Source organism: Balaenoptera borealis (assembly GCF_965194805.1).
Source record: "Balaenoptera borealis genome assembly, chromosome: 5".
NCBI lineage: Eukaryota > Metazoa > Chordata > Mammalia > Artiodactyla > Balaenopteridae > Balaenoptera > Balaenoptera borealis.
In genome coordinates this window covers 111,745,783-112,034,140 of record NC_138862.1, presented here as the reverse complement: position 1 = coordinate 112,034,140, position 288,358 = coordinate 111,745,783, and the positions used below count along the sequence as shown (strand labels likewise).

The 288,358-nt window shown below is 37.9% G+C and overlaps 1 protein-coding gene and 2 long non-coding RNA genes across 7 annotated transcripts; all 3 read left to right on the top strand.

The window, feature by feature from the left end:
• Positions 1-113,099: 113,099 nt before the first annotated feature.
• Positions 113,100-204,673, top strand: MME (membrane metalloendopeptidase). Of its 5 annotated transcripts, none has more exons than XM_082394361.1 (23): positions 113,100-113,209; positions 118,205-118,374; positions 119,106-119,141; positions 146,165-146,326; positions 147,289-147,369; positions 147,456-147,551; positions 147,670-147,785; positions 150,080-150,145; positions 158,405-158,539; positions 160,527-160,628; positions 162,309-162,445; positions 162,555-162,648; positions 163,795-163,923; positions 164,693-164,791; positions 167,379-167,459; positions 168,808-168,911; positions 181,823-181,881; positions 187,329-187,448; positions 189,191-189,324; positions 189,438-189,503; positions 192,477-192,572; positions 192,916-192,992; positions 203,466-204,673. In XM_082394361.1, exons 2-23 carry the CDS (start codon positions 118,215-118,217, stop codon positions 203,563-203,565), a joined length of 2,250 nt encoding a protein of 749 aa, XP_082250487.1. In that variant the 5' UTR covers positions 113,100-113,209; positions 118,205-118,214; the 3' UTR covers positions 203,566-204,673. The 5 variants fall into 5 exon arrangements, with proteins under 5 accessions (XP_082250487.1, XP_082250490.1, XP_082250489.1 ...); XM_082394364.1 differs by lacking the exon at positions 113,100-113,209 and adding an exon at positions 113,389-113,478; XM_082394363.1 differs by lacking the exon at positions 113,100-113,209 and adding an exon at positions 113,760-113,922.
• Positions 204,674-235,299: 30,626 nt separating this feature from the next.
• Positions 235,300-255,176, top strand: LOC309629957. The gene is made up of 2 exons (XR_014245326.1): positions 235,300-247,199; positions 247,231-255,176. It is a non-coding gene; the product is annotated as an uncharacterized lncRNA (long non-coding RNA).
• A 21,555-nt stretch (positions 255,177-276,731) lies between these two features.
• On the top strand, positions 276,732-286,575 carry LOC309629958. Its single transcript, XR_014245327.1, has 2 exons — positions 276,732-277,927; positions 278,261-286,575. It is a non-coding gene; the product is annotated as an uncharacterized lncRNA (long non-coding RNA).
• Positions 286,576-288,358: the final 1,783 nt, after the last annotated feature.

Below are 288,358 nucleotides of genomic sequence, written 5' to 3'. Positions count from 1 at the left end.
CAGGGCTCCAAGAGATGAAGAAGAAATGTGCAAGGCCTCCTGAGGCCCAGTCTCAGAGTGCAAACACTGTGGCCTCAGCCTCATTCTGTGATCCAAAGCAAGTCACAAAGTCAGCCCAGATTCAAGGAATAAAGAAATACTCTGTGCCTTTTTGATGTGAGGGTTGTAAAGAATGTGGTCATTTTTGCATTCCACCACAGGTAGAATCAAAACAGCTGGTAGCTGCTAGTGAAAAGGAAGAGATATTGCCATTGAAATTATATTGACCAGAGATCATAAATAAATGAATTTTATTTTTGGCCACCTACCTCGTCTCATGTTTCCCAGAGAAAAATATATTCACAGAGAACAAAGCAAGGTAAAAATGACCCCCTTTATTTGTATCTGAGGACTTTGACTCAAAAGTAAGTAAATTCAATCTTAAAAAAATCTGCACTAAAATCAGAAGGAAAGATCTTCTCTGTCTAGTCCATTGAAAAATGTAATGTTTTCTCCAATACGGAGAAAGGACACACCTATGAAGAGGGAAGGTGGCAAAGGAAGAAAGACAAGATGGGGAAAGGCATGGCGGTGGGAGGGAGAGGGCAGGAGAGGAGACACATGGCTGATATGGTAGGATGCCCTGGGAGCGTTCACCAGGCCCTTGAGGGGAAGAACACATCCTGAAAAGACTCCACCCATGCACACCCTCCTTATGAGGGCACAGTCAAACAAAATGCTCCTGAACCTGATCAACCTCTGGTACTGTTTCTCCCTCAAGGATATCTAGAGCACTGCTCTTCAACCTGATCCACGCTTTTGGAGAAAACAAGGAGAAGTAAGCTATTCAGCTTCAGTGTCTACCCCCTACTTGGTTGTAACCTGTTAGATACAGGACTGAGAGAAAGAAAAACTCCAGATGACTCCCAAGTTTTAGACTGGGCGCCAGAGAAGGCAGTGTTTCATGTCAGTTAAACATAGATGTTTGAAAATTCCTCAGCATAGTTGGTAGTGGATGCTGTCTGTATTGTGTATGAAGACATTACCCTTGCAGAGTATATAAAATGAGAAGAGAAGCAAGCCAATGACAGAACCTTGGAAAGTATCAGCTTTTAAGCAGCAAGTTAAAAAAGAGAGGCTCTAGAGTAGGTTCTGTAGACTGGCTGGAGACCTAAGTAGAAATCAGGAAGAAGCAGGGCAGTATTTTTTAAAAAATCAGAAAATTCAGAAAATGTGGCTGTGGTCAACATAGTCAAATGCAGCAGGGGGTAAAAGTAAGGATAAAGACTGAGATGAACCTTGGCTTTGGCAATGGTGACCCAGTAGTTTAGGAGTAAATGAAAAGTAAGATTAAGATTGCAAGTAATGATTATTATTTTATTGTATAGATATGGAGGAAGAACAGAGATATAGGAACACTTGTGATTAAGAGAGAGTTTTTTTATTTAAAGAGATTTGGGTACATTTACGTGCTGAGGGGAAAGATTCACTAGAGTGGTTGAAGATATAGAAAAGAAGAGAAACATGATAGAAACATCTCTAAAGATATAGAATAAATGAGATGAAGAAGAGCAGATTGAAGAAGGAGTGTCTTTTAAGGAAGAGGGGAGTAGAATCAAGTAAGCAAAAGTGGTTTGGAGTTGTGGGTTTTCAAGCTGGTAGCTGTTCCTCTGTCACCTGTTCTGAATGAGGTGGGGAAGGGGAATGGAGTAGTGTTAATTGGAGGGCCAGAGGACAGTGATGAATATATTATTAGACCCTACACAGGCAGTTTCCATTTTATAAAGATTGTGAGGAACTCAGAGTAAAAAAATATAGTGATGACTAAAATATCGACAAAAAATTAGACATTGAAATGGAAGAGGATGTAGCAATGTTTATCTTCAAATATAGGGGATAAGTCAGGAAACATACAAGAGCAGTACTGAAGTGCATTTATTCTACATTTATTAAATAACCATGCCAAGTCCTCCAAAGAATAAGGGACCCTCCATCCCAACCATTAAAGAGCTTGGAGTCTGTCAAGGGGGAGAACCAAACAAATCATTGTAAGAGACACTAACCGCAATAGAGACACACGTGGTGTTCTGGAAGTGGAGGGAGATGTGCTTAGTTTATCAAGAAGGGAGGAGGGGACTCAAGGTTGAAGAAGAATTCTGGAAACAAGCAACACTTAAAACGAGCGTTGAAGAAGTTCATTAAGAGGCTGAGGTGGGGGATCTGAGAGGGCAGTCTGAGAAATGCAATGAGTGTGCAGAGCTGGAAAGAGAGTCTCAGGAAGAATCAAGTCAGACAGGCAGGTCAGAAGCCCTCATCCCTTGGCCAGTTACTTAATCACCTTTTCCCTTTAAAGCTCCCCAACCTCTCACATGCATTCTAGATATTAAAAAATGGGGGTAGGAAAATCAGGGCTTGCCCCCCCTCTGCTCTTCTCATGAATAAAATACTTGCCAATTTTATCCCTCACCCCCAAGTTCTTGCTATATAATCTGATGAACACATTTCCACTGAGGAATCATAGATTCATCATTTCTTGGCATTTAACTCCTTATAAAAGAATTTGCATTCTGTTCTCATACTTCTAGGCACAAAGACTTTCTAACAGAGACCTGAGGAGAGAACAAAGGGAAGCAGAATGGAAAGGAGTGTCTCTCAGTATCTCTCCTCAGATCATATGTCACATCATTTACTCCACTTATACTTTAATGCTGGCCCTGAATAACTGAAAAGGTTGCATTGTGTCTTGAATTTTTAAAAGTAATACAATGTATAATCCATGCACCACATTAATTCAGGTTCAGTCTTGGACAAATTGCTTTGAACAATTTCAGCCACTAAGCAGAGCTAACTGGAAAATGCACCATCTACCATGAAGGGAACCTCTGGGGAATGTGGTGAATTTGGAATTTTAAAAGTAATTCAAATATGTACAGAAACGATAGAGCAAGAAATATGGTTTCTTAAAAATTGGTTAAAAAATCCTGAGTTCAATATAAAGTGCTATTATTCTAACCCTCTGTTAAAAGATAAAGCATGAGAGAAAATATTATATGCTTTCCTAACCTTAGTTTATGCATAAGAATGTAATTTATTTTTTAAAGAACAAACACTACTATAAGTCTCGAAAATACCAAGCTTTGAAATCCCCTTAGTTAAAAATAAAGTTTTTGAGGGAACTGGCTAGAGATAAAAGGAAGGGTAGATAAATGCATTTTTTAGGTAATTATAAAACCTATTTCATAATGCCGTCACCTGTGTTTGTCAGCGCTAGCAGCAGACAGTGCTAGCTTTACTGTTAGTTCCACTTACGAAGGCGAGGACAGACTCGAGCAGGATTTTTTGTTTGTTTGTTTTACAAACACAGTTTTATTTTTATTTTTTTATTTATTTCTTTTCATAAATTTGTTGGTTTTTTATTTTTGGCTGTGTTGGGTCTTCGCTGCTGTGCGCGGGCTTTCTCTAGTTGCAGTGAGCGGGGGCTCCTCTTTGTTGCCGTACTCGGGCTTCTCATGGTCGCGGCTTCTGTTGTTGCGGGGCACAGGCTCTAGGCACGCGGGCTTCAGTAGTTGTGGCACGTGGGCTCAGTAGTTGTGGCTCCCGGGCTCTAGAGCGCAGGCTCAGTAGATGTGTCACACGGGCTTAGTTGCTCCGCGCGGCATGTGGCATCTTCCCGGAACAGGGATCAAACCCGTGTCCCCTGCATAAGGCAGATTCTTAACCACTGTGCCACCAGGGAAGTCCCTTGGTCAGGATTTTAAAATCTAGAATCATGTTTTTTTCAAAATGAAAGAGAAGTTTGAATATATCAGATAGTTTAGGGTGATAGTAAATGAATTTCATTACCTTTCATTTTTTTTTTACCAGTAAGCCCCCAGAGGTGCTGAGGATCTGAAAAAGAGGAACAGTAAACCCCTGGGATGATAGTGGTGCTCAAACCCACAGGCACACCTGGATCATTTGTTGTCTTAAAAGATCAGAATCGCCCTCTCTCTCTCTGTCTCTCTCTCTGTCACACACACACACACACACACACACACACACACACACTTCCATAAGAATACGTCTGATTTTTAAGCCCATATTGTATTGAATCCCATTTTATTTTTAAGTGTTAATATTATTAAATTATTTTCAGCCACAGAGTAGATAACATTTCTAGAGAACCCTCAGCCCTTATCAGGAAGGATAAATCAGGATGACTAAATTCACTATTTTTCCTTATCTCTAAACAACTCCATTAAAAAAAGGAAAACAATGCACAACACACACATAAATTTTCCTTAAAGACATATAAAAAAATAGATAGACTTGATAAGGAAGACACTTTCTTGGCACAGATCTCAACTTCCTTGACAAAAGGGTATGACTATATGAAAATCTCACTAATGCAGACTTTACTAAGTTGGAATTTGTGATCACTCAGAAAAAGACTAAGCCAAGTATATCTGTGTGAAAGTATTAGAAAGTTGTATTTCTAGGCATGCAAATTATTTTTGGACATTTTTATTTATGCAAATACATAAAACTATAAAAAGCCTTTAGGCAACATTGCCCGAACCACCACCTCTACTCTCCCCCGCAGCTCCCTTCTCACTCACCTGCTCCAATCTCCTCAGGCAAGAGTCTTAGAAGCACCCTAGATGAACGATTACAGGCTTCTGCTCTTAAAGACTTCTCAAAAGCCACCTCCTCTTAGAAAACTCCCATGGTAGAGTCCCACATACCCCTACCTTCGTAGTGGCACACATGCCCATCTTTCCAAAACAGTTTATACTGTCTTATCTTTTATCCCATTGTCACTATGCATCATTACTCTCAGACTCCCTGGACTTCTTTATTTTCCTGGAATATACGGTGTTTCTTCTGGACTTAGGCCCTTTTTATTTACCACTGATTCTTTCTGCCTGGAATGTTCTTCCTCCTGGTCTTTCTCACCATTCAAGTCTTATCTTTATTATCACCCAATAAGAAATGCCTTCTCCAATCACCCTGTCCTATTACTACCTTGCTTTAATGGTATGGGGTTTTTTTTTGTTTGTTCATTGTTGTTGTTTACCATTTTTTTTTACTGATGTGATCTCATTTGTTTGTTTACTTGTTTATTGTCTGTCTCCTTCCTCCTCTCCTTGACCCACTGTCATTAAAATGTAAACTCCTCAGAGCTTAGAACAGTGGCTGGAGCATGATAGGAATTCCATAAATATTCTTAGAATGAATGAATGAAAAAAACAGATGCCTATCTCCGCCACCAACAGTGAGTTTCTACAAGGCAGGGGTCATGCCTCATTGGTTTTTGTGTTCCTTGCATATAACATTGTCAGTACAGAATAACATAGTAGGGGTTCAATAAATGTGCACTGAATAAATAATCCATTAAAGAATGAATAAACAATGAATAATTATATTTTTATTATACACATAGGAAAATATTATCCTTAAACATATTCATATCTGTCTAAAGTTGGTTACACAGTTTTAGAAAGGATAACAAAGGCAGGGAAGCTGTAAGAACTCTGAGATTTGGGGAATGACCATGGACTTTTTAAGCATTAATAGTCTGATTTAAGTCACAAGAGGTTAAGTGATTTACCCACAGTGCTATAAGTAATTTAAAAAATTTAAAAACAAAGTCTATATTTCATTCTTGCAACACTATGGGCTAACCGTCTTTCAGAGCCCACAAAAATATATGGCATGAGGCTCAGAAATCTTACCCAGTGTTTGACGCAAAAGCTTGAGGATCTCAAGGAGAGTGGGGCTGTTGGTACAGAGACCAGTGCCGGGAGATCTGGGCAGAGTCCATCATGGGCCTTCTGCCCTTTCCAGGGGACAGAGAGAGACTCTCTGGGGACAAAAAGATGCCACCCCCAGGGAAAGTGAACTCTCTAGTTATGTTAGTTGTATCTTTCAAACCAAAATTTGTGACATGCAGTCTGAGAAGGAGACCTGGGCACAACAGATAGAATGCTTGGATCTAGAGCCAGTTCAAAAAATCTAGAGGTAATAGTTGCAATATTAATAGGGGAACAAGTTAGTTCTCTTCTCTATTTGGATGAAATGGCTCACAAAACTTCTCATCTCCCCTGGCTCTAACTGATTCCAAGCTCATCAAACTTCTCATTCAGTGTCTAAGTTTTCTTAATACTGTCAGAGGATCCCCATAATTGGGATGTAAGTGTTTTGATCTCCAGCAAATGTAATCTTAGTGATGGGTTATAAACCTAGTTCTTGTGAGTTTTGTTAGTGCTGAATCAGTCTCAGTGGAGAAAAAGCCTTGGATAATTCCTAAGGTTCTTCTCAACTCTGAGAGTTTGTGGTTCTGTTCTCCAGAACATAATAACCCCAATATGAACTGCTGTAAACCAGTATGTAAAGTATAGGGCAGAGGAATTGATCCTGGAATCTAATAACTGAAGTCTGAAATCCTTCTACTTTGTCTTAAGACTTGGAAACAGAGACTTCTCCTTTCTTAATCCAAAGCTCTGAGCTTGAAAATTTAAGTATATGGGTAATTGCCCCACTCTTGACCACCAGCTTCTAACAAGGCAATGCCCTCTTCCTAGAACACTGTCACCATCACCAGATGATCAAAGTATCTTCTCTCTTTTTCACAGTGTTTAGAATCCACCCCCACCATATTGCCTGTCCTAAGCAATGGGATAGTAAGTAGCCTACTTGTCTTGGGCTCCATGTCCTAGGTAAATTATTTATCTACTCTAAACTTCAATTTCTGTTTCTATATGGTCTCAATGACCAAAAATGTTCCATGACCAGTTTCTCTTTGTTGAAAATCTATCAAACTAGGCCTCAGCAAAATTGGGAGGCGGAAAGAATGGACCAAATTGATTAAGTTTCCTGGCTGAGAGGACCATAGGCCAAGTTATATGAAAAGACCTGGCGATCAGTTTTAGAGTGTTCATTAACATTTGACAGAGAAACTGGGAGGGAGTGGGGGAAGTCCGCACATTTACCTTTATCTTTTAATCAGGAACCCCCCAAATTGTCAACCAACTAAAATGTGCTATACTTTGTACAGAATCTTGATGCTCAAAATTTCACAGACCTGAAGCATCAGCATCACCTGGGAGCTTGTCAAAATGCAGAATCTTGAGTTCCTACTGGATTTGAATCTGTATTTTTAAAAGATCCCTGGGTGATTCATATGTGACTTAAATTTTGTAAAAGACTTGTCAAGAGCAGCCATCCTCAGAGTGTGCTTCCGGACCAGCAGCACCAGCATCACCTGAAAACTTGTTAGAAATACAGAACCATGGTCCCACTCTAGACTTACTGAGTCTAAAATTTTGGAGTACAGCCCAGTAAACTGTGTTTTAACAGATCCTCCAGGTGATTCTGATGTTTACTCAAGTTTGAGAATTTCTGCCTTTGGCTTTTTTCAATTTATATTCAAGAAAAGCTAGCTTTTAGCAAAAGCTATTTTAATTCTAAATTTTTTAAGTGACTAAAAGAGCCATATATCTGTCTGTACAATTTTTAAAACATGTTCAAAGCCCACTAGTATTTTCCAAAATATACCCTTATGATTTTATTTAAGCACTAATCAGAATTGATGAATGTGTATATTGAATACCGTTTGCTAATTCATCTGGTATCTGGCAGAACCATATCATGTTGATATGATGGATGATCCTGCTTTTTTGGAATGAGAAAACTTCCACATGGAGGCACAGTAAATATTCCTGAAGGAATGAACATAATATAAACTGTCATCATGGATAGTTTGGTGGGCAAATGATGCCCGAGGGAAAAGACATCATTTGAAACCTCTGTTCTCAGCAATGGTGCTCTCTGGCCTTGCTCACACCTAAAGACATTGTCAGAGCTGCTTAGACATTTCTTCCCTTTGTGGCTTTGGGCTTCATTTATCAGGTGATGGAATATTTCAAACTCCTTCTCCCTAATGAATTTAAAATATTTTCTACTTTGAAACTTTTTTCCTTCAAAAGCAAGGTAGCTGTTAACATCCAGAAGCCAGAATGAGTTCAACCAATACACTAGTGTCTTCCACAAATGTAGCTTCACCCAGATGAGTTTTTTAATGTATTTTATGAAGAATGTTAATATACACGTAGCAATTTTCTAAATTAACCAATTCAGCAATTTCATTTCTAGAAATACATACTAAAATATATCCCCAAATGAACATATAGATATATGTACAAGAAAATTCATTGCTTCATAGTTTTTTGGAAACGAGCAAAATGTCCATTAGTAGGACACGGTTACATGAGTACCAACCAGAGCACGTTCCCTCAGGGAGGCCCCCTGTTGTGTGCCAGGCTTTAACTCTTAGTTTCCAGATTATGAGGAGGACCAGTATACTGAACTGCTCAGGCTGCCATTAACAAAATACCGCAGACTTAGGCGGTTAAAACAGAAGATTATTTTCTCACAGTTCTCACAGGAGGCTAGAAGTCAAGATCAGGTGTCAGCATGCTTGGTTTCTTCTGAGGCTCTCCCCTTGGCTTGCAGATGGCAAGTCTTCTCACTGTGTCCTCACATGGCCTTTCCTAAGTGCATGTGTTAAAAGAAAGAGCGAGCACTGGTGTCTCTTCCTCTTATTTAAAGACTTCAGTCAGATGAGATCAGGGTCTCACTCTAATGGTCTTAATTTAACTTAATCACCTCTTCAAAGACCTTATCTCCAAATACAGTTACATTCTGAGGTGCAGGGGAGTTTGGGACTTCAACATATAAATTTTCAGGAGGACACAATTCAGCCTATAATGACCAGTATGTCTCAGAGAGTGGCTGGGTCCCACAGAATTATTTACTGAAACTTCAGAAGTATTTTAATATTTTCAGTACTGGTGCAGCTATACCAGTGAGTAGTGGTGGATTATTAACCTTGTGCATGGACTCTGTGAGGATTTTAAAAACATGTTCTGAAAAATCCTAAAGGATTGGAGGAGCCCCTTCTAAGGACCTTCAATATTGAAGATTGAGGCTAAGTGGGTAGGATTTCTGAAATTTAGTCATTTTACATCTAGTAGACAAAATACTGTACCATGGTGTTTAGAATCAGGCAGACTTTGCATTTATATTTCTCACCTGTAAAATCAATATGATAATGGTACCTATCTCTAAAATGTAAGCAATAAGATAACGATTTAAAACGCTCATAATTTTCCAGGCCCGAAGTAGGTGCTCAATAAACAAGACATTATTATGTCTCTGCATAAGCTTGCTTTTGAAGAAAAACTCATACACACACACACACACACACACACACCCTAAAATGTTCTTTAAAACCACCCCACTAAATCACCTCTAAAGTCACTCTTAGCTCTAAAACTCTGTGACTCTAAGTGATAGTTGGCTGCAGTGATTCACAATAAAAGGAATGGAAATTTTATTTTTTATTTTTGGCTGCATTGGGTCTTCGTTGCTGTAAACGGGCTTTCTCTAGTTGCGGGGAGCAGGGGCTACTCTTTGTTGCGGTCTGTGGACTTCTCACTGCGGTGGCTTCTCTTGTTGCGGAGCATGGGCTCTAGGCGCGTGGGCTTCAGTAGCTGCAGCGCACAGCCTCAGTAGTTGTGGCACATGGGCTCAGTGGTTGTGGCTTGTGGGTTCTAGAGCGCAGGCTCAGTAGTTGTACAGCACAGGCTTAGTTGCTCTGCGGCATGTGGGATCTTCCCGGACCAGGGATCAAACCTGTGTCCCCTGCATTGGCAAGCGGATTCTTAACCACTGCACCACCAGGGAAGTCCCAAGGAATGGAACTTTTAAATACCTTTATTGCTTTCAATATAAAAATAAACTGTACTTTCCTACTCTATGGGAATTCTAAGTCACATTGCTTGATTTAACTTATATTTGTTAAAATATATTTGTGTTCACCAGGTAAACATTGTAATTCTGATGTTAGATTACTTTCTTCTGTGGTTATCATATAATTAAACCTACTAATTACGTGTTACAAATAAAAGGAAATTATATGTAATCATTAAAATAATGAAATATGTATTTTTATATAGAATACTTTTGAAGATATATTAATTCAGTGACAAAAGCAAGGTACATAGAGATATACACAGTATGCTACCATGTGTTAAAAAATACCTTTTTTGCATTGTTTACATTTTTGCCATATGCATGCACTACCTTTTGAGAAAAATAATTCTTAAAAAACAAAATGGATGTTCTTTTCAAAGTAAAATATAACATGGGAGAACAGATGCCCAAGATTTCATTTTCAAACAGAAATCCCAATCAACAGCACCAGTAGCAGCTTCTGTTTATCTTTATTTAATAAAGCAAAGCAGCAGATAGAAATGAAAAATAAACTATACGAAAAGGCACCCACAAAGGTCAAATTCCAGGTGACTCTTTTCCCGGTTGCCATTGCTGTAAGTTCTAAAATAGTTTCTCAGTGCTAAGGAATGCTGTGATTTAACGGAAAGAACAACGGATCTGGCATCAAACTGAGCTGAGTTCCATTCCTAGTCCTCTTACTTCCTAGCCACGCAAACACAAATGCTTTACCCTCTGAACCTCATTTTCATCAGCAGACAGGAATCAAAATACCTGCAGTTTCTGCCACTTAGCGTGATCATGAGACTTAAGAGAAACTGTGTGTGTACATGTGCACAGCAACCAATATAGACAAAGTATGCTTCCTTCTCTTCTTCACAAACTCCTGTTTAGCAGGCCTGTAAGGATGGATACAGACATACATTCATGCATTTATTCAATAATGATACGTGGACTCTGTTAAACATTGGAGATATACGAGAAAGCAGAACAGACATGTCACTTGCCCTCTTGAAACTTAGATTCTAGCAGGGAGATAGATGGTAGATTGAACATCTATCATGATAAATTGTGGTAAGGTCCATAGTAGAAATAGGGGAGGGCACCATAGAAACTCATATCAGGGACGTCTTATCACAAAAGGTGTCAAGTCAGGCTTCGGGAGGAAGTCTGACGTAAGAGTAGTTGATGAAGTGACTCCTGAGGGGACTATTCTAGGCTGCCCACTAGCTTGGCTGGCCCTGGAAGAGAATATCTAGCAGTTGAACAGTGAGTGACCAGAGCTCACAAACATCTCCCCCTTCTGCTTAACTTGTCACATCTTGTCTCTTCCAATCCACTGGTGAAAGTAGAAGTTGTTGGGAATGTGAGAACTGAGGCTCAGAGAGAAGAGGTCTGTTCAAGGTCACACAGATACTGAGTAGCAGAGCCAGGGTGTTGATTGTCTCTGCCATGTTTGAAAGATCAGTAGACTTTATCTCATGATATTGAAATTCTGACTCAGAATCAGCTATCTAGGCTTTCAGCCACACTACAGGATACCTAAAACACTGCTTGGTGCACAATAGATGTTCAGTAAATATATCTTGAATGAATGAATAAATTCCAAGTTCAAAGGATCCTTTGCAGGCATCCTCTACCTTTTGAATAATTTAAATTAATCCATGCCCCAGTCCTTGAATGGAAATTTAAGCATCTTAACGGTCTTACAGAACGTCAGAACCCTCCCAACCAGGTGTTGTGAAACTGGATTTATTCTTTCTACAAAATGCTAGGGGAGCATGATGGAATCTAAAACCAGCTCCAAAAGGTCCACTTGGGCTCTGAAATGTGTGAGAACAGACATTGTATAACAACTGTCCAAATGAAAAATTAGGAAAATAGGCTAAAGAATCAGGAAGAACCGTCTAAAGATTAGGAATTTAGCTTGGAACATGGCTCCCTAGTCTGAAGTCAATATGACTCATTTATTCGGAGCTGGCAAGAGAAATTTTAGACGTATTTCAAAAAGATGATCTAGTTTTTCTCTTACTACATGACTTTGATTTTCACACCAGCCAAACCAAACAATATAATACATTGGAGATTGTGCCTAACAATGAGAAACAGAACAGCATGACTTGCTTTTTTTTCTTTTTACCTAAGACCAAGGTGTGAGGTTCCTGAGAAATTAAAGCTTCAGTGCCTTGAACAAACTCTAGTGCTTTCTGAAGGGCTTTGGTCTTTTAGAATTACACTGGGTATACTTTCTAGCATTTAAACATGGCATCTACATCTTAATTGCCCTATTTTAACTCTGAGTAATCTAATCCTTGGAGGTAAATTAGGCCCTTTTAGTGGTCTATTAACTTTCTCCTCCCCCTAAGGGGAAATTTATTAAATTCTCTTTATGTGTTCCCAGAAAGCAAACCTTGAAACTTGCCAGTAAGCTTGTAAGCTCCTAATGATGACTTCAGAATGAGTTTCCACCAGCTTTTATTGTCATTTTAATTCATTCCAAATGTAGACTTAAACCATTAGCTATCTAGCTTTTTCTCTTTCTTTTCCTTCACATTCAAACACGTGCACATTCTGTAACTATCCCTTTCTCAACAATACAAAGACTTGGATAACTCCTACTCACTTTTCATTTTCTGCTCATTTTCAAATCTCTCTTCCACTCAAAATCTTTTTCCTGACCACTGAATCTAGGTTCAGGTGTTCTCCAATGTGCTCTTACTGCAATTGCTTATTTGTCCATCTCCATACTAACCTACAGACAGTATGACAGCAGGAACTCTGTTTCTCTAATTGGTCACTGTATCCCTGATCCCTGGCAAAGTACTTGGTATGTGGTTGGCACACTACACTTTCGTTAAATAAGTGAATGAATGAATACATTAATCTTTTTTTTTACTCTGCTGCCTGTTTAATCTTTTTTTAATTTAATTTTTATTTTATATTGGGGTATAGTTGATTTACGATGTTGTGTTAGTTTCAGGTGTATGAGTACATTAAACTTGCTCGTGGATGTTTAGCAATATAAAGAAATATACTAATTAAATCAATTCTTTGACTATCCTCTATTACCGAAGAAGTCATTATTTTCCCCAGGTAAAGAAATTCTTCTTCGGGAACATGAAAACTTTCTCTCGAGAACCTCTGGAATAAATAGTTTTAATATTCAGACAAAAAAATATAGATAGTCAAGTTAACTCTATTTAATGACGTGTTTCTATAAGTATTGGAAAACAGTTTATGAGCAATGTGATTAGCAGTTGTGAATAGCAATTATATATTTGCAATATATATTCATTTCACAAAATAAGAGGAAAAATGCAGTGTTTTGATTCCCAGATTAATTGTCCTTCAGTACACTATGCAGCTAACAGGCAATAGAAAAAATCAAACAAAAATTCAGAATTTAGAATTGGCACAAAGAAACTGTCTTTGGTGTAAATAAGCAAATAACAGAAGTTGGCTTCTACAAGTATGCACTGAAAAATACAGGAAAAAGTTTAGGAAAAATACCTTAATTATGATTTAGACCCTAGTACCAATTTTGAAGATGAAAACTTCACTTTACACCTCTTCATTTCACAAAATCACACACCAAGGAACACATGAGGTCATCAATTCTTGGAAATGAAGTAAATCAGTGGTTTACCTCCCAAGGTCTCTCCCTGGTTCCTGCTATCACTGGCAGCAGAGCCAGTGTTGGAAGGCCACTGTGAAATCAAGAATTCACACAATCTGAAACTGCTTATGTCAGGCCTTTCTTCAGGGTGAAAATAATATTCAACAACTTTCAGCATATGCTTACCACATCTGCACCCATTTTGGGTCAATTAAAAAAAAAGAACTGCTGGAAAGAAATAAGCTACCCATTCAAAAGTAAAAACAGGGAAAGCCAGCTGCATACAAATCCTACAGATTGTGCTGATGAGCTCCATGGATGGGCAGAAAGAGCTGCTTCAGGAAAAGAAAATCTAACTTCTGAGCAGAAAAGCCTCAGAACATTGATGGACAAAAGTACTTACTCTCTACCAAAGGCAATTCCTAGGAATTAAGTGAAGGTATTTTCATTCCATCCCCAAAGAATGCTCAAAACAGTATTTCTTTTCCATATGGATTGATTGATTTGATAGACTGATTGATTGACTGCCCCCACCTCATTCTATTTTTTTTAAGAAAATACAGAGAAGCACAAAGAAGCAAAGACGAAAAATCACTCATAATCACATTACTCAGTAATACCACTGTTAAATTTCCACCGATGGTTGAAACTTCACCAGTAACTTTTCATGGCTGTCAGTAAATTGTAGGAAAGGATTTTCTACTAAACTTTCTTCCAAAAAATGTGTGTTAATTCCTTCTTCAATCAAACCTCTCCCTCGGTGTGAAAGTTTTTAGTCAGCAAGACAATACTCAAGATAGAATCTGGTGTGTTCCATAGTTGTTCAGCTTGTTTAATTGCTTAAGTTTATTCCATTTGCACTAGGTGAGTGGACTGAGGCCTGATTATGCCAGAATAGGGGTAGATCAGAGTATTTAGAGAGGTCTCAGTGCACCCTAGTTTCTCTCAGAGACATGAGTGAGGAAGACAGATGAATCCCAAGACTTCCTTCAGTGGTTCAAATGACGAACCACCCAAGTCTGCAGCTGGTTAGCCTTCATTGCTGTCTGCTCATGAGGTCAAAGCTCCAGGTTTGATTGTGGCATAGACAGTTACTTTTCTATTTCCCAAAAGCCACAGACTGCATTGTTAACTGGTTTTCTCTCAGAGGGCATCCTTCATTCATGAATGAAGAGATTGGGAAAGATAGTCTAGATGTATTGGTACAGAGTAATCCTGACTGGAGGTTGATTCTACTGATGCATATTGTATCCCAGGTACCTTATCTACATTATTTCATGAAGTCATAACAGTAACTCTACAGAATGATTGTTATGATGATTAGATGAGAAAAATGAGACTCAGTGAAATTAATAAGTAGCCCAAGTTCACACTGTTAATATGTGACAAAACCAGGATTCAAAACTCCAAATTTATACCTTTCCCACTTTAACACCCTGCCTGGTTGGTGAGAAAAATCCTTAAATGCACTTTCTTAATGACAGATGAATGAGAACTTTTTCACCTGTAAATATATATATATATATATATAAATATATATATGTATAAATATATATATATATAAATATATTAAAATATATATATATATATATATATCTATCACTGTGACTCCAAAATTCTTAAGGGCTTGTGATCCCAAATGGTCAAAATCCCTATAGGACTTTTAGTAAAGCACATAAACCTCATATCTATATGCTCTTTATGTTAAAATCACACCTCTCCTCATATAGTTTTAGTCAAAATTAGAGAAGAAAATAAGTAGGGACAGGATATATAAACTATAAAGCACTGTGAACATATAAAATATTATTGTCTGCCAAGCCCTCAAGGATAGAGCTGATTTAAAAAAAAAAAAACCTCTGCAAACAATAAACATTGAAAGTGTAGTCCAAAAAAAATGTATATCTCTTTTTAACTATCTAGTGAACATGTGTTTTAAATCCTATTCAGTCATTCAACACACAACTATTTATTGAATTCATTTGTGTCTTCACCATGAGTCTGTACAGATGCAAATCCCTGCTTCACTTTTGTGAGATTTCCACAAGTCATCTGTCCGTAAACCTATCGAGGAATATAAGTAGAGCACATCTAGCAGCTCATGTTGTCATCAGTCAGTGCTATGTGATATGGAATAATGCCTACCCCAATCTCTCTACTGGCTAAGCAGGAAATGGTTTTCTACATTCTCCTCACTGGACCTCTGTATATGTAGATGGAGAGCAGATGTAACTGACCTGGACAACAAAACTGTTTACTTAGCTGATAGCATGAAGTAGCCAAATGAGCTGAAAATTGGCCATGATAACTGATTTCTGTCAATAACACTAATAAGATTCCTGGAACAAAAGCTCAACTCTAAGGATTTATATAAAGATTATATAAATGTATTATATAACTTTAAAATTTATATGAAGATTCATATAAAGCTGAACTTTATAAGAGCTAACATTTTCTTAAAGTTGCCCAGCATGACATGTACTGACCTCGTGAAACTGTTGGGAAAATCACAAGAAACTAAATTTTAGGGTAATTAACAGTATGGCTTTGGAAAAATAATTTTTTTTAAAAAGAGGAGTAAGGAGGTGAAGAAAGAGGTGCAGGAAGACAAGGAGGGGACAGATAAGGAAAGAAAATGAGAAAGGAGAAAAGGGAGGGAGAGGGAATGGACTCCAGACCAAATGAATTCCACCACTGTTGGTATAGCCCCTGTCATGTGCAAGAACCTGTGTGAGATACTTGGGAGGCTACAGAGATAGATGAAATACATCCATTCAACAAATTCAAAATATATGTGTTAAGCTAGGAGAGAGCAGCCATTTCACTATGCCACATCACCTGGGAATAAATCTAAGATTACCTAAATGAGAAATAAATCAGAAGTGGACTTCAAAAACATCCTGCTTATTTAAACGATTATTAAAAGTTGGTTTTTGTTTTTGTTTTTAAAGAAGCGATCTTGGTCTTTTCTTTGCCTGGGATTGGATGATGGCTGTTACCTGTGACTAATAGGATTGGGCCCAGATCCACCACCCACAGAGGACCATTTCATTACCTGGCAGCAGGGCCTACATCACATGGACAATTTAGTGGTGATAGCAATTTCTCAGATGTTTTCTGACTTTAGCATGATATAACACAGGATCAAGTAGGCTGTAGTTCCAGATGCTTGAGTTCTAAAACTTAGCTATGTCACTAATTACCCTCAACATAATCAGAGTAGATTCTCCAGTACGTTTTTAGTTGTTGTTGTTTGTTTATCCTGACAAGTTTTGACTCAGTATATATACCTCAAATAAATACAAGTATTATTTTGAAAAAAATTCCCAACGAATTATATTTGGAAACAATATGAACATTTAATTCTTAGATCTTTTTACTTTGAATATACAAATGTGAATGTATCACAACAGAGAGGCTTAACACCTGGGTGGATCAAGAATCAATACTGTGAATATGGAAAAGTAGCTGGCTAACTGAACTTTATCAGTTTACTTCTGTATCTTGAACATATCCAGACACCTGCCAGCTAAGTCTTGAAACCTAAGTAGATCCATTGTTTTAAAGAATCACTACTATAAAACCAGTAGAAGAGTATGAAAAATGATACTGCTCTAGTGCACTAGTTTCCTAATGAAGCATACAGCTCTGTTTTGACTGAACAGAGTTCAAGAATTTATGCCTTTATTCTTGCCAAGATTTACTCAAAACATGTTTTCAGTGCCACTGGGAATGAAATTTTATCTGGAAAAGACAATAACTAGTACTATAAATAATGAACAAATGAGTACAAATTTTCAGGAAACACCTCAAATAATTCTCTACAAATCAAAAGGACATGTAATTGAATTCATGACATGTATATTTTAACTTGCTTCATTAAAAAACATATTTTTATTAAAAATGTCATGGTCACTTTAGTAAAATGCTACTTGTGTCTAACCTCAGTTATATGACATTGGTTTATGTACTGGAGAGGACAACATTTTTCAAGGGTTAAAACAAGGCAAGGGTTACAAACTACATATAATACTCTTTACGCACAAAGAGAGAAGGGAGGTGAGCTGTTATGGGAAATATTTCTGTCCATTAGAGAACATTATTCATGAAAACATTGAAAAGTATTAAATAATCAGAAGAAGCAATCCTTGGAATAAGCGCTTTTACATGACAGTTCTAAATATTCTAGGGCAAATAAACCTAGAGGAATAAGGAATGGAGGGAGTATTTGTCCCCTTGCTCAGGCTTTCACATACAGTTGACTTCAGTCTCACGGAAGGCCCAGTTCCTCATCTCCTGGCAAAGGCCTCCGCCCAACCAACGCCATAAGCTTGAGGCAGCCCAAGGACCCTCGGCCACTGCTCCTTCTCTAAAACCTTTAGTATCACTCCTAGTCTCCCAGCAAGTTTTCTCCAGAGGAAAAAGAAAAAAATTTTAAACACTAACCTTGTCACCTACAGCTGCAAGGCCTATTTTTAATCATCTTTCATCATTTTAAATACAGATAGATGGTCTTGTTTGGTTGATGATGCTGATGATGATAATGGTAGCAGAATGCTTTGTGTATATTTTACTACTTTATTCTTGAATTAATTTCTTACTATTTTATTTTAGTACAATTCAGTCAGAATATATTTATGAAGCACCTCCTTTCCTCCAGGCATTGTACAAAGACATGGCCAGTGGCATATATTCTACTAACTGCAGAGCAAGGATATCAAACCCCAAACTGTCAGTATGCAGATAATGCTATGGTAACATTAGGGAGGAGCTAGTACTGTTAGGATGGAGAGGGAAAACAAAAGGCATTAAATCTAGAACTTTAGGGAGAGAAGGAAAGGGGCAAAAAGCAGAGGAGCGTGAAAGCGTAGGTGTGTTGACACACTAGTAAATGGAAAGAAGTTAGGTTAAGAACATAGCTGTGGGCCATACTATGGAATGAAAATCCATGAATGTCAAGCTGAGGGATTCAGACTATTTTTCCTATAGTAAAAGGTGGGAGGGCCAGGGAGGAGGGGTGTGAGGAATGAAACTAATATTCAACCATATTTTTTTTATTTAAATTTTATTTTTTTAGAGAGCAGTTTAAGGTTCATAATAAAATTAAGGGTTTCCTCAACATAATAAAGGCCATATATGACAAACCCACAGCCAACATCGTCCTCAATGGTGAAAAACTGAAACCATTTCCACTAAGATCAGGAACAAGACAAGGTTGCCCACTCTCACCATTATTATTCAACATAGTTTTGGAAGTTTTAACCACAGCAATCAGAGAAGAAAAAGAAATAAAAGGAATCCAAATCGGAAAAGAAGAAGTAAAGCTGTCACTGTTTGCAGATGACATGATACTATACATAGAGAATCCTAAAGATGCTACCAGAAAACTACTAGAGCTAATCAATGAATTTGGTAAAGTAGCAGGATACAAAATTAATGCACAGAAATCTCTTGCATTCCTATACAATAATGATGAAAAATCTGAAAGTGAAATTAAGAAAACACTCCCATTTACCACTGCAACAAAAAGAATAAAATATCTAGGAATAAACCTACCTAAGGAGACAAAAAACCTGTATGCAGAAAATTATAAGACACTGATGAAAGAAATTAAAGATGATACAAATAGATGGAGAGATATACCATGTTCTTGGATTGGAAGAATCAACATTGTGAAAATGACTCTACTACCCAAAGCAATCTGCAGATTCAATGCAATCCCTATCAAACTACCAATGGCATTTTTCACAGAACTAGAACAAAACATTTCACAATTTGTATGGAAACACAAAAGACCCCAAATAGCCAAAGCAATCTTGAGAACGAAAAATGGAGCTGGAGGAATCAGGCTCCCTGACTTCAGACTATACTACAAAGCTACAGTAATCAAGATAGTATGGTACTGGCACAAAACCAGAAATATAGATCAATGGAACAGGATAGAAAGCCCAGAGATAAACCCACGCACATATGGTCACCTTATCTTTGATAAAGGAGGCAAGCATATACAGTGGAGAAAAGACAGCCTCTTCAATAAGTGGTGCTGGGAAAACTGGACAGCTACATGTAAAAGTGTGAAATTAGAACACTCCCTAACACCATACACAAAAATAAACTCAAAATGGATTAAAGACCTAAATGTAAGGCCAGACACTATAAAACACTTAGAGGAAAACATAGGCAGAACACTCTATGGCATAAATCACAGCAAGATCCTTTTAGACCCACCTCCTAGAGAAATGGAAATAAAACCAAAAATAAACAAATGGGACCTAATGAAACTTAAAAGCTTTTGCACAGCAAAGGAAACCATAAACAAGACCAAAAGGCAACCCTCAGAATGGGAGAAAGTATTTGCAAATGAAGCAACTGACAAAGGATTAATCTCCAAAATTTACAAGCAGCTCATGCAGCTCAATAACTAAAAAACAAACAACCCAATCCAAGAATGGGCAGAAGACCTAAATAGACATTTCTCCAAAGAAGATATACAGATTGCCAACTAACACATGAAAGAATGCTCAACATCATTAATCATTAGAGAAATGCAAATCAAAACTACAATGAGATACCATCTCACACTGGTCAGAATGGCCATCATCAAAAAATCTACAAACAGTAAATGCTGGAGAGGGTGAGGAGAAAAGGGAACCCTCTTGCACTGTTGGTGGGAATGTAAATTGATACAGCCACTATGGAGAACAGTATGGAGGTTCCTTAAAAAACTACAAATAGAACTACCATACGATCCAGCAATCCCACTACTGGGCATATACCCTGAGAAAACCATAATTCAAAAAGAGTCATGTACCAAAATGTTCATTGCAGCTCTATTTACAATAGCCAGGAAATGGAAGCAACCTAAGTGTCCATCATCGGATGAATGGATAAAGAAGATGTGGCACATATATACAATGGAATATTACTCAGCCATAAAAAGAAACGAAATTGAGTTATGTGTAGTGAGGTGGATGGAGTTAGAGTCTGTCATACAGAGTGAAGTAAGTCAGAAAGAGAAAAACAAATACCATATGCTAACACATTTATATGGAATCTAAGGAAAAAAAAAAAAAGGTCATGAAGAACCTAGTGGCAAGATGGGAATAAAGACACAGACCTACTAGAGAATGGACTTGAGGATATGGGGAGGGGGAAGGGTAAGATGTGGCAAAGTGAGAGAGTGGTATGGACATATATACACTACCAAACGTAAAATAGATAGCTAGTGGGAAGCAACCGCATAGCACAGGGAGATCAGCTCGGTGCTTTGTGACCACCTAGAGGGGTGGGATAGGGAGGGTCGGAGGGAGGGAGATGCAAGAGGGAAGAGATATGGGAACATATGTATATGTATAACTGATTCACTTTGTTATAAAGCAGAAACTAACACACCATTGTAAAGCAATTATACTCCGATAAAAAAAAAAAAAACTAATGTGTAAGAATCCTTAAATAAAATAATGTATCATAAAAAATAAAAATAAAAAATAAATAAAATAAAATAAAATTAAGGGGAAGGCACAGAGATTTCCCATATACCTCCTGCCCCAACACATGCATAGCCTCCCCATTGTCAACACCTGCCACAGTGTGGAACATTTGTTACAATTGATGAACCTACATTGATAATCATAAATGCCCAAAGTTGTTAGTTTACATTAGGGTTTACTATTGGTGTTGTATATTCTGTGAGTTTGGACAAATGTATCCATCATTATGGTATCGAACAGAGTATTTTCACTGCCCTAAAATTCCTCCATGCTCCACCTATCCATCACTCTCCAGCCTCCCCTTCCCCCTACAACCACTGATCCTTTATTACCGTCTCCATAGTTTTGCCTTTTCCATAATGCCATATTCATAGTTGGAATCATATGGTAGCCTTTTCAGACTGGCTTCTTTCACTTAGAAATATGCATTTAAGTTTCCTCTGTGTCCTTTCAGAGCTTGATAGCTCATTTCTTTTTAGTGCTGAATAGTAGCCTGTTGTCTGGAGGTACCACAGTTTTTTGTATCCATTCACCTACTAAAAGATAACTTGGTTGCTCCCAATTTTGGCAGTTATGAAAGCTGCTATAAACATCTGTGAGCAAGTTTTTGTGTGGACATAAGTTTTCAACTCTTCTGAGTAAATACCAAGGAGTGCAATTGCTGCGTCACATGGTAAGCATTCACTATACTTTACTGATTCTAGGATGTACATTTTTGACAATTCTGGCATCACAATGTATCTTTCAATGGATAGAATCTTACACCAGGGTTTATGACATAATTGCATTGCCTATACCTATAGCTTATATTTTCCTCCTTACGCATTTACAGGGGTGATATATAATAAAAATCTGGCAAAATAAATTTAAAACTGTCTAAAGATAGAAAAAGTGTAAGTGATAAGAATTATTTCATAGCATTTTTAAAATTTGGTGATATATAAAATACCTATGAGGTAGTTTGCTTTTAATATATATGGGTCACAATATTAAGTGCTTAAACAGGGAAGTGGCGTAATCAAAATTGTTCTTAAGGAATATCTCTGATGAAATGCTAAAGAATGTATTGGGGAGGGGTAGAATGGAGTCCAGTGGCAAAGCTGGAGGCTATTCTAATAGTATAGACAAGAAAAGATGGGATATGAACTGTGCCAGTGGCAGTAAGGATGCAAGAGAGCCAAGATTCATTTTAAAGGTACACTTAATGAGAATTAGTATCCATCTGGATGTGGTCTGATGAGGGAGAAGGAGTTAGAAGTAACTTCTTCTAAATTTTTGTTGCGTTTTTGCTTTTTTGTTTTTTACTGTTGTCTGCATTTCTTAATCAATGAAATCAAAATTCTGGTGTAGGGACATAATCTTGTAAATAGCCATGCTGCCAAAAAAAGAAAACCAAATATCCTTCTCCATTTGGCTTTGTGAGCAGACTTCTTAAACCTCCAATTTATAAGAGATGTCATTTTGGTCCATCCACATAGTCTTCATGACCTTGAGGGTGACCTATAGTTAATACTGAGAATCTGATACATAAAACCACCCATCTAGACAATCGGCTGAGCTGTCAGCTCAAATTTCCCAAGAGATAACCCCTGCCCCAAAGATACTAGGAAAAGCTCTGGAACATCTGTGTCATCTCCAAGGCCATTCTGTATTTATTTGAAGGGCTAAAGTCATGGGCTTCATCATACATTATTTTCGGATACTAAATAAGCCTCTTGATTGGCCTATAACATGGGCTGAAAAGGAACTACAGCATGCCCACAGGAAACCTTCCACACATTTAATTTTGGAAAACTACCATAGCCCTAGACATTTTTATGACTCTCTTTGAACATGGTATAATAAGCGAACATAAACAAAGTGTGAGAGTTCTTCTAATGTTTATTTACCATTGAGGAAGTTTTAATTAAACCAAAAGGCAAGGTTGAGGTCTTCTAGAGAAGAGCTTGATTTTTTAGGAAAGTAAAAAATTGGACTAGGGATGGAATGACCTTCTAAAAAGCTCAAGGAACCTAACACATGGGTGATGATCACTTTTGGCAAAGAATCATCTCATGAACCTCCTTTGGTAACCAGGACCCTGGAATCTGGAATTTCCAAGAGCAGACTCTGTGACACGTTTGGATCATGCCAGTCTCCAGACTGCCTGAATAAATGTTGAGTCTTGGGAGTCAGAAGGGAAAAACTAAATCGTTTACTTTTTTATACAAGTTCATAAATATAAATGAGGGTTCATTTGTTCATAAATTTTGTGTTTATATGGACATGTTTTAAAGTGTACTGACAAACATACAGAGTCGTGGCTTCAAATCCTTCCCCCACCCCCTATTTGTTAGCTCTTTAACAAACTTCTTGATTTATCTAAACTTCCGCTTCATTCTCTTCAATATCATTTAGCTATTCATTGTTTTGACAGTGGAATTAATCTAACAACATTCACTATAACTTTCCTCCAAATTTTCATTTGAGACCCCAACATTTTAGGTTAACTCTTACCCTGGCCTCGCTGCATGCCACCCCCCTCCCCCGAGACAAAATCAGAATCCTGCACATATGACAGATGCTTCACATTTTAGAGTGGCATATAAGTAGGGTGACCATGTAATTTATTGTGCATACCAGGACATTTTTGAGAGTAAAAGGGAACAGTACTAATAATTACACAGGAACAATGGGTGTAATCCTACTCAAGATGAATGGTCATATTATTTATAAGGCCCTGGGTGATCTGGTCTCTGACTAGGTGCCCAGCTTTATTTCTATGTTGTTGTGTTTTTTTAATCCTGTTTGTTTGGACACATTTCTTTGCTGATTTAATAGTTTTGGAATTGAGCAAAGTTCTTCTTTGGAAAATCAAATTCTGACAACTACTTCCCAATGGTTCACTTTTTGGTCAAGTCACCTGAGTTGAAAATGAAAATATTTGGTTAAATTAATTTAGTATTGTGATCTAATATTGCTAAAACAGAGTTGGAATGATAAGGTTAAAGTAGCATTCCCCTGGGCATGTTATAGAAATATTGTTAGTCAGATTCCCGAAAAGTTCTGGGCCCCAAGGAGATTAAAAAACTCAGGTTAAATGACTTTAAAGTGGTTTCCTAACTGCAGGCCTTTTTAAAACCACTACTTGTGAATCTCCAAGGGAGTGGTGAACTATGCTATAGTTCTCCCAATTTACTGTTCTGTGGAACACTTTCTGAGAAATTTTGGTCAAGAAAAAAATTATAATTTATCTCCATTTAAGGGGCTAAGTTTTCTGTTAGTTAGTTTGTTTCCACAGATAATGTTTTAATACTTATTTGTAACCCTGAAGTAGTAGTTTAGGCTGAGTTGAGGGTAATTATTTCCCTTGCCAATTTACTTCTGTACCTTGGTATTGTTACGATTAGGTTTGAGCAGATATGTAAATGTAGCAATGAGACTTTTAGGATACAAAAATCATTGATATAGTGTGTTGTGTGTAGGAGTCTCTCCAATTCCATAAACTGCCTCTGAAGGTCTAAAGAATTTATAGCATTCCCTTCAAACTCTTTCTAATAACCAGCTTCCTCTTTAACAACGTATTGTAAATGGACTGAAATCAACCTGGATGTTTCCTTTCTTGGTAATCAGGAGACAGGCCATGCTTTCTCTTAGTTTGGTAAGACTATCAGGATGTGAAAAATAAATCTTTGCAGAGTTATTGGGATAAATCTTCAAACGAAACTCAGATAAAGTACATGTAAACTTAGTAACTGCATACCCTTTTGAGAAAAAAAAGAAAAAAAATTTTTTTAATGCAATAAAAATTTGAGGACCAGCCATAGAAGACAATTTTTTTAAATGAAAATTTGGAAACATTGTCTCTCAGAATATGATTTCTGAAAAAGACATACTTTAAACATGGAACTCTTTTGATAAGTGGGTAAGTTATTTCACTCTGCCTTGGAATTTTAAAATAATGTACCACATGTCATCTGATAAACCTGAAAAGGACCCCAGGAAAAGATTTATTATTGCCAGGTTTATTTATTTTCCTTTGTTTTGTGGCCCCAAAACTTACAAAGCATTTTTACTACAATTAATCTTTAATTATAATTATTTTAGAATGTACTTCCAAACACACACATTGACCACTAAATATCACACTCATCCACATAACATATAAAAAATACTCAGCTTTATGTGGGTAAGATGTTACCACCTTATTTGGAGAAGCCTTATACTAAAAGTATATTCATTTCCTTATTTGTTTCTAAGAAAATGCATATTGTAGTGGCCAAGACTTCAGACTTCAAGTCAGATATATCTGGATTTAAATCCTAGCTCTATCACTGAACACTGTAACATTCTACACATCTCTACGCCTCATCTGCTAAATGAAATGACTCATTTATGAGCTTCTTGTAAGGATTTAATAAACAGAAATACGTAAAATTTTTGGCTCAAGTTCTGGCATATAATAAACACTAAATAAATATCACTGTTAAACAGATTTAGTACATATAAATGCTTTCCATTAAGGGGAGTTTTAGTTGGCATGGTACGTACCAAGATTCTAGCTTTCCAATCATTTAGCATTTAGCATGTCTACTGTTCATGGTAGAAATGCATCTGTGTTATCATACATCTTCCGTCTCTCACTATATACCAAGGATCAAGCTTTTACTAGCTTTCCCTATCTTTCTCCTCACCTCTTTATTCACTAGCTTGTACTTTCCATTTTTCTTCTCCTTCCTCGGGTAGCAGTTTTGAAAATTCAAAACTGTTGAATTTTCAGCAGTTGCCGTTGAAAGAAAATCTACAGAGAAAAGAAGTCTAAATAAAGCGAGTGTTAGAGTCTGCCTGTCAGTGTTTCCAGGAATCAAAAACTGTTGCCCTCACCACCACCATACCCTAACATCACTCCAGAAAAATAACCCTATGTAAATTGTTACAACCAGTCAATATCAGCACCTAGTTCCATGGGACCATGTATTAATTGGCTAAGGCTGGGATAACAAAGTACCACAGACTAGTGACTTAAACGAGTGAAATTTATTTTCTCACAGTTCCAGAGGCTGAAATCGAAGATCAAGGTGCCATCAGGGTTGGTTTCTGGTGAGAGCTGTCTTCAGGGTTTGAAGACGGCTGCCTTCTCGCTGTGTCCTCACACGGTCTTTCCTCTGTGGTCATGTACATATAGAGAGAGCTCTCTGGGGCGTCTCTTCATCTTCTTATAAGGACACCAGTCTTATCGGAGTAGGACCCACACTTATGACCTCACTTAACACTTAATTACCTCCTTAAGGCCTTATCTCCAAATATAGTCACATTGGAGATTAAGGCTTCAACATATGAACTGAAGGCGTTTACACAATTCAGTCCATAACACTCCTGCTTTTTCCCATTACCATGAGGACATGTAAGCCCCTTCCCTTCTCCTATATTTAGACATCTTCTTGAAAGGAAAAGAAGGGGAGGAAAAGGCTCATCCAGGGAAAAAGGAAAAGATGGTAGATGGCTGAGGTGGTTTCAAATAATATATTTATTCTTTGCACCTTTTCAGATAAAAAAATCAGGATATTTTTTGGAAATTCGGAGTACGACACTAATTTCTCATCTGCTTTCTTTCCTTCTAATGAACATGTATAACACCTTCCTGGCTCTCTCATAACACCTATCACCTCCTTCCTGGCAATACTTAGTTGCTTACATGTTCCCTTTTTTAAATTAAAAGTGGAAGTGTCTTGAGAGTGGGATCTGTGTCCAGTTATTTTATTCCTGACAATAATTAACACAGTGTCTTTCAGAAAGCAATTTTTCATTTATTCAGTAATTTTTAATTCAGTGCCTGTAAAGGCTAGGCCACTACTGCTTGATTAGAATTTCCTATTAAATGCATTAATACACTTATAAATAAAAATTATGAAATAAATTTATGAATAAATTCATAAAAATGTGAAATAAGAATAGTTGAAAAACTGAATGTAATAATATTTTAACCCAACTTTTGTTTATTTTTTTAATAAATTTATTTATTTATTTTTGGCTGCATTGGGTCTATGTTGCTGCGCGCGGGCGTTCTCTGGTTGCGACGAGCAGGGGCTACTCTTCGTGGCGGTGTGTGGGCTTCTCACTGCGGTGGCTTCTCTTGTTGTGGAGCAAGGGCTCTAGGAGCACGGGCTTCAGTATTTGTGGCATGGGCTCAGTAGTTGTTGCTCGCGGGCTCTAGAGCACAGGCCCAGTAATTGTGGCGCACGGGCTTTTTTGCTCCGCAGCATGTGGGATCTTCCCAGACCAGGGCTCGAACCTGTGTTCCCTGCATTGGCAGGCAGATTCTTAAGCACTGGGCCACCAGGGAAGTCCTTAACCCAACTTTTAAAACCTACCGTCATTCCTGTCGTACATATGAGCAAACATATGGCTCAGAAATATTTTTCTTTTGGTTCTGCTTTTACAGAATTTAACAAGCTAATATCCTGAATGATATGTTTCACAATGAGGGAAGAATACAATTTAAATTGTTCAGCACTATTCCTAACACATGTTCATTGCATAGAAAATGTTAGTACAGTTTATAGAAATTCTGCATATTACCAGATAGCAGATTCCTTAAGGACAGGAACTGGTTTCATTTTCTTAATAAATTTAGTTATCACAGCCCCAGAATGTTGTCTTGAATTTAGCAGTTGTTCTAGAAATATTTATAGCATAGAATAAAACAGAACTACATGTATTGGAAATGTTGTTTAATATAAGATGAGCTCTGAATAACTGTTCTTCCTTTTGCTTTCCTTTTTTAAATTAAAATATAGATGACGTATAGTGATATTGTTAGTTTCAGGTGTACTACAGAAGGATTTGACATTCACATATGAAATGATCACCACGATGTCTAGTAACAATCTGTTCCTATATAAAGTTATTACAATATTATTGACCATATTCCTTATGCTGTATAGTACATCCCCATGACTTTTTAAATTATAAAACAGGAGGTTTACACCTCTTAATCCCCTTCACTTATTTTGCCCACCCCAACACCCCCCTCCGTTCTGGCAATCACCTGTATCTATGTCTGTTTTTGTTTTATTTTGTTTGTTAGATTCCATATTTAAGTGAGATCATGTGGTATTTGCCTGTCAATTCACTTAGTATAATATCATCTAGATCCATCCATGTTATCTCAAATGACAAGATTTCATTTTTCATTTTTTATGACTGAGTAGTATTCCATTCTGTGTGTGTGTGTGTGTGTGTGTGTGTGTGTGTGTATACACACACCATGTCTTCTTTATTCAGTTGTCTATCAATGGGCACTCAGGTTGTTTCCATATCTTGACTATTGTATATAATGGTTCAATAAACATTGGAATGCATTTATCTTCTCAAATTAGTATTTTTGGTTTCTTTGGGTAAATACCCAGAAGTGAAATTACTAGATCATGTGGTAGTTCTATTTTTAATTTTTTGAGGAACCTCCATACCGTTTTTTATAGTGGTTACAGTAATCTAAAATCTCACCAACAGTGCAGCAGGGTTCCTTTTTCTCCACATCCTTGCCGACAGTTGTTATTTATTGTCTTTTTGATAATAGCCATTCTGACAGGTGTGAAGTGGTATCTCACTGTGCGTGTTGTGTTTTTTTTAACATCTTTACTGGAGTATAATTGCTTTAAAATGGTGTGTTAGTTTCTGCTTTATAATAAAGTGAATCAGCTATACGTATACATATATCCCCATATCTCCTCCCTCTTGCGTCTCCCTCCCGCCCTCCCTATCCCACCCCTCTAGGTGGTCACAAAACACCGAGCTGATCTCCCTGTGCTATGCAGCTGCTTCCCACTAGCTATCTATTTTACATTTGGTAGTATGTATAAGTCCATGCCACTCTCTCACTTCGTCCCAGCTTACCCTTCCCACTCCCCGTGTCCTCAAGTCCATTCTCTACGTTTGCATCTTTATTCCTGTCCTGCCCCTAGGTTCTTCAGAACCATTTTTTTTTAGATTCCATATATATGTGTTAGCATATGGTATTTGTTTTTCTCTTTCTGACTTACTTCACTCTGTATGACAGTCTCTAAGTCCATCCACCTCACTACAAATAACTCAATTTCATTTCTTTTTATGGCTGAGTAATATTCCATTGTATATATGTGCCACATCTTCTTTATCCATTCATCTGTCGATGGACACTTAGGTTGCTTCCATTTCCTGGCTATTGTAAATAGAGCTGCAATGAACATTGTGGTACATGACTCTTTTTGAATTATGGTTTTCTCAGGGTGTATGCCCAGTAGTGGGATTGCTGCGTTGTATGGTAGTTCTATTTTTAGTTTTTTAAGGAGCCTCCATACTGTTCTCCATAGTGGCTGTATCAATTTACATTCCCACCAACAGTGCAAGAGGGTTCCCTTTTCTCCACACCCTCTCCAGCATTTATTGTTTGTAGATTTTTTGATGATGGCCATTCTGATGGTGTGAGGTAATACCTCATTGTAGTTTTGATTTGCATTTCTCTAATGATTAGTGATGTTGAGCATTCTTTCATGTGTTTGTTGGCAATCTGTATATCTTCTTTGGAGAAATGTCTAGTTAGGTCTTCTGCCCGTTTTTGGATTGGGTCGTTTGTTTTTATGATATTCAGCTGCATGAGCTGCTTGTATATTTTGGAGATTAATCCTTTGTCAGTTGCTTCATTTGAAAATATTTTCTCCCATTCTGAGGGTTGTCTTTTCATCTTGTTTATGGTTTCCATTGCTGTGCAAAAGCTTTTAAGTTTCATTAGGTCCCATTTGTTTATTTTTGTTTTTATTTGCATTTCTCTAGGAGGTGGGTCAAAAAGGATCTTGCTGTGATTTATGCCATAGAGTGTTCTGCCTATGTTTTCCTCTAAGAGTTTTATAGTGTCTGGCCTTCCATTTAGGTCTTTAATCCATTTTGAGTTTATTTTAATGTATGGTGTTAGGGAGTGTTCTAATTTCATTCCTTTACATGTAGCTGTCCAGTTTTCCCAGCACCACTTATTGTAGAGGCTGTCTTTTCTCCATTGTATATTCTTGCCTCCTTTATCAAAGATAAGGTGACCATATGTGTGTGAGTTTATCTCTGGGCTTTCTATCCTGTTCCATTGATCTATATTTCTGTTTTTGTGCCAGTACCATACTGTCCTGATTACTGTAGTTCCTCTGTGGTTTTGATTTGCATTTCCCTGATGATTAAGGATGTTGTACATCTTTTCATGTATAGTGGCTATCTGTATATCTTCTTCAGAAAAATAGCTATTTATTTCCTCTGCCCATTTTTTTTTTTTTTTTTTTTTTTTTTGGCTATGTTGGGTCTTTGTTTCTGTGCGAGGGCTTTCTCCAGTTGCGGCAAGCGGGGGCCACTCTTCATCGTGGTGCGCGGGCCTCTCACTATCGCGGCCTCTCCTGTTGCGGAGCACAGGCTCCAGACACACAGGCTCAGTAGTTGTGGCTCGCGGGCCTAGTTGCTCCGTGGCATGTGTGATCTTCCCAGACCAGGGCTCGAACCTGTGTCCCCTGCATTAGCAGGCAGATTCTCAACCACTGCACCACCAGGGAAGCCCCCCTCTGCCCATTTTTTAATTGAGTTGTTTGAGGGTTTTTGATGTTGAGTTGTATGAGTTATTTTTGGATTTTAATCCCTCATCAGATATATTGCTTGCAAATATATTCTCCCATTCAAGAGGCTATATTTTTGTTTTGTTTACAGTTTCCTTCACAATGCAAAAGCCTTCTAGTTTAAAGGATACTCTTTTGTTTATTTTTTCTTTTATTTCCCTTGTGTAAGGAGACATATCTAAAAAAATATTGCTAAGACCAATGTCAAGGAGCTTATCACCTATGTTTCCTTCTAGAAGTTTTACAGTTTAAGGTCTAAAACTTAAGTTAAATGTGTCTTTAATCCATTTTGAGTTTATTTTTGTATATGGTGTGAGAAAGTAGTCCAATTGATTCTTTTGCATATAGCCATCCAGTTTTCCCAAAACAATTTATTGAAAAGCCTGTCTTTTCCCCATTGTATATTCTTGCCTCCTTTATCATAGATTAATTGACCATGTAAGTGAAGTTTATTTCTGGGATATCTATTCTGTTGAATTGATCTTGGCATCTGATTTTGTACCTGTACTGTACTGTTTTTATTACCGTAGCTTTGTAGTATAGTTTGAAATCAAGGCGCATGATACTTCAGCTTTGTTCTTCTTTCTTCAGATTACTTTGCTTATTCAGTGTCTAACATGTTTCCATACAAATTTTAAATTTGTTCTAGTTCTGTGAAAAATGCCTTTGGTATTTTGATAGTGATTGTATTTAATCTGGGGATAACCTGGATAATATGGTCATTTTAACAATATTAATTCTTCCAATCCATCTGCATGGTATAACTTTCCATTTATATCATCTTCAACTTATTTCATCACTGTCTTATAGTTTTCTGATTACAGATCTTCTCCCTGGTTAGATGTATTCCTAAGTATTTCATTCTTTTTGGTACAATTGTGAAATGGTACTGTCTTCATAATTTCTCTTTCTAATACTCCATTATTAGTGTATAGAAATGCAACAAATTTGTGTATGTTAATTTTAGATCCTGCAACTTTACTGAATCCATTTATTAGTTCTAATACTTTTATATAATATCATATCATCTACAAACAGTGACAATTTTACTTCTTCCTTTCCAATTTGGATTTTTTTTTTGTCTGATTGCTGTGGCTAGGACTTTTAATACTGTGTAGAATAAAAGTAGTGAGAGTGGGCATCCTTGTTTTCTTCCTTGGAAATGCTTTCAACTTTTCACCATTGAATATGATGTTGGCTGTAGATTTGACATACATGGCCTTTATTTTGTTGAGGCATGTTCCCTTGATACCCACTTTGTTGACACTTTTATCATAAATTGATGTTGAATTTTGTCAAAAACTTTTCTGCATCTATTGAGAGGATCATATAGTTTTTATTGCTCAATTTGTTAATGTGGCTTATCATATTGTTTAATTTATGGATGCTGAACCATCCTTGCATCCCTGGAACATATCCACTTGATCATAGTGTATTATTCTTTTAAGGTATTATTGAATTAAGTTTGCTAGTATATTGTTAAGGATTTTTGCATCTGTGTTCATCAGGGATATTGGCCAGTAATTTTCTTTTTTTGCGGTGTCTTTCTCTAGTTTTGATATCCAAGTGATTCTGGCCTCAAAGAATAAGTTCAAAAGTGTTGCTTCCTCTTCAATTATTTGGAATAGTTTGAGAAGGAGAGGTGTTAACTCTTCTCTAAATGTTTGGTAGAATTCAGCTGTAAAAATGTCTGGTCCTGGAGTTTTGCTTGTTGTGTTTTTTTTTTTTTTTTAATCAAATAATGAATTTCATTACTTGTAATTGGTCTGCTCATATTTTCTACTTCTTTCTGGTTCAGTCTTGGAAGAGTGTACATTTCTAGGTGTTTATCCAGTTCTGCTAGGTTGTCCATTTTACTGGCATATAATTATTTGTGGTAGTCTCTTATGGTTTGTATTTCTATGATATAAATTTTAACTTCTCCAGATTCATTTCGTTTTTTTTTAAACATCTTTATTCACATATAATTGCTTTAGAGTGGTGTGTTAGTTTCTGCTATATAACAAAGTGAATCAGCTATATGTATACATATAACCCCATAACCCTCCCTCTTGCATCTCCCTCCCACCCTCCCTATCCCACCCCTCTAGGTGGTCACAAAGCACCAAGCTGATCTCCCTGTGCTATGCGGCTGCTTCCCGCTAGCTATCTATTTTACATTTAGTAGTGTATATATGTCCATGCCACTCTCTCACTTCAGTCCAGCTTACCCTTCCCCCTCCCCATGTCCTCAAGTCCATTCTCTACATCTCTGTCTTTATTCTTGTCCTGCCCCTATATATATATGTGTTAGCATATGGTATTTGTTTTTCTCTCTCTGACTTATGTATGACAGTCTCTAGGTGCATCCACCTCACTACAAATAAATCAATTTCATTTCTTTTTATGGCTGAGTAATATTCCATTGTATATATGTGCCACGTCTTCTTTATCCATTCATCTGTCAATGGACACTTAGGTTGCTTCCATGTCCTGGCTATTGTAAGTAATGCTGCAATGAACATTGTGGTACATGACTCTTTATTGAATTATGGTTTTCTCAGGGTATATGCCCAGTAGTGGGACTGCTGCGTCGTATGGTAGTTCTATTTTTAGTTTTTTGAGGAGCCTCCATACTGTTCTCCATAGGGGCTGTATCAATTTACATTCCCACCAACAATGCAAGAGGGTTCCCTTTTCTCCACACCCACTCCAGCATTTATTGTTTGTAGATTTTTTGATGATGACCATTCTGACTGGTGTGAGATGATATCTCATTGTAGTTTTGATTTGCATTTCTCTAATGATTAATGATGTTGAGCATTCTTTCATGTGTTTGTTGGCAATCTGTATATCTTCTTTGGAGAAATGTCTATTTAGGTCTTCTGCCCGTTTTTAGATTGGGTTGTTTGTTTTTAAGATATTGAGCTGCATGAGCTGCTTGTATATTTTGGAGATTAATCCTTTGTCAGTTGCTTCGTTTGCACATATTTTCTCCCATTCTGAGGGTTGTCTTTTCGTCTTGTTTATGGTTTCTGTTGCTGTGCAAAAGGTTTAAATTTCATTAAGTCCCATTTGGTTTTTTTTTTTTTGTTTTTATTTCCATTTCTGTAGGAGGTGGGTCAAAAAGGATTTTGCGGTGATTTATGTCATAGAGTGTTCTGCCTATGTTTTCCTCTAAGTGTTTTATAGTGTCTGGCCTTCCATGTAGGTCTTTAATCCATTTTGAGTTTATTTTAGTGTATTGTGTTAGGGAGTGTTCTAATTTCATTCCTTTACATGTAGCTCTCCAGTTTTCCCAGCACCACTTATTGAAGAGGCTGTCTTTTCTCCATTGTATATTCTTGACTCCTTTATCAAAGGTAAGGTGACCATATGTGTGTGGATTTATCTGTGGGCTTTCTATCCTGTTCCATTGATCTATATTTCTGTTTTTGTGCCAGTACCATACTGTCTTGATTACTGTAGCTTTGTAGTAGAGTTTGAAGTAAGGGAGCCTGATTCCTCCAGCTCTGTTTTTCTTTCTCAAGATTGCTTTGGCTATTCGGGGTCTTTTGTGTTTCCATACAAATTTTGAAATTTTTTGTTCTAGTTCTGTGAAAAATGCCAGTGGTAGTTTGATAGGGATTGCATTGAATCTGTAGATTGCTTTGGGTAGTATAGTCATTTTCACAATGTTGATTCTTCCAATCAAAGAACATGGTATATCTCTCCATCTGTTTGTATCATCTTTAATTTGTTTCATCAGTGTCTTATGGTTTTCTGCATACAGAACTTTTCTCTCCTTACGTAGGTTTATTCCCAGGTATTTTATTCTTTTTGTTGAAGTGGTAAATGGGAGTCTTTCCTTAATTTCTCTTTCAGATTTTTCATCATTAATGTATAGGAATGCAAGAGATTTCTGTGCATTAATTTTGTATCCTGCTACTTTACCAGATTCATTGATTAGTCCTAGTAGTTTTATGGTAGCATCTTTAGGATTCTCTATGTATTGTATCATGTCATCTGCAAGCAGTGACAATTTTACTTCTTCTATTCCTATTTGGATTCCTTTTGTTTCCTTTTCTTCTCTGATTGCTGTGTATAAATCTTCTAAAACTATGTTGAAAAATAGTGGTGAGAGTGAGCAACGTTGTCTTATTCCTGATCTCAGGTAAAATAGTTTCAGTTTTTCACCATTCAGAATGATTTTGGCTGTGGGTTTGACATATATAGCCTTTATTATGTTGAGGTAGTTTCCCTCTATGCCTACTTTCTGGATAGTTTTTTATCATAAATGGGTGTTGACTTTTGTCAAAAGTTTTTTCTGCATCTATTGAGGTGATCATATGATTTTTTCCTTCAATTTGTTAATATCGTGTATCACATTGATTGATTTGCGTATATTGAAGAATCATTGCATTCCTGGGATAAACCCCATTTGATCATGGTGTATGATCCTTTTAATGTGCTGTTGGATTCTGTTTGCTAGTATTTTGTTGAGGATTTTTGCATCTTTGTTCATCAGTGATATTGGCCTGTAGTTTTCTTTCTCTCTGACAGCTTTGTCTGGTTTTGGTGTCAGGGTGATGGTGGCCTCGTAGAATGAGTTTGGGAGTGTTCCTCCCTCTGCTATATTTTGGAAGAGTTTGAGAAGGATAGGTGTTAGCTCTTCTCTAAATGTTTGGTAGAATTTGCCTGTGAAGCCATCTGGTCCTGGGCTTTTGTTTGTTGCAAGATTTTTAATCACAGTTTCAATTTCAGTGCTTGTGATTTGTCTGTTTATATTTTCTATTTCTTCCTGGTTCAGTCTTGGAAGGTTGTGCTTTTCTAAGAATTTGTCCATTTCTTCCAGGTTGTCCATTTTATTGGCATAGAGTTGCTTGTAGTAATCTCTCATGATCCTTTGTATTTCTGCAGTGTCAGTTGTTACTTCTCCTTTTTCATTTCTAATTCTGTTGATTTGCGTCTTCTCCCTTTTTTTCTTGATGAGTCTGGCTAGTGGTTTATCAATTTTGTTTATCTTCTCAAAGAACCAGCTTTTAGTTTTATTGATCTTTGCTATCGTTTCCTTCATTTCTTTTTCATTTATTTCTGATCTGATCTTTATGATTTCTTTCCTTCTGCTAACTTTGGGGGTTTGGTGTTCTTTTTTCTCTAATTGCTTTAGGTATAAGTTTAGGTTGTTTATTTGAGATTTTTCTTGTTTCTTGAGGTACGATTGTATTGCTATAAACTTCCCTCTTAGAACTGCTTTTGCTGTATCCCATAGGTTTTGGGTTGTCGTGTTTTCATTGTCATTTGTTTCTAGGTAGTTTTTGATTTCCTCTTTGATTTCTTCAGGGATCTCTTGTTTATTTAGTAGTGTATTGTTTAGCCTCCATGTGTTTGTATTTTTTACAGACTTTTTCCTGTAATTGATATCTAGTCTCATAGTGTTGTGGTCAGAAAAGATACTTGATACGATTTCAATTTTCTTAAATTTACCAAGGCTTGATTTGTGACCCAAGATATGATCTACCCTGGGGAATGTTCCATGAGCACTTGAGAAGAAAGTGTATTCTCTTGTTTTGTGATGGAATGTCCTATAAGTATCAATTAAATCCATCTTGTTTAATGTATCATTTAAAGCCTGTGTTTCCTTCTTTATTTTCATTTTGGATGATCTGTCCATTGGTGAAAGTGGGGTGTTAAAGTCTCCTACTCTTATTGTGTTACTGTCAATTTCCCCTTTTATGGCTGTTAGCATTTGCCTTATGTATTGAGGTGCTTCTATGTTGGGCGCATAAATATTTACAATTGTTATATCTTCTTCTTGGATTGATCCCTTGATCATTATGTAGTGTCCTTCTTTGTCTCTTGTAATAGTCTTTATTTTAAAGTTTATTTTGTCTGATATGAGAATTGCTACTCCAGCTTTCTTTTGATTTCCATTTGCATGGAATATCTTTTTCCATCCCCTCACTTTCAGTCTGTATGTGTCCCTAGGTCTGAAGTAGGTCTCTTTTAGACAGCATCTATATGAGTCTTGTTTTTGTATCCATTCAGCCAGTCTGTGTTTGGTTGGAACATTTAATCCATTTGCATTTATGGTAATTATGGATATGTATGTTCCTATTACCATTTTCTTAATTGTTTTGGGTTTGTTTTTGTAGGTCTTTTTCTTTCTTGTGTTTCCTGCCTAGAGAAGTTCCTTTAGCATTTGTTGTAAAGCTGGTTTGGTGGTGCTGAATTCTCTTAGCTTTTGCTTCTCTGTAAAGCTTTTAATTTCTCCGTCCAATCTGAATGAGATCCTTGCTGGGTAGGGTAATCTTGGTTGTAGGTTTTTCCCTTTCATCACTTTAAATATGTCCTGCCACACCCTTCTGGCTTGTAGAGTTTCTGCTGAATGGTCAGCTGTTAACCTTATGGGGATTCCCTTTTATATTATTTGTTGGTTTTCCCTTGCTGCTTTTAATATTTTTTCTTTGTATTTAATTTTTGATAGTATGATTAATATATGTCTTGGTGTGTTTCTCCTTAGATTTATCCTGTATAGCACTCTCTGTGCTGCCTGGACTTGATTGACTATTTCCTTTCCCATTTTAGGGAAATTTTCAACAATAATCTCTTCAAATATTTTCTCAGTCCCTTTCTTTTGCTCTTCTTTTTCTGCCACCCCTATAATTCGTATGTTGGTCTGTTTAATATTGTCCCAGAGGTCTCTGAGCCTGTCCTCAATTCTTTTCATTCTTTTTTCTTTTTTCAGCTCTACAGTAGTTATTTCCACTATTTTATCTCCCAGGTCAGTTATCTGTTCTTCTGCCTCAGTTATTCTGCTTTGATTCCTTCTAGAGAATTTTTAATTTCATATATTGTGTTGTTCATCATTGTTTGCTCTTTAATTCTTCTAGGTCCTTGTTAAACCTGTCTTGTATTTTCTCCGTTCTATTTCCAAGATTTTGGATCATGTTTACTCTCATTACTCTGAACTCTTTTTCAGGTAGACTGTCTATTTCCTCTTCATTTGTTTGGTCTGGTGGGTTTTTACCTTGCTCCTTCATCTTCTGTGTATTTCTCTGTCTTATTTTGCTTAACTTAATGTCTTTGGGGTCTCCTTTTTGCAGACTGCAGTTTAGTAGTTCCTATTGTTTTCGGTGTCTGCCCCCTGTGGGTAAGGTTGGTTCAGTGGATTGTGTAGGCTTCCTGGTGGAGGGGACTGGTGCCTGTGTTCTGGTGGATGAGGCTGGATCTTGTCTTTCTGGCCGGCAGTACCGCATCTGGTGGTGTTTGTTGGTGTGTCTGTGAACTTATTATGATTTTAGGCAGCCTCTCTGCTAATGGGTGGGGTTGTGTTCCTGTCTTGCTAGTTGTTTGGCATTGGGTGTTCTGCACTGGAGCTTGCTGGTCGTTGAGTGGAGCTGGATCTTAGCGTTGAAGCAGAAATCTCTGGGAGAGCTCTCACTGATTGAAATTACATGGGGCTGGGAGGTCTCTGGTGGACCAGTGTCCTGAACTCAGCTCTCCCACCTCAGAGGCTCAGGCCTGACCCCAGGCCGGAGCACCAAGACCCTGTAAGCCACACGGCTCAGAAGAAAAGGGAGAAAAAAGAAAGAAAAATAAATAAATAAAATAATTAAAATAAAAAAAATTTTTTAATTATTAAAATAAAAAAATTTTTTAATTTAAAAAAAAAAAAAGAAGAGGGCAACCAAACCAATAAAGAAATCCACCAATGATAACAAGGACTAAAAACTATACTAAGAGAAAAAAAAGGACACACAGAACCCTAGGACAAATGTTAAAAGCAAACTGATACAAACAAAAATCACACAAAGAAGCATACACATACACAGTCACAAAATGAGAAAAAGGAAAAAAATATATATATGTATATATATCAAGGAAGAGAGCGACCAAACCAATAAACAAATATACCAATGATAATAATCTCTAAATACTAAACTAAGATAAACATTGAAACCAGAAACAAATTAGATGCTGAAAGCAAACCCCAAATCTACCATTGCTCCCAAAGTCCACCACATTAATTTTGGGATGATTCGTTGTCTATTCAGGTTTTCCACAGATGCACGGTACATGAAGTTGATTGTGGAGATTTAATCTGCTGCTCCTGAGTCTGCACGGAGAAATTTCCCTTTCTCTTCTTTGTTCACACAGCTCCTGGGGTTCAGCTTTGGATTTGGCCCTGCCTCTGCATGTAGGTCGCCCTCTGGCATCTGTTCTTTGCCCAGACAGGAGGGGGTTAAAGGAGCAGCTGATTAGGTGGCTCTGGCTCACTCAGGCTTGGGGGAGGGAGGCATATGGAATGCAGGGAGAGCCTGCGGCGGCAGAGGCCATCATGATGTTGCACCAGCCTGAGGCTCCATGTGTTCTCCCAGGGAAGTTGTCCCTGGATCACAGGACTCCTGGCAGTGGCTGGCTGCACAGGCTCCCAGGAGGGGAGGTGTGGATAGTGACCTGTGCTTGCACACAGGCTTCCTGGTGCCTGAAGTAGCAGCCTTAGCATCTCATGCCCGTCTCTGGTGTCTGCATTGATAGCCGCGGCTCACACCCATCTCTGGAGCTCGTTTAGGTGGTGCCCTGAATCCCCTCTCCTCGTGCACCCTGGAACAATGGTCTCTTACCTCTTAGGCAGTTCCAGACTTTTTCCTGGACTCCCTCCCAGCTAGCTGTCGCGCACTAGCCCCCTTCAGGCTGTGTTCATGCAGCCAACCCCAGTCCTCTCCCTGGGGTCTGACCTCTGAAGCCCAAGCCTCAGCTCCCAGCCCCCACCCACCCCGGTGGGTGAGCACACAAGCCTCTCAGTCTGGTGAGTGCTGGTTGGCACCAATCCTCTGTACAGGAATTTCTCCGCTTTGCCCTCTGCACCCATGTTGCTGCGCTCTCCTCCATGGCTCCGAAGCTTCACCCCTGCCCACCCCCATCTCCACCAGTGAAGGGGCTTCCTAGTGTGTGGAAACTTTTCCTCCTTCACAGCTCCCTCCCAGAAGTGCAGGTCCCATCCCTATTCTTTTGTCTGTATTTTTTCTTTTTTCTTTTGCCCTACCCAGGTACATGGGGAGTTTCTTGCCTTTTCTGAAGTCTGAGGTCTTCTTCCAGCGTTCAGTAGGTGTTCTGTAGGAGTTGTTCCACATGTAGATGTATTTCTGATGTACTTGTGGGGAGGAAGGTGCTCTCCATGTCTTACTCCTCTGCCATCTTGAAGGTCCCCTCCAGCCACATTCATTTCTGATTTTATTGATTTGGGCCCTCTCTTTATTTTTCTTCATGGGTCTGGCTAAAGGTTCTTCAATTCTATTTATCTTTTCAAAGAACCAGTTTTTAGTTTCATTCTGTTTTCTATTGCTTTTTAGTCTCTATTTTATTTTTTCCACTCTAATCTTTATTATTTTTCCTTCCCCTAACTTTGGGTTTTGTTTGTTCTTCTTTTTTTAGTTCCTTTAGGTGTAAGGTTAGATTGTTTATTTAAGATTTTTCTTATTTCCTGAGGTAGGCTTGTATTGTTATAAACTTCCCTCTTAGAAGTGCTTTTGCTGCATCCCATAGATTTTGGATCATGGTGTTTCCACTTTCATTTGTGTCCAGGTGTTTTTGAATTTTCTCTGGTTTCTTTAGGAACCCACTGGTTGTTTAGTAACATATTGTTTAGCCTGCATATATCTGTGCTCTTTGCAGTTTTATTCTCATAGTTGATTTCTAATCTCATACCCTTATGCTTAGAAAAGATGCTGCATATGTTTTCAACCATCTTAAATTTATTGAGATTTGTTTTGTGACCTAGCATGTGATCTATCCTGGGGAAAGTTCCATGTGCACTTTAAAAGAATGTATATTGTGCTGCTTTTGGATTCAGTGTTCTGTAGATATCTATTTCCTTACTGATTTCCTGTCTGGAAGATCTGTCTTTTGATGTAAGCTGGGTGTTAAAGTTCCCTACTAATATTGTGTTACTGTCGGTTCTCCCTTTTTTGTTTGTTAGTATTTGCTTTAAGCATTCAGGTGCTCCTATGTTGGGTGCATATATATTTACAATTGTTATATCTTCTTGTTGGTTTGATCCCTCGATTATTATGTAATGTCCGTCTTTGTCTATTCTTTCAGTCTTTGTTTTAAAATCTATTTTGTCTGAATTAAGTAGCGCTACCCCAGCTCTCTTTAATTTCCATTTGCATGAAATACCTTTTCCATCTCCTCACTTTCAGTCTGTGTGTGTCTTTAAGTCACAAGTGAGTCTCTTATAGGCAGCATATGTGGGTATTATTTTTGTATTCAGCCACTCTGTCTTTTGAATGGAGCATTTAGTCCATATACATTTAATTATTGATAGGTATGTACTTATTGCCACTTAGTTATTTTCTGATTATTTTTTGTAGTTCTTTTTTGTTTCTTCTTTTGCTCTGTTCCTTGTCTTCGATGACTATCTTTAGTGTTAAGTTTGGATTCCTTTCTCTTTTTGTGTGTGTGTATTTATTATAGTTTTTTGGTTTGTGGTTCCCATGAGGTTCATATATAGCAACATATATATATATATAAACAATTATAAGTATACATAATTTTAAGTTGGTGATCCCTTAAATTCAAATGCATTCTAACCACTCTTCATTTTTTACTCTCCCTTCCATGTTTAATGTTTTTGATGTTATATTTTACATCTTTTAGTTTTCTGTATACCTTAACTACTAATTGTGGGTATAGCTAACTTTTCTACTTTTATCTTCTAACCTTCCTCATAGCTTTGTAATTGGTTGATTTGCTACATTTGCTGCCTGTCTGCCTTTACCAATGAGATTCTTCCTTTTGTAATTTTCGTATTTCCATTTGTGGTCTTTTCTTTTATGTTTAGAGAAGTCCCTTTAACATTTCTTGTAAAGCTAGTTTGGTGGTGCTGAAAACTTTTAGGTTTGCTTAACACTTTATCTCACCTTCAAATCTGAATGACAGCCTTAATGGGTATAAGTTTTATCTTTCATCATTTTGGACATATTGTGTCCTTCCCTCTGGCCTGCAAATTTTTTGTGAAAAGTCAGCTGATAATCTTACATAACTAGATGTTTTTATCTTGCTGCTTTTAAGGTTCTCTCTTTATCTTTTATTTTTGCCATTTTAATTATAATGTGTCTTGGTGTAGACCTCTTCAGGTTTATCTTGTTTGGGATTCTCTGTTCTTACTGGCCCTGAATGTCTGCCTCCTTTTCCAGGTTAGAGAAGTTTTAACTATTATTTCTTCAAATAAGTTCTCTGTCCCTTTCTCTCTCTCTCTTCTCCTTCTGGGACCCCCTATAATGCAAATGTTAGTATGCATGATGTTGTACTAGAGGTCTCTTATTCCTACTTGTTTTAGTTCTTTTTTATTTCTCTTCAGCTTAGGTGATTTCCACTACTTTGTCTTCCATTTTGCTGATCCATTCCTGTGTATCATCTAACCTACTGTTGATGCGTTTTAGTGTATTTTTTTAATCTCATTTATTGTATTCTTCAGCTCTGTCTAGCTCTTCTTTTGACTTTTTGTTAAAATTATCACTATGTTCATCCATTCTTCTCCCAAGTTTGTAGAACGTCTTCATGATCATTACTTTGAACTCTTTATCAAGTAAATTACTTATCTCCACTTTGTTTTCTTCTTTTTCTGAGGTTCTGATTTTTCTTTCATTTGGAACATGTTCCTCTGTCTCCTCATTTTCCTAATTCTCTGTGTTTATTTCTATGTATTAGGTAGGTTAGTTACATTTCCTGATCTGAGAAGTGGCCTTATGTAGGAGACATTCTATGGTACCCAGCAGCACACTTCCCTCTGGTCACCAGAGCTATATGCTCCATGGCACCCCCTATGTGGGCTGAATGGGCCCTTCTACTATCAACACACTGGCAGGTAGGACTGGCCCCCAGCCAGGTGACTGCCAGTCCTTGCCTCTGTAGTGCCAGCCAGACCACTGGTGGGTGGGGCTGTGGGAATCTGGAATTGGTGCTAACCTGCTGGTGGGAAGGGCCAGATCCCTGAGCAGCTGGCTACAAAGTTCAGGGGGTGCTGGGACTGATGCTGGTCCCCTGATGGGCAGGTAAGCCCCTAGCACTAGTAGGCTACAGAAAGACTCCAAAATGGCACTTTGCCGACCCCAGTGTCTTTATGGTACAACAAGCTCCCCCAAATGGCTGTCACCAGCATCTGTGTCCCCAGAGGGAGTCCCAGGTACCTCTTGCCTCTCCAAGAGTCTCTCCAAGATCAGTAAATGGGTCTGACCTAAGGTACTTTCAAATTATTGCCTCTGTGCTGGGACTCAGAGTGTGAGATTTTACATCTGTCCTTTAAGAACAGTCTCTGTTTCATACAGCCTTCCAGCTCTCCTGTATGGAAGCCATCTGACCTTTAAAGCCAGACATCATGGGGGCTCATCTTCCCAGTGCAGGGCCCCCAGGCTGAGTAGCCTGATGTGGCACTCAGACTCCTGATTCTTAGGGGGAACATCTGCATTAGTGATTATCCTCCCATTTGTGGGTTGCCTACCAGAGAGTGTAGGTCTTGGCTATACCACATCTTTGCCCTTCCTACCCGTCTTTATGTCTTTAGTTGTGGAAAATCTTTCTGCTAGTCTTCAGGCCATTCTCATGGATAGTCGCTCTGTAAAATAGTTGTAATTTTGGTGCGCCCATGGCAGGAGGTGAGCTCAGGGTCTTACTACTCTGCCCTCTTGGCCACATCCTCCTTGTTCTTCATTTCCTTTTAACAGATTACCTCCACCATTAGCATAACCCTACTTTGTTCAATACAAGAGCCACTAGCAATATGTGGGTATTTAATACTTGAAATATGGCCAGTCCATATTGAGAGGTGCTGTAAGTGTAAAATATTCACCAAACTTCAAAAATTTAGTACAAATTAAAGATATTTTATTAATAATTTTTAATATTGATTACATGTTGCAATGTTAACATTTTTGTTGTACTGGATTAATAAAATGTTATTAAAATTAATTTCTCATTTTTTCCCTTCTTTAATGGAACTGCTGGAAAATTTTAGATCTCGTAAGTGATTGGCATTATATTTTCAATGTACAGTGTTAGTGTGACCTTTTCACAGATGCAGGTTAGGTTATTTCGCCTAGAATTATACTATGCTAGCACAGTAAATGTTTTAAACTCTATTTTTGTAGAAATCCTTCACCTCTTAAAAGCTTGTTAGAGGAAAAAAATATGGAAATACTTGATGTGGTCCAAACAATGTATTTATTTTTTAGTACTTATATAAAACAAGCTGTTGAGTATTTTGGAAATTCACAGTGTGACATGGAATAGTTTAATTATTGTCACGTGGCTTCTCTACAATTAGTTTCTTAAACAGTACTCAGCTGTAAGCCAAATAAATTATAAATTGTTGTGGTTTACTGTCTTTTATGCAGCATGAGGAAATTAAAAACTAGATACTTTATAATAACCACCTCTAGAAAAAAGTAATTGTGGCAGTACCACAATTGGGGCTCCTGTGGCAGTACCAGTTTTGAGGAATTAAAAAAAATAATGTCACAAAAAGGAATTTTTATTTAGTAAGCTTTTAAATACTATTTTAGTGAACTGATATTTACATCAATGGCATTTCAAGGTTGGTGCAAGCACTTGGGTGAGAATAAAATTAAGTTCTTGTATATTTGTTCAGTAGAGCTGACAAACTTCAAAATTCTTCTTTTATCTATTTACTAAATATATTTCCATATGTAATTTTGCTTTCTTTTCGATTCCTGATATCAGCACTCTGAAAACTGCTGACATCAGTTAACCTGAATCATTAGATAAGTCATCTACATCAAGCAGTTCACAATACATTTTCATGTTGAATGCAGAGGTCATTTTCTTCCACGATCAGTGCTAGTAGGCCACCCATTCCAATTAAACACAATAATAGAGAAGCATTTCTAGGTGGTCGAGCGTCTCGTTTAAACAGAGATGTAATGATATCTCTCCTTTTGTGTCATCTGAAAAGGTTTAGATGGAACGAGAAGATATTCTGTAACAGTTAAAAATGGAAGTTAAGTCTGAGAAGAATGCAAGAGTGGAGATATTACTGAGACAAAAGAGCAAGTACAGGGGCCATTTTCAAAGTAGAGGGATCATTAGAAGTGCAGAAGAAAAGGAGGCACACTTGTCTCTTTAAAAAGAGAATGAGAAAGTGTCAGTTCTCAGAGATGAATTCTTTAACTCCAGAGAGCTGTGAACAGTTTGTCAACTGTTCTGAAGTGTGGCAGAGTCAATCCCTGGGTCTTAGCCACATGGGTTGGGTACTGGTTTCCATGAGGCTGAACACACAAGAGGACACTTCTGCCTCAAGTATGTCCTAATTGTCATTGCAATCCACAGAATATCAAAACAGTAGAAGAGTAACTTACAAATTAAATGAAGTAGACTAATAGGCACCCTGGGTGCATGAAAAAATATCAGACCAGCAGAAACTAGCAAATAAAAGAGTGCGCATGGCATGGCAGAAAAATCACAGACATTTGATTCATGGCTCTGAATCCTGGCTCTACGATTTAATGTGTCATCCTAGGCAACTCCTTTAACTTCTGTGAACCTCAGTTTCTTCTATAAAACAAAAGTAACACACATAGGATTTAGAGAAATCATGCTACTTAAAGTTTCTGGGACATAATATGTCCTTAATATATGGTAGTATCTCTCTACAAAAGTAAACCATAGCAATAAATGCACTGATAAAACTTAGAAAGGGAATTATTTTGCTATCACTCTTATAATCTTTGTGATTTGATATGACAGCAGTATAATAATCTAGAAACTTCCTAGGCTCCTGCTTTGCTCCTCAGGTTTCCTTAAATCAGACAAGGACTGATAGAGCTAACCTTCGGCATCCACATGGCCCCTGAGTTACAGTATTCCTCACTACCCATCTTGAGGAGTCCCTAGACCTTGTCTTCTGCTTTGGATTTTATTCTTAAATTCTTCTGACCTCAAGTCGTGGTGTCAGCCCCCACTCTCACCCTCAGTGACAGGTGAGCTACACTACCACTTCTCCTTCCATGATCATTCAGTGCACCCACACAAGGACTGTCCAAAAGATCTGACAACCAAGTATTGAAAACGTCCCCACTGGACTCTAACCTCCCAGTGGAAAGCCCTGGAGCAGAATTGTGTGTTCATAGATAAGCTAGCCACACCCTTCAAAGGCCGGGATCTGCCGTAGCTTGATGTCTGGTACCGGTTCTGCTGTCCCAGGGCCCATCCCAGCTGTCCAGGGACTATATCCTCCCTGTCCATCCAATGAATACAAGTCTTGAAAACAAAGCACCAGGGGCTTCCCTGGTGGTGCAGTGGTTGAGAATCTGCCTGCCAATGCAGGGGACACGGGTTCAAGCCCTGGTCTGGGAAGATCCCACATGCCGTGGAGCGAGTAGGCCCGTGAGCCACAACTACTGAGCCTGCGCATCTGGAGCCTGTGCTCCGCAACAAGAGAGGCCGCGATAGTGAGAGGCCCGCGCACCGCGATGAAGAGTGGCCCCCGTTCGCCGCAACTAGAGAAAGCCCTCGCACAGAAACGAAGACCCAACACAGCCATAAATAAATATATAAACCGGAAGTTTAAAGAAAAACAAAGCAACAGAATACATATTATATTTAGTTCAATTTTTCTTACAATTCTAAACTTAATGTTGACTTCATCTTATAGAGTTGAGGTGAGAATACAGAAATTTTCATGCACTGTGCAAAAAAAGTGACATTGAAGGCAATAGTAGGGTTGTGTTTAGGATTTTTAGGAAGGCAACTGAAAAGGCCTTGAATCAAAAAGTGAAATATACACTTATTTCCCATCTTCATTCTTGTTCCTCAGTTCTGAACTATGCTCAAACCTCCCTTTGGAGTAACTTATGTTTCTTACTTGGATTTGCTCCTAGTGGCTCAAGGTAAAAAAAGAGAATTTTCATCCCTTAAGCATAACAATGAAAAACAAAGTGCTTTCCTTTATAACTCTGGGTAATATGTCTAATAAATTTGCCAGCAGTGAGGAATGAGCCTGTGAGGAAGTAACAAAGATACATATCTAATGGAATCTAGTGACATAATACAAAGCCCTGATTGTTGCTAATTTATGAGTTGTGTCCTTTCTCTTATCAGCCAGGAGAAACAGTCTCACCATATTCTGAGCATCTCCCATCTCAACATGATTCTCCTGTATCTCTTTCGGAAACAACTGCAAAATGCTATAAACTCTCTGATATATGGAATTCTGTAGAAACTAGATATACTGGTTAATCCAAGAATTAAGCATTTTCCATATGTATATGTGACAAAATGAGGACAAACCCACCTTGAAGTACCTTGCACTTTCTCTGATTCTAACAGCCCTGCAATCTCTCTCAAAGCTCCACAGTTGCTATTAAATGTCTCCACTATCTTTGTGCTATTGATAAGTGCATGTATGAGTTGATCAAGAGTTCTCATTGTTGGAGTGCCAAGAAACAACAGCTATGTTGTAGTTTTGTTTGTGCATTTTTAAAAAGGGAGAATGTCATTATCTTCACAAGGCATATATGGTAGTGTTCCCCAAGTTACCCAAAGAGAACAAAGCCTGCTGCTGATTAAATACCAAAGTTCCTTTTAATTAATGCTCATGGAGGGTATGGGTACGTGGTATGCACACCATGTTCTATGAAAGCAAAATATACAATTTAAAAGGGCTTTTCCTTTTTTTCTGTTTTTAAGTTTGTTTTACTTTGCTTTATTTTTCCTATGGGATAAATTCTTCCCCCTAGTCCCCTCTTGATTTCTTTCAGAGTGATACATGACTAACTATGGATAGAAGTTGGTTGGGGGGGGGCGGCGGTCAAGAAAGATAAAGCAAGGTATATTTCATGACTTGTTTCATTTTAAACTCATGATCTGGGAACTCCTAGGCAGTCCAGTGGTTAGGGCTCGGCGCTTTCACTGCCGGGGCCTGGTTCCATCCCTAGTCAGAGAACTAAGACCCCACAAGCTGTGCAGCATGGCCAATAAATAAATAAACTCATGATCTGAAACCTCAAAAGCATATTTAATATGACCCTGCAATTTCTTCATAGTGGGGGCTCAATAAATATTTCCTGATGGAATAATGCAAAGTTTTAGAATACTATATTTAAGCAGGAAGCACCTCCTACACATTTGAATTTAAAAGTTCACACTGTATTTATTGGTCTACTGTAATTACTGGCTGCACAGTTAATGTTATTAAATGAGAAGATAGGGAAGTGTGTGTGAACTCATCAGAAACAGGAGGGAAGGGGGCAGGGCACAACCTTTAAAAGAATGAAATAGCCACGGGACATGACAAAGACTGGTTAGAACCAACTGGGCCCAAGAGGGCGGAAGACATTGAGCCTCATTATACGCTCATTGTAATACATTATCATATGCTAAATGACACACCCACCAGCGCCATGACAGTTCTGAGGCTGACCATAAAAGGTCAAAAAGTGGGCAGTGGCCCAATTCCTGGAAATCTCTGCCCCTTCCCCAAAATAATTAGAATAATCCTCCCATTCATTAGCCTATGAAATTACCCAGCCCATAAAAACTAACCGTGCCATATTTTGAGGTTCTCTCACCTCTGAGATGGCCCACACTCTGTCTGTAGAGTGTGTTTCTCTCTAAATAAATCCACTTCTTACCTATCACTTAGTCTCTGAATTCTTTTGCGATGAGGCACGCACCTTAAATTCACTGGGAACATATTGGCCAAGCCAGCCAGGAGAATTCGGTAAGCCTCAGCCTCTCACCTCCCTTGAGCTCGAGAGGCGCTACCTTACTTCCCACCATTACTCTCTCACTCTCTCCTACTCTGTCTCTTACTCTCTCTCTCTTTTGCTTTCTTACTCTCTGTCACCTTTCTGGACTTAGCCTCTCCCCTCCCTTGGGCTTGAGAGGTGTGGCCTTACTTCCAGCCATCTCCATCTCTCTCTCCCTCTCTTTCTCCCTCTCTTATAGTCTGTCTCATTTTCGGACCTATTGCCACAAAAATGTGGGCTCAGGACAAGCAATTAAAAGCCATCAGGGTGCTTGCCACGGAAGAGTCTTCTGTGAGAGAATAAGTGGGTTGTGGAACGGACTAGAGAGATGCTAGGTCTGTCTGTCCACCTCAAGGCAATTTCCACACAATTTCAGGCACACAGTTAAAAGAACAACACCACCCTCTCCCCGTGGCTACCCTCATAGGCTTATTATTGGTCCACCTGTGCCTATCCATCCTTGTCTCAAGTCTGCATCCCTATTTCATTCTTACTTTCCACTCTTATCTCGTGCCTTACTCTGCTGGAAATGGGGAAAAAGAAATCTGCCAGGCATTTTCCAACATTGCCGCTAGGTCTTACACTTCTTACTGTTACATATGTGTAGGGCATGTCAGGGAAAGTTTCCAGCCATCCTCACAGGCAGCTAGGGACCCGAACCATAGGATCTTTGCCCTCTGGGTTTGCCTTATCCACCATTTAATTAACTGTTAACAGGTCCAATTGTGTAAAAATATGAAATACAGTCTTACTTAGAGTTTGTGCCATGGTTGCGGCAGCTGCCATCCCTTCCTCACAGTACCTGGTCTGTGAACATACCCCCAGCTATTAGGAGGGGGATGGTCCCGCCACGTGGTCGGGACTCATGGTGGTGGGACCTTCGTTCACCACCTGCCTTCTGGTGTTTGGCTGGCCCCCTCCTGGGTCTGCCCTGACCCCACCTCCACCCCGCCCTGTTAGGGCAGGGCAGGCGACTCAAGCTGGGTGCGTTGCACACATGGCCACACCCCGGGGATACATGCCCGGCAACGACCCACAGTTGCTGTGCTGGCCTCCCAGGGGTCGCACGATTGGGAGTGTCCTTCCAGGGTCACAGGGCCCTCCATTCCCCTAACTACAGTCACGGTGCCTCTGCCTCAGTTGCCATATTCGCCCCTGCACCCAGCCCCCCTGCCCGCTAGCCAGAGCACGTGTGGGAAGGGGGGAGGGAGAGGATGGCACCAAGGCCCCAGACCTGCTGCCCACAAAAAGGAAGGGGAAAGAGAGGTTTCTTTTCTTTTTGTTTTCTTTTTCACAAACCAGCTCCCTTAATGGTCAGTGCCTGTTTTCTGAAACTTACCAGCCTTTTAGAGAAAAAGGCTGGGACTTAAACAGGTCCGAGAACCATGAGGATGTTTGTTCCAGGGGAACCTGTCCCAGAACACAGAGATTAATCTATAGAATCAATAGAGAAGCCTGCAGCTTCTCTACTGATGAGCCTTCACTCATCCTGGGTACCGCGGATGCCAGGATAGGACACGGGTCCCAGGACACTGGGGCCGATGGGACTGCCACATGGGGGCGTAGTGGCAGTGGATAAAGGTGACAGGACTAGGTGGGCAGCAGTGCCTGGAAGCAGTCGTGTCTCAGAGAGCCCCCATGGGGCCTCCTAACACTAGTGTTCTGCTACAGGAGCACTCTCTCCCTGAAGGAACGAGGGGGACACCTCCTCCGTCCCCAGGGACTCACCCCTCGGGTGCATTTTGAGTCACTGGGACAAATTTTCTCTAGGTTCTTTAAAATAAAATAAGCTCATTTTCTTTTGTAATGAAGCCTGGCCCCAGTATAAACTTGAGGACGATGAGGCCTGGCCAGAAAATGGGAGCCTCAACTATAATACCATCCTACAGTTAGACATCTTTTGCAAAAGGCAGGGGGAATGGACAGAAGTTCCTTATGTACAGGATTTTATGGCCCCAGAGCTATGCAAGTCCTATGTTAGGGAACCTGGCCAGCTGGGACCCATCTGAGCTACACAAAAGCCCTCTCTAGTGGCACCCCTGGAAGAACAGGAGCCCCAGACAGAAGACCCAAGCCCCAACACTCTTCCATCATTTTCAGCCTCTCCCCCACCCTGTAAGCCTCTTCACCCTTCCATGCCAGAAATGCAACCAGAGCCTCCTTGCCCCCTTCAGGAAGTAGTAGGTGGGCTTCATGGGATTACCAGAGTCCACACCCCTTTTTCTTTGTCTGACCTCAACCAATGCCGCACCCGCTTAGGCAGATTCTCCGAGGACCCTAGCCAGTTCACCGAAGAATTCCAGGCACTGACTCTTTCCTTTGACTTTACCTGGAAGGATGTAAATATTGTCCTTTCCCACTGCAGCACATCCACCCAGGGTACCCTGTATGACATGTGGCCTAGGTTACTCTGTACTGCCCAAACGGAACACATTTATTTTCGAACAAGAAAATATTGACTATCAGAATTTTGATTATGTATTTCTCTGCCAATATTTTGTATATGTGATATCACTGAAAAGTCCAAAAAGACCAGTAAGGGCCAAATTAAACACAAATGTCCACATGGAGAGACAGCAAAATTCCACGAATTGCTAATTCATGCATGTAAAAGTGCACGTAGACACCACATAAAATTGAGGAAAAATGATATTTGAATTAAATTCAAAATGTTGAGCAACAGATTCAACTTCAGACAAAATACTGGGATTCTGAAGAAAAAAGCATGATTGCAAAGAGTAACATGATTTACCAAATGGGATTCACCACTCCCCAGAAATGCTAAGTAGAAGAGGAGGTGGAATGCCGATTGGATATTTCATGTACACTCATCCACACAGACAGTAACATAATAAGTAATGTTATCCTTGATCAGAAAGACAATGCCAGCCCCCTTTTTATTTGTAGGTAATGTGGTTGAGTCACTCACAAAACACTAAACTCTCTTGTCTCTAAGTTCTACCCCAAAGTCATTCAAGCTTGATTAGTTTATATTGTTTTTACATTTTTAAGAACCACATTATAAAGTAGAACGATGTCTCCATTTGTTCTCTGTACTTGGTGATACCTTTCAAGAGTTACACATCACTGGGTCAGTCTGGATTGATGCACAATGGTCACAGCCTGAAAATTCTCTGGGAACAGTAGACGTTATTTCCATGTTATGGTCCACACTGGATTCTAGTTCTTAATTTTTATTTGCTCACAAATTACTTCTCCTGACAAAAGCTATATTTAGCTGACTATGTGATTTGATTTGCAAATCCTGCACCCCCCCACACATATATTTAAGTAATTGTTTCAAACAAGGTTCACAATCATCGCTTTGTAAGGAAGGAAAGCAGAGGGTATAAGTAAAGTGGATTTAGCTATGTTTGCTTCTGCAACAAGTAAAAAAGTCCCTAAATATGAATAATTAAGCAAATTCCTGTGGGTGAAAATTATTCCTATCATCTGGCCTTTGTGTCACACTTCCTTACAGTGTAAATAGACAAAGCTCTTCAGAGAGTCACCCACACTGAGTAAAACTGCTTTGATAGGGTTCACTGCTTCTTTTGTTGTTTCAATGAAGATTCCAAATGATAGGCATAAACTAAATACAACTCCACAGTAAATAGGAATGTGCCCTCTGTCATGTTAATTGGAATAAACCTGCAGTGCAGTTTAGACTAGCAGAGAAGCAGCATTAAACCTGGACATGATGCAGTCTGGCCCTTGTTCTGCCATTTGCTTGCTGAGTGACACTGGGCAATTTGCTTAACTTTTCTGAGAAAATTTTGTTTTTGAAATTGGAGGGTTACTCTTAATCTTTACTCTTTCATGTAGCTATTTTAAAAATTCAGTAATCAAGACATTGTTTTAATTACATTTTCTCTTTACATAGCAATATATCCTTGGGCGCTGGAGATATATAGATATGGACATAGATTTATAGATATATCTGAATAAGCATAGGTATGTCTAGGTGCATTGGGGGCCGTTATGGGTTTTTTGTTTGTTTGTTTTTTAAATGGGTGCTTGAACAAGTACATATCTTTGATGGAGTGGAGTGTTGAGTAATGTCAGTTAGATCCTATATTGATTGCGTTGTTCAGTTATTACTAGTTACTAGTTACGGTTGCTTTTCTAGGGCATTGGGTCCACAGATCTTACACTGCCATTCTGGAAATGGAAACCCCAATAATGAGATTTTGAAGCAGTGTTTCCTTTGTCTTTTATTTACTACTGCCATTCTGCTAAAAATTCTCCTGATATTTTTTTCTTAATTTCCAAATGCTTTGGTTTGATGGTTTGTTTGTTTCATTTTGAAATCTGAAGATTCACGTTTGTATATTGTATTATTTATGTCATTAGTCACTCTGAAAGAGTTCACATTAATATTCTATAAAAATCTGAAGCCATCCTTACAGTTTCCAAGATGTTGTAAAAACTCATATAAACATAGTTTAATTGATAAGAAATTTAAAGAGAATTTTTTTTCTTTTTTTTTTTTTTTACTTTTGGGTTTATTTATTTATTTATGTATTTATTGATGGCTGTGTTGGGTCTTCGTTTCTGTGCGAGGGCTTTCTCCAGTTGTGGCAAGTGGGGGCCACTCTTCATCGCGGTGCACGGGCCTCTCATTATCGGGGCCTCTCATTATCGCGGCCTCTCTTGCTGCGGGGCACAGGCTCCAGACGCGCAGGCTCAGTAGTTGTGGCTCACGAGCCTAGTTGCTCCGCGGCACGTGGGATCTTCCCAGACCAGGGCTCGAACCCGTGTCCCCTGCATTGGCAGGCAGATTCTCAACCACTGAGCCACCAGGGAAGCCCTTAAAGAGAATTTTTAAGGAAACAAATAGAAATATAATGAGTAAAGACTATGTTTTTTCCCAGGGATTTTTTTTTCTTCAATTTTATTCCATGTGTTATCCTCAATATTCTTAAAGTTCTCTTAATTTTCTATCATCCAAGTGGTTACTTTTCCTTAATATTTTGTATAGTTTACTAAGGCTGCCATAGCAAAATACCACAGTGCGGACGGCTTAAACAAAAGAAATCTATTTTCTCACAGTTCTGGAGGATGGAAGTCCAAGCTCAAGTTGCCGGCAGGCTTGGTTTCTCTTGAAGTTTCTCTTCTTGGCTTGCACACCACCCCTTCCCTGCTGCCTCTTCCCATGGCCATCCATCTGTGCACACACATCCGTGGTGTCTCTCTGTGTGTCCAAATTTCCTCTTTTTATAAGGATCCTGATGCTGAAACTTGGCCTCTGTATACTGGTGCCGAATTGAATCTCGGAGACAGAGTTTTGGGTGAAGTAGAAAAGAATAGCTTTATTGCTTGCCAAGCAAAGGGGCACACAGCAGGCTCATGCCCTCAAAAACTGTGTGTCCCAAACCAAGGGGGGTTTGTGAGGAGTTTTATAGTCAAGGGGGCAGTGTTGCTGGCATCACGTGATCTTGTGATCTGTAGTTCTCGATGTTACTGAACTGTGACCTTCTCTCCGGAACATCTTCCATATGGTAGGGGTTTTAGTTCTGCAGAAGAGCTCAAAAATATTGTTCTGTATATCCCTTGAGGAGGAACCAGGACCCTGCCCCAAGGCTGCACTGTTGTTTCTTGACTGCTCCTCCCTTGTCTCTGTATCCGCTCTCTTCCCTGATTAGCAACTGTTTGAACCTGCCCTTGGGAACTCAGGGAAGGGGACACAGAAACGTTTTTGTGCCCAGGAGCCCCACAGGGTCCTGCTCAGTTTCAATACCAGTCAGAATGGATTAGGGCCCACCCTAACAGACTCATTTTAACTTAACTTAATTATCTCTCTAAAGGCTCTATCTCCAGATACAGGAAGAAATACTGGGGTTATATGAATTTGGGGAGGGGCACAATTAAGCCCATCAGACATATATTCTAAGTCTTCCTTGTATTGATATATTGTTTAGTATTATTGTAAAACATATTTTCAACCTAATAATCACCATACAACTTCCTCTAAACAGACTTTTAGTAGGCATTGTAATTTTAATTACATGAATCTGTGCTTATATGACTTTTTGAGTCTTTCCAGCGAACATATTCATTTTTTCATAAAATGGTACAGTGCAATAATTTCCTAGTTTCTTTTTCCTTCATTCTTATACCTGACAATGAAATTTATTAATAGCTAATCACTCATAAACCAGCATTACAGAAATCCTAGTGTCACCTCTGGTACTACATGATCATATGTTCCCAAAGGGTACCCAGTAAACACTTGTTAGATGGATTTTGTTAGGTTTGGGGTATTTTTGGTTTTGTTTTTACTTGTAGGAACCTAAAGGCCAATAAAAACAGGGATAAGGATCTAGGAATCAAACTGCTATTTGCTATATGACACACAGTAACAACTGGTCAAATCGATGGTAATGGATGACAAAGATTATGCTCTCTGGTTCATGCTCTTCCTGTTGGTCGATGCACAGTTAGCAACTTCACTCTCCTGATACAGCCCCATCACCTACACCTTGTCCCCATTACAGTAAACTGTGATTATGAAGTTGGGACTGTGAAGGCAGTTTTTAGGATCTCTACAGAATCTGTTAACAGTTTTAGAGTCTCTCTCCAGGGTTTTCCTAGCCTTTTAGAGAGCTTGGGATGTTAGCCAGAACAAGCTGGCCAACCTCTGCAGGGACCTATTTAACCTCATCATTAGCAAGAAGAGAAAACCTAAGCAATTCCCATGTCCATTTGACAGAGGAGGAAGCTAAGGGTCAAACAGACTAAGGATTTTGCCTGGTAAATTCAAAGTCATAAAATGAATAATTGATGAAGCCACAGACTCCAGTTTAATGACTTCTATCCTGCAGTGGTTCCATCTCCTTACATGGGTGCCAAAGTAGGAACTTGATAAGTTTTGCTAACTACATAAGGTTATCAATGTTGTAACCATGTGTTAGGCAAATAGATTTCTTTCTTTTTGCTGGAATGATGTTATCTAAACTGCTAGAGCAGATAATCTTGAGCAATCTCATTAAGCCGCCAGACTCAGATTTAAGGAAATTAGGTTATCTAAGAGACGCGGGCAGACTTTTACAAAAAAATAATTCATTTAAAAAATTTTTTTTATTTTTTTAAATTGGATGAAAGATTCTTTAAATTCTATAATGCTTTACAATTTTCAGAAGTCTCATACACATGATTTCATATAATCCCATAATAACCCTTTTTCCCGCCCTACCTCTGTATTGCCCTTCCTCTCTGCCCTGTCCCTACAGGTAAACACTAGTTTGTTTTCTGTATCTGTGAGTCTGCTTCTTTTTTATTTTATATACTAGTTCGTTGTATTATTTAGATTCCACATATAAGTGATATCATACAGTATTTGTTTTTCTTGGTCTGACTTATTTCACTTAGCATAATTGGGCAGATTTTTAGAGCAGTTGATTATATTCAAAGATTTCTTAATTAAATCAGAATAGAAAATTTGGTGTCCATTCTTCCCTAGAAGTGGACACAAGATAAAAAAAAAAAAAAATTAGAGTTGCTACATGTATACAGGTCTGTAAACTAGTAGAAACTTGGTGGGGGAAAGAGACTAATCCAAAACAATTCCTGGCCCGTGCTAACCATCCTCTCCTTAGCAATGACCCAGTGCCTGGAAAATAGTAAGAGGCCAAAAATGTGTTAGCTGAAATAAATTAAAGAGTCAAGGATTTTCTAAAGTAATAGCCTCCCTGCTTCCCCTGTTGCCCTACTGCAGTCTCTTCACATCCAGCAGCCAAGTGATCCTTGAAAAGTATAAACCAGAGCATGTAATCAGAACTCTTCAGTGACTCCCATTCTTACTCTGAACAAAAGCCAAGGTCCTTGTAACAGTTTATAAGGCTCTGCAAGATTGGCCTCTCTGTCTCTTTGAACTCATCTCCCTGCTCTGCAAGATTGGCCTCTCTGTCTCTTTGAACTCATCTCGTACTTTCAGCTTTGCTCGCACCCCTCCATCCACTCTGCCTTCTTTGCTGTTCCTCCAGCTTGCCAAATATGTTGCCATCTGGGGGAGCACCCCCCCACCTGGAATACTGCTACCCTAGATTTTGCTGCTGCTCACATCCTTTGCAGTGTATAATTTAAAACTGAAACAATTCTCCCCCAATTCCATATTCACCTCCCTAATTTACTTATCTCTACTGTTTACGAATTTCTAATAAATAATTTACTTGTTTATTGTGCCTATCATCTGTTTTATCCCAACTGGAATGTGAGTACCGTGAGCGCAGGGATTTTTGTTTGTTTGTTTTTCTAGTACCAGGAACATAATAAGTATTCAGTAAACACTTACTGAAAAAATAAAAATAGTACAAGGAAATATTCTGAATTCGGTAAAATCAGTGTTTTTGTGGAATGTCAAAAGCAAAATTAAAGGATCTGTTAACAAAGAAGAGAAAGACAAGAAAATATTTTCAGAATAACCTGGAGAGTAAGTTTTAGGACTGTAAAGGAAAAGTGGAGCTTTATGGGCAAAAGAAAGAAAAGAGGGAGGAGAGGAGGGAGGAAAGAAGAAAGGAAAGGAAAGTGACTTTACGTTGGTTTAACAGGGTGCTGTCTAAGACGGTCCTCTTCAAAGAGTGTTTCCAAGGTCCCTTCCATGGAGCATCATTGGTCAGGGGAGAAAGCAACTAGGACTTCAGCCCCCAACATCCAAATCTGCCCCTTAATTTTATATCTTTAATATTTTGAGTTTCTCAAGAAGATTTTGTTTTGAAAAAAAAAATACTTCTGATTAAAAATGATAACAGGAGAATGAAACTACTGCCACAAAGTGCGTTATACTGGGCAACTTCTAAGAGACGTTCACTGAAGCCTGCTGGTAGAAAAGGTCAGAATCACAGAGTGGTCTGTAGAGAATCCCTCTCTCAGCAGCCAGCCTTTAAGTTCTGAAGCTCAGGAAAGAGAACGGCTCTAAGGCAAAGACAAGGAACACATGGGTCTTCAGGGAAATGCACAACTGAACCTGGAGTTGAGGTGGTCCGATGCAGCAAGGACGGAGAGGGCCAAGAAAGGAAAACTGCTCCAAAGACAGTTCAGCGGTTTATCTGAGGGAGTAAGGGTGCTGCGCAGGGCGTTTACAACCTCAGAGGACACCAAGATAAGAACACAAAGACATTCTTGGAAACTACTCAGAAAACATGAATTAGAGCTCTGTGGAATGTGGTGGGAATAAAAAAGCAGTGGGGTTTTTAGTGTTGAGAACAATGGTGTGGCCGCCTCCCTGAGTAAGAATAAGGGTTGTTGATTGTCATTGCTGGAAGCTGAGGAGTGGGATTCCTTATCCAACAGGAATTTGTGCCTGCAGTAGCTGGGATTTGTGCCTGCACTGAGGGATTTGTGACAAGTGTGTATACAAGGATATATAGTGCATGAATTTGGAGGAGTTGATACTACCCAGGCTCTTGGCTTTGAGTAGTTCAGTTCCATTTTTAAAAATTATTATTAACTGTTGAAACTTACTTGGAGTTTTGAAATCTTCTCTACACTGATATATCCTATGCTCTTAGCATTGCACTTTATGCTGTTCTAAATATTCCCTGCCCATGCTTAATTTGGTATATGTGATGATTCATTTTTGTTTGTTGCACAAACAAACTGTATTTTTGTTTGCACAAAAATAGTAAGTCTGGTAGTCTGAGGAAAGAACAAATAAAGTTGTAAAGAAAGGGCGATATTAATGTCATTCATTCTCAGTCTTACATATTAATACTATTTTACTTTTTTCTGTTGGAATTGATATTATTAACATGTGACTATTTTGTTGATACTTCGTGCACTGATATTGCCCTGATTTGGTGATTTGGGTTAAGGAATTTAGGAATCTGAGTGTAACATAGAAACAGAGAGGATAAATTTCCTATAAAGATGCATATTGATATGTATAGAAACCATAATAGAAAATTTTATTTAATGATAAATAAAAGTGGTCCTACCTATATAGAAGTAGAGGGGAATGTAGCAAATATCTTTGGAAACATAGAGAGAGCTATGAAGCCACTGAAAACCATGCCACATGAGAAGCAGCTGAAAAACTAGGATTTCTTAACTTAGAGAAACTAGACCCACTGAATATAAAAGCTGTCTCCAAATTGTTGGAGCCTTCTGGAAGAAAAAAAGATTGGGCTTGTTAGGTGTGGCCTGAGGGGCAGATGATGAGAGATGCAGTTTCCTGAAAAAAGGGAGCAGAATGTCTGTGACATTCACGTCTCTGCTTCTGGCTCTGAGAGGAAATACAGCACCCGGGTGTGCGGCCCAGCCACGGTGGCCACATGCCCGCCAATGGAGAAGACAAATAAAACGGAGACATATTGACAAAGTGTCTGCTCTGCTGACTGTGCCTGCACCATGGCCAGAGATAAACTGTGACCGGCTCCTGATTTGTTCTCCTGAAATCCGGCCCCAGGTGTAAAGGGGGAGATATGTAAGCCAAAGTAAAGACAAGGTAGATACAAGGTGATGTCAGGTTTTTGTAGAGATTAGCAGAAATCAGGTATCAGGTTTTTGCAAACCTTAGAGACAGTGGCAATTCCAAAGAAAAACCTGCGTGAAGACCAAGTACAGATTCTTCCCATCTGGCCAGTGCAGCCATGGACATCCTAGTAGCACCTACATTGATTTGGTCTACTGTATGCTTGCCCCATGCTGGGCTCCGGGAAAACTGCTGCCACAGGAAGTGAATGCTTACAGTTTGGGAGTGAATATTTGATTTTGTCCATAAAAGCTTAGTATCTGTTCCTGGAGGTCCTTGCAGCCCACGTGTCAGACGACTTGAGTAGTTAAAAGAACTGAAGGGGTTAAGAACACGTTACCCTATATACACTACCAAATGTAAAATAGACAGCTACTGGGAAGCAGCCGCATAGCACAGGGAGATCCGCTCGGTGCTTTGCGATGACCTAGAGGGGTGGGGTAGGGAGGGTGAGGGAGGCTCAAGAGGGAGGGGATATGGGGATATATGTATACATATAGCTTGATTCACTTTGTTATACAGCAGAAACTAACACACCATGGTAAAACAATTATACTCCAATAAAGATGTTAAAAAAAAAAAAAATGTTACCCCAAAGTATACTACACGCAGGGGCATGGGAGCATGCCTGATGCCACAGGATCTAATTGACATGAAAAACATGCTATAGGACAGTGATCCCCAACCTTTTTGGCACCAGGGGGACCGGTTTCATGGAAGACAATTTTTCCATGGATGGGGAGGGGGTGCGGTGGGGTGGGGGAAGGTTCAGGCGGTAATGCGACTGATGGCGAGCGCTGGGGAGCGGCAGATGAAGCTTCACTAGCTGGCCCGCTGCCCACCTCCTGCTGTGCGGCCTGGTTCGTAACAGGCCGTGGACCGGTACCTGTCCGCTACTATAGGATGTGTCTGAGAGGCAAAATGTTGTCCAGGGTGCCAGGGTTAAATCCCACTTCCACAACTGATTGGCTGTGTGACTTGGGCAAATTCCTTATCTTCTCTGTGCCTTTGCTTCCTCTTCTGTAAAGTGGAGAGAACAATAATAGTAACTACATCACGAAATGAGGATTAAAGGAGTTAATTCATGGAAAGAGCTTATCTCAGTGCCTGGACATAGCAAGCAATTAATAAATGATTATTATTTGAGTATCAAATTGTTCTTATCATCACTGTGCTTAAGTCAAAGACAGAATCAGACTCCTGCTTCCCCGTAAGAAAAATAAGCCTAATCTAGTTATCTAAGTATTTGGGTATGATTCTTGATAAAGATGTAGAAAGACATATGCCCAGGGGCATGTTGATGTTTCCTACCTCTTTCTTCCTTTATATCTCTAAACAAGAGTTTACCACAGACTCACTACTTTATTCTGTCCATCTGACCACTCAGTAATTCTAACTTTAATAAACATTCATTCAAATATTAAACTCCTCAGTAGATCTATAAGTCTAGGTATCTTGCAGATACCTCCCAACATTCCGAACATTGAAGTCTAGTTCTTCTCTTTGCATGTCTAATATTTGACAGTATACTTAGCCCTTTCCAGAATCATCTTTGGTTTAACAATGCTACCTTACCGAATTTCCCTCAAATCCATTTTTCTCTTTAAATTCCCTCAAATCCATTTTTGTCTGTAAATCTTACTACGGACCTACCCAGATTCAGGGCTTCTTGATTTATTGCTTGGACTACTAAAAAGGATTCCACCTCTAACCTTTTCTTGTCTCCTGTCTCTCTCCTTTCTTCTGCACAACACTTCCCTCTTCTACACGGTCATCTAGACCTTTGTAAAATGCAGACTTGATCAAGTTTATACTCCTCATTGCCTACATTTTGGAGTCTAAAGCTCTGGGTGAGGTGTTTATGGTTCTTCACGGTTCCAGTTTACCCTTCCAGTCCTGCCATGTCTTCCTGTGCTATTCAGACTTGAAGACGATTGGCTGATTCTTCCCCACCACCTCCCCTGTCCCAGACAAGCACAGATTACCCAGGACCCTTCTGGGCCTTTGCTCACAACAGTTATTTTCCTTAATGCCCTTTCTCCTTTCTCTGCCCTGAAAAGCTCCACTCAGTCTTTAAGATCCAGCTCAAACATCACTGCTGTAGAGATTTATTTGCCTTCGGCTTCCTTGCACAGAACCCCTTGGCATTGCTTTCATATAGCATTTTGACAGCATTGAAGACATAGATGGCTTAAAGGCAACAGATTAAATGCATAAATGGCTTACTGTGTTGATTAGATTAGGTGCTTTTTAAATATGTGAATTCTTTCTTTTTCTACATCTTAACCTCAGTAACTAGCTCAATCCTTAGCACATAATAGTTGATCAAGTAGGTTTATTGAATGAATGAATTCATGGATGAAATCTTCCACTTCCAGTATATTTTCACTTTTCATCAGCACAATCAAATGAAAGTTTGATTGTTTTGCCTTGTTTTAAGTTATCTATTTACTAATTTCTAGCAATCTATTTATGCATGGGTAAATGCCACACTAGAGAGATGGTTCTGCTTTTCTTTTGGAATGCCAATGGACTCAGCTACAGGAAAGGGATGATGACCACCATTTATTCATTCATTGCTTATTATGTGTCAGGCCCTGTTCTAGGCTCAGGTGATTCAGTGAAAAGAAACACAGACAATGCCCTTACTTTCCAAGATCTTTCATTCTATAAAGAAGAGACAGAAAATAATCAAGTAACCAGAAAAACAAGGTAATAGTGTCTAGCGATAAGGACAGAAAATAATCAAGTAACCAGAAAAACAAGGTAATGGTGTCTAGCGATAAGGACTAAAAGGACCATAAAATTGGGTGATGTGGTATATTGTAACTAATTAGGGATGGGGGTTACAGTGGGTGGTTCCTCTCTGATGAGGTGAGATCTAAATGTTGAAAAGGAGCCAGTCATGTAAGATCTGGGAGTGGAGAGGACAGCCAGAGCAGTCTAAAGATAGGAACTGGGAAAAGAAAGGCAATAAGTGTGGTTGGCACATCATCAGCGAGGAAGACCATATAGTGCCAGATACTCTACTACCTGCTTTCCATGTTTCTACCTTTACATCTAATCACATCCTTGGAAGAAGGCTATCCACATTTTTTAGAAGAGGAAACTGAGAGTCAGAGCAGCGAAATAACTTTCTCAAAGTCCCATATGTTGGAAATGGAAGGAACAATTATTCTGAACAAATTGTGACTGTCTCAAAAGTTCAGGGTCAAAGTCAGGCTTAAGTAAAATGATTTTAGATATCATTGCATCATTACAGTCTTTTGATAAACCACTGTGAGTGTGGAAAGAAGCAAATACACTGAAATCCCTTAATATATTGCTGATATTAGAAGAGATGATATTGCCCACTTTCAAGGGTAAATGTACTACTTTAAGCTTTTCCTTGTTTGCAAGTTATATATTTCAAAAATAATTTTTATCCATTTAGAACTATGGTAGAAGCTATGTAACAACAAATTTCATTTTTATGGAATTCTAATGGGTCAAATTAAAATGCCGATTGGTATAAATACCAATAAAATGAAAACTCATGGTTTGATGAGAATATAGACTATTTGAACAGTTTTTTTCTATTGAAGTATAATTCACTTATTATATTGATTTCAGATATATTACATAGTGATTCAATATTTTTATACATTACAAAATGATCACCCAAATCTAGTTACTGTTACCATACAAAGTTATTACAGTATTAGTGACTATATTCTCTATGCTGTATATTACTTCCCCATGACTTATTTTATAACTGAAAGTTTGTTCCTCTTAATCCCCTTCACCTATTTTGCCCATCCCCTCACGCTCCCTGTTCTGGCATCCACCAGTTTGTTCTCTGGGTATATGGGTCTGTTTCTGTTTTGTTATATTTCTTCATTTGTTTTGTTTTTTGGATTCCACATATAAGTGAAATCATCCAGTATTTGTCTTTGTCTTTGTTTAACATAATGTAATATCATCTAGGTCCATCAATGTTGTCACAAATGGCAGAATTTTATTCCTTTTTTTTTTGGCTGATCAATATTCCAGTGTGCAACTTCCCTGGAGGTCCAGTGGTTAAGACTCTGTGCTTCCACTCTAGGGGGCACGGGTTGGATCCTTGGTGGGGGAACTAAGATCCCACATGCCGTGCGGCACAGCCAAAAAAAAAAAATTCCTCTGTGTGTGTGTGTACTACATCTTCTGTCCATGAACATAGGTAAATAATGCTGCAATGAACATTGAGGTGGCATATATCTTTTCGAATCAGTGTTTTCATTCTCTTTGGATAAATACCCAGAGGTGGAATGCTGAATCGTACAGTAGTTCTATTTTTTATTTTGTGTGGAACCTCCATACATACCATTTTCCATAGAAGCTATACCAATTTACATATCCACCAGCAGTACACAGAGGTTCCCTTTCTCTATATCCTCTTCAACACTTTTTGTTTTTGACTCTTTGATGATAGCCATTCTGGCACGTAGGAGGTCATAACTTGTAGTGGTTCTGATTTGCATTTCCCTGATGATTAGCTATGTTGAGCATCTTGTCATGTGTCTGTGGCCATCTGTACATCCTCAGTGGAAAACCTTCTATTCAGGGGCCTCTGTACATTGTTTGTTTGGTCCGACAGCACTGGGATCTTAGTTCCCCGACCAGGGATTGAACCCACGCCACCTGCATTGGAAGCACAGAGTCTTAACCACCGGACTGCCGGGGAAGTCCCTGTACATTTTTTAATTGAATTGGTTTCTTTCTTTCTTGTTCTTCTTCTTCTTGTTCTTCCTCCTCCTCTTCTTCTCCTTCTTCCTCTTCTCCTTCTCCTTCTTTGTCTTCTTCTTCATTTTTTGTTACTGAGTTTTATGAGTTTTCAAAATAAATTTTGGATATTAACCTCTTATTATTTGCAAATATTATCTACCATTCAGTAGATGGCCTTTTGTTTTATTGATGGTTTCCTTTGCTATGCAAAGGCTTTTTAGTTTGATGTAGTCCCATTTGCTTATTTTTGCTTTTGTTTCCCTTGCCTGAGGAGACAGATCCAAAAAAATAATGCTACAACTAATGTCAGAGAGCTACTGCCTATGTTTTTTTCCTAGGAGTTTTATCATTTCAGGTCTTCCATTTAAGCGTTTAATCCATTTTGAGTTGATTTTTGTGTATGGTATAGAAAGTGGTCCAGTTTCATTCTTTTGCATATGGCTGTCCAGTTTCTCCAACACCATTTATTGAAGAGACTGTGTTTTTAAAGTTTAAGGATAAAATAAGAGGTGATTCAATGTTAAAACACAACATTTTTCTGTTAAGCATTGTTTCCTATTGATATTAAAACATTCTACCAATTCTTCAGGGCTGACATAGCACATTAAACTAATAAGAAAATGCAACCATGCAACAATTGTGGGCACTTCAAAAAGAGCATTCAGTTTATAGTGAATACAATGAACAGATATACCTCTGTTCTGTTTTTAAAAATTAATCTATCAGTGGTCAGTAATCATGAAAAGGCTAATTAAAATGTTAAAATCCCATGTAACTTTATTCCCTTGGGCCAGAATAAACTTGAGGTGATATGGAAATTAATTATACTAACACTGGGAGATATTTCTTAAACCAAAGGTACCAACAGATTCAAAATTAGAGTAGTATCTAAATTAATGGATATAGAAAACTTGGCCAACTGCCTTAAAGAATCAGGCTGCCGATTTCTAGAATGTACACAAGGAAAAAGTTGACCTTCAAAGTCTTGTCTAAGAAACAGGTCTCCTCTCAGCAGTAAGATTCAAGTTTTGAGAAACTGTCTTGGAGAGGAACTAGTATAGGAACACTTTATCTATCTGGCCACTACCAGGGTGTCGTGACCATAAATCATAAAAAGGAAGTAAAAAGGATTTGGGCCAGTGTGTTCCTTAACCATCAGAGAAATTTAGTAGTGTAAATTCCTGAGTCTTAGACACATGGCAGAATGGGTAAGGGCTGTTTGCTGAGATTTATTTTTCCCTCCAGGTATGCTTTTCCTGTCCCAGTGATCTCCTGGTAATAATAAATATCCTACTTTACATCCAAAAACCTCATTAGAAATAAGGACCATAGTTATCAATTTGATTTTAGGAGCAAGAGATTGGAAGTGATGTTTCCCTGACTTTATACAGTCTGCCTCACTTCAGAAGAGGGACAGAGCTTTGTCCATAAAGGTGTCTCCTTATAAACAAAGAAACAGACAATTTGTAAGGTTTTCTGTACATGCCTTGGAGATCTGTGCTTGATTAGGCTTCAGGAGGCTAAGGAGGAATATGACTCAATTAAGTTGAGATTTTGTTAAGGCCCAGATGAAGGAGAACTGAGAGTTTTATTTTTAAACCAACCCCCTAGGGTCTTAATAAAATACCAAGTAGTCATTACTTAACGTACTCTTTGGTCCTTCCTAACAAAACTGGAAGAACTTTAAAGAGCATGTGATTTCCATTTTACCCCATGGGTCCATGTCTCTTGGTCAGTTTGGAAATCAAACCTAAAACAACAACCAAAGAAACTTTAAATTTACATCCAGGATAACAAACAGGTTTCATATTTCCTGCCAGATCTCATCAATTAGAGGTGGCTGCCTGGAATTCTGTGTTGAGCAGGATGGTGAAGTAGACTGACTCAGTGGGTAGGAAACCAGGCTGGGTTATTTCTGTTTACCATGGACCCAAGGAGGAACTGTGACAGGGCCTATGCCATGTGTTCACTGACTCTGACGGAGATATTCAAAGAAACAATGAAGACAGATGATTGTTTCAGGGATCATGATGGAGGAAAAATAAAACTTCCATACCAAGAAGGGAGAAAACATAAAAAGTGCATATGTGTATAGTGATTCCAGAGTAAAGCCATTTATTCATCCATTTAAAAAGTTTATTGCTGGGCTTCCCTGGTGGCGCAGTGGTTGAGAATCTGCCTGCCAATGCAGGGGACACGGGTTCGAGCCCTGGTCTGGGAAGATCCCACATGCCGCGGAGCAAGTAGGCCCGTGAGCCACAACTACTGAGCCTGCGCGTCTGGAGCCTGTGCTCCGCAACAAGAGAGGCTGCGATAATGAGAGGCCCGCGCACCGCGATGAAGAGTGGCCCCCGCATGCCGCAACTAGAGAAAGCCCTCGCACAGAAGCGAAGACCCAACACAGCCAAAAATAAATAAATAAATAAATAAATAATAAAAATAAAGGAATTCCTTTAAAAAAAAAAAAAGTAAAATAAATATCCTTAAAAAAGAAAAAAAGAAAAAAAAAAGTTTATTGCATGCTTATTTAATAATAATATTATAAAATATATTACATATAATATAAATACATTTTTATTTAATATACTAATATATTAAATATATAAATGTAAAAATAATGTAAAGTATGCATTATATATGAATAATGAAACAATAAATATTTACTGAGTATATTTTCCAGGTGCTAGAGATGTAATAGGAAACAAAACAAATTTCCAACTCTGCTATATTCCTTGTGAGGAAAAAACCAAAAAAAAAAAGCAGTTAAACAAACAAATACATGCCTGTGAGTTATAAAGGCTGAGAATAAAAATAAAGCAAGGAAAGGGAACAAAGATTATTGGGAGTGCTGTTTCATATGAAATGGTTGGTGAAGGCTTCTCTGAGAAGGCGGCCTGTGAGGAGGACCCAAAAGAAGTCAGGGGCAGAGCTGTGCAGATGTCCAGGGAGGGTGCTCCTCCTTCAGGGAGGAACAAGCGCAAAGACCCTGATGCCAGCGTGTCCTTGCTGTTCGAGGAGGAGCAAGGATTTCAGTGGGGCTGGAGTCGGGACCACTGAGGAGGTGGAGGGGATGAGGTGAGAACAGGGGCAGATGATGAGGGCCAAGCCTAGTCGGCCATGGTGAGAAAGTTGTCTCTTATTCTGAGTGAAACAAGTTACCGCTAGAGAGTTCTGAGTGGAACAGTACCACGAGCGACCTGGCTGTGTAGGGAAGGGAAGGGGACAAAAATAGAAGAGAATAGACCACTTAGGAGGCTGCTACGATAATCCAGACAAAAATGATGGTAGCTTGAACCAGTTTAGTTGTGGCAAAGGTGAGGAGAAGTGATTATATCACGATATATATATATATATATATACCCAGACACACACATATTTCCATATCTCCATATAATATTTACATTTTTAAAATTTTACTCAATTTATTTAAACTGGAAAAATAAACTCAGCTTGCCCATTTCTCCTGCTCCCCACCCCCACCTCTTGCAACCACCAATCTGTTCTCTGTATCTATGAGTTTGGGTTTGTTTAGATTCCACATATAACGGAGATTTTACGGTATCTGTCTTTCTCTGTCTTACTTATTTTACTTAGCATAGTGTCCTCGAGGTCCATCTATGTTGTCACAAATGGCAAGATTTCATTCCTTTTTAGGGCTGAATAATATTCCATTGTATACATGACTCCATTAAGTTGAGATTTTGTTAAGGCACAGGTCAAGGAGACTGGGAATTCTTTACAACTTTTCTATTCATTCATCCACTGTTGAACACTTGGGTTGTCTCCATATCTAGGCTATTGTAAATATGCTACACGGAACATGGTGATACATATATCTTTTTCCAATTCTTTTCGTTTGGAACCCTTATACTTTTTTCCACAGTGGTTGCACCAATTTACATTCCCACCAAAAGGATGTATTTTGAAGGTAAAAGTGATGGAATTTGTTAATGGATTGGAAGTGAGATGTGAGAAAAAAATATCAAGAAAGACTCCAATATTTATGGCCTGAGCAGCTGGAGAAATGGATTTGTCATGTATTGAGATGGGGAAGATTGTGAAAGCAGCAGTTTTTCAGGAAAAAACAGTAATTCATGTTTGGACATGTTAAATTCTTTTAAGTTTTTAAAATCAACTTCATTGCGGTATAATCCACAATAAAATGCACCAATTTAAAGTGTTCAGTTTGGGACTTCCCTGGTGGCTCAGTGATTGAGAATCCGCCTGCCAATGCAAGGGACACAGGTTGGAGTCCTGGTCCGGGAAGATCCCACATGCTGTGGAGCAACTGAGCCCGTGCACCACAACTACTGAGCCTGTGCTCTAGAGCCCACGAGCCACAACTCCTGAAGCCCGCGCGCCTAGAGCCTGTGCTCTGCAACAAGAGAAGCCACCGCAATGAGAAGCCCGCACACTACAACGAAGAGTAGCCCCTGCTCGCCGCAACTAGAGAAAGACCGCACATGGCAATGAAGACCCAATGCAGCCAAAAATAAATTAATTAATTAATTAACTAAAAAAAAAAAAATAAAAAAAATAAAAATAAATAAATAAAGGGTTCAGTTTGATGAGTTTGAGCAAATGTATACGCTTGTATAACTACTATTGCAGTCAAGATATATAATGTTTTCTGTCACTTCCAGAACTTGTCCTAGTCCTTTCCCCAGCCACCATAGGCCCCAGGCAACCACTGATCTGCTTTCTATCCATATGGTTTAGATTTGTCTATTCTAGAGTTTCATATGCATGTGGTCATATAGTATATAATTTTTGGACTGACTCCTTTCAGTCCAGAGCAATATTTCTGTGATTTCATCCATGTTGTGTGTATCAGTAGTTCATTTCCTTTTATTGCTGGGTATTGTTTGCCTTTTTATTACTGAGTTATAAGAGTTCTTACTATATTCTGAATATTACTCCTTTGTCAGATACATGCATAGCAATATTTTCTCTAGTCTGTGGTTTGCTCTTTTTTTTTGAAGAACAGTGCACGTTGATGAGCAGAACTTTTAATTTTGTTGAAGTCTGATTCATCAGATTTCTTCTGTGGTTTGTGTTTTTTAATGTCCAGAAAAATGCTTGCTTACTCCAAGATTGCAAAACTTTCTTCTATGTTTTCTTCTAGAAATTTTATAGCTTTAGCTTTCAAGTTAGGTTTTATATATGATGTACAGTTTATTTTTTTCAAATGGATATACAGTTTTTCTAGCACCATTTGTTGAAAATAATTTACTTTCCCCACTGAATTATGTGGGCACCTTTTTCAAAATTCAATTGACCATAAATATGAGGGACTACTTTTGGATTCTCCATTCTGGTGAATTGATCTGATTATGTACTCTCATGGCAGTTTCACACTGTCTTGAGTATTAGTTTTATAGTAAGTCTTGCTTTGTCCTTCCAGGTAGTGGTAGTAGCTTATTGTTGTTACTAATATCTGGATTTTCTCATCAGCCCTTGGTTGGCTTCTCAGTTCTTCTAATTAGCTGTGCTACTAACGAATACATTAAATTCCCTTTGTTGTAAATACTTCAAGTGGTTTAGGTTTTCCAGGTTAAATTTGACTAATATAAATTCTCACAAAATTGGTGGGTAAGTACTATAATTATCCCCACTTTACAGATGAGGAAATTGAGGCACAGAGCAGTTAACTATTTTGCCTATACTTAAAGAGCTAGTAAGTGGTGAAAGGCAAGTTTCAAAGCCAGGTAGTCCAGCTCCTGAGGTTGTGCCTTTAACACACTGCTCTGCTGCCGGCAGACATCATTATACAGATGATATTCAAACCTTGAAACTGAGTGAATATATACTGAATGGAAATAGGAAGAGACGAGGTCAGAGGACTGAGCCAGGAGAACTCCAATATTTAGAGCTCAGAAAGATGAGGAAGAACCAACAAAGGAGACTGAAAAGAAGTAATGCATGAGAGAGGAAAACCACAGAAAGGAGTGTCCTAGAAAGCAGGGGGAGAAAGTGTTTCAAGAAGGAGGGAGTGATCGACTACATCAAATGCTGCTGGTAGGTCAAATAAGGTGAGCATTGGGAAATGCTCGTTGGATTTGGCAACATAGGTTGTTGATGATCTTGATAAGAACAGCTGTGGTGAAACTGTAGGGGAGAATTAGCCTGATTAGAGTGGGCTCAAGAGGAAATGGGAGGAGAGAAAATGGAGATGGTATACACAACTCTTTAGCTTCGTTTGTTTTGGGGAGTATGGGTGGTAGCTGGGAGTGATAGTAGTAGGGGTAGATGAATTCAGGTTTGTATGATGATGTGGATGATCTAATGAAGAAGAAAATATTGATGATGCAAAAGTAAGGAGAGAAAACTGCAGAACCCAAATCCTGGAGGGGGCAATTGAAGATGGGAGTGAGACCCAACGCCAAGAGGGAGAGTCAACTGTAGGTAGGAGGAAAAATAACCCCTTTCTAGTAGCAGGAGAATAAGGCAGAGGATGTGGGTACAAGGTGGTTTGACAGGTTTTGTGGTAGGAATGTGTGGAAGTGCTCTACTGGGAGCTTGTATCTTCTCAGTGAAATAAGAAGTTGGACCATTAGCTGAGAATGAAGAGAGGCAAGAAAGTTACAGCAACTTAACAAAAATGGAAAAGGTATCAATTATGAGAGTGGGAATTAAATAGATCAGGGGAATATAGTAGAATTGCCAGGTGGTAGCACCAGGGACTTGCTTGAAGGTAATTATCAAACATTCAAAATGAGGTTCAGTCAGTTGACACTGAATAAGTAGCTCTCATTTTTTAAATGACCACTTTCATCCCAGTAACATTGTTGGGAAAAGTTAAAAAGCCAGATCTTTGAATTTTTAAAACCTGGCCAAAGGAATCTCCCTATAATTTTCCAATTAAATTATACTATTGTATGAAAATAACTTCCTGATTTTGATCATTTTACTGTGGTTCTGTAAGAGAATTGCTTTTTTTTTTAGAAAATACACGATGATATTTGAGGGGAAAGGGACAATATCTCTGCAACTTACTCTTAAACGGTTCAGAAAAAGAATAATGGGTATGTAAATGGAATATTATTCAGCCATAAAAAGAAACGAAATTGAGTTATTTGTAGTGAGGTGGATGGACCTAGAGTCTGTCATGTAGAGTGAAGTAAGTCAGAAAGAGAAAAACAAATACCGTATGCTAACACATATATATGGAATCTAAAAAAAAAAATGGTTCTGAAGAACCTAGGGGCGGGACAGGAATAAAGACTCAGACGTAGAGAATGGACTTGAGGACACAGGGAGGGGGAAGGGTAAGCTGGGATGAAGTGAGAGAGTGGCATGGACATATATACACTACCAAATGTAATATAGATAGCTAGTGGGAAGCAGCTGCATAGCACAGGGAGATCAGCTCGGTACTCTGTGACCACCTAGAGGGGTGGGATAGGGAGGGTGGGAGGGAGACGCAAGAGGGAGGGGATATGGGGATATATGTATACGTATAGCTGATTCACTTTGTTATACAGCAGCAACTAGCACAACAATGTAAAGCAATTTTACTCCAATAGAGATGTTAAAAAAAAGAATAATGTGTATGTATAAATGTACATATACATATATACATGTATATATGTACATTATGTATATTATGTGTATATATATGTATGTGTGTATATAGAGAGAGACGCCGACAGGAAGGCAGGGAGAGCAAGAGCGAGACAGAGAGAGAGAGAGAGAGAGAGGGTGAAAATAGAGCAAATGTAGCAAGTATTAATATTTGGCGGAATATGGATAAAAAGAATCCAGGATTTGTTTACACTATTCTTGCAACTTATCTGTAAGTTCAAAATTATGTCCCCCCCCCCAAAAAAAAACCACAAAAAGACTGGCTAAAGATTTTTAAGCCTATCTTTGAGATGAAACACATTTGAAAAATTACTAAAATCTGATTCTTCCTATAACCTTATAATGCCATGATTCAGAAATTTTAAGTAACTATTCAGAAGTTATATTTGAGAAAAAAGTCAAGGCAGGACTGGTGCTAGTTTATTTTTAGTCTGTGTCTCAAAGCATTAGGAGTACTCTTCCACTGAGATATAAATGTCTATCATGAAGAAGGAACATGGTTATACTGCTTGTTACGTACACCCTCTCCGTATTTGCATTTTCCCCAGGACTGTGCAACGTAACAAAGAACAACTTACTCAACACAGAATTCCAAGAACCGTAGTTGATTCCTCTCACTCCGTTTGCACATCTAGTGCATCAGAATATGCTGTTGATTTGATCTCCCATATCCATCCCAAATTCTTCACCTCACTCCGTCTCTGTGATCTCTTTGATCATCATTCTAGTCCGTGTCACCACCGTCACTGCCCTGCAAACCTGTTTTCACTATTGCCTCTCCCTCCAATTCATTTTCTACATTCTAACCAAGGTCTATTTAAAGTCGGTCATGTTTATGACTGTTAGGGAGTTTGGGATTGACATGTACACACTGCTGTATTTTAAATGGATAACCAACAAGGACCTACTGTATAGCACAGGGAACTCTGCTCAATATTATGTAACACCGTAAATGGAAAAAGAATTTGAAAAAGAATAGATACATGTATATGTAAAGAAAAGGTTTTTAAATGATTAACTGATAAGGAGAAATATTTTAGTTTTGAAATTTATTTCTAAATTTTCAAAGAGCAAATTAAAAGAGGACTCCCTTCATCAACAACAGCAAAAAATAAAGTCAGTCGTGTTTAGATACGTAAAATATTCCAATGCATTTGGAGTTTTCTGGGCCCTGCATAGGCGTCCAAGCATCTCTCCTCTCCTCCCATCATTCCTCACACTCCAACCACACCAAATTTTCCATGACTCCTGGAACAAGTCATGTCTGTTCCCATATCCGCCGTCTTGGCTGGAATGCCCTTCTCTCTCATCTCCCACATCTCATCATTCATGCAGCAAACACTGACGAAGCACTTGTCATGTGCCAGGCAGTGTTCTAGGATTTGAGGTTACAATAATGAGAGTGCAGACGTGGCCTTTTCACAGGGCTTACGTTCTTGTCAGTGACATACTCAGGATGCCTAGAGCCTGAAGTTAACATAAATTTGACTGGCCCTCACTGAGAAAAAGAGAACCTACAAATTACGAGTACAAAATTAGGTACAAAAGTTAGCACTTATTTAGAATAAGAGAAGAAATTTCAACCACTTGGAGATCAAGGCCCCTTTGAGAAAGCCTTAGGCAAATTGCTAGACATGCTTACGTGCTAAGGCTTCCTGATACAGCTTGCCTTCCCCTCTTCACCCTAAACACTGCACAGCTTCCAGAAACTCCCAGCACTTATAGGGCCCCCAGGCAAGACAGGTACTCTGAAGCTTAAACTTCACTAGCTTCATGGGAAACTTGCCCCTAATTCTGTGAACAAGACAGATAATAAACAATTACACCAAAAATATTTTGAGGGAGTGATAAGTACTATAAAAAATATAAAAGTAGGCCATGTGACACAGAGTGCCTGGGCAGACAGTATTAAATATAGTGGAAGTGAAGATCTAAAACTTGATTCCAGAGTAAAGATCATACAACAGCCACAAGCCTTTAAAAGTCACAAGTTCTTTGCTTTCTTAACTGTTTCTATTGCAGCAAATTTTAAAAAGGGATTTCATAGAAGGGTAGCAGAAGGCTATGTTGCATTTATTATGATACAAAATCGTTTATATCTTTAAAAAATCTATACATTTAGTTTTCAGAGAAAGGAGGGATTTTGCCATAAGATAAAGCAAGCAAGATAGGCAACTGTCACTTTTATCTTTGAGATTGTGTTTCAGATCATCTTGCAGGGTATTAAAGGCATATCAACCTACCCAAAGCCCTTTTGGAAATTGTCTTCAAACTCCAGGGTTTCTATTTAAACAGAAGTGCACAGTGCACTATCTATTAGAGAAATTAATGAAAAGAAGGAATTGTCTTTAATTTTAATAGAAGACAAAGAGCTAGAGATGCGGAAATAGGAAAAGAATATGAAAAACATTTAAATTCTCAAGTACCTCACTGTAAATGGTAAAGACCCAAAGCCTGTGTGTCAGTTTAAGCTACTGAAGGGTACGGTCATTTAGAGTCAGAGAGAAATGGAGATTGTCAGCAGCACCATACTGTCTCAATCTGGAAGAAGAAAGAGATGAAAACTCCACATGTTTCTAGACTTTCATTGAACCACTTCTTTTAATCTACTTGAAATTGGACTTTGTCATTTTACAAGAACACTACTTAGCTCTGCAAGATTATCTTAACAAAAGAGTATTTCAATTCAGGAGTTTAGAGAAATTAGTCAAATGGAGTTGGCTGTCATAATGACCATTCTGGCTTTCATCTTCGCTGAGATAAAGTACATAGACAGTCAGGAATGAGAGTGCTCCCATCTCCTCTTTCAAATTCTCCTGTCAGAAAAGTTCAGAACAGTTGATGCAAACTAGTTGCAGAGAATTTTTATAATGGAATTCCTTCTGTCAGCCAGCTTTTTTGTTTGTTTGCTTGTTTGTTTTGCAAAGGGTGGGAGTCTGGCTAATTACTTTTTATTTTAGGTGATATAGACTATGGTAAAATTTTTTTTTTTAAATCAGTAGACAGAAACATATACAATGCAAAGTAAATCTCTCTTCCCAGTTCATGCCCAATCTTTCTCCCCAAACGTAACTAATAAGAATAGTTTCTTATGGACCCTTGAGGGAATAAGAGAAAGATATACAGACACACGTGTACACACATACGCACACACACACACAAAGGTATACACATGTTTAATGTTTTACACAAATTGCATTATACACCAAAGAGTGTTTGAATTCATATTGTTCAATTTGAATAACTGTTGCCAAATTACCTTTCAAAGGGATGGTATATTTTATTTTCCCACAAGAAATGTATGAATGTGTCTGTTTCTTCATACCCTCTCCAACATTGAATGTTAGCAAACTTAAAAAATTTTTTTAATCTAAAAGATGAAAAAGATCATCATTTTTGCTTCTGCTAATTATGAATGAAAGTGAATATTTTTTCATGTTTTTTGGCCATTTGTATTTCTTTTTCCATTAAGTACTTATCACCTTTGCATGTTTTTCTACTATATTTTGTTTTATGTGGCAATGTGTGTAAACCATTTGTAAGTTTAGAAAAATCACCATTTGTAAATTATATCTCTTACAAATACTTTTCCAAGTTAGTCATTTTGTTTTTTTTGTTTTTGTTGTTGTTGGGTTTTTTTTGCTTTTATTGTTTTACAAAATTACTCTTAGAGTCTTTTTGCAGTACAATTTTTAAACTTTTTCCTTTATGGCTTTAGTGTTTTGTGTCCTGCTTACAGCCTCCCCATAATAAGATTATACATAAGTTCACCATTTTCTTCTAATAATTTTATGATTTTATTTTTAAATCTCTGATGTACCTAGACATTATTTTGATATTAGTATTAGGTAAGGAATCAACTTTATTTTTTCAAACTGCTAACATATTTTTCCAACACTATTTGTGAATCTATTCTTTCTCCACTGATTTGACATGCCACCCTCATATCATACTGATTTTGTATAAATGTATCTATTATTAGACTCTTTATTATGTTTCCTAGATCTATTTCTTCTACAGTACCAAATTCTTTTAGGTTTTTAACTTGATTACACATTTTCTTATCAGGTAGACACTAGTCTTCTTTCACTGCTTTTCTTTTCCAGAATTGTTCTTTCTATATTCACATGTTTACTCTCACAAATTTACTCTGCTAACAAATATTTTGTCTAATTCCCCCTAAAATCTTTTGGTGTTTTAATGAGATTGATTGACTTAAGTTAATAATTTATCATTAATTGATCATTTTTTAACCTATCCATAAACAAAATATCATTTCCTCTGTCAATCTCAATAGAGTTTTATAAACACAGTCATAAAAGTCCTATAAATTCTATAAATTTCTCATTAAGTATTTATCTTTTTATAACCATTGTAAATGAGATCTTCCTTTTTTATCTCACATGTTGTTGTTTACTATTAGGAAAGGTTTTAACTTTTGTGTGTTAATTTTGCAAGTAGTCATCTTGATAACATTTATTTTATTAATTGTAAAAGTGTTTTTTGGTGATTCTTTTAAATTTTCTAGGTAGATAAATCATTTCACCTGCAAATGATAATTTTGTCTCTGTTTTCCATTTCTTTTTTTCCTTCCAGTATCTCTGTCACTGATTTCTCTTGTTTAATTCATATTGGCTATTACTTCCTGAACATTGTTAGTAATAGACCTAACACTGGGAATCCTTGCCCTGACTTCAGTTTGAAAGTTTATAATGTTTCTCCATTAAGTAGTTTCTTTATGCTGTTGTCAAATATCTTCAACAAATATCCTACTAGGAATAAGATAATCATTTTTTCTCCTTTAACCCAGTGTTATGAGGAATTATATTAATTAATTTCCAATGTGTAAACATTTTTGCATTCTTGGGATGAACTTCATCAGACCAAAAAGTAGTATTCCTTAATTGACCACTTAATGCTATTTTCAAATTTTTAAAAAGATATTTGTATCAATATTATAAGTGAGATTACTTTTGTAATGTGGGGAGGGGTGCAAATTTTGGTATTATTTTTCTCCTGGGCTAGTGAGTAGAAGTTGGAAGCTTCCCTTCCTTTACTATTCATTGAAATATTTTAAATCAAGTTGAAATTATCTATAAAACCATTTGAACTGTTTTTTTCAGAGAGTACTATTAATATGTTTTCAGCAAATTTGGTTTGATTTCTTCCTTACCAAAGAGGTCTTTTAAGTGTGTACATTTTCAGGTAGTTGTGGTTTGAGGGGTTTTTTAAAATTAATTATCCTTTAATAACTGTAGGCTCTTTGCTGATCTATTTTTTATTTCTGATCATAACAATTGATTCTCTTTTTCTTTTTTCTTGATCACTTTACCTAAGAGTTGGTTGATTTTGTAGGTCTTTTCAATGAACCAACTTTTTCTTTTTTCTTTTCCCTCTTGTCTGTTTTCTATTCTGTTGGTTCCTATTCTTTATTATTTCCTTTCTTCTACTGACTTTGGGTTTATTTTTTAATGTTATAGGCATTGATTTAGCTATTTCTTCTTTTGTAATATCAGTATTTAAAGTCTCAAGTTTCCCTCTTATCACAACTTTAGCTTTTATCTCATAAATTTTGATATGTTATCTTTTCATTATAATTCAGTCAAAAGTATTTTCTATTTCTCTTGTTTTCCATGGTATTTTTTGTTTATCCTGTTTGGGGTTTGCTGATCTTCTTTTTGGCAGTTTATTGTTGTTGTTGTTTTGGCCACGCTGCGCGGCTCGTGGGATCTTAGTTCCCAAACCAGGGACTGAACCTGGGCCCTCAGCAGTGAAAGCACCGAGTCCTAACCACTGGACTGCCAGGGTCCCTTTGCTGATCTTCTTGAATCCATAAATTTATGTCTTTTACCAAATTTGAAATTTTTCAGCCATTGTTTTCTTCAGCTATTTTTTGTGCCTCTTTATCTCTTGCACTGACTCTCTGGGAGTCTATTCATGCATGTTAGACCTTTTGCGGTTGTCTCATTGGTCCCTGGGAGCTGAGGGTTTTTCAAAAAAATTTTTAATCTTTTTTCTTTATTCTTCAGGTTCGATAACTTGTATTGACTTATCTTCTAGTTTACTGGCTTGTTCCTTGGTCATCTCCATTCAACTTGTGAGCCTATCTATCAGTAAGTTTTTTGTTTTAATTTATTATATTTATCATTTCTAAAATTTTCTTGTGGTTCTTTTTTATAGTCTCTACTTATCACGTGAGACTTTCACTCATTCCATTTTTTTTCAGGAGAGTTTTTTACATCATGTTGCATAGTTATAATATATAATATCTGATGTATTATGTACATCTCAGGGCTGACAGATATTCATTGTCTTTTTTTCTTGAGAGGTAGACATATACTCTTGGTTCTGTGTATGTAGAGTAATGTTCTATTGTATCCTGGATATTATGAAAGATATGTTGTATAGACTGAGTCCTGTTGCAATCCTCTAGAGAAACCAATATGATTTAAACAGTAAGATCTGTCTCCTTTTATGAGTGGTAATTCAAATCTCTGTTCAGTTTTCTGAGACTTGGCTAATCTCAAATGCCCAGGCATTTGTAGTTCATGTGTTAGTATGAGAACTTTTTGAGTAGTCCAGTTTTCAGTTCAGCTCTTTTTAAGTGTTTGTTTGGGTTGTTCCTGTCTAGGCATTGTTCCGGAAGGGCACTATTCCCGGGTTAAAGCTGAGGCTTGTGCATGTGGTTCAAAGCTCTGTTCCATTTTGAAGACCTTGCTCTCTGTTGGTTAAGGTCAGACCTGTACATGCATAGAGCCACAAAGGAAAGATAAATTCATAAATAAATGGGAACTCACCCCATGTGGACCATTTCACTCAGTTTTTGCTCTCCTACAATCTAATTGTTTTTGTTTCTTTTTGGAGTCCTTGAACAATTCAGAACATTTTTGTTTGTTTATTGTTCAGAGGGTTGTTTTAAAATTGTAATCACAGGAGAGAGAGACTGTAGTGAGATTATTTCTTGAGATTTTTGCATTGGTTTAATACTCTTCGCTTTTGTGCTTACCTGACAAGACTTGCATAAAATTTTTTATTAACTCTTTCCTCAGAGCTTAATAGAGATTGCCTCACAGTAAAATCAGAGGAAGTCTGCAACTTCCTGAAGGTAGCCTTTTTAAACCTACATCCTTACAGAATTCTTTGGCCTTGAATTTCAGTAAATTCTTCATAATATCCCTTGATAATGAATACCTTGTATTAGTTTTTCCTAGAACATGGTGAGCTCTTTAATCTGTAGTTTCAGTTCTTCCTTCCTCTTATAAAAATACTGATTATTCTACCTTTGAATACTTTTTTCTATTTCAGTATTTAGTTTATCTTATTCATAGATGCTGAAGATCTTTGTGTGGAATTGATTTTTTTTTAATTAGTATCTGTATTGGTCAAGATTTTTTTTTTAATCTTTTTAAAAATTTGTTTAATTTATTTATTTTTGGCTGCATTGGGTTTTCGTTGCTGCATGTGGGCTTTCTCTAGTTGCGGCGAGCAGGGGCTACCCTTCATTGCAGTGTGCGGGCTTATTGCAGTGCGCAGTCTTCTCATTGCAGTGGCTTCTCTTGTTGCAGAGCACAGGCTCTAGGTGCGCAGGCTTCAGTAGTTGTGGCACGCAGACTCAGTAGTTGTGGCTCACAGGCTCTAGAGCACAGGCTCAGTAGTTGTGGCACATGGGCTTAGTTGCTCCGCGGCACGTGGGATCTTCCTGGACCAGGGCTCGAACCTGTGTCCCCTGCAATGGCAGGCAGATTTTTAACCAACCACTGTGCCACCAGGGAAGCCCTGTGGAATTGATTTTTGTTCTTCATATCTATTACATACCCTCTAATTGCTTTAATCGCTTTGTCTCTTTTATATAAAATCACTGTGATTATACCAAACCTTTCAAAAAAACTCTCTCTTTAACATGTCTATTATAATCCTTACTAATTCTAATTTATTCATTACTTTCATATTAAGCACGCTCAGTTTGTTTCCTTAGTCCTGAAATCTCGCATTTCATCTTTTTCTGTTACTTCATTTTTTTTTTTAACTGAATTCATGTTCTTCTTGATTTTCCTATGGTCAAATATCTCATGGTATGTATAGTAGGTTGAATAGTGTCCCCCCAAAATTCATGTCCATCCAGAACTTCAGAATATGACTTTATTTGGAAATAGGGTCTTTGCAGAAATAATTCATCTAAGAATTGAGGTAAGATCGTGCTGGATTAGAGTGGACTCTAAATCCCATGAGGTTGTTTTACTGAAGACAGAAAAGGACAGAGAGACACAGAGAAGAAGCCCATGTAAAGATGGATGCAGAGGAGGAGCAGCACTTCTGTGAGCCAAGGATTGCCAGTAGCCCCTGGAAGCTAGGAGAGAAGGATGGGAGAGTTTCTCCCTCAAACTCCAGAACGAACCAACCCTGTTGATTTTGGACTCCTGGCCTCCTGAAATGTGAGAGAATGCATTTGCATTTTTTTTAAGCTGCTCAGTTTGTAGCAATCTGTTATGGCAGCACTGGGAAACTAATACAGATGTTAGTACTAGAAAGTGAAGCGCTGCTGTGACAAATATCTACATATGTGGAAGTGGCTTTAGAATTGGGAAATGGGTAGAGGCTGGAAGAATGTTGAGGCATTTCATAGAAAAAATTAGATTGCCTTGAAGAGATGGTTGGTAGAAATATGTATGTGACAAGCAATTCTGCTGAGGGCTCAGATGGAAGTTAGGAACACGGTAGAGAAAAATCTTAGCAAATACACATATCATCATGAACAGAAGGTTGGTAGAAATAGGAACATCAAAGATGCCCCTGGTGAGATCTCAGATGGAAATAAGGGATGCGTTATTGTCAAATGGAAGAAAGATGATCCTTGTTATAAAGTCAAATAAACTTTGGCTGAATTGTGTTCTATAGTTTGATGGAAAACAAAACTTCTAAGAGAAGAACTTGGATATTTAGCTGAGGACACTTCCAAGCAAAGTATGGAAGGTTTCACATAGTTTCTCCTTGCTGCTTATAATAAAATGTGAGAAGAAAGAGATAAATTGAAGAAGGAACTGTTAAACAAAAAGGAACCAGAATTTGATGACTTGCAAAATTCTTAGTCTAACCAGAAAGCATGCTCTATAGACAGAACCAAGTATTCTAGACAAACTTTTGCTAAAGAGATTAGGTATGTAACACATGAATCAAATCAACCATCTCAACAAAAGCCCAGGAATAGAGATGGGGTTATCAAGGAAAGGTCTGTGAAGATTTTCTTATCTGATGGCGTGAATTGCTGTGAATTGCGTGGGAGACCAACAAGGCTTCTGAGACTGTTATACCAGCAGAAACACTGACAGACTGACTGAAAAGGATAGAGATGGGCCAAAATGAAGGAAGACTGTCAGACTTCTAGGACTGTACAAGAAAAAAAAAAACGGGCTGATAAATCTACTTGGCTGCAAAATTGTGCTAACCTTCAAGGAAAAAGAAGAATGAATCCAAGGGCAGAGCGGCAGATGCAAAGGCAGAGGCCAGAAAGAACAGAACCATTACCACAGGCTGAGAGGGTGAGGTCACTGCTGTAGGCCCAGAGGACAGAACCTCAAGTCTTAAGTGATTATTCCCAGGCTTTGAACCTAATGGAATTTGTCCTGCTGGGTTTCAGACTTGCTTGGGACCAATGACCCCTTTATTCCTTCCAATTTCTCCCTATAGGAAAGGGAGCATCTATCCTATGCCTGTCCCTCCACTGTATTTTAGAAGTGGATAACTTGTTTTCTAGTTCCACAGGTCCACAGATAGAGAGGATTGCCAAGATTTCCAGCAATCACCAGAAGCTGTTCCTCTAGAATTGTGAGATAATACATTTCTGTTATTTTAAGTCACCCAGTTTGTGGTAATTTGTTATGACAGCCCTAGGACACTAATACAGTGTGGAATTTACTTTTATTTCTTTGGCCTTTTTTTTATACGATGTATTTCATTTGTTGGGGTTTTTTAATACTATATTATTTTCTTTAATGATTTTTATTGTAGTGCTTTTTATGTAGCTTTCATGCAATTTCTTTTTGTCTTAATTATTATTCATTTATGTTGTTTTGTCAAAACCTTCTTTTGGTCCTAAATAACTTTGAAACATTCTTCTTGTCTTCCTCCCATGGTGCTGAGACCCAGTTGTTTCTTCCTCAGAGCTTTGGTATGAATACCCTCATTTTTCTAATTATGCATGAATTGGAAGAATTAAGTCCAGCCTTGGACAACCACAGGTAGATGACCTTGCCTATGTGCTCTCTCATATCATTTTGTTAGAAATTCACCATATAAGAAAATGGACAAAAGACTTCAGTGAGTACCTCACAAAAGAGGAGATCCAGGGACTTTCCTGGTCGTCCAATGATTAAGACTCCATGCTTCCACTGCAGGGGGCACGGGTTCAATCCCTGGTCTGGGAACTAAGATCCCACATGCTGTGTGGCCAAAAAAAAAGAAAACATCCAAACGGCCATCTCGGAAAATTGTTTGGTAGCACCTATCCACAGAATCTGACAATATGTATACTCACTGACCCAGAAATTCAACTTCTAGATATATGCCCAACAGAAATGTTTCACATGTTCACCAAAAGACATATAAAACAGGTTCATAGCATTTCTAAACTGGGAGCTGCTCAAGAACGCCTCAGCTATAAAATGTGATATGCTCATGCAATGGAATACTATACAGTAATAAGAATGAACAAACTAAAACTCCACACAATAACATGGATGAATCTCACAAAGATAATGTTGAGCAAAAAATAGAGAAATCTGTTATGGATTGAATGTGTTCACCCAGAATTCATATGTTGAAGCCCTAACCCCCATTATGACTGTATTTGGAGATAGGGCCTTTAGGAGATACTTAAGGTTAAATAAGCTCAAAGAATGGGGCCACGATTAGATAGGATTAGTCTCCTTCTAAGAAGAGAAACTAGGGAGCTCACTTGCTTTCTCTCTCTGCCATGTGAGCGCGCAGCAAGAAGAACTGTGAGAAATTAAATTTCTATTGTTTAAGCCACCCAGACTATGTGTTTTTTTTGTTTTTGTTTTTTAAATGGCATCCTAAGCACACTGATACAGAATCTATTATAGTAATCCTCCATTTATGTAAGTTCAAAAACAGGCAGAATTAATCTATGGAATTAGAAATTAGAATAATGGTCACTCTTGGGAGAAGTAGAAAATGACTAGAAGGGAGCCCAGGGAGGTGTTTGAGGCACTAGCAGTGTTCTGTTTCTTGATGTGATTGCATGGATGTCTTAACTTTGTGAAAATTCATTGAGACGTACACTTATGATTTATGCATTTTTCTAAATGTACATTATACAAAAAAATTACAAAAATTGTCTTTTAAAAAATTTCAGTGCCTTAGTTCACTGCTCCTACCCAGGACATAGTTTTTTTGGGGTCTTATTTATTTATTTATTTTACATGGAGCTACTCTTAGGAAATAGCTCATTCTCCCCCATTCAGCAAATTTAAATAGAGAATCCCAGATCTTCAACTCCCTCACTATCTTTCAACAGCTGTAATTCACAATTCCCTCCCATTCAGACATTCTTTTTTAACTACAAAACATTAGTTCACAGAAAAGAAAATTAATTGGATTTCACCTGTAGTTGTCTAAGTGCCTCTTCTCTCAGATGATTTTATCTTATTTTCTTTTCTGACATCCTCTATATTAGATCCCTAAACAACTTTTAAAAGATCAATTAATTTAGGAATTATTATAATTTTTTAGACTTCTTACCTAGCCTGCCTCCCAGAGGGTGAGCCCTGATAGACTTGCCTACTTCACTGATAGAAAGTGGTTTGTATTTCATACTCTCAAAGGATTTGGTATGTTCTGCCCAAGCTGACATCTTCATTTCTCCATTTTTCTTCAAACTGTGTTGATTGTGTGTAGGAGGGGAGGGGAGGCATGAAGGGGTGGAGATCAGTGATCCTTTTTAGGATACAATTCATCCTCTTTCCCCCAACTGCTTATACGGTATGGATGGAGGATGCCTATCATATTCTGATTCTCTTTTCCTGGCTTGGTTATATAGCTATTTGTTTAAATCCTGCTGCCATAATAAAATTTTCTTTCAGCCATGTCTGTAGTTGTCACTGTTTTAAACTTATTTTTAATTTTTAATAGTTTTTTATTTTTGGACAAGGAAAGGTCTACAAATACAAATTTTTTCATTATCTTACCCCCAGAAAGTCCAAGTCAAGTTTTCCTAACTACCAATTAATTTACTTAGTTACCATATCTTCTAAGATGCATTAGTAGGTAGTTGATTTAAAAACAAAAAACTTGTATAAACCCCTGTAAATAACAACAATAATACATTTATGCTAAGTTAAAATTGTCAAAACTTTTAATAAAGACTCCTGATCATGATTGACCCAAAATGTTACACAGTAGAATTCTATCAGTTCAGACCCCAAGAAACAGGAAGAACATCTCCTTCTCCTCAAAGGACATTTAACCACTGAATTATTTTTTTCTTGGTGATGACAGTGTCCTACTTACTGTTCACTGTCCTACCCCCACTGCCAGCACCCTGGACAGTGTCCAGTTCTAAATAAATATTTGTGAGTGAATAAATAAACTAATGAATGGGAATGTAATCATAACCAATAAAATATAAATATAGCATGCTGAAACTAGAAAAATAGAAAGGAGAAACATCTCTTAGCCATTTCTTCACACTTTTAAAGCACTTTGCCAGAAAGGTGCCAAAAATCAAACTAAACATGTCACTTAATAAGTTAGAAAATTGAAACCCAAGAATAGAAAATAATTTAAAAAGATGACACCAGGAATGAATGGAAAATAAACACATAAAGAATAAGTTGGTAAACAAAACCATAACCTGACTCTTTGAAAATGCCACAAAGTGAACAACTGTTGTTTAAACCTCAACAGGAAACAGATTGAAAACAAAACTCTATATTGATATATTTGAAGCATCTCAATATTTTGTAAATAGTAAGTGTAATTTTCCAGTAAAACACCCATCTCCAAAATTACTCCAAAAAGGGGAAGAAAACATGAATTTGTCAAAGCACTACCCTCTCCAAAGGATACAGCTTCCAGATGATTTCATAACTGAGTTATTTCAAATCCTCAAGGAATAAATAATTCTTCTGCTTTTTAAGTGTTTCCAGATCTAGAAAAAGAAGGATCACTTCCAAGTATATTTTACGAGGTTAACATGTTGATACCAAAACCTGGCTAGAGAATGATATTAAAATAGCTAATACTTAAAACGACCTTTTAGTATAACAAGCACTATTTAACTGTTCTAGGAAGATAAATCCATTTAATTCTCACAAGATGCTTATGAGATAGATGCATCTTATCACCCTTTGCAAATAAGAAAACTTAGACACAGAGATGTTAAGTAACTTCTCTAAGTTCTCACAATTAGTAAATGGTGGAACTGGAATGCAAGCCAGGTAACTTGGTTCTAGAAAACAAGCTATTAACCATTACACTTCCTGCCTTCCATAGAAAACAGAAACTACAGCCCTACGTCATTTATGAATGAAGATGCCACCATCTGAGATAAATTACTAGCAAGTTTAATTCAAAAGTATATTAAATGGTAAAAGAAGAAAACAAACATATATCATGGCCAAAGTAGGATTTATATAAGAAAATCAAAGAAGATCAAGAGTATAAAACCAATTTATGTAATTCTTAAATTCTAGGTAAATTAAAATTGTATGTAGTCATTCAATCAGAAAAGAGAACAAAATAAATCATATATGAAAGAAGCAAAAATAATCATTATTAACAGAAAATATAGGGAACACAAGAAAACAAAATGAAAAAAATTTTAATAATATGAAAATTCAGAAAAGAGGTTGTTGAATAGATTTGACTAGGGGGCAACTAGACACAGAGTCTCAGAGCAGGAGTTGTTAATCAGTTGATCACTTTCTTGAATGATAAGGATAGGACAGAAGGTGGCCATAAATACAATATATGCCACCTAAAATTACTTTGGGCACTCAGTCAGAGGTTACTGACTTTAGGAATAGACCTTCATACTTGCCCTTTGGGAAGCTGGGGCAAAAATAATGTTCTGAGAGATTGCAGCAAAAGTATGTAATTTTGTGTACGTAAAACAGCCTCTTTGATCTGCAAATGTCCCTTTGGGCTAGCGAAAACCTGAGTTATTAAAGATCCTTCTCTTTAGCTAGAAGCGTTCTTAATGTGTTAAGTGAAATGCCTATGGTCATGATGGTTTACTAAGGCATTTCTACCCTAGTGCAGGTAATTTAGAGCAAGTATGTTGGCCTCTTTGGTCTTCAGTTTGCTCATTTGTAAAATGAGAGGGGTTGAACAAGATAATCTAAGATTTTTTCCAGCCCTAACATTCCATGATTCTAAAGCCCTCAGATCCTTCCCAGAGGGCAGGTACTGATGGCTGTAATGGAAAGAAAGTCCTGAGGTCCTGATGATATTAAGAGAGAACAAAACAAGGGTGGGATGGGGAGGGGACTTGATGCAAGGAGGGCTAAAGACAAATCCAAGTGTTTCAGAACTTTGTCTAAGGTATGCCTCATAAAAGGATAATTTTTCATGTAACATATAAAATAATAGATGTGTCAGCCATACAAGTAAAAAGTATCAAGCATTCTTAATTCAGCTTTGTTCTGAGATATGAAGTCATGGAGGGGACTCTATTAAATACTATAACAACCATTTATTTCTAAGATCCTGTTACTAATTTCTAGTGTGGGTTTTTTCCCCTACACCAAGCAATTCCCTGGCACCAGCTAGGTGTCTGTAAATTTAACTCAATTCTGACATTATGTACCTGACATTATGTACCTTATGTCCCACAAGACTGCCCTCCATTTCAGGTGCCAATAGCAAGTCCAAATTATTACCTGTGTTTCTAATGAACTGGCTATAAATCAGAGTTTCCCATGACCCCCCTCCTTGTGTTCAACTAATTTGCTACAGTGACTCACAGAACTCAGGAAACCAGTTTACTCACTAGATTACTAGTTTATTATAAAAGAATATAATTCAGGAAGAGCCAGATGGAAGAGGTCCACAGGGCAAGGTATGAGGAAAGGATGAGGAGCTTCGATGCCCTCTCTGAGCAAATCTCCATGTGTTCACCAACCCAGAAGCTCTCCAAACTCTGTTATTTGGGTTTTTTTATGGAGACCTCATTACCTAGGCATGATCAATGAAATCTTTGGCCATTGGTTATTAAACTCAGTCTCCAGCGTCACCCGCTTCCCCAGAGGTCAGGGGTGGAAGTGGGACTGAAAGATCCAACTCCAGGGTTGGTTTCTCAGGCAACAAGCTCCCATCCTTAGGTGACTAGGGCCTTTCCAAAAGTCACCTCATTAACAAAGACACCTTTATTATGCTCCTCACTTTGGAAATTCCGAGGGTTTTAGTAGTTCTGTGCCAGATAGAAACAAAGATCAAATATGTATTTCTTACTAAAAACTCAGAATATCACAACTACAAACTTGTATTTGTTACAGGTATATAGAAATGAAGTTGATTTTTTAATATTTACTTTTTATGTGTCTTATCCTTACTAAACACATTTATTAATTCTAACAATTTATCTGTAGGTTCTTTTAGATTTTCTAGATACATATCATTACATTTGAGAATAACAACAGTTATATTTGTTGCTTTCCAAAACTTATAACATTTTTATTTCTTCATTCTGCCTTATTGCCCTAGTTAGGATTTTTTTGTTTCATGTTAAATTGAAATGGTGGTAGATGACATCCTTGTCATATACTGTAATTCTTTTGTACAGTTAATTTTTATACAATTAACATTTATTTAGATTTACCTATTTACCTTTGGCTTGCTCATCATTCCTTCCTGCCTTTCTGAGCTTTCACCTGCATACTTTTCCATACTTTAATATTTCTTTTGGTATGGATCTGTTGGTAACAAATTCCTTTAGTTTTTCTTCCTTTTTGAAGAACCTATTCTTTCAAAACTTTGAAGACTATCTTTCCATTGCCTTTGGGCTTCCATTCTTCATGTTGAAAATTTAGCTTTCAGCCTAACTGGTCAAGAGAGTTAGTCCCTAGTTACCTGTAAGAAGCAAGCATAAATCTTTGTGGAGAAAGGTAATATACTTATAGGCTTGGAATTATATCACAAAATTTTTGTATACAGTCTCCAGCACTCAATCAAAACTAACCAGGCATCTGAGAAGAAAAGAGAACAGAAACAAAACTTTGGAGAAACAGTGGACAAAACTGACAAAACTACAGGTAAACTCCTGCTTCCTCAGCCTCCACTTCTCCTCTGTTAACTGCTTTTAAGATTTTTCTCCTTGACTTTGGCTCTCAACATAGTCACTCTGATGTACCTGGTTATGATTTTCTTCTTTTTTTCTTTTCTTTTTAAATTTAGCTTCAGCTTTCTAAATCTGTGAATTGATATCTTTTATCAGTTTGGGAAAATTCTCAGCCACTATCTCCAAATAATGTTTCTACCCTACTCGCTCTCCTCCTCTGGGACTTCAGTTACAAGTACGTTAGATCCTCTCAATGTATTCTGTATCCTCCTGCCTTTTACCTTCTTTTCTTTATTGCCCACCCCTTTGTCTCCCAGTGTTTCATTCTGGGTATTTTTTGGTTTTTGCTTTGTTTTGTTTTATTTTACTTTTCTGACTTAGGTTCAAGGTCATTAATCCTATACTTATCTTCAACTTAGTTCCTTCTTTTTTCAAGTTTCCAGTTGTGTGTCAAAATGCTCATGCTTCTCTTTTATGTCTTGTATCATAATAAGCATAATTATTTTAAAATCTATTTCTGATTATTCCAGTATCTATTTCTTCTCAATCACTTCTATTAGAGGTCTATTGTTTATGGAAAGTTTTGTTTCTGGTCTCTTTTTTGCTCATGTGCCTGGTTATTTTTGATTGAGTGCTGAAAATTGTATATAAAAAATTGTGAAATAATTCTAAGCATAGTATAATATTATTTTTCTCCACAGAGGATTTAGATTTGCTTCTTTACTGGTGAGGGAATAACAATCTTGGTTTACCTTAATCCAATTTAAGGGATAGATGTGTTTTACACTGGACTTCAGTTCCTGGAATAAAAATAGATTACTTTCGTACACTCTGATTCTTAAGGTGTGGCCCTTTGGGTCTCAATCCAAAGCACAGAGACATTTACTATTTTGTTTGTTTGTTTGTTTTCTTTTGGCAGGTGCTAGCCTCCATTTTTTTCTGTCTAGCTGTACAAAACTGTTAAAAGTACTGCTCAATCTCAGGCTCTCAGACATCTCTTCAAGAATTGACATATGACCCTAGAGGAAAAGTGCTCCAAATTGAGGGCTCACTTCCTAGGTTACCTTTTTCTCCTGGATCTTGACCCTGTGACTTTTCACTATTTTATTATATTATCTTCCTTTGTTTTTCTGTTGTTCACAGTGGGAATTTTGTTCTGAATTATGCAGTCTGCTATTATTGATATATTTATTGGTAAATTTTTCTTAACCATAATATAGCTGGATAAAAGTTACTGACTGAGTGATCACAGAAGTACCTTATACATTTTATATTAAAAGAGGTAAAAGGATTTTAAAATTATATTCCTAGTTCTCCAAAGTATAATTCAGACAGAAACATTTATTTTTCAGGCAAGAAAACATGACCCTGTGTTCATTATGCGATTGATTTTGTTAGGCCAACTGATCTCAGCAAATTTTACACCATATCATCCTCTTACAAGGGATACAATAATTGTTGTCAGGCAAAGGCAACCAAACTACAAAATAATATTTAACAGAAAGTTATTTAGAATCACATTGTATCATATGGTGACCTTTCTGTCAGTGAGATATTTAGAATGTAGCAGTTAAATGTATAGCCTTTGGCATCAAAAACACCTGTGTTTGAGTTCTAGACCCATCATTTGCTGGGGCAAATTAATTTCTCCAATCCTAATTTTCTTATTTGTAAAATGGGATTCATAATACTATGTACCAAATCAGGAATATCTTGAGGATAAAGAAACCACTATTTAGAAATGAATTGTTTAGCATAGTGCTTGGCATATGGTAAATATTTAATAAAGATATTTATTATTAGCCATTATGCTAGATCACAATTTTCCAACCTTGGCTCTATTGACATTTTGGGCTGGATAACTCTTTTTCTGTGCAGATATCCTATATATAGTAAAATTTTCAGAGGTATCTTGACCTCTATTCACCAGATGCCAGCAGTATCCCCTCAGTGGGACAACCAAAGATGTATCCAGACATTGTCAAATGTTGCCTGGAAAACAAAAATTTCCTGTTTAAGAACCTCTGTGCTAGAAAATCATGTATATACAATTAGTCATCTTATTTAAGTGGGAAAAATGCTAAATTTGAAGTTAGAATATCTGAATTAATATCCTAGATTTTCCCATTATTAATCTGTGAACTTCAGAAAATTCCTTAATTTCTCCCATCTGAGCTTCCCCACTGTTTCTATATACACACATATGCATATATATGTTCATATGTTATATAAATGTGTGCAAATATATGTAGCTATTTAATATACATGGCAGTTTTTTTTATCCTTAAAAGGATCATACATGAACAAACTGTGAAAAATAGCTTTGTAAACTTTCTCAGTATTTCATTAGCTTGGTAAAGAAGAAAATAATAATTGCATACCTCCAGTTTTGAGACTTATAGAAACAGAAAACTGGGCATCACATATCTTTTACAGTGAAGTAGAATCTTACTGAGAAGTTGGGTCAGTTCAGTGGGTAGACAAAAATTAGGCAGAGCCAAAATTACCCTTGAAAACCCATTAGAAAGGTGCTAAATTGGAGACCTTTTAATGACATCTTAGTAATTAAAATATATCCAATGTTTAGTTCATATTGGAATAGATACCTCTTTCTTTAATTGAGTACCAGATGAAGTGTTTGGAGGCAACCTTTTTTTTTAAACTATGTTTAACAACTGTATTAACCCTCCAATTAGCGAAACACTCAATGATGGGAGGCATAAGCGACAGGCTAAAGAAAAAAAAAAAACAGGCTAAAGTTTGTGTCTCATTTCTCTTGTTCATTCTGAGACAGATATACTCAATTGCATGGCATGGTGAGGATCATCACACACTGGTTGTGTATTCATTATTCATTTAACCACACATACCATGTCGAATTTAAGTAACTCAGTTGTATTGATGCGACTCTGAATACTCTTCCATTCCTTTGCCTTTGAACATACTGTTACCTTTACCTGGAAGATCTTTCTCCTCAATCTACTTAGTGAGCTTCTAGGCATCTGGATTAGTTTCCTAGGGCAGCTTTAACAAAGTACCACCACTGGCAGCTTAAAACAGTCAGAAATTTATTATCTCACAGCTCTGGCAGGCATAAGTCCAAAAGCAAGGTGTAGGTAGGGCCAGCCTCCCTCTAAAACTTGTAAGGGAGAATTCACTCTTGCCTCTTCTAACTTCTGGTATTTGTTAGCAACCCTTGGCCTTCCTTGGCTTGCAGATGCACCACTCCATTCTCTGCCTTGATTTGTTGCATGGTTGCCTTCTCCCTGTGTGACTCTGCTCTGGGTCTCTTCTCTTCTTATAAGGACACTGGGCATATTAGATTAAGGCTCACTCTACTCTAATATGATCATATCTTAACTAATTGTATCTGCAATGACCCTATTTCCAAATAAATTCACATTCTGAGGTTTCAAGAATGACATGAATTTCGGAGGAACACTATTAAGCACAGTAGAGTAGCGTTCGGCAGTTTCCTCAAAGATAATCCCTGTGAATTCTTTTTTGTTTTTTTAACTTGACGACTTTGGGCCTTCTTTCATCAGCACACTCAGGTAGCTGTAGCAACTGTTTCTCATTATCACTCTCTCCCCTACCAGACTGAGACTCTTAAGGAGAGAGAACACATTCTGTTTATTTTTATATCTTAAGCACCTACTATATACACTAGCACATGTATGTCCTTAATAAATGTTTATGAAATGAAATGAATGAATTACCCTTCACCTAGATCCTGAAGACCCTCCAGATATAAAGACAGGTGGAACTGTTCTCCTTTAAATCTCAGCTAAGGTAAAGTAGAATGGAATATAGTAATACACAACTTTCAACAAAGTACAGGCTATAATTATCCTTAATTCTTTATAAAATCTATGTCAATAAAGTGAAATTTTGTCTCTTTATCTGTTACTACATAACAAAATATAGCATAACAGAATCTCACAAAATTTGAAGGGGCATTGTCTAACTTAAAACATGAGCTATATGGCATAAACAAAATCTACTTTGTAGAGCCCTGGGAGGTGCTTTAAATAGACAGGCAGTCATCGTCCAGAGCAGCCAAAGCTGAGGTAAAGTGAGGGCAGTGACTAATTAGAAGAAGCATTCCATACATAATAAGACACTGTGGTCATAAAAGAACAGTGTTTTCAAATTTGAACCAAACTGTACTGATATGGGCTGATGTTCCAATTACTGTTGTTGCTGTATATGGAGCTGCTTTCACACGGGCAGCTTCGTACGTACGTATAGTGTCTTCCAGGATGAATAAGGAGGGATTGATTTTTTTAAGCCATTTGGGAGCTTCTAGCTGGTTCATTTAACAGAATCAAGGACTGTTAGACCAGGAAAGTATGTTAGATAACATATAGTCCAACTTTCATTTTGTAGAAGTGAAACTGAGGCTCACAGCTTAAATAAATATTCTGAGTTTCAAAAATCAACTTTTAAAGACTATTTAAGATCAAAATAAGCATGTCCCAGTATTTATTTCTTAAGTATATAAAATTATGACATAATCTCATTTATAAAATAATGTATATGAACATAGAAAAAGAGTGGAGGATGTATAGTAAAAGCATATACAGATACAGATGATTATTGTCTTCTTTACATTTTCTGATGCTTCTTATTTCCTATAAATAAATAACATGAGCTGCTGTGTTTGATCCCAAGTCTGGGCTCCCTAAAGTTGTTTGCTCACCTCTCCTTGCTCACCCATTGCCAATAGTGAAGGCATCTCCATATAAAACTTAGTTTTCTGTGGAGCAGAGTTTTAAAGTAATTAGGATAAACATTAAAGCAGTTTTCCCCAAATTTCAGTCATTTGTATATCATGTTAGTGAGTTTGACATATCTGAGTACGAGCTGAATATTACTTACCTTATTGAAAGTTTTTAAAAATTATTTTTGAACAGACACTTTAGCAACAAGATATAAGGATACCAAACAGGCACGTGAGAAGTTATTCAAAGTCACTAGTCCTTAAAGAAATGTAAATTGAAACCACAATGAGACACACTACACACCTGTTCCAATGGCTAAAATTAAAAGATTGACCATACCAGTGCTGGCAAGGATGTGAACGAAACGGAACTCTCATACGTTACTGGTGAGAATAAAGAAAGCTAAAACCACTTTGGAAAACAGTTTGGCAGTTTGTTAAAAAGTTAAATATGACTACCGTATCCAGCCATTGCACTCCTAGGTATTTATCCAGGAGAAATGAAAGCATATGTTCATATAAAGACTTGTACATTAATTTTCATAGCAGCTTTGTTTGTAATAGCCTAAGTGGGAAACAACACAAATGCTAATGGATAAACAAACTGTGGTGTATCCATACAATGGAACACTACTCAACAAAAAAAAAGAATGAACTTTTGCTATTACATGGATGAATATAAGAATAACTATATTAAGTGAAAAAGCCATACAAAAAAGAGTATACTTTTATAAATCTAACTAACTACATATATATGTGTATATATATATATGTAATGATTACATTTACATAAAATTCTAGAAAGTGAAAACTATCATATAGTGACAGAGAGCCAAAAATTGTTGCCTGACCATGAGAGAAAGTTAGGGGAGGGCAGGAGAGAAAGATTATCAAGGGGCAGGAGGAATTTTTGGAGAAGGATGGATAAATTTATTATCTTGATTGTGGTGATTCTTTCATGGATATGTACATATGTCAAAACTTATCAAATTGTACACTTAAGTATGTGCAATGAATTATATGTCAATTAAACATTTATCATGGCGTTGAAGCCAAAATAATTCCCCCCAAAACTTGGATACTGTAAGCTTATCTGATACAGTATCATTGGTGTTACTAATCAGCTACTTTTTTTGAAGTCTCTATACTTATAACCACCTTTTCCATTCTAGCTGGAATACCACTCACTTAACAGAACAAGTTTTACTAAATTTGGCTTAGCGTGAGTGACATTTGAGACCACAGAATTTTACAGCAGTAGGGAGTAATTGAAAGTTTTTGAACAGCTGAGGAGTGAAATAATCTGAGCTTCTGTTTAAAACAATCAACCAGGGAGTAAAGTGAACAATAAATTGGGATAAAGAAAAGATGAACTTGTGCATTTGTAAGGATAATGATTAAAATGTTAGTGTAATAATTCAGAAAAAAATAAGAGCATTCATGCTGGTTAATGTTGGCTTTGGGAATGGCACGTAGGGGAAGAATTCAAGAGATCCTGTGGAGATAAAAATGTTAGTACTTGGAAACTTCCTGTATGGGTAGTAATATAGAAGTCATTAAAGATCACTTGGATGTGTCAAGCCTAGATGAACTTGGACAATGTTGATTCTATAAAATGTATGGGTTCACTAAAGCATGGGTATGTGAAGTGTCCTGCAGATGGAAGGATAGGTGGGTCTACCATTCAGGAAATACACTGGACAAACTGATGTAGACTTGGTAGTTGTCTGTCATGAGATCATAGCTGAGATAATGAGAATGGATAAAAATAATCAAGGAAGAAATGGTAGAGAGAGGTTGGTTCAAGATGGTGGAGTAGAAGGACGTGCGCTCACTCCCACTTGTGAGAGCATTGGAATCACAGTTAACTGCTGAACAATCATCAAAGGAAGACACCGAAACTACCAGAAAAGATACGCCACATCCAAAGACAAAGGAGAAGCCACAGTGAGATGGTACGAGGGGTGCAATCACAATAAAATCAAATCCTATAACTACTGGGTGGGTGACTCACAACTGAAGAACACTTATACCACAGAAGTCCACTAACTGGAGTGAAGGTTCTGAGCCCCACATCAAGCTTCCCAACCTGGGGGTCCAGCAATGGGAGGAGGAATTCCCAGAGAATCAGACTTGGAAGCCTAGCAGGATTTGATTGCAGGACTTCGACAGGACTGGGGGAAACAGAGACTCCATTCTTGGAGGGCACACACAAAGTAGTATGAGCATGAGGACCCAGGGGGAAGGAGCAGTGACCCAAGAGGAGACTGAACCAGACCTACCTGCTAGTGTTGGAGGGTCTCCTGCAGAGATAGGGGGTGGCTGTGGCTCACCACAGGGACAAGGACACTGGCAGCAGAAGTTCTGGAAGAAGATGGTGGAGTAGAAGGACGTGCGCTCACTCCCTCTTGTGAGAGCACCGGAATCACAACTAACTTCTGAACAATCATCGATAGGAAGACACTGGAACTCACCAAAAAAATACCCCACATCCAAAGACAAAGGAGAAGCTGCAATGAGATGGTAGGAGGGGCGCAATCACAATAAAATCAAATCCCATAACTGCTGGGTGGGTGGCTCACAAACTGGAGAACACTTATACCACAGAAGTCCACCCACTGGAGTGAAGGTTCTGAGCCCCACATCAGGCTTCCCAACCTGGGGGTCTGGCAATGGGAGGAGGAATTCCAGGAGAATCAGACTTTGAAGGCTAGTGGGATTTAATTGCAGGACTTCGACAGGACTGGGGGAAACAGAGACTCCACTCGTGGAGGGCACACACAAAGTAGTGTGTGCATTGGGACCCAGGGGAAGGAGCAGTGACCTCAGGGGAGACTGAACCAGACCTACCTGCTAGTGTTGGAGGGTCTCCTGCAGAGGCAGGGGGTGGCTATATCTCACCGTGAGGACAAGGACACTGGCAGCAGAGGTTCTGGAAAGTACTCCTCAGCATGAGCCCTTCCAGAGTCTGCCATTAGCCCCACCAAAGAGCCCGGATAGGCTCCAGTGTTGGGTCGCCTCAGGCCAAACAACCAACAGGGAGAGAACCCAGCCCCACCCATCACCAGATAAGTGGATTAAAGTTTTACTGAGCTCTACCCACCACCACTCCCTCCCATCAGGAAACTTGCACAAGCCTATTAGATAGCATCATCCATCAGAGGGCAGACAACAGAAGCAAGAAGAACTACAATCCTGCATCCTATGGAACAAAAACCACATTCACAGAAAGATAGACAAGATGAAAAGGCAGAGGGCTATGTACCAGTTGAAGGAACAAGATAAAACCCCAGAAAAACAACTAAATGAAATGGAGAGAGGCAACCTTCCAGAAAAAGAATTCAGAGTAATGATAGTGAAGATGATCCAGGACCTTGGAAAAAGAATGGACGCAAAGATCGAGAAGATGCAAGAAATGTTTAACAAAGACCTAGAAGAATTAAAGAACAAACACCTAGAAGAATTAAAGAGCAAACAAACAGAGATGAACAACACAATAACTGAAATGAAAAATACACTAGAAGGAATCAATAGCAGAATAACTGAGGCAGAAGAACGGATAAGTGACCAGGAGGACAGAATGGTGGAATTCACTGCCACGGAACAGAATAAAGAAAAAAGAATGAAAAGAAATGAAGACAGCCTAAGAGACCTCTGGGATAACGTTAAAGGCAACAACATTCACATTATAGGGGTCCCAGAAGGAGAAGAGGGAGAGAAAAGACCTGAGAAAATATTTGAAGAGATTATAGTCGAAAACTTCCCTAACATGGGAGAGGAAATAGCCACCCAAGTCCAGGAAGTGCAGAGTCCCAGGCAGGATAAAGCCAAGGAGAAACATGCCGAGACACATAGTAATCAAATTGGCAAAAATTATAGACAAAGAAAAATTATTGAAAGCAGCAAGGGAAAAACGACAAATAACATACAAGGGAACTCCCATAAGGTTAACAGCTGATTTCTCAGCAGAAACTCTGCAAGCCAGAAGGGAGTGGCATGATATATTTAAAGTGATGAAAGGGAAGAACCTACAACCAAGATGACTCTACCCAGCAAGGATCTCATTCAGATTCGAAAGACAAATCAAAAGCTTTACAGAAAAGCAAAAGCTAAGAGAATTCAGCACCACCAAACCAGCTCTACAACAAATGCTAAAGGAACTTCTCTAAGTGGGAAACACAAGAGAAGAAAAGGACCTACAAAAACAAACCCAAAACAATTAAGAAAATGTTAATAGGAACATACATATCAATAATTACCTTAAACGTGAATGGATTAAATGCTCCAACCAAAAGACACAGGCTCGCTGACTGGATACAAAAACAAGATCCATATATATGCTGTCTACAAGAGACCCACTTCAGACCTAGGGACACATACAGACTGAAACTGAGGGGATGGAAAAAGATATTCCATGCAAATGGAAATCAAAAGAAAGCTTTAGTAGCAATACTCACATCAGATAAAATAGACTTTAAAATAAAGAATGTTACAAGAGACAAGGAAGGACACTGCATAATGATAAAGGGAACAATCCAAGAAGAAGATATAACAATTATAAATATATGTGCACGCAACATAGGAGCACCTCAATACATAAGACAACTGCTAACAGCTATAAAAGAGGAAATCAACAGTAACACAATAATAGTGGGGGACTTTCCACTTACACCAATGGACAGATCATACAAACAGAAAATTAATAAGGAAACACAGCTTTAAATGACGCAATAGACCAGATAGATTTAATTGATATTTATAGGACATTCCATCCAAAAACAGCAGATTACACTTTATTCTCAAGTGCTCATGGAACATTCTCCAGGATAGATCACATCTTGGATCAAAACTCAAGCCTTGGTAAACTTAAGAAAATTGAATTCATATCAAGCATCCTTTCTGACCACAACGCTATGAGATTAGAAATCAATTACAGGATAAAAAGGAAAAAACACAAATACATGGAGGCTAAACAATATATTACTAAATAACCAAGAGATCACTGAAGAAATCAAAGAGGAAATCAAAAAATACCTAGAGACAAATGACAATGAAAACACGACGATCTAAAACCTATGGGATGCAGCAAAAGCAGTTCTAAGAGGGAAGTTTATAGCAATACAAGCCTATCTCAAGAAACAAGAAAAATCTCAAATAAACAATCTAACCTTACACCTAAAGGAACTAGAGAAAGAAGAACCAACAAAACCCAAAGTTAGTAGAAGGAAAGAAATCATAAAGATCAGAGCAGAAATAAAGGAAATAGAAACAAAGAAAACAATAGCAAAGATCAATAAATTGAAAGCTAGTTCTTTGAGAAGATAAACAAAATTGATAAACCATTAGCCAGACTCATCAAGAAAAAGAGGGAGAAGACTCAAATCAATAAAATTAGAAATAAAAAAGGAGAAGTTACAACAGACACCACAGAAATACAAAGCATCCTAGGAGACTACTACAAGCAACTCTATGCCAATAATATGGACAACCTGGAAGAAATGGACAAATTCTTGGAAAGGTATAACCTTCCAAGACTGAGCCAGGAAGAAATAGAAAATATGAACAGACCAATCATAAGTACTGAAATTGAAACTGTGATGAAAAATCTTCCAACAAACAAAAGTCCAGGACCAGATAGCTTCACAGGTGAATTCTATCAAACATTTAGAGAAGAGCTAACACCCATCCTTCTCAAACTCTTCCAAAAAATTGCAGAGGAAGGAAAACTCCCAAACTCATTCTATGAGGCTGCCATCACCCTGATACCAAAACCAGACAAAGATACTACAAAAAAGAAAATTACAGACCAATATCACTGATGAATATAGATGCAAAAATCCTCAACAAAATACTAGCAAACAGAATCCAACAACACATTAAAAGGATCATACACCATGATCAAGAGGGATTTATCCCAGGGATGCAAGGATTCTTCAATATACGCAAATCAATCAACGTGATACACCATATTAACAAATTGAAGGATAAAAACCATGTGATCATCTCAATATATGCAGAAGCCTATGACAAAATTCAACACCCATTTATGATAAAAAAACTCTCCAGAAAGTGGGCATAGAGGGAACCTACCTCAACATAATAAATACCATATACGACAAACCCACAGCGAACATCATTCTCAATGGTGAAAAACTGAAAGCACTTCCTCTAAGCTCAGGAACAAGGCAAGGATGTCCACTCTTGCTACTATTGTTCAACGTAGTTTTGGAAGTCCCAGCCATGGCAATCAGAGAGGAAAAAGAAATAAAAGGAATACAAATTGGAAAAGAAGAAGTAAAACTGTCACTGTTTCCAGATGACATGCTACTACCCATAGAGAATCCTAAATATGCCACCAGAAAACTACTACAGGTAATCAATGAATTTGGTAATGTTTCAGGATACAAAATTAATGCACAGAAATCTCTTGCATTCCTATACACTAATGATGAAAAATCTGAAAGAGAAATTAAGGAAACACTCCCATTTACCACTGCAACAAAAAGAATAAAATACCTAGGAATAAACCTACCTAAGGAGGCAAAAGACCTGTATGCAGAAAACTATAAGACCCTGATGAAGGAAACTAAAGATGATACCAACAGATGGAGAGATATACTATGTTCTTGGATTGGAAGAATCAATATGTCAAAATGACTATACTACCCAAAGCAATCTACAGATTCAGTGCAATCCCTATTAAATTGCCAATGACATTTTTTACAGAACTAGAACAAATCATCTTAAAATTTGTATGGAGACACAAAAGACCCCGAATAGCCAAAGCAATGTTGAGAAAGAAAAATGGAGCTGGAGAAATGAGGCTCCCTGACTTCAGACGATAATACAAAGCTACAGTAATCAAGACAGTATGGTACTGGTACAAGAACAGAAATATAGATCAATGGAACAGGATAGAAAGCCCAGAGATAAACCCATACACCTATGGTCAACTAATCCATGACAAAGGAGACAAGGATATACAATGGAGAAAAGACAGTCTCTTCAATAAGTGGTGCTGGGAAAACTGGACAGCTACATGTAAAAGAATGAAATTAGAGCACTCCCTAACACCATACACAAAAATAAACTCAAAATGGATTAATGACCTAGATGTAAGATGGGACACATAAAACTCTTAGAGGGAAACATAGGAAGAACACTCTTTGACATAAATCACAGCAAGTTCTTTTTTGATCCACCTCCTAGAGTAATGGAAATAAAAGCAAAAATAAACAAATGGGATCTAATGAAACTTAAAAGCTTTTGCACAGCAAAGGAAACCATAAACAAGACGAAAAGACCACCCTCAGAATGGGAGAAAATATTTGCAAACGAATCAACAGACAAAGGATTAATCTCCAAAATATATAAACAGCTCATTCAGCTCAATATTAAAGAAACAAACAACCCAATCCAAAAATGGGCAGAAGACCTAAATAGACATTTCTCCAAAGAAGACATACAGATGGCCAAGAAGCACATGAAAAGCTGCTCAACATCACTAATTATTAGAGAAACGCAAATCAAAACTACAATGAGGTATCACCTCACACCAGTTAGAATGGGCATCATCAGAAAATCTACAAACAACAAATGCTGGAGAGGGTGTGCAGAAAAGGGAACCCTCTTGCACTGTTGGTGGGAATGTAAATTGATGCAGCCACTATGGAGAACAGTATGGAGGTTCCTTAAAAAACTAAGAATAGAATTACCATATGACCCAGCAATCCCACCACTGGGCATATACCCAGAGAAAACCATAATTCATAAAGACACATGTACCCCAATGTTCGTTGCAGCATTATTTACAATAGCCAGGTCATGGAAGCAACCTAAATGCCCATCGACAGATGAATGGATAAAGAAGTTGTGGTACATATATACAATGGAATATTACTCAGCCATAGAAAGGAACGAAACTGGGTCATTTGTAGAGACGTGGATGGACCTAGAGACTGTCATACAGAGTGAACTAAGTCAGAAAGAGAAAAACAAATATTGTATATTAACACATATATATGGAATCTAGAAAAATGGTACAGATGAACCAGTTTGCAAGGCAGAAATAGAGACACAGATGTAGAGAATAGATGTATGGACACCAAGGGGAGAAAGTGGGGTGGTGGGGTGGTGGTGGGATGAATTGGTAGATTGGGATTGACATGTATACACTAATATGTATAAAATAGATAATTAATAAGAACTGCTGTATAAAAAAATAAATAAAATTCAACAAAACAAAACAAAAAAACAAGAAAAAAAAAGAAATGGTAGATGAAAAGAGAAGAAAAGATGCTTAATTTACTGGACACAGAGAGGGAAAGGAGGACAGGGGAGGCTAGTGTAGGCACAGTGATAGCATAGTGTTGCAGAAGCTGAGAATTGAAAGTTCAAGAAATATATGTGTTAAAGATTTCAGGACTAGAAATAATGGAGAAAATTAAAGAAGGTTTTCAGTAAGAAGGGTGAGAGTGGACAGCTCAGAGTTAAGAGAGGTTTGTCCAGGCCCAGGATAAGGTTGGAGGGGACCATGAGCATCCCTGTAACAGAAGAGCACTAACCTGACACTTTTTTTTTGAGGCACCTTAGAAGAATATTAATCATTTCTTGCTAGAATGTGAAATGGTGCCCTAGCAATTTATTGAAGATATTGGAGGAGAAGAAAAATTGTACTTTATGGAGAAATCTTTTTTACTTTTATATTAACACCTACTTCAAAGAGTTACTGGAGAAATTAATCTGGCCCTGGATTCCTTAGCAGAAAGAAACTCACTGAGTTTCAAATGAGTGAAAAGCAGTACCGTCAGCTTAATGGACTGGGAAGAGGCTCCATTACCTTCAGCTGCTTTAATACCCGGATACTGGCTCAATTTAGCAAGAATGTGACTGAACTTATCCCTTATCTTGTGACGTCAGGCAGTCCTAGCAAAAACACCTTACTGAGATCTGCCTTCCTACCCAGCTCCAGAAGCAGCCGGAAGTGGGCATAACCAGAGAGATGAGGAAGAGATTATTTTCCCTTGGGAACGTAACTGCCACCTCTACCCAAAACCAACAGGTATCACAGGTGGACTTGGGGAACAGACAATAAATCTTCTATAAAAATACAATTTGTTTGATAGGACAGAAAACATGACAAACCACAATGTTTAATATTTTTGAATCTTTCAATTATATCAGTTTTGTCCTAGTCAAATTTCTTTAATTTTCCTGGCCTAGTTTTGAAAGTTACAATGTATTAATGTGTACTGAATAAACTATTGTGAAGTAGCATTCCCAAATCACTATACTTGAAAAGGTTTTTTACTTTAAAAAGCATCCTTCAGCAATGAGCTGTTAGTTTTACTTAGGAACTGGCATTCAAATATTTTAAACATTCTTAAATAATACATGCACTAAAAGCCACTACATACATACGTCTGCGTGTACAGATCAGATTGAATTTTAAAAAGTTTTCTTTACAGTTGAACTTAAAGAATGTAGGTAAATGCAATAATCTTGAGTCGGTAGGAATGACTGTCTGGTGGAAAGGATAAAGATTGATGGGGTTAAAATAAGCTTTATCTTTGCAAATGAATTGGTACAGCATAAAGCAGAAAACATAAGAGTCTAAAATCAAGATATTTCTATTTCACTTGGCACTTTTCCTGGAAACATTAGGGCTTCAGGAGAAGTTGGGAATCAGTTATATTTAAAATATGAGTATATCAAGGTAAGATGCAAACTTCCCCCTTCAGGGGTTGCTTAGAAGCCACATTTCTTTCCTTTATCTTACTTGTCCTAGTTTTGACTATTTGTAAACAGCCCTCTCCCCCCTCCGCAGTCAGAGTCAGAAAGTACCAGAGATTTAAATGTAAACTGTGCCAAGGCTAAACAGCTGTCCCCAGTCTGGGTTCTTTCTGTGGCTGCTGCTGTGTAGTATTCAACTCCCTGCTCCTACCCCCAGAGCCAGGGCCACAGGTGTCCACAGGAAATGCATCAGAGAGGTCTAACGGGAGTGAATCAGATGCATATGTTTCTTGGTATGTGGTGATAGGCATCCTCAAAGTGCCTGTCACAGGCAGTACTCCCTCCAGGCCAGAATTTGTGCGTTTAGGTTCCAGGCTTGTGAATGTCAAGTGTCCACACAAGTTTGCTGTAAAACCACCTCTCCTTCCCCTTCTCTGTACATGATCAGTCACGGAACTTTGGAGAGTTGCTGTGATGAAACGTGTAATCATCTTGGGATGTGGAGGGATGAGCACATCTTTGCAATTGAGCTTAGTCAGGTCCTCATGTGATGGGGGAGTGCAGGCTGTCCCCAGAGGGACTTCCCTGCCCCTCAATATCAGAGCACATGGAACAGTTTAGCCAGAGAATAGGCTCAATTCCACGTTTTAAAATGTAATTTTCAGTCAGTTATAGTCAATCAAAAAACTGCTTGATGGGTGAAGCTTGAAGTTACAATGTTTCTGAGCCTTATTTGTTCATCATCACAATTAAGTATTACCTTTGGCACATAACAAACATTTAGATCTTTTGCCAGATTGTCAGAAACAACAAACATCCCATTGTTATGTTCTGTCATATGACAGAAATGCTACAATTTCAACAATTTGTTCAACATTCTATCTACAACTCACCACCACCAGCACCAAATATTCCCTGTCTCAGTGAAGTGATAGATCCAACTATTTTCCCCAAACTACAGGAGTCATTCTAGATTCCTTCTTCTGTACCTTCAATATTAAAAAATCCTAAGGCCTATGGTTTCCACCTCAAAAATCTCTCCTTTGATTGCCTTTGATCATGTGTTTTTAAGACACCTCTCATAGGAATTACTGCGCTCGCTTTCTAACAGATCTCTCTGCCTTCATTTTTGCCTCCTCTGGCCATGCTTCTCATTACCATCAGTGCGGCATAGGTATTCTCATGTACAACTCCGACCTTATTGCTCCCTTGCACAAATTTTACCATGCTTTCTATTGCATGCAACCAAATGTAAGCAATTTACAGAGCATACAAATTCCTTCATTATCTGGTTCCTACCTCTTCAGTCTTCTCTTGAGAAACTGCTCCCCCATCTCCTCCCTCCCCATGCCTTTTATACTTCAGCAGTACCAAACTGCTCAAAGTCATCAAAATTTTGCAATGTACCTCATACAATATTCAAGACATAGAGAAGGTTCTCTATGTTCTCTCTGTCTTGAACGTTCTTATCCTCTCCTTTTTCTGCCAAATACCTCAAATCAAATAAGAAATGTGTTAAGTGATGGAGCGTTCTGATGTACCCAATGGTAAAAAGTTGCCCTGTCACATATTTCAAATGAACTTTGTGTATATTACTCAATTATAAAAATAACCATGTTCTATTGTAAATGCTTGTTTGCGTTTCTCTTACCCGCTAAACTATGGCTTCCTTTATTACCTAATCGTCTTATCTTTTGTTTTCTTTGTATCTACCCAATTTTGCAAAGGATTTGCTTGCTTTTTCACTCAACATTATCTTTCTGAGTCATCCATATTGATTCGTTTAGCTGCAGTTGGTTATTTTGCCTTCTGGGTAGTATTCTAGTATTCCATTTTATGAATGTATTACAATATTTTATCCATTCTTCCATCAATGGACTTTTGTGTTCTTTCTAGTTTTTTTCTTATTATTATTATAGACAATGCTGCTATGAAGCCTTGCACACATCTCCAGATGCACATGTGCACAAGTATGTATTTGAAGGTAGACTTGCTGGATTGTGAATCATGTACTTCTTCAATTTTTCTAGATAATGCAAGTATTTTCCAAAGTGATTTGCTAAAGTGTAGTTTTGTTTTGTTTTTTTTCAAAACTATATTGGCCAGTCAAAATTTTATTGGCCAATGCCAGTTAAATGTTATGTTTGGCGTTATCTTTTCAATGGAAATCAGTAGAATCTCTGTCAGAAAAAGTTATTTGCATTGTTTTAAACAACAATCATTTCTATTGCTATCAGTTTCCTACAAATTACTAAATCTTTGAATACATTTACATTACTATTGATTTCCAGAAAGGGATACCTTTTCAGAGTTGTAAAATAGCATGGCCCATTGAGAGTCAACCGCTGTATAGACCAATAGAATCAGTTAATCCTGGAGGATCTGCTAGCCAGGGATCTGCAAACTATAGCTGGCTGGCCAAATCCAGTAGTAGCCTGCTTTTTAGGCCCAACATACTAAGATTTTTTTTTTTTACATTTTTAAAGAGTTGTAAAAAAAAAAATAAAGCAACAAACATATGTGGACAAAGCCTAAAACATTAACTATCTGGCCCTTTACAGAGTAAGTTTTCCTACCTTTGTGCTAGCCAATTCCCCAAATTCCATTAAAAACAATCTCTCTTTTTTTTTTTGTAATTTATTTATTTATTTATATTTTTTCTCAGTTTCCCCATTTTTATTTTATTTTTTTTCACACACACACTGTATTTTATTTTTACAAGAGATAAATAAACTGACACCAAGCATTGTAAATGGATGACCACAACAAAAGCAACGATTGCAGTTACCAAACACGAAACACACTCATACTATGTCATAATATTGACATTCAGTCCAGTAATCCTCCACTGTAACAGCTCCTTTACTTTGCAGTGAAAACTGATTTGTATATTTTTTGCCTCTGAGTCCTTGTGGAATCTCTTTTGTCCTTTATAAGGACAATTTTTTTTTCCTCCAGGCAGATTGTACAAATTAATATTCTTACCAGTGGTGTGTAAGAAGTCAGGTGAGTAAAATTTGGTTTTATGTTGCAATTTTAATTGGCATTTACCTATTAATTAGTGAGATTGTCTATCTTCTTATATGCTGTGGTCATTTCTATTTAATATTCATTTTAATGCCTGATTATGTCTCTTATTCATTTGGGGTGATTATTTGGCCTCCATTTGCAGTTCTTTATATACTCTAATAATTTTCCACTTTTATGTGTTGGAGATATCTCTCCCTAGTGCATCGTTTGTCTTTGTATATTCTTTGCAAAGTTTTTTTGGCAAGCAAATAGAATTTAATTTGTAATTAAATTTATCAGTCTCTTTATGTTTTGAACTTTTTGGGCTTTGAAATCACTCCATATCACAAGGTCATAAAGATATTCTCATATATATTTCTAACACTTTTAACACTTTAAAAAAATTTGCTTACCACATTTAAATTTCTAATTCATGTATAAGTTTTTGTACTGTGTAGAAATGCAATATTTTTCCATCTGAGGTCTCACCACAATTTAAAGATTTTTAAATCCTTTCTCTATCTGTAATATCAACTCTGCATATATCAAGTTTTCTTAAATACATGAGTCTACTTTTTCTATCCCTATTTTATTCCATTGATATATTTTCTTTGAACCAATAAACTACTGCTAATTAGTAAGTTAGTAAATTACTATTAAAATTACTTTGTAAGTCTTGTCATCTAGATGGTCAAATCCTTTCTAGTGGTTCTTCTTTTTCAGGATTGTCTTGGCTATAATTTTCTCTTTGTTCTTTTGTGAACATTTTATAATCAGCTTATCATCTTTCAAAAAAATGTTTTGGGCATTTGATTGACATCTAATTTAATCTATAAATTAAGAATAACTGATATTTCTATAATATTGAATATTCAACTCTGAGTTCTTGATTTGTCCCTCAGTTTACCTGGTTTTCTTCAGTAACTTTCAGTGAAGATTTATAACTTGCATGTCTTTTATGAGATTTATTTCTAGGAAATATCTTTCTGTATCTGTAATTATATTTATATCTATCTGTCTATACAGATATATGTATTTGTTACTGTAGACAGGACTTTTTAAGGTTACATTTTCTAAATTTTATTTCTGTTGTAGAGAAATGCAATTAACTTTTTAATACTGACCTTATATTCAATGATCATATTACTGTCTTACAAATACTCATTTTTTTTATTGATTGCTTTCATTTTCCAGTATTGACGATCATACTATTTTCAAACAATGAAAGTTTTGCCATCATTTGCTTAGTTCTTTCCTTCTTTTTTCTTTTCTCCTTCCTCCTGCCTTCCTTTTCCTGCCTCCTCTCTTTCTTTCTTTGTTTACTTTCTAACTGTATCGTCTCAGTTCTCTAAATACTGTACTTAATGTTGAACCAAACTTGTATTCCTAGTTTTTGGGTCATTCTTATACATTGCCTGCGTTCAGTTTGCTATTATTTTGTTTTTGCTTTGAAACTCATGAGTGAGTCTGATCTTAATTTTCCCTTCAGATACTCTTCTGTTATTGGTGTCAAGGTTATATTAACCTCATAAAATGAATTAGGAAATATTCTTCCTTATTATATTCTTCAGGAAAGTTTGTATGAGAATGGAATTGTCCATTAATAAGGTAGAATTTGCCTAAAAAAAAAAAGTCTAGGCCTGTTTCTTTTTTCTTTCTTTATGGGAAGATTCTTAACTGTTAGTTAATTTTATTTAATGATTATAAGATTATTTAGGTTCTCTATTTCTTCTTGAAACAGGTTTTGCAATTTGTATTTTCCTAGGCAACTGTTCATTTTATCCAATTTCTTAAATATATTGGATATAGCAGAATATAACATTTTCATTATCTTTTAATTTCTGCTTTATTTTTTGTTTTTTCTTTTATTCATGCCATATAATGTTCAATTACAACCTCCCGACTCATCCATCTTATTTAGCCTTGCCAGTTTTATTTGCCTTTTCAAAGATCCAACTTTGGATTTGTTGCTCTTCCCTATTATATATATTTCATGAATTTATTATTCTGAGGTAATTATTTCTTTCCTTCCATTTTCTTAGGATTTATTCTGTTGTTCTTCTTCTAACTCCTTAAGTTGGATGCTCACCTCATGAACTTTCAGCTTTTTTCTTCTAAAATAAAAACTTTTAAGGCTATAAATCTCCTTCTAGATAAGTCAATTGTTATTGATATGCAGTATTTTCATTGTCATCCAGTTATGTTTTTTTAACTTTCGCTATGATTTCATCTTTCATTCATGTGTTATTTATTTTAAAACACAGTTCAACTGAGTAAAATATAAAGATCTAATGGTATTTATCCAACGATTCAGGAAAGAGGCAGCATTCAGCCTAGCAGGTAGATAGGAGCTCTGAAGAGCTATACAGGGCAAGAGATTTTATAGACGTAAGGGAGCAGGAATATGGAAGTTGTACTAGGGAAAAAAAAGCAGATTAGTTATTCCTTTGGAGGATGGCAGGGGTCCACCAGGCAGATTACCTAACTAGTGCTGATCAAGCAATCCTGATTGGCTAGTTTAAAATTCCATTTTTAGAATAGCCAAACCTGTAATTAAGTTCAGTCTCACTTTGGTGTTGTGGGGCTTAACATAAGCTAAACTCCATTTGGGGCCTGTTATCTTGTCTTTAACATATTTAAAAGTGTCTATGTGCATCATTTAACAATTTCTAAATGTACATGTGGTTTTGATTTAGCTTTCCTTAGTTGTGTTAAGTTCCAAGAATGTGTTATTTATAATGAAAAGTCTTTGAAATTCATTGGACCTTGTTTAATGGCTTGGTATATAATCAATGTTTATAAATATTCAATGGATGCTTTAAAAATGTGTGTTCTCCAATTCTTGGGTAAAATGTTCAATACATTTCCATTAGACAAGCTTTTAGTATTGTTATTCAGATCTTCTGTATCATTACTGATTTGTGCACATGGTTTATCAAATATTGTGAACAGTGTATTAAAATCACCCATTATCATGGTGAATTATTAGTTTCCTCTTGCAGTTCTTCTGTTATTTTTTATAGTACACAGTTCAACTTTATGCTATTGGATGTAACCAAGTTTAGAATTGTATCACCCTTCTGAACTGATTACTGTCTTTTTTGGTAAATTTTATTTTGTCTGATTACAATATAGCTACACTACACCAGCTCTCTTTTGGTTCATATTTGTTTGACATATCTTTTTTCCATCAGTTTGCTTCAACCATTCTATATTATTATGTTATAGGGGTGTCTCAAACAGAAGATAGCTGGATTTTGTTTATTTGTTGTATCACAATCTTTGTCCTCTAACTGGAGAATTGGATCCAATTATATTTATTGTAATTAATATATTTGGATTTATTTCTACCATCTTATTTCTAATATTTCATTTTTTCTCTTTCCTTATCTTCATTTAGATTGCTTTTTATTTAATTCTAGTTTTTTTCCTTATGCAAAATTTGACCTTATACACTCTATTCCTATTTTTTTGGTGGTTACACTAGTAATGTTTACATGTATAATTAATTTAATAAAGTCTAAAATTAATCAGTATCATTATCATTATATTAGAGTGCTTTAACTTAATTAACACCTTCCCAAGTTACAATCACCATTGTCCAGTATTTTAGTTGACCTTTTCCCCCATACATTTTTTTTAGTCAGTGTTTTCTTAGATTTACCTATATTGTTACTGTTTGCTTACCAGTCCTTCTTGCATATCAGATTTTCTATCTAGTATTATTTTGTTTCACAAATTCATTCTCAACAAGTTCCTTTAGTGAGAGTCAGGTGGCAATAATTCTCTCAATTTTTGTTTGGCACAGTCTAGATGGGACCACTGTACTATAATTTTTTAACTTGGGAATTTTCAGGTCGCACAATTAATATAAATCTCAGCCCTACATCCATCTGAAGTCTGGTCTGATCATGAATTTTCACCGGAAGCTTTTTGGTATAAATTTGCCTGCCTGAAGTAGAGGCTAAAAAAGCAAATATATTTATGTTTGGGGAGTGGGAAAGAGTGGAAATGGGATTTGAGTTTTTTCTTTTTTCTAGTTCACCTCTTCACTGCAGATGTTTCTTTTCAGTAGTCTCCGCTTTATGTAGGAATCTCTGACCTGACTTTCACCTTGCTCTGGACTAGGTTTTGTAAGAAGTCACAAGTTGTGTTAAAATTGAAGCTCTAGGTCACCTAGGTTTGACAAGGCCTCCTGAGATAGGTAAATGTCCCTAGGGCAGCACCATCTTCATCACTCAAATGCCTTTCTGGATTCCTAGCTCTCCATTTTTTGGCTTCTCATGTTTTCCTTCCCTTTCTTGCTGGCTCAATGGTGCATTTAAAGGGGCTTTAAAAAATACTTTATCAAGCATTTGTAAGTGTTGCATACAAGTACAGCTTTTAAGGATCTACTCTGCATCTTTCTAGAACCAATGCATTCCACTCTTAATAACTTATGCATGGCAGCCAGGAGGACTACTGTTGTTACCAAAAGGGGGACCCCTTCCAGGGTCCGAGAGTGGGCTCTTGTCTAACACTTGGAAATGAATTGTCTGAGGAGAAACATGTGCTGACAAAGCCAAAGACTTTATTGGGAAAGGGCACACAGGTGGAGAGCAGCAGGGTAAGGGAACCCAGGAGAACTGCTCTGCCACGTGGCTTGCAGTCTCACATTTTATGGTAATGGGGTTACTTTCCGGGTTGTCTCTGGCCAATCATCTTGCCCGTGCCCATATTTGGCCTGATTCAAGGCCCTCCCTGGCAGTGCGTGAGAATTTCTCAGACAGCATGGTTTCCAGCACAAGGATTTCTGGGACGTTGGTGGGACATATTATGGGCTGACATCTTTCTCCTTTTGGCCTCTCCCGAATTCTCCAAGTTAGTTTTCAGCAGCAGCACTGTGTTCCTTATCGTGACCTCCTGTTGTAAAACAACTTATACAAGCGGTTATTACCATGCCTGGCCTAGGCGGGCAGTTTCAGTCAGCAGTTCCCTAACATTTTCTCCTCCATCCCTGTAACTCACCAAACGGCATGCCTTTGGACAACCTCTGCAAACCTCAGTTTTCTGAGTTTCATTATCTGGTGCCTCCTTATTAGATCCGTTAAAAGAGAAATTTTTTCAGTTTACATAACCTCCTTCTGGGAAGAGATTTAGCATTTTTGATAAAACCCTTAAATTTCTGGGGAACTTTAATAAGATTGAGACTTCTTGTAGGAAACACACACTTGCTAACAGGTGAAAGTCTCATTCTAAAAATAACTTTACACTTTGATTTTCGTTAGCTGTATAATCTATATCCATTCTTTTCCCCTATGAAATACCCTTATCAAGAGTGAATCTTTGAATTGGATTCCTGCAGGGTTTTTTTTAAATTTTACAATAAGATAGATAAATATGATATATGCTCATACCTGAATAGTCTGAAAAGTTTTTATTAGCTAATCTTTAATTTTTAAGAAAATTTAAATGAATTAATTTTGTTTTCATCTTTCAGCTCTAAGATTAGAGGCACTATAAACAAATCAGACTACCTTAGTTTCTACTGGAAATAAGATATTCCTGAACTGCAAGGATAAATATTACCTTCCAAAGGAACTTTTTCTGTTTAAAAATTTTGTGCAAATTTGAAAACAGAACCTAGCTTGAAAAGTTTAAACAGAAATGTTAAGACCAAGCCTATAAGTTTTACTTGCATTTCCTGTTGATATGCAAATTTGGTGATTATTCTGGCCAAGGCATTCCCCCTCTACCACAAACTTTCATCCTTATGTTAATCAGAAGAAATGTATTAAATTTTTAATGAACATGGCTCCTTATGAAGAAACTAAGGACTGGCTACATGAAAAAAAGAAAAAACTTTTCTAGCTCATTTTAATTTATTGTTAATTATGTAAGTTTGAAATAACATTTTGGTGATTTAGCTGAAAAGTAATAAAAATTAAGTACTGGAGTGTTAGAAAATCTAGATTTCTCACAGATTGAATTTGAGTAAATCACCTTTCTATGCTTCAATATTTTCTATAAAGTGAGGATAACAGTAACTCAGCATTTGAGTCAAAATGAACTGGATTCAAATTCCCGGTAGTTTTAACTTAGAAGAGCTCCTTATGCTTATTTGTGGGGTATTTACATCCATACTGTAATACTGTGAGGATTAAGTAGTGTCTGCACCATGCACCAAGAAAGAGTAAATAATAGAGATATGAGGAGAGTAATTTTGTTGCCAGTGAATTTAAGGTTCTTTCTTCGTCGCGAAAGAATTCAGAGACGAAGTGGTAGGTAAAAAGTGGATTAATTTAGAGACACCACAGACAGAGCATGGGCCATCTAGGAAGGCAAGAAGCAAGAGGCCTTGAAATATGGGGTGGTTAGTTTTTAATGGGCTGGATAATTTTATAGGCTAATGAGTAGGATTATTCCAACTATTTTGGGGAAGGGGTGGGGAGTTCCAGGAATTGGGCCACTGCCCACTTTTTGACCTTTTATGGTTGACCTCAAAACTGTCATGGCACTGGTGGGTGTGTCATTTAGCTTATGCTAATGTATTACAATGAACATATGATGAGGCTCAAAGTCTACTGAAAGTCAAATCTTCTGCCATCTTGGATCCAGTTGGTTCTCACTAGTTTTCATCATGTACTGTGGCTATGTCATTCTTTTAAAGGTTGTGCCCTAACCCCCTTCCCTCCTGTTTCATTTTTGATTTTGCTATATTAATCTAATTATTTAATGATTGTTTTAACTTTTTCTTAATGTCTCTCCACTGTATTCCATTTACCCTTTCATTAGCAAGTACCACTTTTTCTCCTTGCTTTTCAACTTTCTCTACTATAAAAAGGATGCAAAATTTGTCAGTGCAAAGGGACTTCTCTCAAGCACTGCATCATTTTGATGTTAAAAATAGCAATTGCGGGCTTCCCTGGTGGCGCAGTGGTTGGGAGTCTGCCTGCTAGTGCAGGGGACACGGGTTCGGGCCCTGGCCTGGGAGGATCCCACATGCCGCGGAGCGGCTGGGCCCGTGAACCACAATTACTGAGCCTGGGCGTCTGGAGCCTGTGCCCCGCAGCGGGAGGGGCCGCGATGGTGAAGGGCCCGCGCAACGCGATGAAGAGCGGTCCCCGCCCCGCGATGAAGAGTGGCCCCGACTTGCCGTAACTGGAGAAAGCCCTCGCACGAGCCGAGGACCCAACACAGCCAAAAATAAATAAATAAATAAATAAAATAAATAAATAAAGTAGCTATAAAATTAAAAAAAAAAAAAAAAAAAATAGCAATTGCATGTTCAGGAAAACCCACCTGTATTTCCCTATGAATTCCCCAGGGTGTGTGTGTGTGTGTGTGTGTGTGTGTGTGTGTGTGTGTGTGTGTGTGTGTGTGTGTGTGTGTTTGCAAATATATAAGGAAAAGTGGATCAATGTTAAAGCTACTTATATACTTGGCATTGATTCATTGAATCAAAAATCATGGAAGCAAAAAAAAAAAAAAATTAGAAGAGGTTTAGTTCTTCTGAGTTTATAGCTGCTAAAAACAGCTTTTATAAAGGAATCGCCTTTGTGCAAAAAGTATTTTCTTGTTTTTTACGCCCTTGAAAAGGAATCACATGTCTTACATGAAAATGGTGTGCTGCTTGACTGCATTAAAATGACAAGGGTCCAGCAGACACATTATAGCTAATTTTAGTAGGTAGAGCAGACACACTTGAGCTTATTTTTCTCTGACTTTCTCACTCCCCATTCCAGTCCCTCAGGTACGCACGTTACAAGATTCCCTAGAGTCAGAAGATGGGAGTGGAGAGTTTCAGTACAGAATGTAGCTCTGAACATCACCAAGAAAAAGAAAGGAAGGCAAGAAAGAGAAGAGAGGGTAAGCAAAAGGGAGGGGGAAAAGGAACGTAAGGAGAGAAGGAAAAAAGGAGGGAGGGAGCACAAGAAAAGAATGAAAGAAAAAAACCAGAAAGCAAGGAGAGAAAAAATAAAGAAAAACTGAAAAAGGAAGGAAGCTTCGCTGAAGGGAGGAAAAGGAGCGAGGAAGAGGGGAAAGAAGAGTGTGAGAAATGTTTTTGTCTCAGGTCCATTAGAGAGAGAAATAGAACCCGTATCAGCACTACAGAATCTCGAAGAGGCAGTGTATTTTCTTGAAAGCCCCGAAGCTAAGCAATTCCAAGAATGTTTGGCAAAGCCCTTTGGGGAAGGGTGAGGTGGGGGACGGGCGTGGGGGGGGCTTTCTCACACCCCCACCCCCGGCCCCGGCCCCCTCACAGGATGTGACAGGATTTGGGAGACCTAGCGGAAACCTTCAGGTCACCCAGGGAACTGCTCCTCTCGCTGGTCCTGCAGTGGCGAGGCGGGGTGGGGGGGGGGGTGGTGAGAGCGCCGAGACGCGCGGGGCGCGGAGATGTGCAAGTGGCGAAGCTGGACCCAGCGCAGGCGGGAGAAGCCGCCCGACTCCCGGCGCGGGATCTGCTGAGAGACCACGGTGAGTCTCTCCGGGTGCGGGTCCGAGGGATGCCCGGGTTCCGCGTCGCCCCCGGGCCCGGGCCGAGACGGGTCCGGAACCTCCCCGGAGTCCGGCCTGGGCTCGGCGCCGCCGCCCGCCGCCAGGAGCCCGCGCTGCTCCGGACGCGCCTGGGCGGACGCACCGACCGACCAGCGCTCTGCGGCGCTCCCCGCCGCCCGCCGACCCCGTGCGCTCATTGGTCGGGACGTGTCTGCTCAGCAGCCTCCAACTTCTCCCGAATCCCACGGGTGAGTCCCGGGAAAGCGAGCTGGCACCTGGGAGCTGGGGGGAGATGGGTCCAAAGGGCGCGAGATCTCCCCCGGGGGCGGTGGGAGCCGTTGGGACGGGAGCCGGAGGGGAGCGGCGGCCGCGCGGAGCGGCTGCCTGGGAGGCGCACGGAGCAGGGTCCGCGGCTCAGGTCCGGCGCGATCAGAGCGCCCGGGACCCCGCGGCCGTGGGCGAGGGAGGCGTGCCCTGGGAAGAAGCTGCAACTGAGACTTGAAGAGTGAGGGACTGGGGTTAGAGAGGGTGACCTGGACGAGGGCTCTGCAAGTGATGTCAGGTCGACTGTTCAGGTTCATTTCCATAGCTTCCTGCAGCCTCTGCCTCGGAGAGTTATGTCTGGTTACTGAGATCAGCGCTACGAAATTGCAGCCTGGCTGATTTGGGGGCTGGGAATTTGCCATTCCGCTGTAAAGACACTGTTTCTGTTTGTTTGTTTGTTTTTGTTTTTTGTTTGTTTTTTAAAGTAAGGTTTGTTTTCATTTTGGTTTCTGTCAGATTTTCTTCTCATTTGTAACTCACTTTTCTATTTTTACTTTCCCTACCCTGAAGATCTTTTCATTATCCTACCTCTTCATCTTGCTTTAAACCATAGTTTCCTCTTACATAATTTATGCTGAGAGTGCTTGAATCTCGAGGGTTGGTTGGTGGGAGTGGTGGTGGGAGTTCTTTTGCAGATGAAAGTTTCCTTAATCGGTCTTAACCTATTTGTATTATTTGAACAAAAGAGTAATTGCAACTGAAGTATTCTCTTTATTTATTTATTTATTTTTAAATAAATTTATTTATTTTTTGGCTGAGTTGGGTCTTCCTTGCTGCGCGCAGGCTTTCTCTCGTTGTGGAGCACAGGCTCGCGGGCTCAGTAGTTGCAGCTCGCGGGCTCTAGAGCGCAGGCTCAGTAGTTGTACGGGACGGGCTTAATTGCTTCGCGGCATGTGGGATCTTCCCGGACCAGGGCTCGAACCCCTGTCCCCTGCATTGGCAGGCGGATTTTTAACCACTGCACCACCAGGGAAGTCCCAAGCTGTTCTCTTTAGCTGCTTGATCAAGTTTACTCCTCCCCCCATATACGATGCAAATGGTAATTTTATTAAACTGAAAAGAAGTACCTCGATTTGCAGTGTCAGCATTTGGAAGCTACTAGTCCACAAACCGCCTATGAAGGCATCTAGCTGGCATTATTGCTGGGTTCCAGCACTTTAAAAAAACTGTCCGACAGTTTCTTGGACTCCATGCTGTGTCTTTTGTTGTATAGCTACACTGCACATGGGAGTAATGTGTTTGGGGCTTTGCGTTCAGAACTCCGTATATCAGATCCGGGAAACACCTACAAGTTTTCCTTGTCTGGAGAAACAAGGAGGTGATACCTCTACCACATGTGCCTCCTCAAATTTGCAGCTATCGTCTAAATATGGAACCTGTTTCTCTCTGTAGTTTTTGAATTGAAGTACAGTTGATTTTAAATATTGTGTTAGTTTCAGGTGTATAGCATAGTGATTCAGTACTTTTGTAGATTATATCCATTATAGGTGGAACTTCTTTCTCTTGCTTCCTGTACCTCAGTTTCCATAATACAAACTGTAATTGCATTGAGTAACCTCAGAGACTTGCAGAAATGTTAATGTACTAATGTGTTGTGAAGATGAACATTGTTTTGGTTTATAGACTTTTCAACAAACCAGTTATCCTCTGGGTTCTTTGATTTGACGATGTGATAAAGTAATGTGTACACTCAACTGGTATAAAAATTGCTGCTGTATATTGCTTTGAAACTCAGTTTCTACTTAGGCAAAAAAATCTTTTATTCTTTTGGAGATGTTGTCAAGCTGAAGTTTGCAGTATTCTTGTTAAGGTAGATGTCCTAATCCTCTATCCTCTCTTGCGGAAGTGTCTACTTTTTGGCTTGAACTTTCCAATATATCTCCAATTGAGTTGGAATACTTTAAGGATGTAGGTATGTTTTGGCATATCCTGCTTTATATGGGACTACAAGTATCGACTTTATAATTTTTGTATTCTTTTGTATAATTGCCTCCTTTCCCCCCATCTCTAAAATGGGGTTGGGTGTGGTTGCATTGGACATCCAAGTATCTGAGGGATGGTGATATGTTTTTCCCTGAGGTTCAAGATTCTGACCCCTATTTTCTTAAAAGAAAATAGGGAATCAATTGGAATTACTGGAAATGAATGACAAAGTTAATTAGGAGGTTAAACTTGCCTCATTTCTGCTTTGGTCATTGCTGTTGAAAAGTGCATCTTAGGAGCAAAAGACTGAAAATTTGCAGGACGTTTATAGGAGGGGCAGATGGAGAGTTTGCAAGTGATTCAAAGATGATATTATTTTGATTCAGGTATAAGGACTAAACAGCTTCAGTCACTGCCTTCATTTCTCCCTGTAACAATTTCTGCTGTCTAAGGTGCAGAACCATTAAGAGCCCAGCTGCCTCAGTACCCCAATCTCAAGGGTAAGAAGTAGACGCCAGGGAAAAGTAACCCAGAAAGGAGAAAGACATACCTGCCTACTAGTTTTCCTGCATGGTGGAAACCTGGTGGCGCCAATGAGCAGCTTCAGTTTAACCCGTGGCTGCCCTGGTTCCTGGCCCTAGATTTTACTAGAGAAACTAATTGTTTTTTCTAAGAAAGAACTAAAAAGAGAAGTGGGTCATATTATTAATATATCAGGAGAACATTTCTCTAGATTGTTTTCTGAAATATTATTAGAGCAGGGGGAGAAATACTCAGGAAGTGGAAATACTCAAGCAAATGTGATTAATATTCAGATGTTCTTGAAGTCAGTCTTGAATTCATCTGGGAGAAGCGGGAAAATTATTCTTTATTGTTTACCTCTCTGTATGGTGTCCAAGCTTTAAGTGTGTTTCCATCTTTTCTTTCCCCACCCACCTCCCCTATTAAAAATCCAAGGACTACTATCAATGCAATTCCACATTCATAACCCAAGAAAGAGGCTGTGAGACTAAGCCAACATGAGTCATATAACCATTAAGACATTTTAACATTCAGGTACACTACATTCCACTTTTATTGAGCAGACATGGTTTTCATGGTCTAATAAAATATTTTTATTTGATAGTCTGTCCTTGGTTATAGCCTCATGTAATGCCGGGGACAACATGCTTAAGACTTTGTATCCAGAACTTTAAAGTCCAGTTGTGGCTCACTTATTAATAACTCACTGGGGAAATTAAATTCCTAGTTATCTGCTGATAACTGATGGCCTGATCACCCAGGCCATACTTCAAACGTAGAATTCGTTTCTACGAAACGCCTCAGTTTCCACAAAACACACTCTCAGAAAATTATGTGTATTCAACAAAGATTTCTAGCTATGAGAGCATCTCTGAGCAGTCACTTCATCTAGGAACTACATTATATGCTTAATTTGCATCAAGCTATAAACAGCTAATCTGTTAGTTTACGATGCTCTTTTCTACAGTCAGGCAGAAAAATTGAACTTGTGTGTTCTAAGCTTTGGTGAATGGCTGATAAAGAGTCACTAGACCTCTAAAAGAAACATAATGAAATCTAATATTTAGGCTAATATCCCCTTAATTTTGCCCCCTAGACTTCTGCAATAAGGTTTAAAGTAGCTAACATTGTATGATGATGCAATTTTCTTTCAAAATGTGTTCTTTGTAATTGTATTCTTTGAAATGTGTTCATTGTAAATGTGTACTTACTTGTGTAGCTTCTGGCAAGTTACCTGGCTTTTCTGTGCCCCACTATCCTAAGGTATAGAACTGGAATATTCAAATCCGCCTTACAAAGATTCAGTGAATTAGTACATGCAAAGCACCAAGAACTGTGAGTGACACATGGGAAGTACTCAGTAAATATCGGCTATTATTAGCAGAAGTATTAATATTATTAATTTAAAAACAAGTTAAGTATCTTAACTGTAATCCTGACCTGGAAGGTTGAATTTTTTTAATCATATTTTCTTCTTCTTCAGTTGTACAAAGAAACAGTACTTACGGTTAGTATCTTTCATCCCAGATTGTAAACCATGACTTTTGGTCCAGTGAGTGACCATTTTCAAAATGTTGTCTAACCAGTTAATAGATACCCATATTAGCAGTTGTTGTAATTTTGAACTGTAAAATAAAAGATGTTTTTAAGATGAAAAAAAAAAAACTACTACAAGTGTTTGTTCCTTTTTGTTTTTATCTGTACTCATATTTAAAATTATTGCTTAGTCAAAACCTCGAAGCATTAGTCATTGATTTCTAAGCTTATAAAGGAAGCCAGTGGAGCAAACTATAAAATTCACCTTTGATGTTGTACAAAGTTCAGAAGGATGAGTTTAAAACTTTCCTTAATGATGGTACAGAAGTTATTTTGCTTATGAACTGCTGAAGGAATCCTCCGTGAGTATTTAACTGAGTTTCCTTGTCTGATTTTGCTTGGATCTTCAGTGATATGTCAAAAAAATCCAAAAGATTGTGACCAGGATCTGTCTAACTTATGTGACTATATACTCTTTGCTTTCAGAATCAAAACTTTGACTTTCAGCAAAAAACTTTTATTTCTAATTTAAAATGAGTTAACCTTTTACTTTATTCAGCCACATTAAGCATTTAGAAAATTGTATATAGATCTCTTCTTTTTATCTATTGATTAATTTATTATGATTAGTTTTTTTTAATTTTTTAATGTGTTTTTTTTTTTTTTCAGACTTTAGGTAATGGGCAGATCGGAAAGTCAGATGGATATAACTGATATCAACACTCCAAAGCCAAAGAAGAAACAGCGATGGACCCCACTGGAGATGAGTCTCTCCGTCCTTGTCCTGCTCCTTACCGTCATTGCAGTGACAATGATAGCTCTCTATGCAACCTATGATGGTGAGTTACTCACACACCTGTGCCCACAAACATGCAGAAGACAGTGAAATCTTCATCTTAGGTTTTTCCCATCTATTAAACAATGTGTTAAGGAAAGAGACACTTAAAGATGGTGATATAAAGATTCATTTATAAAATGTAACATCAGTATGCCAGAACAACTAACTTTGACTAAAGTACAATGTCTTTTATGCTTGAGCTAAGTTATTAATTGCCAAATATGTTTAGTGCACTCATATGTATTTTATGAAGATTCTAATGTATAATTTTACTTGATGAAAGTATTCACAGTTTTATGGCCAACTTCAGTTAGTCAACTTTTGTTGTGTCATTGAAATTCGAAATGGCTTTACAAGAATTTAAGAGGTCTAATTTGAGCCTTAGAAGTTTTTCACAATAAGGATTAGAAAAGATGGGTTCATTCATGGAAAAAAAAATGATTACCAGACTAAAACAACTGATGTTTCAACTTAATAGACCTAGAGCTTAGTGGTCAGGGATGATATAAGAAATACATTTTTTTCCTTCATTTAAAAAATTTTAAATTTAGGATTTGCTTATTTTATTCCTCTATATTTTCTTCTAACTACTGTCAATGATATATAATACTTAGGTTTTAGTTCTTGCTTTAAGGAATTGATTATTTAATTGAGCGTCTATAAAAGAACAAAAGGTAGGGAAAAAGAATATGTGTATTGCAAATATTTATGCATATATCCTCCTTTTTCTAGACGGTATTTGCAAGTCATCAGACTGCATAAAATCAGGTAAGAAGATAGTTTTTAAATTTAATAGTTTTATAATTAATGTCTAACATTTAAAAATCAAATGCTAATAGATCTCTATATTTGCTTTGTGTATATTTTTATTTGTTATAGGTCATTAATTAATAGTCAAAGAACATCAAAATATACTTAAGTAGTAGATTTGTTAATTTATTCATTCCAAAAAAGAATTCACTCTTTTCAACCCCAGAGTTTATGGTAGGGTAGAGATGGAGAACTATATCTGTAGCTTTATGGAGCTTGCCATGTAATTGGAGAAAGAAAATCAGCACTTGAAATGGCACGCATCATATCATTAAGTGCTAAAATTCTCAATGCAGATCATTAGAGGGGTAAGAATGAAAAAGGGAGTGACATATAGTCCTGTAAAGCAAGGTGGAGAAGTTAGATTTGGGAGGGGTCTTGAAGCAGGGCTAGGATTTGGAAGTGGAGATACAGAAGAGGGAATTCCAAACTAGGAGAAAGAACAGGAATAAATTGTGTAGAGAAGCAGTGCAAATGGAGGCATGATAGATAGGGACATGTTATGGAGAGCTTTGGAAATTCATGTTTAGCCTTGATTTTGTAGAAAAAGAGAAAAGGATGTTTTCCTGAACAGATCACTCGTTAAGGCAAAAGTTGGAAGATGATTCTGGGAATGCTAGGCTGGGTGGATTGAGTGAGAAGCTAGGGAGGGAGGGCAGGTAGGGGCTGCTTCTGTAATCCAGGTGTGAGCTTAGGAGGGCTGCCTGCGGTGAGGTGAAAGAGCTATGAGGCAATGTGAGGAACAATGGGATGGCTCAATAGCACTGACTTGCTAAATGAAGGATATGAATACTTTGAAAATGACACCAACTTTGAAACCTCAAGGGACTCGGGAGACTGTGGCAGCTCACACAGAAATAACAAAGTTACGACGTAAGTTTGTTTTAGGGAAGACTGTGATTAATGTGGATTTAGACCTATTGCATCTAAGTCAGGGGTAACATCCAAGTGGAGATAGACAGCAAGAAAGTAGAGATCGAGTGAATTTAGGATCTGTCAGCCAAGGGGTGATAGCTGAAGCCTTGGGAATATTTGAGTTCCTAAAAGTAGAAGAAGTGTAAGAGCTGAACTTAAGAAGACATCAAGAATTAGAGTAGAGGGAAAAGAAAAGTCAGAGAAGGGAACAGAGAAGTGTATGGAGCTATAGAAGTCACATCGATTAGAATGTGGTGAAGAAAAGAAGAACATTTTGACAAGGAGAAGAAAGGTGGTAGCTGGCATAGCACCTTGGATATGAACACAGTATTTATGCCCTTTGACAAGAGATTCTAAACTTCCTTTCTGATGCCTACATTTCTTCCAAGAAATAATCTGTCCCAAATGATTTTTAACCATTTTCTGTTGGACTGTCTTATCTGGGTTTTTGTTATTCACTGACCTTTGCAAAATAGTAATGGGAAAATATTTTAGGATTCTAGGTTATAGTCTAATGTCCTTAGTATGTATGTGCTCTTTGTTTTTCTGTATTGCTTTTTGCCTTTTTTTTCCCCCCACTGCATCTCAAGTGCACATGTACACTCTGGGACATGATGTGGGTAGCTTGAGGGAGACCTGCTTGGGATACCAGCCATTTGCTCCTCAGTGTAATAACATGCACTTTCCCATCCAAGGGCCTTCCCAGAAACAAAAGAAGTTTCTTTATTCCTCAGGGAAATGGCTGCACAGGTGCCTTGGCTGGGAGATGCCCAGGGTCTCTGTGCCAGAGTTGGTATGCACCCAAGTTGTCAAAGTTACCATTTGCTTCTCCCTAAATCCTACCTCTCCTTTCTCTCTACCAGCTGCCCTATTATATGCTCATGCTATTCTGTTTTGAGTAACTCCCACTTATGTGTTGCCCTCTAATTATCTCTAAGTTTCTCAGTCCTCAATACACTTGATGCATCTATTAAGTCTCTTAATCTGTAGGTTGTCTCAGATTTTTCTCCCTCTCACTCTTTTTTCTTGGATTTTATTTTTGAAGAAACTAGATCCTTTGACTAGGTAGGCATATCTTTGTAAAATCCTACAGGTGATTGTACCCCAGAGATCTGAGCAGGTTCCTTTAGTGGTACCCACCCAAGGAGCAATATGACATTTGGAATCTGGAATCCTACATGTGACTTAATGTTTAGAGGTATGGCTTTGGCTTTTTTTTATACTGGTTGGCAAGGCTTAACTCATTAAAATGTATTTAAACTGTATCCTTTAATTGTAGTTTAGAAATCATACCAAATGTAAAAAGCACCTCACAGAACTATATCTTGGCAGAGAAATGTATACAATAGAAATAGCTTCAGTGGTAAACAATGTTGCTGAATAGCTGTGTGTTTTTCTTCATTCTGCTCTGTTGGTTCACAAGCTGCTAGAATACTTTCATATTCGTAGTTACTATTCCTCCCTGGGGGGAAAATGATGAAACTCACTCTTATGGATAAAGTTTTCACGCCCTACACATACACACACACACACACACACACACACACACACACGAGTCCTCTACTGGTTAGAAAATATTTTCTGCCACAGAAAACATAACTATTGCTTTTAGAAGTTGCTTCAGATTAAGAAAACTCTAGGGGAAATCTTGGACAGAAAAAAAAGGGAGAGAGTGAAAGAGTGGCGTGGATGGAAAGAAAAGAAAGACAGAAAAAAAGAAGTTGAAAAAAATATGAAGTCTCCTACCAGCAATTCTATAGATTACTTTAAAAGATTGGGAGAATTCAAACCTGAGCACAGAAATTGTTGAGAATTGGAAAAGTTAGGTATTGATACCCAAGGTGCTTATTTCAAGTGAAAGTTGGTTTTAGCTGAAATCTTTCTCCTCATGGAAGGGAAAGTCATGGCAAGTGTACTTCTGTCTTTGATCCTTTGAAGTCAAGGGATGGAGGTCAAGCCACACCAAGGCAAAAATAGAATATTGCAGAAAGCTGTGGATCATCTTGAAATTTGTTTGGTGTTGGGTCCTTTAAATCTGAACCTCTACAAATTTAAATATTTGTAATATACATAAAATGCTGTTTACAATACATACTTTAAATTAACTTGCCTGTATAAAAAATGCATCCCTGTGAAAGATTACACCGGACCTAAAATGAAACAAGCACTTCTTAACAAATAACAAGTTAAGGCAGTGTTCAAAACCCTACTGTTAAAGTATGAGTAATACTATTCATCTCTTATTTACTATATAAGATTGTTAAAAACATGGAATTATAGAGCTTGGATGTGATTTCTCAAACGTCTCTGTGTAAATCTAAATCCTGAAACTGGCTTCCATTGCATTGCAACCTTACTAAGATTTCAAGGAATCATATACTTTAAATCAGGGTTTCTCAGCTTCATCACTGTTGACATTTTGGGCTGGATAATTCTTTGTTATGGGGAAGGGGGCAGCTCTGTGCATGGTAGGATGTTTAACAGCATCCTTGGCCTCTACCCACTAGGTGACTAGCAGCACCTTCTCCCAGCTGTGACAACCAAAAAGTATCTCCAGACATTGCCAAATGTCTCCTTGGGGCAGCAGTATCATCTCCACTTGGGTACCACTGGCTTAAATAATCTCAAGAGATCATCTAATGCTTTTCCCTTTGTGGTAGACAGAATAATGCCTCCCTAAAGATGTCCACTTCCTATCCCTGGATATTATGAATATGTTACCTTATAAGGCCAAAGGTACTTTACAAAGATGATTATTAAGTTAAGGATATTGGGGAGATTATCCTGAATTATCTTATGTGATCACAAGGTTCTTATAAGGGGAAGGAAACAGGAGGGTCAGAATCAGAGAGAAAAATGTAACAACAGAAGCAGAGGAAGCCAAGTTTGGAGTAATACAGCCAAGAGCCAGGGAATGTGTGCAGTCTCTAGAAGCTGGAAAGGGAAAGGAATGGTTCTTCCCTAGAGCATCCAGAAGGAATGCAGCCCTGTTGACCCCTAGAGCCATAAGATAATAAATTTGTGTTGTTTTAAGTCACCGTTTGTGGCCATGTTTTGTAGCAGCAATAGGGAACTAATAATACACCCTTCCATAGTTCTTTTATTTGGGGGCTGTCTTTGAAGAGTTAAAACACACACATAGTGTTTCTTGCTAAACTAGTGTTTTATTACTAAATTGAGGTATGTAACATACAATGATAAGGAAGAAATGTTAAATAGGTTAATAGAGGGGTATAACAATACAGGAGAATATTAATAGAATATAATAAAGTAAAAATAGAAGATAAAATAGAATAATAATAGCTAACACTTACTGAATGTTTATGTGTCTGACACTATTGTAAGCAGTTTACGTTTGATCCTCATAATGACCTTGTGAGGTAGGTACCATTATACATTCCTTTTACAGATGAACAAACTTGAGCTAGGATTGCACTCCAGGCAGCCTGACTCCAGAACCTGTATTCATGACCACTTTTCCCTGTTGCCTCAAAGGAGACCAGGAGTCTATCAAACTTTTAATACTCTATGCCTGTACATACAGTATTTGAGAGCAGATTGCCTCCGCTCATGCTAGAACTTGGAACGAAAGGACATAAGATGACTCTCAGAGAGTTGAAATAATTAAATACAGACTAAGAAGGAAGAGAATGAATATCTCTTTGACCAAGAAACAAGCTACTTTACTAAGGACATATGATGACTCTCAGAGAGTTGAAATAATTAAATACAGACTAAGAAGGAAGAGAATGAACATCTCTTTGACCAAGAAACAAGCTACTTTACTAAGGACATATGATGACTCTCAGAGAGTTGAAATAATTAAATACAGACTAAGAAGGAGGAGAATGAATATCTCTTTGACCAAGAAACAAGCTACTTTACTGAGAACAGCGATCAGCTTTATCAGTGATTTTAGTACATCGAACACAACATGGAATTGAGGGGTTTAAAGAAGCAAACATTAGCAGTGTAGTCCTAAACTCTCCAGGGGATAGAGAAACCAAGTTAAGGTACATGAGCAATACAGTTCTCAAGAGAGAGCAAGACCATCTGTACAGTTGTGCAGGTTGTACACTGCACAATTGTGGCAGCCCTGAGGGACAGGTTTGTGGAGCGTCAGGACCTGGATGAAACCTCTCATAACTATCCATTTCCTTTACTTTAATTCTCTACTCATCAAGCAAACTTTTGATGAGTATTTAAATATTAATACAAGGAAAGGAGGCATTCTGTTCACTTGAAAGATATGTTAAGCTTGGTGAGATTATGTATTCATATTCTGATTTATAATCACTTTTGTGTGGCTTGAGCTGTAACCCTTGAAGTAAATGAACCTTCCAAATATCTGATCATTTCTTCAAGGGCCAGATCCTGGTAGTGCCCTAAGTGAAGTATCTTGTTACCAGCTGGCCTTTTCCTGGCAGCAACAAGGAATCTCTGCATTGCTGTGGGCCATGGTCCCTCCTTTCTTGCCTGTTAACATCCCAGAAGCCTCCACGAAGAAAAATGACACAACTGGATGAGTACAGGAAAGACCACAGACTGACTCTTGAGGGCTGCCAGGCATGTAACAGCCTTTCAGAGTGGGAGATGAGGCTATTTCATTATGTAATTTAGCTTGAAAAAATCCTTCAGGCAATAAGAACGCAGCCGGCATCTTAGTGGAAAGGCTGCTGAAGCACACCTTTGTTAATTTAAACGTGGCATGTGGCAATTTGCTTTGGGCGGCTTCCCTGACACCATTCTCCTGACAATTGTGTAGCAATACTTGCTTCAAAAATTCTCCGGTCAAAATTAGCATCTGTCAATCACATCCTTTCCAAGAAAGGGAATCAGTGATGTGATAAATACATATGTAACTTTTTTTTTTTTTTTTTTACCTTCTGGGTAGATTTTAAGCAGTAGTGCACCATCTTTTTTTAGTGCAAGGTCGAGGTATTGAAAACATAGATGAGTTGGACTAAGTGGTTAAAGGGAAAGAAAATTAGCGATGCCTGATAAGCTTATTTGGAATCTTAAGGTTTATTTTACAGCTGCGAACATTACCTGTGCGTAAAGGAGTGGATATAAACTCCAGCTTGTGGGGGTGGGGGGAGTGAGGACTCCAGCTTTATATTCAACATTGTAGACTGAGAAATATGGGAGGACCCCTCTGCAGTTGAAGGGCCTTGCTTTGTCCTGCTTGCCAAAATCCATGGTGTAGCAAGGTGCTTCCCAATAAGCCTTTGATATAATATGAAACTCCAGTTAATAATATTAATAGATTTTTAAAGGGAAATTGAAAAATAAAGCGTTAAAACGCCTATAAGGGGAAAGTTACACAAGCCTTTGAATCTTGAAAAATTTTGTTCTCTGAGATCATTCAGAAAAGGAAATTCTGGGGTGGGGGTTAGTTGTTTTGATCCGATTTCTGAGTGACTGAAAACTGGAATAAATTTTCTTTGTTCAAAACGCCCTCACCCCATACCCACTAGAAGGGCTATAATAAAAAAGATAGACAATACCAAGTGTTGGTGAGGATGTGGAGGTTAGAACTATCATACATAGCGGGTGGGAATGTAAAATATTTCAGTACATCCCAATGCGATATATAAAAACCATTTTGGAAAACATTTGGCAATTTATGTGGAAAATTAAACATACATTTTCCATACAACCCAACAATTTCACTCCTAGGTATTTACCTAAGAAAAATGAAAATACATGTCCTCAAAGGGATTTCATGTGATTTTTAAATTACAGCATTATTCATAGAAGCCAAAACATGGAAACAACCCAAATACCCCTCAATAGGTGAATAAACAAAATATGGTATGGCTATAAACGGGAATACTACACAACAGCAAAAAGGAACAAACTATGATACATGCAACAATAAGGAACCTCAAGAATGTTATACTAAGTAAAATAAGTCAGACAATAATAAAACCTGCATATTATATAATTTCATTTATATGAATTTACAGAAAAGGTAAAACTATAGAGGCAGAAAGTAGAATAGCTATTGCCTAGGGCCTGGGAGTGGAGCAGGGATTCCTGCAAATGGGCACAAGGAAACCTTTTGGGGTGATGGAATTTTTCTAAATTGGATTGTGGTGATCGTTGCACAGCTGTATAAATGTATTAAAAGTCATTGGGTGAATTTTATGGTATGCGGATAAAAAGCAACAAAATCACCCTTATCCCTTTTTTTCCCATCTCTCCAGTGTCCATTTGTAAGTAATTATCTTCTGTTTTGATCTTATGCTTGTTATTGTAATTAAATGTTGAGTCCGTTGATTCCTGTTTCCACAATTCAAAGTGATTATGTGTAGTTTTCAATGCCTACCAAGTCACTAAATAACAAGCTTCTCAGTTTGAGTGAGTACCTATTATTTGATCATATTAGTGTTATATTGATGAAAAGTCTGTGGAAATTGTAAATCAACTAGGAAGTTGAAATTATTTCGGAATTAGACATTGGAAGCATTGTTTGCATGTGCTGGAGTTTCACTTTCAGAGGAAGTGAGAGATATATGTGGTATGGTAGGGCCAGGTGGACCCGTCATCTCTAAATCAAAGGCAGAATACTGGGTCTACCACAAAGTAGTTACTGGGGATTATCATGCTTCTGGGAAAATGTGTTGGTTTTTCATAAGGGTTCTATGAAATTTTTCACCTTGACTATGAGTGTGTCAAGAGATTTGTTTTTAACCTATAATTATAATCTTTGTATACACTTGATTCATTAGCATTATTCCTGCCCTCCTCTTTCTTTCTCAGCTAATGTATTTGATTTTATTTCCTGTATCCCTGTAAGGCCACTTTGAATTCTTTTATGAACAATGTAGGTTAATAATTAGATGACTAGAATATAGATAAATTCCAACAATAGATATGTGCAGGAGCAAGGCGGTTAAATAGTAAACTTTATTTCAAAGAGATGCAAGTGTTATGAATAATTAAGGCACAATCTTTTGAAAGATTACAGCTTTTTTTTCCACTAAGCCAACAGCATGGTAGAACTAAGATGTAAGTTCAGGCCACATCCTGTGTTGTTAGTATGCGATCTTAATTAAGTCAGTTTAGCTCTCTGCATTTCATTTTCCTTATCTACAAAATTGAAATTAAAAGTGTCTTATTTTACAGAGAAACAGCAAAGATTAATGACAGCCTATTTCACGTTATGCATCCTTCAAGGAGATGCACCACAGGTATAATGCACAGATATAGCCCATCTAATGTGTTCTTTCATGAAAGTTACAGATGCGCTATTTAAAGCTATTTATTGAGAAAAAAAAAAGCTATTTAGTGAGAATCAAAAGAAGGCAGTCAATATATTTTTTAAGTGGAAGGTGTAGCCAAAAATAGAGAGAGGGTAGGGGGTGGAGGGAGAGAGAGAGAGAGAGAGAGAGAGAGAGAGAGAGTAGTACATTTTAGATAGTCTCGGGTAAAAATGTGTCATCTCTTATTAACATTTTCCTTGACTACTGTGCTCTATCTTAGCACAGGGAGTGACAGTTCAGCCTGTGAATGAACTGTAAAATGAACACAATCAGAAATGGGCACTTGGATCCATGTTTCCTGTAAAGCAAAACGCTTTTTTTTGTTTGTTTTCTGTAAAGCCAGTCAAGCACAACTTGATTTGAACACGTAGCTATTCTGTGCTCACCCTTGCAGACATTCACTGTTAGCCCTTCCCTCCCCAGTGATTAACCCCTAAAAGTAAATAAGCCAGAGGCCTGAGGTAAGAGGAGAATAACTAGATTCTTGTTATTCAAAGCGTGGTCTACTGTACCATCAGCATCAGCTGGGAACTTGCAAAAATGCAAATTCTCAGGCCCCACCTCAGACCTATTGAATCTGCAGCTGCATTTTTAGTAAAGCCCCCAGGAGAGGAGAGTGCACAGTAAAGTTTGAGAAGCGCGGAAGACTAGTGATTCCCCACTGTGGCTGCTTATTAGGATAATTGGGGAAGCTTTTAAAATATACCCATGCCAGACCTCCCTCCTCTCTGACACGCAGAGTTCCAATTCCTTCAGCGGAGTGGTCTCTGATAAGTGTTGGGGGAAAGGAATTTAAGTAAATAAATTGACATTAAGATATGTAGGAATTCCCTGGACATTTGCATTTTTAAAAGAAGGTATATGTTAACCAACTGGTTGCTTTAACAGGTGCAATTTCAGACTGTGCTGCTCAGTAAAAACTAAGTCAGAGCGGAAGGTCACTAGGCCTGTTTTTCTACTAATAATGGAGAAGCTGAACCTGGACTGTCCCCCTGAATTTCCCCAGTAGAAAGCGGGCACGGATGTTTTCATAGAGAACAATGTCTTTCCTCATCCATTCATCTATTCCTTCGATCATTTTTTTATATTTCTCAAAATCATTAATTGTGCACCTTCTAAACATTGAGCACTTTTCTAGACACTGGGAGTATGAACTGAGATAAACCCTGCCCTCAGGAAAGTGACAGTCTGGTCAGCATGACAGACCAATAAACAAAATTACCGTACGGTTTGGGTAAGTGCTAAGGCAGAGAGAAGCAGTGTGCTGCAGGCACTCTGAGAACAGGGCGCCTAAACCACATCAGTCATTATAGATTGGCAGCTAGAGTGATTGTAACTAACAGGGCCAGGAAAGCATTCGCCAGAGGAAATGTCACCTGCTAGTTCAGAAGGCCACTCGGAGGTTGCCAGGCCAGTGGAGCAGAGGGCAGCATGTGCCCAGGCTGGATGCAGGATGCATGCAAAGGCTGGGTGAGTGTAGGATCTGCAAGTGGTTCATGATGGCTGGAGTGTAATGCGAAATGCGCTGGGTTATAATTCCTCTTCAAGTCTATAGAAAATGAATAAATATGTTATGGGGAGCATCTAAAGGATTTTAAGCAGAGGTGGGGCGTATTCAAGCTTGCCTGCTGGCTAGCGCAGACTTGGTGAAGTGGAGACAAAGTATTCCCACACAAGGGAATACTATTTCTGGGTCCCGGGTATGAGGGAGAGCTTAGCAAGGTTGAAGAACTGGAAGAATGGCTATAGGGCTGAGTCACAGCAGGCATGAATGTGGATGTGAGGGTGGGGGTGAGAAGGGTGTTTGAGTGCTGGCACAAGAGATAGGCAGAAACTGAATCTTGCAGTCTGTGGTAAAGTGTTTGAGCCTTCCTAATAGCAATGGGAAGTTACAGAAGGAAGGGTTTTCAATGAAACATGACTTGATCAGAATTGTTGAGAAGGATCACTGACTGTACCTAAAGAATGACTCTGGGCAAGGAATAGGGCTACTGCGCACTTAATCTGGATGAGAGCTAATGGTTGCCTGGATTTGATGGTAACAGGGTGGAGAGAATAGATGGATTTGAGAAATATTTAGGAGGTAGAATTTATAAGGCATAGTGTTTATGTAAATATGTGAGGTTGTGAAAAAGAAGTGAATGAAATGGAACTCAAGTTTCTGGCTTGAGAAACTAGGTGGTAAGTGTTGCAAGTCACTGAGCCAGGGAACACAGAGGAAGAGCTGGTTGGATAATAGGCTGGGGCCCATGCAGCGAAAAGTTCCCTTTGAGACAGTGTAGAGTTAAGATACTGGTGAGTCTTCTGTGTGGCGAAGTTCAGGAAAGTCAAGGTTGGAGACAAGGATTCAGGAGTCATCAGCGTAGGGGTGAGGTGGTTGAGATTTCCCAGGAAGGAATGGAGATTTTTTAAAAGAAACTGAAGAGGAGTAGGCAAGGAGGTACAAGGAAAATCAGTAAAGTGTAAAATCACTGAAGCAAGAGTTAGAGAGTCTGTTAAAAATCAGAGTCTGATCACTGAAGTTAAATGCAGCTGAGAGGTTGAGTAGGACAAGAAATGAAGGCAGAAAGGAAGAGGTTGGAGATTCCATTGGAAGATGGGAAAGTTGATGGATCTTGTTCCTGGGGATGTAAGAGAGGATATATCTGGAGAAAAGATGGCAGGACCACTCTTAAGCAGAGGAGGACCCCCTCTTCCTCTCTTACCAGGGGGAAAGCAGCAATGATAGTGTGCATGCCAGTACGGTTAGAGGCTGAGAAGGACGGGAAGCCATGTGGCTCAGCATCCAGTTACTTCAGTTTTCTCTGTGTACGAGGAAGTAAGGGTATTGAAGGCTGGAAAGGGCCAGTGTATGGAGTGGGAGGGAAGGCTAAGCAGGACCATGTAGAAGGGCTGTGCACAGAACTGATGGCCCTGTTGAAGCTGAAGGCCATAATTTGAAATGGCATTAAACCAGGAAGTTATGGGGTTTTCCTAGCCTCACAGGTGATATCTTCCACAGATATTTACTGAGTACTGTTCTAGTTGCTGCAGATGCAGAAGTGAACAACACAAAGTCCCTGCTCATAAGGAGCTTGCAATAAAAAAGTCAATCAATACATCTGTAAAAAACTTTCTTAAATATCTTAGCCTAGAGTTGGAAGGGAAAAGGTAGGCAGCTGGGAAGATTCAGGGTAGGCTCATTTGCAGGGGCGAGGGAATGAAATACTTTGCTGGGTTGATGGTTTAAATGATGACACCACAGGATGTAGGCTGGATAGAAGGTAAAAGAAAGACAAAGGAAGAACAGGGTGAGCATGAAGTGAGAATTCTCAGTAAAGTAGAAGAGCAGGTGCAGAGGGAATAAAGAAATGAAAGAACTTCTAAGGATGGGAAGGCCAAAGTGTAGGTTACTCAAGTTGAAGATTTCAAAGGTAGAACTATTCTTGGTGATAGCAACATTAGGACCATGAAAATGCAGGTACAGATGTGGAATGGAGGTGAAGGTCATGAGAGTGTCTAAGGTTAAGAAATTCTTAAGCCAGAGAGTAGCAGAGATTGTCTGCATAGTCCCTGATGTTACTTGGGAAGATGGTAGAACGTTCGTGGAAGGGAAGACTGAGCGAGCTGTTGAGTCTTTAATAAACAAAGATGAATGTCTAGGAAGTTAGTGGATGACAGAGATAAAGTAGATGAGGTGGGTGGGGATGGTCAGCTGGCAGAAACCTAAATAAACACAGTGGAGGGGAATGATTTGGAGGCTGCATAGAGTGATAGAAGAAGACTGGTTTTGTTTTTCAGTGTGCAGAGTGCTGGGGGAGAGAGAGCTTCAGGGGAGAGGGTTTCCCTTAAATCAGAGAGCTGAAGGGAGTATCCATGAGCAGGCTCAGGGCTTAATAAATCATGCCTTCTTGCCCAAGATGACTCTAGAAATGCTCTTCTAATCCTGTTTCCTCATACAACCCAAAGCCCTTTCTTTCATTCTCTAGAGGTAGGTTTGTAGGAGATACCCTTCTGAATGGAGGGAAATGTTTGCTGACAAGAGTCAGATTCTAGAATCATAGTATGTGCCACCCGATCTAGACATTAGTCCACACGGGGTAGGGTTTTCGACTTCTTTGTTGTCACATGTGATAATATCACTCCAGTGGATCAACAGCAGCCGGTAAAAGGAGACCCTGGAGGGCTGCCTGTCTGGCATGTTGTGCGGGAACTCCGTTTGATGGAATTAGAATTACTCATGAATTCATTTTTATTTATTTTTTCACCAACCTAGATAAAAACTCCAAGTGAATCAGTGAGTTCTTATCTCAAAACAAAATGTTTGTTTAAACATTTTTCAGAGGCACGATCTTCCTTCAAAATTAAAAGAAAAAAAAAATGTCCAAACCGAATTATCACATTTCAGATACCACATGTCTTTTTAAAAAAACTTTTCAATCCAGAGAAGTCTGACAGTAGGTACCTTAGCTTGAAACGAATAAAAAGGGGTTTGGTCCACAGCACAGACTAAAGGATTAGGAAGTCAAACTGAAATCAATTAGCAGGTAACCAGTAGCCAGCAGTGTATCTGTTTCTTTGTGCTTGATGCTTAAAGCAAAAACAAGCAAGCCAACTATAAAATGGTGAAGATGGCTTAGGCCATATCTTTTAAGTAGTTCCCTTTGTTAATCAAGGCTTTCTTGAACTTCCAAGAAATTCTTATTTAAAGAACTCCCAAATCATTAAAGACTTATAATAAGATGTGCTTGAGGATCTAGTAGTTATTTAAAAATACTTCCAGGAAAGAAAGTTTTTGTAAAATCTAGGGGCTTAATTTTCTGGTATAATGAAATTAATTGAGTGAAATTAGGATGTTTCTGATACCTCTGCCAGTCTGAAGCCAAAATGAATTCATTATCCCTGAACACATGTATATAGCAATTAATGATTTCACTAACTTAGAAGCCAAGAAACAAAGTATTAATAATTATATTTGTTCAGAGAAATAATGTAATTATATTTAAGTGAATCAAATAAAAAAGCAATATATGAAAAGTCATTAACTGAACAGAATATTTCTCAAAGCCCTGTGTATATAATATTCTGTAGCAAGGAAATGACAATGTGTGAGAAGAAATGGCACAAGTGAAACCTTGAAAGTCCCGTTAAACTCGTATCCATGCAAATATGAATCTTTAAAAGAGAATATAAGTTAGCAGCTATAGATGCTATGAAACTTTACATGATGTATTTCAACAACTATGTAATAAAATTAAAACAAAGAAAAGAAGTGGGAAGATTTGCAAAGCTGACAAACTGGTTGAGTTCCATGAAGGCCCTTGTTGCAGGATCAGCCCCATTCCAGGCCCAGGCCCTTACTAAGAGCAAGGTCAGCGACTCTGGCTCCATCTCCAGTCAGTCTCACGTCTGGTGAGCTGCCTCTGACCCCAGCTCTAGTGAGCGGGTTCCTACCTTGTCCCTTGGGACCTCACTTCTGGCTCATTCCCTAGCTATGGAAATTGAGTTTCTGCTTTTTCTTCCCTGTCTTCTGGGACTGAAAACCAGCTTAGTTCTTAACCTCATTGCCTTTTTTTTAAAATAAATTTATTTATTTTTATCTTTGGCTGCGTTGGGTCTTCGTTGCTGCGTGCGGGCTTTCTCTAGTTGCGGTGCGCGGGCTTCAGTAGTTGTGGCACGTGGGCTCAGTAGTTGTGGCTCGCGGGCTCTAGAGTGCAGGCTCAGTAGTTGTGGCGCATGGGCTCAGTTGCTCTGCGGCATGCGGGATCTTCCTGGACCAGGGCTCGAACCCGTGTCCCCTGCCTTGGCAGGCGGATTCTTAACCACTGCGCCACCAGGGAAGCCGTCATTGCCTTTTGCCTGAAGAACTTTCTTGGATCACCACACACCATCTGCTGGGTAGCGCTCCCTCATCACAGCTGCCTGCTGCTTCTTGCCCCTGTGTAGCTTCTCTCCACTGCTCTTAGCCAGGAACTTCCTCTGTCGCTGATTCCTTGTAGTCTATCTAAAATAGGATTCAGTCTCACTGGATTGGCTCAGACTACTTCTACCTGAGCCCAGTTTATGTACATGACACACATTTTATATGGAAGAAAAATGTTTCTTCATTTGCTGAGGAAGAAACGACTCACTAATGTTGTATGCCAACACAGAAAGCCAAGGATCCAGCTTTTCCCTCAACCATCAGCCAACCACACCTATTAATTTAAAAAACTTAAGGAGGGAGGAATCAGTTTTTTGTCTTCTTTTATTTAAATATAAGAAAATCTAATTAAGTGTTGAAAGTTCAAAATTTTTCAGATACTGCCTATCTGACTTTAAATGAACAATAAAAGCCATTTTTATTCGAGTGTAGTAACAGGCAAAAGAAACGAGTATCAAAATATTTTAAGATCTGATAAAGTAAAAGTATGGCTTTTAAATAACAGGTGGTGATAATTTCCTAACAGAAGACTTAATTGAGAATGAAGGATTCTTTTGCAGTGTCTGTTATGAACTAGTCATTGTGCAAGGTGTTGGAATTAGAATCGTTGCTGTGGGTAAAGGGTGTACCTATAATTATCATTGTTTTTATATTCTGTGGATTACCTGGAAATATACTTTGAGTTATTTCTTAGAAACTGCACATCTCATACTGATAACTTATTTCATGGTTGATGGTCTAAGGCTCCATCTCTCACCTAGCCATACAGTCATACAAATGATGCCATGATGTATGAACCTTACAGAAGAGGTCGTCCAGCAGCTTAACATCTGCAATCCACGAGAACTCTGTCTAGATTCATGGGGAGACCTTGTCCAAGCTAGGGCTCCTGAAAGCCTAAGTTGACTTGGCAAGGGCATGTGTTGAAGAGATGATTTGGAACTTTTTGACCAGCCATACAGATAGATTGAGGATGAAAGCACCCGCTTCTATTAGATGCCCAAGATAAGGACTTCTAGGACAAGGCTGGCTGTTTCCTGCAAGTTCAGCAAGAGTAAATCTTTCTTCCCATGATCAGTTCTCTTTCCTAAACCGGACAGGGTGACAAAGGCCAAGCCCCTGACTATTAGTTCCCACAGGTCTCTTTCCACCAATCAAAGACAAGTAGGGTTCCTCCTGGGATGCTGAGGCCCTGGGGATCTAGCTCTTCATTCTTTATCCATCCTGTATCCTTCCTTCTGAGAATGGCCTATCTTTCCACACTCACAGAGAGCCGCTCTACACTCCAGTCCTCTTTCTGTTGCCTCTTTTATCAAGGCTGTCACTCACCTTCTCTGCCTGGACCACAACTCTGTTCCTGACTCAAATATCTGTTGAATGAATGAAGGAATGAAATGCCTTCCCTCTTCCATCTTTGCCTAGCTAACTCTTTCGCTCCCAGCACATCCTATATGCTTACCCATAACTCACGTCTCACTTGTAGTTAGTTGTCCAATGTCTAGTTTTGCCCCCTGTAATAACTATTTCTATCTTACTTATCAGTCTGTTTCCAGCAGCTAGGAAGGTGCATGGCACATAGTAAGTTGTCAATAAATATTGGTTGCATAAATGAATATTTTATTTATTTTTTATATTTATTCTGTCAGGTTCCTTATCTTGGTCACAAAACCAATGTTGTCTAGGCAAGGTGTTTGTTAGGGCACCTGATACACAAATACAGCAGCAAAGAAGTGGTCTCATTCTGGCTTTGTCCCACATATGTAAATCAGATTTCTCAGTTCTGTATCTCCCTGTCAAATATCCTGAGTTTAGCCCTTTTCTGTCTGATCTATCTCCTTTACTAGCAGTAAAGTCAATTACTCTCTTCCTTGGTTGTTTAATTTACCTAGTTAATTCTACCCTCCTAAGCTAGAACTGGGTCAACAAGGAAACAGTTTCTGTATGCATTTCTCTTTCCCACTATTTTCCTGTTTCAGGGAGATTTTTCAACTAATTTCCTACTCAGGTAAGCATTTCCAGCTCCTTGTTACCAAAATCTCCACTAGTCTGGCCTTTCTTTTCCAATTCCAGTTCTCTCAGAGCCTCTTCCTTCTCAGTAACTCATCTCTGCTCTCCTTTAATGAGGCCCTGTGCTCGCCTTCTCTTGAATGTCTCTATTTGGCTAAGTGCTGCTGGTTTTTGATCATCGTCCTCGAAGTTTCCTCTATCCCAGGTTGCTTCACTCATAGTACGCTCATTCAGACTCCTGGTCAGCTCACACATACACGCATAATAAGCCTATTTATAGACGCACACTGCAAGTGACTCCTTACCTCTAAGTTACAGAAAATAGGAGCTTTACTTGTCAACTAAATACTACATAAGTTCAGGAATTGGAAATGAGAACAGAGCATAACAACCCTTCATTTCTAGATATAGTTACATTATAGGAGTTCATATGCATCATGAAGAAACAGTCTTGTGTCAGAGGAAGCCCTGCAAATTCTGTGAGGGCAGGGATTATATCTGTTTATTCACCATGACATATAATCAGATCCCAATAGTGTCAGACATGTAGGGGTACTCAAAAATAGTTGTTGAAATGAAATGAAAAGTTTCAGAGTCTTTTCACGGTCCACAAGGAAAAAAATCTTTTTTGAAGAAGGCAAATGATTTAGCATAATCCTCTGAGTCTTCTATAATAGAACAGAGATATGTATTCATTAAAAAAATATAAACATGTGGAGCCTAATACCACCTTGTGTCAACTAAATGCCTAGTTTGTTAATACATACTAAATTTCATAGTGCCCACTGGAGAAGAGTTTTTTTTTTTTTTACAGTTTTGACTTCGCTTTAAGTAGCATTCTACAGCACCAGTGACCCAGCTGATCCTTTTGCTGTGATCTTTTTGTACCACTCCCTAACCAAAACTGATGCAAAGGCAGAATGTTTTGAGTTACTCTCAGTAATTACATATTACTGAAGTTGGACTGATCATTTTTGTTCAACAGTGTGATCCAAAATAGCAAAATGTTTAAATGGGAGAAACATGGGTATGTAATTTCATTGCTTCCTCTTCAGAAACATCCACCAGTGTCCAGGAAGCTTGGGATCTAACTGATGAGAGTTACTTAGGGAACAGTGTAGCCTTTTCATAACCTTCTATATCTTTCCTTAAAAAAGGAACATTATTATTCATTAACATTATAATCAACACACAGCCTTGATAACTTATTTTAAGTGATATATTGTATTTAAATTGCAGTATAATCTCTAATAGCTTTTTGCCAGCAAAGACTCTTTTTGGATTTAATATGCAAATTGGACTTGAAAAAGAAAATTTATTTTTAGACTTACAGCACTTTAACTTAACTGTAACACAGTTTCAGGGCTTCCATTTGTTAACAGAATGTTTTTGGTTGTGAATTTTGGAGGAATCCCTACTGGAAAATTATTGACTGTCCTCTCTTGGCTGTGAGCCATTCATTTAAATGGGCTATGAGATAAGGCTGAAGAATTTCACTAATTTGGGGAGAGCCAACTAAGGATTATTACTGTAGGTCCATTAGACTTGAGATTTCTGTAATTATCTCAACAAGTTCTAAAAATCTAGGGTCAGACGAGGTGAAAAAGTTTATGTAGCTATGCTCATGTTATGGAGCAATAAAATCTTAATTGGGCATCAGAAAGACAGTGATTGCTACATAATTTAATTTGGATTCTCTCTCTCTGTGGAGCTTCCAAAATTTTTTTAATGCTATTTGGAGTTACAGAAGGATGATACCGTAGAAAAACATCAGTTTAAAATTAGACCTAGGCTCTATCTAAAGTCATATTGGTGGCTTTGGGCATGTAACCACTCTATGCCTAGGTTTCCTTAAAACAGAGGTAACATGTCCTATTTATAGAGCAATGGGAAGATATTATAAGGAAGAAATATAATTAAAACCAGAGAAGCAGTTTAACATCATAGTTAAGAGCCCAGGCTTTGGCCACCAGACTGCTTGAGGATAAACTTCAGTTTTGCTACTTACCAACTGTGTGACTTTGGGTACAGATTCCTTACCATGAATTTCTATAGCTCGAAAGTGGGGACAAAAATATTGTTACCATATACAGTTAAATGAGAAAAAGTGTCAAGGAATTTAGAAAATTGACTTGCATGAAGTAAGCACTTGGTGCCTGACACAGATCAAACATTGACTTTTTATTATTATTATGACATAAGCATCTTTGGCTGAACCCTAATGAAAATCCTGTAGTTTACATTTTACCTGTAAATCTGACAGTGAGTTTATCTGTAAATCTGATAGCAACTGGATTCCAGGTTAACTATGTATAGCTTGTGCCTGTGTGTATGTGGGTGTGAGTGTGCGTTTGTGCCTATGCATTCAAGGTAAATTGGTCACATGTGTACATGAAATACAATTATAAACTACTCGTCAAGCTAAAACACAAAAAATAGTTCTCCTTTCCTGAGAATTGCAGCTCTACAGAAAAAATTCACTATCTTGGAACTTCCCTCAAATCTACCTGTGTAAATCCACAGATAATTTCTGAACAGTTGTATAGAGATGACTTTTCTTGGTGCTGACCAATTGGACTAGTGCAAGACTTGACCTTGGCTTAGCTGGAACTTACCCAGTGGTTGACAGGGAGTGTTTGACTAAATGATTAACTAGCAGTCCTGATTACATCCAGCATCGGTTGTTCCCTCCCGTTCTTCCCCCCAACCTTTCTACAACCAAGGTATCACAAAAGCAATTTGAAACAGGGATTTTGTTTAAAAGAGAGGATTGGATTTTGCAAGAATCCAGAATGTTTGTAATGAAAACTGTTTGGTTTTATTAGTATTAGTTTGTGTGCTTGCTAATTTTCAGTCATTTTCTCTTTAGGGATGGTCCCCCAGATTCTAGTTTCCACGTTGCTGCCTTCTGAATAGAGTCCTTTGTGACCCATTGTGATTACATTGCATTTTCCTTGTGTTCTTTCAAAACGTTCTGACTCTGCCTTAATTTTGGTCAGGGGATGGTGGGAGGAGGGTGGCAGCAGGGGAATGAGGTCAGCAATACTTTCAGAATGTTGTCAAAGGAGATTTTTAAATTGTCAAAGTTGCCTAGTAAGTAATATCAAGCTTGGTATCTATTAATAAAGCAAACATTTAGGATAGGAGTTTGGGTCAGAAATGAATGTCCTAAGGCCTTCACAGGAGCATTTGCTCCTGGGTACCCCAGCATTTCTCTGACCTCTTCTGGACACTTCCATAACAGTCATAAGCCAGGCTGATGATTACAGTGATTTTTAAGATACCAAAATGAAAATGTTGTGTGAAAATGTTTTGGGAGCAAAAAACCAAGGGCGTAGGCCGATTGGGAGAGAACAAGCTGAAAACAGTTTTGCTTGTAAAGGCTTCCTTAAACCTTACTTACACAGGGCAAGAACAATCAGTGAAGAAATTTTGCTACCAAGCCAGATATGTGGCATATATGTTATAAATAGATGCCTAGCCTATTTAAAATGTTCAACACCAAAATATATAGTGACCAGGATTTTTTTAAAAATACAGTAGTAATTGAGAAAGAAGTGATTTGAAACCATTCCCACTTAATATTGTTGCTTGTTTTGCACATTTTCCTGGATATTTTTTAAAAGCCTCAAAGAAAAAATGGACAAAAGTGTAGTCAATCCTAATCACTTACAAATTTCCTATTTGCTAATTCACCTACTGGCTAAAATTTATTTGTTACCCCCAAATCAATACTCACGGTGCTTTCGAGGTCATTTACAGACATACACAGATTGATGAAAGATTTCCATCACTCTGCACACGTGTACCCAGCTGAGGTCCAACAAGGAGATTGTAAACAAGGGTCCTTCTCTCAGTCTATTTAGTGCCATGTTTTTCACATATTCTGTGCTTTTTGTTAGTGATTTAACTGTTTAAAATGGCCCCCAAACCTAGTGCTGAAGTCCTGTCTAGTGCCCCTAAGTGCAAGAAGGCTGTGATGTGCCTTACAGAGAAAAGACATGTGTTGAATAAGCTTCATTCAGGTATGAGTTGTAGTGCTATTGGCTGTGACTTCAATGTTAATGAATCAATGATATATATTAAATCAGAAATTAAACAGAAACACACATAAAACAAGATTATGTATTGATCAGTTGATGAAAATACTGTGTGATCAGAGGCTCATAGGAACCTAACACTGTATTTTCCAAAGGTCAATGATTCAGTATTTGTTAATTCAATGTTAGTGTTGACTTTAGAACAAAACCCCATCAAATAACAAGAATCAGCCCTATGCATAATTCCTGTTAATTCATTCGCATGGGAAAACATCAGTGATCTACTAAGTAGGGATCCACATTAAATAAAATTAAACCCACAATTAAGTGCCAGCAGAGAGCTTCATGCTATCCAGTTTATTCATTTGCTACTTGTGGCAATCATATTTATTTGAGATTTTCATTATTTTACTGAGAGTCTCCCCAGGATTACTTGACACATGCAGAAATCTCTTTAAAACACACATGAACATTCACACACACAGGGCCAGAAAAGTAGCCTCTATGGAATGTACATGTATAAACATAGAAATATTTCTTGTGTATAGTGCCTAAAATTCTATTTTCAGTTAGCAAACTATTGATGCTGTTGGAAAGCATGGCATATAGATAAGAAAGGGGGATCATGTGACATTGGAAGCCATTGGCATTCAAAGACAGACCAAGGATTGCCCCTTCTTGAGGTAGACATGTAGCAGGTTTCCAGTGTATCTGGAATTCTGCCATGTCTAATCATGTCTGGCAATGAGTAGAGTGGTTGTGTCTCTGGTCTGTTGCCTGAGAGGGCCAGGAGCCTCCTCAGAGAGAGAGAGCTCATCTCAGAGGAATAAAAAGTCAAGCTCAACAAAAATGTCCCTTGAATAAAGCCTTTCCCATCAGAGAAGTGATTCTGAATATAGTTTAGCTTTTGCTGTTGCAGTCTCCCCCCAAACCAGACCCATTGGTCCTTGTGGTTCTTGGGAGAGGGAGGCATGGAGATAAAATCTAAGAGAGCTCTTCACCTGGAGGCACCATGAGCCCTCCTCGGAACTCCTCTAGGACAATGATGATGGAAGAGAGGCATTCTCCCTGTATCACACGGCTCCCACCCCAGAGGTTATGGATGGGATCTGGGGCAGGAGGGCATGGAGGTAAAGCCAGTATAGAGAGTGGAGACCTGAGGAGAGTGGACTTGTACAGGAGACACATGTGTGGCTCCCTGCCATCCTGTGCCAGGGACTCAGAAGGGACAATTGTACTTAGAAATATGGGTTGTCATGACATGGGCCCATTTGTACTTACAGACTGGAAAGGCAAGAAGAAATAGGCCTGATTCATCTAAGTATGGGACCATCTTTACTTTCTGATCTTAGATTCCCTTGTTTTCATTTTCCATGTTTCTCTATTGTCTAATCTGATAGTTCTCCCCTGGATGGACATTAGAATCACTCAGGAAGCCTTAAAAAATGCCTGGACCACATCAAAGATTCTGATTTAATTGATCAGGGATCTGTCCTTGGCATTTGTATGTTTAAAGGCTTCTAAGGTGATTCACATGGTTAGCCAGGGTTGAAAAATACTGCTGTACAACGTATCACTGAGAATTTTCACCCTCCGTCATCCATCCTGTTCTATCCAGAGGAAGGTTAGGCAAGAACCCTGCTACGTGTCCACCTCAAGAAGATGCACTTCGGGGTGTGCCTTTGAGTACGAAAGGCCTACATGCCGCTTTCCTGTCTGTTTGCCCCACTGTGAAGAATTCATCTGTTTTTTACCCTTTCTTCCCGGCTACAGACTCCAAATTCTCCAAATTCTGGAGACTCCAAATTCTGATGCTTTCTCCTTCCTTGGACTCAGCACTCGTTGCTGGTGATAAGGCTGACACTGAGGAGGGAGGGACACTGTGGCGACAGAAAGGCAGGGAGCAGACAAAGTAAAGAAGGGGGCATGGCAAAGGGAGAATAAAGGCTAATTGGGAAGGAGTGGAGGAGGAGAAAGTGCTGGAGCATGCTGACTGCTTCTCACACACTCCCACCTGATGCAGCCAAAGTGTGGAGGGGAGAGGGTGAGCTTGGGGCCACACACACCTAAGTGCAAGTCCTGGGTCTCCATCATTTACTAGCTGCTTGATCTTGGGGAAGCTACTTATTCTTGTACAACAAAAAAGTGGGGAAGCTCAGGGATTCAAAGCAAGTCTGCCTGATTTAAGCACTCCAAACATTTTCTCAGCTTATACAACATCTCCTAATCCATACCCTCACAATAAACCCTGGTAACGAATACAGTAATTAATAACATCCCAGACGGTAGTTGAGCTTGTTTTTAAATTCCTATGATCATATAAGTTGGGGAAATGTTACAAGAAGATTAGTTGGGGAAAAAATGGTGTGCCATTTATTATCAGCGTAGAACATTCAGAATTGTCATTCATAAGAAGTAAGCTCATTATTAATAGATTACTTTGCTTGTCTTTATGTGACTATTTTCTTAAATTAAAAATAAACTTTTTTCTTATTGCAAAAGCAACACATGTTCATCTAATACAAATTGGAAAATAAAGATAAGCAAATAAAACAAAATTAAACACACTCATAATCCCTCCACCCAGATATAACTGCTGTAAAGGCCTTTTAGACTTTCTTTGTTTTTATACAGATTTTCAAAAATCATAATATACACTTTCTTTCACTTTATAAACATCTGGTCAACAGCATTCCATGTCAATACATTGGCCTTTACTACATCACTTTTTATGTCTGCTTACTAAGGTGAAATAATTTTATTTGTTTTTAAACCACATTTGTTTACTCAGATGTCAGAAACCCACAGATAAGGAAACATCTGAAGAGCCCAAGTGTGGCTATGTGGAGAGGCTGAGTAATTCAACGTGCAAAATATAAAAACAATTATAACCAGTTTGACAGTGGTGCGTCTGTTTCCTATGGCCCTTCTACCCATGAGTCTACCGCCGACTTCAAAGAAAAGTCAGCACAGACGGGGTCCAGAGGATAAGGTGCAAAATGAGAATCAAACCCATGATAAGAGATTAAAGGAAGGTTGATCAAAGCCCCAGCATAAAAGTGCTAGCCCATGACTTGCCTTGGCCCATGGCCCCAAAATATTCATAAGAGCAGAGCTCTCTTTGAAGTGATTGGAAGCGCCTGTGCTCAGATGAGCTCTCTGGTCAAAGGGCCGTTTTAAAAGTGGCACAGAAGGGGTTGGCAGAGTTGCCTCTCCCTCTCTTGTCTGCACATCCCTCACAAATTGCTTGAACGCTGCTTCTTTGGTTTGTTGTCCAGATGTAAGTAGTGTAACTGGGTATCAAGTGAGCAATTCAACCTAAGAGGGAAAGGATCATCTTTTTCCGTTATGGGAGATGTGGGAAGTAGGGCTGCACGATCGTGGCAGTGGATTTGCACTCATGAGCATGGAACTGCAGCCACTGCTCGTCCTTTTCAGGCAAGGCAGGTGGTACTTCCAGAGAGGCATTGAGACTTGTTCATTACTCTCCCTGTTCATTCTACTTGCTTGTTCCTTGTTCGCTGCTCTCCCAAATAGGAGTTTATGGCTCTTTGTGGTGTTAGGACATAAACCACCCATTTCCTCAGAGAAGAGAAGAAAATAGAAGTGCCCCCAAAATGGCAGTTGCCTTTACAACATTCAGCTTACATTTTTTAAAGTATGTTAAAAGACAAGAGTTAGGGCTTCCCTGGTGGCGCAGTGGTTGAGAATCTGCCTGCCAATGCAGGGGACACGGGTTCGAGCCCTGGTCTGGGAAGATCCCACATGCCGCGGAGCAACTGGGCCCGTGAGCCACAATTACTGAGCCTGCGCGTCTGGAGCCTGTGCTCCGCAACAAGAGAGGCCGCGATAGTGAGAAGCCTGCGCACCGCGATGAAGAGTGGCCCCCGCTTGCTGCAACTAGAGAAAGCCCTCGCACAGAAACGAACACCCAACACAGCCAAAAATAAATAATAAATAAATTTTTTTTAAAAAAAGTAAAAATTAAAAAAAAAAAAGACAAGAGTTATATAAAATTGCTAAAAATGTGTGCTTAGAATGTCTTTATGTAGCAGTTCTTTCAGGCTCCAATTTTCTGGTTTTTCACTTTACATGATAATCTTCTATTCTTTAGGGTCTTTATTTTTACTTCCCCTGTCATCAAATCTTCATTTCCTTCAAAGTGCAAGGGATTTGCATTTTCTCTCTACCTTTTTAAGGTCAATTTCTTAATCTTTACTTGAGGTTTCAAGTTAGAGTTTTTGCTGACAAGTCTTTACTGAGTACAACGTTAGGCCCTGAGAGAAAACTGGAAAATGCATCTCCTCCTTTTCGGGAACCACAGTCCAGGTGAAGAGACAATGAATTTTCCAACAAAATAATGAATATGATGTCAGCCGATATGGGCTTTGTAAGGACGGTCCTTCGTGAAGAAGGAGAATTTGAACTGGGCCTTGAATATGCCTGAATTATGGTCAAAGTTACAGAAGCAGAGAACTGTAAGGTGCCTCATAGCAGAAAATGAATACATTCATTTAATTGGGGCAGATGGCTCACGTTAGAAAGCAGTGAGAGAAGCTTCACTAGGTATATTAGGGTTAGAATGTGCTGTGAATCTGGATTTTATTATGAATGCAAGAGGATTATATTGAAGACTTTGGCGTGGAAAATGGCGTGCTGAAATGACAGGACAATGTGAATCTGACTGACACACAGGATGAATGGGGTGGGGAGAGGCCTGGGGCCATAGTCTGGTTGAAAGGGCATGAATAGAGCCTGAGAGAGGAGGGCCCAAGAAAGAATAGAAACTGGGACCTGGAAGGATGGGATGGGCTCTGGAGGCTGTGAAATGCGAACTGGTCTGACCTGCAGGAGCTGGGGAGGGGGACGTGTAGGAGGAGGGAAGAAGAGGACTCACTGATGATTCAGTAATGTCATCACACATAAACTTAACTGCATGACTTTTACTGAAGTGCTAGGTGATGGGATTACAAAGAGGTTAAGTTCATCAACAGAATGATTAGGAAGACACTGTAGGTATTCACCTGAGAAATTCAAAGTAGCCTCATCTAAAGCCTCTTTTAAGACTGAGTGAGGCAGTGAGCTCTCAGGAGTTCAGAGAAAGAAATCTTCCCTAAAGTTTGGAGTCATGGGAGCTTCAGGAAGAGATGGGACATAAGCTGAACCTTGAATAGTGGGTAGAATTTGGAAAGAATGGGAGGAGGAGTTAAAAGGGTGGGGTGAGGGGGAGAGAAACAAAGGCACGAGGTAGAGAAGCACAGGAGTGTTTGTGGCACACGGAGTTAGCCCATCTGGCTGGAGCAGAGTTTGTATGAAAACTCAGAGAGGAAAAAAAAGATAAGGTAGAGACTTTTGATTAGCCAAGTTAAAGAGTTTGTAATTTAACCTGGGCAACGTCAAGCCACTGACATTTTTGAGCAAGGGAGTGGCCAGGGCAAAAGGGTATCTGGTGAATTTTAATCTGTGAAAGATACGTGACATATGTATAATATTAGGGAGATAATACTAGCAAGAGGAGTAGTTAGGTGACTTCTGGTCAGAAGGGATGAAGATGTAAAGTAGGTTAACACTGATCATCTAAAGAGTATAGAAAAGAGGCAAAAGAGTTACTGATAAGCCCAAGGGAGAGCAAGAAATACAGAATTTTACTCGAGATTTCAAACATGGAAGGCTGTGATAACGATTGTGCTGTAGACCAAAGTATAAACGTCCAGAGAGGACCGGTTTGGAGGCAACCCAGAGAGTTTAGTCTTAAAGAGATGGAACCTGAGATGACAGCCAGGCAAACGTGTCCAGAAGCGGTTAGAAGCGGGGGCTTGAGGCTCAGCTGAAAGAGAGATTTACCATTCCAAGTTGGAAAAATCCACAGAGCTCAGCAGTCCTTAAAAGTGTTTAATTAACTTATTTATTCAGAAAGTGAAGTATTTTCAGAAGCTCATTTGAGAATTTATACTCTCTTGATGCAGATGAATTCTCAATTGCTCTTTTGTTTTCCTTGTGAAACAGTTCAACTTGTATGAGAAAGAACGTGGGGAGGGCAGTGGAAGGGTTTCCTCACTATTCCAGGTGTAGAAATTGTGGGCATTGAGCCTCCTGTATGTAATATTCTTCTCTTCAGTGGTAATACTTTATGAAAATTTTATACATCTTTCTATCAACTGCCACACCCATCACAGTCAGTGTTTTGCACACTGTAAATACTCAGTGTTGGTTGATTTGCACTTTCATCATAAATCTCAAAGATAAAATAGTGGACATAAGAAAAACTAACAAGCTTACAGCTAATCTTATAATGACAGACTCTACATAGACAAATGGAGAGCGGATATCAATTTTGAATTGCAAAAATTTTGTAAACGAAGTACGAGAAGCAATAACTGTAGTTTCAGATCTTTACTAAAATGATAAAATCCATTAACAATCCCACATGCCTTGGAGCCAGCCTCCCAGACATTCAAAGGTCACAGCACCTTGAAGAGCGGAGTCAACAGCCAAAGTTATCAGAGTGAAGAGTGACTCCAGGCCCAGGACGGATAAGGCAGACCTGCATTCACTTTTTCATCTGAGATAGGAACTAGCAAGAACCTCAGTTATTTAAAGGAGGGGGTGAGATACAGGATAGGAGGACCCAGACCTCTCAAGAATAAAACCAACCAACTACAGTAAAGGAAGGAGGACTATACACTGATAATATTCATCATTCTACCTGAATCCACAGTTACACAAGTAAAAAGAGGAGCATCAGTCTGGTTGACTAGATCATAAAGAAGCAATGTGTCTCTTTTTTCCCCTTCCAAACTTACAAAAATACACCCTTCATGTTATCTCATCCTTTCTGTGGTCTTTCAGCCGCTCGACTGATCCAGAACATGGATGCCGCTGCTGAGCCTTGTACAGACTTTTTCAAATACGCCTGCGGAGGCTGGTTGAAGCGCAACATCATTCCTGAGACCAGCTCCCGTTACAGTAACTTTGACATTCTAAGGGATGAATTAGAAGTCATTTTGAAAGGTTAGTAGTGGAGTTTGTGTCTGTGCATCAAAGATTTCTCTCTTAATATATCCATTTCTTAAGATACAGCTCTTAGCGATTACAGGGAGTATCGCAAAACATTAAAGTCGATAATCCCTCCAAGTTTTGGGGACCACCACTGAGTCACTCTGAGGGTGGTAGACGCTGAAATGGATATGTTGGCATCTCTTAGCATTCCTGCTTTCATTTGTAGGTACACACGATAAAGCTCTATTATCCCTGGAGATGGCATCTTTATGCCATTTTATTACAGAAGAAATTAAATTATTGCCAGTAAACATCACCTGCATGTTCTTTCTACCCTGGCCCTGTGTTGAGGTCACTGTGAGATGTTACTGAGATTTGCCTTCCCAGAGTAGGTATATCTGTTCTAACCCAGTTAAGACACTCTCCCTGGGAAGCTGAGAAAGCAGTGTCTAGTCCTTTGCTATCCTCCATTCTCTGTTCTCCTCTTTTAGAAGTTACTTTGTAAAAAAAAATTTTGCTATTTTCTAATATCCAAACAAGAAGAACAGTACATTCATTTCATCTGGAGCATGAACAGTACAATCACACAAAGATAATTATTTTCCAACCATCAAGAAGACTATCATATTAAATTCCAAATTCCTCTGTAGTATTTGTTTTCTTTTTAATCTTCAATTTCAAAAAAAGTAACTTCTCTATGGTAGAGCAGTACACATCACTGTTCCCAAAAAAAAAAAGCTAATCTAGTCAAAAAGACTTTCATCTAAGTTGGGTAATGAAACTAACTCCCAGTTCTGCACCAGGAATAATGATCTGGTGTAAGGGGTTTGGTTTTTCCTATAGGGTTTTGGAATGGGAGATGTGTGAACATATGTACAAAAGTTTTTTTTTTTTACCAAACCTGCATTGAAAATGTTAATTGCAGCTGCAAATAAGCAATTATACTGATGTGTTTTATCAATACCCTATTTCAGATGTCCTTCAGGAACCCAAAACTGAAGATATAGTAGCAGTGCAGAAAGCAAAAACATTGTATAGATCTTGTATAAATGAATGTAAGTGCTCTGTATTTTATTTTATTAGGAGTATGCCAAAATATGCATAGTCTTCATAATATATTTATATTCATTATTTTCAAAAGCTGCTATTGATAGCAGAGGCGGAGGTCCTCTACTCAGACTGTTACCAGATATATATGATTGGCCAGTGGTGACAGAAAACTGGGAGCAAACATATGGTAAGGCAATTTTCCTTCTTTTAAAAAAAATTATTTCCATATAAAATCTGTTATTATTATAGTATCATATAAATGCACTAAAGCATCTAATGATATACTTCACCTTTCATTGCTTTAGGTTCTTGGACAGCTGAGAAATCTATTGCACAGCTGAATTCTAAATATGGGAAAAAAGTCATTATTAATTTTTTTGTTGGCACTGATGATAAAAACTCTACGAACCACGTAATTCATGTAAGTTTGTGTGGCCGACAGCCAAAGTTACTTTAAGTTGCAGTAAAACTTCCACATGCATTGTTGTTATTGATATTTAGAAATAATGCATATTCTCATTTGAATTGCATGAGCAAGGTGGTAATAAGTTCAAGGACAGATGCCTGGATTCCCAATTTTGAAAGTGTTTTCTTGATGCTGTGTTTTAGACATTCAACTCTCCTTCCTGCTACCTTTGTTTTAGATACCTCTCCCTTTATAAAAACAAATGATAAGAAAGGAAAGATTTCAGGTCTCTCCTGTTTAGAAAAAGCACCTGATTTCTCTGTATGTTCATGAAAGGAACATGGTCTGGTTTATATAAGTAATACAGGTCAGAAATCAGAAATTCCTAATTGATTCCAAAAAGATCATAGAAATGGGATTTTTTTTTTTTTTTTAAGTTTTTAAATTATTTATTTATTTCTTTATTTTTGGCTGTGTTGGGTCTTCGTTTCTGTGCGAGGGCTTCCTCTAATTGCGGCAAGTGGGGCCACTCTTCATCGCGGTGTGCGGGCCTCTCACTATTGCGGCCTTTCCCGTTGCGGAGCACAGGCTCCAGACGCACAGGCTCAGTAGTTGTGGCTCACGGGCCCAGTTGCTCCGCGGCATGTGGGATCTTCCCGGACCAGGGCCCGAACCCATGTCCCCTGCATTGGCAGGCAGATTCTCAGCCACTGCGCCACCAGGGAAGCCCCTAGAAATGGGATTTTTAACACAGTTTTGGTCCTTGCTAAAGAAAGTCTGTACTTTTTTCTCAATTAAGGTAAACAGAATCCCATTCTTTTTAAATGGCTTTATTTGATTTTTTTTAAAGCATAAGCCATTCATTTAGGTTTACCTAGGATTTACTTAACGAGTTTGTTCGGAATAGAGTGAAACATTTAGGGAGCTTTTATTTAGTCTCCTGTAAAAGAAACTAACCAAAAGTTGCAGGTCACAGAAGCATAATTATGTCACTGTTGCATAAATCTTTATGGTCATTTGTATTAAAAATCATGAAAGAGATTGAACCCAACTCTTGCCTACAGTGGACCCCTTTCTCTCTTCCTGCGTTCTCTCCTTTGGCTCTCAAATGCCAGTATCCTGCATGATCGCCATGAGGGGGTTTCCTAAGGAGGGTCAGGAGGTTGGAGAAGGAGCAGGGCTCTGCCCGTGGGGATGCCTTCTGGCTCTTTCCTTACCAGTCCTCTGGGTTCTGTTTCTTTTGTATTGGCCTGGCTCTTTACAGCTGCTAGGATTCTCACTCTCACCCATAAATGCTCGTTTACCTTACCCATCTTACCATGCGGCTCGTAAGAGGGACTCTCCCAAAGCCGCGAGTACGTCCAGAAGCTTTTGCTAGGTATCCAAGGTGGACTGGGCATACTAGAACCGAGATGAGTTGCCTCTTTCTCACACTCAGCTGGCAGCTGGGTCTGCTGACGTCCTCAGCAGGACAGCTTTGGCAAGAACCGAGGAGGAATCTCCTCTATCCCCTTAGGGTAGAGGATCTCAAAAAAATCTCCGGCAAGATTTCTGCTAGCTTAGAATTTCTTGAGTTACCATAGAGGTTTTCCACCTTTTTTTTTTTTTTTCTGTCCCAATTAAGGGTGGGGGTAGAAGAGAATGTCCCTCAGGGGAGCATATTAGAATCTCAGGAAACCAAAATGTCCTGTAAAAGTATAATGCTCCCTAGTCCTAGATTCTAACATGTATTTGTTCACCACCCCCTTTATTATGCATTAAAAATCCTTCCCTGTGTGCTTTTTTTTTTTGTTCAAGATTTCTTTGGTTTTTCTCAGATATCTGCAGCACAGACTTCCAGATTATCTAGCTACCCATCAAGTTTAACACTTGGAAGCAGGAGTAGTGTGGAAACCATTTCCTAACTATGTATTCACTCAGTGTCTGCTTGTTACCCTTATAAAGAACAAGAACACTAGGATCTTTATTTTTTTTTAAACATCTTTATTGGAGTATAATTGCTTTACAATGGTGTGTTAGTTTCTGCTTTATAACAAAGTGAATCAGCTATATGTATACATATATCCCCATATCCCCTCCCTCTTGCGTCTCCCTCCCTCCCACCCTCCCTATCCCACCCCTCTAGGTGGTCACAGAGCACCGAGCTGATCTCCCTGTGCTATGCGGCTGCTTCCCACTAGCTATCGATTTTACATTTGCTAGAAGAACACTAGGATCTTGCTCATACATAGATAGGCGTGCTTGTAATTTGTCCAACTGTTCTATATCAACTGAATACTTTATTTTCTTCTTCGCATATTTTTGTATAGATTGACCAACCTCGACTTGGCCTGCCTTCCAGAGACTACTATGAATGCACTGGAATATATAAAGAGGTAAAAACAAAAACAAAAATCCAACAAAATAAACTACAGAATTTAAACTTAACCCTCTATGTCCTTCACTCAGGCAGATACTGAAAATCACATGTAATAGTGAGCTTCCTTTGACTGAATGAATATTCTAAACTAAGAAACAAAGAAACTTGAAATTCCTTGTTCGTGTCTTGATCTTAGTACTTAAGTCACGTGACCCATTTTGAAAAGTCAATTTTAAATGTTTTATTTTCTCTATAAATTTGATCATTTAAAAAATGAACAGATTAATCATGGTCTAGGTCAGTGCCAGTGAAGACCAGGAATGGTCCAGTATCAGACACATCATACACTGCAGCACTCTTCTAGAGCCTTCTGATTTGACTTTCAGAGGACTACCCAGATAGGGGCATTGGGTTCAGACAAACCTTTGCAGTCACCTTCTGATTCTAACATTCATCATACCCCACAGAACTGCTTCTCTTTGCCTCACAGCCTTGCCTCCCTCAGGCTGGTGTTGATGTGCTTTTGCTTCTTGATATAAAGGAACCATAGATGATAAACTTAAGCAGTGTAATATATTATTAGGTATTTGGGGAAGGTGTTGGTTCCGTAAATGTTTTCCTCATTATTTTGTAGCTCAGAAATAAGTTAAGTTTACCTTTGATTATTCTAATGGGTCACAATGGTGGTGTGGCTGAAATTACTTCTTAATTAAAATTATTAGCTTTATATGTTTATACTGAGTGTGCATTTTGCCTCATTATTAAGTTCAAAATAGCATGGAATAAATTCATTGTAAAGTATCTTTTTGAGTGGCTACACAACATTGAAATGAAGAAAAAGATACATTGTAAAAGTCCACAGTTAATAGCACAGACAGTCAAATGGGTGTGGGATATTTGAGTTCATTACAGGTATTGTGTGGGTTGCAGCTATTGGCTTTATGAGCTGTCTAGCTGCTTCCTATTGCAGAGTTGAGGGTGATTGAAGAATTCTGGCTCATTATACTACATTTTCATTGTCATCAACTAGGATGTTTTTCAAATTTAGGATTTTGTCCTAAAAACATAGCAAATTTGTCCAATCCTAAAAAGATGTATTTTTTTTTTTGTATTTTAACATTCCTGATATTAAAGTATACCCAGCAGTTAGTGTATACATTTAATGTGGTAAAGTTTCTTTTTTGTGTTTTTTCTTTTGGAAAGGATCCTGTTGTTAAGATGATAGTGTATTTGTGCATTTTATATTCAACGCTATCTCATAATCAAGAAAATGTCATAATCTAGAGCTGTCTTTCATGGGCTTGGGTCATATGGAAGCATTTTGTTTAACCTGTGACTGTTTTTTTTTTTAAATTTTAGATTAGATTATATTTTGAAAAATGCGTATTGTATTCCTCTGGTTATTGTTCTAAACTTAAATACCTCAATTCCTTTTTGTTTTCTGTACTTTCCTTCCTAAAGAGAGAACAGGCCTTAAGGCAATAGAAACTCAAAGATATGTATTCTTATATTTTTTACATGGCAGAATGGTATGTTTTCTTACTAGTTAAGGTTACTTATGCACAGACTTTAAGAGCTAAATGGGACATTAGAGAATTTAGTTCAACCCCTCATTTTACAAATGAGAAAACAGAGACCCAAATAAGTAAAATGATTTGCTTAAGTCATGGATTAGAAGATCCACGTGTCAGGAACATTAATTGTAAGCAATAGAAACCTACTCTAACTTAAATTCTGTAAAAAAAAAAATGTTTTCTGTTTGTCACACCTAAATGTAAAGTTCTAGGGATGAATCAGGCATGGTTGGTTCCAGGGGTTCAACTGAACCATCTTACCTCTTTTCCTGTTCTCAAGGTGCTACTTTCTTCTGTGTTGGAGTCCTTCTCTAGCAGGCTTTCTCCATTGTAGCATCAGAGATGATCCCTGGCTGCCTTACAATCCAGAAAAAAGAAATTCTGTCTCTCTTATTCCTATCAGTTTCTGAGGAAAGGGCTCTGATTGTTCCTGCTTGAGCCACCTGCCCTTCTCTTGACCAATCACTGTGTCCAGGGAACTGGGCTCTCTGATTAGGTAGTTGGTACTGCCAACCCATCTCTACAGCTCAGGAGGGGAGACCCCTTGATCGATAGTTCCACCAAGAGGAAAGAGATAGAGGGTTCTGTTATGAGCAGATGAGGAGAAATAGCTACTATAGCCCCCCTCATCATGATCCTGTCTCCTGGTTCCCAATCTATCTTTCCTTCTAGATGGTGCTATTTCTACAGAAAAACCTGGAGAGCAAATCTCATTTAAAATTATGAATTAAGCCAGCTCATGTGGATGACACAAGGTGCCAAACAAGACTACATAAACACTCTTTTTCCAGGAGTTTATAATGTAAATTTAATAACACAGTGTTCCTACCAAATGTAAAATAGATAGCTAGTGGGAAGCAGCCACATAGCACAGGGAGATCAGCTCGGTGCTTTGTGACCACCTAGAGGGGTGGGATAGGGAGGGTGGGAGGGAGACGCAAGAGGGAGGAGATATGGGGATATATGTGTATGTATAGCTGATTCACTTTGTTACACAGCAGAAACTAACACACCATTGTAAAGCAATTATACTCCAATAAAGATGTTAAAAAAAAATAACACAGTGTTCTATAGGCCAAATATTAGTCAGAAGGCCACATAGCCATCTGTATAAATACTGAACAAATACATACATTTATTTTAAAAATTGGGATTTATCTGTGTGGCACCTTGTTGTGTAAAGTGTCCTTTCCCAGGAAATAAATAGAACTTCCTAAATGTCGTGGCAGAAGAAACTGTTCTCAAAATGGGTTCATCAAGGAGCCACTCATGCTGGATGTCTCTTGTTAAAGAGATAGAACCTTATTTCTGAGGTATTCTGATTATCTGAAGAGATCACTTAATGACACATTGCTACCTCAAAGGACAGAAGTAGTGAGATTTGAAACAGTTCTATCCCATACAAGAGTATACATTTCTATGCTAGGAAAACAATATGAAAGATACATATTGCCCATAAAAAATAATCATCCCATTCATGGAATTTTTAAATGGAACCAACCAACTACTTCATGTGAGAAAGCTCTTGCTTATTGGTTCACTGAAAGGAATGACAACCTTAATTTTCTTGAAAAATCACCACCTCCAGAAGAGTCTCTGAACTCTATTGGGATGAATTGGAATTGGTCTCAAAGTTTCCCTTTCTCTACCTCTTTAGCTTTTCAAGGCTGATTGCTGCCTTGTCCTCCTTCATAAGGAATCTGCAGGTTAGGTACCCAAAATATTTGAGCATAATTGGATTATAGATATGTTTATGTTCTGTGTGTGTCTGAAAAGGTAGAATTAGCCAGAGTAGTGGTTTCTGAACCTAAGGACCACTTTGTGTGTGCCAATGACAGTGCTCTCTGTAGCCACACCTTCATGTTTACATTCTTCAAGATTCATTTTACTTATTTATACATTAACAAAACATTATTTGAACGGAGCATTTCAGGGCTAAAAGAAAAGTGAGAAAACCACTGATCTAGCAAATGAGAGCCCTAGGAGGTAACAAAGGAGTTGGAGATTAGAAGCTATATAGTATAATGCTATGGGGCCTGGCAAGGGTGGAGGAGGAGGCCAGAGTCATGAAGAAATTTAGAGCACTTAGAAAAATTTGATGTTCATTTAAAAAAAAAGGAACTATTTCAGGGATGAAGATAGAGGACTTGGAATATGGCCAGGATGGTTAGAAGCCAAAAAGAGGTGATCTGGGGCCTGTGTACTAAATAAAACACAGTCCAGGGAAATTCTCTAAGCTGTACCTGCTCTGGAAAGAGCACAAGCTGAGTTTTGCAGTCCTTTAGATGAGCAGGTATTGGAACTGAGGGTAAACCTAGAGAGGATTTTGTTTGCCCACTTACCCAACATACAAGCTCAGAGAAACTGCTCCGGACTTGGACTGCCATTAGAAGCCTGATGACATAGGAGGTGAGGGAAACTTACTCAATATACTTACAATTTAACTTTATTTTTATTGAGCTTCTACTATGTGACAGATGCTTTTCTAGGCAGTAAGGATACCAAGGAAACAAGGCAGAAATGGTCCTTATTCACATGGAACTCATGTTCTAATCGGAGGAGATAGATGATAAAGAAACAAGTAAATAAATTAAATAAGATAAATGGAGATAGTGTTATAAAAGAAAGAAAACTGGATGATATGATACAAGGTGAATGACTGGGGGTAGCGGTCGGTGGATAATTTAGACGTGATTTGATTTGGTTTTTAAAAAGATTGCTGTGACTGCTGCTTGGTTGACTTGATAAAACGGATCCTGCAAAGGAAACGGCTGACCTCATTTTGTACTTTCTGGGCACCAGGTGACTAATAGACAGGAGGTTTCACCCAGTCCACAAAAAAAACATAAAGGAGCTTTTGAACTTGGGACTTCCTGGATATGACAAAAGAAATTTTTTAGATCAACTGAACTCAGTTTGTAAAAAGAACTACATGCACCTTCCCAAACATATGCAACAAACCTTAGAAGTTACCCAATAAGTTCTCTCATATGTATCTACAGGCTCTCTCATTAATAACTTGATGAAAGCCCCCAACAGTCTCCATGCTGGTCCATAGTGGATCCTCTTGTATCCTGTGTTTCTCCTGCTCCAGAGCCCTGCTAGGATTGGGGGGCTGTTTCTCACTTCCTGTCCCCAGGAATGGCTGCATGATTCTCTCTGTCTGTGCCCATCTTTGGGGAGTAAGACTCTGTGTTCTGGCAGCTGCGTGATCCCTGACATGCTGCTTCAAGTGGCAAAAAATTCCAAGCCTTCTGAGAGGAAACATCTCTCTCCTGCTGGGGGACCCTGTGTGTTCCCTCAGGAAACTTTTCTGTGTAACACTATTAAATAACACCACCCGCATCAGTGGCTTAGGAATAAGACAGTTCTGTGACTTTTCAGTCACCTCATGCTCCACATTATGTCTTGGAAAGGGAAGCGCAGAAAATTGGTAAGAGCTAGGTGTCCCGGAACAGAATCTTTCAAAGTGAAACCCCTGGTCCATAGTTGTTGGCACACCAAGGTGCACAAATATCAACCAACCGGTCCAGAGAGCTATCTGTTCCTCCCTGGGACTTGCTGTTACTTATTAACAAAGATACCAAGTGTGAAGGACAATAGTGGAATGGCATCGCTCTCTTGCTCTTTGGCAACTCTAACAAATATCAGCTTTTTTCTAAGCAGGAGAAGTCCAATTTCTGAACAAAGCCAATATATAAATATTATTGCCTGTTCCTGAAATATGAAGATAGTCCTAATTAGAGTAACAATTCATGGTGTTGGGTATTGGTAAATATCATCTCACCAATAATGCGTAATTTAAAAGCTCACAAAACTGCAATTAGCGATTTTACCCAACCGTTTAAAACCAATTAGCATCTTTGAACCTGCTATTATAAGCATTAGGATTTACAGTTGTTCCTTCCTTCCTTTTTATTTTTAAAGGAAGGACTACATAGACATTTAGGTTTTGGGGGTTTTTTCATTTGTTTTTGTTTTTGTTTTTGTTTTATCACATAAAGGATTCACTGTATCAAAGCTTCAACTAGGCTACCTTATGACTGTCGAAAAAGGTAGCTGCCTCTGACCCTTGTCATAATAACTAGTTGCTCTCTTAGTGACAGAAAAGAAAAATTGACATCTGATTTAAAAAATATCCTGGCCAATGTACTTTTTAAATGTTAAAATATGTGTTGATTACTTTCTCCCCAAATTATGACAATTGCTATCATTTGGCATTTTACAAATCTAGAAGTATCTCAAGGAAGAAAATCAGTACCTTAAGGTAGAATCATATCTTGTAGAAAGGATTTAACAGCAGCAGTAAGCCTGGGTTCTGACAGCTACTAGATAAATTTGGAAGCCAGGAAAGATAATCAAGATACTAAGACATGTTTTAATCAGTCACATTGTAATAGGTTGCCAGGTAGTGGAGCTCATTAAAGGAAGTAGTGTATTCCATGTAAGTGTATTAAATATTCAAGCATCTCAGAAGTTCATGGTATAATATGCTTCCAGTTTTCTGGGAAACTTTACCAGCTCAGAAGACTAGAGGCATTTTCCAAAGTTCTTCTGCGTGCCAAATTCTATAGTCTTTAAATAGATCTGTAAGGATAAAGATACTGGAGTAAAACCAGTTTGCAGAGTCAACGAAATGGAGGAGAACACTCATTATTGTTTTCTCACCTCATTAATGAAAAAGCATCCCATAGAGTAAAAAAAATATCTCAGTAGATTGATACTGGAAAATTTAAATTACCATTTCCTTCGTAGGCAGTAGTAATTCCCTGCTGAATGCAGATGAATTTATATGATTTGAAATGCAGTTAATTCAAAACACTGCATGCTTGTACTTTGGAATAGTTGGTCCCATGAGGTATGAACTCAGACATATTTGTTTTCTTCAAAGTGAAACAAGAATTCTGATTGCTTTTTAATAGGAAAAGAATGGAGTTGGCAAGAATATACATAAAAACATCCTTTTATCCCTGTTACCTTAGTGATTTGGTTTTTAATACAGACACATGGCTGAAAAATAGTTTGTTCTATTGAGTAGCAGATCCGGGGATAGAGATGCCAGTGAGACAGCCTCACAATCGCTCCGTATCCTTGAAAGAGAGAGCCCTCTCCCTGGGAAATTGTTTACTTAGCATTTAGTAAAGGTCATGGAATGCCAGTATCTAAAGGTGTCCTCTTGAATTTGAAATTAATAATGACTTTTGTACATTTTGCTTAGGTTCTTGCTTGATAAAATATTTTCATTTCCCTATAAGTTTTATGTTTGATCCTCTTAATGAGTCACTGTGAATTTATTTTATTTTTATGGCTGTGTTGGGTCTTCGTTGCTGTGCGAGGGCTTTCTCTAGTTGCGGCAAGCGGGGGCTACTCTTCATCGCGGTGCGCGGGCCTCTCACTATCGCGGCCTCTCTTGTTGCGGAGCACAGGCTCCAGACGCGCAGGCTCAGTAGCTGTGGCTCACGGGCCCAACTGCTCCGCGGCATGTGGGATCTTCCCAGACCAGGGCTCGAACCCGTGTCCCCTGCATTGGCAGGCAGACTCTCAACCACTGCGCCACCAGGGAAGCCCAGTCACTGTGAATTTACATGTGCCTTTGCACTCACAGTGACTAGAAGGGTACCCCTTTCACTGATAATCAATTAGTAGGTTGTAAAAGCCCCTTGAAAGTGTGGAATTGTGAAGCACTCTACAGCTTTCCTTCGTATTTACCCTGTGTGGACAAGTCTTTGAAGCATGGAACTACCAATTGATTGCAAACTTGTGTGGTGCGGCTTTCCTGATTGTGCTCATCTGCGTGTCGCCAAGCTGGTGCTGGGACTTGAGTTTTGAATAAATTTGAATGTGGTGGGATCATAATTTATTTTAACTACTGATAGAAAATAATAGCTAAATAGCAATGTTATGAAAGTGGTATTAAATTTCCTGGGTTCAGTGCCACTCTGAACTTGAATAAGGTATTTATATATTCTATAAAAGGTCAATAATAAAACTAGTTTATAGCTTATCTTCACGAAGTTAAAATGTGTGTGAAGATAAAATGGAAAGAATTTGAGTTCTTAGAAGAAAGCTGATATTCAAATCTATGGTATCTTAGAAATTTCACAGTAATGACAGCCAGCTTTGGAATTAACTAAAACCCACAGATTTGTGTTGGAAGAGCTCATGAGAACACATTCTCATTTAAAAAAAAAAAAAAAAATACTGCTTGGCCAGAGAAGACAAATAAAAGATGTCCTGATAATGTAATATGTTTGTGGCCATCTCTTCATGGATAGTTGAAAAAATATATATACGTGTGCAGAGAAAACCTGATAAAAGGAAATTTGGCAAAATAATTTATTATTATTTAAGAAAAAAATACTAGGTTATTGCTTACCAAATGTTTTGCATCTGCATTCTTATTAAAGCAATTTAGTTTGATTAAAAGTTGAAAGTTATAAAATCTCTGTAACCAAATGGTTATAAGTTACTTAGTACTTTCAGAGTGATCCTTTATTGTTCTGCTATAATTCAAAGACACATTGACTTTCTGAGAATCTATACAGGTCATTTCTTTTAGGATTCAGGAATGGATTTCTATTTTGTTGTGCTTTATCTGTCACCAAAAATTAATACTGAATTGAAAATAAGTTTTAAGTTAAAGCGCCATGATGAATATTTAGAAGGTTCTTCAGCAATGTACTGTCATTTATTTCTTGCAGGCTTGTACAGCATATGTGGATTTTATGATTTCTGTGGCCAAATTGATTCGTCAGGAAAAGGGACTGCCTGTCAATGAAAAACAGCTTTCTTCGGAAATGAATAAAGTTATGGAATTGGAAAAAGAAATTGCCAATGTAAAACACTTTTTCTCTGATACACTGAACAATGTCAACCACTTTTTATTTCTTTCTCTTCTCTATCGTATTTTAAGGGTAAAAGGTACATCTCCTTAACTAAGTGATAAAAATGCATAGCTTGGTAATGGATCATTAACTTCAAGAGGACCTTTAAAACTGGAATTTTACAGTAAACCAGGTTCCAGACATCCAGAAGACATACTTAATTTGACAAATATTAAACTAGATGTACTTAATGACCTATTATAAGTGGATTACATCAATATCCTAACTATTTACAGTCAAACTGTTGTTGAGATGCCCTTGAGATCAGGACACACTTGATTGCTAGCTATTCAGCAAAGCTGTTTTAGTTTTGATATGTACCATTTTACTTTATTTTATTTTAAAGTTTAAGGTGACCACAGAAATTGTCTCTATCCCTTTGCTAAGAAGTATTAGCCTCTGAAAATGGCCACACTACAGTACAATATCACTGAGTTCAGACTGTCAGGCTGCTTATTAGCTCAGGGGAGATCCAAGAGGAGGAGTTTATCAGCAAAGCCCAAGGGGTGTGTTCCTGAGTTTCCTCTAGTTCCAGGTCAATCCTTAGAGTCTGAGTTGGCACATTCTTGTCTGAAGTTCCTCTGACGGGGTCTGCAGTCTCAAGCGAGTGAACTCTGTAAACAGCATCCAGGTTATTGATTGAACTCACGGTCAGTTTCAGTCTAGGATCCACAGAGCTCTCTGACATTGCAAACAGCAACCTGCACTCCTAAATTCCCGTCTGCTTGTCACTTTACCATCAGAATCTTGAAGAATGAAGATCTTTGAGGGCAATTTTGGCTTTCCTGGGGCTACGTGAAACCGAAAGTCTAGAATCAGAACCAAACTTTGCTTGGAGCTGCAGCTGGATGAATGGCAGCTTGATGGGTTACATGTGGTTCAGTGTTGGAAACAGAATTTTTAGAGAACAGTTTATTACCCTGGGTTTTTACCTCTGGCACCTTCCAAGACCGTGTTCTCCTTTGATCAGCCTCAGCTTCTGTAGTAGTTGTATCTTACCTCAGAATTCTTTGTGTCTACATTTTCTCTCCCCTCTGACACTCTGAGATTGTAGTGGGGTCTCAGTCCTCCCTGAATCACCTATGTGTCTCTAACAGTGTCCAGCACGTTATTGCATGCAGATGTTACAAACATAGTTTTTAAATGAATAAATAAGTGACCTAAAGGGGAAATTGGAGCCGTTGTCACTTGAGAAATAATTCCCATTTTTACATTTTGTTTCTTTTCGCTTAAAATTGCTTTTACTCCTTTCAACCACTAGTTGGGCAGTTGTTATTGAAATTTTCTTTTTTGATTCAATGAAAAAAATAATACTGGATGCTGTTGATAACACTGAACTCGTTAGGCCAGATGAGCGGACAGTCACAAAAGTAGATGCTAGAACTCTCTTCAAATAATTTGCCACCTACCTGTGTTATGTACTAGGAATTTTCTCAGTCTTACTTGCTTTAAATTCTTGTAGAAATCATTGTGCTTTTTTCTACTCTTTTTCCTGTCTGAATTTTAACTGGGACACTGAATGGTGGTAGGTGAGAGAAAGAGTATTTGAGAGATAAACTGGAAATGACTATATTCAAGAAAGTCATTATCATATGAAATAACCACAGACACAACTGAGCTGCCCATTTAGCCATAGAAGGAAAGAGGCCTGTAAATATTGCTGATGTGGTTTGGCAGTTATGAAAATATAAAAAGATTTTTAAAAAATTTTATGCTTGACACTGTAGCCAAATCTTGATAATTGTTACTGAATATACTTAAAATCTCTTATATTTCTCTTTTCTTCTTGATAGGACAAAATAAGTTATAACACAAATACAAAATAGAACTTAAATATAATTATGTTGTACCTATGCCATATTTCTTTTTCCCTTGTATATAGTTATATTTTTCTAAAAAGTTCTTGATCCAAAATAATGATAAGAAATTAAATCCATAGGCTACAACTAAATCTGAAGATCGAAATGATCCAATGCTTCTTTATAACAAAATGACATTAGCCCAGATCCAAAATAACTTTTCACTAGAGATCAGTGGGAAGGTAAGTAGCAGTTTTATGTACTCTCTTATTGTGCCATTTCTAAAATTATAATATTAAAATGCAGTTTGTTAAAATGTAATGATTTTTTTATTTATTGAAATAAATTGAACATCAAAACGAATTTAGATGACATCAACCATTTGACTTCATGAAAAGACTTGAAAAAAAACTATTTGAAATAATTATATTTATATTTAATTAGAGTGAATTTCAAAGGTAAAAGTCCTTTCAAGGCAGCTATGTAATAATATTAGAAATTATCATAGAAAAGGGTTTGGAAACATTAAAAGCAAAAATCCTTCTGAAAGACCATTATATAGCCATTGGACTTGGACAGTCAAATAATATAAGTACCAGATTTCTTTTTAACTCTGAAAAAGGATAATTTATTCATAGAACTTGCCATGTTCTCATCAAGGCCATCTATGGAGGTGTTCAGAGCAAGAATGGAGAAATAGAACACAAGAAACAGAAAAATCTATAGATTCCATTTATAAACATCAATTGACATCTTTTTGCTTAGTTGTAATTCCTTAGCTAGTATCTAATAATCTCTTTTAAGGCTATGCATGTATTCTATGTATTAGTTGATGCACACAATCAGGTAATGAAGCAACATTCATGGAAAAATCTACAAACCACCACATTCAGTGATGGAATTCTCTTTGGCACTAATTGCTGAAAACAAGGACTTTTTAAAGGCATAACCTACTGAGTTAGGAATTTCTTACATAGAGCTTTTTAATATAATAAGTGTTTAATAAATATGTTTTGAAATAATGGTCCAAACTGCCAAAGGAAATCAAGAAAAGCACATAGCATCTCATACTTAGCAAGTGATCAGTGTATTTATATACTTCTAGGCATATATATATAAAATGATAGAGCCTAAGATATTGGTAATCTTAAACATTCTCAAACATTGAAATGTGGCATTTCAGCAAGATCTGCATAATCTCCACTTCTGCTGTTTTTTCTTATATCCATTGGTGGTTGAATAACCACAATTCCCATTTAAAGAATAATAGATAAGACTCCATTTCTGGCAACTCCAAACCCAGCTTCTGAAGTGTGAGAACTGCATGCCTGTAGACCTGATATTGATAGCTTAAAGTACATTTTGTTCATCTTCATTGGACCATCTGTGTTGTATCTATACATCTACTATACCTCTGCTAGGACAGCAGTGTGCTTTCATTTACAACACGAGCTCCACTGAGATGTATTACTGTGTTCAAATGGATTGTTTATTAATATCTACTTTTAAGAGATAAACATTTTATACCCATTTAAATTTTTGCATAAACCTGGGAAACTTTATGTTTACAGCTAAATTTCTTTTTCTTTTTCTTTTTCTTTCATATTGGTTAGACCAAGAATTTGACACTGAGCCTAATTTCTAGCATATGTTCACTAAACTTAGAAGCTTTGCTTTTGCTCTTAAATGGTTGGTTTAATTCTTTTATTTAAATAATTATGCTACAGATCTAATTTTTATTCAAAAATTGACTGAAGCAATTAGAGAAAAATCCCAAACAGATATCAAACTGACCATTGTGATAATTATATAGTGATGCAACTGACACTGTAACCATGTCTGACCCTGTAACCATAACTGAGTCTTGGAACCAAGAAGAGAAATCCATAATTACTGAATGTTTTGTGCCTGCTTTTTTCCAGCCATTCAGCTGGTCAAATTTCACAAATGAAATCATGTCAACTGTGAATATTAATATTCCAAATGAGGAAGATGTGGTTGTTTATGCTCCAGAATATTTAACCAAACTTAAGCTCATTCTTACCAAATATTCTGCCAGGTAGGTATGTCCGAGTGCCCATGTCCCCAAAGTTTACATTTAATATCACTCTTTAGAAGCTTTGCAGCCTCATCTTTTCTGTTGCTGGGTGGTGGGTTTTTTTATGCAGAGATCTTCAAAATTTAATGTCCTGGCGGTTCATAATGGATCTTGTAAGCAGCCTCAGCCGAACCTACAAGGAGTCCAGAAATGCTTTCCGCAAGGTGAAGAAAAAATCTCTCTTTTCTTAAGACTTAAAGCATAAAGCGATCCATGGTTATGAAGGCTTGCCATGTACATTACTAGAAGTGGTAAACTTTGCCAAGAGACAAAATGCCAAATGCTGGGTATGTTGCCTGTATTTAAGCCACGTTGCCTAGGAAAGCCAGTTTTCGGGTGCTCTGTGGTCCTATGATTGTCTCCTCTGGCACCGTGATTGAATTGCCCGGGAAGGGCATGTATTGGTTATTTGAGCAGTTCATGGAAGAATACTAGCTTGGTTTTTTGTTGTGTTCAAAGTGATTTCAGGGGTATCTATCTCAATTAATTTGATTTTTCTGGTGCTTGTAACATACTAGACATTCAGACAGTTGGACCACATTGATGTGGACAATCCCCTGAAAATATACCTACCTGGAGATAGCCTTAAGACCTTTTATTAGACTGGACCTACATTATTGAAAGAATCATCATTTTCGTCCTATTGTGAGGGGAGAGGGCAGGAGGGATTGAGGAAGGAGAAATTCTCACAAATGTATTGGTTGGTGTCATGCAAAGGAAATAACTCCCTGATTGATTGAAATTTTTAGTTTTTACCCTTTAAAAGAAAATGTAGACATATTTTTTAAATTAGAGAATGTAAAAATGGTGTTTTGCTAAATTTCCCTTCCGTAAGTTAATCCCTTTATTGGTTCTTAAATTTGTACACATGCAGTTCTTCTAAGTACTGGAACTTCAACAAAAACTTTAGAAAACAAGAATGTGTTTTCTTGTATACCAGATCTCTCCCCTGTTACATTTATTGAATATTACTTCACATTTATGTTTATACAGTGGCAACAGTGTTATTTTGTTTGGTGGAGAGGGTTGTTTTTTCTAACGCTGTCTAGAAAGATATTAACTTGCAATAGCCAACAGTTTTTCTAGGACGTGCTACTGAAAATATACCTTATTTCCAGATCATATGTAAGTAATAATTCAATTGGATTACATTTTATCCTATGCAAGGACATCCTGACATGTGAGGAGAAGCAATGAATATTGCAAGAATTTAGGAGACATAAAGAATAGAGTCCTGTGAAATTTGTGCTCTTACCACACTTCGGCCGTCTACTCTTGGTCAAATGCCATTTCCTTTTTCTCTCCCATAGGCTCTTTATGGCACAACATCAGAAACGGCGACTTGGAGACGTTGTGCAAACTATGTCAATGGGAATATGGAAAATGCTGTGGGAAGGCTCTATGTGGAAGCGGCATTTCCTGGAGACAGTAAACATGTGGTAATGTTTTCTGCACAATACTCTATCAGCATGTGTTTGCACTGATGGGCAATTACAATAGTCCATCATTTGGTTAAAATTTTATTAATTGGCAGAGAACTTCTGAATCACAATTTGCCATTATTTCCCAATAAATCTTATTCTCCCTCTCCCGCAGGTCTGGTTATGTTTCTGATCCTAATATTGTTTAACCCAAAACCAATTGTCCATTTTCCAGAAGCAATGTATTCACAATACCCAGTCACATGTTCTAATGATACAGTCATTTGTAATCTCTTCTGTTACCAAAATTGACTAAGAATTAGTATTTTCTTAAAAACCAGAAAGTAAACCAGGGTTTATTTGAAGTGTAAGACATGTACTTTATTTTTTATTGTTACTGAAATGAATACAAGGGAACTTAAAGACATGGTGAAAGAATCTATTGAAATGCTACCTCATGCTTAACTAAACTACTAATAGTAATGACAGTATTTTATGTTAGTTCTTCTTTCATGATAATGGAAACCATACATTCTGAAGGTGATTTGTATTAATGTATGCATTATGACCTATTTAATCATTAGTGTTGATAGTAGCAGTGTTGCTTTAAAAATATAATTACCCACATATATCCATTTGTTTAGATCACCAATTTGTTTATAAATTTACATTTATTAACATATCACTGAATCACATAAAGACAGCTTATAGCTCTATTTTTTTTTTAATTTGTGTTATAAAAAATTAATTCATGGCCTAAATTTGCCTTCTGTTCTTTTGGTTTAAGGTTGAGGATTTAATTACACAGATCCGGGAAGTTTTTATTCAGACTTTAGATGACCTTACTTGGATGGATGCTGAAACAAAAAAGAAAGCTGAAGAAAAGGTAAAGAGCAAGGCAGGGCGAATTATCAAAGAAAAATCTATAAGAAAAGATTAGCTTTTAAGAAATTTGGGGAAAACATAGTATTCAAAGATTGCGTAAAATAAAAGCAAGCTCCTTCAAGATGTAATGTTTCCAGGAACACTTTTCATGGTTGAAGATTTTTTTTTCCTATGATTTTCATCTTTTATTATCTCTTTGTAACTAGCTCCTACTCTCCATGTTTGGCTCAAAACTTTGAAAGATCTCCAATTTTCCTTTTTTATTTTTTTAAAGGAAGTCTTCACAAAACAAGAGGAAAATCTTGTGTGAACAAGAAAGCATTAAAAGATATTATCAGTGGTTCATATTTTTCCTCCTTTTATGAAAAATATTTAAAAGACCTCTACCAATATCTTAAAATATCCCCTAATCTTTAATGTAAACTTCTAGCTAAATTTTTTTTAAGCATGCACTATTTAGTTTTTTTTTAAATGACCTAGGGAGAAAAATAGTAAATTTCTATTCAAGCAAATGTAAGGTAGTGCATTATTTGAGTACTATAAGGTGACCTACAGTTAGAGGGATGTTGAAGGAGCTTTTTATAACTATTCTTATTTACCCCCATTGTGCACCTTTTATTGGGACTCTTAGTATCTTGCATTAGAATAAAAGTGAGATGTCTAAGGAAATCTCAGGTTTAAATTTACTATGCCATTGTGTTCATAACTATATAAACCTAAACGGAACCTGTCCAGTGAAAACTGTATGTGTTTATGAGCAGTATTCACATGCAGCCTGATTATTGCTCTGTAGTTAGGGTAACAGGAAGAACAGACCATTCTTTGAACTAACACAGAAAGAGTCCATAAATCTATTATAATAAAAGAATCAAGCTGTAGTCTAGTTCTCTTTCAGGATTAGGTCACATGGAAGGATTATCTTTTTCAGCTATCACAGAGCCCTGAGTGGGTCAGGTCTAGAATTTGGCACCCCAGTATAGCTATCTTTCCATCATTCTGTAGGTCCTCAGAAGTTCAGGCTGGATTTGCTCCTTTCATGTTCTAGCTATCACAACATGGTACTATTTGATGTAGCCAATCAAATTGTTCTAGGTAATCATTTCCCAAGGTGGTATCATGAAACTCTGGACCTGCCAAGTTGCTCTATGAAAGAGTCCCATGGTCAAAAAGAGTTTAGGAAACATTTCCTGCAGGAAGGCTTCCCTGATCCCACCCTCGACTAGGTTTTATACCTGTAGGGTGTGATTTTATGGCACCATACATCACACTTGAGAGTTAATATTCATTTTATTGCCTACCATTGACCATTATAGTAAACTCTCCAGGGGTAGAAATGTTTGGCTAACATTGTATCCTCAGCCCCTTACAAAGTACCTGGCTTGTTGTATACCCTTAAAGACAAATTGAATGAATAAATAGACTAATTCATCCCATTGGACACTTACAATTACTTAATTTTAGACTCTAAGAAGTCTTTCAATGAAGAAGCCTGCTTAACGTTTGTGTCACAGTATTTACCCCAAATATTTGACAATATATCCTCTTCATGTAGTACCTCCTATTTCTGTAGATTTTGTATCCCTTAGAACACCTTTTGGGGAAATATCTTCTAGAAAATAAAGTGCCATTGAGAGGGAGATGATTCGTTATGGGCTGATGGTATGGAAAGGAAATGGGCTTGGCCAAACTGATTTAGTGACACATCTGTCTGATCCACTGGGGAAATCCTACGCTTATGAAACAGATTTGTAACAAAACCACATCCATTTGATGGTAAAACAAATAATTCAGAGATGCAAGCTTAATATCCCATGAAAATATTAAATTAGTTAAATTATTTGAGTAATGTGATATGATAAAATCAAAAGTCAACTATCTTTGAGAAAAATGAGAGAAATAAAAAATAGAAATAGAAATAGCAAGTAGTAAACAAGTGGTACTGATGAAATAATTACAATAAGTAAACAATTTTAAAATAATAAAAATAGAAATAGTAGTAAGGTAGTGGTAAATATGAGATGGTATAACAAGGAAAACCCTGTTTTCTACTTGTTTGACTAATGTCATTCATTTAACCACGGGAAGTTAGGTACACTAGCTCTGGAGACCAAAGGAGAGCATAAAAACTCCAGGAACCAATATTTAGAAAGAATATTAGCATTAAACCTGTAAGCCCACATCTGTTTTCTCAGCCAAATCAGTGAAGTGAAAAGATAATTATAAGCTGCTAGAATGGAAGTTCTAAATATTACCCCTCCTGTAAAATTGAAGAAAAAAGCCTTTCAGAGAAAAAGTTCATAAAAGTACAATACATGTGGAACAATGACTTGTCAGTTTTCATTTTGGTTTTCTTGGGAAAGCTGCAGCCTATGAGAATAGGGTATTAGAAGCTAAATTTCAGAACTATTTTTTGTTTATTTTGAACTCCAAGAAAAAGCCAGTGCAAAAGATCTTTGTTTAAACGTTGTCAGGTACTCATCTTGTACACAGTATGGGTCAGGTTATTCAATTGCTGTCAAGGGCAAATTATAATGTTTGCATTTGAAAGTTCATAATCATGCTCACATTCAATATTCTTATTTTCATAGGCCTTAGCAATTAAAGAAAGGATCGGCTATCCTGATGACATTATTTCAAATGACAACAAACTGAATAATGAATACCTTGAGGTAAGTCTTCATAAAGACTGCACTGATGATGCCTGGGGCTGGTGGCAATGTCATTTCTAGCTATGGGGGGGGGGCAGAAATTATGTGAAATAGCCTACACCCAGAGGTCTTATTATATTGATATTAAGCCTTTAACACTGAAGCCAGAACTATGTTTGTTTTAGTTTTAGCCTATTGTTTCATGGGCTGGTCTGTATTTGGTTTTGTTATTTTGCTTTCCATATATTCCATTTTAAGAGTAGTGATAAAAATCTGGTGTTTTTTAAAGAGCATTAAGACATAGACATTTAAGTGATGAACAGGCAGTACTCAGGCTTCTTATCTCATTTTATACACGCCTGAAAAGTCAGATCTTCAGCTTTCCTTCCACTTTCTAATTATTCCTCTACTGGGTAAACCAGGTCATGCCTTCTCTATTTGAAAAAAAATCTACTATTTGAGAATGGGGAACTATTTTATTCCCCTTTGGTAATGTAACAATGAAAAGAAAACAGAGTTGATTGAAGTCATTACAGTATTGATTTCAGACTCAGCTAAAGGTCCTGTTGTTAACCTTGCAGTCACCACAACTACTTGAAACCCTGGTGACAAGGTGACCCTTGCCTAGATCTGGGGATGACAACGATTCTTAATCCGTTGAGTACACGGGAGTTTGCAAGGCACAGTGTCCTCTTTTCTTTTTCCATTTGCAGAAAAGCTTGACTTTTTAAAAAAATGAGCTGGCTGTAACATGTGAGTCCCCGGGGCCCTTGTGCAGGAGTCCAGTGGCTGAGCACATAGTCTCACAGCTGAATTGCTTGGGTTCAGATCTCAGCTACACCTCTCACTAGCTGGCCAGGAGCATAAGCTCAAAGCCGGACTCCTAGGGTTCAAATCTCAGCTCCATCACTCATTAACTTGGGCAAGTGACTTAATTGTGCTTCAGTTTCCTCAGCTTTAAAATGGTGGTAACGGCCCACCTTCATAAGATTATTATGGGGATTAAAAAGTGTGATATATGAAGTTCTTATAACAGTGTTCTTATAACATAGTAGGTACTAAATATGAATGCTTTTATTTTGTCTGTCCTGTAAGGATGAATATCAATATAGAAAAGCTTGTTTGACATTTAGTTTCATTTGACTCATTACAAAAGAATAGACTGAAGTAGTGATTCAGCCAGCGCAGCAGTGATCTGTAATATAGAACTAAGCTAGTTGGAACTTAACTTTTCTTTGGCAAGTTTTAATGTCCTCTGTTAACTTTATTAAGTGATAGAATTTAAGAAAATATCTCTTCATGCTATTTAGCAAAAACTTTGAAGATACCGGTTTTAATATTTTTCCCCAAATCTTTTAAATCAATATAGTTGAGCTACAGGGAAGACGAATACTTTGAGAACATAATTCAAAACTTGAAGTTCAGCCAAAATAAACAGCTAAAGAAGCTTCGAGAAAAGGTGGACAAGGATGAGTATGTATATTCCAGTTTTCTAACATGTTCATTCGGAAGAGGGCCTTTGTCGCATTAAGAGAAAGAACCTGACTTAGAATAATGTTAGAAGGTGTAATGTTCTCTTTCTGTTGAGTACTTCTAAGAACATCTAAGAATGTACTAAAGATGAGTCAGGGATTTAATCAAAATTTAAACTTTTTTCATTAAGGCGTCCTTAGACTACCTTTGGTTTCTTCTCATATTATTGTCTGTCCCCTCTACTTTTGTCTGTGGACAGGGCTCTCAAGAACACCTTAGCCTAAGTAATCCATAGCTCCTTCAAGCCTTCTCTGAGGCTGTATTACTGTACTCAGCATTATCATCTGCCCTCAGCCCCACCTGTGTTCTATCGGTCCGTCATCCTGCAACTCCATCCCCTTCCTAGATTGCTCCAGGTAACACTTCTGTCAACCTTGTGGTAGCCAAATATGAGATATCAGGAATCACTCTCATTCGTAGTTTTCAAATGCTCTTAATCTCTGCTTACTAGTGGCATGAGTACATTGTAGTAACTATTAGCTTAATGTTCATTTTTCAGTTAAATGGATGTGTCTAACATATTTATCAACATAAGTGTTTATGCACTTAAATCCCTAGAACTGCTTGTGCTTTTAGCTCCTAGAGAACAAGGGACCATTCAGCACAGTGCTGGACACATAGGAGGTTTTCAGTTAAAACTAAATTAATGAATGAGTGAGCAAGTGAAAAGTCAATATACTAATTTGATTTTTGTGGTAACTGACACAATACCATACCAAGTCCAGGTGTCACTGGGAACTGGGAGAATCAAAGGTGAGCTTTGATTGTATTACATTACATTACAACAGCAGAGGGTATGGAAGACGTGTTATAATAAACTGTATCACCAGGAGGGAAATGTGCCAAGAAAGGTACAAAGTGCAGAAGGACTATTTGATAACAGGGCTCTTCTATTAGTAAGCCAAGTCCAGGTTGGACAAAATTCCTAATATGGAAATGCCGGTTTATTTCAATCCGTGTACAACATTTTGAGCCCTTAAGGTACCCCGAAAAAGAGATTGATTTCTTTTGCTGACCTCTGTGTTTACACTGGAGCAAATGTTATATTGTCTGGTGCTAAAAATGAGACAGCAAATGTCACAGAATGTTTAGTGTCCCAGGTGGGAAAGAAAGATGGAGAATGGGCAAGTATGGTTTGTGTTATAATCGGTTGTCAATCCTATCTCTAGAAACAAATAAAAAGTCATCAAAAATAATATCCTGTGGGAAAATTTATAATCTGAGAAGCTCCTTATAAGTCTGAATATTTTTATTTCTTTAAAACTACATATAGTTACACTTAATGGTTGTTAGCACTTCGTAAAATATCTACATACAAATATCATCAAATATTCTTTTTGAAAATAGCTAATATAACCTGCACCCACCTGACGTCAGAAGATTTCTTCATAATTTTAAAAATAGTTGTTGAATTATTGCTTGATGTTTTCTTTAGAAGTTAATATAGTCCCAGCTCCATAATCATTTTGTAATATGGTGTGCAGTTTTCATTCCGTTTTATCGTATGTGTTGATTTTCTCTGAGTCTTTTTCTCTTTACTATAGATAATCAAAAGTGACAGTTGTATATAATATTTAAATGAATATTTGCTCAGTAGCATGCATAGCTCAGTAGTACTTTGGATCCTTTCCATGAGCTTCTGACTGTTAATCACAAGTGCAATATGATGTATAAGGTCTTCTCTGCCATACCAGGCTAGTTTTTCTTCCTTCCCCATCTTCTACCTGTATGCTGAGTACAAGGGTTCAAAACTCAGGCTGCACTTTAGAGTCACCTGGGGCAGAAACAGAGACACAGATGTAGAGAACAAACGTATGGACAGCAAGGTGGGAAAGTGGTAGGGTGGGGTGGTGGTGGGATGAATTGGGAGATTAGGATTGACATGTATACACTAATATGTATAAAATAGATAACTAGTAAGAACCTGCTGTATAAAAAAATAAATTAAATAAAGTTCAAAAAAAAAAGAAATAGTACTGATTCCCCAGCTCTACACCACCCTAGATTGTGATGTACATACCTGTAGGTGGGGACCCAGGTATTGGTATTCTTTTTAAGTCCCATGCCCCCTTCTCAAGTCAGAACCCCTGCGTTAGTGTTTGTTCCTTTTTGTGTTGACTCATACTTGCTCATATTCAATTTTGTGAAATTTTTTTACAAGATCATGTCTTTAATTTGGCAATTTAGCTTTAAAATTTAGTGTTTGTCTTCCAAAATATTGGAAGTACTTTTGACAGTGATTGCATTAAATCATTAGGACTGTACCCTGTAGATTACAACATAATAAAAGTTCTTCCTATTTTATTGAGTTTTCTTATAGTGAAAGTTTTTGACTTAATTTGTACCTGCTTAATAGCAATAAAGTCACTATGTTTTCTTTCCTTTTTCATATAACATCAAGTTCAAGTCCTCACTGTGTATGTTCAGGCAGATAACATCTATTGCTTCTACTTTATTCATGTAGCCTGCAGTTAACTCAGAGAATTACATTTTCAGGTGCTCAAGTCCTCACTCCCAGGGTCTTGCAGGATAAACAGGTGTCCATATCCACAGTAGATGAGACAGAGATGAGAAAAGCTATTGATTATAGTAGGGTTATATTGTAGGGTATTATAGAGAAATGATGATGCATTAAATTTTCAAGGCAGCAATTAATTTAAATAAATTCAGTCAATTAACCAAATAGTGAACTTCAGGACTTTTTCTTTTCTCACTCCACATGCTCTCACCGGGCAAGCTCGTATACTTATTTGCATCTTCTACTATCATTATGACCACTGAATATATGTATCTGGCCCAGGTCTGTTTGCTGCGCTCCAGATCCAAATGTCTAGCTGTCAATGAAACATCTCCATGCAGGTGTTCCATTGACCCTACAAACACAGCATTTGCCTTTTTGAGCAAAAATTTATCATCTTTCTCCCTTGATCCCCCTAGTTTCTGACTTCTATCTTATTGCTACCAAGACAGAAACCAGGGGTTCATCATCCTAGACCAATCCCTTTCTATCATCTCTGATGTCTACAGTGATACCTACTTCAAATCCCATCCAAAAAAAAAAAAGTTTACATCCACCAGCTGCTAATTAAATATTTTATAGGCATGAGGGGGTGTGGATCTCCATCTTAACCATCTCCATTGTCATGCCTTAATTCAGACATTTCTCATTGTTCACCAGAGTGATTATAATATTTTCCTAATCTTATCATCAATCATCTCACTGTCCTTCAGTTAACTCTCCATGCTACTGCCTTAGAGAGCTTTTAAAGACACAAATTGAGTCATGTTATTTTCTGATGAAAACCTTTCAATACGTTTGTTTTGCCCATCTCATGAAGCGTGTACAGGGCTCTGCGTACCTCCCTGTAATAGCACTCTAGAATTCCTTTAGAGTCACCCTACCCCACAGCATTGCCCCAAATCTCCACCCACAGGAATTACTGTAAAGTCATTGCTGCATCTCTTCCTCCTCCTTATCCCTTACCTTGGGCTACCCTTTCTGCCCTGTTCATTTAACAGAAACCTACACATGGTGTGATTCAACTTGAGCGTTATCTCCTTACTCATAGCACCCCCTTACATTATTCTCTTCATCTTGTCCCTGTGCTATACGTTACACACATTTTAGTCACAGCACCAGTACATATGATTACATTTAGCTGGACTAGGCCTTGTTGAAAGCAGAAACCATGTATTTGTGTCACCAGAGATTGAACATTGATGAGCAGAATGTCGACCTTTCCTCAATGATGATGGAGTGAATATTGATAAAATTGCCAGTTTGTAATAATGCTTATAAAGTGAACTCAGCCACTAAAGTAAATATTGACACATGCAAGCATTTCACCACCATTGTTGGTGAAGATGTCCAACATGATCTCTGCTGTTCTCTCTGCTTAAAAATTCAAAAAATTAAGGAGGTCAGGAAGTCTGCATGTGATATGCCTGAGTTAATCATCTGGCTAAAAGGACTTCTGCCCATTTGAGCCCCTGGCAACTGCAAAGGACAAAGATTTAAATTTAAAAGGCTCTTGGCTCATGTGGTTTCTGAGTGCCTAGCTTGTGTTTCCAAAATTATCTCAAACATCATGTTCTCTGGGGACTTAATGACAGTTTGTAAAGAGTTTCAAACACATCATGTTATCAAATAGTAATAATGTTAAATTGAGACTGTAATATCCCTTGGCAAAATTACTTAGTGATATATCTAAAATGATTTACTTCCAGTAACATGATTATTCACTTAGACTCCATGGAACAAACGTAAACCTCTGAAAAGAAACAATGTACTAGAACAAAATAAAATGAATTCCTTTTCTTATTTTTAGACTTGATATTATTCTGTTAGTTTCTCAGGACAGAATTTTCTGTAATATAATTGGGACAGATAGTGCCAGTGTTTGTAAATTATGACCACTGAGAATGTGGAGTTGCATTTTGTAAACTACGAAGACTTATTTCATTGCTGCTTCTTTCCTGCTGTTGTACATCAAAATAAAAACAAGCTGACATTAACAGCAGCCAGCTCAATAAACATTTTATCCAGCAGCTACAGTGTGCAAAGCACTGTGCTAAGGATATAGCACAGTAATTAATGAGTAAAGATAAAGAGGATAAAGTAATGAGTAAGACTCATAGCTTGTAATCTAGTAGAAGAGGCAGGTGAGCAACAATGAAAGCTGATAGAAAGCAGAGTTGGTTGGTGCTATTACAAGACAACAAAGTGCTAGGATAGCACTGTTTTTTAAACCACAATTAAACCTTAACTTATTAGTAAAACATTCTCTGGAAACAACATGTCAGCATTTAAATTAATATTGAGGTGAACAGAGGATTCACTTAAAACAAAACCAGACAGAATGGTTGGTTCATTTCTGTCTTCTCCTTCATTGCTTCAAGTCTGCTGTCTTTTCTAATCTGGGCTAATTGAATGTTTGCAAGCCCCTGAAATGAGTGGTGGTACTGAGGTTGGCAGCCCAACAGCTGTGGCTTTATTTGGTTCTTCCTGAAAGGCCAACACCACCAAAAATAGCAGGGTGGCTGGTACCGCCATAGTTTTGCCACTGCCGTGAGTTACTATCACTTTTTCGTGTCTCAGTTCTGCCAGTTACTATCTGTGGCCTTTTAAAAGCCATGAAGTTTCCTTATTTATAACATGAGCAGGTTGATTTAGACTCCATAACATCTCTAAGGTTCTTCCCAGCACTAAAATTTTCTGGCCCTTACTGTGAAGTTTTGACAAGAGCCAGGATGTTTTACTCCCTGGCTTCTCCACGTCAAGTGACCCGAGAGAAAAAGAACATGTTCTTGGGAGGTAGGGAAGCACCTCACTTCTTTCTAAAATATCTCTTCTGATATTTCCCCTTCACTAATGTTTCTAGACTCAATCTTCTAATTAAGTCTGTATCATTGAACTTAAAGAAGAATAGTTATAGAGGACTTATGTGGGTAAATGAGATGGCACACAGGTGGAGAGTTGATAGGACCTGTCCAGGGTGGGCACGCAGAGTGCTGGAGACTTGGGACACAAGTGACTCTCCATGATGTAGATGTATGGGGAAGATACACCAAACAGATTATTCGGCTCATCAAGTACTACTCAGCCAGAAAGACAGAATAACAGATAAACTGAACTTGGACAAGTCACTCTAATTCCCTATGGCAGTATCTGCCCTGGTGTGCCCATGTTCTACACATATTGTAATAGATTAAAATGTTAGAGTTCCATCTTTTAGATTCCCATTAAGCCAACAGACTATGCAATTTTTCAACATGTTTTTGGGTTATAAGCAAAATACATTTTACCAGTAAAAACATTTCTGCATTTTAATTAGCACCCAAGCAGGGTTTTGTTTTCAGAGGGGGAAGAAGAAGTAGGGAGGGAAGATAAAAGTTAAAAGGTTTAAACAGGGAGAACTTTGCAAAAGAAGTCTAGAACTTTATATCAGTATACCCTCTTGAGAGGGCAATGTCCAGATAGTACATGACTTCCAGTTTCCATGGCTCTCTACAGCCTGCATAACACCTAGACTTAGTGCCCTCCACCCTCCCAGGGTCCCAAGGATGAGAAGGGTCAGTACTCTTGGGGCTTGGAAGGACCTACTGATATGCCAAGACCCAAATATGTATTGAGTGCCTATCATGTTCCCAACGCTGTGCTAAGCCCTAGAGATACTATTAAGAACAAAACATGAAATGCACAATTGGGACTACATTGAGCTTAAAAGCTTCTGCATGGTAGAAGAAATGAAAAGGCAACCTAAGGAATGGTAGAAAATATTTGCAAATCGCATATCTGGTGAGGGGTTAATCTCCAAAATATATGTCACTCCTACAATTCAATAGCAAAAAAATTAATAACCCAATTAAAAAATGAGCTAAGGATTTGAATAGACGTTTCTCCAAAGAAGACATACAAATGGCCACCAGGTATATGAAAAGATGTTCAACATCACTAATCATCAAGGAAATGCAAATCAAAACCCCAATGAGTTATCACATCACTACCGTTAGGATTGCATATTGTTTTTTTTTTAAAAAAAAAAAGACAAAAAGTGTTGCTGATGATATGGAGAAATATGAACCCTTGCACAAATGGTGGGAATACAAAAGGGTGCAGTAGCTATGGAGAACAATATGGAGGTTCTTCAAAAAAATTAGATATAGAACCACATGACCCAGTAATCCCACTTCTGGGCATATAGCCAAAAGAATTGAAATCAGGATCTCAGAGAGATATTAGCACTCCCATGTTCATTGCAGCACCATTCACGTTAGCTAGGATGTGGCAACAACTTGTTTCCATCGACAGATGAAAGGTGAAAGAAAATGTGGTCTATATATGAAATGGAATACTACTCAGCCTTTAAGAAGAAGGAGATTCTGCAGTATGCAACAACATGGATGAACTTAAGAACATTATGCTAAGGGAAATAAGCCAGACACAGAAAAATAAATACTGCATGATTCCACTTCTATGAGGTATCTAAAATAGCCAAATTCATAAGATCAAAGGAGAGAATCATGATTACTGGGAGCTGAGGGGAGGGGGAAATGAGGAGTTGTTCATCAACAGGCATAAACATTCAGTTAAGCAAGATGAATAAGGTATAGCATCGTACCTAAGGTCAGCAATAATGTATTGTACACTTAAATGTGTCAAGAGGATAGACCTCATGGTGAGTGTTCTTACCAAAATTTTAAAAAAGAACAAAACATGGAACATCCCTGCCTTCATGGAGTCACTGTCTAATGAGCTAGGCAACAATGGACTTATAACATCACGTTATAGCATTGCTGAGGGTTATACAGGATGTAAGAGCTTTCATTTCTTTCCTGAAAGATCGCAAGGTTATTCTTAACCAGGAGAACAAGTACCAAAAGAAAATTCTGACAGAAAAAATCCACCCACCCATATATGTCCCAAATTGGGCATTTCTCTGAATTTGGCCCGTGACCCACATGAGGGCACACGTGCGTGCATATACACACATATAGAGTTATTGAAGACTAAAAAGATGGAGTCTTGCTGCCAAACTTAGAACCTCACACAACCAACTGATGACTTCTAGGAAGAAAATTAGAGTAGCGATTTGTGTTGCTTTCTGTTGAAAGAGAAGTGGATTCTCCCAATGTCATGTCAGCATAGGAGTCCTGGCTCTCACCTCTCAGAGGATCAGGTGAGTCACTCAGAGTACTTCAGTCATGTAAACAACTCTTATGCAACAACAGTGAACAGTGGAATAGGCTCTTTGGTCCTACCGTGCTTTTGCCTTTGGGTAAAATATTGTACCTTAGGCAGCAGTGGAAAGAGCTTGTGCTCTGGAGTCGGGGCTGTGATGGGAGGTGGGGGGTAGACGGAGTGGGCAGTCCTGAGGTAAGATTCTTCCTCTGCCACTTATTCGCTGTGTGAACTTAGACAACCTACATAATACCTCTGAGCCTCAATGGTTCCTTTATAAACTGAGGATAATAGCATTTACTTTTGCCTTGTGGGTCATTGTGTTGTGTATTGTGTAATGTGCTTGCCACATAACTTAGGTGTTCATTAAACAGTAGCTGTTGTTGTTAAGATCTGGTCATGATGAGACTTCAGGGTGGCATAGAGGCCAGCATCCTAAAGTTTGTTAGGGAAAGGGGCAGCCCTAAATGTGAAGCAGTCTAAAAATGAGCATTTTCATTTTAAAAGAGGATGGCAAGGAAATGGCATTCATTTTTGTGATGAAATTTTATGTGTGATGCAGATCAACATGTTAGAAGTAGGGGATTTGATTGGAAGATGAGAGGGTCCTCTTTCTCCCTAGTTTATATATCCTTTTCCCAGTTGTATTGCTAAGTCTGTAAATAGGAAAAAGAGTTTGAGCTATGATGTGCCTTAGTTTCTACACCTGAAAATTGGAGGTGTCCTCTATCTTATATGTATGGTTTGAAAGGTGAATGAAAATATATAGAAAACCTTGAAGTCTTGATGAGGGAATATTAATAAATATAAAGCATTACAGTGGCAACTGCAATTACAAAATGAGAATCCTCCTTTCCAGAAGTACTTGAGGAAGACAGAGAAAAGCATTGTATTGTACTGCTGATTTCAAAGGAGTTGCTTCGAGGCCACAAGATGCTAAGAAATTGAACGCTTTCAGGGAAAGGGGCATTAACGTTTTGTTGCTTAAATTTTTAAAGTTACACATGAGTGAGCAAAAGAAGTTTTATTCCAGGTGCCTTTGCAATCCAGTGGGTTTATTATTTCCATAAGGCTATAGGATCAGTCTGTAGACTTCTGCTTTTCTTCCCTGCAGTAAAAATGATGTCTGTGTGCTTTCATCTCATCACCACTTAGGTTCTTCAGGGTAATCAGAGATAGAAGAGAAACACACCTGGTCCCCCTCTCAAGGGTATTTCAGTTATATTTCTCAGCTACATTGTTAGTTCAGCTTCGAGGGCCATGCTGCTTATAATGGCCCTTTGTTCTACTGTAAGTGCCCCAAAACAAGAATAAGATTACCTGACAAAATTATGTCTCAGAAATTTAAAATAAAGTTTGCTTACTTCTTGCTTCCCCACCCTTCACTTCATACCACACACACCCATACTCCTACACACATACCGGAGGCAGGAAGAGAATTCAAAGAACAGGGTGATATCTACTCCATCTCTCAGGTTCAATACCTGCTCTAGGAGATGCTCGTGTCTGGCCTCCATACTTTAAAGGTATCTTCAGATAACCTGCAGTATCCATTATGTTAGTGGATACTTGGTTTTCTCTTTAGTTGTGCAATTTCTCTTTTCTATGCTGCTATTCAGGGTCAGATCTGTCTGTTTTCCATAAATGAAAACTTCTCCTGAAACTTTGAGGTTGCATCCAAATCAAAAGAACTTAGATTTTTTGTTACATCACCATTTACTTTGAAAAATATTTTCTTTGTCCTATTAATTTGGCTTTTATAGTAACATAGTGAAATATTTCATGATTGACCACAAATATTAGACATTGAGTCTGTAGCTGTTATCATCACTTTAAGATGTAATGATCCAATCACAGTACCTCAAGTTCTCATCATTCCCAGCGACAAAGTGCCCTGTACTTTTGAATCTGGGTAATTACCCAGAGGTGGTCTGAGGACACACTGTGAAAGATCTCAAGGAAGAAAAGGCACACACTACACACTAGTGCTCTGTGAACCTAACCACCATAATTCTAATTTTATTTGAGTGTCCTGTGGTCATAAATAGCTACCTATTTTTGTGAAGGTGTAATTCACAGTGGACATTTTAATATGTAAAACCCTCCCTGCTGGAAAGTTACAGACAGTAATCAAAGTGCAATCTTAACCCCCCTCAAAGTAATGTAACAGAAGAGCAGAAAAATCACTAAAACAAAAGGTGTGACATTTATTTTTACAAAAGCAATAAACATGAGATGGGTAATATAAACTTCATTCATCTGTGTCCTACTTCTGAGATCTGTTGCTATCTGAAACATTAGTTTCCTATATCTAGTTCCTTTCCTCTGTAATATAATAATTTAAAAAAAACAAAAACATTTTGAAGTGGCACCTTTTGTATTTCATTATTAGCATTGTGCCTGAGTCCAGAACCAGCAATTTGCATATTATTTGTTACTACCCATTAAAGTCCATGCAGAGTATACTATCACTAAATCAGAAGTTCATAATTGAACAAATGAGACCTGAAAATATGTTAAATTAATTTTTATAACAATTGAAATTTAATAATTTTAATAATTATAAGCTGTTTATGCTTAAAATCTACTGCCATATTTGCTATTACCAGGGAGGAAGAAATTTTCCTCTACCCTTCTAGGATCTTCTGGCTGGTCTAAGAATTAAATTGACATGAGACAGATTAACAGGAGAAAAGTCAAACAAAGTTTAATAACATGTATACATGGGAGAGACCCAGGAAAACTGAGTAACTTGCCAGGATGGCTGAATCCCTCACCTTAAATACCATCTTCAGCTAAAGACAAAAGGAGGTTGGAGGAGTGGCTGGAGACTTAAAAGGGGAGGAGGGCAATTCACATGGAGATGAAAAAGCAAATGTTTGGTAAACACTTGTTCTCTGGGTCATGCTGAGACAATGGGATACAGAGTGAACTCTGATCTCTGGGCTCTGTCAAGTTTCTCCCGCCACACCTGGCCCATATTCTTTGAACTTACCTCTGCTGATGGCTCTATTCCAGGAACAGGGCCTCTACCTAAAAAATTTTTAGGCAGTTAGGGGGCAGGTCAAAGTTTCTTCCTGAGTCTTTTGGGCCTTGATTTGTTTTCAGGTCAAAATAACCCTCATACCAAAGAGACATTTTGGGGTGGCAAGTTTTGCTCTCCTACACTATCAGAATGTTGAGGACACATCAGAGATATGTTTCTAAAGTCACTTCAAGGAACAGCGTTTCTCCTCAAGAGTAGTATGAGCACATTTCCTATTTTGCCCCTCCTGCCAGACAACCTTGAACCAAACTTGAGTCATAATAACTGTGTGAATATATATAAATATAGTCCTAATACATCATTTTCCCTGATCCTGAGTTTTATTTATACAAATGTTTTCTTTCATAATCTTTTGGGTCACACAAACAAAATCTACCTGTCCTATGTAGTTTCTGATCTCTAGATTTTAGACTAACACCCCTGGGATTACAAGTATATGTTTTTGTTGCGAGTCACCACAAAGCATGTGGGAAAAGGTGGAGTTTAATTAAAATAGATAAAATTATATGCTTGTAATCAACAATTTGCAAGAAATTAAAATATTGATGACTCAGCTGTGATGCAATTAGGGAGGACTGAGCTATCTGTCACACCATCCTTTCTGAAAATGTTTTCTGTTTGCAACAACAAAATCAAACCAAAGAAGAAACACGTTGATCAACTATTCCCCCACCCACACCCTCCATCTTCAAAGTTATTTTCTTCCTAAAGAAAAATTCACAGAAATTCTATCTGGATTTTCTTTTCAAGTCCCAAATCCTTTATATGAATGTCTTAGTCCTGTTATTGGAGACAGAATTCATGCTTAATTAGAATTTATCAGACAGTTGTTATATGTGGCCCTCCCTGAGTTATTTTTAAGAGATCAAAATAGGACTCACATCTGAAATCCGACAGTAGTTACTGAAATTGTAGCTAAAATGCTGATTTAGGGGTGCTGACTTTGTACTGCTTACCTTGCAAAGCAGGGTCTGGAAACAGTTCTGATTTAACCTCATTGCACTAATTACTATAAACTCCTTCCATGAGTAGGATAATAATTGCCACTCTAATTGTTGCCCTAAAAGTGGAATAACTACAATGCAGCCATTAGATAATAATATATGATTGTCTTAAGTGTATGCATGTGTGCTGACATTTAAGGAGGTATCTGAAGTCAAGCAGTACCCATTTTTCAATGAGTATATAAGGATATGTGTAATAGTCTATTAAGATGGTAATATTACTCCTGTTGCACAAAAGTGTTTAACAGTGATTATTGATGTGCGGTCTTCATAACATCTGAGCAGAAAGACATGGGAACACTGGCACCATCCTTTAGCTTAACGCTGGCTGGGTTGTTGTTGTTTTTTTTCTCATTCTGTCTTGTATTATAGTTATTTATGCCTCTTTATCATCTCCTCAACTAGAGTTTTCTAAAGTCAGGAATTGTATTTTATAAAATCTTTAGATTCAATATAGAGCCTAATTCATGGCATACACAGACAAATCTACTTACGAACCACCTGGATTTCATTTTACAGTCATTATACAAAAATATACCTTTGCTCTCGTAGCTGGTATGCCATATTTTAAAGAAATAATTTTAAATGGCAATAATCAGAGGCGGCACATTACCCAAAACTAAATACCTGCCAAGGGAATCTCTTAGTCCCCAAAAAGACTCCTTGTAAACTATGAATTTAAAAAAATTTAATTCATAGTTTACAAAGAGTCTGAAATTTTAGCAACCTGTATTTCGATATTCTGTCAACTGCTCCAGAATTGTTGGCATAGTTTACCTAGTATCAGAAACACGGAGCTAAACACATTCCAATATCATTTTAATCCATTGCAGTTTCCAAAGAGATACATTAGAATGGGTTTTGTACTGTCGATTGCCTCCATTAAAAATTGATGCAAATTAAAAAACAGATTGCAGACCTGGATATATTCCTATATTTCAAGAAGTGGAAATACTTTCAATGAACTCTCTCACGTAGTGAGCTAATTTTAATTTGTTGATCATATTTTGAACAGAAAGTTAAGATTCATCTAGGAACAGTGATAATGCTTTTATTGTGGTGAGCAGATTAAATCAGATAATGCAGTATCGTTCGTAACAAGTTCTTATGTTTTCTATAGGTGGATAAGCGGAGCAGCTGTAGTCAATGCATTTTATTCTTCAGGCAGAAATCAGATAGGTAAGGTCTACTCCTAAATAATTATTTAATATTTCTCTGTTGTTCCCAAGCGGTAGTGCTTTGCGTGACCAATTTATTTTACTCCCCATAAAAGCACAGCGAGGCTGAGTTACGGATTTATTGAATATCCTCCTTGAAAGTAAATGCATCCATGTACCTCTTTTCACTATAATAGCAAAATTTAAATCAGTATAAATCACATTAGGTAGTTTTGTTTCTTTTACAATATTCTCATTTATAGTTGAATGGTTTATCATATTTCTAACTACTTTTATTTTATTTTTAAATACTTTTTAAAAGTCCCTTATATCTCCATAAAGTTATATTAACTTTAGGACTTTCTAAGCGTCAGCATCTTAAGTGGTTTAAAATTCCAAGAACCAAATTTTCAGAAATCCAATTTTTCTGTCAATTTTGTACGCTGGCGCTGGTAGAGATGGTCCTGTTCTGTATCATCTTTTTTTCTAGAAGATTCCAAGAGGCTCAGAAAGTTGAAAAGTCAGTTATACTAGGTTGAACCATATGCAATTTTATTTACTAACCACTTTTGATCAAAAAAATTTTATATGTTCCCTAGTAGTAGTATCACAGAAATATGCATAGAAATTAATACATGAGTGAATAATATAATGAATAATGAAATGGCTTAATATCACTAAGATATATTTTTTTCTTTTCCTGGGAATACTGCAACATCTTGAAACTCTCTCTTAAGTATCTCACAAATAGACCCATTTTTTCCCAAGGGTTTTTAGTATGTAGAAAGGCAACCAACTGATTCAGTACTTCAGTGAGAGTATTCTAAACAAAGAGTACAGGCAACTTCTCCAGGTGTACTCAGTCCAGCCCTTCATTTCTAAGTGTAATCAAGAATCAAGAGGGAAGATAAAATTTGATGACACTTTTCCCCATTGCTTTTATTTTATTTTTATTTTATTTATTTATTTATTTGCCCACGCCACGCAGCTTGTGGAATCTAAGTTCCCCGACAACGGATTGAATCTGGGCCCTTGGCAGTGAAAGTTGTTGAGTCCTGACCACTGGACCACCAGGGAATTCCCCCCCACCCCCATTGCTTTTAAACCTAGGAAGTGTTAAATTAAGAAACCATCCACATTTTCTTCTAGTATTTTTATAGATTTTTATTTTTGGAGCAAATCTTTAGTCTATCTGGAATTTATTTTGGTACATGAGATGAAAATGAATTATGATCAGAAAAGTTTGTCTTTATATAACAAATAGGTAATAAGTAAGGCATGTGTACTGGGTTAAAGTCAGTTAGTTCGAAGTCTAGGGTAATACATCTCCCAGATAGTGAAATGATTACCTAAACCTAGATCAGAGCCTGTTTAATGATCAACTCAGAACCCATGCAGTCTATCCTTTGTAATGTATTCCTAGACACCACTCAGACCTTTTCTTAGAAGCGCCATTATCTTGGGAGAGTCTTCACTTTGAAGACCTCTTGAGGTCTGTCAGTGTAAGATCTAGTTCATTGTAGACTTGGACAGAACAGGATAATTGACTTTTAATGGAATCCCAAGGCAAATTGAGGTGGCCTTGACTTGAATTCTGCATTAGGGCAGACTAAGGGATATTGCTTTATTTTAATCCAGCACAGGATCCTATCAGACCTGACACTGATTTATCCCCATAAGAAGAGCCATACAGACCTTCTGTGGGAACATTCTGGCATGTTCATCCTTTCATTTCTTCTCTAGAGCAGGTCCACCCAGTTTAGGTCAAGACGGGCCTAGTTTGGCTTTGAATTACCCCGTATCCCTGAGGCTGGCTCAAAATTTGTCTGCCTCAGAGATTCCCTGATCTGAGAAGACCTGGGAATGTTCTCATTTTGAATTTAATACCCTCAAACCAAACAAGCGTACAGCAAAAGGAAAAAGAAGGTAAAAGTTGGCTAACATTTCACAAAGTAGACAAATATCCTCTGAATAGTCAAGAATTGGCTGTGATAAGCATCCTTAATATATAAGAAAGACCTTTTAAAGATACTCAAGATAAATTCATATGATGGAAATAAGAAATCCGAAAAATTGCTAACCTCTTTTCATATGCTTTTCATATGCTTATCTGCTAATAAAAGCAGTTCAGAGAAAGGGAAAGTGTCATGCAAGAGGAGAAATATTTGACATGTGTACATTTTCTCCTTAACAATTCATTTAAATCTCCGAAGTGGGGATTGTCTTAACTAAAAACAATTGAAGATCCAGATCTGTATCTTTCTTCTTGATAAAAGTGTATTTGTGTGTCTATCCATACCTAGACATATAACTTTTGCAGCACTATCTTAATGAACTTGATATGATGTGCATTACAGAATTAGAATTGGTATAGAATAACATGTCTCATAAATGATCCTCCCACCTTCACACAAATACCCTAAGTTAGATCACATACAATTTCTCATGGGATTAGTCTTTTTATGTTATGGTGAAAAATAACTTGTTTTATTATTGTATAGGGAGTTATTCATATTAGTAATTTCTACTGTTTAATGCAATTCCCACCACTTTTGTCATAACTCACACATGTAGGCTACATTCCAATTTTTATGCACCCTCACCACTTCACATAAATAAAAAAAGCCAACCTCCAGGACAGGAAGGCATGCTGAAAGTGTTAAATTCTCTTGTTCCTATTCCTTGCATAGTTACTCCATGGAACTTTAGGAATCTTTCATGCCGTAAGGAAAGCTGCGCTTGAAAGTTTTGTCAAATGTTTCTCTGTAAGTTTCAGACACCACTCAATCATCCTATTAAACTTTCAGGTCGTTTCCAAGGAAATGATCAAGTCACTTGGGAAGTCTTACTACTGCTGCATTCTCCTTTTTCATTAACAAGAAATTTTTTTTCAATTTTAGGAAATTTATGGATTATTTAGTGTATTCAGTCTGGGTGATCTATGACTACCTTGACATAATTAAATTTTCTAAAGTTGTCTTAGTCATTCTTAGGAGTCTTATTTTCAGACCTGAGAATTAAGAGTAAATGTTTCTGAACATATTGCTATTTCATTTAATATAAAAAACAATGTTTAATTTTTTCCATCCAAATTTGAGTTTATCTGAATGCACTCTGAGCTTTATATCAAAGGTTCTAAAGTCAAATTGCTTGCAGCCTTAAAAAAATAAACCAGGGCAGTGAGTGGCTGGGGGTGGGGAGAAACAGCCTTTTGTTTCATGGACCAATGACTTATTTAATTAACTAACTTGTTGACAATCATGAACTAAAAAATGCACAACTAAGCAGTTGGTTATTATCAGGAGTTGTGATGTCTACTAGTAACAGTGATAAGGCTAATGGGGAAAATCCTCATCATAGACATTTAGCTGACAGAGTAAAAGGAGAAATCATAATTTGCAAAGTTGAGCTTGAAGACTAGTATTTAATATGAGCCATGAAAATCTTATCACTTGCCTGAAGAATGGCATATCAGGGTATAATTAAAGCAACAGGATCTTTACAGTTAATGTTTAGTCTTGATAGCACATTTCATAAGAGCATTTTATATAATGGATGGATTTTAATCAAAGTACATAGTGTGGGAGATAGTGTTCACTTTAAGTTAATAAAGTACTGCACATAATTTTTGTACTTCAAGCTAAAAATAATTTCTTGGCACTGTTGATAGCTCAGGCAGCTACATGTGAGGTATAACGTTCATCAAAATTCTCCAAGGACAAAAGTATTTTTTTTGTAATTTTGTCATTTTGAATGTTATGGCAACTTTCCAGATTTTTTTTAAAGATCTGGAAAGCACTTAAATTGCCCAGTGTATTTTAAAGTCTCCTCTGTAAATATCTAATATTTATCCCTGAAACCCTTGCAAGGTTATGTCATACTCACCCCACCTGAATGACAAAGAAACAACATTTGCTACTCTGTATTAGCTAGGTCTTAAATTTCTTAAGGTCAGGGCCTTTCTCTTGTACTCTTGATATCCCATGTAGCAATGGCCCAGGGCTTTGCATGCATAGTAGGTGTTGAAACTAATGATTTTTTTTTCGATTATAGAACATAATGCTTCAGTGGATACTAGAATTGTAGAACATGAAAGATAAAATTACAAAACCATGGACGTTATGAGGGAAGGGGAGAGTACGGGGGAGGCGGAGAAATAGAAGACCATAGAGACAAAGGCCAGGAAGAAGAGGCTGTATTTAGTTAGGGAGCAATGATAAGCCATCAAAGGTGTTTTAGCAGAGGAGAGATAATGACTACAGTGGCACTTTAATTGGCAGACAAGATAGGTTAGATTTAGGATAGATTGTAGTAGGGTGAAACTGGAAGTAAGAAGACTGGTTAGGAAATTAAGTTCTTGAGGCAAGGAATGAGGGTGTGAGCTAGGAAGGTGGCAGTAGGACTGATAGGAGGAGATAAACAGAAGAGATGCTACTGGAAAGAAGGTACATGACCTGGTCTTTTCCTAAATAGATCATATGAGACTTTGTAAAAGAAAGGAGACATCGAAGATAGATAGAAAAATGTTCAGTCTGGGTGATTGAGACCCTTCACACGCTATTAGCAGAAATAATAAAGTCAGAGTGATGGCTTCGAAGGGAAAATGATGGGTTTGATGTTTGACACATGAAATTTAAATAGTGTGAGACACCTAAGTGTAGAAAGTTAGCAAGTTAAGACAGATATCAGGGTAGACATAAAAATTACAGTTTTTTTATTTGCAAAATCTTTAGGACATCGTAGGAAATTCACTCATTCATTCATCATCATGGATTATTCATTTATTCAACACATTTCCTGAGCACCTGTTATGTTCCAGGCACCATCCAGTTTCAGGTGCTGGAGATAATGAACTGAGAATTCAAATGGACTCAAAAACAAACAAACACATGTATGTACAAACAAATCTCTGCTCTCAAAGAGCTAATATTTGAGGTGCCATGGGGACAGACAAGAAAAAGAAGGACCAAACAACCATAAATAAATAAACAGTCATACATGCCTTGATGAAAATAAATAAGGGTGGTGTAATTGGGGGATACTTTCGATTGAGTGGCTCTGTTTATTTACTAAGCTATTGTAGATGGATAAAATATTAGACACCTTAAAAGTAATACTTCCATTATTAAGTAACTATTTCTCCCAAATATTTGCAGTGGGGAAAAGACCTTCTGAATGAAGATGATAATTTTCCTTTGCTCTAAACTCCTTACAGTGGGAAAACAATCTTAATAGATGTTACAAAGTCAATTATGATTATAAATCGCAGATGTGGTGCCACTCTGAGATGAACTCTTCACTGTCATCAACAATAAAAGACCTGCATTTGTTTCTATCACAGAAGATTTTTGTATACAATTAAGTGAAACTGACATACTGGAAAACAGCTCGGCAGGCAAGAAGCCAACCCCAGCCCTGTCAGCACAGAATAAAACCACAAGTAGTCTTAACTATCTTCTTTCCTCGTAGTCTTCCCAGCTGGCATTCTGCAGCCCCCGTTCTTCAGTGCCCAGCAGTCTAACTCATTGAACTATGGGGGCATCGGCATGGTCATAGGACACGAAATCACCCATGGCTTCGATGACAATGGTAAAGTACAATTGATGCTTTTCTTTGGCTGAGATATACCCTAGTAAACCTCATTAAGAGTTATTATAATTTATCAATACAAAAACACATTTATTCATCAGCATATCATTGGTCTAATAATCACCACACTTTTAGTGTTCCTTTTAAATTGTTGCTTAAGAAGATCAGAATTTTCTAATAGTGAGGTTAGCAATGTGTGCTTTTTACTCTGACAGAATAAAACAAATATTCACATTGAGAAAACATTGTGATATTTGTCAACACCAATGATAATGTTTGGTCTTATTTCATGATTGTTTATGTCTTATCTCTCTAGACTTTTAGAAGGCAGAGTCCATGTCTTAAAAATCAGATGTAAACTCAGAAAGTAAGGTGCCCACAGGACTTTTAACTGCTTGTGGTCAGAGACTTTTTTTTTTTGCTGCATCTTACACCTACTACCTAGGTTCAGGGCCTTGAAAACAGTAGGCAATTAAACGTTTACATGCTGCCCAAAACGCAAAATAGTTTTAGAAATGAAATTTGAGAGGAATGGAAGTAAGGATGTGAAATATGTAAAGAGGTAATAGTTGAAGTTGTAACAAAGATCGATTCACAAGTGGAAAGAAAATAACAAGAGAACAGTAGAGGGAAAATAATTAAGCCTTAATCCAACTTTAGAGAACCAGAGGAAGAAAAGGAGACAAGAAGGACTTAACTAAGCTTCTGTTAACTCAAACTATACAACAAACTTCACAGGTAGGTATTAATACTATTTCCATTTTTCAAACAGAAAAATATAGACGCACATAAGACTTGCTCAAAGTTACAAAACTGGGAATTGGTGGAACCAGGATGTGGGTTCAGGTAGCTTGTCTTTATAGCCCTTTTCTTATTCACTACATCATAGATAACTGTTTAAAAGATAATAAGATCAAGTATCAAACATATGACGTATATAAATGCTGCTAAAGCTCAAAAGGGGAAAGATCAATGTAGTTAAGATTAGCAACGGGGAAGGGTTGGGCAGAAGGGATAGTTAGGAAGTTTAGGATTGACGTGTACAAACTGCTATATTTAAAATGAATAACCAACAAGGACCTACTGTGTAGCACAGGGAATTCTGCTCAGTATTATGTAACAACCTAAATAGGAAACGAATTTGAAAAAGAATAGGTACATGTATAACTGGATCACTTTGCTGTACACCTGAAGCTATCACAACATTGTTAATCAACTATACTCCAACATAAAATAAATAGTAAAAAAAAAAAAAAAAAAATTAGCAAGAAAGCTCCAGGAGAAAAGGTGACTTTTTCTTTGTACTTGAAGTATAGCAAAACTATGAGTCTGCAATGTCTAATGAAGGGTTTGAGATATGAAATGAATGCCAGAGTGAAATATTAACATCTTCACAATCTCAAAGCATCAAATTAAACAGATTTGGTTCAGGTGAAAACCATCCGACAGAAGCAGGTCATGATTTCAGGAGTGTTTGTCTGGTGGCCTTGGCTGAGACATCAACAGCCAAGTGGGTGAAATACCTGGATTAATACTAAGACACAACAGCAAAGAGAGTCCCAGCAGCCCGGGTTTCATCAATTCTGGATGAGAAAGCAGAACAGTTTATCTCATCATCTGTCCAGTTTAATGTTCTCTCACATACTGGTATTTCAGTCCTTGCACTTTGAATTAAAGATATCTTACTGTAATTGATTAATTGTAATAAGTTCCCATTTTAGTTAAATAAATATATATTCCAGGCAGAAATTTTAACAAGGATGGAGACCTCGTTGACTGGTGGACTCAACAGTCTGCAAATAATTTTAAAGACCAATCCCAATGCATGGTGTACCAGTATGGAAACTTCTCCTGGGACCTAGCAGGTGGACAGCATGTATGTCATCAGCATTCTCTTGAAAAGTTATATTCAATCTTAAGTGAATTATTGATGCTTTCTTAACAATCCAAACATAGTTAAGGGTCTTTAAGTGTCTTTTTTTTTAACAGCTCAATGGAATTAACACACTAGGAGAAAACATTGCTGATAATGGTGGTATTGGCCAAGCATACAGAGTGAGTAATAATATTTTCTTCCCCTTTTAGTGATTGGAGTGTATATTGATCATATTTAATCATTCATTTAAAGCCTTTTGCAAAAGACATATAATGTAAGCAATAAATGGATGACTAGAAAATGGAAAATTCACAAGGAGAAAGGGGATTGTAAATACGCTAACCAGAAGGGGCAATACAGTTGATATGATTGAGCTGAATACCAGTCTCTAAGCTTTGAAGAAGCCAAGCAGAAAAGGAAACACAGAATATTTGAATGATAGAATTGAGATAAGCAAGTTCCACAGAGGAGGCGATATTTTTCTAAGAAGTAACCTCTGAAATAGTTTTTTTAGAAAAGATAGTATATAGAAAGGTTTATTTCAGAGTCATTGATTGATGTACTGAGCATGACCCTCAGTTTCATGGCAGATGAAGCAGTATTTGAGAACAATAATCAACATAAACCACAGGCATAATATTAAACTACAGTCCATTACAATGACAGTGAGGGACTGAAGTGATATGGTCCCAGCATGTGGCCTTGTAATGGTCTAAACCATTAGACTCAGAGGAATGTATTGTTGGAGCATCCCTTAGAATCTCATTTGGGCTTCCATTCATTCTTAACATTCGACGATACTCTCTGAGGGCTTTACTCTGTGTTTGGCACTTGGTGCTGGAGATCCAGCTTCGCACCCTCCATACAATATGCCATTATTTGATGATTTGAACAAGGATTAAAGATGGTCTAGTGGATACTATGTGCACAAGAAAAAGTAGGGGTTTTCACAAAACAGTGGAGGAATAATGGTCTTGGAAGCAGCAAGAAGTGAGCATGATTTTGAGTTGTTTTCCCAACGCTGAGGTAGCCCACATGTGGGAGAAAAAACAGAGTCTACTTGAGAGGGTACAGGGTACAAGGTGTCCACAGGATAGAATCAGGCTACTGACATAAAGATGGATGGAATGTTCATTGGAGTGGGGGAGGATATAGGGTTATTTGTTCTCCATCGAGATGTTTGGGTTGGAGGGGAGGAGGGAATATCAGAGCAATGCGGGAGAGATGACTGGTGGGGCCTGTGACTTGGCAGTGACCCTGGATGATCAAAGTGTGAGGCTTGGGAGATTAATCTGGCTGCAAAGTTTCCAAAAGAATGAGTTCCAGCCAAGTCCTGGGAGATGGTAGATTACTGCTTCTTTGAATACTTGGAAATTTTTTTACTGGATGCCAGACATTGTGCATTTTACCTTTTTGGGTGGTGGATATTTTTGTTTTCCTCTAAATATTCTTGAGCTTTATTCTAGGATGCCATTAAATTCCTCAGAAATGGCTTGGTCCTTTTAGATCTTGCTTTTACAATTTGTTAGGCATGTCTGGGGTAGTGCTCAGTCTAGGGATAATTATTCTTCACTGCTGAGGCAAGAACCTACAGTATGAATCTTGAGGTCTTTCGTTCTTGTCTGGCGTGATACCAGACATTTTTATCTCTAATCCTTTTCTGTGGTTCCTTCCCTAGCCTTGGGTAGTTTGCTCACATGCATACTCAGGTACTCAGCTGAATACCTGAGGGGCCATTGATCTCTGAGAGTCTCTTTCTCTGCAGCTTTCTCCTCTTCATTACCCTTTCCTTGGTGTCCCTGAATTCTCAGCACCTTCTCCTCACCCTCTCAAGGAGTCCGCCAGGCTCCCACTGGGGTTTCCCACTCTATTTTGTGGCCTGGAAATGCTCAAGTCAAAAAGCTGGGGCAATCATAAGCCTCCTGCTATTTGTTTACCATCTCCCAGAGATGACTTTCCTTTTTGCCTGATGTCTAGTGTCATGCAAACCATTGCTTAATATATTTTGTCTGTCATTTGGTCGTTTTAGTGGGAGGGTATATTCAGTCCCTGTCACCCCATCTTGCCTGGAAGTGGAAGGCATTGGGCCTTTTAAACTCCATGGTGATTCTAATACCCAACCAGATTGAGAATCACTGCTGTAAAAATTCGGCCAAAGTCTGGGTTAAGGGTACTTGCATGGAGATCCTCATGTAGAACAAGTACAGATTTATAATAATGAAGCAAATTACAATTGTGCAAATATGTTATTATACATGAAATCTTGACTTGTAATACTCCCTGCTAGATTGTGAGCTCCCTAAGAGGAAGAGGATCAAGTCTTTCCCATATCCCCAGCATCTTTGCACATTACAGACTCAATAAATCTATGTTGATGGCAAGTAAGAAGAAAAGAAATATATCTTCTGTGTATCTAGTATCACCTTTCTTTGTATTAAACTGAAACTAACACATCTCAGAAAGTTTGTTGTTAATCCCTTTCTTAAGTGTATTTAGTAGAGGAAAACTACATTTTTCAATAGTGTCTATAGATCCTTAAGAATTAAGAAAATTTCCTGATGTTCAAGTAATCTAAATTCCTTCTTCTTAATGTGACTGAGGTTCAATCTATTTTGCCCTGTCTTCAGGGGGCCATAATAATTGCACATCCTTATTCTTAGAATCATAGGGTGCTAGGCCTCTAAGGGCTCTTAAGAGACTCCCTTGACTTTTGTCAGGAATCACTCATATGAAGTCTGGTGTGAGTCTCTTTTGCTGAGAGTAGTAACCAAGCCAAGTACAGCAATTACAGACTCCCTTGGCAATCTTTTCTTCCAACTGGCTAGAATCACCCATCTATATAACAACATTTAGATAAGTTTTTCATCACTATTTAAGTCATCCATTCATTCAGCTAACATTTGCTGATCATCTGACATATGCTAGGCTTTTATCATCTGTTAATCATTAATCTTGTTCTTTTCAGAGCATTTGTAAGTAAATTCTAGTTTTCTTTCTAATCCATTAAATACTTGTAGGTTGCCATAACTAAGTATATTATTATGGTGATTCTGACATAAAAGGTTAATTACTTGGTTACATGATCTTTGCATAGATTTATATATAAATTTGGAAATTATAAACCTCATGTTTCTCTTCCATTAACTGCCTAGGCCTATCAAAATTATGTTAAAAAGCATGGTGAAGAAAAATTACTTCCTGGACTTGACCTAAATCACAAACAACTGTTCTTCTTGAATTTTGCCCAGGTATTGTATCCTTCTTGATTGATAGATATGAAAATCATTTTGAGTTATAATTTCATAGTAAGTTAGATATTGCATGCTGAGTTTTCTTGTTTTAATCAATTGTGGCAGAGCATTTGATTGACTAACTTTCATTGTGTGTAACAGACTGTCAGACCATATTAATGATAATTATGTTCCTGGCTGCCTATTATTGAACATTATTTGAAGAGTAATTGGTTGAGGAATGCAGAATTCCAATTTAATTTTTGCAATAGGAAGTTTGCTTTTCCTCCAGATTGCCCAAACAGATAATCCTTGATGGAACCTAAGTATGCTGCTTTCTTTTTTCTATTTCTGTCCCTAGGTGTGGTGTGGGACCTACAGGCCAGAGTATGCAGTCAACTCCATTAAAACAGATGTGCACAGTCCAGGCAATTTCAGGTGCGTGGTTATGAATAGCTGTTGAGGTGCTCCAATATTGGCTCCATTATTTCAAATTTAGAGGGTTTTTTCTAACTCTGATTCTGTAAAATTTGGAAATCCAGTACTTTTCTTTTTCCTTCTTCTTCTTTTTTTTCTTTTTTCTTTTTGAGGGTCTCCGAAAGGAGTAACAGAACACTTCAGGATAGATGTCATGTTTACACAAGCATAGCCGTGACTGCTCTTATCCTCAGAATGTATGTGACCTAGGCCCAGTGCTTGATGAATTCCAACGAAGATGTCACCTCAGAAGAGTGGCTCTATTTAAAGCTAGCAGAGGCATTTCTAAGAGGCTGCAAAAGGCTTAGGCCTAGAACCCATGAGTAGCTGTTCCAAAGAAAGATTTCCATTCAACACAGAGGGAAACTTTCCAGTAATTAGAGGTCCCAACCTCTAACAGCTTTGGAGCAAAGTTATCCCCAAAGCCCCAGGAGAGAGTACCATGAAGAAGAGTTCAGAGAACAACCTGCTAGGGATGCTGGAGAAAAATTCTGTGCAGAGTGGAAAGTTGAGTTATAAGATATCTAAAATCCATCCCAAATCAGAAAACCTAAGAGAACACTGGATTGAAAGAGAATCAACCAACCAGCATTTGAATGTCAAATTCTAGACCCCCATGTATCTATTTTAGGACTGAATTCCTAATTCCTACCTCTTCCGCAGGCACTAAAATCTTCATCACCGATTCACTGATCAACAGCAGCACCTCTCAGGCATGAGTGTGTGAAAAACAAAGTAAAAATTTTGTAGGTTTGTTGGAAAACAGAGTTTGAGAACAAAAGAAAACTAATGGGCCAATTTTAAAAGATCTTCCTAAAATAGACATGAACATACTGCCCAGATCATTCACTCCTGAGGAAAAAACTCATGCAATTGTGAAACAATAAAATAGCACATTTAAAATTAAAGAATTTACTCGGCTTGTTCCAGTATCATCATCATCATCATTTGGTGTTTGCCTTAACAGTTTTTTCAAAATTCATTCACTCCACAATTGATTATTGTACGCCTATTGTATGTATAGTGTAAGCTAAATTTAGTCTTGCTAGGATATACACATTAGCTTCTTTTTCGGTAATGAGCAACGAAAGTCCCTGGATCAATTGTCATTATGGTTTTGTAACTTTTAGTTTTAATTTTTCTTTTCTTTTCTTTTTAAAATTTTTCTTCCAGTTTTATTGAGATAATTAAGATACAGCACTGAATAAGTTTAAGAGGTACAGCATAAGGGTTTGGCTTGCATACATCATGAAGTGATGACCATAATAACTTTATTGAGCATCCATCATCTCATATAGATACAAAATTAGATGAAAAAAACATTTTTTCTTTGTAATGAGAACTCATAGGTTTTACTCTCTTAACTGTCATGTATAACATACGGCAGTGTTAATTATATGTATCATGTCATACATTACATACCTGGTACTTATTTATCTTATAACTGGAAGTTTGTACCTTAAGTTTGTACCTTTTGACTACCTTTATCCAATTCCCCTCCTCCCCACCTCCCACCTCTGGTAACCACAAATCTGATAGCGTTTTCTCTAAGTGTATTTGTTTGTTTGTTTGTTTTTGAGTATAATTGACTTACAACACCATGTTAATTCCTGGTGTACAACAGTGATTCAATAGCTTTAATTTTTTAAAGTTGTCTTTTTCCTTACTGAAGTTTCAGAAGTTAAGATCTAACAATCTGAGGATAACAGAGTATTTATAAGCTCACACAAACGACCATAACAATCTAATTTGTCAAAGTTCTGCCCTACATATCCTCAGGAACCAAAGCATATATCCATAAAAAGCCTAGGTGAATTTAAGTAATATTAATATAGTACCTTGTACATCTGGCATCCTCAGAGAACAAGAGGTGGCACATTAATTTTTGACAGCTAACATTTGTCTCTTGAGTATTAACATTTTTATCTTAACCCGTGGATTAAAATTTCTCTGTTTAAAATAACTTTTCTAACTTCCTCCCTTATTAACACAGTATCCTGAAGAAAACCTAAGCTTTCGTTTTTTGATGACAGACTTCTGTTATGACTATTACTTATGGTTTCACTGTTTATTAGGTTAGTGAAAGCCTCAGAAGCTATAACATGTGGAGTTATTTATTCCTACACTACAGAGCCATTAATGGTGATTTTCTTGACTTTTCAGTTTAGTTTTTTATTAGAGTTTTTCTATTTGTTTTTCTCTTCCCTAGTTCTCTTTCTTGTTAAGGTATTGCCTGCATTCAGCTGTGCCATTCCTCCATTCCAATTAGCTCAGAAAACATATCATTATAATTTATGGTAAAAAATGAATGCAAGCTTTGAAGTAAGAAACCCTTGAGTTCCATCAATGGCTCTGCCGTTTATGAGCTATTCCTTATCCTCTGGGTCTCAATTTCTTGATATATAAAGTGAGGATTAAATTATCATGAGAGCTGCTAGGAGGATTAATGTTAATGTATATGAAGTGCCTATTACATATATGTGTTTGAAAATTAGTACTTGAATTACTTTTACATGAGAGAGATACAAACAGAATAAGAGTTCCTATGAATAAAGTATATGGATTTTGCAACATTCCATATTTGCTGACAGTTAAGGGCTTTTTTTTTCTTTTTTTCTCATTTCTTATGTCTGCATAGCTCAAAATGTCAGTAACTCATCACTGGTTAAGTGATCATGTAGGTAAATATGTAATTGTTTTCTACCCCCAATTTTAAATTGAGAAAAGTATTTTATTAGAAATATGTGGAATTATTTGTAACTTTTATTTTCTTTGTTCTGGTCCAAAAGATGCCTCTTTGACTATTTTTCATTCATAATAAGAGAAGTATGTGTTGATTTTTTTAAAAGGGTAAATGGAATGCCAACCTTTTGTCAAGGAAATTATTATTTTCTCTGGATGTAAAGGGATTTCCTTGGCAAAAGGTTGAGGTCACATTTAGTTTTGGAAACAGGCTGCTTCCTGGCTGTGCAAAGTAAAACACATTTTTTTAAAGAACCTTAAAAACTAATAGACATTGAGTTGCTATTGAAAAATTGTGCATGGTGGTTTCTGTAGAAACATTTCTGAAACAAAGGGCGATTTTGTAACCTTATGCTTAAATAACCACAGTATCAAAAGCCAAAGGCAAAGTATAACTATAAAGAATCTATAAAACCATATAAAGCTGAATCTATAAAACCATGTTAGGTCTAAGCTATAATTATTTTATTCTTCCTAACTAAAGTTTTTTGTACTTTAAAATAAACTTCTAAAACTTTAGTATTTAAAGCAAAACCATTTCCCTCTGATATTCTAGAAATTTAAATGACTTCATTTTGGAAATCCAGCTTCTGTTAGCTGTCTACAGTTGCTTCAGGGAACGGTTGTTATGATAATATTTACTATATGATCTATAAATGTGTTTCTAAAGTTATTCAGATATAATATTTCTTTTTTTAACATATTTATTGGAGTATAATTGCTTTACAATGGTGTGTTAGTTTCTGCTTTATAACAAGTAAATCAGCTATACATATACATATATCCCTACATCCCCTCCCTCTTGCGTCTCCCTCCCACCCTCCCTATCCCACCCCTCTAGGTGGTCACAAAGCACCGAGCTGATCTCCCTGTGCTTTGCGGCTGCTTCCCACTAGCTATCTATTTTACATTTGGTAGCGTATATATGTCCATGCCACTCTCTCACTTCATCCCAGCTTACTCTTCCCCCTCCCCACGTCCTCAAGTCCATTCTCTACGTCTGTGTCTTTATTCCTTTACGGCCCCAGGTTCCTCATAACCATTTTTTTTTTTGATTCCATATATATGTGTTAGCATACGGTATTTGTTTTTCTCTTTCTGATTTACTTCACTCTGTATGACAGACTCTAGGTCCATCCACCTCACTACAAATAACTCAATTTCATTTCTTTTTTATGGCTGAGTGATTTTCCATTGTATATATGTGCCACATCTTCTTTATCCATTCATCTGTCTATGGACACTTAGGTTGCTTCCATGTCCTGGCTATTGTAAATAGAGCTGCAATGAACATTGTGATACATGACTCTTTTTGAATTATGGTTTTCTCGGGGCATATGCCCAGTAGTGGGATTGCTGGGTGGTGTGGTAGTTCTATTTTTAGTTTTTTAAGGAACCTCCATACTGTTCTCCATAGTGGCTGTATCAATTTACATTCCCACCAACAGTACAAGAGGGTTCCCTTTTCTCCACACCCTCTCCAGCATTTATTGCTTGTAGATTTTTTGATGATGGCCATTCTGACTGGTGTGAGGTGATACCTCATTGTAGTTTTGATTTGCATTTCTCTAATGATTAGTGTTGTTGAGCATTCTTTCATGAGTTTGTTGGCGATCTGTATATCTTCTTTGGAGAAATGTCTGTTTAGGTCTTCTGCCCATTTTTGAATTGGGTTGTTTGTTTTTTTGATATTGAGCTGCATGAGCTGCATGTGCTGCTTATAAATTTTGGAGATTAATCCTCTGTCAGTTGCTTCATTTGCAAATATTTTCTCCCATTCTGAGGGTTGTCTTTTCATCTTGTTTATGGTTTCCTTTGCTGTGCAAAAGCTTTTAAGTTTCATTAGGTCCCATTTGTTTATTTTTGTTTTTATTTCCGTTTCTCTAGGAGCTGGGTCAAAAAGGATCTTGCTGTGATATATGTCATAGAGTGTTCTGCCTATGTTTTCCTCTAAGAGTTTTATAGTGTCTGGTCTTACATTTAGGTCTTTAATCCACTTTGAGTTTATTTTTGTGTATGGCGTTAGGGAGTGTTCTAATTTCATTCTTTTACATGTAGCTGTCCAGTTTTCCGAGCCCCACTTATTGAAGAGACTGTCTTTTCTCCATTGTATATCCTTGCCTCCTTTATCAAAAATAAGGTGACCATAGGTGCGTGGGTTTATCTCTGGGCTTTCTATCCTGTTCCCTTCATCTATATTTCTGTTTTTGTGCCAGTACCATACTGTCTTGACTACTGTAGCTTTGTAGTATAGTCTGAAGTCTGGAAGCCTGATTCCTCAAGCTCCGTTTTTCTTCCTCAAGATTGCTTTGGCTATCTGGGGTCCTTTGTGTTTCCATACAAATTGTGAAATTTTTTGTTCTAGTTCTGTGAAAAATGCCAGTGGTAGTTTGATAGGGATTGCACTGAATCTGTAGATTGCTTTGGATTGTATAGTCATTTTCACAATGTTGATTCTTCTAATCCAAGAACATGGCACGTCTCTCCATCTGTTTGTATCATCTTTAGTTTCCTTCATCAGGGTCTTATAGTTTTCTGCATACAGGTCTTTTGTCTCCTTAGGTAGGCTTATTCCTAGGTATTTTATTCTTTTTGTTGCAATGGTAAATGGGAGTGTTTCCTTAATTTCTCTTTCAGATTTTTCATCATTAGTGTATAGGAATGCAAGAGATTTCTGTGCATTAATTTTGTATCCTGCTACTTTACCAAATCCATTGATTAGCTCTAGGAGTTTTCTGGTAGCATCTTTAGGATTCTCTATGTATAGTATCATGTCATCTGCAAGCAGTGACAGCTTTACTTCTTCTTTACTGATTTGGATTCCTTTTATTTCTTTTTCTTCTCTGATTGCTGTGGCTAAAACTTCCAAAAGTATGTTGAATAATAGTGGTGAGAGTGGACAACCTTGTCTTGTTCCTGATGTTAGAGGAAATGGTTTCAGCTTTTCACCATTGAGAATGATGTTGGCTGTGGGTTTGTCATATACGGCCTTTATTATGTCAGGGTAAGTTCCCTCTATGCCTACTTTCTGGAGAGTTTTTATCATAAATGGGTGTTGAATTTTGTCGAAAGATTTTTCTGCATCTATCGAGATGATCTTATGGTTTTTCTCCTTCAGTTTGTTATTATGGTGTATCACATTGATTGATTTGCATATATTGAAGAATCCTTGCATTCCTGGGATAAACCCCACTTGATCATGGTGTATAGATATAATATTTCTGTATAAGATATAAGGGTCTGATCATTTTTTAAAATAAATAAATAAATAAATTTATTTATTTATATTTTTTATTTTTGGCTGCATTGGGTCTTTGTTGCTGTGTGCAGGCTTTCTCTAGTTGTGGCGAGTGGGGGCTGCTCTTCATTGCGGTGTGCGGGCTGCTTTTCGTTGCGGTGTGCTGGCTTCTCTTGTTGTGGAGCACGAGCGCTACACATGTGGTCTTCCATAGTTGTGGCACGAGGGCTCAGTAGCTGTGGCTCATGGGCTCTAGAGCGCAGGCTTAGTAGTTGTGGTGCACAGGCTTAGTTGCTCTGCGGCATGTGGGATCTTCCCGGACTAGGGCTCAAACCCATGTCTCCTGCATTGGCAGGCAGATTCTTACCCACTGCGCCACCAGGGAAGTCCCTGATAATTTTTTAAAGTAAGTCCAAATAGACAAAATGATATCAATGTCTGCTACCTAAATAGTAATGGTGCTAATTTAGATACTTATATTGCTTGAGATCATCTTCCAGTCAGAATAAAGGACACTTTATAGAACCTACGCCACTAATAATGCTAGAAATGTTTTCCACAGCTTAATATCTAATACTTTTAAAAAAATATTCTTTCTAGTGTTTTATTTAGACATTTTAAAGTAATATGGCTATTTTTTTCCTTATTATTCTATGATTTAGCATGCCTAAGCTAAACCCTCTTTGAAATACTGATGTTTCCTCCATTTACCTTAAATATTAGCATTGGTTTCTGATATTTTATAAATGGTGTGGATTTTGGTGGGCCTTGTAGAATTTCTATTAGCACTTATTAATCTTTAGCCCATACCTGGGAATCTATTCAGGCATTTATTTCTTCATGAATTTATAGAGTAACATGTGTAGACCAATGTGACCTTACTTTAAAAGAATCCTGAACATCAGTTAATGATAAAAATTGGACAGTTTACTCATGAATGAAGCTGGTTAACCTTGTAGCCCAGTTGTTTATTTAAGAGAAGTAGCAAAAGATTGTCAGAGAACTCATTAATTGTAAAAAGCTCATTCGCTAATGAAAAAGAAAAAAAAAAAACAGCTAAATTCAAACAGGAGTAGTCAGATATAAAGTTCATTGTTGGTTACATGATGTTCAATTCCACATCTCTTAGGTATTTTCAATACAAGTGATTATTTGCCATGGGAATAAATAGCAGTAGTATGATAAAACAGCAGCAGTATATATTTTATATAATAAAGTAAAAATTTCAAGTAACTTACTTTAGGAAATAATCAATAAAAACCTTTATTATCTTCTGTTATTATAAACACAACACAAAAACTACATAGTTTTCATATAGCATGAAATTCATGTAAAAATGTTAATGAAATATGATCCCACTCTTAGCGAAGGGATTCACTTTAATAATGTATCCACATTTTGAAATAGATTATGTCATCCATCCAAAGATTTGATGTTATAAACAACCAAACACTAATTAGAGTCCTAGGAAAATAAGTGAAGCCCTGGTACATTGTTGACCTAATTATTCAGAATCATATTATCTAAATGGAAGTTTTTGGATGGAAAGAGAGGAGCTGGAATGGAGACAGAGGGCTGAGTGTGCATTCGTTTGGGTGTTGCTGCATGGCCAAATCCCAGTGGTGTCTTGTGAAGACTTTCTTGTTTTAAGGTTTGTGTTTTTTTTTAATTTCTTTAATATTTTTAAGAGAAATGTAGAATTAAGTCTTGGGTTTGGACAATTTTACTGAAGTAGTTATCTCCATATGGTGATGAGACAACAATCCCTTGAAAAAATGTTAATAGAGTAAAAAACAAAAAAGAGCAGCTCTTTCAGCCAATGACCCTCAAATGCTTACCCTGTCCATCAGGGAGCTTGCTCCCCAGCTACAGGAACAGTCAGACCACCAGAATACTGTCCCTCAGCCAGTGTATAGGGCTTCCTAATGTAGGAAGAGGATCAGATTAAATGAATCAAAGCACCTCTCTAACTCAGAGTCTGTGAGCCTAGAACCTTAAAGACTAGGTACTAATATAAATCCCTGATGTCTAAAATCTTTATATTCTTACATATATGATCACTTTGACCATGTATCAAGTGAACTTGTTCGAACTTTCAGGTGTAAGAAATGACACATTATTATTATTATTATTATTAATCAAATTAATTCAAACTCTAGGCTCCCACCCTAAGCCAAGAGGTGAGAAATTTAATTTCAGTCATTTTCAGTGTACTCCTTTCTAGGGGTATACTGGAATCCGAAGGCATCTCATGAGCCTAGAAATTAGGGAATAACCTCCTTTCCCAGCCTGCTCTGGGTGCTGACATCCTTGCAGTCTGATCGCCCTATCTGAAGTCGGGTGGCTCCATTTCCTTCCATTGGTCATGGTCAAGGGAGGCAAGAACCGCCACTCTGGACATTCAGCCTCCTCGACAGCCAGGTACCATCCTATCAGAAGTCCTCTCAGGGCCCTGCTCAGAGTGACAGGCACGTCCTTGTCATTCATATAACCTGCCTTTCCTGGGCCCCTCTTCAGTCTTGGGGAGGCCAGTCTTCTCCCTCTCCAGCCAGTGGGTGAATAGATGTAAATTCCTCTGCTCTACCCTCCCCAACCTCAACCCCCAGCCCTTCATACCAGAGAGATTCCTTTCAATCTTTAAGACTCCTCTAGGAGTCCTCAAAAACATACAACCAAAAAAGTTTTCCTCCCTGAAGGATAGGGGAGTTTGAGAAATAGCTGATGTGGTGATGGGTGACACAGTAGGAAGGAGAACTTTTAGACATTCGACATGGAATGGAGATAGGGAAAGGAAATGCTTTCTTCCTCTCTGGTTGGTCCACAGTAGCAAATAAACCAAAAACACTGAGCAGTGTTTTTCTTCGTAATGCCCTGTTACTCTCTGCATCTAATCACCATGGCCAGGTGACGGGCTCATTCATTATTTCCGGAGTCCTGCAATAAGCAAAGCACTGTGCTGGGCTTTGGTGGTGCAGCCGGGAACAAGGTATACACAGTATTTCGTCCTCATAGAGATTATAGTGTAGAGAGTATGTCGGGAAGTAAAGAAGGAGAGAAAAATCATTGCACATCGTGGTAAGTGCTGTGACAGGCTAGCACAGGTGGGAGAGACTCACGTGGACTGTATTCCAAGAAGACCTCTGAGGAGGTGTGTTGAAGCAGGGGCACGAAGGCTGAGAAGGAGCTAGCCGCGTAGGCACCAGGGAGTAACTTTGCAGGGAGTGTGGTCGGCAGGAACAGCAGGTCCAGAAGAGGGCGAGAGCTTGGCGAGTTTGCATAATGGAGAGTGAATCCGTGTAGTTTGAGCTTAATGAGGAACAGGAGGAGAAACAGACCATGAGGAGGCCTGGAAGGTAGGCTGGAGCCATCAGGACGTTGGAGACCGTGGAGAGCAGTTTGAATTATCCTTCAAGCCCCCTGGAGGGTTTTAAGTAAGAGAATGACTGAACTTGATTTAAATTTTAAAGCTCCCTCTGATGGCTGTGTGGAGAAGGGGTCAGAGGGGAGAGAAACGCTAGGACGTATACACGTCCACACATCTGCCATGTAGGGAGATGTCAGCAAGTTAGAACGACCTCCTAGCTCCCCACCACTCCAGCCCACTTGCCTCCCAGCCCCCTGCCCCCAACCCAAGGTGGCTGAGGTGGGATGGTCCCAGTGGGAAGAGAAGGGAAGGAGCTGGTTCAGGCTTGATGGGAAAACATCACCTCTGCATCACTGTACTGACCTGTCCGTCCCTCAGATGCTGCTTGGTGCCAGTAATGGGCTGGACAGTGTTGTTTTTGCCTACTGGGGTTAGAGTTAAGAGGAAATTGACATCTTGCCAACCCTTTCCAGTTACTCAGGCTGAATCCAGTTTCTGATATCTGTGGGGTTCTTTTGGGAAAAAAGAAAATAATTGTTATCTTCCCTATTAAATCAAATATCTATTTAAAGTCTATTATATTGAAAGTTATTGTGTGAGGCCTTTCAAGATACAGTAAGAAATCATAATTTTATTCTTTAACCAAATTCTTCTTAAAATAACTGCAATTCCAAATATGAATTATTCACTTATCTTACAAACACATGTAGAGTGTTTATAAATTAACTCCCCATACCAAGCCTAAGATGCAGGTAATATTATTATATGCATTTTACCGAAAAGGAAACTGAGGCACAGAGAAGCTAAATAAATACAATTCATAACCAGGATTCAAACCATGCAATCTGTCTTCAAAATCTGCTTTTAACTCCTGTAGTTTGCTACCTCTGCATTTAAACATTCTGTTAATGAAAAGGAATGGGCTCATTCTACCAGTTGTTTTTTTTTGTTTTGTTTTTTTAATTTCCTTTTAAACTGAAAGTTCCAAACCCACACAGCTGGCCTACATAAAAAAATTCTGTAGAGCTCCTGCATGGTATGGACATGAGTATCAAATGCTGATGGTGACTTTTGTTTGTTTGTTTCACAGGATTATTGGGACTTTGCAGAACTCTCCTGAGTTTTCAGAAGCCTTTCATTGCCGCAAGAACTCATACATGAATCCAGAAAAGAAATGCCGGGTTTGGTAATCTTCAGAAGAAGCGGTGCAGTCCTCGGCTAGACTTGCCCACATCACAGAAATGGGGAACTCTATCTGAGAGGAAAAGGGCCAGAGAGGTCACTGATTACGTGGAGGTAGTTCACGGGGATGAGAGCAATAAAAATGAAGCTAGGTTACTCTGGAAAAATGTGGAGGGAGGAGAGGTCTAATGTCTATCAAATCAATCACTTCTCACTGTGTAAATAATGCTTAATCTCTAAAGAGAATATTGCCATTCATTTCTGTTTCTCATATGATCTGCCAGTTTGATGTTTTCTCTTGATGTAGACCGGGATTTCTAATCAAAGGGAGAAAGAAGAGGTGGAAGAATTCAGTTGGCACCAAAAGCACAGCAGTGACGTGAGAGTTAAAAACATGTTGCCGATGTACTTATTTTTACTTTTATTTGCAAAATTTATGCTCCTTCAAAACTCTTCCAAAGAATTCTTATACATATTGGGGCCTTGGGACTTAATGTAGTTTTAATCTAATTTTGCCAATCATCAGTTTTTTTCATTCTGAGAGCATTGTATTTTAAGCACTCTTAGGGCAAAAATGAGTGTCTAAAACTGTTTTTTGTTGTACCTGCTTTGACTGATAATGAGATTCTTGAGGCTCCCTGCAATTTTCTAAGCAATTTCTTGTTCTCTCTCTCTCAAAACTTGGTCTTTTTAAGAGATTTGTAGTAATGTGTAAATAATAATTTTTATATTTAATTATTAACTACACTTATGACTAAGTAATTGTTATTATAGCTAATCATTGAATATTGAAGCTTCAGACCAAGATAAATAGTTATGAACCAAGATCTGTAAAGTGATGTACAGATGAAGATTTGAGACTTTTTAAACTTATAAATCATATTGATGAAAAGCTTTAAACACAAACTTTGGGTTAAAAATTGCCATTGGACAGTGATCTAAAGATACATAAGAGTTGTGGTTTACAAGCAGGATTTTCAAAATTAAATCTGTCCCTGAAGGTGGCCATGATAAAAGGGCAAAACTGCATCTATGTAGCTCTGCATCTCCTTATCTTTTCAGGTTTGTCATCTGATGGAAATATTTTGATAATAAATTGAAATTGTGTACCCATTACTCACTAAGCTTATTGCGCCAGCTATCTAGCTTTGGAAAGCGCATTTCTGAATAGAAATGAGAGGCCTCTACACATCCAATGGACTTGCTTCTAAATTTCTAACTCACCTAGAGTTTTGGGAGGGGGAGGTCTAGTCCCTGATAGCAACTCAGCTCTTAAGGCTTTTATGTTCTCTTTTCCTGTCCTGTTTGCTAGTTTAGTTCATTTCATTACTTGATTAATATTTTACAAAGAAGTCCAAAATCCTTATTTTTCCTAACAAAACATGAAAATGAAGGAACATCCAAAATATGAGTGTTGGTTTTCCTGCCTCTTGAAAAATGTCCATTTACATGTTTTTTTAAAAATGGTATTAAAATATAACATATATACCAAAATTTAAAAGCATAAGTGTACAGCTCAATGAACTTTCTCCCACTGAACATGTCCCTGTAGCCAGGACTTCTGAGAAACAGAACATTACTAGCGCCATAGAAGCCCCTTCTCCCAACTATCACTTCACTCTTCCAAGGACAACTACTGTCCTGACTTCTAATATCATCCATTAGTTTTGCCTGTTTTTGTCTTTTATGTAAATAGAATCATTCAGCATGTATTCTTTTGTGTCTGGCTTCTTTCACTCAGCTTTCCGTTTGTGAGATTCATCTGTATTGTTGCATGTGATTGTGGATTCTTTGTTGTCATTGCTGAACAAAATTCTGTTGTGTGACTATACTACAATTCATCCCTTCCATTGTTGATCCACTTGAGAAGTTTCCAGTTTGGGGCTGTTAAAAATAGTGCAATTATGAACATCCTTGTGTATTATCATCTTTATGTACTTGAGATTTTAATGGACTAATTTCCACAAGTCCTTCCTAAAATTATTATAAATATTGAAAATACAGTTTCAAGCTATTCATGGATAAGACTTTATCTTTTTCCCCTTTATCACTACCACCTTTATTGTGGATAATTCAAAGTATACTTATGTGTATATTTCCTTAAAGTAAACTTAAGACTTTCCTAAGTAATATTAATAGTTGGAGCATCCAGTGCTGAAGAGAAAAGCTATCTCTGAATTATTTAATTTCCATCCTGTCAGAGCAGCTGAAGAACCAGAACTGAAGAGTGACTAGTACAGATTATAAAAAGGCACTAGACTCCCCACTGCCAGCTCTATAAAACAGCCGGCTCCCATCCTTATGAAATAATTTGAGTGAAATTTTCTGGAAAAAAAAGTTTCTCCAGTGCCTGGATCTTTTATCTCTAGAAATATAAGACTTTCTGAGGCCAAGGGCTAGACCAAAGTCAGAATACCAATACCTCCCCAGCCCTCACACGTGCGGACATCACTAATTGTACGTGGCACAGTTGTTGAGTTGTATGGGACGTTATGGTCTCTCATAACCATTCCCAATCACTTGGTGTTATCCCATCAGTTAAAACCTATCTGTAATGATCTCACACATAAGTCTAACCATGCCCGACTCCGGGTCAAGGAAAGAGTTAATAAGCTGAGACACCAAAGGTTGGGAGCTGATATCACTCAGGGATGAAGATAGAAAAAGTTCTTGGCAACATCATTGGTAAGGTGTCTGCTCCATGCTGCACTGTCTATGTAAATTCTAGGTGCAAGGTGGAAAGGACACCATCCTATCCTGGGAGAAGAGTCTTTTCTTATTCTAATCTGATTCTGCCACTAATGGCAAAGTGACCTTGGGCATTTGATCTCTTCTCTTGGGCCTCTGCTTTCCCCACCTGAAATAAAGAGAATTAGGTTTTGTTAGTAGTTCTTAGTAAGAGAAGGAGAATACATCCAGTGCTGTCTTAATCTATTCCCCAGTTAAGACCCATTGGATAAAATAGTCTCAAAACTCCCATGTAAATGTCTGAGTCCAGTTAAACCACATTATAATCCAAAGAACAAAGACCAAAGTTTCATCGAGTTTGGGTCTGTGCTGTTGTTAGAGTTTCCTCAAAAGCCTTTATCATTCCTGTCGTCCCAGATGTAGTTCTTCAAGTAGACGATAACTGTTAGTTTGGAAATAAGACTCCACCCTGCCAAAGATGGAAAATCGGGAAGTTTTGTCAGGTTCCAGTCTTAAAAATGCAAAATAAAAACAAATATTTTTCATACTATTGCTTTTATTCCTAGTCGGCTCTGTTCCAGCCTCCCCACCACCATCCCTCCCACCCCAGCACCCCCCATGTAAATCCTCACAGCATTTATGTCTTGAAAAATGTTAAGGCCAAATGGAGCTTTTATCTCTGTAACCTTACACTTCCTGCTAGCTTCAAATTGAATCTTTAAAAATGAATGATAGGGCTTCCCTGGTGGTGCAGCAGTTAAGACTCCTCCTGCCAATGCAGGGGACACGGGTTCGAGCCCTGGTCCGGGAAGATCCCATATGCCACGGAGCAACTAGGCCCGTGCACCACAACTACTGAAGCCTGTACGCCCAGAGCCCATGCTCTGCAACAAGAGAAGCCACCACAATGAGAAGCCCACGCACCGCAACAGAGAATAGCCCCCACTCGCTGCAACTGGAGAAAGCCCGCGCACAGCAACAAAGACCCAACGCAGCCAAAAATAAATAAATAAATTTATTTTTAAAAAAAGAATGATAGAAACTATTTGACCAATATTTTCTTGTTTTCACCACCCCATTCTTGCAAAGATACCACAGTTTTCTGATCTGATTTGTTTTCAAAAGTTAAGAAAAAACGGTGGCCAAATGCTATAGGGAATTACAGGCATAATCAGGTGACTCAGGCGGGAGCCAAAACTGTTATTGTGCACTGTCCCTGGACTGAGGGACTTGACTTTTGGTTGATCAGGTGAAGAGAGGAGCCACGTGTGACTGGTGTCCAAGTGGCACATATTTATTGCATTCTAATCTTTAACAGTGTTGTCTTAATTTCAACTCCTTTTTTTTTTTTTTTTTTTGCATTTCCTCTAAAACAGTGAGAAACTCTACTAGTGTTTTCATCCTCATAGACAAACTGCTTCTATTTTGTTTGACAAAGCAGATCCTCTAGGTTGTGCAAGCGAAGTCTGGCAGAAGAATGAGCATTGGCTCTTGCTGGAAACGAGGTTGAGCTCTCATCCTGGGCAGTGAAGAAAGACGAAGTTCAGCCATTGTGACTAATTTTTATACTTCTGGATTTCCTTTCTAGCCAAAACTAACAATTTTTTCAGGTCTATCAGGCATATTAACATCTGATTCCACTTCTGTAAGTACACTTGCTGTCATTTCTGACTTGATCATCTCAAATTATAATGCATCCTGAAAGTTTACTCTACATCCAGAAGACAAAAATGGGATCAAGTACCTGGATTATCGATTACCTTGGTGTTAATCCTTCAACACACATGCTATCCAAGCTCTGTGTTCCCTACAGTACGTCATCAAAGATGTAATGGCAAGATGGTCACAGCAGCTTTATCCATGACATCAAAGAAAAAAACTAAACAGCAGAAAATGTTTAGATTTGTTCAAAGAAAGTATGGAAAGGACAAAGTGCTGAGTATGCATCATGATTTCAATCATGTTAAAATACTGTTGCATAGGAAAGGAGTTGGAAGAATATATGCAAAAAATTAATAGGGAATATCTTTGGTGATATTACAGGTGATTCTTATTTCCCTTTTTTCCTGAATTTTAAATATTTCTATAATGTGAAAACAGTACATTTTAAGAACCATTTTTAAAATGTCATTTGGAAGAAAAGAAGAAGTATGGGAGAAAAGATGGAAGGGAGGGAATGATGGAAAAGTTGACCAAAAAGAGAAATAGAATTCCCCTGGGTTTAAGCTGTGTTGATTTATTTTAGAAGCTATTCACTTTGGTATCTCAGTCTACTTAGATTCAAGGAATTCAAGGCAGAGAATTTGGGTCAGGAGCTTCCCCCCCCCCCACCCCACGACAGGCCAGATCTCAGATTTATGGGGTGGCTTTTACACACACGGCGTAACGTAAGGCAGAGGGATTTGGCGGACTCCCCACCGACTGCTCGAAGTGGTTCTGTGAGAACAGAGCATGTACTCCAGAGGGGTCTGTTCGGGTTCTTTTACCCCTGAAAATGCTAAAGGGCTGAACTGATCTGGCCACACTCTTCCATTGGTCTCCCTCCATACAAAACCCTAGCATTTGCCAAACACTGACAAAAGTTAAGGATACAGTCTATGACTGTGAAACAGAAACCAGTAAATTATACAGTGATCAGACCTAAATGCTCCACCTGGTAGGCACCATGATTTACCTGGGGGTCAGATGCTAACGTTTAGAGGTGGATCGGGAGGAGGGAGCAGGATACAGCTAATTCTAGGCGATTCACTGCTTATATTTGACTTTGGTTACAAATGTGAAAATCAAACTCATGCTAGTTTAGCCAAAACTGGAGATTGTGTTGATCCCCATAACTAAATTTGGGGCAAGTAAGGGTAACTGGGCCTTCTTTCCACGTGGTCTGCTTTATGATTGCCAATCGACTTTCTCCACAAGGAAGCCATGCTGGTCAACCATGACAGCCTCAAAGATTCTCTGCTTCCTTCCCAGGGGAAGCACAGCCTCTAACTGCAGTACCTTTGACAAATCCTGGAGAAAAACCAATTAGCCCATTTTGGAAACATGCCTACCCATGTGAATAGGCCATGGGGAAGTGAGAAGGTTGTAGAAATTATGATCATTGATCCCCTACAGAGTAGGAGAAGGGCAGTTTCCCCAAAGAAGAAAAGCACCATTCCTAGAAGAGAAAGGAAAAGACACGGATGTCCGAAACACCAAGTTATACTAGATATTTCTTAAAAGCTTTGCAAAACATCTCAGTTTGGATTACATTGTGCATATTAAGTTTCAAATGTGTCAATTTTAATTTTATTTGACCAAAATGAAGATATTATGCATTTTACTTAGATTTAATTTTTAAGAAAAAAGCTTTTAATAAAAAAGGGTGGGAAGGAAGGAAATAATACATTTTATTTATTGTGAGTAAGGCCCATGATTTAGGTTGTTTGTATAAAGTTTCCATTTAATGTAACTTTCCTGTGAGTTAATGTTAGTACTCCTATTTTACAGATGGTGAATTTGAGTTTCAGAGAGGTTAACTGATTTGCCCAGATTCACAAAGATAGTAAATGACAAGGGACCAAATCAAGGTATGTTGAAGTCCAAAATCTATATAAATTTACTATCAGAGTTTTCTGTGTCACTAAAAAATGCATTTTAGCCTATCAGAATCAACTCATTTGTAGCTAATAATTCCCAAAACATATCTTTTATAAGAAACAATATATTTTCTAATTTATTACTTTACATAAGTCTTTGTTATTTTTAAAAGGACGTTTAGTGTTTTAAACAATTATAGCAGTGAACACATTGAGCATCTATGTTCAAGGTACTATATTAGAAGGAAAAATAAAAATAGCTAGAAAAGAAAAACAAGATAAACTGATATTTTTGGTTGGCACTACAATTGTCCACTACACCCATTCACTTACTCATTGACCAAATGTTCGGCACCTTTTATGTGTGATGCACTATATCACATATAAAAGAGTCCTTAGAAGATTCTTCTACTGGGGTCATTAGAAGATAAAAATAAATGAAAACAGCTGGCCTTTTAATTTAGTAGAGACATTAAAATGTACACAAACACATTATGCAGCTGAATGTGCGATATGTCAAGAGATACAGAGAAAACACAATTTGAGAATTCAGGGGAATTTCCTAGTATGGCAAAGACATCTGATGGAAGTAACACATTGCATTTGACAGTATGGATGGGGTTTTGACAGTTGAAGAAAGAGATAAGGAAATATTGCTGTGTACACCTCATATACAAAATTAGGCAACTAAAAAGCAAGAACCAAATTAGTCTAGGTAGAAATGCTAATTCTGGAAGGAGACAGCCAAGGGGAGTATGCACTCTGAGATTGACACAATTGTTCATTATTCACAGTTGGCTCTTGACATGTCTTATACCAAGAAAAGCTTTTTAAATTTTTTCAGGTATCTTATGCTGTTCTCAAAGTTTATGCATTATCATTTTACTTTGAAAGAAGTTCTGTGCATTTCTTGCATTTGCTAGAAGTTGGGTGATAGGATAACGTTTGTTTCTATTCTTGGGAATTTAGAATACTACTCTTATTCCAGTCCTGTTGCTAAGTCACTGCATTGAGCAAATAATTAATTTCTCTGCATTTTCATTGTCTCAGAATTAAAATCAGAGTAAAGATCAAGACTTTTTCCAAACCAGAAGGCAGGCAGGTGAAATGTTTTGCAAATCGAACCTTTTGGAGGTGGCGAAAGATATCAGAGTGCAGAACTAGGGCACAGTGTCATGGAAAAATTTGAATCCAGAGTGATCCATATAGACCCAGGGACACGCGGTCAAAGCAAAGATCAGCCAAATGGCTACATGGGAAGCATTTGACTCCTCTCAGCTTCAATTTCCTCCTCTTTAGAATGGTCATAATCACTGTACCTCTCTGGAAAGGGTATTGTACCAGTTGCCAGCAAATTGTATTTTCAACCACATTGAAATTTAATATCTTGATTAAGCCTGTAGGTCTTTAAAAACATGAGGACTTTTGGCTTAAAGACTAGAATTTTATTTTTTTCTTTTTACCATATTGTCTGTTCTGTTGCTCTAGGTGAGTCGCTTACTTAATCCCTGTTGAATCATTTTTCTCACTAGACACTCTTGACACAGAAAAGGCACAAAACGTGCAATCCTTTAAATAGCAGAGGATTTCTTCAAAAGTAAAAAAAGCAAAAGCAGCACACTCAAAACAAAATTGAAGTTTTGAGCGAGATGACAATTTGGGGGAAAACAGTTTATGCAAGTACCTTTACTTTGCTCAGAAAATGGCACTGGCCCAGAGATCTTGGGAAAGCTATTTAACCCCTTTGAAACTTAGTTTGCTCAGAAGTAAAGTGTAAAAATGTAAATGTATTTTTGTCATGTGATTATGTAGTAGGCAGAATAATGCCCCCCTCCCCACTCAAAAATATCCACATCCTGGGTCCCAGAACCTGTGAATATGTTAGGGCACAAGGTAAAGGGGAATTAAAGCTTGCAGATGGAATATAGGTTGCTGATCAGCTGACCTTAAGGTGAGGTTATCCCAGCTTATCCAGGTGGGTCCAATGTAATCACAAGGGTTCTTAAAAGTGAAGAGAGAGGTAGAAGTCAGAGCCATGTGATGTGAGAAAACAACCAGCTGTGGCTGATTCTGAAGATGAAAGAAGCGGGTCACAATCCAAGGAGTGCAGGCAGCCTCTAGAAGCTGGAAAAGGTGAAGGAGCAGATTCTTCCCTAAAGCCTCCGAAAGGAACCAACCCTGCCAAGACCTTTATTTTGGCCAAAGGAGACCACTGTCCGATTTCTGACCTACAGAACAGTAATGTAATGAATTTATGTTAAATCATTAACTTCATGGTAATTTGTTGCAGCAGCTATAGAAAATACACGATATAAATAAATATTCACTGTATAATACTTAAGAATTATTTAAACTTTTTGAAAATTATGCCAAGCTTAGATATTATCTTCTAATGGTAAAATATATGCAACTATAAAAAGTTGGTCAAAAATATTTATTATTCTTCACTTATCTGTTATTAGATTGTGAAGTATACGGATACAATACCAGTTTGAGATAACTAGATATGAGTTACCAGTATTTTCAACTAATGTGAGTAGTCATAATTGATTCACTCATGCAAAGACTAAAACATTGGCCTTTATAAAATAAACATAATCCATCTTACAGAAGTTAGGTATTTGACACTTAACGAGCCTTGCCTATCACCCACCTTTCATCTCAGCATGCAAACTAATTAACCACAAAGAGTACCTTACTTGTATAAGCATTAATATGCCAGGAAAATATTTATAGCTTTATCCACTAAAGTAGCTAAAATATAAATTGTTTAGGCAAAGCTTTGAGAAAATAGAAACCCAGGACCATGGAAGTACTAACAAAGCAGCCTTAAGATCTTACTGTACTTGGCACGTTGCATTTTCCTGAAAGATTATTTATAGGTATTATTTTTACCTTAGGCAAGCTAATGAATTGCCATGTTCTCAGGAACTTCTGTACTTCAGCCTCAGAAGTGTGTCGTAAAAAAGATATGTTGCCCCAATGCTCAAATATTAAAGAGATAGTCACACTGGCAAGTGCTGTTGTCCTTGGTAGCAATACCAAGAATGTTCCTAATTTTTTAATGTACAACACCTGTAAGTTTCACATTTATGTTACTTAGGGCTTCTTCAATATTTATTGAGTTCTGTAGATAGCAAAAATGAATGAACAAAGCCCAACCCATGATGTGCAGGAGTCAGCTCTTACTAGCTCATGAGAGCCCATTTTCAAATTTGCACGGATTTTGCAAGCCAGTTGATGTCATCTTGGTAGTTTGACATTAGCCAACACTACAAATCAGGGTTGTTTGGTTGGTTAGTTGGTTGGTTGGTTGATTGGTTGATTTTCCCAGAGAGCCAGCTATTCAAAATTTACCAGCACACCACTGACCATGACCAATGGCAAATCACAACCTAGTAAGTAAAACCAGAGTGACCATCTAAAGGCCAACACTATCTAGGGGACTTCTTACATGTCTTAGATATAGTAGATTTGTATAGTGGTAACTTTTTCCACAGATGGCTGTATTTTTTTTTATTCTAACATGTAACAACAATTTTCTAATAGATGAAAGTAAAATATCTTGAGGAAGGGGTACTTTTTTCTAACTCACCCAGTGGCAATGTGTGGGCTAATGGTAATTTAAGGGAGTTAAGTCAGAATAACTATGGTATAGGATTTAATCATGATACAGATGCTGAAGGAGTTCAAATGAGGAGACCACATCTATTTGCAAATATTTGCAAAAGCTTTAGGAAGATGCATCATTGAGCTAGGTTTTAAAGATGGAGAGACCTTCCTCAGGGAAAGTAGCAAGACCGGAATTGCAAGAGAATAGAACAACCTGGACCAAGGTTGGTAGTTGGGACAGTTCTTCAAAGAGCCAGTTGGATTGTCTCAAACTAACCAGAAGAAAATTCACTTCTCAAGGTAGTTTGTGGCCTAATTGTAGGGATCTAGAATTCCAAACAAAGAAGTTTAAATTTGGAAATGCATTTGCGTTTTTAAAGCCTGATTTTCTGCCAGAAAGGGGGCTGTACTAACATGAAACAAGAGACCTAGTTAACAACAGGAGAATTCACGTCTGTTTTATTCACCATTGTACCTTCAGGGCTTTGTATAGCACCCAGTTCATCACAGCACTCAAATTTTTTTCTGTTTGGGGACCATGAGCTGAGTTTATGCCATTGTCCTTAATCCTCCTACCACAAAACACACTTGTTAAAATACCTTTAATACATCCCAACTAATCCAATACTAAACCATTTCTTAAGTCATTTTATAAAATGACTTTTACATTCTTTCCTCTGGTGAGGTATTTTGCCAAATTAAAATTAAGAGGTTAAAGTTAAGATGCAAGACTAATGATAAGGAGACATAATTAGCATAGAAAATTGTGACACATGGCTAGAATAAGGGAGACTTGCTTAATAGTGTGGTTCTCATTCTGTCACTAGAGCCTTGAATCAGAACCAGCAAAATGGTACTCAAAGAGTGACCAAGACAACAAAAGAAACAATGGAGTTCAATGAAATGGGAGGATACTTTAGTAAAGAGGATCATTTAATTTCAGCCTCAGGATCATTTGTTCCTTGAATAGAAAGTGTGCTAGGCTGGAGCCCTTCCCTCTTCTGAGAGTCCAAGCAAATCAGTAGCAAAGGCCAAGGGTGGTAAGGTAGCAAGGTTTGGAGCTCTACCAGATAAGGCCTCAAGCCCTAGATCAAATAGATCAAGAACATTAGCTGTGAGGTCCCTATTTATAAAACAAGGAGAGATGGTAGAGAAAGTGTCACAGTAAGTGTCACTAAACGGTCTCCCTGTCTTCACTCCCATCCATCATGTAGGAACAAGTTCCTGATCCCCTCAACTTCCTCTCAAATATTTCTGAGAGTCCTGTAGGGGCCTCACACATGTACCATGTCAAACCAAGTTCAGTACTCTTGACCACTTAAGAATTCTCTCTGGCTCCACTTTTCTGCAAAGACTTCTATTAATGCCAATTCCTTATGCAGCAGCTATGCTCCTGTGATCACAGAGGGGGCTACTGCTGCTAACCCCCACAAAGGCACAGCCATGTCCCCAATGATGCAGCTCTCAGAGTGTTGAGCCAGACACTGAGGACATTGTCATCTGACTGAAGGGCTCTGTCTCTTGTTACTGCCAAAGACTCCAGCATGGAATCTTTGCATTGCATCAACTACCATGTTATTGACATCTTGTGTTCCCACATCCCACAAAGACTTTTATTTTTATTGGGGAGGATATACACATATATAATGATGCCATATAATATAGTTGCTATCTATATAGTATTTGTCCTGTTATTGCAGACCCCTTGACTTAAGACTTAAAATCTGAACTCATGGCAACATTCTGAGTGACAGACAATGCACAATCTCCCTTCTTCCAAGCCAAACTTTTGAATCTCAACTCTCACTTCCCTGAGGATAAATTACTTCTATGAGGCTCTTCACTTCACTCTAAACAAACTCCTGTTGAGCTTTCCCCATCTTAGACAGGGCTAACACTCAGCTGGTAGGTGTCTATATGGGTGTGCCATCTGTTTACAGCTGGCACCCATCCCGATTGATTAATAAGAAATATTTTGGCTAGTCTCATGCTTCCAGAACTGCTTAAATCCGAGGGAAAATACAGTGGAGGCTCACAGAATGACACTTTTAAAAATATCACAGGAAAGTATATTTTCCATGTCTTCGTTCCTTAATAATGGGAAAAAAATATAAGATTGCTATATGATAAAGGTATTGATTATTAATTTCAGGGAATGTCAATGCTTCTCATTTGTAAGGGTATTTACTATAGAACAGTACAAAATATGGCAAACAGATCCCTTCTGATACTGAAACATGGCCAAAGGTCCCAATGTGGTTAGGTAAAAACTGCTGTGTTCCCATGTCCCTTCTCCTCTTCTTCCTTTTTATAAAAGAATTTCTGAGTTTTGTCTGGGCACATGGCTACTCAGCTTGAGACACATTTTCCAGCCAGGGGTGGACATGTGATTATTTTTCAGCAGATAGAATGTGAACAGAAGCCATATATACAATTTCTGGGTCATGTAGTTTAGGAAGGAGATTGCTTGCACTCCTCGGTGCAGACTCAGACATACAGATGTGATGCTGACGAGCTAGAATCCACCTGGGATGGAAAAGTAACAAGATGGATAGAGCCTGGGCCCCTGGGCAACCTCACTCTGGGCCTATTCTGGACTATTTAATGAGAGAGAAATAAACTCCTATCTTGTTTGAATCAGAGCATTTGGGGGTGAAGAATAGGACTCTTACAGCAGTTTAGTCTGTGTGCAAACAAATACAAGGAGTCATTATAAAGTCATCAGCCTCTGGAAGGAGGACACAAAGGTTTGAATATCTGTATTTGAATGACCAGAGAAATTATATCATACAACCTCAGGGACTGTGCAGTCTATGTGGGAATAATAGCTATTGAGAAAAAAAACTGTGGACTTAAACTTTAGATGTGCAATATTACATTACAAACTATACAAGTCTGGAAATCTGCATTTAATATGACAGAATTATATTAGGGAAATTTTCTGATGTCCTCTAAAGCCACCACTTCATATTAATTCCTAGGCCATCATAGTCAAATGAATACATAACTAAAAGTTAAAAGACAGTTGGATGTGTCTAGGTAATTACTACGAGCTACCGTAACAAACACTCCCCAACCTGGAGAGCACAATCACAGAACTTCTCCTTCACATGAAATCCACTGGAGCTGGGCAGTTTTACTGGGTGGCTCTTCTCTTACCCATGACTGTTACCTGGCTCCTTTTTGTATTTTTACCCACTGTCTTAGAATTCTTTGCTTCCCACCACATGGATGGGGGTTGAGAGTTGGGGATGTAGAGAGAGGGCCTGAGGAGGATACACAGAATACACTATCACCCAGGCCTAGAAGTGAGAGCCAAAATTTTCACTCACATTTTATTGACCAGAACTAGTCAAATACAAGACTGGGAAATATAGGGAGCTCATCAATATTCATGAGTATTTTCAGTCTCTTCCACAACAGCCATTTTGAAAGCAACAGCCCAAAACATATTGGTTATAATCTGTTGTCCCCTTACACACTTGATCCCCTCAACTCTGTGAAGTATACCCTGAAGTGTAGTCTATAACATATGTCAGAGTTAGGAAGGATTCAGAATAGCCCCCATTCTACAACATTGGCCCTAATTTTATGAGAGCTGAGAGATTAAAATTTATTTTCTCATTATTTCATTTGAAACGCTTGATGAAATGCTGAAATTACATCTTAACTTAGTTCCAACTCAGAATTTAATTGGCCTTTTCAGGTTATACCCATAAACTGTTGTGGGCAGTGATAAACCACCTTTAAAAAAAAAAGCTGTGTCAGGAGACAGAAGACTTGTGCTGTCAATCAAGCTGTGTCCCTAACTGGCTCTGTGGATTTGGGAAAATCACCCTGTCTGGGCTCCCTTTTCTCATCTGTGAGAAAATAAGCGAGTAAAACATTAAAGGCTAGAGAAAAAGGAATTGAAATTAATGATTTCTGTGGTGTCTGCCACATCCAGTATTCCATGGATCACTATTTTTTTTTAATTTTTAAAATTTTTTATTTTTATACAATTTTTCAAGGTACTTCCACTTATAGTTATTACAAAATTATTGGCTATATTCCCCGTATTGTACAATACATCCTTGAGCCTATCTTAAACCCAGTAGCTTGTACCTCCTACTCCCCCAACCCCTATATTGCCCAGCATCCCACTCCCCACTGGTAACCACTATTTTGTTCTCTATAACTGTGAGTCTGCTGCTTTTTGTTATATTCACTGTTTTGTTGTATTTTTTAGATTCCACATATAAGTGATATCATACAGAATTTATCTTTCTCTATCTGACTTATTTCACTTAGCATAATGCCCTCCAAATCCATCCATGTTCCTGCAAGTGGCAAAATTTCATTCTTTTTTATGGCTGAGTAATATTCCGTTGTATATAAATACCACATTTTCTCTGTCCATTCATCTGTCGATGGGCATTTAGGTTGCTTCCATGTCTTGGCTATTGTAAATAGTGCTACAATGGACTTTGGGGTGCGTGTATCTATTCAAATTACGGCTATCTCCAGATACATGCCCTGGAGTGGGATTGCAGGATCATATGGTAGCTCTATTTTTAGATTTTGAAGGAACTTCCATACTGTTCTTCACAGTGGCTGCCCCAATTTACATTCCCACCAACAGTGTAAGAGGGTTCCCCTTTCTCCACACCCTCTCCAGCATTTATCATTTGTAGACTTTTTGATGATGGCCATTCTGACCAGTGTGAGGTGATACCTCATTGTAGTTTTTATTTGCATTTCTTGAATAATTAGCGATGTTGAGCATCTTTTCATGTGCCTTTTGGCTACCTGTATGTCTTCTTTGGAGAAATGTCTATTTAGATCTTCTACCCATTTTTTGATTGGGTTGTTTGTTTTTTCTGATATTGAGCTGCATGAGCTGTTTGTATATTTTGGAGATTAATTCCTTGTCAGTCACATCATTTGTAAATATTTTCTCCCATTCTGTAGGTTGTCTTTTCATTTTGTTTATGGTTTCCTTTGCTGTGCAAAAGCTTTTAAGTTCAATTAGGTCCCATTTGTTTATTTTTGTATTTATTTCTATTACTCTAGGAGACAGATCCAAAAAAAATTATTGCTGCAATTTATGCCAAAGACTGTCCTGCCTATGTTTTCCTTTAGGAATTTTATAGTATCCAGCCTTAGATTTAGGTCTTTAATCCATTTTGAGTTTATTTTTTTGTGTATGGTGTTAGAGAATGTTCTAATTTAATTCTTTTACATGTAGCTGTGAGTTTTCCCAACACCATTTATTGAAGAGGATGTCTTTTCTCCATTGTATATTCTTGCCTCCTTTGTTGTAGATTAATTGACCATAAGTGCATGGGGTTTTTTTCTGGGCTTTCTATCCTGTTCCATTGATCTAGAATTCTGTCTTTCTGCCAGTACCATACTGTTTTGATTACTGTAGCTTTGTAGTATAGTCTGAAGTCAAGAAGCATGATTCCTCTAGCTTCATTCTTCTTTCTCAGGATTGTTTTGACTGTTTAGGGTCTTTTATGTTTCCATACAAAATTTAAAATTATTTATTCCAGTTCTGTGAAAAATGTCATTGGTATTTTGATAGGGATTTTATTGAATCTGTAGATTGCCTTGGGTAGTACAGTCATTTTGACAATATTGATTCTTCCCATCTAAGAACACAGTATATCTTTCCATCTGTTTGTGTCATGTTCGATATCTTTCATCAGCATCTTACAGTTTTTGGAGTACGGGTCTTTTGTCTCCTTAGGTAGATTTATTCCTAGGTATTTTATTCTTTTTGATGTGATGGTAAATGGGATTCTTAATTTCCCTTTCTGATCTTTCATTGTTAGTGTACAAAAATGCAACAGATTTCTGTATATCAATTTTGTATGCTGTAACTTTACCAAATTCATTGATGAGCTCTAGTAGTTTTCTGGTAGCAACTTTAGGATTTTCTATATATAGTATTGTGTCATCTGCAAACAGTGACAGTTTTACTTCTTTTTTCCAATTTGGATCCCTTTTGTTTCTTTTTCTTCTCTAATTGCTGTGGCTAGGATTTCCAAATCTATGTTGAATAAAAGTGGTGAGTGGACATCCTTGTCTTGGTCCTGTTCTTAGAGGAAATGCTTTCAGCTTTTCACTTTTGAGTATGACTTTAGCTGTGGGTTTGTCATATATAGTCTTTATTATGTTGAGGTAGGTCCCCTCTATGCCCACTTTCAGGAGAGTTTTTATCACAAAGCGATGTTGAATCTTATCAAAAGCTTTTTCTGCATCTACTGAGATGATCATATGATTTTTATTCTTCAATGTGTTAATGTGGTGTATCACACTGATTGATTTGCAGATATTGAAGAATTCTTGCATCCCTGTGATAAATCCCATTTGATCCTTTTAATGTTTTGTCAGATTTGGTTTGCTAGTATTTTGTTGAGGATTTTTGCGTCTATGTTCATCAGTGATATTGGCCTGTAATTCTCTTTTTTTGTGATATTTTTGACTGGTTTTGGTATCAGGGTGATGGTGGCCTCATAGAATGAGTTCAGAAGAGTTCCTTCCTCTGCAGTCTTTTGAAATAGTTTCAGAAGGGTAGATGTTAACTCTTCTCTAAACGTTTGGTAGAATTCTCCTGTGAAGCCATCTGGTCCTTGACTTTTGTTTGCTGGGAGTCTTTTAATCACAGATTCAATGTCAGTACTTGTAATTGGTCTGTTCATATTTTCTATTTCTTCCTGGTTCAATCTTGGGAGATTGTACCTTTCTAAGAATTTGTCCATTTCTTCTATGTTGTCCATTTTATTGGCATATAGTTGCCTGTAGTAGTCTCTTATGGTCCTTTGTATCTCTGTGGTGTTTGTTGTAACTTCCCCTTTTTCATGTCTACTTTTATTGATTTTGGCCCTCTCCCTTTTTTTCTTGATGAGTCTAGCTAAAAGTTTATCATTTTTGTTTATTCTTTCAAAGAACCAGCTTTTAGTTTCATTGATCTTTTCTATTGTTTTCTTAGTCTCTATGTCATTTATTTCTGCTCTGATCTTTATGATTTTTTTCCTTCTACTAACTTTGGGTTTTGTTCTTCTTTCTCTTGTTGCTTTAGGTGTAAGTTTAGGTTGTTTATTTGAGATTTTTCTTGTTTTTGAAGGTAAGATTGTATTGCTATAAACTTCCATCTTAGAACTGCTTTTGCTGCATCTCAAAGGTTTTGGAGCATCATGTTTTCATTTTCACTTGTCTCTAGATATTTTTTGATTTCCTCTTTGGTTTCCTTAGTGATCCATTTGTTGTTTCATAGCATTTTGTTTAGCCTCCATGCATTTGTGTTTTTTGCAGTTTTTTTCTTGTAGTTGATTTTTAATCTCTTATCGTTGTGGTTTGAAAAGATGCTTGATATGATTTCAATTTTCTTAACTATACCAAGGTTTGCTTTGTGGCCCAGCATGTGATCTATCCTGGAGAATGTTCCATGTGCACTTGAAAAGAATGTGTATACTGCTGCTTTTGGACATGGATCACTAATTTTAAATTTTATGTCAGTCCTAGAAACCAAGGTATTTTAACAGCTTTCTAGACCTTGGGTATTTTTACTTTTAAAAGCTTCACCCTACTTCATACCAAACATATTGAAATGTACTCAGATTTTACATGAAATATAATTTATGTGTATCTATACATGTGTTTCATACTTTTGAGCCAGTAACTTTTTTCAATTATAAAATATTTCATTTACCTTAACACTATGCATATAGGTTCCAATGATACATTGATCCTCCAAAGAACCATTCTCCAGATTCCCACAAAATACATTTCAGTATGACTCAGTGAGTTCCACCATGGAGAGCTCCTCCAAAATGAAACATATATTAAAACACTCTATTCTTAAGAAATGGTGGCCACACAAGTCACTACACTCACTAGGAAAATCAAAGCAGCTGGAATAAGGATTGGCAGAAAGGGTAGCCTAACAAGATGAAGAGACCCAGAGCTATTCAAGCAATGTGGGTCAGCAGGCTTGATGACTCTTATGTGCTCTAAGAATGTGACTGTGGGAAGACGTTAGGTGTATTTAAAAGGGTCTAGAGATTTGAAAGGGAATTTTATGTGAAAACATGATTTACAGCAGTTGAGGTACAAGAATATGAGAAGTAGTCACCTCAAAAATTACATGTATTATCAGACTAATTGGTCTCTGTTCCAAAGAACTTCAGTGGGTTGAACCCTTTCTACAAAAGGTTAGGCAGCTAGCTCAATCAATATTTTGCACTAACTTCCATGAACCCCCAGAGAGAATTGTTGCTAAAGACTAGATCTACTCTTTAACCCAGAAGGGCAATCCAGCTGGAGACACTACTTAGGGATTTTTGAAAAGAACAACACTTCTTTAAAAGGACTTTCTGCCCAGGAACTGCATGGCCTGTAAACCCAGACTCAGCCCAGCCAGGCGAGTACCCATTTATGCTGCTCATTTGTTAGGATTCCAGCTCTTCCTTAATAAAGTCATCTAGGAGTCAGTGAGAAAATCTGAGCTGGTGAAGAGTTTGTCAACACAAGAAATTCTTAATAGGCTTACCAACAAGAGTCAAAATAAAACAACACTTGTGGCAACACAGACTTCCACGATGTCTGTCACCACAGGTTGACCTGGTGACCAATAAGCTCATTTATCACGTGTGTCTGCAGGAGGAAGATAGGGAATGCTTCTTTCTTGACACTAATAAAACCAAATATTTATTCAATAAATGCCTGCAAGATACCAGCTTTATTAAGAAATATAGAACTAACATAATAATCCCTTTGTTGGAATGCCTGTGGCTGATGTACCATGTAGAACAAATTTAGAATTATTTGGCATTCCCAGACTTGATCATTATAACTCTTTTTTTTAACCCAAGATTACAAATAAAGTTATCATGTAAGGCCAGTAGTAAAAATTAGTGAAAAATATTTTAAAACCATGGTTTAGTCTGAAATGAACTGAATTTGGAAAGTATCTAACTAGTTACAAACCTATTTTGTAACTTGGAATTAGGCCAAGCCATTAAGATAGACTGTACAAAACAGGCCAGGCTAATATAAGAGGAATTCAAAAATTAGGATGAACCCAAAATAAGCAGAGCAGCTGCCTAACACCTGGCAGTTAATGAAAATCAAAGTTAAATGGTAAGAATAACTAGCAAAATGGTTGAAATATACACAGTAATAGACCATGTCAAGACAACTATTTATAGAAAAAGAAGGAATACTGCAAGGAGGAGGAAAGGATTCAGGTTTCCCAAGGTAATGAATTCTATTTCAGACAACCCAAGCTCAAATCACAGAGAATCTCAAACCAACCAACAGCTTAATTTTGATAAAAGTGAGGAAAAGATAGGAGAAAATTCATGTCCCATGTATAAATATATAGAGAGAAATTGACAATTATAAAATTAAAATCTTATTACTGTCTCTTATCTACAACTCCAAAAGGAAAGAGAATAGGACTGGAAGTAAGAAAACCTGTTATGCAGGAGGCTGTCACCTTGGACAAGTTACTTGATCTCTACATGCTTCAATTTCTCTTCTAAACTGGGGGACTTGGACTAGGTGATGTCTAAAGTCTGTTCCAGCTCTAATATTGTATTTTACCAAAACATTTGTGAAGTCTCAGCATGATTAACTAAGAGAAATGGTGCGTTACAGTAAGAATAAGAGCCCAAGGGGGCCCCATGCCCTCTTCATTTCTTATCATTGAATTAGGCCCGTAGTGCCTAGATTCAAAGTACTCGCCTCACTTCCTTAATAGGACATTGTTTCCAGTGTTTAATAGACAATATTTATGATATCACGCAAAGTTGCCTAGAAAGTTTTCAGTGTGCTGTTTTGAAGTGTATTCTTAATAGTATAGCCATAACAAAACTATTGAGCCTTACCTTATCACAATAATCACCGTTTAAAGGGCAGTGTTTACTTTTTTCCTCTTCCATCAGGACCAGTTCTAAGATATAGGTGAGTCTTGGGAGCCTTACCCTTATCACCCATAACTTTAATAGCATCTTTTCCTCAGGACCCTCCCTGTGTACTCACTGGCCCTCACATACAGGACCGTGCTTGTGCAGACACCTCTTTGTCCACGAACACATGGGCTTCTCGTGGGAGGAAAAAGTAAACCTTGTCAAAAGCAGCCACCAGCACTGATCAGAATGCCTGGCAAAGAGAAGGAGCTCCATTGATACCAGGTGAATGCCTCACAAGCATTTTAGATGTAACAAACCTGACCTTAGCACATTCCCTCAAGACCCTCTGGCTCATCCAATAAATAGCCTCCACCTCCACGTCCCCTAAGAGTCACTGGATGCTAATGTGTTCATGTGACAATCTCCCAAGTCAGAGGAAAACACTTTTTTAAAACTGTTGAGGCTAAATGCCTTCAGGCTAAAGCCTAACCCAGGAGTCAGAATGGGAAACAGAAGAGTTCAGAATCATTCCTTTTTAAAAAAATTTTATGTATTTATTTATTTATTTTTGGCTGCATTCCGTCTTCACTGCTGCGCACGGGCTTTCTCTAGTTGCAGCGAGCAGGGGCTACTCTTGCAGTGTAGCGGCTCTCACTGCAGTGGCTTCTCATTGCGGAGCACAGGCTCTAGGTGCGCGGGCTTCAGTAGTTGTGGCTCGCGTGCTCTAGAGCGCAGGCTCAGTAGTTGTGGCGCACGGGCTTAGTTGCTCCGCAGCGTATGGGATCTTCCCGGACCAGGGCTCGAACCCATGTCCCCAGCATTGGCAGGCGGATTCTTAACCACTGTGCCACCAGAGAGGTCCCCCATTTTTACAATACATATGCAGCCTCATCCTTCAGACACATCTTAAAAAATTACAATATGATGCTATATATTTTTCACTTATTTAAAGTCATTAATATGTGCAATTTTAAGGCTTAAAGCATAAAGGGAAGGAGAATGGAAAAGGGACTGGGAGAGAAGGGAAGTTCTATTTTTGAGCTGGGCTAAATTACAGGTACAGTTCTGGGTGCTTTACATAGAGTGTCTCATTTAAGCCTCAAGCTGTTAGATCTTCTGTTTACTGACTAGGAAAAAGAGACTTGCAGAATTTGATTTGCTTATACAGCGTTATTTAGCTGGAAGAATGGCAGAGCTGGGACTGACATCCAGCTTTTTTTTATGTTTTTTTGTTCTTTTGTTTTGTTTTTTTTTTACTGTTTATCTCTTTTAATAAGAACTTTCCACTTGTGCTTGGCTCAGGTGTGACATAGTAATCAAAGGAATCAGAGTAAATCTTTATTCCCATGGCTTGTGAAGTATCTTGTCTCTCTCCACCAGCCCTTGTACTCTGCCCCTTCCGGGCCCAGCTCAACACTTGAAAGAGATTTTTATTTCTTATTCACTTTGCCTTACACCAATCCCTGAAAATAATATGCTACTGTTATGGATTGAATTGTCCCCCCACCCCGCCCCCAACCCCGGAAAGATGTTAAAGTCCTAACCCACAGTAGCTGTGAATGTGACCTTATTTGAAATAGGGTCTTTGCAAATGATCAAGTTGAGTTCATTAGTGCGGGCCCTAATCCAATGTGACTGGTGTCCTTGTAAGAAGGGGAAACTTGGACACCAAGGCAGACATGGTAACGGGGAGAACTGCATGTGAAGATAAAGACAGGGCTCAGGGTGATGCATCTACAAGTCAAGGGATGCCAACATTTGCCAGAAATCCACAAGAAGCTAAGAAAGAAGCCTGAAACAGACTCTCCGGCACAGCTCTCAGAAAGAACTATCCCTGCTGACACCTTGATTTTAGACTTCTAGCCTGTAGAACCATATGACAATAAATTTCTGTTGTTTAAGCCAGTCCACTTTGGTATTTTGCTATGGCAGCCCCAGAAAACTAAGACTGCCACTGTGCAGTAAACACTATAATGTTATACCCAGGGCAACAAGAGAACAGCTGCAAATTACATAACGCAAAATTATTCAGAAAAGTCAAATAAAAATTCAGAAGGCAAAAGTAATCCAATATTTGATCAATGTGTATTTATTCTACTTTGATCAGTAGAGTATTCAGAAAATGAGGCAATCAGATGTAACCAAGTATTTTAATTATATTAATTGCTCACAAAAATAAAAGCTTTTAGTCTGGTAAGTAATTTCAGTGCCTCCTAAAACTGTATTCTCTAAGATTCATGCATGTGAAATTGACAAACATGTTTTCAATTCACAGAGGAAATCAATGTTGCCCAGAAACTGAAAGATATTTAACTATTGAAACACAGTCATAGCTTTCAGCTCAGTGCAGGCAAGTTGTGATTCTGAAGCTCTAGGGAACGAATGGTGACAGGCAAGGACAGCCTTCATAAATACCTTTTTCCAGAATCGTTAGGAGTAGCTTCTTACCATCAAACTCAGGCCATACTTTCATATGCATTTCTAGTTTGCTTAAAAGTATGAAGGGAAAGAATTCAAATAATATGAAAAACAAGATTGTGTTTTAGTGGACCCAGTTTAGTTTGTTGGCAAATATTGAAACTCATTTGTGAATTAGTTGGAAAATCGCCAGGCACAGAATTAAGATAACCATGGTTCTATTCTGTAGCAACTGAGGTTAGTTGGTACCAAGAAAAGAAAGAGACCATGATAACTGGTTATATAGATTAGCACATTCTGCATTTTTCTGTCTTATTTCTCATCAGCCACCAATCACCACATTTCTTCCAGCTCTAGCTTATAAGAATGTATTATTCAACAAACTATTGATATTTTAAAAATTTACTGGGAAGCTATTAATTCTCTTATTAATTCAACAAATATTTATTTTGCTTCTATAGTGGGCCAGGCACTGTCCTAGGATACACTGATAAACAGAATTACACTTTCTGCTTTTATAAAACCTACCCCTTGAGCTCATTTGTAAACTTGTGTTTTATAGAAAGGAGTGCACAGAAATGTAATATTCCCATGAGAAGTTTATGGTGTATTGCCTTGGCCAGCCGTACCCAAGATCTCTCAAATAACAATGCAATATACAGACAGGGTTAGGAGGCCAGTTGGTGACGTTAACAATTACTGCTGAGTTAAGGAAAATCACTGTTTGTCACAGACACCCATTGCTCTTCTACCTGGAACGCCTCCTCTATGAATTGTCCTCATCATCCCTCCGTATCCATGATTGCACCAAAGGCAGCCACGTTTTAATGTGACTCTGACCCCAGGAACTGTACACGTAACCTACAATCATCTTTAATCTAAAATGGATTGTGATAATTGGTATAATTGCATTGAAGTAGATAGCAGCTAAGGTTTTGCTGTCACCTGAAAATGTAAAGAAAATTGGCTTAAATCCCCAATTTTGTCCTGTGCCTCATAAATATTTTCAGCCTCCAAGTTCTGCTCTGCTGACTGCTTTTTTTTTTTACTCTGCCTTGTGAGTGTACCTTTCCACGGTTTCGAACCAAATGTACCTCTCCAAAATGAATAAGTTAAAAGCCTCACTTTCATGAGGACTTTAAATGTGTGCCATACTTTACTGAAGGCTTTAGAAACACAGGTAGGATGTATCTCATTGAAACAGAGACCCTTAAATGGAATATCAGTGTCCCTATCCCAGCTCTTTAGGCTCCTCAGCCATGTTACTCAGCTGTTTCCCCAAACCGCACCCCCCCCCCCCAACTCACTGCAAACTCCGGTTCATTTCTCATGCACAGCAATTGGGCCACTTACTTCATTGCCAGGTCTTTTGCTATTCGATTACCTGTTTGGGGGATGATCAACACCTTTTCCTAAACAAAGGCAAATTCTTCCCTAAAAAAATTCTGTTCCCTGCTAATGAGATTTTTTTTTATCCCCACTACAGGCTAATAACCAAGTACTTTGGAAAAATATAAAAAGGAGACCGTCATTCTGAGAAGACTTAAGTGAAGAGGTGATATTTAGTTGGGTTTTAAAGGATTAGCATGTTTCCTCAGGCCAAAAATGAGATGAAGGGCATCCTGAGTGGAGGGGATCACATAAGAAAGGATAGAGAAATATAAGAATACAGAGCAGCTTCCAAGAGTCGTTAAGTGATGTTACAGGCATCTCACAAGTAGAATTCCAGGTCAGGTTGAAAGGTGACTTATGGTGAGGGAGGAAGTCTTGAAAGACTGACCTTTATTATGTTGAGGTATGTTCTTCCTATGTCCACTCTCTAGAGAGCTTTTATCATAAATAGATGTTAAGTGTTGTCAAAAGCTTTTTCTGTATCTATTGAAAAGATCATGTGATATTTACTTTTCAATTTGTTAATGTAGTGTTTCACATTGATTGATTTGGAGATATTGAAAAATCCTTGTATCCCTGATAAATCCCACTTGATCATTTTGTGTGATCCTTTTAATGTATTGTTGGATTCAGTTTGCTAGTATTTTGTTGAGAATTTTTCATGTATGTTCATCAGCGATATTGGCCTGTAATTTTTCTCTTTTTGTGATATCTTTGCTTTTGGTATCAGGGTGATGGTGGCCCCATAGAATGAGTTTGGAAGTGTTCCTCCCTCTGCAAATTTTTGGAATAGTTTGAGAAGGATAGGTGTTAACTCTTCTCTAAATGTTTGGTAGAATTCACCTGTGAAGATCAGGACTTTCATTTATTGGGAGTTTTAAAATTACTAATTCAATTTCATTACTGGTAATTAGCCTGTTCATATTTTGTATTTCTTCCTGGTTTAGCCTTGAGAGATTGTATATTTCTAGGAACTTGTCCATTTCTCCCAGAATGTCCATTTTAATGCCGTGTAATTGTTCACAGTAACCTCTTACGATCCTTTAGTATTTCTGCTGTGTTGGTTGTGACTTCTCCTTTTTCATTTCTGATTTGATTTATTTGGGGTCCTCTCTCTTTTTTTCTTGATGAGTCTGGCTAAAGTTTTGTCAATTTTGTTTATCTTTTCAAAGAACCATCTCTTAGTTTTACTGAACTTTTCTAATTTTTTTAGTCTCTATGCTGTGATCTTTATGACTTCTTCTACTTACTTTGGGTTTTGTTCTTATTTTTCTAGTTCCTTTAGTTGTAAGGTTAGGTTATTTATTTGATATTTTTCACGTTTCCTGAGGTAATGTTTGTATAGGTTTGTACTGCTATAAACTTTCCTCCTAGAATTGCTTTTGCTGCATCCCACAGATTTTGGATCATTGTGTTTCCATTTTCACTTGTCACCAAATATTTTTTTATTTCCTCTTTGCTTTCTTCAGTGATCCATTCGTTGTTTAGTAGCACATTGATCTACTCCTTTTGAATAATTTCCATTTCAGCCACATCTTTTTGTGACCTTCTTAAATATATCCATCGTACTATATCCTTCCCTTGTCACAGCATTGACCATCCTGTTCTAGAATTAGTTTATTCCCCCACTAAATTGATGTCCAAAAGCGGATTAACCATTGCTCCCATTAGATCTAACATCCAGGATAGTGCAGATGGTCAATAAATGTTTATTTAATGAAGAGTTGGATGATTAAATACTGGGTTATCTGCTCTCTTTAGATGGCTTTACTCCCTGATAAAATCCTCTGACCTTAAAGGAAATCTGTTAACAGGGCTATTCCCTGAAAAAAGTTACATCTCTTTTCATCCTAACGTAAATCTTTTATATTGATAGCTCAGCTCAAAGAGTTTCTGTAGAAAGCTCGGATTGATCTCCTTGATGTCAAGGTTTAGACCAAGGCATGATCTAATTTTTCTCTGTTCTCATTTTTGTCTTTGTCATCCCTCAGCAGTTTGCCTTATCTTTTTTTTTTTCTTTTTTAGTCCTGGGGGTTTTAAATTTTTAAAATTTTTACTATAATAAAAGTTAAAAATGTACATGGTTTAAGAAGTCAAATAGTTTTATAAAACTTGTTATGAAAAACAGCAATCCCCTAGCCTCCCAACCTATTCCTCACTCTCCAGAAGCAACCATTTTCAAAATGTTAAGCTTTCTAAATAGCACACTTGTGCTGATACATTTTGATGTTTTATTTTTAACCATTATATCTTGTTTTCCCACCATAGGAAAACACAGCCCTTTCACAACCCACCCACCACTGCACACCTGTACACTTCCTTTCCCCCTCACCCCCCAATATTCAGTTTTTATGTAAACTCTTTTCACAGCTGAGTCATGCAGTAAACTCTGATAACGCTTCCTTCCCTGCATATTTTTGCATCCATGGTGTTAATTTTCTTCTTTTTATATTTGTTTTGTTTCCTCTATACCTATCACTAACTCTATACCAAACTTTCTGCCAGTTGTACAAATCTCCTCCCTATCCTTTGCTGTAGATATTATTTCTGCTTCATCTATTTGAAGAAAATTTTCATGGAGTTTTCCAATGGGTTGCACTGTATTCTCAGTGTAGAACTTTTGTCCCAGCATCCCTTCTCTATCACCATGGGGAATTCCCTTCCTGTCTCTTGTTTCTTCCATATCTACCTTGGGTGTACATAAAAATCATCTGGGGAACTTTAAAAAATCCTGATGCCCAGGTCTCATCCAAACCAATTACTTCAGAACTTTTGGGTATAGGGCCCCTAAATCGGTATTTCTTAAACCATTCTGGTTGATTCCAATGGGCAGCCATGGATGAGAACCACTATTCTATCTGTATCTTTCTTTGTTTACTTTCTAATTTTGGTGAACTTCTGAGAAAAAGTACATAAAAGATAAAATTTTGAGATTTTGCTTATCTCAATATGCTTTTATTCTGCTCTCCACTTGACTTATAATTTATCTAATGTAGAATTCATACTTTTTTAAGGCATTGCTCTACTAGCTCTCAATATTGCTTTTGAGAAATCTGAAGGTGTTCTGATTCCTAGTCTTTTGTATATGACCTGTGCTTTCCCCTCTAGATTTCTATAGGATCTTCCCTTTGTCTCCGTATTCTAATTTTTTTAAATAATTGCCTTGGTATGGGTCTAACTTCATCCATTTTCTTGCATATTCATAGCACCTGTTAACCTTGCAACTTGGGTCCCACAGTTCTGAGAAATTTTCTTAAATGTCTTTATTAAAGACTTACTTTCCTCTTTTTTTTCCTGTTCTTTTATTCTGGAGCTCATATTTTTCAGATATTGGATTTTCTTGACCTATCCTCCACCATTCTTTACTTTTCTTTCCAGTTTTCCACTTCTAAGTCTTTTTGGTCTATGTTATGGACTGAACTGTGTTCCCCCAAATTCATATGTTAAAGTCCTATCTGCCAGCACCTCAGAATGTGACTGTATTTGGAGACAGGGTCTTTAAAGAGGTAATCAAGTTAAAATGAGGTCATTAGGTGGGCCCTAATCCAATCTGACCGGTGTCCTCATAAGAAGAGGAAACTAGGACACAGACACACATAAAGTGAGAATGCCATGTGAACATGAAAGTGGTTACCTACAAGCTGAGGAGAGAGGCCTCAGAAGAAACCAAACCTGCTTACACCTCGATCTTCAACTTCCAACCTCCAGAGCTGAGAAAATATATTTCTGTTGCTTAAGCCTTTCTGTTGCTTAAGCCAACCAATCTGTGGTGCTTTGTTATGCCAGTCCTAACAAACTAATAATCTGCTTTTCTCTATTTTATAGCATTAATTTTAAACTTTTATTCTATCTGCTACCACTTCTATTTAATTTCTGGGTTTTTTTTTAATGTTCTTTATAATAGCATCTTGCTCTTGCTTCAATGATGTAATATCTTTTCTCATCTCTCTAAGGATATTAATGGTAATTTTCCTTTCTATGTTTTCATGTTTATGCATAGTTTTGGTTTCTTCAGGTTGTCTATTTTGTGTGTGTGTTTTTTAGTCTTTATCTTTTTCGTTAAGATTTCTCAGGTGTCAGACTATCTGCTCATCTTTTAAGAAAAAGGCGATAAAAAAGTCGATTTGAAGCACTGAGTGGTAGAAGGGGTTTGTTAACTGTGGGCTTATGCCCTTTGATCTTTAACCCAAGGGTTGAAAACTAGCAGTCCACAGGCTGAGTCTAAAACAAATACGTCTGTGTTTTCTTTTGTTTTTCAATTAGAATTGGGTGCCTCTAGCTGGGAATGTAACCTTTAACTACCTGCTCACCGCTCCTTTTTGATTCAAGCTACTTGTAAGCTTGAAATTCCTACCTAATACTTTTTTCTACGAGGGAAATTCTTGCTTATCCTTTAACACAAGCTCAGATGTCTCTTCCTCTGTGATATCTTCTCGGATACCCTCAGGCTTTACCCTTTAGCTACTCTGGATTTCACCTTTTTTTTTTAAGTCATTCTTTTTTTTTTTAAACTTGCTTTTTAATTAATTAATTAATTTATTTATTTATTTATGGCTGTGTTGGGTCTTCGTTTCTGTGCGAGGGCTTTCTCTAGTTGCGGCAAGCGGGGGCCACTCTTCATTGCGGTGCGTGGGCCTCTCACTGTCGCGGCCTCTCTTGTTGCGGAGCACAGGCTCCAGATGTGCAGGCTCAGTAGTTGTGGCTCACAGGCCCAGCTGCTCCGCGGCATGTGGGATCTTCCCAGACCAGGGCTCGAACCCGTGTCCCCTGCATTGGCAGGCAGACTCTCAACCACTGTGCCACCAGGGAAGCCCTTCACCATGTTTAATTTCTCCATTAGAGTCCCTTGCCATGGTCCTCCTTCGTGTGATAGACACTTGATGTGTATGTTGGATACTCCATGCGACTGTCCTGTGGAGGCAGGTACTCTACTTCAGGTGTGTTAGTATCTCATATAGAAGCTTTGGTAAAAGCTCAAGAAAAGTTACTTGAAAACCTTTATGCTCAATGGGGTAGAGAAGGAAAGGGGGAAAAGGAGAATAGAGCATAATTTGCTGTTCTTCCTAGAAGATCACATTTTATACTCATCCCTGAGTATTTGATTATTAAAATCATGAACTGTAATTCCCCCCACCCCACCCCCAAAGTAAGCAACATGCCATACCAGGCTGCAATGTGGCTTTAATATATGTCCAGATGATTTCACAGAGCATGATCTGTTTCACATGATAGAACATTTCTCAAGCTGTAACAACGGAAAGAAGGAAAAACACAAACTATCTAAATGAAAGAGGGACTCTTTCTGCATTTGGAGAGGTAATTTATCCTCATTTGTGAGCATGTGCCCTTTCAGAATTCAAATCAGATAAAGCATAAATCTTGGCACATCTTCAAAATTGCCCAGTACAATAAATCATAGTTTCTGGCAATATTCTGAAAGCAGTGTTCAGGTATCTGAGGCCTTAGCATTTCGACTGCTTTTATTTCACCATGGTCTCAGATGTAAATATCCTCAATGCTGCTTAGCCGCATGCATTTTTGCCGTGCTTCCCATCCATTTCCACTTAAAGCTCCAGGAACGCAATCTACCCTCTCATCCTGGTAGCGTCCCATCCATAACTGAACTTGTCTTTTTCTTTTTTTACTCAGCCGCTCATGCTGACCCAGTTAGACAGCATTAGCTAACTCTTTGTTCTTATTAATCTTTCCCTCCCAGGACAGTTTGAACGTTGTGGTTTTTAAATTATTAAGAGAGCCCAGGGGGTTGCCAAATATAGACTCATTCATGTGAACAGTAAACAAAGTAAGTTTGGATTCACACAAGTTTATGACTCTGCAAAGACCTTGAAGCCCAGGTGGGTGTTAAGAACTGTAATTCCAAGTACTCTAAAACTGGACATGCTGTTTAAGGGTAGAATGCAGTACAGACAGCCTGAGTTCCCAAAAAGCCACTGCTTTATACAAACTGGGTGGCCTCAGGAACTATTAGGCTCTCTATAAGCCCCAGTCCCCATCTGTGAGATGGGCAAAATAACTGCACCTATTTCAGAAGACATTTGTGGAGATCAAATGAAATAATGTGCTTGGCACGCACTCTGTAAATATCCTTTGCTCTATTTTTTTATGAATGAGAACATCTCGGCTGAAACACAGCGTCCTACAAATAAACTACAGGAACCATGGACCATAGTTTGAGAAACCGATTAGATCCCTATCCCTGACAAGTCCAAGCTGAAATAAACTGGTTGAATGAAACCAGAAATATTCAGAATTTAATATTTAAACAAATAATTTTTAATACAACATTTGGGAACTAGAATAATAAAGGAAATGACAGCACACGGCTTCCAATTTTTTTATTATTATAAAGAAAACTTCAGGAAAAAAGCAATAAACTGCCAGGTTAAAACCAGTGTTTCAAGAATCTTTTGCTTTTATTAGAAACGTAAATTTGATGGACCCTAAAATTCAAATCCTTCCTCCTTCCCAACAGTGTATATTGTGGCCCCTATACAGAAACCAGCCCACTTTCAGGAAGGAGGGCCTGGCTGGTAATGACAAAGGCCATTGGCAAGTCAAACTGAACAAAAGAATAAACCTTTGCCTAAGAGAGAATTAGCTTAACCACTTTTTTTTGCCCTTCTGGGTCAAAAAACAAAAAAAGCAATATTTTTAAGGCAGGAGCACATTATAAAATGTACTTTGCTTTGCTTTTCATTTGTTCATTGTGTTTAGGCTAAGTAGGTGGTAAGTTGACATACACAATATACAATAATGTTGTTTTCCCTGAGTATTTGGATAAATTGATTAATTTAAAATTAATCTAAATTAGCCTTTCCCTAACTGTCAACCACAGAACAGTGTTCCTAGAATGTTAATAAATATGCTAGGAGAAAAATGTACCAGCACAAATAAGTTTGAAATAGAGGTGTTCATTACATACATTTATCAGCATGTCAAAAGCACATTAGCATATAAAAGACTAAGTTGTCCTGTGGTGAAGAAACCTATTTTGTTCTTCAATCCACATTTTCCCAAAATTACTTGAGCCTGGAATCCAGCTCCCTTTTAGCATCCTACAGAACACAGTTTGCAGAATTCCAGTTTGGGGATACATTGAGTACATTTGGACAGGGCTCATCTTGCAATTAATCGAAAGGCTATCGAACTAAAATTTGTCAGGGTTCCACATATCAATAATAATAATAATAGGTACCACTTGTTGTGCATTTAGTAAATCTTAGGGGAAATGCTTCTTCCACACTCCTTACCTTCTTTTTTCCTTGAGGAGGATCTGCCCCTCAACACCCCTGGCCTCTTGTCTCACTCTCTGAACTCTTCTCCTTGGAGGTGGAGAGCTCTCAATGGCTATCAGAATAGCCATTGGTCAACATTTCTCAGTTAGATGGAGCTAATATGTCAAAAGTGGGAATGAACAAAGACACTAAGCCTTTTCTCTCTCCTCTGCATCTGGACCAGGGGCAGTTAGTACCCTGGGTTACATGTCTGCTCCCGTGAAACAAAACTTCCCTCAGATAGATTATTCCAAGACCAAGAATGGGAGGTAAGGAGTTAGTAAGCCCATTTTTTGGTCAAACTAAGTTGTGTCTTGCAACTTAACCTCATCATTGATAATGCTGATACCTTAGTTCTTCATGGACTAACTTTATTATATTGGGTTGGCCAAAAGTTTCATTCATGTTTTTCCATAAGACGTTTTTGGCCAGCCCAATATTTTAACTAGTTCAGAACTTGGGCAGTGAAGAGGAATATTGTTCTGAGTCCTACTCATAACCTCAACAACATATATCATGAATTCTCCATGATATTTTACATGCATTATTTCATTTAGTCTTCACAACAAACTTTTAAGGTAGATACTAGTTTATCCCCATTTTACAGATGAGGAAATTGAAACAGAGAAGTTAAGTAACTTACCAGAGGGGATGTAGTAAGTGACTGGATCTCAACATTTTAATGAATGTAACATCATGCACATTATTTAATTGTACTATTATTATAACTATTACTAGTGCATCTCATAAGGTGGTGTTTATATTTGGACCCCTTTCTTATTTATCTGTCAGCTTCTCTTCTATGATGCAACATGCATATTGATCTATAAGACCAGTCATATGGAATGAACATTAAAAAAAGAAAACATAACCTTGGTCAATGACTGAGGTACTCAGGGAAGGTTGAAAGTCAGAAAGGTCTAAATCTGAAATTTCAAACTGACAGCCAGCCCACAGACATGTTTTGTTTGGCTCCCAAAGTGTTAAAGATTTGAATTAGTTATTATGATAAAAACATAAATTTCTGGCTTCTCAGAAAAGTGTGAACGTCTGGGCAGCCGTGAGCCTGAGTTGAAGCGCTGCTGTCTCCTTTGCATAGAGCATGTGCGGTCCCCATTGTGTCACTTCATTTAAGTGCTTTGTCTGCATGTGCTCCTGTAAACATTTCAATTCGCCACCCTGGTGCAAAATAGGATGCCTCCCGCCCTTTCCGCATTCTCCCTTGAGGAACTTCACAGCCACTGCAAGAATCCTGAGGCTGGATGTCGAGTCAGCCGTCAGGGCACTAAGGAACAGTAGGTGTCTTGCTGTGAGACGGCCAAGCTGTAAGTGGCAGCTCTTCAGAAGGCAGGCCATTCAGTGCAGGGGCTCATCTCAATCCCTCTAGAAAAAAATGTTCCAGTTATACCCTGGAGAGACTTCAGGGAGTGAGGAGAGCAGCTGGACTGAGGGGTCTGAGCCCACCACATACACTCAGCTCAGTCTGCATCTGCTTTAGGTAAGGGACATCTATATCAATGTTATTCAAGTATGGGCTTCTTTGGCTTCTAAAAACATTATAAAACCATTTTCCCCCATTTTCCCTGAGCCCTCTATAATCTGATCCCCAACATTAACCTTTCTTTCTACATCATTGTCTTTTATGTAGCAGTTGCTCAATAAAAATTTTAAATGAGTAAATGAATAGACAGACTTTGTAAATTCTAGAGCAGATAATTGTCCTTCCCTTAAGAAGTTTATATTTGAATGAGTGAAGAATACCCGCCAAGGCTCTTTCCACCCTTTTGTTAGCCTCTGTTCTTTAATCTCACCCCCCACTCCATCACCAGGATGAGCAAGGCTATTTCCCATTAAGGTTAGGTGTTAACTCTTCCAAGCGAATCTACATTCAAAGGATTCTGTAATGCTGACATGAAAAATCTGTCCCCTCCTGTAGGGATATCAAGCATCAGAAAACAGGTGGAGTAAATATTGGGAGGAGGGGGGACACATTCTCACTCCAGAATCAAGTCTTATAGACCTGAATATAAGATCAAAAGAAATGGTGAGTTCCAAATTTCAATAAACCATGGCTTATGTTTAAATATGTAAAACCACAGAATCACAGAACATTAGATGGAGCTGGAAGGAACTTTTGCAAGAAGCCATCCAACCCAAAAGTCTGTCATGGTAATCATGACGTTCGTTAAAATGCCACCTGCACCAGATTATTATAAATATCAATTTGCTGAATGGCTGTGCAGTGTTAAGTATGGTGTGTTTCTTTAAAAAGCTGGTCATCGAAGAATGATCAACATAGAATTTTAAAAAGGGGAATATTTATATAGTGCTTTAGTACAGTATAAACCTGCTGGAGAGAAGGCATGTTCTGGGGATAATGGTAGATAAACACTTTATTTAAATTATATTTCCTTATTAGAAGTATTCAATTCCATTTTACAAGGCTTAGCTTACTAATTATTTGATAGGGCTGAAAGTTCATATGAAAATCTTTAATTTCAAGTGATCAGAACTGCCAAAGGTGCTGAAATAATCTAAGTAACCCAAGCCAGACAGGCTTCTTAGGAGATTTCTTAAAGAATGTGTCACTTTGACCATTGGAAAGAGACTTTCTCAGAAGATTATGAAGTGCTTGCTGATAATTGTTTTTAAAGTTTGCAATATCATAATAATAATTAATATGAGCATGGGGTTTGAAAAGTATTCTTATAAGGGGCACTATGTTTTACAGCTGCAGAAAACAGCTGGGCAATTCCTAAAGGGTAGAAAGCCCAGGAAATTCAAAGAAATCTTTTGTTTCATCCTCTTTTAATATAGGGGAAATCAGCCTCAAATAAAGCTACCGCTGGGGATCTAATTTAACTCAGCCTGGAATCACACTGAGCGCTGGCACATGAGGAGGTATGGTTAGAGTGTGTCCATGTATCTGTCACCAGGTGGCCTGCCCTTCTCAGTTAAGGGGACGTTATTGGTCAGCTAACCCAGCTTGCCTTTCCATCTCTCTTCCCCTTCCTGCCCCTGCCACGAAAGCTGGCAAACTAAATACTCGCTTTTCCAACCTACCCCCCTTGCATTTAGGAATGGCTGTGTGACACAGTTAAGCCAATGAGGCAAGAGAAGAGTATGCTGGGGGATTTAGGCAAAGTTACTGGTTTTTTTCTTATAAAAACAATGGCTGGCACACATTTCCTCCTTTGTATCCTCCTTGGAGGGGCTTATGCTTATGTCTGTTCATGTCTGGGGCTTTGGAAGAAATTTTGTGACATTTTTGAGTCTCTGAAGCAATGTCAGAGGCCTGCTTCCTCCTGGTTACGGGACTATGAAAAGGTTTTTTGTTACTTGCAGCCAAAGTACACAGGTGAGGACTAGTAGCACCTTCTCTTTGTGGTTTTTAGTCTCTTTATAATAACATTTCACTGGGTGGATTTCTCTCTCTCTGGGGGAAAAAAATCTTGAAGCACTCATAGTTCCTGGCTGGTCCATTCTCACTTTGGAAAAATGTATCTGAAGGTCCCTGTTTATTACACAATTTGCTTGGTAAGTTTTCCTCTTGTGTCTGGTGTGGGATGATCTGTAGTTTCCTCACTTTAGTTTGACCAAAGTGTTATTTTTATTTAAAACACTAATTTTCCACATGAAATCTGCACATTCTTGCTTTTTCACAGAGGCTTTTAAATTTTATTTTATTTTTTAGGTAGGTAATACAGTCATCTGGTTCATAAAACAGTATAAAAAGGATTGCAGTGAAAAGTCTCCTGCTCCATTGTTAGAACCAAATTTAAACTATTGTCAGATATCTCTCTTTTAAATAAAACTATTAGCCACATGGTGATTGCAAAACAAACAAAAGAAGTCTCACGCCCACTTGCTCCCCTCATCCTCAATCATTTTATTAGTTTCTTATTCATTCTGAAGAATTTTAATTCAAATACAAGGTAATAGGAATGTGTACTGTTTTTTTTCTCCCTTTCCTACACAAAAGTTAGCCTAGATACGCTGCTCTGGGCCTTGCTTTCTTTGTGGAACCACATATCTTGGCGGATTTCCATTTCCATGAATGGCATCCACATGTTTACAGTGGCAAAGTATTCCATTGTTTGAATGTATCTGTCCTCCCTTGTTGGTCGCTTGAACTGTTTCAACACACAATGGTGGAACTGAAAACTTCATACACACATCATCTTGCACAAGGTAAAAAAAATACCTGTAAGACAAATACCCAGAAGTGGGCTTGCCAAGTCGAAGGGTAAATGCAGCTGTAATTTTGATCGTTAGTGTCAAATGACTCTGCAGGAGTTGTACCAATTTACATTCCCACTAGCAACATAGGAATGTATCTGAAGGCAAACTTAGATTTTTATCAATCCAACTAGGTGAGAAATGGTATCTTAATATAGTTTTAACTTGCCTTTATTTGACTGTGAGGAATTTTGAACATCTTTTCATAAGTTTTAGAGACCATTTATATTTCTCTTTTTGGTATCTGTTCCTATGCCTTGCCATTTTTTAAAAATTATGTATACTTTGTCATTTAAAGCAGGGGTCCCCAACCCCCGGGATCTAATGCCTGATGATCTGAGGTGGAGCTGAGGTAATAATAATAGGAATAAAGTGCACAATAAATGGAATGCGCTTGAATCATCCCAAAACCATCCCCCCACCCCTGGTCCTTGGAAAAATTGTCTTGCACGAAAACAGTCCCTGGTGCCAAAAAAGGTTGGGGACCACTGAAGGGAACCCTCTCTATACTAGAGATATTAGTTTTCATTTGTAATATGAGCTGAAGAGCATTTTCCGTTTGTTGTTTGTTTTTTAATATATTTCTGGTAAATTGTTTTGCCATGAAGAATTTTTTATTTTTACTTAGTGAATCTTTTAGGGAGTCTGAAGTTTGAATCATATAAAGAGCTTCCCTATTCAAATATTATATTTTAAAGAAATTTATCATTGTGTTCTTTTAGTAATTGTATGGTTTCGTTTTTTTTAATTTAAACATCTGGTCCATTTGGAATTTATACCAGTGTACAGTGTGAGGTAGAGACCCAGCTTTTTTTCCCCCAGTTATTTACCCGATTGTACCAATAGTAGTTACTAAAAAGTTCATGTTTTTAGTGTCCTTAAGTATGAATTTTAGTTTTCTGGCTAAATGTAGTAAAGTTTTGTTATTTTCTAAGCTAAAATTCATGAAAGAAAAGGGTCTCGGAAAGTACCCACTGGTTTGTACACAATCCACTTGAAGATGGCAGGAAAAAAATGTAAATTTGCCCTTAAGAGTCTGTCTTTAAATAAATAGTAAATAGATGAAAGTGAACATAGGAAGTTTTATAGGGAAAATGTTAGGTTATGTTAGGAAAGTATTGCTGTGGCTTTTTATTGTTTTCCTTTTACAGATTTAAAGCAATGATTACACATGGGACTTGGAGAAAATAACCATTTTCATTAGAAGTGAATGAACAACCTAAAACAGAATTTGATACAATCTGATTCATTGTACAATCTGACATTTCCTGGTCCTACCCTTGATCTATGGAATCAAAATATCTAGAGCTGGGACCAGGGGATCTGTTCTTGTAAAAAGTTCCCAGTGATTCTAATGCAGATGGGGCCTGCAAAAGTCAGTGAACTCACCTCAAAGTACCTCTGATTTCTAGCCTGAAAAAGAAAGGGCAGAAGCCAAGTTCAGAACCCCAGAGTTGGAAAGAATGTGAAGGCATGATTGAACCCAGCCCGTCTTCATTCTAATTAAAGGATACAAAAGTGATTGCCCCTTCAAAAGTCTCAGTAATCCACAAATGACAACAGAAGCTCAATTTCAAAGTCACCACCCCAACAATCAAGAATTCTTGTCTTTCCACAAATGATCTGTCTGGCTTTAGTTTGAATCACTTTCTTTTTGATAAATCCTACCCCAAGAAAAGAGAAAAGAACAAATACTCCTTGAGCTTTGAGAGTATGCCAAGCACTTCACATACCTTAATCTTTTAATTTGGTCTTTCCACAGACCTTGTGAAGTGGATACTACAGTCTCATATTTACAGTTAAGAAAACTGAGGCTTGGAGAGATTACATAACTAGTCCAAGGACACTCAGTAGGTGCTAGAATAAGTATTCAGGACCCGTTTTGTCAAATCTTTCTGTAGAGAAGAAATGATGATCAGCATCTCTCCCTGTGACTCTTCAGACAGTACCTATGATCATTTGAAGATAAAGTTATCAAGCAAATTTTAGCATTTATATACTTAATTTACATTCTCTTAAATACTATTTTGGACCTTAAAAGCCTGTTTTTAAAAAGCACCCCTCCTACCTTATCCCTCTCCATCTCTTCACCAGCTTGGTGTTTCCTCAGCGTACGCCTCAGTGCCTGACAGGTATATGCTCTAATCTACGTGCATATTGCCTGCCTCTGCTGGCAAAATGAAAGTTTCTCCAGAGCAGATGCTTGGTCTGTCTTCTCCACTATAACCCCTGGGCTCGGCACCCTGGAAGCGCTCAGTCAGTATTTGCTGAAGGAATAACTGAAACTGAATTCTTCACTAGTACTGACTTGTTCTCCTTACAACTCCCCAGGTTTGAGATTTTGTTTTGTTTTCAGATCCTGGGCATAGAGCTAGATGTTTGGTTTAATAGCTGCTTAGTAACCTGCTAACTCTAGAATCTCCTTTGTCTGCTCTGTAGGAGGATGAAGATCTACAGGAAGCAGAGCTTTGAAAATCATTTTCATCATATCTCAGCCTTCTTCTCTTGACTCACTGGTGTCCCTCTGCTTTTCCTTTTTTCTTTCCTATATTAGTCTCCTTTCTCTCCGTTACACATAATCTAGAACAGTTATCTACTGAGGACTCCTCTATCAGCCAGGGAGTATAATTTGTGTTTTGTAAGGTACCTCATTAAATCACCCCCAAAATCTCAGTGAAGTGCCTTACCCCCATTTTTTATATAGGAATACTGAAGTTTGAAGAGATTAAGTCACCTGTTCAAGGAATGGGCACTGGGATTCAAACCCAGATTTACATCCATTTCAATCCCAAGCTTTCCTCACAACATCTTCACTGTGTAAGAGAAACCCGGTTGGCTATAACGTCTCAATGGGCTCTTATGTTACTATTCTCCAAAGACCTGGTACTAAATGATCTGCTTCATGGAAAAAAAGTAGGGGAAACGTCACATTTCTTTACTTTCCTAAATCATATTCAATATGATTCATTCCATAACCCACAAAGGTCTGTGGGAATTGTAATCTCAGTCATTTTGTGGGATGTGTCAGTTAGGAAAAGCCTCCAGCTGTATGTAACTGAGACTTAAAGTGGCTGAAAGATGTATAACAGTTACTCCATCAAGTGAGGAAAGTCTGGAAGTAAGGCATCCAGAGGTGGAATTTCCACTAGGTCTTCTGATTCCCTGGATGCTTCCAGTTTTCTGCTCTGCCATGTTTAGTGCACAACTTTCATTCACAAAATTGACTGCTGGAGCTCCACTTGTGACACCTAAATTCCAGACAGACAGCAAGGAGAAAAGGTGAGGGGACATGTCTTGTTCAAGAACTTTTCTGGAGGTCCAACCTATCTAATTCCTCCTCCCTCTGTACCAAATGTGGCCACGGAAACCTCCCCCATGGCTTCCACTGACTGGCACTTGGTGCTCAGTTTCCCAATAACCGTGCGGCATCCTTGACTATGAGGTTCTGTTACGTCTAGGTTATGTTGAAGAAAGTTCGTGGCTGAGATAGAACAAGATGCAAGTCTCAGCCACCGTGTGACCCACCACCAATCCCTTATCCCCAATCTTAGACAGTCTACCTGTTTCAGTTATCTTATGCAGCGTAACAAGTAACCCCTAAACTGAACAGCTTAAAATACCACCGGATACTTGCTCATGATTCTTCAGTCTGCAGACCTTGGTGGGAAAGTCTCATCTTGCTTCCAAGTGGTGTTGACTGGGAGCATTCACACAATCGCTTTCAGCTGGGAGCACTGATGGAGCTAGAAAGTCCAAGACGGTCTTCTCTCTTCCTTCAGAGCCTCTCTAAGTGGCCTCTAATCACTTAGTGGTCTAGTCCATGCTTCTTACATGGTGACCGGGTGCAAAGACAGAGTATTGCGAGAAGGAGTACAAAGAAGCTGACAGTCCTGAAAGGAGCTGGGTCTGGAACTGACAAAGCATGACTTCCTCCATGTTCTATGGGCCAAAAGGATCCGTAAGGCTAGCCCAAACTCAAGGGGAAGAACCTCCACCTCTTGAAGGAATGTGGACAGTGTAATCCACCATTCCATGGCCTCCCTTTGACATTAGACCACTCTTCCTTTCTTTAAACATGAGCTTCCCTATACTGCATCCTTTCAGGACAAGCCCATGATAATTTCCTAATGGACCTAACTTTTCAAAACAAAGATTTCCGGGCTTGAAAGACAAAAAGTTGCTAACACAACACACCTGTCTCTGTCTAGGCAAGGGAACCAATAAAAATAGGCTTCTTATGAAAAAGAATTGTTCTTCTCTTTCCTTTTGGAAATTAAAAAACAGCCACAAAGTGTCAAGAAATTTATTATTTCAATAACTTATCCAGTTATGGTCACATTCATTTTTTAAAATATAATGAGCTTGTAATTCTCTGTTGTAGTTTGGACATAAGGAAACAAAACCTAATGATGTTTATAAAGATTTATTTTGACAGCTTCAACCTCATTTTTTTTTAAATGTAGTTATCATACCCTTTCAAAGGAGTAGAAAAATCAGGATATGAGTTGGCTCTCATACCCTTCCCCTTCTCATTACTTAAGAAAAACTATGGCAAGTCACTAGTATAGAAAATCAGCTCAAAGTAGCTCAGGCGAAAAGAGAACTTATTGGTTCCTAAGCCTGGGAAATCAAGTGGGTCTGATTTGAAGTGTAGCTGGATACAGGTGCTCAAATGTTATCATCACTGCCCTTTTTTGCCCTGTCCTTGGCTACAATTCCCAGTTACTTGGCTGCTTTCCCTCCTGCTGCAGATGAACTTCCTCCATGTAACTGTAAAGATAGTTGCCTGCAGCCCCAACAGAATTTTCTTCAAGATTAGCCACTCCCTGGCAAAATAACTTCTCCTCCCATCCTAATAATATCCCAGGGAAGGCCTTAATTTTCCTGTTGAGGTCACACGTCCATCTTTGGATGGATTACTTTCCCTAAGGGTGGTGTATTATACAAAAAAAGACCCTGCCCCCGAAGATATTCACATTCTAATCTCTTTAACCTGGAAACTGGTTAACCTGTGAAAGTGGTTTAACCTGGAACCTCCATACTGTTCTCCATAGTGGCTGCACCAATTTACAATCCCACCAACAGTATAAGAGGGTTCCCTTTTCTCCAAACCCTCTGCAGCACTGGTTATTTGTAGACTTTTTGATGATGTCCATTCTGACTGTTGTGCCTTTATCTATTTTATATATAGCAGTGTGTATCTGTTAATCCCAAACTCCTAATTTACCTGGCCAAAGGGACTTTGCAGAAGTGATTAAATTAAGGATCTCGTGATGGGGAAGAGTAGCCTGGATTATACAGGTGGGCCCAATGATGTAATCACAAGGATCCTTCTAAGAGGAACGCAGGAAGTGTCAAGAGTCAGAGTCAGAGAGAAGGTGTTTGATGATGGAAGCAGAGATCTGGTTGATGTGCTTTGAAAATGGAGGGAGCCACAAGCCAAGGTATATAAGTCATCTGTAGACGCTGAAAAAGCCAAGGAAACAGAGCCTCCAGAGGGACCCAGACCAGCCAATACTTATTTTGGACTCTGGCCTCTAAAACTGTAAGAGAGTACACTTTTAATTTTCTTATTCTAAGCCACTAAGTTTCTGGTAATTTGTTACAGTAGCGATAGAAACTAATACAAATGTGTTTCCTGATTTGGCTCAGTTTGGTTAACAGTTTTTGACGTGTGGTCGAGAAAGAAGGTGGGAGTTGCCAGAGGGTGACAGGGGTGGGAGTACACAATTGATGGTATAATCCAGACCATATCAAATCAGGGAAAATTTCCCCCCAAATAAAATTTCTTTGTTACAAAAGGAAGTGGATAGAAAAGAAGGCTTAATAAATAAAATTAACAAGCAAACAACAACTCCATAAACAATAACTACCATAACCTAGTACTACCGAGAAGAAAAAATGCTGAGTCAAGAAGAAGGAAAGAACTAAGTAAGGGAGGCAAAAGCCTGTAGGACTTACAGCTGGACCTGGGTAATCAAGAATTCACAGAAGTAACAGCCATTGTTTTCCTGCTCTAATGCCCTGAAAGAGCATTATGAAGAATAAAGCACATGTTTTAGGATCAGTATTACTTAAGCTCAAATCCTCCACTAAAAGCTGTCAGTCACTCTAATCTTGGTTTTCAACAGTAAAGTGAGAGAGCTTGTGCTTCAGAAACTCCTCCACAAAGAATGCCTAATGTCATAGAAGAGGAATCTGAACATAAACGCTGAGAACCTGGGAGTCTCACAAGGAAACTTATGCAAGTGAAAGTTTCCTTGAGTATTAGTTTTCTTATTTAAAATTCAGGTTATTTAATATAAAAATGTTATAAAAATTATTAAAAATCCTGCGTGTTATCTTCTCTTTTAAATATTTAAGTTAATTGATACTCCAGGAAGGTTTACCTTTTTTAGTCTAGCTTCAAATACTCTATGATTTCAATGATTTGTAGGGCATGTGTAGCCCAGCTATGGGACTAGGACCATGTCCCTTCCAGACCTCAATCACCATAGCTCTGCTGTCTCCACTGTCCACCACCTGAGACCTGAGCTAGGAGGATGGCACTGTCAACAATAGTGAGAATTTAATTGTGGTGATGAAGAGGCTGCAGGCAAATTCCCCTCAGAAAACACTTCATAGCTACACAAAGGGAGGACTGAAGTAGTTGCAATTTTTGGGGTTTTTTATTGAAGTATAGTTGATTTACAATGTTTTGTTAGTCTCAGCAGTACAGCAACGTGATCTAGTTATACATATATCTATCTACAATATAGTCATTTTTTTCAGATTCTTTTCCATTATAGGTTATTAAGATATTGAATATAGTTCCCTGTGCTATACAATAGGTCGTTGTTGGTTATCTATTTTATATATAGCAGTGTGTATCTGTTAATCCCAAACTCCTAATTTATTCCTCACCCCAACTTTCCCCTTTGGTAACCATAAGTTTGTTTTCTATGTCTGTGAGTCTATTTCTGTTTTGTAAATAAGTTCATCTGCAACATTTTTTTAGATTCCACATACAAGTGATATCATATGATATTTGTCTTTCTCTGTCTGACTTCACTTAGTATGATAATCTCCAGGTCCATCCATGTTGCTGCAAATGGCATTATTTCATTCTTTTTTATGGCTGAGTAATATTCCATCACATATATGTACCACACCTTCTTTATCCATTCATCTGTCCATGTACACTTAGGCTGCTTCCATGTCTTGGCTATTGTAAATAGTGCTGTTATGAACATAAGGGTGCATGTATCTTTTCGAATTAGAGTTTTCTCCAGATACATGCCCAGGAGTGGAATTGCTGGATCGTATAGTAACTCTATTTTTAGTGTTTTAAGGAACCTCCATACTGTTCTCCATAGTGGCTGCACCAATTTACAATCCCACCAACAGTATAAGAGGGTTCCCTTTTCTCCAAACCCTCTGCAGCATTGGTTTTTTTGTAGACTTTTTGATGATGGCCATTCTGACTGGTGTAAGGTAAGACCTCATTGATTTGCATTTCTCTAATAATTAGCAATGTTGAACGTCTTTTCTTTGTGCCTGTTGACCATCTGTATGTCTTTGGAGAAATGTCTATCTAGATATTCTGCCCAGTTTTTGATTGGGTTGTTTGTTTTTTTTGATATTGAGCAATATGAGCTGTTTGTATACTTTGGAAATTAACCCCTTGTCAGTTGCATCATTTGCAAATATTTTTCTCCCATTCTGGAGGTTGTCTTTTCACTTTGTTTATGGTTTTCTTTGCTGGGCAAAATCTTGTAAGTTTGATTAGGTCCCACTTGTTTATTTTCTTTTGCCGTGGGAAAAAAGGTGCCACTTCTTTTTTCTTTTGCCTTGGGAGACTGACCTAAGAAAACATTGCTGCAATTTATGTCAGACAATGTTTTGCCAACGTTCTCTTCTAGGAGTTTATGGTGTCATGTCTTATATTTAAGTCTTTAAGCCATTTGAGTTTGTTTTTGTGTATGGTGAGAGGGAATGTTCTAACTTCATTGATTTACATGTAGCTGTCCAGTTTTCCCAACACCACTTGCTGAACAGACTGTCTTTTCTCCATTGTATATTCTTGCCTCCTTAGTTGCAGATTAATTGACTGTAGGTGTGTGGGTCTCTCTCTGTTCCATTGATCCATATGTCTGTTTTTGTGCCAGTACCACACTGTTTTGACTACTGTACCTTTGTATTATTGTCCGAAATCTGCAAGGGTTATGCCTCCAGTTTTGTTCTTTTTCCTCAGGATTGCTTTGGTAATCCTGGGGCTTTTGTGGGTCTATATAAATTTTAGGATTATTTGCTCTAGTTCTGTGAAAAATGCCATGAGTAATTTGATAGGGATCACACTAAATCTGTAGATTGCTTTGGGTAATATGGTCATTTTAACTATATTAATTTTTCCAATCCAATTTTATCCAATCCAATGGGATATCTTTCCATTTTTTTTGGAATCATCTTTAGTTTCCTTTATCAGTGTTTTATAGTTCTCAACATATAAGTCTTTCACCTCCTTGGTCAGGTTTATTCCTAAGTAATTTTTTATGTGATTTTTTTTTTTAAAGGGATTTGTTTTTGTTTTTGTTTTTTTTTTTGCTTTCCCTTTCTGATATTTCATTGTCAGTGTAAAGAAATGCAACAGATTTCTGTATGTTAGTCTTGTATCCTGCCACCTTGCTGAATTCCTTTATTAGTTCTAGTAGTTTTTGTGTGGCGTCTTTAGGGTTTTCTATATATGGTAACGTCATCTGCATATAATGACGATTTTACCTCTTCCCTTCCAACTTGAATACCTTTTATTTCTTTGTCTTCTCTGATTGCTGTGTCTAGGACTTCCAATACTATGTTGAATAGAAGTGTTGAGAGTGGGCACCCTTGTCTTGCTCCAGATTTTAGCAGGAAGGCTTTCAGCTTTTCACTGTTGTGTACTATGTTTGCTGTGAGTTTGTCATTTAGCTTTTATTATGCTCAAATATGTTCCTTCTATACCCACTTTGGTAAGAGTTTTTTTTAATGAATGAATGCTGAATTTTATCAAATGTTTTTTCTGCCTCTATTTAGATGATCATGTGGCTTTTGTCTTTCCTTTTGCTTATGTGGTGTATCATATTAATGTTGCATACGTTGAATCATCCTTTTGAGCCTGGGATGAATCCTACTTGATCATGGTGTATGATCCTTTTTATGTGTTGTTGGATTTGGCTTGCTAATATTTTGTTGAGGATTTCGCATCTATATTCATCAACAATATTGGCATGTAATTTTCATTTCTGGTGGTGCCTTTGTCTGCTTTTGGTATCAGGGTAATGGTGGTTTCATAGAATAACTTTGGGAGTGTGCCCTCCTCTTCAATCTTTTGGAAGAGTTTGACAAGTATTGGTATAAGTTCTTTGTATGTTTGGTAGAATACCCCAGTGAAACCATCCGGTCCTGGACTTTTGTTGGTAGGGTATTTTTTTATTGCAGATTGTATTTCACTTCTAGTGATTGGTATGTTCAAATTATCTGTTTCTTCTTGATTCAGTTTTGGTGGACTGTATGTTTCTAGGAACTTGTCCATTTTTTTTTTCTAAATTGTCCTATTTGTTGGCATATAACTGTTCATGCTATTCTCTTATGCTTTTCTGTATTTCAGTTGTTATTCCTCTTCTTTCATTTCTTATTTTGTTTACTTTGGTCCTCTCTCTTTTCTTGGTGAGCCAGGCCAGAGATTTATTTGGGTCTTGGTTTTGTATCCATTCAGCCACTCTGTGTCTTTTGGTTCAAGCATTTAGTCCATTTTACATTTAAGGTGATTGTCCATGTGCGTTTCTTATTGCCATTTTGTTAACTGTTTGGGATTTGTTTTGTAGGTCTTTTTTTCCCCTTTTTGTTCTCTTGTGATTTGATGACTATCTTTAGTGTTATGTTTGGATTCCTTTTTCTTTGTGTGTATATTTATTCTAGACTTTTGGTTTGCAGTTACCACGAGGTTTTTATATATTGTTTAAAGTTGCTGATCTCTTAGTTTCAAATGCATTTTAAAAACCTTGCATTTGTACTCTCCTCCCCTCATGATTATTGTTTTCGATATAAATATTTTACATCTAATTGTTTTCTGTATCCTTTAACTGCTTATTATGGATACAGATGATTTTACTACTTTTGTATTTTACCCTCCATACTAGCTTTGTCTAAATAATTTCCTACCTTTACTGTATGTTTGCCTTTACTGGTGAAATTTTTCATCATGTAATTTTCTTGTTTCTAGTTGTGGCCTTTTCTTTTTCATCTAGAGAATTTCCTTTAACATTTGTTGTAAAGCTAGTTTGGTGGTGCTGAATTATTTTAGTCTTTGCATGTCTGTAAAGCTTTTGATTTCTCCATCAAATCCAAATGACAGGCTTGCTGGGTAGAGTATTCTCTGTAGGTTTTTTCCTTTCATCACTTTAAATATAGCATGCCACTCACTTGTGGCCTGCAGAGTTTCTGCTGAAAAATCAGCTGATAGCCTAATGGGAGTTCCCTTTTATGTTATTTGTTGCTTTACCTTTGCTGATTTTAGTATTCTCTGTTTATCTTTAATTTTTGTCATTTTGATTACAATGTGTCTTGATGTGTTCCTCTTTGGGTCCATCCTGTATAGGACTCTGCAATTCCTAGACTTGGGTGATTGTTTCTTTTCCCAGGTTAGGAAAGTTTTCAGCTATTATCTCTTCAAATATTTTCTCAGGCCCTTTCTCTCTGTCTTCTCCTTCTGGGACCCCTATAATGCAAATATTAGGGTGCTGGAGGTTGTCCCAGAGATCTCTTAAATTGTCCTCATTTTTTTTCATTCTTTTTTCTGTTCAGTGGCAGTGATCCATTCTTCTGTGTCATTTAGTCTACTCTTGATTCCTTCTAGTGTATTTTTCGTTTCAGTTGTTGCATTCTTCATCTCGTTTGGTTGCTCTTTTTATTTCCTAACTCTTTGTTAAAAACGCCTAACTTCTTGCTCTGTGCATCCATTCTCCTCCTGAATTATTCAATCATCTTTATAATCATTACTCTGAATTCTTTCTCAGGTAGATTGCCTATCTCCACTACACTTAGTTCTTCTTTTGGGGTTTTATCTTGTTCCTTCGTCTGGAACATATTTCTCTACTGCCTAGTTTTGTCTAAATTGCTATTTGTATTTTTATGTCTGTGGTAGGTTAGTTATGTTTCTCCACCTTGGAGAAGTGGTCTTCCATAGGAGACGTCTTATGCAACCCAGCAGTGCACTTCCCTCTCATCACCCAATCTATATGCTCTAGGGGTTCCCCCTAAGAGAGTTGTGTGGGTCCTTCTGTTGTGGCAGGCTGACTATGTGGGCAGTCAGTTAGGCTTGGCTGGCCCCTAGTCTGGTTGGTTATCAAGCCCTGCCTTGTCTGGTTGCTGCTGGCTGCTATTTAGTGGGACCTGGTCGTGAGGTGGCTAGTGCTGGCTCACTGGTGGGCAGAGTCAGGATCCTGAAGACTCTGGAGCTGTTGCCCACCCACTGGCAGGTGAAATCAGATCCTGGGGTTAGTGCTGGACTACTGGCAGGCAGAGCTGGTTCCTGGAGTCTGGCTGCAGGGCCCAGGGATTCCAGAACTCATTTCAGATCATTGATTGGGGGGGGAGCCAGTTCCTGACCCAGGGGGGTATGGGGTCCAGGGTGTCCCAAAGGTTGCATTGGCCTGCTAATAGGCAGGGCCAGGGCCCAGCTGGTCCCAAGGTAGGGTCTGGCTTCTTGTTGGCAGACTCGTTCTGCAGGCTGCGGGACCACAGTTTTGTTGCTTCTGTTGTCTGTCCCCTGGTGGGTGAGGCTGGTCTAGAGGCTTCCACAGGCTTCCTGGCATGAAGAGCTGATGCCTGCCCACTGGTGGGTGGGTGGATCTGGGTCCTGGCCCTCTGGTGGGCAGGGCTGTATCTAGGGGCATGTCTAAAGGTGGCTGTGGGCTCAGGAAGACTTTAGGCAGTCTGTCTGCTGATGGGTGGGGCTGTGTCCCTGCCCAGTTTGTTGTTTGTCCTGAGGCATCCCAGCACTGGTGCCTGTGGGCTGTTGGGTGGGGCCAGGTATTGGCACTAATGAGCCAAGATGGCAGCCACCAGCAGCTGTGTTCACAGGGCTGAATAGTCCCAAATATGTCTGCCACCAGTGTCTATGTCCCCAGGTGAGCTGCAGCCCGCCACCCCTCCACCCCCCGACACCCCTGTCTCTCCAGGAGACTCCAAAACCAGGAGGTAGGACTGGCCAGGCTCCTATCAAATTACAACTTTTGCCCTGGGTCTCAGTGCATGTGAGATTTTTGTGCCCTTTAAGAATGAAATCTCTATTTTCCCCAGTCCTGTGGTGCTCTTGCAATTAAGCCCCACTGGCCTTAAAAGGCAAGTGCTTTGCAGGTTCATCTTCCCAATGCCAGACCCCCAGACTGGGGATCCTGATGTGGGGCTCAGAACTCTCCTGTGGGAGAACTTCTGCAATATAATTCTCCAGTTTATGGGCCACCCACCTGGGTGGTATGGGATTTCATTATATTGTGAGTCCATCCCTCCTACCCGTCTTGTTGTGGTTCTTCTTTAGACTTTAGTTTAGAAGATCTCTTCTGGTAGGTTCCAGTCTTTTTCATCGATGGTTGTTCTGAAGATAGTTGTGATTTTGATGTGCTTGTGAGAAGAGGTGGGCTCAAAGTCTTTCTACTCCACCATCCTGGCCACTCTCCCCTAAGTTGCAGTAGTTTTAAAACATGTCTGCAAATTCGTTGACAGTCCTCCCTTCAAGAGGTGGATTCAGTGTCCTCTTCCCTTAAAACAGGGCAGGCCTTGTGACTGCCTTGACTAAGAGAATGCAGCAGAAGTGAAACTTCTGGGATTTCTAAGTTAGAAAAGGCAATACAGCTTCCACTTTCCCTCTTGGAATTTAGAGCTTAATGCCCAGCTGCCATAGTGTGAGGAAGCCCAAGCCAAATGGAGAGGTGTCATGTAAGTGTTCTAGCCAACAGCCTCCACTAAGATCCCTGCCATAGCCTCTATCAATTGCCAGACATGTAAGTGAGGAAGGCTTTGAGCTGACTCCAGTCACGGTCATTGTTAAGGAAGCCTTTGAGATAACTCTAGACTCACTTACTGTCTGACTGCAACAGCAGAAAGACCTTGAACAAGAACAGCCTGACTTAGTCCCCTCAGCCCAAAGAACCAAGAGAAGTAAATAATAATAAGTTATCATTGTTGTTTTATATTACTATGTTTATGCAGCAATAGATAATCAAATCAAGGGTAGAGTCTGTAGGACTGAATCCCTGGAAAGGGAAAAGGATGGAATATGTAGCTCAGAGAGCATAACCTTCATATGTCCTGGGTCCCAGATTCTACTACTTCACCTCTAATTTTACTTTCCATTTTGGATTATAAAGTGTCTATTTACTTCTTCATCTCCCTTTCTGGAAGATAGTTGGGTACTTCATAAATGTATGGGGAAAAGGGAGTGAGGGGATGGGGGAGGCTGAGAACTGAACCCAGATGATGCAAGCAACAATCTCAGGACCCCACTGAACTCTCTCAGGGGCTGAATTTGGTGAGCAGCTCCAAGTAGTACAATGCTGCCTGAAGTTGCTGGTGATACCACCAACTCCATCACCTACCGAGTGACCATGGTACTTCATATCCTAGGGTATGTTTCTCACACTGGAGGACATAATACAACAGAATCAATAGGGCATATCTTCCAGAAGTACCAATTGTACTCCAGTCATTCATTTCACAAATACTTATTGAAGACCTGTTATAGGCTAGGCACAAAGGTAAGAAGCTCAAAACAAAATTTTCATTAAAGTAAACACAAGTGTATTATGGAGAAGAATGTTAACTTAGCATGGATTTTTAAAGAAAAAAGAAAAAACCCTCAAAGAACATTTATCCTTGCAGTGCCATTATTCTTTATGCCCAGAACCTTGGAGGTAGGAGTGCAGAGTTTTAGAAACTCCCATGTAAGACATTAATGAAAATGTTTATATTGCAGCGTTTCCCTGTACCATAGGTCAAAAATTGGTAGCTCATAACCTAATCTATAGACATATCTTATTTGAATCACAGAGTGATTTTTTTTTTGGTTTGTTTTACAACTTGAATTAGTGGCTGATATTTAAAAACCAGAGTGTCATTCACTAAGTTGGATTTCTAGCTTCTCCTGAAAAAAATTGGAAGAGCTAGAAATCTTGGGCCCACCTCCTCATGTGGCCACAGTTGGCTGACGCCAAGCTTCCTCCTTTTGTTTCAACAAGACCTGGGCCCAGTACTCGCCATGGTCCTCATCACTTTCTGTCCACACCACCCACCAGGTTCGTGGCCTGCTTCTCGTGTCCATGGTACCTGCCTGGGCCTGGGAAGTATTTGAATCTACATCCCCAGTTCTAGGTTGAATCGTTTGGGTCATTTTTCAATATTTAACACTGACTGTTCCAAATTTCTAAAATTTTCAGGATACTAGTCTTTTTTTATAATTATATACTCAGATTGTTTTTTTCTTCCAGTTTTATTGAGATATAATTGACATACAGCACTTTATAAGTTTAATGCGTACAGCATGATTTCACTTACATGCATCATGAAATGATGACCACAATAAGTTTAGTGAATATCCATCATCTCATAAAATACAAAATAAAAGAAAAAGAAAAAAATTTTTTCAGGTTACTAGACTTAACAGTCAGATCCAGAAATTTAACCTTATCTGCCCAAGTCCCAAATCAGAAAATTATAGAGCTGGTGTAGACCCACTTTTCTGATCATGGTCATAGGATTCTGAAGGCTGCCACATAACCACAGGGCTCAGAAACAGCCCCCAAGATTATCTGACTTACTCTCAAGGAAAGAATCAGACTCAAAGCATGCATCTCCCCCAAACCCAGAGTCCCAGGAAAATCAGGCAAAGAGGGAATAAAAGAAGGTTAAACCAGGTTATTGTAGAGCATGCACTCTCCTTATGGGACACAAATGCCTCCCTGCAGTGTTGGGAAACAGGGAGAGGGGCTCCCCAAATGTCTTTGGATTCTGTCAAGAACAAGTTGGGGTGGCCTCCTCACCAGGACATGGATAGCTAGGTAACTAAGTCCAGGTTTCTGCAGTAGTGTGTGTGTATGTATATGTGTGTGTACGGTGGGCAGTGAATGTTCACCATGAGTCATGGTTTTGTTTTCTGCACTCAGCGGCCTGTGGGCTGGCAAGGGTTGAGGTCTGGGATTTTGCAACAGCTGTTCCTGTCACCTGGGAAGGCAACTGAACATGCACTGGGATCTTTTTTTTTTTTTTCCACTGGGATCATTTTTATCAGCTCATGAGCATAGGCTTTGCCTGCCAAAAGGCCATAATTCTCAGCTAGAAGAATAACATTCCTATCTGAAACCAGTGTGGAGTCTTAAATGTCGGAGTCTAAATTCTTATCTTATGTCACAGAGTCTTAAATTGCTCACATGCTAATTCTAATTTAAGGTGACTACTAAAAGGAACAGCTACAACCTCTTTTCAGATGCTACCATAATGTGGAGAGAATCCATCAGTAAACAGAGTGAAGATGAAATCTCATTCCACTTTAACTTATCTTAAAATGACTTTCATGTGGTTTCAGGAAATAGCCAACCTGTCCTCCATTCATGAATTTAATATACAAACTTCTCGGCCTGGCAACTCTTCCAGGCTCGTTGATATCACCTTGCAGCCCTGGTCTTTCCAGACCTCATTTTTAGCCCATCATCTATGAAAGTTACCTTAATCCCTTGATCTTACATTCACCTCTCCCTGGACCCTTTCCAGCCTGTCCGTGGAGAGAGGCACAGTGTCCTTTGGACTGTAGCCACGGGAGAAATGCTGATTATGTGATAACCACAGGCACTGCCTGTTCCCTGCAAATGGCACACAGCAATGACAGAGGGATGCCACGGGGGAGTGCTGACTCCCCTCTTGCTGGGGAAACCTGTATTAACATGTTTGGGATAATGAAACCAATTAGTCTGGTCAGCAGATGTAACATAAAAACACCAAACATACTTAGCTAGCAAGCCAAAGATCTGAGCCACGATTAAGTCTTGGAAGACAGTTAAAAGTCTAAAATTCATAACAATTCTATCAATACCACTAATTGGGAACTCTTCAAAGCTCTCTCATCTAAATGCCTGCAAAAAAAAAAAAAAAGAGTTGCTTATTTTGAAGGCTGCCTGGTGTAACAGAGGGAAGTTTCAAGGTAACAAGCATTTACATGTACGTAATATTGAAGGAGAGGAGAGTGGAAATTTTTGTTTAGGTCAATATTTAATAAAATTACCTGCCTGCTGTTTCCAGATCCAACAATAGTATTGACAGAAAATTCTAGATAAGATTATTGCCGCAAATATTTGCAATTGTCACTTCAACGTGCAATGATTTACATTTTTTTTTTTTTTTGCATTTCAATCTTTTTTTTTTTAACACCTTTATTGGAGTATAATTGCTTTACAGTGGTGTGTTAGTTTCTGCTTTATAACAAAGTGAATCAGTTATACATATACATATGTTCCCATATCTCTTCCCTCTTGCATCTCCCTCCCTCCCGTCCTCCCTATCCCACCCCTCTAGGTGGCCACAAAGCACAGAGCTGATCTCCCTGTGCTATGCGGTTGCTTCCCACTAGCTATCTATTTTACGTTTGGTAGTGTATATATGTCCATGCCACTCTCTCTCTTTGTCACATCTTTTAATAATAATTATTGGTCTCATCAAATCTGGGCCTCTTATTACAAAGTACTGACTCCTGCACTAATAATTCTTCTACTGTAACATTTTTTCCTCTGCTTCTGGAGTTGTTAAGGCTTTTGGTCTTCAGTCCTATAAGATGCAAATAATACTGAGAGAGAGCATATCTTTTGTTATTATCAGTGGGTATCATGGAGGAAAACAATAAAAACTTAGGAAGGATTGATTGTCAGTGGAGTATAAAAAGGAGATTCAGGAGACACCTCATAGGCAAAGAGAGAGGGCAAGGAATGAAGATTTTGTGTGTGTGTGTCCAAATTTGGAGGAAACGGCAGGAGGCAATTCTAGAAAGGAAATGAAAAACCTCTCCTCCTCCTCCTCTTTCCTCATTCAACTACTTCACAATTTTGCCACAAGTTAGCCCTGCCTCTAAGGTCTCTAGCGACTTGCTCACCTTCCATCTTATTCAACTTAAAAACGAAGAAGAGAGCCAGGATAGCTGCTCTGTGCACAAATCAAGGAAAAGGTATTGAGAAGAGTAAACAAGGAAACTAATTCTATGTGGCTCAACATTACATAGGGACAAAGAATAATGGACTGGTTCCCAGAAATGCCACACCATTCAGATGAGGCCACAGGTTGCCTGTTTCCAGGACACTCATTACTCCCTGGAAGGGACTCGTGGCATGCAATCCTATGAGAAGCCAAGCATGCCTTCCTGATGAAACAGCAGGCCAGCATGACAGCAGATTAGGATATTGTTCTGGGACAAAGGGGAACACACATAGGCTATTCTGAGAAGGTTAGAAAGTCCTGATTACCCCACAGATTGGCCCAGACAATTAGTGTGTGGGCATTGCAGAAGAAAAGCATTTTATTAACATAATTTTCCTTTTTATTTAATACAAGTGGTAATTCTTTTCTAATTATCATGAGTTGAACCAACAAAGAGCAGAGAAGAAATATTTGCTTTTGATTATATGCATTGTTGTTTTCCTTGGGAAAGGGGATGAGTGGGGGTGAATATTTAAATGAAGGAACCAGAAAGCATAAACGAGACCATATTCTTGGCTCCCACTTAGAAGGAAGCAGAATGTTTGGAGCAATATCACAGACATCTGCTAAACATCCATGTTTCTTGGTCTACCACAAACTAGTTCTTTTCAAATCATAAATATATACATGTTTTTCCAAAAGAGGGGAATCAATACTATTGTTTATTCACACTATTTTTCTTAAAAATGTTAAGTTTCACCAGACATACAAAATTTTGCAGAATCTTTTCCAACTCTTGCCTATTTTTCCTTCTTAAAAACAGTTAGGGTTCTTGGTGTGAGACTCTTGTGAACCTTATTTTTGAGGCAATTTCTGTAAATAAACTAAAACATGTTTCGTGGATAATTTTCCTCTCAACTAAAGCAGTTCATCCATTTCAGTTGACATTGGCAAGAAAATATCCACCTATTTCATCTTGATTGGTTATTTCCATCAACTGTAAAAAATAAATAAATAAATAAATAAATAAAGGGAAGAATGCCTCAAAGATACTTATGTCCCAGAAGATGGTTAAGCAAATGAGTAAAATGTACAAAAAGAATGCCATCTTGTGAGCTGCACCACCAGAATGACAACAAAACATCACCCTAGGAAGTAATGCTATGGTTTCCAAACGTGCCCTCATGTTATAATATGAACCACTGAGGTATTGGCCCACACTGAGAGGACCACATCCTTTGCCTACAGGGATCCAGATTCTATCTTGTCCTTGGTCCCCAAAGGGAATGACCTTGTTCAGTATGTGACCTAGAACCAGATACCCTGGAAAAGCAAATGATTTGGAGAGACTTACCAAGGATTCTGATCTATTTTGGTCAATGCCACTGGGTGTGATATTGAGTGGTTTAGGGAGCCAAAGAGAACTGATTACAAGATGACTAAGGAAAGGCCCAAGGGGTTTCAGGTGAATTCAGAAGAGAGCTGCTCTTTTTTCTTTTCTCTTTTTTTTTTTTTTTAGCAAAGTGGACTTCTTGACACAAGCTTACCCCAAATCCTGGAAATAACAACTAGGGAATACCAGTTAAAATGCATGAATTGTTTTGAGCCAAGTCATGGAAGAAGTAAACTCAGTAAGCATTTGTTATTTTAAAATGTTGATTCACAATTTAAAGGAAGGGTTTAGATAAATTCATGGTTTGTAGGTCCATAATGTATCATTAAGAAAAGCTGATGATATTTAGGATACATTTTGTGGTTTTGTGGTTGATGTCTACAAGGTTAATGATATACTTTCACAAAACAAAGACTTGGTTCTTTGAGCGCAAAAGGCCTGAAAGGTCGTGTAGTTCAGTCTCTTAATTTTACTAGAGAAAGAAAATAAGGTCAAGAGAGGCTGAATGATGACAGCCAACTAATGACTCTTAACTAGATGCCAGACCTGGGGTACACAACTTTATCCAGATGCTGTTCCAAAAAATCTATACATCTATCTATAGATAGATATACATATGTATACATATATAATCATTAGAGATTCAAAATGTACATTATCATATAAAAAATTCTGAGTAGTCTTTCAGTAAAGAAATCTGTTCGGCTTTACTAAACTTAGCCTTTCTAAACTCACTTGACCACAAAGCCCTTTTTGCCATGCAACAATTATTAAGATCCCATGAAACTGAATCATGAAAACTTCATTTGTGTCCATAATTATTCTATTTGGTTTGCTGGCTCATTTTTTAACCTACTTAATTCAAGGTAGAAATATAGGCAACACGTAAAAATAGAGTTTTAAATAAAACCCCACACAGTTTTTCACTCAATCAGGTTATTAAAGTAATAGTGAAATTCTAAGGTTACTTCTATGCAGATCTGCTGCATGGCCAGAACCAATGGTGGCCTCTGTATTTTTATACACTTGCCAACTAATACAACATTGGCCCACTTTTTTCAAAGGCAGATAGCCACAGCATTACACATATGCAAACTGATTTGAAGAGAATTGTCTTAAAAACTTACAGGTATTTTGTGGTATAAAACAGAAAGTATCCCACTCAACAGAGCAATGTCTGCAGACCTTTAATGTATCATTAAGTATATATTTATTAGTTTGAGCTATATCCTTATCTCTAAATTAAACAAAAAGAGCTTAATGCCTTATAGAGATTTATAAAAGCTTCATTCTATTTTAAAACTTACTCAGCAGTTCCTGTGGCCTTGTCCTTTCATCTTTGTGAAATGGGAATATTAGGCTGTCAGATGGTATGGAAATTCTTATATCCTTAACTGTTTGTATAATCTTCTGGCTCAGGAAAACCAACCTGGAGAGGTAGTATTCACTTCTGCCAAATGCTGCAGAACCCTCTGTTAGGTACACTGACACTACTCATTTCATCCCTCATGGCAGAATAATTTCTAGTAGAATCATGCATACACTGGCCGGTTTTAATGTCATCTGTGTTCCCTCGAGATGAGCATATTTCACACATACACACACACACATACACACACACACCCCAAACTCTCAAATGCCTGGAAGGTATTTGACATCCCCTTAGGCTTAAAATGTACCCAGCACCACTATCTGACTTAGTATTTTTAGGAGCCTTAAATGCCAGTCTAGTCAATATTCTGCCCAAGCGTCACATGTAAGAGTCTGTATTCATGTTGATTCCCTGTAGACCGCTTCTCTTGAAATAGCTGTTAAATTAAATAGAAAAGTACCAAGATAAACTCATGTGATTATCATAGTCTAATACTGCTAAATTGCAACCCATGGGATAATTTAAGAGGAAATTACATTTACACCTCCAATCAGTGAACCAATGTTATGACTCATTTTGTAACCAGCAATTTTTTGACTTTGCTCATCTCCACCCTTGAATGGATATTTTTAGACTGAGGCAGAAAGGATTATTTGTTGTAGTCTTGCCCTTAATACTGCTTTGTGTATGTTTCCATACACATAATTGGCTCTGTGAGAATTGGAGGATAATAAGATCATTAATAAGGGCTAATATTGCTACAGTTCCATAGGAAATGTGAGTTTCAAAGAATCTACAGAACTTGAAGTAATTGTCTTTGATGAGTGGTTTCTCTCTTACTATCTGCCTCATAGAATAGTTGAAATCAACCTTGATTGCTTTGTAGGTCTGGTAAATTGAGTAACTGGATGTCCTATATTTTAGTTCTTCTAAGAATGCTTGCAAGCCAAAAAAGTCTGAACAAAACAGCAAGATGATATGTGATACTAAGACCAGGTCAAGTCAAGTTCTACAATAACTCATGCTTTTTGGCACTAATAGATTAGAATAAATCTCAGTAGAACTAGAATTTAGCTATCTGGATAAATAATGAATAAAAGTTTGGTGATATTTTCAATCAGTTTTCTTCTAGAAGAGGTAGTTAGAGAAGTACTAATTTCTATTGAGACTGAAGAAGATGTTTCATTTGATGTAATAATTTTAAGATGGTGTCCCTACATTTTTTAATACCCAATATCCTTCCTACTGATATTTAGCATCCGTTTTAAAATTGCATACACATAATAAAACAGTCTTTCCTAGAAAGAGCTATTCTTTTTTACCCTATTACTAAGGCAGCTAAAATCTACCTTTTTTAAAAAAAACTTACCATCTCCTTCATTTTCCTCTTCTCTACAATCTCTTAATGTTGGAGCATACCAGGGCTCAGTCCTTGGGCCTCTTTTCTACACTCACTGCTTTTGGTGATTTCATCCATGCAGTAAATATTACCTATGTGCTGATAGCTCCAAAATTTATATCTCCAACTCAGATGTCCCTCCAAAATTTCCAAACTCCTATATCCAAATTCCTAGTCAACAGTTCCACTTGTATTTCTTTTATTTTTAAATTGAAGTATAGTTGATTTACAATATTAATTTTAGGTGAATAGCATAACGATTCATTTTTGTTTTTGTGGATTATATCCCATTGTAGGTTATTACAAAATACTGGGTATAATTCCTTGTGCTGTACAGTAAATCCTTGTTGCTTATGTAGTTCGTGTATAGTAGTTTGTATCTGTTAATCCCATACTCCTAATTTTTCTCTCCCCCCGCCTCTTCCCTCTCCCTTTTGGTAATCATAAATTTGTTTTCTATATCTGTTAGTCTGTTTCTGTTTTGGTATAGATTCACTGTATTATTTTTCAGTTTCCACATATAAGTGATATAGTGTCTGTCTGTCTCTGTCTGACTTATTTCACTAAGCATAATATTCTCTAGGTCCATCCACAGGCATTGCTGCCTGTGGCATTATTTCATTCTTTATTATGGCTGAGTAGTATTCCATTGTGTATTATACCACATCTTCCTAAGCCAATCGTCTGTTGATGGGCACTTGGGTTGTTTCCATGTCTTGGCTATTGTAAATAGTGTTGCTATGAACATTGGGGTGCATTTATCTTTTCGAATTAGAGTTTTAATTTTTTTCTGGATATATACCCAGGAGTGGATCATATGGTAATTCTATTTTTAGTCTTTTAAGGAACCTCCATTCTACTTTCCATAGTAGCTGCACCAATTTACATTCCTACCAACAGTGTAGGAGGGTTCCCTTTTCTCCATATCCCCTCCAGCATTTATTATATGTAGACTTTTTGATGATAGCCATTCCAACAGGCTTGAGGTTGTTTTGATTTGCATTTCTCTAATAATTAGCAATGTTGAACATCTTTTCATATGCCTATTAGCCATCTGTATGTCTTCTTTGAAAAAATGTCTATTTAGGTCTTCTGCCCATTTTTTGATTGGGTTTTTTTTTGTTTGTTTGTTTCTTTGTTATTGAGCTGTATGAGCCATTTGTATACTTTGGAAATTAATTCCTTATTGGTCACATCATTTACAAATATTTTCTCCCATTCCGGAGGTTGTCCTTTCATTTTGTTTATGGTTTCCTTTGCTGTGCAAAAGCTTTTAAGTTTGATTAGGTCCCATTTGTTTACTTTTGCTTTTATTTCTTTTGCCTTGGGAGGCTGATCTAAGAAAATATCGATACAATTTATGTCAAAGAGTGTTTCATCTATGTTTTCTTCTAGGAGTTTTATGGTGTTATGACTTACATTTAGGTCTTTAATCCACTTTGAGTTTATTTTTTATATGGTGTGAGGGAATAGTCCAATTTAATTGTTTTACCTGTAGCTCTCCAGCTTTCCTAGCACGACTGTTGAAGAGACTGTCTTTACTCCATTGTATATTTTGCATCCTTTGTTGTAGATTAATTGACCATAGGTTAGTGGATTTATTTCTGGGCTCTCTATTCTGTTCCATTGATCTATGAGTCTATTTTTGTGCCAATACCTCCACTCATATTTCTAATAAGATCTAAATCTCACCCTTCCCAAAACTAAACTGCTTATCTTTCCCACAAAAGCTACTCTGCCCATAGCTTTCCTCTTCTCAATTGATAGAAGTTTTGTTCTTTCAGTTGCTCAGGTCAAAACCTTAAGTCATTCTGGACTTCTCTCTTTCTTTCACATCTTACAACCAATCTAATTGGAAATCAAGTTGGTTCTATCATCAAAATAGATCCAGATATCAGTATGAACTCATGTTTAGTTTAGGAAATATACAGACAGATAGATACATAAATACATGTAATATGTATGTGTATGCGTATTGGTAGGTAGAAGAATGCCCCTTCCACAAAGATATCTACATTATAAACCTTGGAATCTTTTACCATACATGGTAAAAGGGACTTTGAAGATGTGATTAAGTTTTAAACCTTGAAATGGGGGGATTAATTTGGATTATCTGGGTGGGTCCAGTGTAATCACAACAATCCGTAAAAGAGAGGAGGAGATGTGATAACAGAAGCAGAGTGTCAGAGTGATGCAATGTGGACTTGAAGGTGTTATGATACTGACTTTGAAGATGGAAGATAGGGCCATGAGCCAAGGAATGCAGGAAGCCTAGAGAAGATGGGAAAGGCAAGGAAACAAATTTTCTCCTAGAGCCTCCAGAAGTAACACAACCCTGCCAACATCTTGATTTTAGCCCACTGAAATCCATTTCAGATTTTGACCTCCAGGGCTGTCAGATAATGAATGGGTATTGTTTTAAGTCACTAAGTTTGTGGTAATTTATTACAGCAGCCTAGGAAGCTAATACACTTGTCTTAGAAATACACATCTGTTTCCTAGCTCTGTCTGCTGAGAGGGTCTAGAAGCAGTGACCTCCCAGTAATAATGAGTCCATCTAGTGTCCAGATCCTGGTTTCTATATATTATTCTCCAACACAAGGTACCAGGGCTTCTTGGGAAAATGGCTGATTCTAGGGCTGGGGCATAGAAAAGGCAAAATAGTTTGGAGCGTTTTATAGCACCAGAAAACAAGGAAGTGCTCTAAAACATGGGACACTTCAAAAAGGCACAGGAACAAGACTGAAAGACTTTCTAATGGCCAAAACTGGAACAATTTGAGCAACAACATAACAATAGTATTGGATTATAACTCAAAGGGGAAAATAATCCATGAATTTATACTGATATAAATAAACGATAAGATACATAAATACATCGGTGAATAGACACAAATCCTCCTTACAAAAAATATTCCAGTTAATAAATGTGGAAGGAATGAGGGATATAGAAAAATCACCATTACAACCCCACAGCAATAACTTTTGCAGGCAAGATCTGCTTAGTGCAAAACTCTAAGGAGAAACAAGATACTTGCAAAGTAGTATCTCTCCCAAAATATTTACTAACTACTATAGTAATTTTATCACATGTTCACAAATTCTTTGCTATTCCTCCCTCTAGGAGGTAAAGCTTAATTCCACAACCCTTGAGTGTGGGCTGGACTCAGTGACTTGCTTCTAAGGAATAGTGTATGGAAAGAGGGAAATAGTAACTACAGAGAAACCTAGAAGACACCTCTTCAACCAAGTGACCACAGTTGCATTACTGGTAATGAGTCATGTTGATATCATGTATCCTCTGGTAGGATGTGATGAGAAAGGCCCATCATCTTTGTGGCATTCATCTCCCTAATCTACAATCAATATCAAACAAACCCAAATTGAGAGTCTATGAAATCCTGACCAGTACTCAAAAGTGGCAAGGTCAGAAAAGACAAGGCAAAACTGAGAAACTGCCACAGACTGGAGGAGTGAGTTTGCATTGTGACAACCAGGTTCAGTGTGGTATCCTTGATTAGATCCTGGACCAGAAAAAGGACACTAGCAGAAAAAACCTGATGAAATCCAAATAGTCTATTTCTCCACAATAGAATGTCAATTGCCCTTCATGAGAGCAGGAATCTTTGGTTTTTTTGTGTTTTTTTTTTTAATCCAATGATATATCCCAAGCACCTAGAACAGTATCTGGCACACAGTAGATACACAATAAATTGTTGTTGTTAAATTGAATTTAACCTGACACATTCAGATCCCTAGAATATGAAACAATCTTCAGATGGTATCAGAATCCCTAGAAGCTTTCATGTAAATTCTTTCTCTTCAAATCCATGTACTTATATGCTTTGCCTTTAAATAAAAGTTTACTACTTAGGTTTAATAATTTATTCAAAATTCATGATATATTACCTTATGAAATTACCATTTTTGTAAATCAAAATAGGTGAGCATTACAACTTCATATAATTCAAGCTAATGAGATAATTTTGATCAGTTGTTTACTACTACTAATTATAATTATAACTCAATTCAGGTGGTTTTTAAACCGCTTTATTGAGGTATGATTGACATACAAAAGTTATATATATTTATATACAACTCGATGAGTTGAATTTTAAGTATACATTCATAAAACCTTCACCATAATCTATGCCATAAACAATATCCATAACCTCCTCTACTTTATTTAGTATTATTGTTTTATGTGATAACATTTAACATAAGATCTACCCTCTTAGAAAAATTTTAAGTGTACAGTACAGTATTGTTAACTATAGGAAGTATGATATACAGTAGATCTCTAGGACTTATTCATCTTGCATAACTGTAACTTTGTACCCTTTGACTAATTATTACATCCCTGTTTCCCCCTTCCTCCTGTCCCTGGCAACCACTATTCTATGCTCTATTTTATCTATTTTAGATCCCTCATGTATTGTCATGAAGTATTTATCCTTCTGTGTCTGACTTTTTTCACTTAACATAATGTCCTTCAGTTCATCCATGTTGTCACAAGTGACAGAATTTCTTCTTCTTTAAGACTGAATAATATTCTATTGTATGTATATACCATATCTCATTTATGTATTCATCTATTCACCTGTCCATGGATAAAAATGTCTCATGTACAGCAGTGATTCATTTATATAATATATATATTCTTTTTCAGAATCTTTTTCATTAGAGTTTATTACAAGATATTGAATATAGTTCCCTGTGTTATACGGTAGGTCCTTGTTGGTTATCTATTTTATATATAGTAATGTATATCTGTTAATCCCAAACTCCTAATTTATCCCTCCACCCCTTTCCCCTTTGGTAAGCATAAGTTTGTTTTCTATGTCTGTGAGTCTGTTTCTGTTTTATAAATAAGTTCATTTGTATCATATTTTTAGATTCCACATATAAGTGATATCATATGATATTTGTCTTTGTCTGACTTACTTCACTTAGCATAATAATTTCTAGGTCCATCCATGTTACTGCAAATGGCATTATTTCATTCTTTTTTAAAGTTGAGTAATATTCCATTGTGTGTGTGTGTGTGTGTGTGTGTGTGTGTGTGTGTGTGTGTGTGTGTGTATGTCTATGTCTCCTTTATCCATTCATCTGTTGATAGACACTTATTTTTGCTCCCATATCTTGGCTCTTGTAAATAATGCTGCAGTGAACATTGGGGTACATGCATCTTTTCAAATTATAGTTTTGTCCAGATATATGACCGGGGTGGATTGCTAGATCATATGGCAACTCTACTTTTAGTTTTTTGAGGAACTTCCTACTATTTTTCATAGTGGCTGCACCAATTTACTTTCCCACCAACAGTGTAGGAGGGTTCCCGTTTCTCCACACCCTCTCCAGCATTTGTTATTTATAAATTTTTTAATGATGGCCATTCTGACCAGTGTGAGGTGGTACCTCATTGTAGTTTTGATTCTAGTGTTTATCTAATAATTAGCGATGTTGTGCATTTTTTCATGTGCCTGTTAGCCATCTGTATGTCTTCTTTGGAGAAATGTCCATTTAGGTCTTCTGCCCATTTTTCTATTGGGTTGTTTGGTTTTTTTGTTTTTGGATTGTATGAGCTGTTTGTATATTTTGGAAACTAAGCCCTTGTCAGTTGTATCATTTGCAAATATTTTCTCCCATTCTGTAGGTTGCCTATTCATTTTGTTTATAGTTTTCTTTGTTGTACAAAACCTTTTAAGTTTGATTAGGTCCCATTTGTTTATTTTTTCTTTTATTTCTATTGCCTTGGGAGACTGACCTAAGAAGACATCGGTATGATTTATGTCAGGGGATGTTTTCCCTATGTTCTCTTCTGGGAGTTTTATGGTGTCGAGTCTTATATTTAAGTCTTTAAGCCATTTTGAGTTTATTTTTGCGTATGGTGAAAGGGAGTGTTGTGACTTCATTGATTCACATGCAGCCGTCCAACATTCCCAACACCACTTGCTGAAGAGACTGTCTTTTCTCCATTGTATATTTTTGCCTCCTTTGTCGAAGATTAATTGACCATAGGTGTGTGGGTTTATTTTTGGGCTCTCTATTCTGTTCCATTGATCCATATGTCTGTTTTTGTGTCAATTACCATGCAGTTTTGATTACACTTTTGTAGTATTGTCTGAAGTCTGCAAGGGTTATGCCTCCAGATTTGTTTTTGGTTTTTTTTTTTCCCCTCAGGATTGCTTTGGTAATTCTGGGGCTTTTGTGGGTCTATATAAATTTTAGGATTATTTGCTCTAGTTCTGTGAAAAATGTCATGGGTAATTTGATAGGGATCACACTAAATCTGTAGATTGCTTTGGGTAATATGGCCATTTTAACTATATTAATTCTTCCAGTCCAGGAGCATGGGATATCTTCCCATTTCTTTGAATCATCTTCATTTTCCTTTATCAATGTTTTATAGTTCTCACTGTATAAGTCTTTTACCTCCTTGGTCAGGTTTGTTCCTAAATATTTTGGGTTTTTTGATATGATTTTAAAAGGAATTTTTTTTTTTTTTTTTTGCTTTCCCTTTCTGATATTTCATTGTTAGTGTAAAGAAATGCAACAGATTTGTGTATGTTAATTTTGTATCCTTCTACCTTGCTGAATTTGCTTATCAATTTTAGTAGTTTTTGTGTGGTGTCTTTAGGATTTTCTATATATGGTAATATCATCTGCATATAATGACAAGTCTACTTCTTCCCTTCCAATTTGAATCTCTTTTATTTCTTTGTCTTGTCTGATTGCTGTGGCTAGGACTTCCAATACTGTGTTGAATAGAAGTGGTGAGAGTGGGCATCCTTGTCTTGTTCCAGATTTTAGTGGTAAGGCTTTCAGCTTTTCACCATTGAGTGTTATGTTAGCTGTGGCTTTGTCATAAATAACTTGTATTATGTTGAGATACGTTCCCTCTACCCACTTTGGTAGTTCACTTCTCATTGCAGTGACTTCTCTTGTTGTAGAGCATGGGCTCTTAGGTGTTTGGCTTCAGTAGTGTGGCACACAGGCTTCAGTAGTTGTGGCTTGTGGGCTCTAGAGTGCAGGCTCGGTAGTTGTGATGCACGGGATTAGTTGCTCCGCAGCATGTGGGACCTTCCTGGACCAGGGATCGAACCCGTGTCCCCTGCATTGGCAGGCAGATTCTTAACCACTGCACCACCAGGGAAGTCCTGCTTTCATTTTTATAATTTGTCGTTCTGTCTGCTGTTCTGATTGGGTGATTTCCATTATTCTATCTTCCAGATCACTTATTCATTCTTCTGCATTATTTGGTTTGCTACTTATTGCCTCTAAGTTGGCTTTCATCTCAGCAAGTGAGTTTTCTAATTTTTCTTGGCTCCTCTTTATAGTTTCTAGTTCTTTGTTACAGTGATCTGCACTTCTATTGATAGCCTTTCTTAATTCCTTCAGTATTTTCATTACTTCCTTTTTGAACTCAGGGTCTAGTACACTGGAGAGATCTGTTTCATTGTTTTTTCAGGGGAATTCTCTAGTTCTCTGAATTGGGAGTAGTTCCTCTGCTTCTTCATTTTACTTATATTTCTCTGACTCTATGTATTTAGGAGGAGCAGTTATCTACTGTGACCTTAAAGGGCTGTTTTTATGTGGGAGCATCCCTGTGTAGGCTGCATGAGTCTAATATTTTTGGTGCAAAAAAATATTTTTATTTTAGTACGGATGCCTGCCACAACTTTCCTCCATGTGTGCTGGCCATTATCCCCTTGATAGAGGTTATAATTAGCATTGTGGTGACCAGACGTGTGTGTGTGTGTGTGTGTGTGTGTGTGTGTGTATAATGGCCATCCTAACAGATGTGAGGTGATATCTCATTGTGGTTTTGATTTGCATTTCCCTGATGATTAGTGATGTTGAACACCTCTTCATATTCCTTTTGGCCATTTGTATATCTTCTTTGGAGAAATGTCTATTCAGTTCCTTTGTCCATTTTTTAATTGGATTATTTGGCTTTTTTGCTTGGGTTATAGAAGTTCCCTATATATTTTGGATATTTGGTTTGTGAATATTTTTTCCCATTCCATAGATACCCGAACTGGGATAGTTGGTCACCTTTCCAATGCCCATGTGGAGCTTTACCAAAGACTTTAAGCTATGTAAGTTCAGTCTTTGCAAAGAATGTCACAGCAGCCAGTTCTGTGCAAGAACCATCTGATAGTGGGCATCTAGACAGTAACCCCAGAAAAAGATGTCTCAGGGAATTCTGCCAATACTTCGGAGAAAGGTCCCATACTGTATCCATCATCCTTGTAGCCATCAGAGAAAGGCGTGATTAAGTGCTAGCTCTGAGGATGTAACCATAGAGCATTTTGTCTGACCCAGGTACTGTGTTGGCTTTTTTTAAAATTAATAGACAGCACTTTAAATGCAAAAACTTCACATTTTTAAAAAAAAGATATTTTTAGCTTCTCTTGAAAAATTGGAAGTTCTGATAACATTTGTCTTAAGCTCTTACATGCCAAAAATCTGTTTCAGATAAGAGTAGTGACTTCCTACTTCAGATGGGGCATTTGTTTCCAAATCATCATAGTCTCCAACCAACCAGTTTTACTCTTTCCATCACCTGAACCTTGCAGGCATTTGAGTTTATAACCCACTGATTTAGTTGAAAAGGGGAACAGAGGAAGGAAGACATGCTTCAGAAACTAATGATTCAGATTTCAGTTCTATAATTGGCCAATTTCTTAAGTAAACTTTTAGAATTTTGTCTACTTCATGGTTGAAAATACCAGGGTATAGAGAATTTCACTGTCATCAGAACATAAACATATAAGTTTTAAAACATATAAATGATCTTGTTTGAAAGAAAAAGATAAAAAAGAAACTTTATCAGTTATACTTCAAAAACAAACAAATAAACGCATAGAAAGGGAGATCAGATTTGTGGTTAATGGGGTGGGGGATGGGGAGGGAAGAGGGGAATTGGATGAAGGTGGTCAAAATGTACAAACTTCCAGTTATATAAATAAATACTAGGGGTGTAATGTACAAGATGATAAATATAAATAACACTGCTGTATGTTATATAGGAAAGTTAAGAGAGTAAATCCTAAGGGTTCTCATCACAAGGAAAAATATACTTTATATATATTTTTTTAAAAATGTAACTATTTTATTTACAGTGTTGTACTAGTTTCATGTGTACAGCAAAGTGATTCAGTTATATATATATATATATATATTTTTATATATATATATATATATATATATATATTTTCAGATTCTTTTCCATTAGAGGTTATTACAAGATATTGAATATAGTTCCCTGTGCTAGATGGTAGGTCTTTGTAGTTTATTTATTTTATATATAGTAGTGTGTTTATGTTAATCCCAACCTCCTAATTTATCCCTCCCCCTTCCTTTCCCCTTTGGTAACCATAAGTTTGTTTTCTATTTCTGTGAGTTTATTTCTGTTCTGTAAATAAGTTCATTTGTATCATTTTTTTAGATTCCACATATAAGTGATATCATATGAAATTTGTCTTTTTCTGTCTGACTTACTTCACTGAGTATGGTAATCTCTAGGTCTATCCATGTTGCTGCAAATGGCATTATTTCCCTCTTTTTTTATGGCTGAGAAAATATTCCATTGTGTATATACACCACATCTTCTTTAGCCATTCATCAGTCGATAGACATCTAGGTTGCTTCCATGTCTTGGCTATTGTAAATAGTGCTGCTATGAACATTGGTGTGCATGTATCTTATCAAATTAGAGTGTTCTTCAGATCTATGCCCAGGAGTGGGATTACAGGATCATATGGCAACTCTATTTTCAGTTTTTTAAGGAACCTCCATACTGTTTTCCATAGTGGCTGCCCCAATTTACATTCCCACCAACAGTGCAGGAGGGTTCCCTTTTCTCCACACCCTCTCCAGCATTTATTATTTGTAGACTTTTAAATTATGGCCATCCTGATGAGTGTGAGGTGATACCTTATTGTAGTTTTGATTTGACTTCTCTAATAATTAGTGATGTTGAGCATCTTTTCATATGCCTATTAGTCATCTGCATGTCTTCTTTGGAAAAAATGGCTATTTATATCTTCTACCCATTTTTTGATTGGTTTTTTGTATATTGAGCTGTATGAGCTATTTGCATATTTTGGAAAATAGTCCCTTGTTGGTCGCATAATTTGCAAATGTTTTCTCCCATTCCATATATTGTCTTTTTGTTTTGTCGATGGTTTCCTTTGCTGTGCAAAACTTTTGAGTTTAATTAGATCCCATTTGTTTATTTTTATTTTATTTTATTTATTTGTTTATTTCTATTACTCTAGGAGATGGATCCAAAAAAAATATTGCTGCAATTTATGTCAAAGAGTGTTCTGCCTATGTTTTCCTCTAGGAGTTTTGTAGTATCTGGTTTTACACTTAGGTCTTTAATCCATTTTGAGATTATTTTTGTGAGTGGTGTTAAAGAATGTTCTAATTTCATTCTTTCACATGTAACTGTCCAGTTTTCCCAGCACCACTTATTGAAGAGACTGTCTTTTCTCCATTGTATATTCTTGCCTCCTTTGTTGTAGATTAATTGACCATAAGCACATGTGTTTATTTCTTGTATTTCTATCCTGTTCCATTCATCTATGTGTCTGTTTTTGTGGAATACCATGCTGTTTTTATCTCTGTAGCTTTTCTGTATAGTCTGAAGTCAGGGAGTATGATTCCTCAAGTTGGGTTCTTCTTTCTCAGGATTGTTTTGGCTATTTGGGGTCTGTTTCCATACAAAAGTTAAAATTATTTGTTCTAGTTCTGTGAAAAAATGCCATTGGTAATTTGGTAGGGATTCTATTGAATCTGTAGATTGCCTTGGGTAGTATTGTCATTTTAACAATATTGATTCTTCCAATCCAAGAACATGGTATATCTTTCCATTTGTTTATGTCATCTTCAATTTCTTTCATCAGCATCTTACATCTTATAGCTTTCAGAGTACAGGTCTTTTTTCTCCTAAGTAGATTTATTCCTAGGTATTTTATTCTTTCTGATGCAATGGTAGGTGGGGTTGTTTCCTTAATTTCTCTTTCTGATATTTCATTGTTAGTGTATAGAAATGCAACAGATTTCTGTATATCAGTTTTGTATGCTGCAACTTTACCAAATTCATTGATGAGCTCTAGTAGTTTTCTGGTGGTGCTTTTGGAATTTCTACGTATAGAATCATGCCATCAGCAAACAGTGACAATTTTACTTCTTTCTTTCCAATATGGATTCCTCTTATTTCTTCTTCTTCTCTAATTGCTGTGGCTAGGATTTCTAAAGCTATGTTGAATAAAAGTGGCAAGAGTGGGCATCCTTGTCTTTTTCCTGATCTCATAGGAAATATTTTCAGCTTTTCACCATTGAGTATGTTAGCTGTGGGTTTGTCATACATGGCCTTTATTATGTTGAAGTATGTTTTCCTCTATGCCCACTTTCTGGAGAGTTTTTATCATAAATGGATTTTCAATTTTACGAAAAGCTTTTTCTGTATCGATTGAGATGATCACATGGTTTTATTCTTCAGTTTGTTAATGTGGTGTTTCACATTGATTGATTTGCCGATACTGAAATATCCTTGCATCCCTGGGGTAAATTCCACTTGATCATGGTGTGTGATTCTATAATGGATTCTTAGATTTAGTTTGCTAATATTTGTTGAGGATTTTTGCATCTATGTTCATCAGTGGTATTGGCCTATAATTTTCTTTTTCTGTGTGTGATATCTTTGTCTTGGAAATGTTCCTTCCTCTGGAATTTTTTGGAATAGTTTCAGAAAGATAGGTGTTAACTCTTCTCTAAATGTTTGATAGAATTTGCCTGTGAAGCCATCTGGTCTTGGAATTTTGTTTCTTGGGAGTTTTAAAATTACTGATTTAATTTCACTATTGGTAATTGGTGTATTCATATTTTCTATTTCTTCCTGGTTCAATTTTGGGAGATTGCACATTTCTAGGAATTTGTCCATTTCTTCTAGGTTGTCCATTTTATTGGCATATAGTTGCCTGTACTAGTCTCTTATGGTCCTTTGTATTTCTTTGGTGTTGGTTGTAGCTTCTCCTTTTTCATTTCTACGTTTATTGATTTGGGCCCTCTCACTTTTTTTGTGGATGAGTCTGGCTAAAAGTTTATCAATTTTATCTTTTCAAAGAACCAGCTTTTAGTTTCATTGATCTTTTCTGTTGTTTTTTGATCTCTATTTCATTTATTTCTGCTCGGACCTTTGTGATTTCTTTCCTTCTACTAATTTTGGGTTTTGTTTGTTCTTCTTTCTCTAGTTCCTTTAGGTGTAAGGTTAGGATATTTATTCAAGATTTTCTTGTTTCCTGAGGTAAACTTGTACAGCTATAAGCTTCTCTCTTAGAACTGCTTTTGCTGCGTCCCATAGGTCTTGGATGGTCGTGTTTTCATTTTCATTTTTTTCTAGGTATTTTTTTATTTCCTCTTTGATTTCTTCAGTGATTCAGATGTTGTTCAGTAGCATATTGTTTAGCCTCCACGTGTTTGTGTTTTTTGCACTTCTTTCCTTGTAGTTGATTTCTAGTCTCATAGTGTTGTGGTTGGAAAAGACGATTGATATGATTTTGATTTTCTTAAATTTACTGAGGCTTGTTTTGTGGCCTAGCATGTGATCTATCCTGGAGAATGTTCCATGTGCACTTGAAAAGAATGTGTATTCTGCTGCTTTTGGATGGAATGCTGTATAAATATCAGTTAAGTTCATCTGGTCTAATGTGTCATCTAAGGCCTGTATTTCCTTATTGATTTTCTGTCTAGATGATCTGTCCATTTATGTAATTGGGGTGTAAATCTCCCACTATTATTGTGTTACTGTTGATTTCTCCCTTTATGTCTTTAACATTTGCCTTATATATTGGGGTGCTCCTATGTTGTGTGCATATGTATTTATAATTCTTATATCTCCTTCTTGGATTGATCTCTTCATCATTAGGTAGTGTCCTTATTTGTCTTTTGTAACAGTCTTTATTTTAAAGTATATTTTGTCTGATATAATATTGCTACTCCAGCTTTCTTTTGATTTCCACTTTCATGGAATACGTTTTCTCCATCCCATCACTTTCAGTCTGTATGTGTCTCTAGATCCGATGTGGGTCTCTTGTAGACAGCATATATATGGGTCTTGTTTTTGTATCCATTCTGCCAGTCTATGACTTTTTGTTGGAGCATTAATCTATTTACATGTAAGGTAATTATCAATGTGTATACTCTTATTGCCATTTTGTTAATTGTTTTGAATTTGCTTTTGTAGGTCTTTTTTTCCCCATTTCCTCTTTTGTCCTCTTCTCTTGTGATTTGATTACTATATTTAGTGTTGTCTTTGGATTCCTTTTTATTTTTTGTGTGTATATCTATGACAGATTTTTGGTTTGCATTTACTGTAATGTTTTGATATAGCAATGTATATGTATGTACATGATAGTTTTAAGTTGCTGATCTCTTAATTTCAAATGTGTTTTAAATATCTTGCATTTGTATTCTCTCCCTCTCATGCTTACTGGTTTTGATTTCATATTCGTGTGTGGATGACTTCCTACCTTTACTGTATGTTTGCCTTTACCAGTGAGGTTTTCATTTTGTAATTTTCTTGTTTCTAGTTGTGGCCTTTTCTTCTTCACCTACAGAATTTCCTTTAACATTCATTGTAAAGCTGGTTTGGTGGTGCTGAATTCCCTCAGCTTTTGCTAGTCTGTAAAGCTTTTGATTTCTCCTTCAAATCTAAATGAGAGCCTTGCTGGGTATGGTATTCTTGGTAGTAGTTTTTTCCCTTTCATCACTTTAAACAGTCATGCCACTCCCTTCTGGCCTGCAGAGTTTCTGCTGAAAAATCAGCTGATAGCCTTATGGGAATTCCCTTGTATGTTATTTGTTGCTCTTCCCTTGCTGTTTTTAGTATTCTCTCTTTATTTTTAAGTTTTGTCATTTTGATTACAATGTGTCTTGATGTGTTCCTCTTTGGGTTCATCCTGCGTTGGACTCTGCATTTCCTGGACTTGGGTGACTCTTTCTTTTCCCAGGTTAGGGAACTTTTCAGCTATTATCCCTTTTAATATCTTCTCAGGTTCTTTCTCTCTCTCTTCTCCTTCTGGGACCCCTAGAATGTGAATATTGGATGCTTGATGTTGTCCCAGAGATCTCTTAAAATTCTTTTTCTTTTTTCTGTTCAGTGGCAGCGATTTTCACAACTCTGTTTTCCAGCTCATTGATTCATTCTTCTGTATTATTTAGTCTACTCTTGATTCCTTCTAGTGTATTTTTTTTTTCGTTTAATTTATGTATTCTTCATCTCTGGTTAGTTGTTCTTTATATTTTCTTACTCTTTGTTAAAAAATTCTAACTTCTCACTCTATGCATCCATTCTCCTCCTGAATTCTTTGATCACCTTTACAGTCATTACTCTGAACTCTTTCTCTGATAGATTGCCTATCTCCATTTCACTTAGTCCTTCTTCTGGGGTTTTATCTTGTTCTTTCATCTGGAACACATTCCTCTGCCACCTCATTTTGTCTAAGTTGCTATGTGTATTTTTATGTATTTGGTAGGTTAGTTATGTTTCTTGATCTTGGAGAAGTGGCTCTCTGAGGAAATGTCCTATGCATCCAAGCATTGTCCTCCCTTCTCATCACCTAAGCTATATGCTCTAGGGGTTCCCCCTAAGAGGGCTGCATGTGTCCATCTGGTGTTGTGGGCTGACTATGCGGGCTGTCTGGTAGGCTTGGTTGGCCCCTCGTCTGGTTGGTTGCCAGGCCCTGCCTTGTGCAGATGCTGCTGGCTGCTCTTTAGTGGGGCCTGGTCACAAGATGGATGTTTGTAGAACCGTGGGGGTCCCTGGGGCTAGTGGTGGTTCACTGGTGGGCAGAGTCAGGGTCCACCCACTGGCAGGTAAAGATAGATCCTGGGGTTAGTGCCAGACTGCTGGCAGGCAAATCTTGTTCCTGGAGTCTGGCTGCAGGGCCCAGGGATCCCAGAGCTTGTTTCAATCATTGAAGGAGGAGGGCTGGTTCCTGATATGGTTGGGTTTGGGGTGAGTGTGTCTCAAAGGTTGCATTGGCTTGCTAGTGGGAAGGGCCAGGGCCAAGCTGGTCTCAGGGTATGGTCTGGCTTGTTGTTGGCAGACTCATTCCACAGGCTGCAGGATCATAGTTTTCTTGCCTGTGGTGTCTGCCCCCTGGTGTGTGAGTCTGGTCTAGAGGCTTGTGCAGGTTTCCTGGCAGGAAGGGTCAGTGCCTGCCCACTGGTAGGTAGAGCTGTGGGCTCAGGAAGTCTTTAGGCAGTCTGTCTGCTGAGGCGTGGGGCTGTATCCCCACCCAGTTGCTTGGTCTGAGGAGTCCCAGAACTGGTGCCTGTAGGCTGTTGGGTGTGACCAGTCTTGGCTCTAATTAGCCAACATGGCAGCTGCCAGGAGTGTTCATGCAGTTGAATGTTCACTAACATATCTACCGCCAGTGTCTACATCCCCAGAGTGAGCCTCAGCCACCCCCTGCCTCTCCAGGAGACTCTCCAAGACCAGCAGGTAGGTTTGGCCCAGGGTCCTATCAAATTACCGCTTTTGTCCAGGGTCCTGGTGTACATGAGGTTTTGTGTGCACCCTTTAAAAGTGAAGTCTCTATTTCCTCCAGTCCTGTGGGGCTCCTGCAATTAAGCCCACTGGCCTTTAATGTGAATTGCTCTGGGGGCTCATCCTCCCCGTACCATACTCCTGGGCTGGGGAGCCTGACATGGGGGCTCAGAGCTCTCACTCCTGTGGGACAACCTCTGCAATATAATTATTCTCCAATCTGTGGGTCGTCTACCCAGCAGGTATGGGATTTGATTACATCACAAGTCTGCCCCTCCTCCCCATCTTGTCGTGGTTCCATCTTTATGTTTTTAGTTGTAGAAGATCCTTTCTGGTGGGTTCTAGTGTTTTTCCTCGATGGTTGTTCTGCAGATGGTTGTGATTTTGGTGTGCTTGTGAGAGGAGGTGAGCTCAGGGTCTTTCTACTCTGCCGTCTTGGCTGCTCCTCCCCGCCCCCATTCCAGTTTTGCTCTTAAAGTCGGCCTTCCCTCCTGTCTTCGTGGAGATCTCTCCTCCAGTGCCTTGCCTTAGTAAACTTTTCACTAGTTTGTGGTTTTCCTAGGTGGAACTTTTTTTTCCTTTGTGCTTCGACTAGTTTCACTTGCTCATTGTGTACCACAGGCAGAAGCCTGGTACCCGGCCCTTCAGATTAGAGTTCTTCCTGTGAAAATCTATATTTCTTTAATTTTGCATCTGTATGAGATGATGAATGTTCACTAAACTTATTGTGATAATCATTTCATGATGTATGTAAGTCAAATCATTATGCTGTACACCTAAAACAAACAGTGCCATATGTCAATTATATCTCAATAAAACTGGAAGAAAAAAAGAGACCCTTCCTCTAAATTTTATTTAAATGTATAGTATAGTTTCCAGAAGCCCAGCGAAAACAAATATAATCTTTAAGCTAAAAAAAAAGTCTGTTTTTCAAATTTTGAGGTGAAGGAGAGGGGGGAGTATTTGTTAACTGGAAAGCCAATCTCATCTCTTCAAAGGGGAAAAAAATCCAGAAATGTCATTTTCTTTTATAAACCTTCATTAGATGAAAGGAAATCAGTAACACTTGCTTTACTTATATTAACTTTTTATCCAAAAGCCCAAGAGTCCTGTATAGTAGTGATCTTAGATCAAAAATGTAGATCTTACATTAATTTCTTTGCCTTCCCACACTTTGATTTCTTTACAAGTTACAGCCGTCTTGTATTTGCTCTTGCATATATTTCTTAACTTAATGCTAAGTGAAATCAGATGAGGAAATAAAATCAAGTCATTGTAAAAAGATCTCAAAGCCTGCACAAGTCTTTAAACTTAGTTATAAACCCTACTTTGGTTTCCTAAAGTATAACTCAAAGCAAAGAATTTTACTGTACTCTACATTTTTATTTTCTTTTATTTACATATATATGTAATTCCAACAGCAATCAGAATTAAAATCACTATTTACAAGTTCTTTCCTTGAGATTAGACTTTAAATAGATCTTTTTGTTTGTTCTGTTGGCTGCAGTATAAACCAAAGGTTGTAAGAAGATATGTTCTAACAGACAATATTCTTTGAGATACGGATTTCAATGAATTTGAGCAGGAAGGAGTGAACTCTCCATTTGTTCACAAAGTTGTCAGTATTCTTCTCTGTTTTTCTTATATTGGTTTTCTGTCTCACTCACTTCTGCTACCTTGCTGGCCCCAAAGGCATGTGAATCTGGGACCCCTAAATTATTATTACCCCTATATTAATGTAGAATTCACCATGACTAAATTAGTTCCAGATTCAGAAAGAGAGCAAACACCATTTTGTAATCTTTAATTTAAAAAGAAATTCATGGATTTCAAAGAAATAGACTGTGTCAGTATTTTTATACATGCCCAAGCTGAGAGGATATTTTAGGAAAGTTAGAGAGATGGCTTGGAGACATGTGTGCATTGGATTCTCAAACTTGAGCGTGTGTGCCTCGGATTCACCGGGAAAACTTGTAAAAACACCACTTGCTTGGCCCTACCCTCAAAGTGTCTGATTCAAAGTATTTGCCTTTCAAGCAGGTTTGCAGATGATGCTGATACCACTAGTTCAGGTACCAAATTTTGAGAACTACTGGAGTAAGAAATACCCAAAGACTTGATATAGTTTTAAAAGGAAGGAAACGTCTTTGTCAAATTTCTCTTTCAGGAGACACACATATAGCCACACAGACTTTATTTTCTTTACTAAACGATTAAAATTCCTTTAGATAGAACCTAATGGGAGCAAAAATGATAGTAGTGAATTACTGAAAAGCAGACATAAGATTTAGAGGGATGTAGAGGGATGGGTTAGAAAGGTGGTTTGAGGGGTAGGCTTTTTTTTTTTAATATAAATTTATTTATTTTATTTTTGGCTACGCTGAGTCTTCGTTGCTGTGCGCGGGCTTTCTCTAGTTGCAGTGAGCGGGGGCTACTCTTCGTTGCGGTGCGCGGGCTTCTCATTGCAGTGGCTTCTCTTGCGGAGCACGGGCTCTAGGCGCGCGGGCTCAGTAGTTGTGGCACGTGGGCTCAGTAGTTGTGGCGCACAGGCTTAGTTGCTCCGTGGCATGGGGGATCTTCCCGGACCAGGGCTCGAACCCGTGTCCCCTGCATTGGCAGGCAGATTCTTAACCACTGCGCCACCAGGGAAGCCTGAGGGGTGAGTAGGCTTTATAAATACAGAGTACACTGACTTGAGAGAAACCAACCCTTACCCACGCAACACCAAACAACAATATAGCTTTGGATACTTATTTGCAAAGATAATTCATACTACACAGATCCCTGGTCTGGTTGTAAAACACATTTTCATCAACTTGCTAGGGAAAAAAATCTCTCTTATACTCCTTTATCAAACTATGGGCCAGACGTGAAAAAAAAAAAAAGACAATACATCGAGTAGTTTTGTCAGAAATCAGTCTAACTACAACATGATTGATCATTACTGAGGCTTTAGGTTTCCATGGTTCTTCAAGTCCTTCTTCTATAGGCAGTCACCAACTCATACTTCACGTATCTCAAGGGCAGAACAATTCCAACAGTTTTTCCAGAGCTGAGTACTGAGTCAGATTTTTCCTTTACTGTTTCTTAGACTACGATGGTTAATCAGAAGGGCACTAATGCTTTCACTCCCTGGGCTATGGCCTTCCCCTAAAAGAAGAAATTCCAGCTGATAACTGTTAAGCAAAATTATCATAGGCAATGAGTTTCAAATGCTTCTCGGTAGCTAAGTTTCTTAGATCGACATCAGTGAAAACTGGGATATGGTTTGAAAATGTAACAAGGAGCTCTGCCCTACACTTGACCCTGCATCTGCTTTCCTCCAGATGATGCACCACAAAACCTTGCTGTCTGCTTTGACTCCACTCTGTTCCTATGACCTGACATGTTTACACACCACACCACTTTTCTTCGCAAAAGTTTTCCTTGTCACTAACTGTGTCCATAAAGTTACAATGATTAATGAGTTGCTGCTGCTGCTGTTATTCTTTTAAAACTTCTTTGGATTCCTGTATTAGAGTTACTACTGAAATGCCCACTGATTTATTTTTTTCACTTTTCTCTAAAGTGAATTTATGTAGACGTAGATTTTTTAAAAGTCTTCTAAAGGATTATTTTTGTGGGTATTTTTGTATCACATGTAAGTCCCAAGACTGTGAAGCAAAGTCCCTAAACTTGAAAGTTTTAAAATCATCACTTTCTAGAGACATATTCCAGGCAACCCCCAGGGAGACTTTCAGAGCTCCCACATCACCGTCACTGTACACCGCCTTCAGTGGATATACAATCAAGAATGGTGGGAAAGTGAATACATCAGCCTCTGCCTTAGAAGAAGAAAAAGAAGAGGGGGAGGGGAGGAAAGAAGGTAGACTATTGAGCATCTCACACCAAGGAGAGCTGTTCAGAGTGCTTTAATTACATGACGATACAATCTAATGGGATACAAAATATAAGCAATATAGATACGTGCAGCAGCATAAATAAGATCTAAATCATTTGCTGTAAGAGTACAATGCTCTCTGCAGCTCTACCAGGCTTCAATGCACAGGCTTTGAGACAGAATTTTCTATAGCAGAAAGAATATACAACATAACATAGCGATCTCCAGGCTCAAAAGGATACTGCCTCGGTTCAAGTTCTGATAGTGACAAACTGTGTGACTGGAGCTTGTTACTTAACCTCTCTGAATCTGTTTCTTCATCTTTAAATGGACATAATAATCACACCTAGTTAAGAAAGCCATCATAAAGATTAGATGAGCTAACACAGGCAAAATGCTTAGAACAGTACTTGGCATGTGATTCAGAGCCCTAGGTCACGAATTTAAGTTCAGCTGAGCTGGTGACCAGCTGTGAGATTTTGGGCAAGTCCACCTTCATAAGTCTCATTACACACATCTAGATACACTGAGCTTTCATGAGAATCAAGCAAAATAATGTATAAGAAAGCATTTTTACAATTATAACATGCAAACTATTTTGTAAATGCATTGAAATGATTTTTGGATTGATACCCACTAAATAGCTAATTGTGGTTATCTCTGACCAGGGAGTAGAATTAAAGATAGGTGAAGGGAATCTAAGCTTTTTACTTTCTTCTGTATTGTTTGAAATGTTTAGAGAGAAGTCATTTATTGCATATGTACCTTTTGATGATAGTTTTCTACATACGTTATTCTTATTAGTGAGAAGTATGCAAGCATCTAAAAACTCTTGACATCTAGGGATTATAGTTTTACTTCCAAATGCCTGTGTGAATATCTCTGTACAGTACTGACAAAATGAAAACCCTCAACTACTCTCTATATCTGCAGATATAGAGAAAGGTTTAAAGTTCTATGGAGGATATTCATGTTGAGCCAAAATTTAAAGGGTGGAAGGAAGTATCAACAGTTGTATGAATGTAGGTGTTGGGAAGAGAGGTGGAGTATGTTAGGGACAATAGTGGTTCTTTTTGGAACAGAATGTGCAAAACTGGCTTAGAGCTATAAGAGAGAGCAGGCAGCCCAGATATAGAGCTGGTCAAGAACCTTAAGTTCTATGGTACAAGTTGCCTTTATATCACGGGACTTTTAGAAATCTAAGAACTTGAAAACATTGCACAGAATGGGACTGAAATAACAGAAAATTATAGAAAACCAAAAAGAGGTTAAAGGAGGTAAGGGAGGTCTTGCTACAGGATTTAACTGTGGAGACCAAGCAGCATGAAAATGAAGTATTGCCCAGAAGAAACAAATGTAGCTGTCAATCCCTTATTTAGGTCAATGATTTCCTTCCCCTGAAATCTGGTGCATCTCACAGTATAACTGGAAAAAAAATCTGGTAATTTGGTGATCATATAGTAAAAGAACAATTTGTAATTCAAAATCAGAAGATGTGTGTTCAAGTCCTGGTTGTAATAATATTAACTATAATAATCATGAATAAGTCTCAACGTCTCTGCACTCCAGTTTCCTTATCTCCACAGCATGGAGATGATGATAACATCTACTTCACAGAGTTGTTGGGTGCAATAAATAAGAATGTAGGTAAGAAGTAATGAGGAAGTTTGTGATACTAATAATGACTAAAATAATCTCATACAAATTGAACATTCAATAAGTGACAGACATTGTGCTAAGAGCTTCACACACTTGATATGTCTCGTGAGGCTGTTTGGTTAAAGGCAATGTTCAGGCATTCATTCATTCACTTGACATATATCTGTTGGACATTTCCCTGTTAGTTCCAGTGAATCCTACATTGTCACATGTCCTACACTGAAGAAGTTTACCATCTAGTGGTGGATGCAAAAGGGAAATGCTCTCACTTAGGAAGAATAAAGACCCTAGATGGGTGTGTGTGTGTGTGTGTGTATGTTTGGAGATATGGGTGGTCAGAGAAAGCTCTTACCAAGATGGTAATGTCTAAAAACACTGAATTCTAAGTAGTGCTTTTCAAATTGTTGGTCAAGCCACTGATTTTAAAATCAGTTTGGTGGGTTGAGACTTGTATTTTGTTTGAAATTATAACTGGCCCCACTTGTTTGTATCAGAGGACTCTGAGAATCCAGATATGTTACTAGGGTGGCAGTGAGATCCAAACAGTTCTCAGCCTGTTTGGCATCCTAATGGGGCCACTGAACTAAAGGCTTTTTGCAGAAACCTGAGGAGCCCCCTGGAAGAACTCATCTCTGTCAGAGAAGGAGCCAGGTTTGAGGAGCTTGGTGCAGAGATTGTGAATTCAGTGTGGCGGGTGAGGCTGTCTGGGCCTGCCCTGGATGTATGTCTGGGTTCTAGGGGGAGAGAGTAGAGGCTGAGGATAAAAACGGAAGGAACTATTTAATTAAGCTCTGAGGCACATGGTGGCATAGGCAGTACTGCCTTAGAACTCCACAAACAGCAACTTGACTGTAGACCACCACACAAATCCAATGAGAGCTCTGATGGGAGAGGTGGGGAGAAGTGGGAAACCATCCATGGTGCCTGGGAGAAACTGGGGGGTTCTGCAGAGGAGAAGTGGTGGCTAGAAGGGGCAGACATTTATTTATATGCCCACTTGAGACCCTCCTGGGTTCCTCATCAGGAGGGAAGCAGCAACTAGGGAAGTTTGAATTACTGGTATTAAAGGTGATCCTATTACTCTGCACAGGCTACTGAAACTGGAAAAGATGTGTTGGTTAAATATGAGAATAGGAAAAGTGAGAGAATATTAAATAAAAGAACAGGAGCAGAAAGGGAAAAACAAAATTGGATGAATCTGGCCACTTGCTTGAAGAGGTGATCGTACTCTGACTCCAAAGCAATCTGTCCATCTATTGTCAACAGGCTCAAAAGCAAGTTTCTACCTTTAGCAAGATAAATGAGGAATATGCCCAATGTCTACAATATGCTGATGAGATTACCATGTTTATTAGACTAAGGGATTGCATTTTCTAAATCAAAATGCATCCTATCCTGAGTATACCTTCACATGATGCAGATGAGATAAAATGTGGCTTTGAGCACATCAGTATGCAAACCACTAAGAAGCCTATTTCCATTTACTCTTCACTTCTGGACCAATTTTACAGAGCGAGTAACCTATTACAACTCAAAACAGTTTCTCCATGACCCTGTTTCAATCAGCATCAAGATTGCAATCAATATCTAATTTCCTTTAATATTCATAGGCATAAGCTCCAAAAAGAACTTTGGCAGATATATATTTGTGTCATTTGGAATTTTGAATTTATAACGGCATGTATGCCCAGCCCAAGAAAATGACTGAAAATGGACTTAAATCTAGGATAATTATGAAAGTCTTAAACTCTTGACTATTTCTGACCTTCTGAAAAAAAAAAAAAAACCCAGCTCTGTGCCCACTCAGGATTCATTCAGATGATTTATAAGAAATTGCATACCCATGTCACTTTTGCAAACCAAGAAATCATTTTCAAAAGAGAGTGGAATAAAAGTAAAACATTCATCTATCTCATTCTCTGGGAAATTACCAACTCAAAACATTATTCTTCAGCTTTCGGTATTCTTTCCTATAAAGGAATCTTAGGCCAATGTATATTTATGTTTTAAGTGGAATTCCTCTGCTTGTCCAAAAAAAAAAAAAAATAGAAACAAAGAAAAAGGGGGAGGCAATGTCTGAGAAACTGCAATAAGCAATAATAAGGGATAATAAAATAAATAGTAAAAATGGGAAATAATTTCCTCAGAAAATAAAAAGAGATTTATTTAACTACAAGAGCTACAGATGGACATTACAGTCATCCCTGGGTATCTGCATGGGACTGATTCCAGGACCCCTGCAGATACCAAAACCCACAGATGCTCAAGTCCCTTACACAAAATGACATAGTATTTGCATATAACTTATGCACATCCTCCTGTGTACTTTATGTTTTTATGTATCCAATTTTATTTTTAATTTAATTTTTATCTTATATTGAGGTATACTTGATTTACAATATTGTGTTAGTTTCAGGTGTATAGCAATGTGATTCAGTTATACATATAAATATATCCACTCTTTTTTAGATTCTTTTCCCATATAGGCCATTACAGAGTATTGAGTAGAGTTCCCTGTGCTATGCAATTGGTCCTTGTTGACTATCTAACATATATATATATATATATAGTAGTGTCTATATATATATAGTAGTGTCTATATGTTAATCCCAAACTCCTAATTTATCCCTTTCTCCTATCTTTCCCCTTTGGTAACCATAAGTTTGTTTTCAAAGTCTGTGAGTCTATTTCTGTTTTGTGAATAAGTTCATTTGTATCATCTTTTTAGATTCCACATATGAGTGATATCTTATGATATTTGTCTTTCTCCATCTGACTTACTTCACTTAGTATGATAATCTCCAGGTCCATCCATGTTGCTGCAAATGGCATTATTTCATTCTTTTTTATGGCTGAGTAGTATTCCATTGTATATGTGTACCATAGCTTCTTTATCCATTCCTCTGTCGATGGACATTTAGGTTGCTTCCATGTTTTGGCTATTGTAAATAGTGCTGCAGTGAACACTGGGGTGCATATATCTTTTGAATTATGGTTTTCTCTGGGTAGGTGCCCAGGAGTAGAATTGCTGGGTCATATGATAGTTCTATTTTTAGTTTTTAAAGGAACCTCCATACTGTTCTCCATAGTGCCTGTACTAATTTACATTCCCACCAACAGTGTAGGAGGGTTCCTTTTTCTCTACACCCTTTCCAGCATTTATTGTTCATAGATTTTTTGATGATGGTCATTCTGACCAGTGTGAGGTGATACCCCATTGTAGTTTTGATTTACATTTCTCTAATAATTCGTGATGTTGAGCATCTTTTCATATGCTTTTTGGCCATCTGTATGTCTTCTTTGGAGAAATGTCTATTTAGATATTCTGCCCATTTTTTGATTGGGTTATCTCTTTTTTCGATATTGAGTTGCATGAGCTGTTTGACTATTTTGGAGATTAATCCCTTGTTGGTCGCATTGTGTGTAAATATTTTCTCCCAGTCTGTAGGTTGTCTTTTCATTTTGTTTATGGTTTCCTTTGCTGTGTAAAAGCTTTTAAGTTCAATTAGGTCCCATTTGTTTATTTTTGTATTTATTTCTATTACTCTAGGAGACAGATCCAAAAAAATATTGCTCCAATTTATGCCAAAGAGTGTCCTGCCTATGTTTTCCTCTAAGAGTTTTATAGTATCCAGTCTTACATTTAGGTTTTTAATCCACTTTAAATAATTTCTATGTTACTTATAATACCTAATACAATATAAATGCAATGCAAATAGTTGTAAATACAATGTAAATCTATGTAAATAGTTGCTGGCATGTAGCAAATGCAATTTTTGCTTTTTAGAACTTTCTGGAATTTTTTCAAATATTTTAGATTTGCAGTTGGTTGTATCCATAATGCAGAACTCGTGGGCACAGAGGGCCGACCGTAGTTGAAAACATTACTGTGGGTTGTGCACAGGGATCTCACCTCTAGCCTTCTATTCTCTAGTAAATTTCCTCAGCTCTACCAGGCTTGGTTGCTCATGAGGAGTTTCCTTAGATATTTTAAAACTCATTGGAATTTACCTCTTATTCCAGACATGGCTAGTAATAAAAAACTTTCTTTGAGAGGTTTTTATGTCCTAATTACAGTATAGAGAAAGTAGTATTCTCAGCTCTGACATCAATACATACCTTGAGGGGGAGGGCACAGAGTGAGGGTTGGTGATGATGTAAGGCCAAGTATTATGCAATCAGAAAATGTTAAGTAACAGTTAACTCATTAAACTCTTCTTCTCAAATAGTTATAGCTGCAGTTTGATAGAATGTAAGCTGAAGGTTTTGGAAATTTAAAAGCATATAAGATTCTATGCTTTGTGAGATCTGTATGTCATCACCTACCTAATCCTATTGTTCACATATCACTAATTACTTCTTTGAGAATTCCAATCCAGCTTACATTGCTCCAACGACATCTTGAAAGTTCAAAGTTAGAACATCAACATTGTGCATTCAAGAATATTGTAAGGGGGAAATAATTACCCATTTGATATATATTTATTAGTTGTCTGTTTTGTACTATGAGTTGGAGAGATGAGAAATAGATTCACTCATAAAGGGCTTAAATTTAACAGAGGAAAAAACTCACTCACATATATGAAAATATTAGTGGACAAATAATATGTATCATTATACTTCATTTAATTAAAAAGTATAATGTAATATAAGCTAATATAATAAAGTGCAAATTTTTTGTTGCAGCTATAAACAGAAAAGTGGTTTGGATTTACTGATATAAGCTGTCATTGATCAGGGTCTCATGTACCAGGGAGTAATGCCTACACACACACACACACACACACACACACACACACACACACATATGATAGGTGTGTTTCCAAACTTCTGTGATACTAAAAATCACCTGGGGAATTGATTTCTTAATAGGCCTTCTCTAGACCTACTGAAATGAACTCTCCAGAGCAGGAGCTTGAGAATCTGTCTTTTTAACAAATGACTCAATTGTTTCAGTTCAGGCAGGTTTAGAAAACACTGCAGTCCTCACAACAATCCCATGAAAATATTATTCTTCTTTTAGAGTTGAGAAACTAAGGTTAGCGAGATTAATTAACTACTCAAAGGACTCCCAAGTTAGAATACAACAATCTGACTTCCAAAACTTTTGTTCTTTTCACTGCACTAAGCTTTCTTTGTTCTCTGAGAAAATGATCAGGTTGGATGTGTAAACATGGAATCAAAATACTTATTATAGGGAAATTCATTTCTACTGCTGCTTAAAAACAACACTACAGTTTGCTTTAAAGTGCTAAGGAAAAGAATATTGAGCCCTTGAAATAAGAAAGTCTTTGTCAAAGATAGAAAGTTAAGATTTATGGGAATGCTGAAGCTTTTTGTGTTCCAGGGAAAAGTTGTGCACACATTTGAACAAGAAATGAGATATCCTATAGCTTCAAAGGGCTAAAGAAAAGGACCAGTGTGTGTGGAGAAAAAGACTCTAGACTAAAGAAAGGAAAGTTGTTCTGACATAAAACATAGGTTGTCACAATTTTGTTTTATAACTTTCTAACCAAATGCCAGGACTCTGTGGTATAAAAATGCAAGAAAGATGACTGACAGGTCATGCAGGAATGGTGTCGGCAGAAAGAAGTACAGAAAAACCCAGTCTCTAGCCAGGAAGAAAGCTAAAATATGAGTTGATGTCCTTAAACCCAAGGGAAACCAGAGCCCAGCTGTAAAGTAGCCTAAAGCCTTTAGAAAGTTGGTGACAGCCCAGGGGCTACTTCACCTAGGGAGTCTTTTAATGGATTTCAGGAAATCCATTGAAATAGCATCTTGAAATAACATCTACAGTTTTGTTTGAATGTATGTATTCTGAGAAAGTCTACTGCTTTCATGGGTTTCTCATTAAAGTCTATAGCACAGAAAGAGGTCAAGTGAATAGAAAGACCATATTTTTAATTAACTCAAACAGAATGTGAAGAAGGGAAAAAAAAATGATACATGGTCTTGAAGCCCTCACAAACCATATAAGCATCAGGGAAGTCTAGGGGATTCAGGTCAGGGGTGTCCTTAAGAACCGGCTGTCCAGTGGGAAGAAGCCCTGATTTACAGTACTTGTTGACTGCTGTGATATAAATAGTCCCATGTGGCCAATTTCCAGCTGCCAATGAGATGTAGCCTAACTTTCAAAATTCCTGAAAATTTAACAGTCAGCTTTCACAAGACTGCAGGAGCCGAATCCAGTAGCCCTCTGATTCAAGGTGAGTTCATTCTTCTCAAGTCTGGAGAAAACTAAAACTAGGTCAAGTTGTTAATGAAAATAGTCGAGCCTAATTTTATACACATTTTATGTTAGTATTTTGTAAATATTGCTTTAAACAGAAGTTTTAAAAAAGCTTTTTTGAAATGTTTAACCAAGTTTAAAAGATAAGAATCAGTGAACAAAGCCAAAGCTTTCTCTAATTGTTTTGATGAGATTAATTTCAGTAGGAAAATTTATTGAATAGAAAAGGATGCTATAATTACAAGGAAGAAACTGGGTCCCTTCTTGTCTTGGTCCACTTGGGCTGCTATTTCAAAACAACACTGACGGGTGGGTAGCTTATAAACAGCAAACAAATATTTTTTGCTCACAGTTCTGGAGGCTGGAAGTCCAAGATCAGGGTGCCAGCAAGGCCAGGTTCAAGTGAGGCCCTCTTCTAAGGTTGCAAACTTCTCATTGTGTCCTCACAAGGTGAAAGGGCTAGAGAGCTCTCTGGGGCCTCTTTTATAAGGGTGCTAATCCCATTCATGAGGGCTCCACACTCATGAACTAATCACCTCCCAATCTCTGCCCTAACACCCAATACCATCAAAGTTGGGGGGTTAGGATTTCAACCTATGAATTTTGAGGGGACACAAACATTCAGACCATAGCACTTCTAGAGCCGTAGTTCTCAAATTATGCATTCTGGACAAGCAGCATCAATATTACCTGAAAACTTGTTAGAAATGAAATTCTCAGGCCCCCCCACCCCAGATCTCTGAATCAGAAACTCTGAGAGTGGGACCCAGCAACCTGTGTTTTAACAGGTCCTCCACCAATTTGATGTACTATTAGATTTGTTTCAATTTGCTTTAAATTTGGGGATTATGTTTTTCTTTTTCTTTGTTTTTTTTTAATTTATAAGATATTTACTTGATTCCAAAACAAGGGACACTCAGAGATATCTAGCCATTTGTGGCTCCTCTGTTTCAGTATTTTAATATAAGCAGGTATGTGTGCATATTGGTATAACCCC

Excerpts from the sequence above, each read along its gene's own strand:
- MME (XM_082394361.1), top strand. The coding sequence starts at position 118,215 with ATGGGCAGATCGGAAAGTCAGATGGATATAACTGATATCAACACTCCA. Across the intron at positions 150,146-158,404 it reads GCACTGGAATATATAAAGAG|GCTTGTACAGCATATGTGGA; the intron begins GTAAAAACAAAA and ends TATTTCTTGCAG. Across the intron at positions 192,573-192,915 it reads TCTTCTTGAATTTTGCCCAG|GTGTGGTGTGGGACCTACAG; the intron begins GTATTGTATCCT and ends TTCTGTCCCTAG.